Source organism: Lonchura striata, chromosome 20, assembly GCF_046129695.1.
Source record: "Lonchura striata isolate bLonStr1 chromosome 20, bLonStr1.mat, whole genome shotgun sequence".
In the NCBI taxonomy this organism is placed as follows: Eukaryota; Metazoa; Chordata; class Aves; order Passeriformes; family Estrildidae; genus Lonchura; species Lonchura striata.
Window position 1 is genome coordinate 11152843 of NC_134622.1, and position 282134 is coordinate 11434976.

The following is a 282134-nucleotide window of genomic DNA, read 5'->3' on the forward strand; positions in this document are numbered from 1 at the left end:
GCACATGGACAGTGTAACACAGCATTAACGAAATACCAAGGAGAAGAAAAAGCCTTTCACCTACCTGGCCTCAGTGTCTCCAGGGCCCAGAGCTCAGCAGCCTCGCACATCACCCCAACACAAGCAGCATCTGCCAGTCTCTGCTCCACAGCCCTTTGCTGTCCGTTGTGAGCCTCAGGTGTTCCTAATGAGCCTCAGGTGTTCCTAATGAGCCTCAGGTGTTCCTAATGAGCCTCAGGTGTTCCTAATGAGCCTCAGGTGTTCCTAATGAGCCTTGATCATCCCTCATCCCCCTGCCTGGCCCCAGCATCCCCCACCTTTTCTGCATTCCCCTGATGCAAGGCCCAATCTTCTGTCACCTCCCTGCACTCATGGACTCTGTCCACACATTCCGTTCCTTTTCCTTCAGTTAATAGTGTTAGGAAAATGAAGCTCGAAGAATATCCCAATGTCAGACTGCTCCCCAAAGCTCAGGAATGCACCCTGTGCACTCAGGGGCGGAGGGCAGCCAGCAGTGCTCCTGTGCTGCTAGCCCAGGACTCTCCCAGCTGCCCCAGTTCAGCCCAGCTGCCCCAGTTCAGCCCTGTTCTTGGGGGTTTCACCAGCACCCAAAACCAGGTACAGAACTAGGCTAAGAGCAAGATCCGTCTGCACCTCAGTGCCTGGCACACAGCCTGTTCTGGATGCTGAATTCCCTTAAAGCCACATAAATTTGGTGTAAGAGTCAATGAAACAAGCACACTAATTGCTGCAGAAGTGCTAATCTGTAACTCCCAGTCCAGTCCCAGCCCAGCGGGGTGCACAACTACCTCAGTAATCCAGCCAAGTTCCAGGTCCTGTGGCTAAAGGCTGTCCTGCAGCACATGTGAAACACACTGTTTACACATAGCACTGCTGACTTTAGAGTCTCAACTCTGCCTTCATCAATTCCAGCTCCTGGAGACAAGAGATGACAGGAAAATCTCACCTTTTTAATATGCTCATCTAGCCCTGGTAATTTCAGAGAAGGAACTATTTCTGATGTAACTGCAACACCTAGAAAGAGCCCAAGGCCAAATACAACAAGGGCAGTTTCAAGCCAGTCTCTCCCTGGTGCAAACTCACACTTGCCTGGCAGTAACAAAAATGCAAAAGTGATCATAGGCAGACTGTAACTCCTGGAGATGCCCTTAGCTCAGGGAGGAGCATTGCCTGGAGCCAAACCCACCTCAGCACAGCCCGAGAGTTGTTACCTCTGCCTTTGCAGGCTGGAGCCAAGAGCAAGAAGAGGTTCACTGATCCACACGCTTTGTCTCAGTATAAAGGCAGATTTTATTACAAACAAATCAAGAAAACCAGAGCATTCAAATGTACAAAGTGCTTTGGAATTTTTTGAACCTTCCTGCTATAGGCTCTGTAACAACAACAGCAACAACAGCTGAGGTTAATGTACCTGAGTCCCACAAAGCAGAATTCCCCACTGCTACCTGCTGAGCAGACACAGCTGAGGAGGATGCAGCAGGAGTTGCCATTTTGGGACCAGCACATTATTATTTCATTTGCAAACACTGCTCCAGATCCAGGCACAGGGCCAGACAACTCCCAGCAACACAACCATGCATTCACCTACTTTCAAGTGAAGATAATGTGCAAGTAAACCAATCTGATATAAATAAGGTCACAAAGATAAACAGTACATTAAAAAAAAAGATTTCAAGCTCTAGTTAGTACAAAACTGTAGATTTTCCTTGTATGTATAAAAATGACCAGATTTATACTACCATAGATGGTATTAAAAAATAATTTGCACTTTCGTTATTAAGATAATGTATTAAAATGTCAGAATAAATAGCAACAAAAGTTAAATTTAATATTTTACATAATTAAGGCTTTGGTTTAAGAGTCAAATCCCACAATCCTATACACATGCATGATTGAACAAGTATAAGAAGGAGGATTTGAGTCTTTGTCTTTTGAAAATAGCAAGAAATGTGCAAATATTGTCTAAAACACAAGTGAATTTGTTCTTCAGCTGGTGGGTTGCAAAGCTCTTTTGACTTCATGTGGGAACACAGCCCCAAATATATCTTCATGGTATCGCTTTTGGCTCTGCAAAAAGAAAGGACACCCAAGAGATGAATGAAATGATGCCAGCTACTCCTTATCCATCAGTTCAGTAACTAAAAGGCCTTTTGCATTTGTAGAACTGGTTCTGTGGTTGTAGACTTTTGTTACTGCCAGTGAAAGGGAGCTCCTGAATCTGAGGCACAAATGCACCGGGATGAGTTCTAATAACAAGAGGGTTTGAAAAAGCAGCAGCCCCAGGCACTGGGCTCTTGGTGATGGACCCACGAAATTCTGAACTCACTTCTCCTCTGCTGGTACAATAAAGCCTCAAGCTCCTGATGTTCCCAACACCCTGCAGTGCTGATCCCCAGGCCCCCCCAGGCAGAGCAGCAGAGTGCCCCCTGAGCCTGACCGAGCAGAAGCTGCGCTGGCAGTGCCGGGGGCACCAAGCCGCTCCCTCAGAGCCTGGTCCCTGTGCGAGCACGCACAGGAGCTCCCAGCACCCGAGCCTGGCTGTGCCCCACCCGCGGGAGGGCAGGCCTGTGATGACAGCTACCTTGAGCTGCTGGAAGTACTCGCTGGCCTGCTGCTGGCTGAGGCGCAGGGCGCGGGCGAGCAGCGCCCGCAGCGCGCCGGCCACGTCCCGCGCCATGCGCACGTCCCCGCACACGTACACGTGGCCCTGCTGCCCCTGCAGCACCTCGCACACGCGGGCCGCCAGCTGCCCCTGCAGCACGTCCTGGACGTACACCTGGAAACACAAAAACCGTCAGCACACCAGGCTTCTGAAATGCTGCTTTGGCTGCTGCCTCTTCCCAGTCCATCGTGGGTCTGTGCACTAAGGCTCTGGGTGCCCTGTCTGTTCCAGCTCTGTCCTGCACCGCAGAAAAGGTGAAAAATGTCTTCAGGTTGCCATTTACAAGCCCAGATTTGGAAGCTGGGCCTGTCTCTTGGTCAAACAAAAACTCTTCTACATGCCAAAGTCTCCTAACTGCCAGGAGAGCTAAAAAGAGGATAACTTTTATTCTGTTTTTTTCCCAGTCAAGATTCTTCTACGTAAAATTTATTTCCATGGTCACTATATCATTAAAATGGGAAAAATAGCCAATGCCAACTCATTTCTAACTCATGGGCTAATCAAATCCTGCAAAATACAAGGTTTCTGAAAATGTTCCAGTTCTAGTTCCAAAGGCTGTTTGCACTGGATGTGCCTATCTATGGCAGTGAGGGGTTATATTTATAGCAATTTATAGCACACCTTGCTTGTGCTGGAGTGCACAGGGAGATTTTTCTTCATTTGAAGAAGCTCAAAGCTGCTCACAGTAAACTGCAGCAAAATGATAACATTTTTTTAAGAACAACCAGAGCCCAGATCTTAACTCGAGGGATGATTCTAGAGGAGCTACCCCTTAAAGAATAAAGGAACCAGCCTTACTTTCTCTTGGCCAGGCAGTCTGGAGTAAGCTGTGTAGACATCTCTCAGGACTCCCTTCCTCTTCATCTCCTCAGTCTCTTCCCTGTAGATGTGATCCAGGTCTGGATGCCGGCAGCCGAACAGCAGGGTCATGTCCCCTCCTCTGAGCCCTGAAACCGCGTGGGACAGTGGCAGTCTGAGTGCCTGGGGCAGCCACTGACACACAGGACTGGCACACAGGCTGTGCCCTCCAGTCCCCAAGTGACCCCCGCACACGGAGAACGGTCCCTGGGATGCGCTGGCTGTGCCAGTGCCCGGAGCCTGCGGTGCCTGCAGGGGCTCCTGGCTGATGTTTGTGGCTGTCTGTGGCTGCAGAGCCCTGGCTGCAGGACTGGGGTGTCCCTGACCAGCCCTGCCCCAGGCCCCCACAGGTACCTCTGTGCTCCAGGTCATAGAGGCGCTGCAGCCAGAAGCTCCTGAAGGGAGCAATCCCCGTGCCCGAGCCGATCAGAACGCAGGACTTGGATGGCTCCTCCGGGAGGTGGAACTCATTAGCACTGAAAGGCAAGAGTAAGTTAATTAGGTAACTGGTTTCTGACGAAACTCGCGTTCAGTTGCTTGGATGACTGAGCAGCACAGTCCAAGTGCCTAGTGTGAAAGCAGCAGTGGGGCTGAACTGGATGCTCCTTGTTCCCTCCCCTTTCCTTGCTCTGCAGTGGAGAAGCGGACAGCTGGGATGGGGTCATAGCAATAGAATTATTTCAGAATTTTCTAATGATATGTAATTTTACTAATGTAAGGCATGGTAAAAGATCTAATCTCTAGAAGACAGCGAATTCCTTCTCTTCTCAGACCCAGCTATTCAACTTCAACTCAGCAGTCACTTGAAAACATCCAAACAAAGGAAAACCCACTGAAGGAGCTGAACCATGAGCTGCTCTTATTTAATTTTCTTTACCTGCGGATGAAGCAGGGAACAGTTTTGTTGAGCTCTATTGTGTTCAGCCAGGTGCTGCAGACTCCATGGTGCAAAGGCCCTTCACCATCTAAAAGCAGAGCAAGGCAGAACACCTCTGATAGCACCCAAAAGCCCTCTGTTTTTTAAAAAAGCACATTTTATACTTAAAATTGTACCTTTAAAATAAGTGTATGTCTAGTAATGATTTATAAAATGTGGATACACTGATGATGGTGCAGGATTTTAGAAAATCTTAGCCCAGGAGGAACACCTGCTCTGCAGGTACTATTCTGCAGGTATGACAACACAAATTTTTTATTACAGATAGGCTTCATGCTGTATGGCAGACAGACAGTTTTTTTCCTGAACCACAATGTAGTCTAAATACCATTTAATTAAGAGAGAGATGAAAACAACAGTTCATTACCTCTTGTCCTGTAGTTTACAACTGCAACTGTCAGATGAATCTCTCTGGCTGTCAGGTCACAGGAGGAGCTGACAGAATAGTACCTGGGCTTCAGAAGTGGCAGCTGAGTCAGCAGGAAAGCTGTGGAGACCTCAGCAGAGGGGAACTCCTCCAGCACCTCCAGGATGTTTGGGCTGTTGTAAAACTTCCATTTATTGTATTCTTCTGTGCTCTAAAAGCCAGAGGGCATCACCACAACATTACCAGGTCATACTTTGTTCAGAAGTACATGTGTATTTGAAACATCACTTATAAATAAGATTTGTGCTTTACAAATCAATTAAATATGCAGGTAAATCAACAAAGAGTTCTCAAAACTTTGCCAGGACCAATACTGGGGTTTCCTAAGAAATAATTTCATTTTGAATATGGAAGCTCAGAACCCCCACTACAAAGTTCTCAGACACTTGCTCTCTCAGTGAGGATGCAGAAACTGAAGCATGGCACACGCATGAAATTGCATAGTCCCAGGTCCTGACCCCTCCCGAGCCCCCCTGAACCTGGTAGGAGGAGCCAGCACTCATCACACCTGTGAGTCATTACTCAAAGCCACATCCCTCTGACTCTCAGGGCAGCAAATTATCTGACAAAAGCATCTACCAGCTCCCCTGTAGCTCCTCTACATGCAAAGTGTAAGGCCTTTAAGGGCGTCTCATCAGAAACCACCATGAGGCAAGAGAACCAGTCCGGCAAATGACCCACCCAGAACCACAGGAAACACCAGATGTTGGCTCCCACACCCAAGCTGAGCCTCAGACCCCTCCTTCTTTCACTGTGGTTGGCTTTCTAAGACCACACAATATGTAAGAGAGGCATAAAAATCCATCGCTACAAAAAATTCTTAAACTTTTGCTACAGAGTCAAAGGGCATCAGAGGCCCCAGTGTACTGAAAACTAAACTCCTGCAGCCCTAAGGCTCACCTGACACAGCACCTCCAGCCTTTGCTTGTCTCCTTCTGCTGTCACCAGCTGGGAGAGTTTTTTTAGCAGTTGTTGGGAGGGTGGAGTAGTGATATCAAGCAAGTATGTCAAAGCCTCAGGTAGTGTGCAGGCTGGAATCTTTTTGTGACTTGCCCAGTACCCACCTGGAAATGAGGGAAAGAAAAGGACACTTAGCAACATCCGTGGTATTTGACAGCTCTAGAGCTTTGCAAAACTCAGTGTCCTTCAAAATACCCATTCAGGTGAGGATGCAGCAGGTCTAGACCACAGGGCCCTTCTGAGAGAGGTTATTGTGAGGTTCTGAATGTTTTGTAAGAGAAGGATCTGACACAGAAAACTTCATGACAACAAAACACCACTTGGAAAGGCATGGTCTTTCATTTAGGGAAACCATCTTCCTGTGTTCCAGAATCCTATGATTGTTTATACTAATATGGGAAAGATTGGCAGGACATGTATGTCTATTTTAGGACTCTTAAATGTAGCAATAAGAAAACTGTTAATTAATTTAATTGCAGTCAATGGCCAATTCAACAACTGAATTACAGTGTCACCTTGGATACCTCTGCAAATCCTGGTGAAGTAATGGTTTTTACAGAAAGGGCAAAACCAGAACCAATAATTACAGGAATAACTAAAAAGCAGCAACAAAATCCTATTGAAACTTGAGAAAAGGATCATAGAATCAAATTCAGTCAGCAAAAATCCTTAGGAATTTTAAGGGAGTCTGTCCAACATCCTCTGTTGTTTTGTCTAAAGAGACCCAACTTACCATCAATGCAGGTTTCAAGCCTGATAGTCTGATCAGCTGGAGGGGCATCCTTGACATGTGCAATAATGCCATGGACTAATTCTGCCTGGTTGCCTGGGAAAATCCCAATGTGCTCCCCGGGAAGGTAGTGCACTTCCTGATCTGTCTCACAGTGAAGTTTAACCAGAATGGTGACGCGACTGGATGGCAAAGAGAGAGAAATGAGACAGATCCTGGTTACATTGACAGGATTTCCCTTGGACTGCACAGGAAAGGAATAAATCTACAGTGGCACTTGGCAAGGGCTCTCTTGTGTTCATTACCAAATACCAGACCAGCTTAGGGCTTCACAGAGACTTAAACAAATCAGAGTTCAGGCATGTGAAGTACTTGTATCCAAATAAACTGGGTGCTGAAGTTCTGCCTGGTCTGTCCAGTACAGAATAAACATGCCCGGAAGCAGCCAGTGGAAGTGCTGCCTCACTGCAGACTGCACAGCTCACATGCTGCTACCAAGGACAGTACAAAAAATCCAGTACCTTTTGTAATAACTGCAGGGAGAAGATGTTTATAACTAGGCACTTCAGATGTTTAAGATTTTAGTAAAATGTGGTATTGCAATATTCAAAAGAATAAGGTAGCATACCTGGACTTCAAACTTTGAAGATTCTGCCTAAATTTCAGCTTCATGGGAATTACATCCTTGGCATGAATGTTTGCAAGAGCTGGTGAGAAAAGAGGATATGAGTCTTGGTAACCTTGTGATTAGGTTTGTTTAAAATGTATTCAAGTAATATGAAGAGGAGAACTGAACCACACTTGCCCTAGAAGGTGACCAACCATCAGTCAGTTGTGTGTGCCCTATTCCCTGACTAAAAAGCAGTTAATCTCAGCTTTTGTTCCCCTAGGGCTGTCCAAATGTGTGATAGTTCCGGTGCTATTGTGCTGGAAAAGATAACTTGTTCTATGTAAACCAGTGTCTTTTTAAATCTGACCATGTACTTCATTATGCGCATTCTACCATCCAGCAGGGCCAAGAACACTTCTGAGAAACTTTCACAGTGCAGCCCCTCTGAAGCAGCAAAGGCAGAGGGAGGGGAAGGTGGGAGCAATACCTTTAGCCAGGTCCATGGGCTGGGAGTCATGCACTAGCCTGTAATTGGTAGGGTCCCACCTTTCCTCAGAGGTGAAGATCTTAGGCAACTGTATACTGTGTCTCCCACGGACGTTAAAGATGTCACAGGCAGCCTAGATAAAAAAAAACCACAAAAATAAAGGCTATTCACAGTAAAAAAATATTCTTAGCATTGTCATAATCCTAACAAGGAGCTACCAGTTTCACAGATTGCTGGTTTTTAGTGCTTCTGGGTGTGGGTTCAGTGAGTTCAGTAAGGCTCCACTTCTATAACAGTATAGCCAAAAAAGATCAACTGCAAAAAATCCAGAAGTTTGATGCTACACTTGTTCATATTTTAACAGCATTTCAGCATTCCATTATCCAAAACAGTTCACGCAATTTTGTGTGGATATTAAAAAATAATAGAAAAGGGATCCAGTTCCCTCTCCTTGTTAGGCAAGCAGTAGACAAGAGGGGAGTTCCAAATTCAGATATAAATTCAGATGTTTGGTTTCCTTTATTTTCTCTCATTTTTATGGGAACTGCACTAAAATGAATGGATGAGTGACTAGAATATGAGATGTATTTCTATATTCACCTTGAAAGCACTGACTGCCCAGCTGCGGAAAGCTTCTTCTTGCCCATTGAGTTCATCCCCTTTGCCCACTGGAGTGAGCTGGGAAGCCCCGAGTTGGGCCAGTTTTTGGTCAATGGCATGAGCAAAGGCACAGAACTCTGGGTACATACTGGACCCCAGACCAAACACAGCATACCTGCAGAAGGAGATGAAAAGAAGATTGTTGTGTTATGTTATATGGAGTGCTAAAGGACTCAATCACATGCAAACCAAACAACAAAGTATTTTTACCTAATTTTATTTCTCAGCAGTTTTAGTCTGAGCAAAGAGTCCTTCAAGGTCTGCAAAAAAATACATAAAATACTTCAGGTTAGAAAAATACTCTGATTTAAGACAGAATACTCTGATCTGAAACCTGATCTATATATTACTGAAGGACATGAGATAAATGAAAGGTTTGTCTTTGGTCTTTGAGCTGAATTTCATACACACTTCTGAGGTGAACATTACCTTTCCGTTACCTGGAGAATCTCCATTTCCAAAAGTGCTAGTAACCACTAAAAGAAGTGTTTCTTTTTCCAGGTCGCAAATATTGTACTCATCCATGCAGAGGATCTGGAAGGAATAAAGCTCATGACACATTGCTAGCACACATAAGAACTACCTTAGATATCTCAGATAATCGCTGACCAAACTTATGTGGCATTAGGTTATATGAATACAAAATCAAGGTTCTAGTCCAACTCGTATTTACAGAACATTCTAAACACAGGTTTGCAGAATGGAAAAGCCTGCAGAAGCCAAACTCCTGTCTCCACGAGGTGTGGCTGATTTGTACTGCTCACCTTGGTGCTGAAGGCACAGCTGAACAGGCTGCACAGGCTGTTGGCGAGCGTCTCCGACTTGCCCGTTTCTGTCGCGTAGATCACGGTGACCTTGGCCCTGGTGGCCACTGCCCCTCGCATCAGTGAGGATGCAAAGAGCACAGCCCTGGGAAAAGCACAATCACACACAACTTTTAATGGAGCTACACTAATTCAGGTTGATTCACAAGCGAGCTAGGAAAGACTGAGTTTGAGCATGGCTTTTCTTTGGAAAATGGTTCAGAAGCAACACACTCAAGATAGCTCTGAGCAAGAACCTTAGATAGGAATGTTACCTCAGGGTGGACAGGTAAGGCTATGATTCAAACCTCTCAAGTGGTCCCTACTGTAATAATTTTTTTTAAGAAGTAGAGCAGAAACATTGCAAGAATAGAATAGTTGGACAAAGCATGAAGAATCTTATTTGAACAACTTACTTTGCCAAGATGCTAAACTTTATTTCTTTTTTCCTTGGCCTTCGGGTCTCATCATGCCATACATGTGTTTTCCATGCATCTACCTTTAAAAAAAAAGAAGTTACGCTTTAGGTAAGGAATACAAAATAGTAAATAAACAATTTGTGTATCTTTAAGGGGCCAGATCAAATAGAATCTGTATATACACTCTACTGAGTAAAAATGTCTATCAGTCTCTGTTGCATTAAACTGCACTTTACTTGAAGCCAGAGAATTCAAGAGAACTAACAGCACCTCCCACATAAAATAGCTCCTGTCTGCTACTTCTGAACCTGTCTAGTGAACTTTCATGAACCTGGGCTTGGCACCCAGACTGCCTCGGGTCTCGTATCACATCTGCTGTGCTGAGGTTGTCTGCTAGAGTCGGATTTCTTTTTGATGATGTGTACCTGGTAGTAATAGAAGGGAGTGAGGACATAGTTCAACATCTCTTGGTGGAACACGGGGGTTATGCTGCCTGACATGGGAGGCACGATCCACACCCAGTCTGCTGGGCAGCCGCCCCGCGCACGGTACTCGCTCTGCATGTACTTCAGGAAGGACTCGGAGGCCGAGTGGTGATCCATGATGGTTACATTCTGTTTCTAGAGCAATGGCAAAAAGAAAAACATGCATTAAAAACCCTATTCTGCCCTTCTACCTGGTGCCGCTAATCCTTTTGCTTTGGTGAATATTTCAAGGACTTTACTCAGAGTAAAGGGAGTATTTATGGGAAATAAATACTATCAGCAGTTACTGTAAAGATACAGATTGAAACACGGGCCTTTGATTGAGAACTCTTAGATCTTTCCTTTAGTATCAGCGTTTTACCTCTGCAGCACTGGGAGTGCATGCTGCAAAGCCTCTGACTCACTTTTACCCACTTTTCCTATTGTCATGATATGTTAAACTGGAATTGAAAATAAAATATATTAATCCAAGGGCTTTACATAGGTTTTGAAACACATAAATAAATGTGTTAAAAGGATGGAAGATTTTGTCCTTAACTTCCTTTGCTTCTTTCTCTTCCTTCTGCCTTTACCTGTGAGGAAATACGGATTTCTCTACTTTCTCAGGTGAAAATAAAGAATAACTCTATTGGAATCATAATGCCATCTCCATTGAATGGGAGGAAGAAGGGACATGAGTGTTCAGTGTCTCCCCAGATCCCACACTCAGTGATTTACCTGGAAGCTGTGAAGCACAGCCACGTTGATCTCTACAACAGCTCGGTCCTTCCATAATGATGACAGTTTATTTGTTTCCAGTCCCATTCTCCTCCCTACCTCCTACATGTGAAAAAGAGAGAGAAAAGAGAAAATCAAATTTACTATATGGAACTTAGACCACACGATCTCTCAACCTCATCAGCTTTGTATCAGGAAAAAGTTGTGCAGAAGGGGAAAGAGTCGGTCCCATTCTGGGGAAATAAGGCAGCAGAAACACCTGAGATTAAAGATAAACTGGAATTTTGGAGTTCCGGCTCTTGAGGATGTTCCAGCTTGACAAAGCAGTAAGTGGTTCTCTCCCATGCCAGTAAACACTGGTAGTGTCTCTCTTCCAAAACCTCGTGCACCCAGTTCCCTCCCCTCGCAGCCCAGGCCAGCTCCCCTGCAGCAGGTCACCTTCAGGATGTTGTAGCGCTGCGCGTCGCAGAAGTCCCGCACGCCAATCTCCGTCCCCATGTACCAGCCATTGAAAGGGCACGCGGGGAACTCCAGCCCTCCTGCCTCCAGCAGCATGCTGGCCACAGCAGGCAGCGCGTACCACTTCAGCTCCAGCTCCTTAAACCACTCGTACCTGCCCGACAAGCACTTTGTATTATTTGTCTGCCTTTTCCTAGGAAACCAGAAAAGCCCAGGAAGATAAAGAGTACCAATTCTTGGAGGAACCCCTGGACTAGGGTCTGCAAAAACAGCAGTTCTCAGTGCAGTATTTGGGAATCACCAGCTACAGGAACTGCAGAACCACATTACAGAGTTCTGCAATCTGCAGGCCAGTCCCAAAGCAAACAGGAAGAAAAAAGCAATGAGAAAAAACCAATAAACACTGTTATGAGTGCAGTGTTACATGTGTATTACACTAGCATAAGAAATTAGGATTTTTAAAATTCTGAATATAATTGAAATGTAGATTGGGAAAAAAGTTTTTCAACAAAATGGTCATTTGTTTCCTTAATTTAAATCTCATTTCATTGTTCTAACAGGCATTTTATCTTTCAGGATGATTTACCATCATTTCATCCTGACAAAGAACTCATAAAAAACTGCCACAGGAACAGCCCAATAACCTGCCAAGGTGAGGAGAGGCAAAAATGCAATTAACTAAATCTTGTGTACTTACTTTGGATGCTCCATTGGCACTTGGAGGACAATTTCTGGAGGTAATTCAAATATTTCTGGGTCTTGGCCATTTGCTTGGAGAACAAGTGGAAGTACATCAAAGCGGCCATATTTTGGCTTCCACCCAAGTTCGATGCACAACTGCAAATACAGAAAGCATATTTTGTGTTCTTTTCAGGTTTCCCCTCCAGATCTGAAGAAAAATGAATTTTAACCCTCTGAAACCTGCTGAGGTAAATGCTAAGTGAAAAAGGTTCTCTTTACTATTCAAACAATGTTGAGCCATGCTGATGAAGTACTGTTTGTGTGCCTGGCTGTGTCCCCTGACAGTATTAGCTCACCCTGTTCTGAGATGGAGGGCAGCACTTTTATATCAGAACTGTAGGAAATTACTGTTTCAGCCTGCACCTGGAACTTTTGGGGCAGAACATCCCGTTCACTCCTCACTTCCCTACCACTCTGCGTAAAGATGGGAGGAAGGAGCCCCAGGGAGGTGGGTTAGCCAAGATGGGAAGCAGCTGTGGTGGTGAGTTTGGAGCTGTACCTGAGTGAACTCCACAGTAGCAGGGTCTCCAAGGACAGAGCCATCTGACATTTGGTAGCCAGCGTAGCGGATCAGCTGGCTGTTCCACACACGGAAATCGTGCTGCCCATCCGTCCTGTGCGGGAACACCGTGATGGCTGACCTGCCCGGGACAGAGAACACATCCTCACTATTGATACGGAAAATGGCACCAACAGAAAGTGTTTTATATTTATAAAATGAACATCAGTAGAAATAAGATCATTCATCCTCTTTACACACCTCCCCAAATCTTCAAGTCATCTCTTTTCCCAAGGAATTGCAAAAGGTTTTGTAACATCAGCTGTGAAAGTTACACATTTTCAAAATGGTTGATGGAATATATGAGAGGAAAATGTAAGTACCAGGAAAATTAAGAGCAGAGACAAGTTGTCAAAATGTTTAGATAGACCATTTCGTGTGTTTTTGATGCCAGATCTGGATGTGATTTTTGTTGTTTAAAATTAAAATTAGAGACTTACCTTATATTACCATTGTTTGTGGCATACTGAATATGATGACAGATATGCTCAAACATTTCCTTGGCTGTTTTACAGTCTCGTGCATCAAACACCTGTGTGTTTCCAACGTAAAGAAGAAGACTAATTTTGAAACAGTAATGCAAAGTTGTTATTTTTCCTATGCACTTAAGGAATGGAAAAAATGTGGCTCCACTAGGAAAGGTTAATTTTTACAGTTCTTATATGCATCATTTCACCCACAACAATCCACCAAGGACCAAAACATGTATCTGGTTCCATTACACACCTGGTTCCTACACTCACACTGCTACACATTTTCCTTCAGCTATGAAACAGAGGACTATAAAGAAACCAACCTCCTAATATGGACAGGAGGGAGTCCTGAAACAGTGACATTTTCTAGCAAAGGAAAGGCCACTCTTTCGAGTCACAGCAGAGGACTATCACAGCTTAGGTGTAGATCCACAGCTCACCTGCAGGTTGGACCACTGGATTCTCCCGATGCACCTGGGGGCATTCCTCCAGGCCTGCTTGGCAGCAAAGGCCAGCTCATCCTTTGTCAGGTGGTAAGTTCCTGTTGTTTCTATCTCCTTGGTCACTGCTTCCAGCCGGCCCAGCTCTTCTTTGATTTTTGGCCTTTTGAACAGGAAACAGTCATGAAAAGAACCAATGAGAATTTCATTCAAAGTGCAGATATTCTCTTTATATCTTGGCTTCAGAATTTAAGACTTGTCCTTATGGAGTGCAAGGACAGGACTTATTGGCCCCATGAAGAAACTAACACCAGAAATTTAAGTAGTGACACCATCCTTTCACCACCCAGTACATGCATGGATTGGCCACAAGCTATTCTGTGTAAGCTTTTGGGTTAAATTTGGATTTTCTAGAGGAATTTGAAAAAAAATCAGAAAGAAACAAAAACCAGAGAACAGATGAGTTTCAGGGCACATGTAGGTTGAGAGTGACTATCCTCTCAAAGATGCATTGTATTTACAAGGGCACAGCTCTTCTGAGTAAAGTAAGTAAGATTTTAATTTCTGAAGGGAAGTGCTGAGCAATTCCTTTGTCAGGGAAACCAACTGTAAAATTCTTGAGTTTGATAACAGAGAGTGAAGTCAAAACATTAGAAAATATTTATCACAGCAGAGACAAAAATTGTTTTGTTGTCTTACAGACAGAATGAAAATAGCCTGCACTGTCTGAGAGTTTTCACATTTTCAGCAAGATGAAAGATCAAGGGCAAGCATATGAGACAGTGTAAATCAATGTGATCAAACAGCCATGAGCAGAGAGACACAGGGATGTGCAAATGCAATAGGCTTGTGAGGACAGCCTGTGTGTAAGACAGGGACTTTCAGAAAGATTCCGAGGGAAGAAGGATTTGAAAGGAGTTCAAAGTATCAAAATAAGTGGCCATTATGTGGCTGAGTCCCTTTGAAAGTTTGATAATGTTTTCTAATGGGATGAGCAAACACTGAACTGTTGCTTGAAAGCTCATCATGTGGAATGTCACTGCAAGCCCTTGGACATCAGCCAGCTGTTCCAGCATTTCCTGCAACAAGATGCCTCTGTGCCATGGCTATTTTTGTGAAAACACAAACTCCTCTCGGAATGCTCAGGGAGCTTATGCCAATAGCACAGAGAAAGGGTGAGAAGCAACACTGGCCTTCCAATCTTTGGCTAAAGCCTTGAGAGGAGCACAGAGAAAAGATACTTGAAACAGCACAAACAAAAGGCATTATCCACACTGAGACTGATCTGAGTGCAGCTAATCCCAAGAAAACAGAAGGTTAACACTCTGGAGAGAGTCCTCAATGTACTGGAATGCAGCACACTCCAAAGGGATGGAGCTGAGGAGTGCATGGTCCAGAGTCCTTCCCTGTGTTCCCAAGATCTTGGATTGGCAGATGGAGCACACGAAGTGCAATGACAGCGTCATCTGGCATTTTTAAAAGTCTTTACATATTATTTGATTGCATGCTATGTAACAGGATAGTTATCAAGAGCTGTGAAGAAACCAAACCCTCCTGACAGACAGACAGATAGGCAGAGGATTTTATACCCAAAAATCAAGTTGCTTACTCTTTAAATGAACTGTAGTATTGCTTGAGGAAGTCTATTGCCTGAGGTAAAAGATCCTGTAGTGGAACTGGCCCATCTCTGGTACCTCTCACCAGGCCCTTTGGGGTCATGAGTGACCCTTGGCAGGCTTTGGTCTGGCAATTGATAACCTGAAAAACAATAAAATGTCAAAAAAACAATGTTGCACTCTGCATATTTTAAAAGTTAATGAAAAATCCCTATTCATATTTCCGTATTTTACCTCTTTTGCAGTCAGGTGTAGTGTGTCAAGAAAGCTGGATCCATTTTCCAAGTTCCTTACTCTTACATGTCTTGGACATCCTGATATTTGGTTTGAAACTTTGATGTCATTTGAAGGGAGATTCTGGGCAGAGAACAGACAAAAATGCATACTGTCTTCAGACCTATTGAATATCTTTCAGTTTCATTTTAGATTTAATGTTAACATCAAAATATTTCAGTTTAAATTCAAGAAACTAGATATAAATGGGATCTGCTCCAACATGATTATTTGACTACAAAACTACTGAGCTAATCTACAATTTGATATGAAATGGGGGAAACAATATTCTTGTACTAATCAAGTAGGTTCTGCCACTGCAAATACCTTTATAATTTCAGTCAGTCCTGTAAGTATCTCTGAGCATTACAGTCACAGTCTCAGGAAAACAGTGAACCAATTTTAGAGACAGGACAGGTTTGTTACCAAAGGTTTGCAAAGGTATATAAAGGAATCAGGCATCCAGTCCCCGTCCTTTGAGTCTTATCAATGCTACATTTTTGTCAGAAAAGAGCTTTCACCAAAGATGTCCCAGCAGTCCCAATCTCCTGCAACCACAGTCAGACCTCACAGAAGAACGTGGAGCAGTTGTGAGCAGCAAGCATGTGAACTGTTACCATCAAACCATGATGCTGGGAACAGACTTCTCCTCCCTCACTGGGCTTTGCTGAAGTTATGATAGGCAGCCTCTCCATCTGCTTCTTGCTCGGATTGTGCAACTTGGCATCATCCTTTTCTGAGCTTCATAGAGAGAAAGAACAGTCAGTTCAAGGCAACGTCCTTTACACAGGGCTTTGCTTTCAGCATCAGCAGGAGATGCTCAGTGCTGTCTCTGAAATGTAACTGAGGCCATAATCCAGCAGTGGCAGTGGGCAGGAATCAGCAGTAAAGCCATAGTACCCCCCTTCCCAGAGCACTATGTGGACAGAAAGGAAGGAAGGCAGGGTGTGAAACCTGAAATAAGTAACACCCTGAAGACAATTTAAGATGCACGTGCAACTTATTTTATACAGTGTTGTGTATGAACTGCATCACAGAACTACTTCACCAACTTAATTATAGTATAAATAATCACTTTGCTGTTTTTATACCATTCACACCTCCTGAGACTTAGAGTACATGAAACCATGTTAACACACCAAATAAATTTAAGACTATGAAAGAGAAAGCAAGATGATTTATATCCTCAATGACCGTTTAACTTTGACACAAGTGTTTAATGTTCATTACCAAGTTACACCACCCAGAGACCCACAGTTCTTTGGTTAATATTAGTATTTTGGAAACACATTACAGGTTTCTCCAGGACCCAAACCACTTAATATCTTCCCTTTTCAAATAAAAGATAAATTGTGAGACCGTTAAAAACCAGGATCTTACCCATGGATCTTCCTATTTTTCTCCACGTTGTTGTTGATATCCTTCTCTTGGGGGTACTGGCTCCTGGCAGCACGAGATTTGAACACGAACTGCCATGGGCACAGCATTTTGTATGTGTTTTTTTGGTGGTTTTACTTCACTGTGCTGAAACCTTGTTTTGTGTGATGTGGGAACACTTCTAAGGACATAAAAAACCCAACAAGGTCAGTTTTTACCCAAGAGGGCAACTCCCTTTAACAACTTTCAGAAACTCACCAGCCTAACTGAGCTAACATCCTCCATTTAAAATGAATTCTCTATTCTTAGGTTAGTGATACTAAAACTAACACTTTGTCAGTGTAATGTGCAGCCATGTACTAATCTAAAACACTGGCAAGAGGATATCAGATGTCCCCTGGTTGTGTAAAGCAGCAAATATTGGTGTCAGCAGGCTACAGGCTTAGAAAAGGGATGTGAAATGTTGCTGTGTTATTCATACAGTAATGAAAAAATCTTGTTCATATATGAACCTAACCACTTTGCAGTGTATCCACTTGCCATAGACAAACAGGATTCTGAGAGGCTGAAGTCTGCAGTTTCTAAGATCTGTAGCACTTATTTCAATGTAACACATAGCATTTACATATGAGTGTACAAAGTTTATGCTATTAATTTCAACATACATTTTCTGCTCACTTCTGAACATAAGATGGATTTTGTGCTAGGGAAGGTGTGACAGAAGAGAAAGATCAAGCCAGTAAATTGCAGGGATAGAGGGAATTATCCCCTGCATTTGAATCTGACTCATAAGAAAAATCAAAACCTGGTGTTTCCAAGAAGTTAGAGACAAAGGAAGAAAATAGACATTATCACATAATTCTGATGTAATTATGTCTTATTTTGATATTTATATTACTTTTACAGTAAAAGTTAAATTTATGCTGAGTTCTGAAGATACACTTTGCTGTAAAGTCACACAAGAATAGAAATCCATTCAACTGTCTGTGCAGAAACTGGAAGGTGTTAGGATTGTTTGCTACTCCAGGTGAGAGAAATAATGTGTAATAAGCATTTCTCTGCAGTTACAAAATATGAAAAGAAAATCTAAATTATTATTCTGCAATAAAAAATGCTGTGCCAACAAAATTTTGTAAAATACAAGGGGAAAAGAGAGAAGAAATGGAGAGGGGGAAGAAAAGAAAGAAACAAAGAAGGAAAAAAAGAAAAAAGGGGGAACCTCACACAAACATAAAAAATACACAGGTAGAAAAAGGAGGAAAAGGAAGAAAAGGAAGAAAACAAGCATAAGGAAGAAAAAGATGAAAAATAATAACAGGAAAGATCATAATAAACAGAAAAAATTAGAAGCAAAAGCAAACAGAGAGAGCAGACTCACATTTCCCTTCACTGGCACTCAGAGCAAGAAGCTGCTTGATGTCCTGCCCCGTGGGGTTCTGTGGGTAGCACTGTCAGTGTTACCAGTCTCACGTACAAACCTTTAAATCAGCAGAAAGAAGGGACAAAGTTTTCAGAGCAGCTGGACAGCTTGGAACTAGAGCAGGAGACTGAGTCTGACACTTTGCTCCTAATACAGAAAAAAAGATAGTTTGCCAACTAATTACTCTTCCTGTGAGCTGCAGTAAATGAATGACAGAATGAACACCTGGACATGGTGCTTCTTACCGTGCTTTGGTGAGAGGTGTCCCAGCCCTGCCAGGAGAGACTCCTCTCTCTCCAGGTTTCTTGCCTTTCACCCCTCAGGCTCCGTATCCCTCCCAGGAGGCAAAAGCATTTTATAGTGCAAACCATGTATGCAAAATAGCTCTGAGCAAGGCTGGACATAGCTAGTGCAATTGGGGATTCCCCTGGTTCATCTCCTGTCCACTTGGAGAAGTGGAGGGTGCGTGCACAGCATTACATAACCTGTGTGAGGGAGGGAGGCAGCTCCTGCTGCTGTCAGCATCCCTTCCTTCCCTCGGCGCGCTGCAGCCTTGACTCCTGCTTGTGCTCCTGGAAAGGGCAGGGTATCACACCGAACGCTGCTTTCAGCCTTGCACACCGTGTTAAAATGAAAATAAATAAGTGCTGAAGGGCTTCTTACAGCTTTTATCCTTTCTGAAATACAAACCATTCTCACCATACTGTATGTGGGAATACCAGAGGGACAGATGGATGAGGAAGATGGGATTGCTGAGCTGATTTTCAATGTCAGACAACATGTGGACATGTACCTTTTACAGAACCAGGCTCCCCCCTGCAGCCTGGAAGGCAGAACCCCCTCGGGACAGGGCTGGCAGCAGTGCCCAGTGCTGTCAGGCACCTGCAGCTCACAAGTCTGATGCCAGGATTTTGACCTGCCTTATTTGTTTCTTGATATTATGTATGGCTATTTTAAGGAAACTGTTTACAAATTAAAGATAATTAATAAATCTGCTGAATAATATTAATAAAATAATAGGGAAAGATTTACAGCTGCTGACCAAAGATCTACAGAAATGAGGCATAAAGCAACCAGAGAAATGAAGAAACGTGTGTTCTTTTCTCATCTGTCACTCTTTTACCGGGCAAGCTTGGGCAAGGTATTTTCTTCTCTCTGTGTCTAGCTTCTCTATTTGAAAATGAATATTAGATGATTATGTAAAACATTTGTAGAGGTAAAGCAAGTGCTGTGCACACGTGTTCATGCACGAGATCTCTGTATGCATCCCACCCAGGATTGCTAGAGATGAATCTCTTGATAAACAGACCTGAGTTTTCTGAGCATTCAGCTGCTTGGCTTCATCAAGCCTGTGCTGCTTAGCATCCACTGCTCATGAATTTTCACAGTTGGGATTTTTCTTTAATGTGGTGCCTTTCTTCTCACCAGAATTAGCAGGTGAATCCCTTTGTTAAAAATATTCCAGTCATCAGGCAGATGTAATCAGCAGGCAGAAACAATGTGTGAGAGCTGTGCTACTCCATGCCATGCCAGAAAATTCTGCCTTTACATTTTTCTTTTGTATTTGCTGCTTTGTAACAGGGTTTAAAAAATTCTCTTTTCATCCTCTCCTTTCTTATTTAGCTCTTTCTTCTACAGAACATGGGGAATCATAATGTCTAGTACTATAAGAAAGAACTTATCTTAGTAGAAGTTTATTTGAATTCTGTGGGTTCTAAGCTTTCAGTATTCATCCTCCTTATTTCCCTGTGCTTGGGAATGCTGGAATCTAGGAAAGATTATGTAGGGATTGAATACGAAAAATCAGATTTGAGATAACCAGAGGAGGAGAAACATCTTTCCTTAGGAGAATTGTTACAAGGATTGGCTCAGGTACAGGCATTCAGGGAACTACTTAATCACTCAAAGAGTGCTCAAAGAGGACCTAATATTTTACTCACTTGACATCAATAATAAAACTCCCTCTGTACAGTAAGAACAACAGAGAACCATTCAATCCTCAGGTGGATCAGAGATTAACTAAACAAGCTCACTGGGCACTCCTTCTACAAACATTCTATCTATTCTATTCAATCTGTTCTTCCTATTCTAGGAGGGTTTTTCCTTCAGAAAACCAATTCTGCCCACTTGAAGAGAAACTTCCTCTGCCATATCAGAGTGCAGAAACTGGTTGCTTTCCTTGCATTAACTTTGATGAAAGAGGTGCCCTTTCAGAACAGACTTTGACCTATTCAATGCTGTCATCTTGACTTAAATTTTGTTTTGTTTCTGAGTGTCTGATGGTTTGTAGCTTCAACAATCAGCTCTCTGCAATCTCCTTCCAAGTGAGTCATATTCTGTGTCTGATATTATAATATACATCATATCTGCAAGATTCTGCATGAGCTCAAGCAGTCATATTCCTGAAAACATTTACAAATCAAGCTCTGGTTGTAAGGTTGCTCCTCTGAGATCAGGGCATTTTGAGTCTTCAGAGAACTACGACACTGAGGCAAAGTTGATGACAAGGAGGGCTGATCTTCCCAGCTTCATGGAACCCAAAGAACTATTAAACTGTCCCAACATTTCATAGGTTATTAGTGAACTCTTTCTAACTCTCTTTTCCTAACCAATGTTACTATTGTCTGAGATGTCTCCTGCAACAGTGCTGTGTGACAGCACAATAAATACAATACTGCAGTCCCTATAAAGATTCGACATCTCAGATTTGTTAAAACTACCCTCACATCTGGTGGTTTCTGACAAACATACAATTAATAACAACTATTGCTGTTCCCAAATATCCATCAGCCATCTTCTTTTACAGTGGTTTGGTTTTTTACTCCCCAAAGAAAATTTGTTTGGTTTGACTCTTCCTCCAAACATTGCAATGGCAACTCTGTTTTTTTGTTTTTGTTGGTTTGGTTTTTTTTTGTTTGTTTTTGGTTTTGGTTTTTGTTTTTGTTTTTCCCATTTGTGTTCTGATTGCTGACTATTCCTTTAAGGGCTTTAAGATATTCACCATTAACTGTAGCCCCTTCTTCATTGGCTTCTTTATTATTTCAAAATGTTTCTGATAAAGTGGAGATAACTCCACCAAAAGCAAAACAAAAGATCCAGGCCTTGACACTTGAAAACATGCAAATAAAAGTAGGATCCCAGCCCAGTCTGAACTGTTTTTCAGTTTCTGCAGATTTAAGGTAAGTTTAAAGCAGCAGTTTAATGTGGAAAGTGCAATGCTTTGTTTACCATGTCCTGCTCTCCAGTGGAAGACTCAGTGTCAAATGATGGCAGGGCAGGGTGGAAAATTTCCCAGTCTGACCATCTGAGGGCGAAAATGAAAGTTAAGGAGAGTGCTAAATTTGCAGAGATGTGCTGGTAAACCCATTCCTTCCTGTCTGCTTGCTGTCAGTTTTGGCCAAACTCAGACATGCAGAAAGAACAGAATTCCCTCATCAGTCACCTCTCCAAAATTCCCAGGGATGAGGAAGTGAGGGAGGACCAAAGGCAGTCAATAACCAGATTTTGTTGTGCCTGGCTGCACGTTGGCTCAGATAGAAGCAATTGCTGACACCTCCTGACTCACCCCTGAGATCCTCAGCCACAGCTGCAGCAGCAAAGACAAAATTACAGCAAAAAAAGGGCAAAATAGCAATTAATAGTTGACTGGGCCTAAACCCTGGTGTCCTGCGTGTGGCTGTCACAAGTTAGGCTCTGTGTCCTGCACTCCTGGACATCATTTAACTACACTGAAGATGTCCCTCTGTAGAGCATAGGGAAAAGCTGGCATGTGGATCTAGAAAAGGTATAGAACAGTGTTTGGTACTTCTGCTCCTGCAATCCATGCTTGTCACACCAGAACAGGAAAAAAATAAGAGTTTTGTGCTTGAAAAATAACAGTGAATTACAGAGCTGCAAATGTCTTCTTTAGTAAAATCATGGTCTGAAGAAGAAACTCAGTAACAGAGCACTGGCTGAGGCCAGTAGAATCTCTAATCAAGGAGAGGTAACAGAAGAGATTTGAATACTGGTTTTGAAAAAACAACCCATAAATTTCTGGACCTAGATGAAGAACAGAATATTGAACTATAGAAGTAACTTGAGTTCTGAATTAAAAACTTTGGCGTTTTTACTCCACAACACACAGCACTGTTGGAACAGTAAAACGTGTGAGTTTCTCTTTATTGGTGACCTCTGAGTCTCCTTTCCTTACACCTGCCTTTTTCTACTCAGTTGCTTCCTGCACATTCAGGTGTCACACTTTGGACAGCATACCTTAGTCTACACAAAACCAAAGCATGCTGACCCACTTTCCATGTTTCCTGCATGGAGACAGAGGTTTTCTCAGGTAATTTTATGGCTCTGCTTTATCAATATGCACCGTTTTACTGCCTCAATTGTTTTTAAGGAGTCCTTGCTAAGCATTACAGTTAGGCCAGTCTTGCCTATGCCTGCACAACTTTCAGTGTCTGCATGAATTACATCACATTTTCAAAACTTTCCATGAGAGTGAAATTGCCTCCCCTCTGCCCTTCCTGACATGGAAGTGGTACCAGAGGGTGTGGGGTGTGACCTTACAGCTCCTTCTCTAGCAACTATCTACCTTCCCCTATTAAAAAAGACAATTTCCATGACAAATTCTTCAGAGTATTTTTAGTCAGTTTTCACTGATTTGGAGCTGCAAGTCAGCTCAATTAGTTCTCATCTTCCCAGTCCTGCAAAGAACCTGGCTCCATCTCCCCAGTGACCTGAAAGCCACTGGAAGGCTGCTCCTCTTCTCCTGGCTGAACAAGCCCTGCTCCTCCAGCCTCCCCTCATGAGGCAGGACCGTGCCCCAGCCCCAGTCACCTTGATGGCCTCCACTGAACTCACTCTTTGTGTACTTCACCAGTGAAGGATGCAGATACTCCCATTTCGATGCTTTTCCTCCTCTCCTTCTATAGGAATTCCAGGATAAGGACATACTATTTAGCTTGGTTTTCATTCAGTGAACAAGCACACTGCTGATTGAGACAACTGTTGGCCGCAGTGACAGAGAGGATAGTCTTTGAAGCTACATTTGGAATGGGGGACACCACTTGGGAGTTTGAAAAGTCACTTACTGAAAATACAAAAAAGAGATGTGGAGGAATATGTGTTGACAAGGTCAGGTTCTAGAAAGTGATGGGTGGCTTTATGGAGTGGGTTAAGTCACAGGGGTTAATCTATAATAAACAGTCCTAGCACACACATCAAAGAATTGTTACAGATTAATTAGCAGGTGCTATTATTAGCCATAACAATTTTTGTCTCAATTTCTGAAAGGATAAGATGCAAAACAATTACTTCATTCAGTCTAAATGTTTTACCCAACTCTTACAGTGAGGGGTATTTGGACCACAGCCTCCAAAACAAGAGGAGCTGATGCAGAATGTGTATGTAATTTATAGGACAGAAATAGCAACTTTCTTGATCAAAAATACATTCTTGCCTCACCTTGTTTTTATAATGATTACCTTTGATTTAGTCATCTGAAATCTGGCAGAAGGGAAAATAAAGGGGAATTTTCTGTGACTTACTGTCCATTGGTTTGGACAGCTCAAGAGACTCCTCTGACCAGTACAAGCTGAAAACCACTATGACATTTCCTTCTTTCTTTTCATGTACCAGCTTTGAAGACTTAATTGCAATCTGATAATTCTCCAAAAGAACACACCACTCCTCTTCCTAGTGGTGTTTCTGGGAACCAACAGTTTCTGTACTTCCCTGAAGTGTCAAAAGTCCTCATTCAACGTAACATCTCTGATCCAAATTTTCACCCATGTTTTTGCTTCTGAAGTCCCATTTCTTTTTAATGGAAGAGCAAAGCTGCATGTGTGAAAGACAGATGACTGCAATGACTTCACATTCATAAGAGAGAAATCCTCACAGTTTGTGTCTTGATTTGGTAGAACAACCATTGCAGAAAAGGTGGCTTTTCAAGTTCCTTCCACCATTGGAAAAGGATGTAAAAAATGACAGCTTGTGCATGGTTTTGGTAGGATCTTGTAATAAGTTCCTATCCAGGTGGATGGTAAATCTGCAGGAAACACAGCACCCCATCCCTGACTAACCAGCAAATTGAGTGCACTGTGGAGAAGGAAGGACCCAGGCCAGTCATGAGACAAACAAATGAGCACAGTATAAAACACTACCCAGCAAACCATCAGCTTATTTTTAAACAGACTGCTGGATTTAACACTGATGAAGTTGAAAACAAGAAAAAAGGAAGGCAGTTCTTCAGCACTAAAGGCAGCAGCAGAATTTTTAATATTTATTTTTCCAAAAGAGCATATGAGCATGGGAAAAGAAAGCAACTAATTACTGGACAAAGAAACTTCAGAATTATTTCTGCCTTCCCTTCACATAAAGTCATGCCTTTGGGCCCAGATTCCAAGCTGGTATCTGGACTATTTGCCTTCAGCATCACACTCATCTCTTGAACTTGTCCACCCAGGCTGCTGCAGACACTACATTTTGTAAAACTGAAAAAATAAAACTGTTTCACTTTTAATTCTAGTAACCATGATTAAGCACAGACCACTCCTCTGAGTGTTCCAGGTAGTGAAAAATGGTTTAAGATGGTGAACACTACTGAAGTCATGGAGTGTACACGGGAGTCTTTGCCTTTGTTTCCAGTGGCTTTGGCTCAGAACCCAAGAACAGCATGGAAAGTAAACATCCTGATAAGCAATATCCAGACTGCCTTTGTTACTATAGACCAAGACAGAATTTGATAGAGCACAAAGGCAAGATTGGTGTCTCCCATTTAACACAGTCCCTATGAATTCCAGAGGTTCTTACAAGTGTTACGGAGTTCTGTGGAGAAAAGTTACATAATTATGAGCTGTGATTTATTTCAGATACTTGTAAAATTGAAAACACTTCCTACATAGTAAATAAGTAAGGCCCTCCTGATACAGTGCAATCAAGTGAGCAGATTACAGGTTCAGTACTGTACCCAGTCTATTCCTGTCAAAGCCTCATTGTTACATCAAAGGGTTTGTGGCTCTGTTCCTGTCTCAACCAGACATGGACTGCATTCAAGTTACTTTTTATGCTAAACGCCACTCATATTGTGTACATTCTTTGTATAATTATGCCAGCTATAAAATCTGCACCTTTGCTTATGAGGATAATGAAGTTAGAGTGCAGGGACTGGCTCTCCATCTCAAATTTAATAACAAATCCTGGATGCCTTTTCAGTGCATTTAATCAATTAGAAATAACCAGACCTGGCATAGTGTCACTGTGACATCCTACGGGCTCTATTCTGTCAACTGGGAGCAGGATTTGGAGACCTCGATATTTTTAAACCATGTTTCTGAAGTAGTTGTAAAATGATCATTATCACGTCAGTACCCCCTAACTCAGAGCCATGCTAGTGGAGAATAAGCAATTTCCTGCTGTTTGTCCCCAGAGTCCCAACCTGCCTGACAGCTGCTGTGTGCCTTTTAAAGGTCTCCTGAGTTAACCACCTCAAAAGCAATCTGAGAATTACTTTTGAAATCTTGGCCAGAAAGCCGCTATGTACTCTGAGAGATACTTACAGCTAGAAAAAGGACAAACTCAACAGAGCTCTTGGGGGAGAGAAAGTTTTAAGACTCAACAGGTGTCTGCATTCTGTACTGTAAACTGTGGTTTAACACACCATTTATGTGACCTCTAGAAATGGGAGGGAAAAACAGAAAATAAAAGAGAAAGCAGTCCTTGCAGTTGCATAGTTGTGGAAATGAAATACTCTATTTTTAAGTATGAAAAGTCAGTCCCCAGATTGAGTCAGTATAAGGAAAGTGGCTCCAGAATATACAACCTTTGCCTGTGCCCATCATCATGACACAATATTTTCCAGACTAACTTCTGTTTGAATTTGTTTTCAGTTTTCCTTGTTCCTTGTTTCACACTAGCTGAGACACAGCCTACTTTTTGTAGGTGAAATGACTGCTAAGAAATTGAAGCAAGACTGAGAAAATCCCAGATCCTGTGTAATTTTACTTAATGCAGAACATGAGTCAACCTCATGAGCCACAAGAATTTATTGTTAATTTTGCATCTTTTAAAATCCATTCTGTGGAAGGGGAGAATATTAATCAAAACACCAGCAGTTTTAAACTCCTCTCAACAAGAATGAATACCAGACATGGTGCAAAATATAAGGGGTAACAATATAAAGATATTAAGTGCAATGTTTTTTAAACAGATGATGCAGAACCCCAGCAGAAGGAAGCCCAAAGGTAATGAGGCCACTCAGTCTGAAGTTGTGCAGCTGCAGGTGAAATAAAGAATTTAATATGGGGTAGTGATATAGGCTCAAGCTGTGCCAGGGGAGGTGAGGTTCAGGTTGGACATCAGAAGGAGTTTCTTCACAGAAAGGGTTGTCAAGCATTGGCAGGGGCTGGCCAGGGAGGTTTGGAGTGCCCATCCCTGCAGGTGTCCAAGGAAGGCCTGGATGTGGCACTCAGTGCTCTGGGCTGGGGACAAAGTGGGAATTTGGCACAGCTGACACTCCATGGGCTGGAAGTCTTTTGCCTGAATGATTCTGTGAAGCACCCAAACCAAGCTGGCTCAGAAGCTGCTGATTAAAAAACAAAATCCAAATTAATCCTTTTCAGAATGGATTCATGCAGAACATGAAGGCAGATTCTTCTGGAGGAAAAGTCACCCAGGTTGATAGTTACAGAAGGGGTAAGTCCAGTGTCCACAGGTAAGGACAGCAAACAGCAGTCCCAGAACCTTCCTCTTCAGACTCTACAGGTGCAGTGAATGATGCCAGGGACCTCTCCCCCAGTGACAAACACAAACACTGTTAAGCTCTTAGGCGCAAGTGACAGATGCCTCCCTCTGCTTCTAAACTTCTAAAAAACTATTTTAAATATCAAACACAATTATGAGGAAAACAGAAAATAGTCCTCAAAGAACAGGGTTTTTTTTAAAGTTAATGTGTCTGCCCTGCTTAATCACAAGCTGAAAGGAGTACTTGATGACCGGTGTATACTTCAGTTAACACTATTTCATAAAACCTGGCTTGACAGAAGTATAAGATAAATTAATCAAATAATACAAAGGTTGAAAGACGCCCCAGCTGGCTCGTGCTCCAGCAGAGGTACATCAGTTCTGAGCAGCAGGCAATGCTGCAGGAAAGGGACAGACCAAGTGAGCAGTGCAGGTCTGTGTCCAGCAGTGTTTTGTGTCAGGGATTTGCTTTAGACTGCTCTGACCAAGACCCTGCTCACCCCAAATCCCGTCTTTGGGGTGACACTGAGGGACATGACACTGTGGACCATAAAGCTCTAATGACTTACAGTTAGAGCAGTCTTACAGGACTCTCACAATGAATAAGTACTATGATATTGAGTATTTAAGACTCACAGATGTGCTGCCTGTTCAGTTTGCAGCTTATCAAAGCTTTCTATGAAGGCACAATTTATAATGCCACGTTAAAAGCTTTTACAAATAAGAAACTGTTTCCTCTAAAAAAGATGTGAGAGAGTATTATTTGTTTCTCCCAGAAATAGTGTGTATTCCTCTTCCTTACAGCATCACAGTAAATATTACTTCCTTATGACATTTGAAAATAAGCCAAACACCACGGAGGAGAGGTTTTTGTTTAGCATCAAGTCCTCATGCTCAAGTGCCCCTAAACAAAAAAGCAATGCCTGTGACATAACCCACCACGTGAGGAAGTTTACAAAGTGCTAAAGAATGATTTAAAGAATATTCCATTACTGACAAATGGTGCTAATCAAGGCCTGGTCTGGGTTGGAAATATTCTATTCAGTACCCATAGGGCTCAAATGACTCTGGTGGTGAGTGTGAATGGAAATCAGTAACACTTCTGACACAAGAATGTGATCAGAAGTGTATTGGTCTCTGGCAACGTGAAGGGCAGAATGCTATCCTGGATATTACATAAAACATGAATTTACAATCTTGTCCATACCAAAACCTGAAATGAATAAATTAATTACAAAAATAAATAAAAGGGAAAGATTTTCACTATACAGGAAGCTTCTGCATGAGGCTCCAAGGCTGGTAATAACCAAGGTGGTCTTTACCATTTCTCTGTGGACTTGAGAGCAGGAACATAAGCACTAAAAATACATTGACCAACCCACTGCTACTTCTCTATCTTTTGACATGTTACTTCCATATTTGTAATGTACAGATTATTCACACACAATTTCAGCTTTAGGTTTCCAAGGCTGTGTATACACAATACAGAAAGTATAGCACCAGTGTTGGTTCTGGTTAGACTGGACATTGGTAAGTCTGTAAAGTGATTTAAATTATTAATTCTCCTTACTTCAAGAATGCAAAGCATGGTATCACTTTATTAATCAGAAGTCTCCCACTGTCTTTCCTTGTTCTAATGTTTGTCTTGCTCTTGCACAACAAGCCTCCAGTTAAACTCTCACTACCTTAATCAAGAGTTGCCTGCATACAACATTTGAACTGCTAACTTTGCTCAACTCCTAACTGTGGAGTACCTAGGAGAAGTTATTGACTCAAGATCCCACTGGAACCAGCTGCAAAAGTGTTTTTGTCAGTGTTTTTGGGTTACTACAATCACCTATCAACAGCTCATCACTCACCAGAATTGGCACAGAAATGGGTTCCTCATTGCAGTAAAAGAAACTGAAGCCTATGAACACGCTTGTTCCCTTTTACTGCTCTGTCAGCAGCCTCATGAGCATCATGAGTTTTTTAAACTCTTCAAAAATAATTATAGAACACAACACAGCCTCATTTACCCACCATATTTATGGTCAGAGATTCTGGAGGACTGAAAATGGGAACACAAGTGCTCCAGTCTATTTGGGGTTGCTATTTTATACCCAATTGCCACAGCAGAACCCCAGAGGATGCTGCCTGTGACTGTGCCTTTGTCACCGTGGGCAGTAATTGCCAGCACAGCAGCATCAAGGGAGTAGGGAACAGCTCTTCAGGCTCAGCAGGGCTGGGTGGCAGAGAGCTGCTTAAACACAGGTAAAGAGAACTCACTGTGTAACTCTCAGGTCAGGCAGGTCAGTGAGTGATAAATTTGGACAACTCCAGGGTCAAATGACTTCTGAGCAGAAGTTTTTAGAATAATAATTTTGGTTGAAAGTACTGAAGCTCTGCCCAAAACCCCTTTCAGAGTTCAGGTTCTCATTTACATCTGGGTTACTATAACATCTTTGGTCTCAAATTATGCTGCTGGAGAATGGAATTTCTATAATGTCTTGAAAACATAAAAGCCTCAGCTCTGCAGCTGAAGGACTCTTCAGTCCAGTCATTACAGAAACATTTCTGAGGTACTGGGGTTACTATAACAAGAAAGTAAATAGTTGTTAGCATCATATCTCCTCACCAGAAGGAAAATTACTTGTATATTGAGTAAAGTTATCTTTGACTCTATTAAGAGTCTTTTCACTTTGAAAACCAGATTACGTTTGTAGAAAAGTCCTTCAGACATCTCCTCATGCCTCCAGTTGAATCACTATATTTAGTCATGATGTCTCCTGCCTCACCAATCATGTTCCCTGTCTGCACCCTACTGAGAACTGAATGCTCTATCAATTTTCCAATTTACAGATCCTGATCCTCCATATCAATTAGATCTACCATACCTTTGGTCTGATGCTCTCACATCCCAGCTGGCACCTCATACATCTAGAGCTGCAGACAAGCCATGGCTCTACCTTCCAGCTCCATGGTCCTTTCCCTCTTGAACTAGCCATAAATTAAATAACAGGCGTGTAAGAATGATATAAACACATGCAATTATCCTTTTTGTAACTGAAAAAAAATATTACATCTCACACTACCAAAAGTCAATTAAAGCCATAGAGGGGTGTGATCATCCACATTTAAAGTTCAGGAAACTGCCGTGCTTCCATACACTGTTAATCCCACTAAGAGTTTTTAATTGCTATTGCAGTGATACAAAATTCACTACATCTCTGTGCTACAGACCACACACAAAGAACAGACCTGGAGAACAGCACAGGTCACCTATTTGCTGGTCTTGATCAGAAGCAGCACATTCAGAGAGCTTCTACCCAAAAATGCTTGAGCTTTTTTATTAGTGTTCAAGATCATACTGAATATTCCTTGTCAGCTGCCAAGGTTGAAGCTTTCTGTGCTCTACCTTGCACAAAATTATTTTGAAAGTTTAAACCAGAATGGCTGCAATGAAAAAAAAAAAAAATAATGTACCTAGGTAGAAAGACAAGTGGCTTTCCTCACACGGGGAAACACCTCCTCTGTTGAGAAAGTCTATTACCTTCCTACTTTACCTGAAGTTAAGCAGAAGGTTGGCTCCAGCGTAATACTGAGTGTCATCTGGTGGAGAAAAGGACTTGAGAAGGAGAAATAAGGGAGGTAGAAAGGCAAGATGAGAACAGCATTAAGGAATAGGTAAAACAAAGACAACAAAAGTTAAGGGTGCATAGGGGTGATGTGAAAGACACGGGAGTAGAGAGAGGAACAGTAGTGGCGATGGCAGAGGGAAGTGTAGCAGGGAGCAGGAATTCCAGGAGAGGAGGGTTAGCAGAGAAAAGGCAGTTTTTTGATGCAATGCTTTCTGAACTTCAGCGGCAGCCCCGTTTCTGCCGCGGTCGTGCCAAACTCCGAGCCCGGCGCTCATCCCGGCCCTGCCCCGGCCTGCGCGCCGGGCGGCACCGCCACCTGCCGGCGACCCGCCGCCACTGCAGCCGGGCGGGCGCGGCCGGGCCGTGCGGAGCCGCCCTCCCTCGGGACACCGGCCCGGCACCGGCAGGGCGGGCTGCGCACAAGGACACCGACTCCCCTGTCTGAGGGACATTTGTTATGTGCTGCAAGGCCTTCTGAAGCCTCTGAGCTGCAGAGCATCGCACAGGCGGTGCCTGCGCTGTCTGGGGCACGGACCCGGCTGAACAGGCACCGACCCCTCTCAGCGGGCACTCTGACAACAAGGACCATCCCAGCAGAGGCTGATGTGACCCAGCAGAGTGCCAGCCATAGCCAGTGTCACACACACAGAGGATGAAATGCTCAGTCCCCAAATCCACGGTGACTGATGCAGGGGAGCCTTGTCCCCAAAGAGCCTGCACAACAAGTGTTATCACACCCCATTGATTCAGGCCTAACAGTGTAATGCAATAAGGTACTCAAATGTTAGGCAAGCTTGGGCTTTAACTTAGAAGTTTGTGATTATACAAAGCAATTTACAAAATTCAATTTCTTCAGAAGTATTAATTTAGCTTCATGACATCCCAGTGAAATACAAGTTATTGTATTTATATTATCCAAGAGAAAACTTCAAGCAATAATTCTCATATAGTACTGGGCTTGACCGCAAGTCCTCTAAGGATGTTTACCAATGTCTTCCTTGGTTTCATCCTTCCTCTTCTACTTCTGGTTTTTATACTGAAAAAAAAAAAAAAATTGTAGGAATGAGCACATAACTAAGTAGAAGTTCATACCAACAATAATTTACAAATCTTCTTCATGATCCACATAAATTTATGTCTACTTTCTTTAAGGCAGACTGAAATTTGGTAGGCTTTCCCTTTGCAGTATGAAACAATAAACCAGATACAGTTATTGACTAGATTGTACCTGCTGGGATTTGGTTACCACTAAAATATCATAATCTGTGACTAATCTGTGCTTGTTCCTGTAGCAATTCTCATTTGGATTTCATGGACTGGCAGAGAGAAGGACTTAACAGCCACTTAGTAAATTAAATCACAGATATTTAGAGAGAAAGTTGGACTTTTGACTTGTTTAACCATGTTAAAGTATCACACTCCCAGCCAGACTGAAATTCCAGGAAGCACAGGTGACTCTCAGCTGTCTAATGGAAACCATCCTCATTTTTTCATCTGAGAAACCAGTCTGACAGCACAGGGGCAGATCCACTGGGTGACAACTGTGCACAGGGGCTTTGCCACTGTGTGGGCTATCCCTGATCTCTGCAGCCATGGGCAAGCTCTGAGGAAAAGCAATAGTAGTTCTGGAAGTTCCTCTAAATTGTCTGAGGATAGATGCTGTTAGGAAAGCAGATGATGCATAGCAAGATGTGGCTTGTAAAATGCTGTATTTTAATTTTTTCTCCTTTAATAGAGTGATAATAGCCACCACTGCTGATATTTTAATAGAATTCTTCATGGAAACAAAGACACAGAGACCAGCCTAAATTGTTACTGGTTCTGAAAAAAACCCATAATTAGTTTATACTGACTAAGATAATTTTTGAACTAAAAATGTCAATCACAGATCCCTCCTGGCTGGGTATTTCCTTTCAGCCAGACACTTCAACATCCAGGACAACAATTTGCTATTCAGAACTTGATTTCCAATGTTTTCTTCTTTGCTCTGAACTGAAACCAAAATGCAGACAATCCGAAGCACTTACTTTATTCATTACCCAGTCAGCATCTTCAATGGCTCTCTTAATGATCTGCTGTATTCGCTCAGGATCATCTTCATCAGCATGGACTTTGAAACTCTGCAACATTCCAAGTATCACTGACTTGTCAACACAACAGTTGTCAAAATAAAGATAGCATTTAAATCTCAGAAAAATATTTGTTGCAAATAAACTGTTGGTCTAAAAAGGTAAAACCACACATTCGGACACCTGGCCATCCTCTTTCCATAACAAATCTGGTCATGTGGAATTTCGTGTTAAGTATTCTACTCCTTTCATATATCAACAACAAAAACCCCAGAGAACTTCAATTCAGAACAATTGAAATTGCCTGGTATGTTAAAACTAGAAACAGGACAACAGGTATGATCAAAGGCATGAAATTACTTCCATATGAAGTATAGAATATGAACAGCCAGATGAGATTTACCCTGATGGGGGGATATATGAATGACTGACATGGAACCAGTGGGTTTCACCATAAAAGATGTGTTTATGGAGTAAGTAATGACTGTTCACTCTCTTGACTAACACAAGAATTAGAGATGAAAGCCAAGAAAAATAGGTTTCAGGTTCAAAGGAAACAAAAAGAAATGGTCCTTCACACACTGCCACTGTAACCCTTCAAAGGTGGAAGGTGTCGAGCTTGCAGGAGAGCAGTGTGTGCTGGTTCAGCGGCAGAAGCGCCCCAGAGCCCGGGCTGCACGCACCTGCCGGATGGCGTGTCTGTAGTGCTGCTGGACGGGGCCCGGGGGCAGGCGGCGGCAGCAGCGCAGCAGGTACCGGTACAGCTGCAGCGAGCTGCGCACCAGCTGCGCCTCCGGCAGCGGGGACATGGCCGGGCCGCGGCTCTGCAACACACAACAAACCACAACACCGTCAGCTTCACCGACAACAGGAAATACAAGTGCCAAGTGATAGTGCACAACGAGAGCAGGTCCGGCACGCTGAGGCTTGGCAGCAGGGCCTGCAGAAGCTTCAGAATAAACCCCAACGTGAAATGAATGAGAACTTGCTGAGTTTATGGACAGACGGGGGCTGGCCGTCACTCCTCGAGGGGGTAAAGTGCAGAGCTCACTCCAGAGGATCAGTCTGTGATGGGAATAGCCACGTGAGACACAGTGTTTTACAGACAGACTGCCAGTGTGACTTTTGGGGAGAACCTAAACCTGTATCACAGCCCACTGCCAGGTTCCTACTTGCTAAGCCAGGATCCTTAAAAGTCCCTCAAACTTCCAGTGCTTTCCTTGAGCATCCCTAGGAGTTCATCCACAATGTGTCTTTTTAGAACGAGGACACTCATAATGGCTACAAATGGTGCTCGAATTTAACAATATTTCCTATTCTGTCATTCTGTCAAGAGTTTCAAACCTTCAGCTGGAAACAACACGGATAAATATAGAAGATAGAAAAAAACATTGTTAGGTTTGAAATTTTATATGTATTGGTAACAGCAACAGGAAAAGAACAAATCTACCAAGTTTCACGTCCATAACTATATTTACATGTCGTAACAGTAAGTCCATCCAAGTCCTATAAAGTGCTAATCAAAGACTGTAAATGCCTTGTCATTTAACAGATGGTTGCCATCTGCAAAGAGCTAAATTAACATTTGGAAAAAGGCACTTTTTACATCATTACTCTTAAGAATAAAAATAATAAATAAGCAACTGAATAATGAAGTAGGTGCATGCCATTGTTTTAGAACCATTATGATACCTACTCATTATCTGAAATATTTTTTTCCTTTTTCTTAAGTAATTTAAGTCCTTTAGCCAAATGTATTTCAGAGTACATCACGACAGCTATTACATGTCTGGGCTGTATATTTGCACAGACTAAATCTTGTTGCAATGGGGAAAATCTCTTCTCTATGCTCCTATAAATGCCCACCATAATGGGATCAAAATACTACCAAACTTCAACACATTCATCTCTTGTTTTCTTACAATGTTTTTTTTTTTCTGTAAAATATCCTTTTCTCTTTGCAGTGAAATATATGCTGGGCATCAACTCCATGCATTTTTGGTTTGGATTCATTTCACTGTGGCATTCAAGTATGGGAGGTGATTACATGCCCAACAGTCAGCTGAGAGATCCCTGCATTCCCCTTCAAGCAGCAGAAAGACAAGCAACTCCAAAATATGACTCCTCACATATAGACTGAATTATCCCCTGCCCTTTCCTCCATCAGAGACAGAAGTTTTATCATCCAATACAGAAAATTGGAATATGTAGCTGGATTCAAATTGATCCGAGTCCAAATTTTACTTTACACGCAAGTTTTTTGGGCTGTATTCTTGGCTGGTTAAGAATTTGTGTAATTCCACTGACCCTAAGAACCCAACCCTGCATTTCACATATTCCCATTTAATACAGTGAAACACATTCCAAAATTCAATACAGATCCCAAAATACATTTTGGGACCAGAGCCAATTTGTGAAGTTGTTTCTAGGCTTTGATGTGTAAACTCATCATATGTCACTGTGCTCTAATTAAACCTAAGTGGTGCAATAGATTTCCTGTCACAAATGCAAAAATCCCTCTTGTGCTGGGACTGTCCAGGACAGCTTGCTCCAGCACACAGAACAGGAGCTCTGGGAGAGAGGAAGAAACCAGTCATGGAAACATATGGATATGGAAAGATGAAGCTGATCAATGGAATTGAAAATGTTTCACTATAGATAATTAGGAATTTTCCACTGCAGTAATTTTTCATGGGAAAATGATGAGCTGTTGAATTCAAATTGGCTGACAAATACATTTGCACAGATGAATTTGTTTTGGGGGGGGAAATCCCTTTGCCTTTCATGAATACTGGACATTCTAAAAGGTTTGAAGATGGAAATTTACACTCCATCTATTATCAAACCTAAACTCCTATGAGGCTCTCATATTCAAATTTAAAAACCAAACTACCTGAGTTCTGACAGATACACAGCTCCAAAAATGCTACAAATGCTGTTATATGGCAAGCTTCACAGGGAAGTTTATCACCAAAGATTTTTGCTTCTCTTAGGATGTAACTTCATCCAGTGAAAACCTCACTGGAAATCTACCACAGCACATGGAAAAATTCATGGCTATTTTGGTAAAGTGGCTGTTTAATAGGAAATAATCTCATGACTTGCCCATTGTTAAGTTGTAAGATACTGGTACCCTGTACAAGCACACCTCAAAGGGACTAGATCCTGACAACAAGTAATGCTACACCCTCCTCCTGTGCACCCAGATGCACTGGAGAATCTGCATAGCCTCGACTGTGATTTGCCCCTTGCTCAGCACAAAAAGGACAATGAAGCACAGTAAGAATCTGCACTGCTGCCTTTTGTTCTGAAAACATTTCCCCTCGAATCCCACAAATGTTACCAGTTTTATCTGCCATATAAAAACTCTCAACCTCACAAAATCTGGCTATAATCCTGACTAATATTGTAAATCTCCCTCTGAAAACTTAAATATCATGCACAGCACAACAAACAAACGATCTACACCAAGAACTGTTGAGTCAGAAATAAAATAATCCGCTAATTGTGCTTTTCTGGAATGGATGACTGTATAATGTCCTAATCAGAAGGCTGAAATCACATTTGCATTTAGATAAAGCCCTGTTCACAAAGAGACAAGTATAAAAGGAGACACTGAGACTATTGTGGCATTTCTCTGCATTGCATAATTATTTACGTTCCTGATAATGATATTCAGATAGTGAAGCAAAGGCTGACCAAAGCCAATTAATCTTCACTCTGCATTAGCAGGTTTGGCAATTGACCCCGTGCACAGCAGAACCCTGATGAAGCTGACACTATGCCACTGCTCTCAGTTTACTTTTTTCCCCTGCTATTTTGAGTGTTTTTCAAGCAAATCCCCACAGTACAACAGTCACAATCCCTATCCCTCTGAACTAGTTAAACAGCCACCAAAGCTGGGCTCCAGAGACTAGAAGTGTTAATTAAAGGACTACAAGAGTTACCTGAGCTGTTCCTGTTTACAGGTTGGCTCCTCCTTCCTGCTCAGCCATCTCTTTCCCCAGTATATAGGCTAGAGATGTGTTTTACTGCTTTGAAGTATTACACCCTCAGAAGTCTTAATCAGGAATTTATGATTCCCCATCCTCGTCAAACCTCGTGATCTCAGGAAAAATAAGAATGCCAATATTACAAAGAAATTTGAAGCCTTTCTGAAACCTCTTTAACTACAAAACATCTTAGTTCACGTTGTGACATCAGTCCAGGAAGGCACCCAAGTGAACTGCTGCTACCCAGAAGGTTCTTCCTCTTTGGTCCCTTCCAGGTTTCCCAGATTCAGGCCTGTGAGTCCAGCCCCGAGTGCCTGCAGCAGGGGCAGAAGTCCCTTTTCTGGCACACGGCTGCCTGGTGCTCATGGCAGTGTCACACCTCCCCTCAGTCCCCAGTGGGTCACAGGAGGCAGTGAGAGGGGCTCTGGTGTCCCAGGCAAACCAGTCTGTCTGTCCATCCATCCATCCGTCCCTGCTCACAGGCACGAGAGGCTCGGAAGGCTTGGCAGCCCCAGGCACGGCTGCCCTGCAGCCCCGGCTGCCCTGCAGCCCCAGCCCTGCTGTGGGTGAGCACGGACAATGCTGCAGTCACTTCCAGCAGCCACATCTCGCTGGCTCTTATTGAGATCACGGCTTTGATGTGATCGCTTCTGACGAGCTGGGCCGGGCATTGTTGGGGTTTTGTCCTTTCTAAACACGAGCTGCCGAGTCCCCTTGCATGAGTGATGATAGCTGGGCCTGTTCACTTCTATTTCTGCTCCTCTCCCCCTTATGCTTTGATTGATGCATGAGGCAGAAGCAATGTCAGGTGAATCTGCAGAACAATTTGGGGGGCACAGCCCACAAGCCTAATGCTATTCAACAATGTTTAGAAATATTATAAATATAATAGAAATACAAACATAGAATTTTAATTGAGAAAACTTGAGAATGACAAAGAGTACTAGAGCTGGACATAATGACTACTTGTATAAATTAACCAAAGCCACAGGGCAGATGTCTTACATTACGGCCTGTTTTGGTATCACACAGCACAGACATGCAATACTGCAAATAAAACACTCAGGCTTTTGCAATCCTAGACCAGTGAGGAAACATGCTGCCCATGCTGAGGCCAGATTACCTTGTTCTGTATAATTAATAAGCATGATCAGACTAATTAGAGTAACATTCTTTGGTGCATGCTCACTAGTGAGGACCGGAACCTTCCTGGTTTAGGTGCAATTCAAACTTCTCCACTTTTTTCTCCTGAAAATTATTCTCCCGGCTTAAAGGAAATTCTGAAAGGCACAGTCTCAAAATAACTTTTTCTTCTCAGCTCTGAATTGTTCAGTTCAACTGCTGTTAAAATTAATTTTGTTCACAGTGACTAAATCTGTACGTATTTACCTTTGGGATCATGCCTGAATAGTTATCAACTTTAAACCAAAACTGCCTGCTCATTCCTTTCTTGTAAATATTGTATTTCGAAATGATCCAATGCTTAGTTCCAGTTCAGCAATTGTGATTCTCCCAACTACTTCATGTCAGTTAGTGCAACAACTTTCTGGCTGAGGTTGTATCTGTTCTGTTGGATGCTCTGAAATATCCAACTGGGCACCAAATAAGCTGCCACAACTGTTCTTGACAGACAGATACCCACTTGGCACCATAAGGCATGGAAGTGCCTTTGAAGGGCAAAACCATGCTGTCTGATTAATGACCACATTAACTCTGTGGACTATGGCACAGACAAGCATGGGAAGAACAGCAAGTCTTAAATAAGGTTTTGTAGTGGTTTTCTCAGCGGTTTGTTCAGGAAGACCTAAAATGGTTAAAGTTTATTTTACCATTATTCTTTAACACATGCTTACTTTGCTTATGCAATTCAACTTTATAATTTTTTTAAGACAAAGTCAAGACAGTAAAACAAGAAGCTGTCAGTGCAGAAAGAGCTCTTCTTTGGAAAGTACAAGAGTTGACAAACTTGTAAAGGTGGAGAGTCAGGATTTAAAACAGCAAAAGAAGTCCTCATGACCCACATTATTGACTAAAGTTTAATTTAAAATATTTGGTTTTTTTACACCAAAAATACCTAACATACTCCTCTAAGCCTTCCCTTAGTGTAAACATCGCACCAAGTCTACAAGGGAATAGAGCCTGTGCAGTGTGACCTCTCCTTTTCCTGCTCCCTCCAGCACAGCCCTTCCAGCCCTGGCTGTGCACCTAATCCCTGGATGGTGACGATGGGGCTTGTGCCCTGCCCTGGGATCTACACCTCATCCTGGAGTTGTCCTTCCCAACTCACATTATCCTTCACAGCAGTGTCCGGAACAACTCAATGTCTATTATTCCAAATCCACCTGCTGAAATTTAGCATCTGCCAATCCTTCACTCTCAATCAGAGTAATAATCTGAGCCAACCCCTTTCCTGGCATAAACCCTGTCTGTGGTGGAATTAAACCACAGATGAATTTGACCCCTCACATCCTGAGCAAAATCCACGTTCCTGGGAGCAGTGTTTATAAGCAGCAGTATTGCAGGACATGTAAGTCTGGGAGCCTTTAGCCTCTTAGGGGGATTGGCCCAGCTCACTAATCAGGGATTGTTTCCATACCAACAGCTAATCAGGGGCAGATCCCACCAGTCTTGGGGACACTTCTGAGCTCTTAAAGCCATAGCTCAAGTTTTCCCCAAAACTTCACTGTCACTCTCCAAGACCTAGTCTAGCTCAAAGGCAATCTAAGGAAAAGGAAGGTGTGGGCAGTGAGAAGCCCTCACAAATACAGACACTCCTCAGAACCCCGCAGGACATTTGCTCTCAGTGGTACAGGGCTCGCTCTTAACTGATTACACACAACACACCAACTCTGTTGAGCAACTAAACTGATTTAGAGCTCTGGCAGAGATGAAGGGGGATGAGAGAGAACTCTTTTCTCTTTGCATTTATCAATACTCATCTGAGTGAATGAGTATGGCAGGACAATTCTGAGTGGCAAAAGCATTTGATGGAAATGGAGCTGCCTTAGGTTTCACCCATGATTCTGGTTTGTTTACATTTGATGAAACCTCAGGAAAAGGGGGATAAAAGCTTTGGTTCAATTGAAGTCCTAGTGGTAACCTCCAGTGCTAATAATTAACTCAATTATGCTGAATTAATTTGATATAATTATTGGTGATGAAGCAAAGACAGCGACCCAGAGAAACTTTGAGAGACAGGAAGAAGTCTTAACAATACAAAATATGCTATAAATAGCTTCTTTTTTTCCCCCCCAAACTGAGTTGAAGACACAAAATGAGTTCATTACAGTCATCTGGCTTCACTCAACCCTCCAAATTACCCCTGTACCCAGACAAATAGCTGTGAATTCCAGCAAGTGCACTAGAATTACAGCAGGCCCTGATAAATTTGACATAGCACTCAGCACAAGTGTCTGTCCCCATCCAATTACCTAAACAATGAAGATTTAATAATACATTTAAGAGATCCACAATGCTTCTCCTTTAACTGAAGATGTTAATTAAGAACACTTTTCTGTTGTACTGTTGTCAGTTGGTTGGCTTTTTAAGCAGCAACCTGGAGGAGGCCGCTTATGGAGTCTTTTCATTTATCTGCAGTTTTTATCTAGTATTTTCAGACTCAATCAGTTCAAAACAAACAAACCCCAACTATAAAAACCAAACACCTATCTTTTTCCTCCCCCATTTAATATTTCTGTCATTTGCTTTGAAAAAAGTATTACAGAAATGCCTTCCTTGCTACGAAAATACATTTTCACTGAGGGTTTTTTAATGCTTATGTATTTAAAAATAAAAGAAAATGTCAGCGGAAGCAAAAATCAGATGTGGTTAAGTCTTGGGAAGTGGGTTAAATGACAATGAAATCCAATGAATTCTATCCAAATTAATGCTGGAAGTAGTACCAGAATGCCTCAGGACTGTGCCCTGCCTGCTCCCTCACCCTGCAGGAAGCACCCCTGGCCTGTTTCAGGGTCAGACAAAGCCTTCAGCACCCTGAGTTTGCAAGCTTCTACTGCATTTTCATTATCCTTGGTGACAAGAATAAAAATATTACCTCCATCATCACCAATTGCTTCTGAGGAGAGATTCCAAGTGCTTAGATGTAAGAAATGAATAATATTTTTCCAATTTGCTAAGTAGGTGCTGCTCACACGCCCCCAGATCACTTCCTCCCCGAGTTCTGCTGGTTCTCAAGCACAGCTGATCTTTCAGAACTAGATTTAATTGCCACCAGGCTCTGATAAGACTCATCAGTTTAAAGTAAGCCCCATTACATCCATAATTTATGCATATGATTTCAACAGATCCCTTTGTGCCCAATACTGAGGGGGCAAAAAGCACTTTCCGTGGGGAAGATGCTAATGTTTTCTAAACAACAAGTTTTAAAAAAATATTATTTCTGTAGAAACACTACATTTTAACGTGGTGTGAGGGATTTTTCAAAGGCTCCCACATTTATCTGGACAGCCACACAAATTTTGTCTATGCCTCTTTCCTACAGTCTCTTTCGTTTAGAGAGCTGAGTTACCGCTGCATGGGGAGACATCCTCGGGGAAAGGGCAGGCACAGGCTGGACAGAAGCACAGCTCCCCCTCCTTCAGCCAGCACACAGGAGCGGGCTGTGGGCTTACCTAACCCAAATGCACCTCGTGCCCATCTGCCACACAAGGGTGTCTGCGTAAGTGAGGCGCTCAGCAGCCCCTCCTGCCAGCACTGCCTCCCCCAGAACTCCCTCTGCCCACCCCCAGCCCTGCTCTGCCATCACAGCCTTCATTTTCCCTTTCATGGATTTTTGCTTGAAAAAGCATCACTGCCTTGATTGTCTATTTTCAGCCTGTATTTAAGAAAACCCTTTGGTTCCATTTGCAGCCACATCCTGTCTCAGCCTCCCCCTCTTTTTGTTCCTAAATATAAGGCTGATGCAATTTGATGTGACATGACAAAATAGTACATTTGCATTGGCAGAAACTTTCTCTCAGCAGCAGTAATTAAAGGGAGTAGATGAGACATTGCTGAAATTGGTGTTTATTTAGCCTGGAAATAAAAGGCTTCAAGATGTCTTGAGAGGGATGTTCAAGTGTGTCACGACCATGAAACTCATCAATGAGTGCTGCCTTCGACAGGCTTCCTTTCTGACAAAGAAACGGTCACTCAAACAATGTCATTGATTTAAAGAGAGTAAAAAAAGAAATCAGTTCTGTACACCATATTCCTAACCAGTGAAAATTATTTAATGTGTTTCTTGGGATTATAAATAGTACCAGGACACTTGTGGTTCCACGTAAGACAAGGCAGTCAATCTCTAACTTAGAGCACAGGCTCTCTCAACATGAGAGAAAAATCAAGATCTCATTGACCACACTGAGAATTAGGCACTTAAGTATCTGAATTTTTGATCTGAGATGCAACAGCAGAGGTCAGGTACTCACCTTCACCTACAACACAGACTTTTATTAATTGCCAAAGACAGAAATCCAGAAACAGCAGCCTGAATCCTGTAAATTCAACAGGATTCACACTACAGATTAAAACTCATCTACAAAACTCATGAATTAATTTACTGTGCCCAGTTTTGCTGAACAGATGCACAGCAAATGCCTGACAGGGTCAGGTAATGTCAGCTTTCTGCACTCTGTTCCATTATTGATAACAGCAGTAGAACACAGTAGTGGAAGAAGAGCAATATTTAGAAGTTGTGGGGGTTTACTTGATATTTAGTTTACTTAATCCATACGAAGAATTCAGGGAAAGGTCTGATAGCTGTTCCACAGGCCACAGGATTTAGCAGACATAATATGGTTTCAAGTGAAACTTCCTGCTCAGGAGCATCTTTCCTCTCCTTGTGCACACAAGGCTATTCTTTCAAACCCATCTGTGATCAGCTCAAAATCGGCAGCCCACGTTTTGAGCAGGCTCGTTTCCATCCTAACACAGATGGCACCAAGAACAGGGCAGGCCAGAAAAAAATCAGTTTGTATATTATGCTTCAGTTTTTATGGGTCAGATTACCATTCAAAGCCATCAAAATGGCAACCCATATGTGATGTGTCTGCCATCGGAACTGAAGTGATATACCATCAAAATCTTCACAGGGTTGGTTAGACAGCATTTGATTAACCATTGACTAAACTCTGATATTTAAAATAAAAGACATTTTAAATGTAAAGACATTTAAAAGTAAACGACATTTTCCTTCCCAAGAATTTTTTTACTCTGACAGATCAATAAAATTGCTTTGATGAGTCAATAAGGAAAAGACATTTTGCCATCTTCATCCCTGAACAACTGCATCGGCACGGCTCTCTTGGCAGAAGGGAGCTCAGCTTCTATGCCAAATATTCGCTTCCTCCGTGAGCCAGGTGCAGATGTTGGCTATGTCATCTGTTCCAACGTCTTTGTTCTACAAGCCAGAAAATTGTTCTCACAGCTTTGGGGAGAAAATGGGGATCTGAAGAGCTCTTTGCATGCTTTCATTGGTGGAAGAATATGAAATGTTTTAAAGACACTCTCCTAGAAACAAGAAATGTGTCCTTCCCCCCCACTTGTGACAATTAGCCAGCAGAGAGCCGTGTCCTATGGATCCCAAAGGGATGCTGCAACAAGGTCAAAGCCATGGCGTTCTGTTCCCTGCCTCCTACACATCCTCTGCCTTCCTGCAGTGCCAGCTACAGCCCATTCCCTGCTCTAGGGAGAGCATTATCCCAGATGCTACAAAGACTCTGCTGCCACAGGGACAGGTTTTAAAGTGGGCAGGCCTCTTCTGGGAGAAGTCTATTCAACAGTAAAAGGTATTGGAAATGTCCCACTATGTTACCACAGCACCTGGAACTCAACTGCCATGCTGACAGACAGGGTCACCAGCCTGTGTCACTGCCAATGGCAACATTCTTCATTCACAGGTTTTTTCAGCCCTCTAGCCTCTCTACATGATATTTTAGTCAATGCTGATACTTCAGGTGCATATTCTCAACCAGATACAATATGCACAATGAAAAATTCACTTACAGCATCCAGAGTAGAGGATCTTTAATTATCTTCACAGATTAGGCCTGTCCAAGTCCAAAAGCAAGCAAGAGACCTGCAGAGAAGAATCAATTTTCATTATCTGTTTTTCCTCAACTCGCTACTTGAAGTGCCATTAATAAAGAAGTGCTGAAAAACCCATCCATAGCTCAGTTTATTCCTATGGGACCTTTCACTTTCATATGACCAGTTACATCAGACATAAATGTATGGCTTTAACATGAACAGGCTATTGCTTTCAGTCATCTACTATAAAAAGCTTAAAAAATATACCCTACAGAAAGATTTAAGTAGAGAGAAATTCTGACTCAGGAGAACTGACTCTTCAATATTTCCTGATAAGAGCTGCTGGAGGTAAGAAACCATTTACCTCCATTAAAGAGCCACAGTTTCTCATACTCAGAACTCTGTACAATGACATAATAATTACTTTACAGTATTCTGCATACAAGAAACTGCTTTGGACCCAGGCAACAACAGACGGCACACAGGAAACTGCTTTTCTCGAATACACGATTGTACAGTGAGTAAAGGAAAGCAACTAATTCTCTAAAGCCAACACTAATTTGTTTGTTTAGCACCTTTCCTAAGTTTGTTGAAGTCAAGCAAACAGATTTCTCTGGCTGTCCAAAGACATCTGGATCACGTTTTATTTCAGATCCTGTCAGAGATTTTAAAACAAAAGTCCTGGAAGATAACAACAGAGACTCTGAACAGATATGTTTTTGCCTCCCTTTGAAAGACACAAGTCTTTAAAAAATCTAAGGCAAAACTCTCAAGAACATTTACAAACACATGGATCAAAGACAGCTGTTGCCACAGATTATTTTTTTCCCCCAAGTATTTAAGAGTAGAACAATTTGGTGACATATGATGATTGACAACAGCTTGGGATGTTGACGTTCAGGTTTGGTATCTAATGTCAGCACATATATTTGCCCTCTGAAGGCCATCTCAGGATGCTCACAGGCAGACTTACTGTAATAGGCAGTGTGAAACAAGAATCCAGAAGAACAGATTCAACTTTAAAAGCTCATCCTGAGTCCACTGACACTTTCTAGCTGTGGTAGAAAAACTAAACACCAAAAGCTGCCTTATTTTCATCCATCACCTACATTTTCCTTTCTGAGAGCAGAGGACCTCTGATAAAGATCTTGGCTGAGTGCTGCAGAAAACACCTCTCATTATCATTGTTAATTAGCACTTAGCAGATATACCTGCAGTTAGCTATCCCACCAGGACATTCACCACGCCCTTCCAGAAGTGCAGTCCTCCTCTGTTAACTCATAACCAATGTAATACCCAGACAGCAACACAATTAACTTATCCTTAGGCTGATATTCAAACCAGCAGTTACTTCTATAATTCACTTAGCAGAGCATCAAGCATCTGGGCCCAGAAAGCTTTCTAAACCTACTCCAAATACACCCAGATGAGCTTTGGGAACACAGTTATACAGTATCAGTTGCTGTTTCATTGTTCAGTGATAAACAGTGCTTAAAGTCTAACCTGAATTTCCACTTTGGAGGTGTCTTTGAAGAAAAGTTCATGTCAAACTTGAGGTTCCTTTGTGCTGCCAAAGTGTATAAAGAGCACTGATGTAAATGTGAATTACACTCCTGACACGGTTATTAACTGGTATAAGTTGTTAAAGCAAATAATCTCCAACTTGCTGCCCTATTTTTATCTACTAAAAGCCCAGTGCCTTCTTGTATCCCCCAGTGCAAAGCTGACCGGCACTCAATCCCTTCTGTGCATCAGATTGGTGACAAGATTTCTGCATGTTTGTATGCCACCTCCAAGCATCTGCAGCCTGGAACAATGTGTGGCACTGTTGATTTTATATAACCTTTAAAAACAAATAATAAAATTCTAGTGTGCCCCTAAAACATGTTCAGAAAAACAGGCTTACTTTCCATACACATACATACTTCCAAGCAGAACTTGGGAGCCCATGTTCATTCCTGTCTATGAGGGAGCAATAATATTGCTGTTCAATTTCTTATTTATCCTGTATCATGCATGCTCACCATATCCAAAAGGAATACAGAAATGCTATCTGTAAAGTCTTTACACTTTAATAAAGTCATTGGTAATTATGGTAATAATTTACTGAAGGTAAACAGCCACAAATCTGCTGTTCCTAGCATGCTAAAACGTATTTATCTGTTGGTCTATATGGAAATTTGTTTCAGTGGGCAAAGATCAAAGCCACACACACATTATTTTTCAGAGGGCTGCCAGTGTTTGTTCATGGAATGATGAATCCCATTTGTTGCATTACATCCCTGTCTCTGTATGTCACAACTCTGCTTCCCACTGGTGTGAGAACAGGACCAGAGTGGAATCAACTGCTCTGCTCACACCTTTCTTCCCCAGCATGAACTGGCCAACTTCTACTGGGAGAAACATTTCCATAACAATCTGACCAGACTTCTCCCTCATTTGTTTGCAATGAAAGAGTTAATATCTGTGACCCAAATATGGAGACCCATTTTAAACTTGCTGAAAATTGCTTTTTAATCCTAGCTCTCGAGGATTTCCTTTGAAACCATCTGCCATGCACACTGGGTACTCTTTCCCTGTATATATGCAGGATTACTATAATATGGGTTCTTTTGTGTAACTTAATACATTTCAGCATATTAAAAAATTAGTTGAAATTTCCATTTTTTTTTTAATTTCAAGTGCCATAAAAATGACTGTAGAAGTCAAAACCACTGACAAGTTCACGGCAAAGCCAGCACCCATATTTATCTTATATACTGGAGTATTTGCCTTGCAATTCTAATATTTAATCACTCTGACACTGGCTGGGTTTAAGGAATAGTTATGACTTATTAGTATAACTAACGCACATGCTTCAAATCAAGTTCAAGAATTTTAAACTTTAGGAATGGATTTAATCATATGCTTTACCAGGCTTAAATTTCCCATTCTTATTTTCAAGTCTGGAAGACACAACATCATGATTAGAGATCAGAAAATATTTCCCAATATTATTTCAAATCTATTGCCAAGCTTTTTCTATTTTCTCACTATGAACCTTTATGCAATTGCATTCTTATAGTACATATCCTGAAGAGAAAGAAAAACATCACACTTGTAAATAAACTGAATTTTAAGACTGGCACATGCAACTATGTATATTATAGCAAATATCCAAAACTTAAATTAGAGAAAGTATACTGCTTACTATCACAATAATCACAGCCAGAGTGATTGAAAATAGCAAACATTCAGCAAGCTAGATTTAGAATCAATTTATTGAATCAGCCTATAAAGGAAAAAAAAAATCTAAATCCCAGCACAATTATCAAGCATCTTCAGAGTGACATACTTCTAAAAAAGAGTGATTTCCCTGCAAATATTCTGAGAACAGAAAATAAGGACAATTATTTGCATAGGTTTAATCACATAATGTGACACTGGTATTTCAGGAGCCAGACAGCCAACAGCCTGTGAACTTCTTTGTTCCACATAAACACATCTCAGAGCACCAAACCTGTGCCTGGGCTTCCTGAGCAGCCCTGAGTCTTCGCTCACATGATTCATTTCACAGCCAGTCACCCAAGAGCTAATACAAGTGAGCGGCAATGAAAATCCCCCTCCAAACCAAAGGGAGGATCCCATTCCCTTTGATGCCTTTTCCCTGGAAAGGAGCTGTGTTAGATGGGATAGAAATATACAGGAGAGATGTACACATACATATGTTGGAAGAATGTAGAGAGGAAAAAACAAGCAAATCATTTTGTTTCAGCACTAACAGATGTTGAAGCATGATCATCCTGCAGACACGTTACTTTTAATACAATACTGCTCATAAAGTGAGGGGGGGAGGACAGAACCAATGCCCAATTACCCAGTTTTTTCAGGGTTTCCATTTTAATGAGCTTCCTGGATGATTCTGTTATTTTAATTTTCCTCCTCTAATAATCTTATCAAATTAGTTTTGTCTAAAACATCATCAAAAAGAAAATCAGCTGTATAACAAAATCCTAAAATTGCTGGTAGCAGGTTCTTATGATGCACGTTATACATCATTTACTTCTGTACAAATGCAGAGCAATTCCCAAGATCCTACAGCACTGCTGGGATTAGACTTGAATGACTGAAAACAGTCTCATGTCCTGACACATCTGCTAATGGCAAACACATAGAAACAGACTAACAGCGCAATGGCATTTGCAGATAGATCTGTGCTGAAAAAAACAACCAAATGCAGAACAAATAGATTAAAGCCACCTTTCTGTGGCTAAGGGAGGGATTAGGGGAAGCCTGGCCTGCATTCCAGCTGCAGACTAACCTGCTGTCCTGCCAGACTGCATCTGCCACTCCTGTTACCAACAGAGGCAGTGACTTGCCACCTGGCCAGCCATGTGAGGAGCTGGTGACACCAGGGGTGGCCGTGGGGCCACTGCTGCAGCCAGAGAGCACAGAGCTCACGTGCCCTGCATCCACCAGGCAGCACTAGCCCCAAGCAGCCCTGCATGCCCTCTGCAGTGCCCGGCCTTGCAGGCAAGGACAGGGCAAGCACGAGCAAGAGCTCCAGTGATGGCACTCGCGACCTCGAAACAAAAAAAAGTAAAGACAAACCCCCAACAGCCATAACTGTTTACACAGCAGCTTTCTTACAACCCACTGGTCCCCCAGTACCACAGGAATTAGTGATGCAGAACTAATTGATACAAATCTCCTGAGGGGAGAGTTGCTGCTGGTTATCCCAAGATGAGAAATTTAGTCCAGAAGGATAAATTGGACAGACAGCTGAAAAGCTTTAGTTCTCCTGGTAGGAAAGGAATTGATCTGGTAAAGAAAGCCCTTAAAGAGATACTATCAAGTCAAAAAAACAGGACTAGGAAAAACATTCATAGTCTTAAGACAACTAAGAAACATCTGAAAACTGTGTTTATATCAGTACAGTTAATTATTCCCATCTTCACACAAAAGATGAAAAACTGAAGATGTCAAAATTTTAACATTTCTCCTAGTTAAACTTATGTTATGAATATAATTATGAAACTGCTATGAAAATCCCTGCTCTTCAATTAGAGATTTAATTTTTGCATCTAGTATTTTTATTTATCAATTTCCCTTCCTCCAAGTTGATAAAAAATAGAAGTATTCAGATATTCACAAGCATGTAAGAGATTCTATTAATGATTCTGGCAAAAGGTTGTATCAGACTTTTCTGGATTAATTTTACTGCCCAAACCCTCAATTCCATTCATTACAATAATTTTGTGCGATAAACAACAGTTCATGTGCATGTCACACATGCAGTCTGCATTTTTTGCTCTGAAGTGCACATAGGCAAGATTTATTTTCTTCAAAACATCTGATTTCAAGGACAGGATTATGAAGCAATAACACAACAATGAATTCTCAAAAGAAACCTGGAACCCGTGGAGCACTGGCTCATCAAGTTGTGGGACTGGAGGACGTGAGCCCTGTGCTGTACTCAGGGACAATGGGATGTCACAGCCATCCCTGCTGCTGTGCTCTGCTGCTAGGCTCAACGCTCTCCTGAGGCTGTCAGGGAATCAAACACTCCAAACTAGCTGAGGAGCTCCCAAACTAACAAAATTCTCCATGTACAACCAATGCCTGTTGTCAGTCTGACCATAGAGACAAGAGCTTCCATCACCTGAACCAGTGACTCCAAATTCCATGGAAGGGAAGATCTCCAAAGCTGCTATCTTCCTTGGACAACGAGTTTGAATCAAGACAGGAACTGAGCTGCGTGATGTGACTCAATGCTGAGTTCAGCCTATCCAGCCTGTGGCACTCCCCACCAGCTGAGAATCTCTGCTCACAGGGGACATAGCCACCCTGAACCTCAGGGTAATTCAGAGCACCTCTACTCAATGTGTGGCTTGGCATTATTTCAGGTACCAGTTTACTCTAGGAACAGTGGATCATGGAGAACAAGGTCAATCAACATGTAACATATTTAAACAAGCAGCAAACAGCGATGCAACTCTTGGAAAAAACATAAATGTACCATCACACAGAGATTAAAATCATGCATTGTTTTTCGCCTGGAGAGGAGGAAAAGGAAGTAGCCTGCTTCTCTCCCCTCTCCAAAACCCATCATTTAGGGATGCTGCTCGCACAAGGACAAGTGCCTTGTGGCGATGCTTTCAATTCTGCACCTTCTAGGGAAGATAACACACTGTGGAGCTATTTTAAGAACATCTCATTCACAAAGGTCTCCAATTCCGTCTTCAGAGACAGAGAGGATTTTCTTGCTGCTTCAACGTCTTTACTGGCTTGACATTTGCTTCAGAGGGAATTCATTTGCTGTTCCAACATCAGAATGGAGCAAGAGCAGCTGCCAGGAGAGGGATAAAAGGAAACACTGTCGACAAAGAGCAGCAGGGTCATTTCTGGTGCAAAGAAATATAGAACAGAGAGAACCGCAGAACTGACACTTTCTCCAGAAAGCAGCAGGGGATAAAGATGTCCCCTCTGCCTCCTGAAACCGGTGTTTAGAAAGGGACTAAACAATCAGCTTTAACTTTGTAAATGACTGATTATTACAAACCAACTGTAAGCACCTGAGCATTCCCACTTAAAGCCAAGTTCATGCTTAAATGCTGCAGTCAGCAAAGAACTCAGTAAGTCCTTCAGAACTCTCAAAAGAAAACAATTCTGGCTAGAAAGCTCTGCAGAGCACAAGCTCAGTGTTTGGGAGGTGACATTTTTTGGATGATTTCAAGCTGCAGTGCTAATCCTGACCATCATATCTGTATATGGAGCACACTGGACAGATTTGGGGCAGGGCTGTGATCCCACCACAATAAATTGTTCTGCGAGAACAGAGGAGGCTGAGGGTCCAGGGAAGGAACACAGGTACCCGTGGAGTCTGATATCCACCATCAGGGAGAAGCGCAATCTTGGATGACACCATCTGTCCCTCACAGCAGTTGTCCCCCACCCCATCCCAGGCACATCATGCTGCCCTGCTGCAGGAAGCTCCATTCCATCCTTTAATTGCTCTCCAAGGCAGTGCCACATTCCCACAGTGCTGCTCTAAAGAGTCACCCTGCCTGCTACCTGACTGACAGCCTCACAACAGCTCACCTGCTCGGCTGGATTACTCGATTCTTTTCCCTCTATCTTATTAAAACGTTGCCCTGAGCAGGGCAGGGACTTGTCCCTCATTCCACAAGACAAGCAGACCCTGCCCTCCTCCTACATGAAGGAATATTGTCATCCTTTCAAAAGTTAAGACAGAAACCTTTATACACAACCAAAATATTCCTTCCCCTGCTCCTCTCTGAATTTTATTAATGGAGGAATTTATTCTTTTCCAGTTTCATGGAGAAAAGGTTTTGAAGACAAAAACTCTGGAAAATTATTCCTTGCGAAGAAAAGGGCTAACATACTTGAACAGCAATTTTAATCCCATGATATTTTGTGTACATGCTTATTATGTTACACGTTAGGATCACAGTTTATTTGGAGTGTGGTATTTATCTGACTAACCAAACCTGCTCAGATCCATAGGCATGAGTACCATGTTTCTGACACCTTAAAGGCTCCAGCACCAGGATTTATGAATTAAGTATTTCCAGGGTGTTACAGAATACTGAGGACTGTATCTGCAGAGTGTTATATCAGGGTATGTGTGGGCTTGTCAAACACCCACATGATAAATTATCAATAGTGCAGCTCAGAGCACCCCTTTTGTGGATCAGAGACAAATCTGTGCATTTTATTATGCTTTGTTCCACTTAATGTTATTATTTTCTGCATTAAAGGTTCACAAAACCCTTACATGCCCAAATGCTGAAGGACATTCACACACAAAAAATGATCAAAAGACTTATTCTAATATTTCAAGTCCTGTTTTCACAGCTAGTTCATGTGGGACAAGGAAAAAATGCTGACAAGTTATGTCTGGAACTGGACAATTACATTTTATATTGTTCAAGATGATACAATCTTTTGCGTAGAATGTTAAGGTTAAAACACTACTGAGGAGCATTAAAGAAACAGGACTAGCTGATTATAAAGTGCCTACCATCCCTTGCCTGTATGCAGAGCACTGTCAGAGATTATAACTCTGCAAACCAAGTGTCAAATCTGAGAGGAAAATAAATCTCTCAAGAGTCAGAAAAGACTAAACTTGAAGCAGTGGATTTTCAGAAATGAACAAGCGTGAGCCCAGCATTTCTGATGCACAATATTGACTTTTACATGCAGCAACAGACCTCTGTTGAGGAAACAAAGGGTCTACTAGGCGAGCACTTTGCAAGTTTCATGTTTTCCTTACTACCCTTCTGTTTTTTCCTTACGCATACTTCCCTATGAATCAACTTGATCTTGTCCTCCTTAACCTGCCTAAAAAGCAGTTGAACTGAGAGCTTTTAAGTTTCACAGTGTGAAGAGGCCAGGAACATCAGTTGAAAGTGTTTATGAACCCAGTGTGCAAGTCAGATACACTGGTGAGGGTGGGCCACCCAACGCTGGCACCTGACAGAACTCCATATGGGCACCAAGATAAGCACATCCCTCACCAGGCTTCACCTCACAGAGCAGGGCTGCTGCAGCTTCCAAGGGCAAATAGAACAACATGGCTGTAGCATTTAGTGCATCTGGAAACGATAAAGTGGGTCCCAGATTTTACCCACACTTCACAGATGGAAGCTGGGGAGCACGGTTTGGAGTGATCTGGTCATGGACTGCTAGGAAACATGTGCCAGTGCCAGGAGTGCAAACCCTGCGCTTCTCCTGCTGCTGCTGCTGAGAACCCACTGACATGACAGCATCTAACAACACTTTCAGGGTACTTCTAAGGCAAGACACTTATTTACCCAGTGAAGTACCTAACTGAACAAACAGTTAAGGTGACACTGTGTTTAGACCTGAATAGTGGCACTGAGACACTGACCTGCAAATACACTGAGAACCCAGTTTCTCATACAAGGATTATTGGGCCACTGCTCCCTTTTACTACTTGAAAAGGTTTTGCAGAAGAGAGAAAAAGAAAAGTCCATAATGAAAATGTGTGGGAGAGTTTTAAAAACCTTGCAGTCTTGCCAAGACAGCCCTATGCCCTTTTGTACCAGCTTCCTTCCTTCTCCCCCACACCACACCTCCCCAGAGCCCCAGGGGAAGCAGAAACCAGGAGAACCCTTGGGGTGTGCCATATTCAGACCCGGCTTGTTATCAGCTCCAACAGAAACCCCAGACAGCTACAAATGTGAGTTCCAAATAAGTATTCTGTCTCTTCTTCCAATAGGTAATATAAAATGGCTGTAAACCAAAATTTGCTTGTTTCTTTTTTTCTTAAGTGCAGTCTGTTTTTAAGATGGTGACATGACAGCAAAACTCTGATATAATTCCAGACTGGACTATTAATAACCATATTTCCAAATGCAACAGGGATAGCTTTAACAAAGGAGCCCATCTTCAGTCCTGCAAGACTTTTCTTGATTACATTCTCAAAGAGCAGGCAAAAATTACCCAACTCCCATTGTTATAAAGTATCCCCAAAGTATCAAACCCATACTTGCAAAGATTTTGCACTGAGGTTTCAGGAGTCACAACAGGCTGTCACATTTATACGCTCTCTTCCTCCCCCTGCAGAGGAGCCTAATGCTGTCCAGTCTTCAGAAACAAACAGAAAGGACAGATGACAGGACTGCACCTTCAGGGATCTTCTGGTAACACCTCAGCACTGCAGCTGTCCTGTCACAGCTCTGCTGAGCTCTTTTCCTGCCCAGACAGGAGCCAGGGGCAGCGAAGGAGAGGCTCAGCTCCCTCCCAGCACAGCGAACACATCCCCTGTCAGTCACGGACTGCCTCCGAAATGCTCAGTTCAGTTACCTGAAAGAACCTCTTCATCACCCTCACGGTAATTTAACTCTACCACCATGGGAAAGGCTCCAGTAACCTGGGAGAGTTTTTCTGAAGTAAAACTATTAATCAGATATGATTAATATTCGCATGAGAAAATGGAAGGTGTTAAAACTTTTTTTTACCCACCCCTGTGTTTCAGGGAACACTGATGCCTTACCCAAAGACACTGCAGTCCCCAGGCATGCAGATTCATAGCGTGAGGGAGCTAAAACAACAACCAAAGGATATTTCGGTCCTGGTTAACACGTACCTGGCAGTGTCCCCTGAGCGTGTTCTGAGCACGCTGAAAGGAGCCTCGCAGAGACTGCCTCGGGCAATGGGCCACGCTGCTGGGAGCACTACACCCTCTCATTAGCGGTTTATTTCTCTTTCCTGCCAAGGGGAGCCCACGCACGGCGGGACATGGTGCCACAGCCCAGGGGCCCCGCTGCCAGCCCCGCAGTCGCCGCTCTCCGGTCCTCAGAGACTCGAAAAACAGGCCCCAAAACCCCACAGATCCCCTGCCCTTGGCGGGCAGCCCCCGTCGGCCCGCCGTGCTGCGGGACCGGCCCCGGCGGCAGGGAGCGGGCGATTCCCGAGGGCACCGTGACCCGGGCGGGAGCAGGGTGGGCACAGAGGGAGCTGCGGGGGCAGCGGAACCGGGCGGTGTGAGGGCACAAGGGCACCGGGACCCGGCGCGGCCGCTCAGCCCGCCCTCAGCGCGGCTCGCGCTCCGCCGCCCCCTCAGCGCCCACGGCGACCCCGCGCGCGCCGCGTCCTCACCTCACCCCGCCCCGGGCCGCGATTGGCCCCGCCCGCCGTCCGTCAGCAGATCCCCTCCGCCCATTGGGCGCCTGCCGCCCGTGGGCGGGCGCAGCGGCCGCTTCCTCATCCGTGATTTGCGGAGCGGCGGCTCCTCCGCCGCCCACCGGCTCCGCCACTGGCGAGGAGAGCTGTCGGTCGCGCCGCCGCCCGCCTCCCCGTGCCATTGGCCCAGTAACCTCTTTTCGGGCTTTCGTTTCTCTGCATTGGCTCATTGGACTGGACGGGCGGCTGCGATTGGGCGAAGAGCGGCTCCCGGGGGCGGCACTGAGCTCAGGAGCAGCGTCCATTGGCCGGCGGCCCGCCGTGAGTGGCAGGAGGGTGAAGGAGGCGGGCCCGCCCGGGGTGAGGGTTGTGTGAGGTGAGGGAATCTCGCGGGGTCTCGGCGGCTCCGGGCGCGGCGGCGCGCGCTGATTGGCCGGCGGGGTCACGGGGGCGGGGCCGCGCCGTGGAGAGGATGGGGGGGGGAGCTCCGCACGGCCGCGCGCGGTGGGCGGGGCGCGCCGGGCGCCGCGCGGCGATTGGTCGGGGGCGGCTCTCGCGCAGCCCGGCGGGCCGGGCGCGATTGGCTGCGGGCGGTGTCGGGCGCGCGCCCCGCAGGGGGGGGGGAGCGCGTGCCCGCGGCGCGGCGCGGGGCGGCGGGACCAGGTGAGAGCGGGGCCGGGGCCGCGGCCGGGGCCGCGCGGGGCGGGCACCCGGGGCCGCCCCCACACCCTCCCGCCGCCCGCACCGCGGGCCCCCTGCCCTCCACCCCCGGCCCGACGCCCCCCGGCCCGCCCGGCCCCGCCCCGCCGCGGGTCGCGCTGTCAGGGGCCGCTGCGACCTGCCCCGCGCCCCCTCCCCGGTCCCGCTCCGCCCCGTCATTCATTCGCCACTTTTCCCCCTCCTTCGCCCCCCCCTCCCCCCCGCGATCCCTGTCCTGCCCCGGCCCTTCCCTTCCTCCTTCTGTTTTTATCTTCTTTTAGCCCCCTTGCCCCCCTTTCCTCGCCCTGCGCCGCCCTCCCTTCACTTTCTCTGGGTCCTTGTGTGTGTTTCAGGCCTTCAAGGAAAAGTTGCAAACTCCCGAGTTGTTGCTGCTGTGAGGGAGCAGGTGCCTGGAAGGAGGGAGCAGGTGTCTGGAAGGAGGGAGCGATGTAGGAGGTGCCCGGGCGCAGGGAGGTTCGGGGGACACATGGAGAGGGTGTGGGAATGGCAGGGCTAGGCTGGCCAGCCCTCGCGGGGTGTTCAGGGCACAGGCTCCGAGCCCTCCCTCCGGAGGGAAGGGGGATTGATCACGGTGTTTAATTTTTATAACAAGAAAAACAACAAAAATAACCAAAAGTGAAGGAAAAAACCCACCCCGGCCCCACCCAGCTGCCCAAGGATGGAGTTGGAGTAGCCAAGCCCAGCTGGATGCTGGGGAAGGGGTTGGCGCCCGCACACATGAAGAGACTCCCCGAGTTGTTTGGCTTCGCGAGGAGATAAGGCCAGTGGAGCTCCATGTTTTTAAAGGTGGGCCGTGTATGATGAAACCCAACTTCTTTTAAAGTGTAGCAGATTTAATTTTTATGGCCAAATGACAGCTTGACCCAGTTGTTATCCAATCAAAGGGCATTTTTTTGAATGTCTCTTTGTGGCACAACAGCCAACGCAAAAATGATGGCGGCTTACAATGGCGGTACGTCTGCGGCAGCAGCAGGTCACCACCACCACCATCACCACCACCTTCCTCACCTCCCTCCTCCTCACCTCCATCACCACCACCATGCTCAGCACCACCTGCACGCCGGCTCGGCGGCCGCGGTGCACCCCGTGCAGCAGCATGCCTCCTCGGCCGCCGCGGCCGCCGCAGCCGCAGCCGCCGCCGCCGCGATGTTGAACCCAGGGCAGCAGCAGCCGTACTTCCCATCCCCGGCCCCGGGCCAGGCCCCCGGACCGGCTGCAGCAGCCCCAGCTCAGGTACAGGCTGCAGCAGCTGCTGCAGTCAAAGCGCACCATCATCAGCACTCACAACATCCACAGCAGCAACTGGACATTGAGCCGGACAGACCCATCGGATACGGAGCCTTTGGTGTTGTCTGGTGAGTAGAGACAAAAGTGAACCGATACCTCCTTGTCATTCTTTACCTGATCATAACTCATCCTTGTTTTTGTCATTGGAATCAGAATACAAGAGAGCTGCTTACTAAGAGTTTTTTTGCTGGTTCTTCTCCGTTCTTAGAAAGTTGCTTCGCTCGTTTGCGTTGGCAGAACAAGGTTCCCAGTGGTGAGGAGCCACCTCTGACTAACAGGCCACCCTGCCGTTCTGAGACAATACAGCTTATTTATGCCCTTTCTGTACCTTTAATTAGAGTGTGCATCCGTGCAGCTAAGCCGTGCTTCCTAAAATTTCAGGTTAACAAATGAGCACTGGAATATTCATTTTGACCTGGCTTAAGAGTCGGAAATGAAAAGCGTATGAAAATGTCTTCCTTGTGCAGTCACCTGTCAAGATCTTTGTCTCACGGCGGTTTGACCCGCGGTAGTGCTGTGTACTACCTCAAACAGCACAGCTGAACTCTGCTCCCCTCTCAAAAATGGAAATGGGATTTCCTGCCTCGCTGTAGCTCTGCCTCCGGCCCTTTTATCCCCCAGCCGCGTTTCAGAGGAGTCTGTCAGCGGAGTAGAATCTCTCCTAATGCATTTTATGACTACCTTAGAGCCATGTATGTAGTTAGTGCCCTTCAGGAGCACTGACACAAAGCTGGCAGCAGTATATGTGCATTTGTATATAAATGTTTGTTGGCGTGCCCTGTTCTGAGCTGTGCCTGGGAAGCATGAAGGCTGGCAGGGGGCTGTTCTGGAGAGCAGGCGTGTTGCAGTGCACTTCCTGCAGCACGAATGCAAAGTTTGCAGCGTGCAGCTGTGTGTGGTGTCCGAGCCCCCTGCAGCGTTCCCAGCCGAGCCTCTGGGGTGCCCCAGGAGTTTTGCTTTAGGCACTGGCCGAGCTGCAGCTTCAGTGAGACGAGTGGCTGGGTCACGGTGTGTGCCAGTGCACGGAGACAAGAGGGCTCAGCAGGGCAGGCCTCAGGAGAGCAAAACTCCTTCTGCCTGCAGCCCAGCCTTTCAAGCTGGCCACACATCACCAGCCCAGTGCTGGTAGCAAAATGGTGCTTTCTGAGAAGGCTGAGGGAGCTGCAGGAGTGAGGTGCAGGTCAGTGTTGTGGTTGCTCCCGTGTGCCTTCCCTCAGAGCTGGGGAGTTAATTTTAATGCTGAGTTCTCCCAGTCGGAGGAGAGCTGTTGTGCAGTCAGCACTGCCGTGCTCTGGCTGTGCTACGGCATTAAAAAGTGGGTGTAAAAGAAAGAAAACTGACAAGGAATCTGCTGTAAAAAGTTATCTAAAGATATTTCCCTCAGTTTGCATATTTTTTAAAGTATGGAATTTTATAACTTAATTTGTTACAGTCTTTGCTTAAATTTGTGTCGTTATGTAAGATCAGCCCTTTTTACTGGTGTTTTGTTACTTGCCCGTGCATTTCCCAGGTCTTTATTTTCCCCGTTCTGTTCACCAAAAAACAAGGTGCAGAGAGAGATCTGCCTTCACAGTATTCAGTAGAAGGAAAGGTCACGCTTGCATATTTAAATATAATATCATTAGAATGCTGAGGGGAGAAAGGTGTAGAGGGAAGGGTCTGACTGACATCAGGTAGGAAAGACAGTGCCAAAAGCATCCGCCCATCCCGAGCCCTGGGCTGCGCACCTGCCCGGAAGGACCTGCCCCTGGGGGACGGTGCCTGCAGAGCTGCAACTACAGCTTTGCTGTGAGGTAACAACAGCTTGGGAAAGAGAAAACAGCAAAGGGGGAGGGTGTTAGCTAAAAGCAGAAGCTGGGAGCTGGGATCCCTCCGGCAGAGCTGGGGCTGCACTGGCTGAGGATGTCATTGGTGGGAGTGAGTTCCTCTTTGCTCACGTGTGTTTGAATTCAGTGGTCGCTGCTCAGCTTTTGGCATTTCGTGTTAACATCTGCTGGTGAGTGCAGGCTCAATTTAGGAGTCTGTAAGCAGGAATTAAATAGAATTTTAGTTTCATTCAAAATGTGGTAGAATGCCCATGTAATTGAATTTTAGCTATGTGAGATAACGTAAACACTGACTTGAGTATTTATAGTTTGAGGTGACTTGGACATGAGCAACGTGCACTTGGGTTCAAGCATGACACAGGATTCACAAAGCCTGAGTGACTTTGGAAGGAGGATTTGTTGTTTCTCAGTACCTTGTCTGAGCATTACTTGTGCTAATAGGTAACTGAAAAGTTTTTATCAGTGTTTCTGAGGGAAATGGATGTTATTCCATAGACAGTTGGGTATTTGCAAAAGTCTTTCATCTTTTGCTCTGATGTGTCACTGCTTTGTTGGGGAGGTACAGCTGACCTGCAGCTCAGTTCAGTGCATCAGACGAGCGATCAGCGAGCGATCAGCGTGTGGTGTTGCACTTCCTGTTACCTCACCAAGAGATTTTCTCTTGGCTGTTGAATTAGCATTATCATTAGTTCATTTGTCTGGTGCTCCACGATGTTTCAGGGTAGCTAATGTGCTGCTGGAGTTTTTCACTTGTGAAGAGCCAAAGGCTGGTGCTTCAGCACTTTGATTATTAACCCTGCAGGCGGGTGCTGCTGCTGTGTGCACACAGGCCGTGTCCTCGCTCAGCTGGGCACCACTTCTGTGGAAATCAGCTGTCCCTGGCACAACATCTGCTCTGCCTGCTGACCTGGGACGGGCAGGGTGTTGCTGAAGCAGGGACAGGTGTGGAGGGACTTTCCCCAGGTCCTGCAGGTTTGTTTCCCCACACTCTGGCTTGGTGAATTGCTGCAAACCCCGTCATGTTCCTCATTTGCCAAAACCAGAGTGATTTGCTCTTGGAGTGTTCCCTGCTCTCATGTTCCTAAAGTGCTGAAAAAATCTAGATTTTAATGTCAGCTGCAAGCTCTGTGTGTGTCCTGTGGTTCAGACTGAGTAGGGCCGAGTTTTGGAAGTCTTGTGTCTGTTCCAAGAATAAGGAGCTGTCCTTTGGAGAAGTGCTCCCAGTTTTGCTGGGGAGACATGATGCTGCCATCTGGTGGGATTCCTAAAAAAATAATAATAAAGATAATTAAAAAAAATGCATTGATTGAACCTGCCAAGGTTGGTAGGTTTGAAATGAGGGGTGAGGCCTCAGTCCCTCTGCAAGAGGTGCTGGTGCTGTTTCTATGCAGGGTTCCTGAACCAGTGGAGAGGCACTGCAGCTGTAGGAGGGAGATGGGGAATAATGACTCCTGCTGCTGGTTCAAGGTGGTAACCCTGCTGCTGAAATGTGGAAATGTCTTGTTGGCTGGGATATGTTTACTCCAGTGGGATAGGAATGTAAGGTGTGGGGGAATTCTACTTGTCTTCTTTGTGTCTCTTAATTTTGAAGTTATTGTCATTCATAAAAAACTGTGGAACCAAGCAATCTCTCTTAATAATGTCAAATCCATGTTATAATGCATCTCTTTGGGAAAGCTGTTACAAGTGACAATAGTGGAAAGTATTTGAATTAATATTTTTTAAATTCCTGATTTACCCCAGTTGAAATTGTGTGTGGGTTAACGTACTTGCTTCAAATCCTTTTTATTCAGGAGGTCACATGACAGTGCAGTGTTCCAAACAGTTTGGCTGTTGGTGTTGAGACAGGACATCATGTTCAGGCTGTCATAACTTTAAGGACAGAAATAATTTAGCCTTAATCTACTGTTCATTCCTGGCCTGCAAAGGCCTGAAAATGCCAAAGTCATTGCTCCATAAAACCCAAAAGAATATTGCATACAATGGATTGTTGCCTGGACCCTGGAACTATTTTAAGAGGGTTTTATCCCAGCACTGATACTAAGCACAGCAGCAGGAAAGACGTTTCCAGGATAAACTGATAATCTTCCTTTCCTTTAAAGGAATGTGTCCTGCTGAGCAAGGATGCAGTGGGGATAATGTGTTTGGGGCAAAATTGCCTGAATGTATATTAAGGAAAAAAAGGTGTTATGGGTTCAGAGAAGTCTGAGAAGTGGCAGGAGAAGTTCCCCTTCTGCTGTCTGATATTGCTGAAAACCACAATGATGTTTGGCATACTTAATACTATTAATGATGCCTAGGCTGGTAAGCAAGAAAAGTTTAGCAAAAGCTGAACTAGAGACATTTCTTTTATGAAATTCATTAGGACTTTCAGTGCAAGAGTTTTTTTCTGATGTTAAAGCTGTCTGTATCATCTTTTTCCAGTCCCTCAAACCTCACCTGCTAGCAGAAGACAGTACTTGACCATCAGGAAATGTTAATTAACAGGTGGACTGTGGTTTGCTTTGAAGTGTGTAATGTGACGTTTTGGGTTAGTCTGAGGTGACTTTTCTGTTAGTGCTGAGCAGGGCTGGCGCGGTTCTGCTCCTCATCCCCCCACAGGAGAGGGCTGGGGGCACGAGGGGCTCAGGGGTGTTCCAGCCCCGTGGCACCGTGCCCAGGGCACAGAGAAGGGCTGCTGGCAGCGGGGTGTTTGTCTCCCCAAGTTGCCTCCTCCTAGCTCTCTGGGGCTGGGCTTACACCACGAGTTTTCCACCTTTGTGTTCTACTTCAGTGAGCTCTGCTGTTGTCTGGATGATGCAGATAGACAATGATTTCATAAGAAGGAGGCAGAGTCATTTTTTATCCAGTTATTGGAGGGAACCAGGAGGATGCCTAAGGCAAAGGAGGCAGCGCTGGCAATGGGCACGGAGTAGAGTGGGGATGGGGTTTCACATTCACCATCACAATGGAAGGAGCTGTGGGTGATGATCTTGGATCCCTATGTCAGTATTTTTTATAGGATTTCTTTATCTAAATTGGATTCTGACCTTATTTGTGAAGAAATGTAGTAGAACAATGACCTTATTCAGGTTTTTCTATATGGGAAATTTTGCAAAGCTTTATGTATTTGAGTGGTTGGGGCTTTTTTTCAAATTTCCTGAAAAGAAAAATTCTGTTAACATTTAAATGACTGTTTTCCAAATTGAGTGAATTAAATGAAATGGATATAATAACTCCTTGCATTCAAATTAGATGTTGGGATTAGGTGAAATTCTATCCAAGTAATATATGAGATTGTTCATTATTGTCTTGTAACATGATGCAAGAAAGAAGGAATGTGAATAACATTTTTTTTTTCTCTCAAAAGTTGGGCAAGGACCATTTAGGATAAATTAGTTCACTGTAAATTATGCCAAGGTCAGCGTTTCAGAGGTCACTTGAAATGCAAGTTGCTTTGCAGCACCTGCAGACCTTGATGTTGTTTGTATCCACACAGGACTGGATGCTGATAATCCAGTTAGATCCTGGTAGCATTCAATGTTTTTTCTTTTTTCCTCTGAATTCTGTGAATGTTACAGCTTGTGATTGGATCTGCAGTCTAATATTGATTTTCCAGAAGACATATTTCAGATGTTCTTTTCTCTCTCCCCCTGACTCTTTCATCTTGTTTTTAAGAGGATGTTTAAGTTGTTGGTGTTTTCTGGGGGTGAAGGTGTGAGGGTGCAGTCCAAAGTGTGGGATCCCCCAGAGCAGGAGATAAAGGCCATGAAAGGCTCTGGGGGGAGGCTGCTGGATGTGCCTAGGCTGCTTCATTTCTCAGGGAACAATGGGATAGAAAGAATAGCTTTGGGCAGGTGAAGTGGAGGAAGCCCTGGGGATATGTTTGAAGTGTTTTTTGATTACTTGTAATGGTTGTATCTGGGTCTCATGTATCTTTAATCCTCTGGAAAGTTCTGCCTCCTGGTCTGGAGTAGGTACTGTGCAGCTGTTCTTTTGAGAAAAGCTGCCTCAAAGGTGTGTCGAGTTTGCTTAAATGGAATTTGTGTTCATTAATATAATTGGTGATGTTTTTTAAAAGGTATTTGAAATCCACAAAGAGTTTTAAGTGCCAGAAAATCTCACAGTAGATGCTGTAAGTTTTGGTTTATTGGTAGTCAGAGTAACTACTGCACCTGTTTTGCAAAAGTAGACCCCTGAGTAAGGTGGGAGATGCTTAAATCAAAGTGGCAGATGGCAGGCAGAACAAACATGTATGAAAAGGATAGAGACTTCTGGGATCAATGCTTTGTTTATTGATGATCATATTTGTTCATAATCAGTAACAGGGGAAAAAAAGTGGATGGGATGGGGACTGAATGAGTGGTAGCTACAGGTGGTACAAAACATAGCCATTACCTGTCTAAGAGGGGTTATAAAAGCTAATGTGTTGTAGCAGTATTTTTTTTTAATAATATAGGTAATATATTTTATTTAAGTTTTATTTCCCCCACTGTCTTTTCTGACTTTTTTATCACTTCTGCTCATTTTTCTTATTTTCTGCCATTGTCTGTGTTATTTGATATGGAGTGCAGCTTACCAACAGCATGTGCAAATGAAAACAGTAGTGTTTGCAGACGAGGGGTAAATTGTAGAAAATAAATAATGTTTCCCTGTGGAAATCACCGGAGCTCCATCCATAGTGTTTTGCAGGAGGAACCTGGAAAAGAGCAAAGTCATCTCCTCTATAGAAACACGTGGCCTTCCTTAGTGTGTCCTGTGGGCACACAGGGTGGATGGGCTGCAGCCTGTGGGTGCAAACACTTTTGTGATTCCAGCACGTGGATCACAGAACTGAGTCTCATTTGGGGAAATCCCCAACTTGCCCATGGTCACAAATGCCTTAAAATCACTGAGGTACTGATGCTTGTATGGTGTAGCTTTGTATTGTAAGTCTGCTGGGAGCCTCGATCAATGAAATTTGTCAGCTCAGTTTTCTAGGTTCACAGTTCCCTAGTTTTGCTACAAATTGCCTGGGGGGGTTTCAGTAATAGTGGAAAAATGCCAGTCGTGTTCAGGTGAACTCAGGTGTGTGAAGTGAGTGCTGTTCAGGATGGTGTGGGTACAGCGCCGAGAGGGGCAGGAGGGCAGAAGGCTGCAGGGGAGGACAGCCAGCTACCAAAATGCACCAGAACAATACACCAAACCTGCCAGAATAATCTGGACTTCAGTATTTAAAGCTACATCATCTTTTCTTATGCAATCGTGATGGATAAATGAAGGCAGACTCACACCAGCCTTGATATGAAACAACTTCCATGGCTACAGCTCTGGAACATGGCCATGTACAGTCTTTAAAAGTGCTTAGTAAGAATTTGAGCTTTAATCTTGTGAGCTGTGGCAGAATCAGTGTGTCCTGGTAGTATAATTTTTTAATTTCCTGATGTGGTTTTTCTTTAAAGGCTTGTAAGCATTTGTGTACAAGTGGAATTTTTATGCTCTTTATGCTGTTGGATATAACATCAGAATGGTTATAGCAGAATCTTTGTGTAAAATACATATTCTCTTATTGCTTTAATTTTCTTAGAACATGATATGATGGTACTTACATGTAATTCGAAACAAGAAAAACATTCTGTTCAAAAACTTACAGGAAATTTTGTAGAAAAGTGAAATATACTGGGAACTGTAGTAATCCTTGGACTTTAGAGGAGGATTTTCTTTCCTCCGTTCTCTTTTATATGAAAATACATTTCAATAGTTAAAAAAAAATTGCTCACCAGAGAAACTGGTGTTTCAGTTTCCTTGTCGTTTTGGAGTGGTGCTAATCCTCAGTCTGCTCCTGGTTCATACCAGTTTGTCTCCATTATCTGGGTACCACCAGGCGGTGCTCTGAGGGTTTGCTTCATTTTCCAACCTCTGGTGTCAGGGTAGAGCCTTTGCTTAATGGGACCAGTGAAGTTGGGGATGGTATTGAGCTGGTGGCCGAATACTTATTCAGGGTTTGAGCTAGTTTATTATGCTTCTTCTGAAGAGTCACTGACTCTGCCTTCCCCCTTGGCAGTGTGTGTGGAGTTGGCTATTGCAGGTAATGCAGTTTATTGTTTAATCTGATATAAATCCATGTAACCGTTGAAGAGTATTGGTCTGTGAATAGCAAAACTTACTCCATCAAGGCAGTAGCAGCTTTCAGCAAGGAGCAGAGTTCCTCCTGTGCACAGCTGCTGAGCTGTGTGCTGGCACTCGTGTGCATGAGGGAGGGGAGCCTGGCATGTGCTCTGGGCCAGGGGACTGACTTGCTCTGAAATCCATTCTATTCAGCCTTAGCAGTTTTGGTTCCTAATGGGTTAAGGTATACTACAGGAAATCCAGAAACAGTTCTCTCCCAGTGCATTTTGAACCCCTTGATTGATGTAGGGCACTCATGTCTGGAGCAGAGCTGCAGGTCACTGGCTTCTGGGCCACAAGTGTGTCTCTGCCTTTTAACTGAGGACCTGCTTGGCTTCCTCCTGCCTTCCTTCTTAAAGGCCCTTGGCAGCCCATGGGAGACTATTTGAAAGCCCTCAATTAGAGCTTTTTCCCCCAGAGGTTGCATAGTGAGAGGACAAAAGCATTGTTTAAAGGCTGTTCTCCTCTTGCAGTATAACTTCTCTTTGGGCGTTTCTGTAAATTCTGCTTGTCTCATTCAGAGCAGTCTTTGGAAGGGAGATTTCGGGACAAGGAAGAGAAGGTATTATTATTTCTGGGCTGCTTGCCACCAATCTTTCTTAATTTTATCAATTCCTAGACTAGTGTTTTTGGTAAAATGAAGAAAAGAATTTCCTGAGCCTCTCAGTGCTTTCTGGTTCCCTGTGTTCTGCATTTGAAGTCGAGAGCAGCCCTCCTTGATGTTGATTTGCAGCTGGTGGGTATGCTGCTGGAGCAGAATTACTGTTCTTGGTGCTGCTCTGGCTGGAGGAAGGGCTGTGGATCAGGCAGAACCCTGTGTTCCTCACGTGAGTGCACAGAGCAGCACTACCCAAGGTCACACGTGGGCTGTGTGCAGGGGCGTCCCAGCACCAGGGGGGCAGCTCAGACCTGCTCTGGGCTCATTGAAAAAAAACAGAATAAAGACAGTCAAAACAACGCAAGAATTGAGATACTATTTCTGTTTATGAACAGAAGTGGGGAGTCTCCTGATCAATTAGCATTTTTCAAGTCACAGCTCGTATCTCAATCTCAAGGACAGATAGGAATGGACCCAAAAATGAAGATCTGCCAATAGTTTTGTCAAGGGCACATGTCTTCTAAGTCATTGTTCTCAGAGTTGCTGTTGTTAACATGATGTACAGGTAAAGACCAGTGGGGTTTAGTGCTTTTTGTTTTCCTGTAGTTCAGCATATGGAAATGAAGAAAAAAAACAATTACCAAACACAGAACCAACCAAGGCTAGTATAAAAATAATACCCAGCTTTTAAAGTGAAATGGCAGTGAGTAATGATTAGCATCTACTTTATTCTTATGTCTCAATTCAAATTGTTGGGGGCAGAAGCTCCCATAATAATTGCTGTTAATTTAAAGGGACACTGGCCTGCATCGTTAGTGCTCTGTCCAGTGCTGCTTCACCAGTGAATATTCACATGATGAGCTGGAACAAAAGGATGTGAAATTAAGACCTGCTAGAATCCTCTTCAGGTTTAAATCTAAAAGCCATTGAAAGTTGCCATTTATGATTTGGCGGAGAAAGAATTTTATCTTCTCTTGCAGATCCGGACTGTGTATGGAGAGGGGAGTGTCTGTATGTGCTGGGGAATCCTTCTGTGTCAGTGACTAAAGCAAGACCAGCCCAGATCTTGCATTCTGCCAGTCTTTGTGCACCACTGTTCTAAAAGAGAATGTCCTACAGCTGCTCTGCGAGGCAAAAATGTATTTTAAAAAATCTGTTTTACCATGGATCACTTAATTGAAGACAGTAAGAGTTCCACTTAAGAGCTTAACTAAAAGCAGATTTTAATTATGAAGTGGAAAGTACATTTCATCTGTTTTTCAAATTATTATAGATACCTTAAGGTATCAGAGTGCTTTTCTGAGTATATTTGCTCATTGATTGCACTTGAACAGTCAGGATCAAGGACTTGTACCATGCTTTTGCTGGCAGGGCATTCACATCCTCACCCAAGCCTGTAAGCTGAGCTGAGCTTCCCTTCTGCCCCTGCTAAAGAAACAAAGCATGTATTTCTTTAGGTTTGGATTGCTTATTGTTTTTTGAAGCAGCTGAGGAAAAGTAGGTGAATGTTGACAGAATCAGGACCAGCTTTGACCTACTTGTGGCTTTTTTTCTGATCTCTGTCTTGGGCATGTCACCTTATCATTTTTAAGCTACTGTTTACTCATGTGAAACCTCATCCAAAACATTGAGAATTGACAGGTGTTTGGTAATTTGAATATTAAATGTATATATCATCACTCCCACAGTTGTTCCCAAGGAGATTTTGTCACTTACCATATGACCCAGTAATTCTTCTGTAATAATTTTATTTCATCTTGAACTATTGTTTAAACTTTGGGTTTGAAGTATTTTAGAGTCATTAATTTCATTCCCCTGGAATTGCACCCATGGTAGTGATTCCATGTGTTATCACAGGGTTTTTGACAGACTCAGAATAGAGAAACATATATTAGGATTTTCTTGTAACTTCATGGAAATCACTGGAAGCTAAATACAGCTGCAAAATGAGGAGGTCAAAAGGAAGTCCTGTGGGTCAGACCTTGGTGTTTCTGTGGATGGAGATGTGAAACCAAACCTGTACCATGTCAGTTAATTTGGTTTATAACAATTCAGGCTGGTTTTCTTGTGGGAAGAGGGAGAGACACACTTTCTTTGAAGATCTTGTAATATTTTAAACAGTTCTGTAAGATGACATTTTGTGGGTGAGTTTTAGAAGGGGGAAAAGGCTGAAGATCAGTGGAGCTGTGCTTCCTCCAACACCTGGTACAGGTCACCTGGTCCTGGCACCAACACATGAATAGGGTTGGCTAGCTTACCTGAAAATTTAGATTTTGGAAATTTTTCAGTATTTCAGGCATTTGAATAGTAACGAAACAACCTCTCATAGAAATTCATCAGTTACATGTTCTGCTGTTGCAGACACGGAAGAATTTTGAGCAGTCTCATCCCACTCTCAGCAGGCTGTTCACTCAGAGGTGCTGTTCACCTCTCCACTTCAGTGTGTCACTCCCATGTCTCCAGGTTTCTGAAATTGCTTTTTGAATCTATTGAAAAGGAGTGGTTATGGCTCCAGTGTAATTGAGACTGTCAAGGAAATAGGTGGAATTTTTACAGCTCTGTGAGACTTGATGGTATGTGACAGAGGATCATTCACTTCACTGGCCCATGGTAATGGGAGACTGACGTGTCTTTAAATGCCCTGGCAATAAATAGAAGACTGATTTTTACTTTTTTTTTTTCCCCCTTCTTTTTTGTAAGGCTACGGGTCTTTCTTAAATCTTCATTAACATGTACGAAAATATACACTTCTTTCATGTTCTAAAAATATCCCATCTGAGATACCTTCTAGACTTTTGGACTGTAGAGGTTATGAATTTATTTATTTCACTCTTGTGTTTTGACATGTCCCTTCTGTTCCTACAGTAATTCAGAGAAGGAATGACTGGGCAGGGTTGAGCACACAGAAATCTTTACATAGAAAAAAAAGTTGCAGCAGTTTGCAATAATTTACATGAGTAAAATGTGCCGAGGAAGCCTTGGAAAAGCTGCTGTGCAATGCCTTGTGTTCAGCTACAGGGACACAGCTGCTGATGTGGCTGGGCCTTTACCACCATCGCCAGGCAGCCCAAAGGATGGTCCTGAGCTGCCACTCGGGGAAGAGCTGCACAGCTCGTGTCAGATGTGCTGCTCCTTTGGCTCTCAGCTCTCGCTCTGGTTTGTTCAGCAGCAGAGCAATTGAGACATCTCTGCCTAGTGTTTACTTTGGCTGTTGTGAAGTGTTGGGCTTGGGAATTACAGCATCTTATAGGCTTAGTATTTTAAGTAATATTTTAAAGTTTCCATGCCTATGCAAGACAAATAAGATACTGTTATCTACAATTATTTTTGGTAAAGAGAATGGAAGAGAAAGTGTCAGCTACTCATTTTAGTTTCAATTCTGTATTCTGTATTATTGTAGAATACAGAATTCCTTTGAATAAGGAACGGGCAGAGTAAGTTGAAAGGTTAGTAAATAAGGTTTGGCTCCTACAGCTGAAAACCTTGATGAATGTTCATGTGTTTATCATCACTACAGGATTTGGGGAGATGAATATAAATAGCAGTAATTAATAAAATTAAAAGGCACCCTCAGCCTCACACATATATACCTATTTATTTGTGTATTTATATATAAATGCATCAAAGTCCCAAGGCTTAATCCTTAACCAACAGATACAAATATCTCCCTGGTGGAAACAGGGAACACTGCAGTGTAATTACTTTGAAGTACTGAGTTTCAAATATTTGTCGTACCCTTTAGTTTGAATCCTCTTCTGATTTTCTCCTATGTCAGGAGACAGCCAAATGTGATTGTGGTGAAAAAGGACTGTCTGAAATAGGAGAGATTTCCCCTGCCAGAGGAAGTGTTGAGGTATTGCCTGGGATGAGGTGCCAAGCTGTTTCCCCGGGATGCTATGTGACTGCAGTGGGTGATGAGCAGAAAGGAGCTTTCACCCTTTCCTGTTGGCTTGTTCTGTCCTGTGTGGGAGGATGGGAGGTGCAGGGCAAAGCTGCTGCTGAAGCAGAGCTGGATGGTTATTGCAGGAAGCGAGGCATCAGTCGGGATATGGCCAGAGACCTTATTAACCTACTTTGCTCTGGAGGCACAGGAATACTGAGGAGCTGAGCCAAGGCCTGCAGGCTTGTTGGACGTGGAGAGGAAGGTTTCTCATCTGGGTGACTCTTGGTTGGCTGGTGGGAATGGGAATAGAGGTCAGTGAATTGGGGCAGGAATGTGCGTGTTACAGTGGTATAAGCTTTTAAAATAAAGAAAAAAAGAGCTGTAAAAATACATGGAGCTTTATGTGTTTATTGGGCATGTTATTTATTTGTGAACATCACATCTAGAGCTGTGCCATTGGCTGAAGAAAAAGAATTAAAAATGAAATTAAAAATGTATCCAAATAAATGTCATGTGTAGTATTGTAATTTATTGTAGCTGTCGTTCATATAGGTAGTTGAGAAGTGAACAAAAAGGTCTGAAGCATAGTCAGAAAATTTTGTGTAAATGAGGAAATAAATTTGATTTGGAAAGCAGTTTCAATTTTAAGCTTCCATGAAGGAAGACAAATTAAACATTTTTAAAGATATTAGCCATAACAGTATCCCTTTAATTTTCACTCCTTTCTTTTAAGTAAGATACTCTGAATCACTTTTTGTTCAAGGAGACAGATTTCTTGCAGTAATCAGTTTTGCTTTTAGCTCTGATTTGTAAAGAATAAGTGATAATGGCACACATGCTGGAGGGTGTGATTAGAACCAACGTTAAAAGGCTTTTTTAGGACATCATGGTTGGAAAAGGAGCTCTGGAGAGGTCTGCATTTAGCAGGAGGGAGTGAAGCACACCTTTGAAGTCACTTAACCCTTTCCCATAAAATACCTGTAAGTGGAAAGGAAATTTGGGTGTTTTCTTCAGGCTCATGTGAAAGTTCTACATGAAAGCTGTTAGCTTGTGTTCAGTCAGTTCTTTCCCTGAACAGATCCCATACCACTAAAAAGACCAGCTCCTGAGGATATGTGTTAGAAAGACTTGGCTATTTGGAGTAATTTACAGGTTTTCTTCAAGTGCCTTTGGGTATTTTTTGATTACTTTACAGTATTCCATGGAGAATGTTGAGAAAGCTTAATGAAATGCTGAGAATGCACGTTGGTAGTCACTTAATTAAATTGTCTTTTTGTGTAATCTTCTTAAGTAACTTATTTTCTGTTCAGTGCCTTTCCAACAAACACAAATGGTTGTTCACATGCAGATTCCTGCATGCAAAACCTACTTTACTTGCCAAAATATTAAGAAAATATTTAGCAGGAGGAGTATATTTTCTTAGGTCCCAGATTTCTAAAAGTGCAAGAAGTTTTTACTTTTGTCTGTGAACACCTTCACCCAGCTTTTGTCAATCCCTATCAGCCTGCCCGAGGCTTCTTGTCAGGTGGTGAGTTGTGTCAGTGAGCTCAGACTGACACAACTTAGACTCCTGCAGCTGATCCCCAGGGATGGGTGAAAAGGGAACTGTGTGACTCGGCTTCTCTGCCTCAAAGTTAAATCCAAGTGAAATCGAAGTTTTGCTCAGTAGTATCTCCTTAGCTATCTTTTTGCAGTTTGCTTTCATATCATATCTCTCAAAAGATTTTCTTTTTTTTTTTACCCACTGTAAATATTTCATTCTAGGATCTTTGAAGTATTGCCAGCTGGAGGCTGCTACAGAGCAATAGTGACCTGAAAATCAACAGCACATCCAGTGCTTAAATAGCTGAAAAAATAACAGCTGTTCTTTTTGATAATGTCTTTTAACAATGAAACCTTATTTTTCCATGCTTGTGTGCTAAAAATTGTGCTGTCGCTAACAACTCTGCCTCAGTGTTTCAGACTCTTCTGTGGTGCAGCTACTGGGACTTTTTGTAGGCAATAATTTACTGCAAGTTTTGGAATATTTTTTGAGTCCCCAAACTGCTGACGTGAATAGGTGGTCACACGTGTCAGTGTTTGAGTCTGCTAAGTTCCTCGGGGTGAGCAGGTATTTAACGTAGCTGACAGGTGGGATAACAGGGAGTGATGTGATTTAACAAGGAATGATGTGATTTATTTATCTCTGAGCTGTGTCTCTGGCCCGTGGTAGGTGCAGGATCCTCCTGTGGTCAGTGCCGTTCCTCACTCTGGAGTCATCCTGGGATTCTGTGTGCTTCCCTGACTTGTGCTCTTCCTTCAGCCTCCCTGCTGCTGTGGCTCTCAGGGCTCCTGGTTTCCAGTTTTATTGCTCCTTCGTGGGGACAGGCCTCGTGCTGTAAGCTCAGAGCAGCCTTCCAGAGAGCTCTGGTCATGGCAGTAAAGTGAAGAGGACTGAGCACTGATCTGCTGTAATATTTTTCTCCTTTGCCTAACGAATCTGTGGGTGGCTTTTCCTTTAAAAATTATAGCTTAAATGACTATGAATATCTCCTTTAAACGAGATTGTATCAGTTTTGCATCTTTCAGACAATGTATTTACAGCCAGAGGGTAAAACCCATTATAATGCCATGCTAATTGCATGAGTGTGTGTGCTAAAACTCTTGTGAGAAATCCAACCAATACAAAACCTGGCTCCTGACAGTCCTTCTCCCACCACTGCTGGAGGGAAGCCCAGGTCACCACGCTGGCAGGACAGGGTGCACAGTGGGCTGTGACACTCAGCATGGGAGAAAAGACTCATATGAGATTAGTTAATTTGGCTCCTCAGACCAGGAGTCCGGTTATCTGTGGGGAGGCTCTGCTGGTTCTCTGCATTCACTGCTGGGGTGAGGCACCTCTAGAGAAACAGTTCAGTGTTACCCAAGAGCCCTCAAAAAGAGATTAATCCCACCTCTCCCTGTCCTTATTCACTTGGCAGAGGCAGTGTGACTGACTGAGATCCTCTCTGACACATGCCCAGGCTGCCCTTGTTCCTGAACAAGTGTCTGTCTGTCCTGCCTGTCTGGGGCTGTGTCCTGCTCCGTGTCACCGTGCCAGCACAGCTGTCCCGGGCCAGCCCGAGCTGCAGCAGCCCCTGCCCGGGCCAGCAGCGCCTCGCTCGCAGCTTTGGGCTGCAGAACTGACTTTAGGCTACTGAGTTAGACAGAACCATTTAGCATCTGAGTAAATGAACTTCCATTAGGAGCTGTGACAGAGCTTTAGAACACGTTTTGTGCGCGCTGGCGAACGCCGGCGGGTCAGGAGCGGTGTGGGGCATGCTGCAGTCTGCGATGGGAGAGCACACTGCTGTCAGCACGCAAGGTCACTGCAGAGCCTGGAACATCACCTTTGTCCTGTCTCCCTGCTGTTTGGATCTTTATCATGGGAAATTGCTAAAGCAGCTGCCTTGCGTAAAAACTCAGCCTGCGTGGATGCATTTCCTTCTTTTCCTTCAGTAAGATATCTGTTGTTAAATCCACATACATATATGTGGATATATATATATAGGTTTTTTTTTTTAAGGATTTCACACTTACGTCCTTATTTTCCTCACCTCTCCCCTCTGTTACCCAACAGTCCATTAAATGTCGTGGATCAGTTTTTGTCACATTTTGGTAGGGCTCAGTGCCTGGCAATGACTTTACACAGAACCTGGTCTCATGGCTTGTGCCCATGTGCAAATTTTATGTACTCAATCAAGCATTTCCCAGATAAGAGATTTGATAAGTGCACAGCCTCTCCCTGCCCTTCCACTTCAGTCCTGGGAATCTTGTGGGTTTGCAAGCTTTTCTAAGGGATTTTTAATATCATCCCATGCTCAAGGATATTTTGAAATATGCCAAGATGTGATTGATTGCAATACCATGTGCTGAAAAAGTGGCATATTGGGATCACATGCTCCTGAGTATGAGCTGTGCTGTTTGTTTTAAAATGGTACATCAAACATGCCTGGGTGAGCAGCTGAAATGCTTGTGGGACCAGGTCACTTACATATTTCAGAGTAAGGCTTGCTAGAAAAGCCTGTGTGATTAAGAGTCAAGCAACTGAGGAAAAAAGTTCACTGACTAATAAGAAAAACTTGCAGAGTAATCCTATTAAATCCCCTCCCTTCTGGTAAGTCCTGATGTAAATTTATAGATATTCTCTATAAATGTGAAGGGAGGTTTGTTTCTCTGTTAGAACAAACTCCACCAACAGTTTCCCACACCACCCCAAGAGCATTCTTTCATTATCTTGCTCCTGTGTAACAATTGCACAGAGCAGTCACAAACTTGTTTTTCCTACCAGTTGAAACTACAGAACAATGTGTATGCCTTGACCTGGATTCAGGGAGAGAAAAAGTCACTGTTGGCATAGACTCCACCTTGAAAATTTGCCATCAGCATGGCAGAAGTTTGCTAAAGGCTTATAATGCGTAATTGAAACGGCTGAATGCCTGCAAGGATTCTTTGAGATAAGGATTGTCTTTGAAAACATTTTAACTAGAGGTCTGGACTGTGTCATTAATCTCTTCTGTAGTCCTATTACTTTTTAAAATTATATTATTTCGGGTGTGATTAGCTTGCAAAGTAAATAGAAGGTGCGGGTTTTGTAAAGTATATTTTTTCTTTATGTGTTTTATGTCAGAGTATTTTAAAAGCTTTTTACGTAGTTCTTAAATATAGCAAGCCATACATATATTATGTATAATCAGCAGAACCAAAGGGTTTCTGATGGCAGGAGAGTGGCCCTGCTGCACAGGGCACCCACTGCAGTTCGGGGGATGCATCCCATTCCTGTGCTGGCCCCAGGGCTGGTGTCCTGCTGTCCCTCACCTGCTCTGGTTGTGATTTGCTCCCCAGAACGTCCTGCCCTGTGCCCCAGCTGTGTGCTGGCCCAGCTCCTGCTCTGTCTCTCCAGGGATGGGGGTTTGGGATGGCTCCATTTTCAGTGTTGAGTGCTGGATCCCCCAGCTCAGGGTTGCTGCTGCAGTGTCACTCCTAAAGGCATGGTTAGAGCTGAACTATCTGCCTTGACACAAGATTTAATAACTTATTTTTTGCCCCATACCTATATATACATTTTTGCTAAGTTATTTTTGGTTTGAATGTTGGTCTGTGATCTCTTTATCCCCAGCTGCAGTTGGTGCTTGGTAAGTGGACCCTTTGAGGCTTCAGTAGTGCCTTGTGATGGATGGCTCCTGCCTGCTGGGCCCTTTGCTGCGGGATTCACCCGTGCTGGAATGTCCTCACAAAGCAGGGCACGGAATTCAAATGTGTTCTTCTGAGAGCAGCAGTAAGGAAAGCTGCCTTTCTAGCTGTTCTCTCAATTAGCTCCTAGGAGATTTTCCTGCTTTTCTAGTTTCTCCTGGGGATATGTGACCTGATAGCATGTTGCTATAAATAATTATTTTACTAGTATCAAAGTAGGTAGTGTACACAAACAAACACAAAGAACATTTTCAGCATCTTTTTTTGGATGCTGTAAATACCAGGTTTTCAGACAGCCTGTTTCCTTTCTTCCTTTCTTCCTTTCTTGTTTCTGTTCTTCGGAATGCAGGCCTGACAGTTCTGATCTTCAGAACTTGGATTTTTAATTTTGTGCTGCCCCTTGAAGTGAAATTGCTGGTGAGTAGTAGAGAGCTCCCAACCCCTGTCAGGGAGGTGAGGGGCAGGCTGGCATTGCTGCTGCTGTGGGGGAAAGAGCAGTGGAATTGCTTTCCAGATGGATACTGCAGGGGATCATCGCCTGTTTGTAACAGTGGGGTGTTTAAAAGAAAAAAGAAACTGGTCTTAAATGTGAATGCCACAGCAGCCCCACTGAACTCCTTCCTCTGTGAGAGACTAGGACAAGACTGTTCACCCAAACCCATTCTTATGGTATGGAAGCATTTGGAAGAGCAGAGCAGCCAGGCCTGCCCTGGCGCAACAGAGGTGAACTTTAACAGCTCTGCACGTGTTCAGCTCTTTCTGGTTTTTAAAAGGGGCCCCACAGCTAGTCAAAGTCAGCATCAGTAGATCTGTGGTAGCTATCAAATAAGTCATAGTTTTGTTCTTTAATTAATGACAGCCTCTTTATCAAGCCTTTCCCTCTGCCCAGCATCTTGGTCCGTGGGAGGCGGCTGAGAACTCACAGGACCCCGATGGTACTGGGAGGTACAAAGTGCCAGCAGCTTCCTCCAGCGAGGCTCAGCAGCAGCAGAATCCCAGAAATCAGGGAATCTGGGCTCAAAACATTTGACTCTGCCTTCAGTCAGCAAGAAAAAATGGGCATCTGTTAATATTTATAGGGGTAGTGGTTGAAGGATTTTCAGGTGCTCAGCAACTGTTTGCCTATACATAGAATCTCTCCTAAGATAATGTTTATTTGAAAATGTTTTCCTTTTAAAATTTTTAATAAATTAATTAGGAAGGGAGTTAGACAAAGTTCAGGCTCAATATCAATAGGAAAAAAAGTTATGCAGATTGTATTACTGTTCATGTGTAATTAACATTGATATGAGAACTTCAATTAAGGCAACTGGAAACTGCTTCATGGCTCTCCTCAGAACCATCATGGACTTACTCAGCGTCCCAAAATTTAGTTTCCATCTGAACTGATTGTGGTGAAAGCTGACTGTTGATTTCTGTGTCTTATGCAGCCACTGTTTTGTAGAAGAACAGCTGCAGAAAACAAGTGGATCCATAGTCATCAGAAATCTGGTTTTGATACCTTTTTGCAGTGACCTCCACTTCAAATGTTCTAGTTCCATATTTTAAGATTTCCTGCTATTTGGGCAATGGGAGACGAGTACTTCTGGTCTGATAAAATAATTTATCAAGTTTCAGACTTTGCCGGGAAATGTTTTGGATTACTCTTCTAAAACTGAATTCTCTTATTCTAGTTTAATATTTTATTAGAAGTTGGGAATGACCATTTTAATCTAGAATTCAATTAAAAGGACACCTTTTGAGGTCATCTGGCAATTCTGTGTGGAAGTATGACACTATCTGAGGACTATACATTAGTGTAGGTTATAGTTTTATTAACTTGATTTTTAGCCTAATAAAATGGAAATGTTAGCTGTTTTTACATTTAATTTTCTTAGATAGGGACTATGTAAGTAGATGTTTTACAGTAAAAATCAGGTATTTGTTTAAAATATGCATTCAAACACCCTGTATGAAACATTTAAATTTCTGTGGAGTTTGCTTTGACAAGGAGCTGGTTGTGGAGCTGGACATTGAGCAGGGACATCCCCACTGGGAATGGTGGGAGCTGCTTTGGAGGACTTGTTATCCCTGTTTCATCAGCTCCTGGGCATGGATGAGCCTGTGCTGGGCAGTTCATGAAATTGTAATTCTCAAAACCACCTAGAATTTGCCAGCTGAATCTGATATGCTGAGTAATTGCTTGTTACCGTGCACAGGATGGGATGTTCTCTGAGTAACCAGAGTGGTGCCTTGCTGGCGTGGCAGCAATTGGGAAGCTGATTGCTGTAGGTACAGGCTGCATTTGCAAGCAGGAGATGAGAGAGCTGTAAGGGCGCCCTGCTGCGTGCCCGTGTTGTTCAGCCTCTGCCTCTGCTGCATCCTGAGCCCCAGGTGTGCCTGATGGTGAGGAAGAACACCTTGTTTTGCAGGTGCCCCCAGGCGCCCCGTGCCCTCTGTGGAGCTGTGTGAGCCGGAGCTCTGCAGTTCTCCTGCCCTTTCTCATCACTTCAGGCAAGAGGCAAAAGTCCTGGAGAAAATAGGAAATATGTCATGGATTAAAAGACCTTTTCAGATTGTTTTTAGCTGTGTTTCTCACCATAGAAATAGTGTGATATCACCTTTCCCAAGTCCCCCCTTGTCCCTTGTTTAAAACACAGAGGTGCAGGGCTGTTAACAGGTGTCTGCCTGAGGTGTTGGGAATGACTTTGGACTGGTTGAATGGGTTTGAAATCAGATGTGGTACTTGGGAGTGAGGCAGATACCTGAACACTCCTGTCTAATTTTTTATTTAGATATTTAAAACATGGACCTGAGGCATAAGAAGCTGCCTTTCATGTCTGCTGTTGAGGAGTCACATGAGAGAGATGAGCCAGCATTTTTTTAAGGACAAATGTAGTTACCAGGGTGCATAGCTGGATGTGGATTCTTCTGTGGGTTCAACACTGCACTGAAATTGAAGTTGTTTTGGTCAACCCAGTAGAAATATGCATATACTCTATTCTGTAGTGATGTTTGAAAAACTCACCTTAAAAACTGGGATTGGGAATTGAGGCACCATAATCTCCTTGCTCTAGTTTTATGGTTCTCATTATAAAATTCTATTTTCAGAATCCAATTATTTTAAATTAAAATACTTGCCATGTGCGAAGCACCTTATAATTCCTGACCAACTATACTTGCATTCCATAAGTTGTGTGGGAGAAAGAGCAATATCACGCCTGTTTTACATTTGTGGAAACGTGGATACCATGTGCTGTTGCTTCTCCAGATGTGAAGTGATTTGGTGATAGACCAATAAATAGTCTTACACTTGCCAGTGTTCTGTCAGAATGGGATTATTGGATCTTTTACCCTCTTTGGAGAGGAAGAAGTGAGCAATAGAGCTGATAAAATCCGATCTGGGTAACTGAGAGAGCGTTTTAGTGAGGTATTTTTGGGAGGTGAAGGAAGTGTTTATCCTGACATCCACTGCAGGCGTTGATGTCACGATGAGCTCAGTGTGTGGCACTGCTGGGCTGGGTGTGTGCTCCAGCCACAGAATTGTCACATCTCTGTGGCACTGGCTCTGCAGGACACTGCTCAGTGCCCTCACATTACTGCTTTTTTTCCCTAGAAATGGCTTCACTTTGTTTTGACTCACTGAGCTGAGAAAGATAAGAAACTTTAAAATACTATTTTCTTCTTTAGAAGAACTTTCTAATGGGAATATGTGATGTTCTTTATCTTTTATTCTGTAGGTCAGTAACAGATCCACGAGATGGAAAGAGAGTTGCACTCAAAAAGATGCCCAACGTCTTCCAGAATTTGGTCTCTTGTAAAAGGGTCTTCCGGGAGTTGAAGATGTTGTGTTTTTTTAAGCATGACAATGTAAGTAAATTCAAAGTAATCTTGAAATCTTTGAGGAAACCTAATTGTAAAATGGAGGTCTCTGTAACAGAAGTATGTTTTGTTACAGAATATCTAAAATGCTTTAAAAGCTCTCTGATTTTACAGTGATCAGATTTTCTGGAAACTTAGATATTACTGTTACAAACACTATAAAAATGAAACTGTTAAGAGTCTAAGAATACTCATAATTTCCCCTCCAAAGTGTTTGCAAACAGACAATCAGTACACTTCTGCCCAGCCTTATTTCAGGCGGTAGGTAAATGTCAGGCTGCACAGGGCTGTGCCTGCTGCACACTGTTCCTCTTGAGCTGTTCTGTACTCCTTGGTGCTGTCCCCTTTGTTGGTCCTCTCCCAAACTGATTTAGGTAAAATCAGTCAGCTTAAGTTAAAGTGTTTGAACACTATTTGGGTTGTTTGTTTATCTGAACATCTGAAGTTTGCATCTCAAGTTTGGGTGCTTCACCCAAATGTCATGAACCTTCCTAGGATAGTATCCAAATGACCACAACAAGGAGTATCTTTTTCTGTGAGAGGATGGGAATTCTCTGCTGCTGCTGCTTTCCTACATTTTTGCTTTTTTCTACCTTTTTACCTTTTGCTTTTTCTACCACTAAGCTGCTTATGTAGAATGGGAACAACTTTGGGATTTGCAATTCCCATGTGGAAGCAGTGAATCACAAAACTCTGAAAGACTAAAGACAGAACAAAGTGTAGTATCTTCTGCTTTTACATTTCTTTGTTGGAATTACTTCTTTCAAAGATTTTATGTTCATATGTATCGTAAAGAAAGCACTTTTTATTGGATAGATAAATTTGTGCTTTCAAACTACTACTCAAACAGCTGGAAAAAATTTCTTGAGCTAAAAAAGAGAGAGACATTGAAATGTACAGAATATCTGACATGGTGGGTTATTAAATTTACATACCTGGTGAGACAGAACATTGGTCTGTCTGTGGGGTAGAATAAAATGAAGCCATGTGAGAAATGTGCAGTCTGTCTTTTTGAAAGGAAATTTGTTCTGGAATTGGCCTTGACCTTGTGTGGTGTTTCCTAGGTACTCTCTGCCCTCGACATCCTCCAACCTCCACACATCGACTATTTTGAAGAAATGTATCCTAAATATAAAAATAGAACATTTTAATTGAGGTAGGTATGATTTTCATTAGCTTAGAAGCTGCCAGCATTTGGTGTAATCTATGAAATGGAGCCACAGAAGCCTCGAGCCTGCCTGTGGACAGTTTTATTTCCAGAATGAGCCTGTAGCATCCCAAACTCTGAGGGGGTGTTGGGGGTGGGATGGTGCAGGACTGAGCTGAGCCTTTGGTTCCACATGTGTGCAGGGAGTGTGGGACTGACCAGCAGGTCCTGCTGCTGCTCACGGGGATTCCCCCAGAATACTTTTTTGAAAACTATATCCAGTAATTAATCTCCTCTCAGTTACTAGTACTTTAAAAGACTTTGTGGTGGTTTCGGAGAGTTCTGCCTTCACAGGCTCAGAAACGCTGAGTTACCAGAGAGGTTTCTGAGGACTGGCAGGGCTGTGGCTGTCCTTGCTCAGCTCTGTCCTGGTGCAGAGCACCTTGCCCAGAGCTGTGTCCCACATAAGTTCTGTGTCACCGCTGCAGCAAGGTTCAGCTGCCAGGGGGAGCTGTATTCTAGCAGAGTTTGAGGGGAAAACTTCACACGAGTGTCATGTTTTGGTGTGGTTTTTCCCTTTTCTAACTTGGCTTGGGCTGTTTCCTAGTAGTGAAGTAGGGAGTTTCTGCTTTCTGAAATACTGAGAAGTGAATCTCTGGGCTGGGAGGGCTCTGACTCGTGGGAAGAGAAGTTCTTTGCCACTCTGTGGTTAGGCTTGGGCAGGTTGGGTTTTGTTGCTGGTGGGTCTAAGCTCCTTTTTTGTATGACCCACTTTACAGTTAATGGGTAGGAAATTGTCATTATTTTAGGCAACCTGAACTTTTGAAGTATGGTTTGATCTATTTATATAATACCTTGGATTGATTGGTGGGGAAAATAGGTATAATCAACGTGGTGATTTTAACCAAAGTACAGCACAGCTTGCTTGGTGGACAAACACATTATTTAGTTGAAAATATTGCTGTACTGGGGCTTTTTCATATGAGTTTAGGCAAAGCTTTAAAATTCTACTTTGATATTTCTTTCACGTGAAGAGCATATAAGTAGTCTTCAAAAACTGGATTTTGGTTATGTGCACTAGTTCAATGCCCTCATTTAGAACAAGTCATACGAGTTATAAATCAGATCTAGGTTAAGGATTACTTCTTCCGTGTAATTGTACAATCAAGAATATTTAAATGGGATAAGTTTATTTTTATGAGCTTAGCTACTGTCAAGTTTTGAATATAAAACCAAAATGTTAGTTTCCTTCATGGCTAACCGACTTTAAGTCATTCTGAATTGTGTTCTATAGGGCTGTCTTTTTTTATATATTTGTTAATTTCTTACTTCAATATTGGCAACAAAAGACTATTGCTCTGTGTAGTCTTCTTTGTCCTTTATTTTGAAATAATTACAATAAGTGCACTTAGGCCCCTAAATTCCTTAAAAGAATGAGTTAGTAAATGTTTTGATTTATATACCCATTTTTAATTGCATGTGTTTCTGCTTACTGTAGTGCAAGGAGAACTTACTTAGGTTGAAGAAGATCAGGTAAAGATGCTCCATATTTGGGAGGTGTAGATGTCAAAACTTCTTTTGCTTGTTGGTCCACTAGTAGAGTTCCCAAAGATATCATAGAGTTGTTCCATTTTACAGTAGGACATATTGAACAGTGATAAAAGTGTAAAGGGCTGGAGTTGGTATTGAATTATTCCCTTTGTTCTTTCCAAAGAGATGTAGTGACCTTTTTGGGAAAGAAATATAATAAAAGAATGACTAAAATTATATGAATGATGTGTTGCAAATGAGCTGGTAGAGTTCATTTCAATTATTCAGTGTTTCGTAGGTACCAGCAGGAATTGCAGAGTGTATTTTTTAAAGAGAACTAATTATAAAACCACCTTAACGTTTTAATGATAAATTAAAAGATTTCTAAGGAAACCAGTGATGAATAAAGGAATTTTAATCTAGTGGGATTTTTGTTTTAGGATGAAAATTCCTGGCAAACACTCAGATTAAAATATAATTTGAACTAATAATGAGGTTTTCTGTTGAAAATCTTTGTGGCCATCTTGAATCTTATAGGTATTGATGTTTTTGCCAGTATCACCTAGTGCAAAAAGTAATGATTGATGGCTTCTTTTTCCAGTTACAAAGTCTTCCACAGTTGATTTTAATACTGAATTCAACAACTGCAGATCCACGGATGTTCTCCTTTAAGAACCATCCAAAGTTACTTTAGTAACTTTCTGAAAGCTTTGCCCATTAAAGTGGATATCAGAAGGTGCTGAAAAGTCACCGCTTTTCAGGGGTGGTGTCTGGAAAAGACTTGAGTAGCAGCCAAAGCACCGGTGCGCAGTAAATTCACAGGGCGGTGACAGAAGTGTGCTCTGGGGGATGCTGGGGGGATCCCTCTGTCTGAGGGTGGAGAGGAGCAGGTCAGAGGGGCTGCTCAGGCACGGAGGGTCGCTGCCAGCCCTGCTGTGCCAGCAGCACGCGCTCGCCCTGGGACAGGGCTTTCCTCCTCTTCCATCACTGTGGCCACTTCCTCTGGGCCAGCACCCAGACCAGCTGGGCAGGGCCTGCCAGGGTTACTCCTGAGCCACGGCGTTGGGGTTTGAGGGCTGCAGAGACCAAGTAAAGCACACTCCAAGCCATGGTGAGAGTGCCACATCACCAAGGGCCCTTCATCCCTGTCTAACGTTTATCTGCGGCTTTATAAAATTTACCAACTCAGCAGGTCCCAGCCAGCAGAGCAAGTCAAGCTCTTTTGTGCCGTGCATTTGCTTTGATAATTACTCTGAAGCAAATTGGTACATTTGTAGATCTAATTTTATACAGCTACTTAACTAATTACTGCTGTCAGGAGCAATTTCTCTGCGGTAGCAGCGCTGGGTAGCGGCGTGTTCGGCGCCGGCGGCCGCCCCTCGGCCAGCGCCCGGCGGTGGCATGCAAAAAGCAAACTGCAGGTACCTGCAGTGTGAGGAGGGGACCCAAATCCCCGGCTCCGGGGCCTCGCTGTGCTCGGCGTCCCCAGCAGTGGCTGCTGCAGGCAGGGTCCCAGCAGGAGGGGTCGCAGCGGAACCTGCTGCCAGCCCCGCTCAATTATGCAGAGACAATAATCAGATGGCTGCTGCTGGGGTTAATGGCACCTCTGAGCCCTGTCAAGGGCTTGATTTAATGCGCCCCAGACCTGCAGTGGTGCAGGTGCCATTTCAGGCCCTCATTTAATTTAAGCTGCTTTAGTTGGCATGGCAACTAGTTGAGACATCTGGGAGACATTATGCTCGGGATTGAGATTTAGGAGGATTTGTGGCGTAGCAAAACAAAAATCTTATCGTAATAAAGTGCAGAGTAATGCTTTTGGGTTTTTAAAAATATTTTGCATTAAATTGAATGTTAGGATTTGTTGCAGGTATTTGTTGCAAATTTTAAAAGTCTGGTATAAATATTTAAAAGGCTCTTTGCTAAAGGAAAAGAAAAATTAGAGGACTGCAAATTATGGTGCTGCAGAGTTGGGTTTTTTCTTTATGAATTCTTTATTAATGTAATTTTAATATTTTTTTTCCTCAAAAAAGTTGGGAGATATTTAATATATAAAATGAGTTTTTGTGTGATGTTCTGTTGGCAGATGAACCCTTGGGCCAACGGGGATTTGGCTGGAGAGGGTTTTTACAGCAACAGATGAAAGCAGAGCATTGACTGGGTAGAGATGAAAGAAAACGAGCATTCAATACCTGGCTGTATCAGTTAACATGGGCCAAATGTGTTTTACCTCCTTCAGCCACAAATGTGATAATAGCAGAGACTTCTGTTTCAAATGTGACTGCTAAACTAAGCTTTTAAAGCAGTACTGCTTTTAATTAATGCCTGTAGTGCCCCCAGTATTTATTGCAATGATTTCTCTGTGTGTTATTGTGGTCCCACAGCCGGGACAGTGTCGGGATTTTCTCTGTCCTGTGTGCAGCTTTCAGCCTATTTCCCTGCTTTTGGAACCCCCTGAGCACTCACAGGCCCCTCTGGAAGCCACCTCCCCTCAGTCTCACTTGTAGTTTGCTTTTCAGTAACTTTGTACAGCTACCTTAATGCAAACTCTCATGGGCTAATCTGTTTTCTTTCACAAGCCGTTTTTTATTTTCATTCCTGTAAGGATTTGACCTCTGAAGCAGATTTCTTCTCTTTAAGTCAATAGTTCTGACCTGTAAGAGCTCAAGTAAGTAGGAGTTAGTGAATGTTTCAAGAGATTCTGTGCCTGTTCTGCTTTTCCTTAACCACTGAACTGCAGATATGTTGTCACTGAGTTGATGCAGAGTGACCTCCATAAGATTATCGTCTCTCCTCAGCCACTCAGCTCGGATCACGTCAAAGTTTTTCTTTACCAGATTTTAAGAGGTAATTTTTCTTCCTCTAAATTTAATGAAACATTTTTTTTCTTTTTCTTAATGTTTATTCTCAAGACATTCTCATCTTGAATAAGCTTCCTGTAGGAAGCTCTTTTCATTTCATATTTGAATACCAAGCATGAATTATTATAGCTACAAGAGCATGGCACCCCTGCTGTCTTAAAGCATTGTCAGGGAAAGAAAAGTCATGCTTTTAGAATCAAGGAACAAAAAGGACACCTAGACTGAACCAGATAGGTAAATATGTGTAATTGTATCCCCTTAAGGCTCTGTTACTGAAAAACAGAGCAGTAAGAGTATCTAAAAATTCCATTGTGGGGATTAGCAGAGTATCCATGCCATAATCAGAGAGATGATGTTTTGCTTTTGATTTGTTGTTTGCTGGATTTTTGGGGGGAGGGGGATTTTTATAGAAAGACTGCTGAATTTCTTTTTCTGTGCATTTTATATACTCAAAAAAATTTCCCTGTAATTAAGTGACTGAGTGTGCACTTGTGGCTGGGAGTTACTCATACAAAAACTGAGGCACAGGCAAAGCCTTTGCTGATCAGGAGTTGCCAGACCTTCTGGGAAAATGTTGTCAGCCTTAAACTTCTTTTAAAAGAAAAAAAAAAAATTCTTTAATATTTCAGGTCTGAAATATCTACATTCTGCTGGCATTTTACATCGAGACATTAAACCAGGGAACCTACTTGTGAACAGCAACTGTGTCCTTAAGGTGCTGCTTACATTTATTGAAGATGTTTGTGTCTGTATGTTGTTAATTTTTAAACAAAAAAAACATTCAATGTGAACACTTCCCTTGAAAGTCCATGTTAATGAAAAAAAATCCTACAGACTTTTTAAAAAGTAGAAATGAAGCAAACATCTGTCTTTGCCCTTTTCTCCCTGCTGCTCCCCACATCCCTGAAAGCAAGAGAGAGACAGTTCCTGAGTGTGACTTGGGTGGGCTGTCTGTGCCTGGGAGGGTTCTCAGTGTCCCTGTGCTCCTCAGGAGAAGTGACACCAAATGCCCAAGGCACTTCCATTAACCTTGGGTATATGGAATTTTGGAGGACTGAGGTGTGTTGTACAGCTGTGCCAAACACAAAAATTCAGTGTTCTTTACAGGGTTTTGCTAAGAATTCTATTTGGCAAAGTTTGGTCTCTTTTCTTAACCCTTCTAGTGCAAGACATTTTTATCAATTCTTCAAGCTCAAGTAGAGCTGAATCTTTAATATTTTGAGACATGACATGAGCAAATGAAGTTTGTTTGAGTTGAAATACTCTGTACCCAGAGGTTGGGTTTTTTGTAGTGCAAAGCTTTTTAATCTTTCAGATTATAAATATTGTAATGCCAATTCAAAATGTACTGTGATTTCAAATCAAATTGTAGGAAGTTTAAGTGACTGTAGAACAAAGCAACCTAATTTCCTCCTGTCCCCTCTCCCCTGGCTTATGTAGCTACAGCAGATTATCTGATGTATTTAAATGCTGGTTGGGGATCCCCTGCTTCCCTCCCAGAAGGTTGCCTATTTGAAATGCAGAAGGTGTTTTGGTTATTTTAATTTTTTTATTTGCCTTCTCAATTTAGATTTGTGATTTTGGATTGGCCAGGGTGGAAGAGTTAGACGAATCCCGGCACATGACTCAGGAAGTTGTCACTCAGTATTACCGTGCTCCGGAGATCCTGATGGGCAGCCGGCACTACAGCAATGCCATCGACATCTGGTCTGTTGGCTGCATCTTTGCAGAGTTGCTTGGCAGAAGGATCTTGTTCCAGGCACAGAGTCCCATCCAGCAGGTATCCACCCTCACCTCTCCCTGCCAGCGAGCTGCTGCCCCTGCTCCTGGGGGCATCGTGCACCTCGGGGGAGACAGGCAGGGCTGGAGTGTGTCCAGGGAGGGCAGCGGAGCTGGGAAGGGGCTGGAGAATCCCCGAGGGAGCTGGGAAGGGGCTGGAGAGTTCCTGAGGGAGCTGGGAAGAGGCTGGAGAGTTCCTGAGGGAGCTGGGAAGGGGCTGGACAGTTCCTGAGGGAGCTGGGAAGGGGCTGGAGAGTTCCTGAGGGAGCTGGGAAGGGGCTGGACAGTTCCTGAGGGAGCTGGGAAGGGGCTGGAGAGTTCCTGAGGGAGCTGGGAAGGGGCTGGAGAGTTCCTGAGGGAGCTGGGAAGGGGCTGGAGAGTTCCTGAGGGAGCTGGGAAGGGGCTGGAGAGTTCCTGAGGGAGCTGGGAAGGGGCTGGAGAGTTCCTGAGGGAGCTGGGAAGGGGCTGGAGAGTTCCTGAGGAGCTGGGAAGGGGCTGGAGAGTTCCTGAGGAGCTGGGAAGGGGCTCAGCCTGCAGAAAAGGAGGCTCAGGGTGAACCCTGTGGCTCTGCACAGCTCCTGCCAGGAGGGGACAGCCAGGGGTCAGGCTCTGCTCCAGAGAGCAGGGACAGGATGTTGATTGTTGCAGCTGGGGAATGTGCTGCTCCAGTGGGAGCATCCCCGTGTCTGAGTGTCTGAGCTGTGTCCTGTGCTCTGTGCAGCTGGATCTGATCACAGACCTGCTGGGCACGCCGTCGCTGGAGGCGATGAGGACGGCTTGTGAAGGCGCCAAGGCACACATACTCAGGGGTCCTCATAAACAGGTACTGCCAGGGCTGCCTGCAGCCACCCAGCCCCACCAGGCACGGCTTCCCCTGGGCAGGGCAAGGCCTTCACGTCCTGACTGAATGCCCGTGGCCTGTTGGTTAAAAACACCTCTCTGGATGTTTGGTCTCAGAGTGGTCTGTGCCTGGCAGCGGGGCTGAGCTGAGCACAGGTGCTTGTGGTGCTTGGGACAGGGGTTGGTGTGCTCAGTCCACCTGCTCTGGAGACAAGGGGGCTTCTCACTAGTCAGGGACATTTCTGGCTTCTGCCTTGGGGGGATTGTTGGACTTGATGACCCAGGTGACAGTCTGCCTTTCTGAGGCGGCAGTGTTTTGATACCTACTTTGAATGAAGATATTAAATTTAAGTGTTAGTACTGGCAAGAGACATAAATTTAAATGGACAGTATAATTCAGAAAGCCCTGGAGGGCTGCTGCACTGCCAGGATCAGGAGTGTAAGAGGTGGAATTCACCCACTGCCCAGAGCCAGGGGCAGAACCTCCAGCACCCCAGAGGGTCCCTGCACACCTGAGCTCAGACCTGAACTGCTCAGGAAGGCCCAGCAAGAGGCCAAAAGCTGAGATACAGCATTCAACACAACTGGAGTAAAAGTTAGCTTTGAAAAAGACCCCAAACCAAAGGAAAAAGGCAGGATGGAGTCATTGTGCTGATTGGGCAATAAAAAGGGCAAATGCAATGTAGTGTTAACAGATACAAAGAAATGCTTGTGCAGGCATCTCTACTGCAGGGATAAGGCTCTGTGGCCCTCCAATAGAGTCATTTTTATGATTGCTAAGAAATTTAACAAAATTATTGGTCTGTACTTGCTCCAGTAGTTAAGTTTGCATCATTATTTTCTGCATGTTGAAGTAATTTCTCATGTCTGCTCACTACAATAGTAGTTACCATAGAAATGAGCATAGCATGTATATTCTGCTTTATTATTGACATGTGGGAGTTCTGCCTCTCTGGCACTTTGGATCCACTACATAAAGTTGTCGCTGTTCCATTTCATGGCAGGATTTTTTAATTTGAGCATTAATAACAGGAGGATTTCCTTCAGATTTTCTCTACCAGTTTTAAGTCAAAGTATATTTTTCTGCTGTCATGTGCTAGAAGAGTTGTGATTCCTGAACCCAGTGTCTTATGACCCACAGGATGGTGGGAATCCCAAAGAGCAAGTGAGATGGAATAAAATGTGGAATGGTATAAAAAGTTTCCACTACAGATTTAATGTCCTGTAGCCACAAAAGAAATGTACTCTAAGAGTTAGTTGTGTGTGTATTGGGGAAAATAATGTTCATTCTCCCTGGAGTGCCATGGGAGTTGGTGTGCTCATTGCACTTTGGAGACAGGGGATATAGAGCATCCAGGTGATTAATTATATTTCTGTTTTCAACTTGAAGCACACTTCATGTTTGAGTGCAAATTCCTGGCTTTTCATATTCTGAAATGGAGCTTTTGCTGGTTGTAAATGGTTAAATGTTACTGGTTTCCTAATTAGACTAATAGGGAGAGAAGCCCAAGTTAGAAACAGGCGATTGCTTTGTCACACCAACTATTTTTACTCGCCGTAGGTGAGCGCAGTGGGAGAGAGGGGTGAGGCATTTTGCTGCTCTGTGTAAAAATAGATTAATGCGAGAAGTTTCTGATTAAACCCCCGCTACCCCACTGTGTGCTGGCAAAATGGGTATTTACATACTCTGTAGACTTTGTCAGTTTGGTATTTAAAAGTTCAAGTGAATCGTGTCCCTGGCAGCCCCAGGGTTAGCAAGCTGTCCCTGTCCCTGCTGACCCCCTTCCCAAAGGAAAATGTGTGGAGTCCATCCCCTGCCTGTCATGATCCCTTTGCTGTGGGAGAGCAAGCCAGGAGGAGGAGAGTTACCAAACACTGCACCTTTATATTGCATAGGCTGCCCTGAGAAACCAAGGCTGGGAAGTGCTCAGTGCATTACTTCAGGGTTAACTTTGACTGAAGTCACTGTGGAGGTGTAATTCTTATTTATACTGGGAAATTTACAGCAACCCTGACATCCAGTACAGTTCTTCTGTTGCTGTCAGTCAGCTGTGGATTGCCTGGGCAAGGAAAAGCAAAGTAATCCATAATCTGGGAGGGATTGAGATTGAAAAATGAACTACTGGAAATGATGGAGTTAATCAAACCCTGGAGCAGCTACAGCTGGGAGTGGTGTCTGTAGAGAAAAATACATAAAGAAAAGCAGGTTTTTCTAGGGATTACATCTGAACTAAGGGGAACAGTGATCAATTGGACCTTTATTACAGTTGCTGGGTTTTGTAATAGTGATTATTGTCATGCTGGAAAGTGTTAGGTGCCACTTGTCCCCTTTAACGAGGAGTTTGTCCTTGCTGACTGTGGAATAGTGTGGGTGGGAGCAGGGTTTTCCTGCTGATGGATCTGACAGGACACTCTGTGCTTCTCTTCCTCCCATTCCCCCTACAGCCATCCCTTCCTGTCCTATATACACTCTCCAGTCAAGCTACACATGAAGCAGTTCATCTCCTTTGCAGGATGTTGGTCTTTGATCCAGTAAGTAGGACTGAAAATTACCTCTAATAAGTCTGGTTTGAACAGTTTTTGTTTTCTGGTGGTTAAATGAGTGTTGTAAGTCAAGGACTGCTTTAGCTGGTTTCCTTCTACATGGCATTGCAGTACTTTTGGTCCATGAAAGAAGTAAAAATATTGTATAATTGCCGATGAGTTCCTCCTGGAATGGGGGTTTCAGGTTTCAAACAAGTGGTCCTGGGAAGGAAGCTCTGGCAGTGGGAAGGATGAGGCGTGCATGACTCATGCTCTTTTCCGAGCTGGGTGTAGGTAGCAGAACATCAGCTACTTTGATGCAGTTCTAATTAGGGACACGGGGGTGTTCCTGGTCTTGCAACACACAAAAAATTCCTCTTGCGTCCCCAATCACAGAACAGGATCATTTTTCCACTGAACATCTGTTTTTCTAATAAAAATGTGCTGCTGTGGATTTTGGATTTTGTTTCTTGGGACATTGTAGAGAATTGTCACAAGAAAATATGATACTGGAATTGATAATCTTAATTATTTCATTCCCACAGAACCCCCCCAATATTTCAAATGTAAAACAGCATGACTGCAGTGCAAAGGAGGAGGCTGGGGGTTGATGAAGCATTTAGAAGCACTGCCTTTGGAGTGTATTTTTTTTAAACCATAAGATTGCTTTGCTGAACAGAACCATGGAAATGTTAAACCATAACTTCCACATTAAAGAAAAAAAAAATCCTTTCTGACTCCCTCAACACTTAGAAGGCTGTTTTTCCCAGCTTGTTTTGATTATTGCAGGAGTCATAATTGTAAGGTTATCTGGAGAAAAAAGCTGTTGAAAGGCATGTTCCTAAAAGCTGTGTGATCAGTGGTGGCTGCGGGAGGTCGCTGCCACCCAGGCTGGTTTGTGAGCCTCAGCTCCCCTCTAGTGGCAGCTTCTTTCACACCAGCGTGGGTTTATTAAACACTGAGGATTAATGGATGAGTAATTGCAATAGCTGTGAACATACCCTCACTGCTGCTCTCTCCCTCTCCACGTGTTCCCAGTCCAAAAGGATATCTGCTAAGGATGCCTTAGCTCACCCCTACCTGGACGAGGGCCGCTTGCGGTACCACACCTGTATGTGCAAATGTTGTTTCTCCACTTCGACTGGCAGAGTTTATACCAGTGATTTTGAGCCCATCACTAATCCCAAATTCGATGACACTTTTGAGAAGAACCTCAGTTCTGTTCGGCAGGTTAAAGGTGAGCAGGAGTTAACCTTGTGTGTGCAGTTGTCCCCCTGCTCCACCCTGCAGCGGGGGGATGTGGGATGGAGTTGGGATGGAGTTGGGATCTGTGCTCTGGATCCACACAGTGACCCTGGAGCTGCTTTCTTTTAGGTATTTTTCCATAGTAGACACTGGAAATAATTTATTTTTACCAAAAGAACAGAATTGTAAGTGTTCTGAGAACCAGTAGTGGCACAAGCATGAGCTGACCTGCAGAAGTCTGTGGGTTTCAAACCTCGCCAGAGCCCATCCCTGGTGCCCTGTTCCTCACCTTTTGCTGAAGGATGGTGCTGGGGGAAGGGGAAGTCATGTGTGGCCTTTGGGGCTGTCCACAGCTGTCCTGCAGCCTGGAGCTGAAGCTGAGCAGTCAGATTTAGAGAAGCTGGAGCTCTTTTACCCTCAATAAAATGTACTTTCCATAAGGGCAGTTCTGTTTCCCTCAAGTTGACATTGGATTTTACCGAACCCAGAAGTGTTAATGCTGTGTTGTTTTGTATTTTTCTCCTATGTACAGAAATAATTCATCAGTTCATTTTGGAACAGCAGAAAGGAAACAGAGTGCCTCTCTGCATCAACCCTCAGTCTGCTGCTTTTAAGAGCTTTATTAGGTAACTGTATGTAATCACATCTGATATTAATTCCCATGTATTAGTAGTACAGAATTCAAACATCCAGAGTGTTTTAGGTTTTCAGTTCCTGTGACTAGGAAGGGCCTGTAGATAAAACCCTTGTGAACTGTATTTATGAATTCTTCTCGAATTTTAGTAAAACGTGCAAAAGTTTCAAGTAATGTTTTTATGCAAAAGAACTGAAGTCAGGCTGGAACTGGAATTGGGAGGGTAGGCAAGTTGAGTTTTGGTTGTGGAGCTGCATGGTGAAGGCATTGGAAGGAGGGGCTGAGGGGTGAAAATGCACGGATAGAGGAATAGAGGAATATTTTCTGCGGGTGCTGGTGGCCGCTGTCGGGTTTGGGGTGTCGCTGTCCCGGGTGTTTGGTCCCTGTTGGGTTTGGGCTGTCGCTGTCCTGCTTGGGTTTGGGGTGTTGCTGTCCCAGGGTGTCGCTGTCCTGGTCAGGTTTGGGGTGTTGCTGTCCTGGGTGTTTGGTCCCGGTCGGGTTTGGGGTGTTTGGTCCCAGTTGGGTTTGGGGTGTCGCTGTCCCGGGTGTTTGGTCCTGGTCAGGTTTGGGGTGTTGCTGTCCCAGGGTGTCGCTGTCCTGGTCAGGTTTGGGGTGTCGCTGTCCCGGGTGTTTGGTCCCGGTTGGGTTTGGGGTGTTTGGTCCCAGTCGGGTTTGGGGTGTTGCTGTCCCAGGGTGTCGCTGTCCTGGTCAGGTTTGGGGTGTTGCTGTCCTGGGTGTTTGGTCCCGGTCGGGTTTGGGGTGTTTGGTCCCAGTTGGGTTTGGGGTGTCGCTGTCCCGGGTGTTTGGTCCCGCTCGGGTTTGGGGTGTGCTGGCCCGGGTGTTTGGTCCCGCTCGGGTTTGGGGTGTGCTGGCCCGGGTGTTTGCTCCCCTGAGCAGTGGGGCTGTGTCCCTGGGCCCTGCAGTGAGCTGTCTGTCTGTCTGTCTGTCCTGCACAGCTCCACGGTCGCCCAGCCCTCCGAGATGCCGCCGTCGCCGCTGGTGTGGGAGTGACCGGAGCGCCCCGTACTACTGAAGATGTAATGTAGCTTTCCACTGGAGTCTGGGATTTGCAATTCTGGAGGTTAATCATGCTCGTACTGTAATTTTACTAATGAAGTTTTAAATTAACAACCACTACTTGTACAATATGAATAATACTTAGAAATGTACTAGACTTTTAATCTTGTAAAGTGGTTGTGCTTTTAGAAGAAAATATTTTACCCAGAGTTGCACGTGTTTTATGAATTCTAGTGCAGCTGTGATGGCTCAGCTCAGAACAAACAGAATTGAACCAAATTCGGGGAGGTTTTTTCTTTTTTTTTTTCCTTTTTTTTCCTTTTTTTTTATTGAAGTGAGATTGTACAAACAGATAGACGTACATTTTGATATTGAGCCATTCCTGAAGATTTTGGGTTTTCTAAAACTAAGGAATACAGAAAACTTGACTGCGACCAATCATGAAGTCCCTTTGGGTGGCTGTGGCCATGGGAAATGGCCACATCCCCCAATGCCCAGCCCTATAAATAGCTTCTCACTAGAGCTGTGATGGTGATGTGTGCTGTTCCAAAATCAAATGTTGTGAGTAGAGAGAATGAGTTTGTGACTAGGAGAGACTAAACTTCTGTTTCCTTACCCAGTATAAATATATATATATATTTAATCTATTTTTATTAGAAGTTTTTCTGCTCTTTCTTACATAAAACCCCCCAGCATGCATCTTCTATGTGTGTAAATAATTCCATTTATGGGCTAATTTCAAAGATCCCTGACATCATTGCTGTATAGAGAGAAACTAGCTTGCACATTTTAGGTCTGTGAAATTTTGTGAGAACTTTTTCCTGCACTGGACAGTTGAGAGAAAAAAAAAAAAGGACAAAAAAAAGCACATAGGGAATTCTGTTAATTGTGTTCGTGTCTTTAGACAGAGCTGTGGAAGTCTTGAAATGTCACAGTAGTAAATAACTTTTATTACTTTTTGGCTAATTCTTTTTCTGTTGGAACACTGAATTCTGTGCATATGTATATATGAACACAAATTGAAGGCCTCTACCTCCTGGAGTATACAACTTGGTTTGTTTACCTCCACATGATTTTTTTTTTTTTTTTTAAGTTTAGTGTGGAGACTTGAAACTTGAATGTCCCTTCCAACTTTTGTATTTAAAACAAGACTAGAAAATTGAAGACTGTTTTTCACCTGTACAAAGGAATACTAAAAGGTGGTCTTAAAATTTGAGCCTTGGTCTGGAGAGAAACCATGGTGTTTGTTATGGACAATTAACTGTTAAAGTTATTGTAAGTTATCTGTATTTAGCAGAGTATTTTCAACAAGAGTGATCTGAGCTGGAATTGGAGACTATTAGTAAGTTATGTTTGGAAGTTTTAACTTCAATGAAGTAATTATTTGCTGTGAAAGAGACAAACATTGAATAACTGAACAAAGATGGTGCAATATCTTTGTTTTTTATGAGGCTCCTGAGAATAAAACCAACTGAAGCATTTCAATTCACTTGAATGAGAAACGTGTTTAATTACCGAGCCCCAGAAGACACTGGTATGAAAGGTAAAATCTCAGAGGTTGGTCAGTTAATGTGGCACACTTGCTGGTCACTTTGTAAAATGTAGATTTGGAGTACAGTGGTGAAAACATTAAATGTGACATTTGAAAAGGCGGTGGTGGCATCATTCTTTCCTGCCTGCCGTCCCCCGGGCTGCTCGCTCTGTGACGTTTCCCTTTCTCTCTCGGGTGTATCGGGGCGGGAGGTGCCGCTCCCGGCTCCGTGCGGGTCCCGCAGCCGGGGCTGGGGCCGGGGGTGAGCGGTGAGCCCCGCAGGGCGAGCCGGAGCCCCGCAATGAGAGCCGGAGCCCCGCAGGGAGAGCCGGAGCCCCGCAGTGCGAGCCGGAGCCCCGCAATGAGAGCCGGAGCCCCGCAGTGCGAGCCGGAGACCCGCAGGGAGAGCCGGAGCCCCGCAGTGCGAGCCGGAGCCCCGCAGGGAGAGCCGGAGCCCCGCAGGGAGAGCCGGAGACCCGCAGGGAGAGCCGGAGCCCCGCAATGAGAGCCGGAGCCCCGCAGTGCGAGCCGGAGCCCCGCAGGGAGAGCCGGAGCCCCGCAGTGCGAGCCGGAGCCCCGCAGGGAGAGCCGGAGCCCCGCAGGGAGAGCCGGAGCCCCGCAATGAGAGCCGGAGCCCCGCAATGAGAGCCGGAGCCCCGCAGGGAGAGCCGGAGCCCCGCAGGGAGAGCCGGAGCCCCGCCGAGCGGGCCGGGTAGCGACGGGAGCGGGCCGCGCCCGAGCCCTGGAGCGGCCGGGCCGAGGTGCGGGAGCACGGGGCACAGGAGCCGGGCTGGGCGGGCGCGGCTGCCGGCACCGCCGGGGAAAGGGGAAAGAACGGGGAAAGGGGAAGGGAACGGGGAAATAGGGCAAGAAGGAGGAAAGAACCGGGAAAGGGAAGAGAACGGGGAAATAGGGCAAGAAGGAGGAAAGAACCGAGAAAGGGAAGGGAACGGGGAAATAGGGCAAGAGGGAGGAAAGAACGGGACGGGAGCGGGAGGGGCGCGCCGGGCAGGGAGTGGCCGGGGCGGGCCGGCGCTCGGGACGCGGCCGGCGCGGGGGCGGGCCCGGCGCGGCGATGGCGGCGGCTCCGCGCTGGCGGGAGCGGCTCTTCGCCCTCTATTTCCTCTCGCACATCCCGATCACGGCGCTCATCGACCTCCAGCCGCTGCTGCCCGCCGGGATCGCGCCGCGGGCCGTGAGTGGGGCCGGGGCTCGGGCCGGGGCGTCCGCCCGCGCGGTGGGGCCGGGGGCGGCCTCCGCCGAGTCTCGTGTGCGGAGGCGGCGGGCGGGGGGAGAGAAACGGCAGCGAACGTGTGAGAGAGAGCGGCTGGGAGCGAGCGGTGCCGCTGCCCGCGGCATGAGTCACAGCGGGTCATTCACTGGGGAGGAGCAGGAACGGGAGCGGGATCCAGACACAAATCTGGATCCACGAAAGCTTCAGCCGCGCCGGCGGCCGGTGCTGTGCCGGGATGTGGCGGCCGCTCCGTGTCCCGTCCCACCGAGCTCACCCGGAATGGGCCGTGGGGACGTTCCTCTGCCCGGAGCGGGCTGTGGCTGTTCCACAAGTGCCCAGGGACATCCTTTCCGCCGAACGGCCTCGCTGTCCCGCTGTCGCCCGAGGCACCGGCCCCGAGGCTGCGGCAGCCACGTGCCCCGGCCTTGGCTCCTGCGGCATTCTCCGATACCGACTTTTCCTCTAATTCCTACAAAAAATTCAACAGGGAGCTGTTGCCGCTGCAGGAGCAGCCATGCCAGCGGCCGAATTTATTAGTAAAAATCTCTGGTTTGCTGGGTTTTGAGCAAAATCATAGAAGACAATAAACATCATAAAATCAATTAAAATAACAGTTGGATGGCAGGTAATTAATTCAGCCCTCATCGTCAGAGTGCGGTGGGCTGTCACCTCCTCTTTGAGCTTTACAGCTGGTGATTTGGTTCTTGCCATCGGAACTGCCTGTAGGATTACTCCACTATAGGAACCATTTCCAATTAATCGTTAACCAGCAGATCTCAATGCATATCTCTCTGTTCAAAGTCCAACGTAAAGCCATGCTGGAGTTTACATTTCTGTCGGAAATTAATTGCAACTGACTGAGCCCAAATTCTGGTGCTGGGCTGTTCCCCTGCAGCAGCCTGAAAAGGAGCCCCCAGCCCCACTCAGAACCTTGGGCTCACACCCTGGTGGTTCACCCCATGGAGAACCACGAGCTGTGCCCTGCTGTGGTGGATGCTCAATGACTGACTGTTGTTTTGGGTTTTTTCAGCTGACAGACCTGTTGCAGCAGTATGCAACTGCCTTCAGGGACCCCATGATGCTGCAGCCCCCGGAGTGGTTCAAGGCGTTCATCTACTGTGAAGCCTTTCTCCAGCTGCCCTTCTTCCCCATCGCTGCCTATGCCTTCCTGAAAGGTGGGGGGAAACCACAGTGATTGAGGGCATGTCCTGGGGGCATTTTTGCAGGACAGCTGCTGCTGTGCAGCAGAGAACGTTTCTGTACCATGATTAGGGGGTTTGAGGGAGGTACTGTGGAGGGCTGGGCTGCTAGGGCCCATACGGGTGTTCTGCCTGAGAAAGCAGCACGGTGTGGGACTCAGATTCAGTCAAAGAAAGAAACTGAGAGTTTCTAGCCAGGCAAAAAACCTGGGAAGGAGCTGGAGAAGAATGTAAATAATTTTTTATCTCTCTTGTTTTTCACATTGTTTATAGTTAAGTTCTATCACTGTACATCAAGCATTTTGCACCAATGCTGTGGGTTGTTTTCACTTCAGAACCATTGGAGTTGGTCATCACAAAGTTCTGTATAAAAGAGGAGTGCATTTTGAATAAATCAGAGTTTCACTCTCATGCAGCCTTCTGGTCAGTCTTCTCATTCCTGTCCTGCCTCGACAGCACGGAATAAAGTTTGTCAGAAAAAAATCTTGTAACTACAGGCCCTTGTCAGGTGCAGCCATTTGTGTAACCACCATCAGCATTTGACATCTGGCTAATTTCCAGGGCAGCTAAAGGTCTGGGTCAAGCCTGTGTACTCACTTTGTTACTTTAGAACTTTCAGGATCACCCCTTTGTTCTAAATTGCCATCAGGGGAGAGAAATTTCCTCAGTTCCTACTAGTACTGAGGGTTTTTTCTGCTCCCTATTCAATCTGAGTGATGCCTTACCCTGGCAGAGAGGCAGCAGTCAGCGTTCTGTCACAAGCCTCAGAATTCTGTTTTTTCAAACTACTTAAATAAGGTTTCCTTTTTGCTTCTGTACAGGTAGCTGCAGATGGATCAGGACTCCTGCCATTATCTACTCCACCCACGTGGCCACCACTCTGTTTGCCATCCTGGCCCACATCCTGTTCCACGACTTCTCCAAGTCGGAGCACGCGGGCCCGCAGACGCTGCGCGAGCGCCTGGTGCTGCTCTCCATCTACCTGCCGTACCTGCTGATCCCACTGCTGCTCCTGTTCACCATGCTCTGCAACCCCCACTACAAACACGTGGAGAAGAGGAAAAGGAAGTAGCCTGCTCTGGAAGTCGAACACACCACACCTGTGCTGCATTTGGTTCCTCTGGGACAAACGTCTCCCTCGTGTTGGCTGCAGTGGCTCTTCCCAGAGCACTGGCTGCTGCAAGGAAAAATGGAATTGGTTGGAGCGCACGGCCCTGCTTCGACCACACACAGCTCTGGCAGGGGCCTGGCCAGCCTGGGGTGGGGTCTGTGCAAGGCCTCTCTCCCAGGAAAATGTCTTTTAACCCTTTGATGTGTAACTGTGAGGGGACACGCACACACACACACACACACACACATTCAGTCACACTCTGCAGCTCATACTGTTCTTCCAAGGTCCCTTTTCCCAAGATGACTGTTTGGAAACCACTCAAGTAGAAAATCTGTCTTCCAACCACATATTCTGAAGAATCCCCAGCTCATTACACACAGATTTGCCAAGCTGTTCTTTTGCAGCATTTCAAATCATGATTCTTCCTTGCCCCTTCCTTTAAAATTTCCACCGCCTTTGCTCTGCTTCATTTTGATTCATTATAAATGTCTGATCAATGATAAATGTGCCAAAATCTGGATTCATGAATGCTTAAAGTTACCCTTGACAACCAGGAGTACTGCCTAGAGGATTCTGAAGTACTTCAGGAATTGTAACCAAGGAGTTGGAAATTTCTTTCTCCCCTAAAATCACTTCTGGTATGGAAATAAATAACTAAATGCATTAAACTGCATTCATTCTTCTTCAGGGAATGGATGAAGGAACTTAGAGTGACCATGAGATGGTGGAGAGATCACAGAGTAAATCCATGCATAAGTTACAACTACAGCTCGAAGTTCTGTGGTTGGGGTTGGTTTTCACCTGGAGCCTGGTGAGGTGATGGGCCCCATGAAGCTGCTCAGGCACTGCTGGCACGTTTTATTCACTGTGTAAAGTTTCATCCTTCCCCAGGCTTTGGAAAGGGCAACATTTCCATACTGAAGTGCTACAGACGTACACAAAATGCATCTATTTGCACTTCCAGCATGAGGCTCGAGTTCACACTTGTGTTTGTAGTTTGTATATAGTTTGTGCACTCCTGGTGTCACTAACACTTGGAATGGTTTCCCTTATCAGTCTGGTGTTCCATCCTAATAATGCCCTTAAAAGGATTCAGCTCTCATTATTATGACAGTTGTGAATGGACATTCCTCAGGAACAGTTCAAAGTTCTTCATTCTCATGTAGTTTCTGCTTTTTTCTATCTGTAACTGGTCCATTCTGGAAATCATACATTTCTGTCTTTCTTTTGTAGTTCTATAGAAAAAGTAACATAAGCGTATATAGATCCAATAAGATCCAGTACTGCTGCTTGTGTGTAAACCTTTACACTGAAAAATAACAGAGGAGGAGCAACTAATCTGGTACAGCTAGACAGTCTGAGAACAGTAATTTATTTTCTGATTTCTAGGAAAGAGCTGTAGACTTCAAAAAGTGACACAACAAAGCACCAGTAGCATTAATTAAATTGTAATTTGAATTAGAACTACTGACTGTACAAAACTGGTATAAAATCAAAGGCCAGAACAGTCTGTGCAGCTGTGAGCTGTCAGCCCTCCTTATTGCCATGGTACACTCAAACCGAGGTACAGCCCCTCCATTGTACAAGCCATCTGCACTCCTGCTCAGTGGAAATTGCATATTTCTGAAATTCTCAAGATTCTGGAATGGTCAAGTGTCCATGTGTGTTGGCTTTTATCTTAAAATCCTCTATTTCTGGAAAATGAATTGGTCAATGAATTCGTTCTGGTCCGCTTCGACTTTGCAGAGAGTCTCGTACTCGATCCGGTACCTGTGGGACAAAACAGAGGCTCCAGGACCCCGCGTGAGCTGGGTCAGGGCAGCCTTGGGAGGTGAGAGGGGAGCTGGCTACCAGTGTGAGGAGCTGGCTACCAGTGTGAGGAGCTGGCTACCAGTGTGAGGAGCTGGCTACCAGTGTGAGTCCCCTGTATGCAGCAGGTGCCCGAGTCACACAGAGCAGCTCTTTACCAGCCAGGCACGAGGCTGTTGCAGGGCTCTGAGTTCTGCACTGCCCCTGCTGCCTCTGTTCAGCCCCAAAGTCCTCAGAAATGAACCTCTTTAGTTCACTGCAGGCCTGTGGCATTGTTCCCATGTGCCCTGGCCAGGACACACTGTGGATGCAGGTGGGGCTGTCTGAACCAGCCAAGGGTCCTACGACACAGGCAGTGAGCCCACCCTGAGCCTTCCTAGCCTGCACAGCACCCCGGAGCACTGAACACACAACTCACCTCTCCAGCTGCATCTTCTTCTCAGCTATCAAAGCCTGCAGCTGCTGCTCCTGAGCCTCCCTCTGCTTTGCGATCGACTTCAGCAGGTTCCGTGCACCGATGGCCTGGCAGGACAGGGCAGGCACGTGTGGAGGGTTTTTGGTTAACTCCTTTAGCCCCTTTCCCTCCCAGCAGGCTGACTGTGAGGCATTCCAGCTGTGCCAGCAATAAGAGAGGGCGACGCTGTGCTCCTGAGGGGTTGGTGGGACTGGGGCTGAGCACGCAGCCTCTGGGCTTCCCCCAAACTCCAGGAACAAATCGGTGACACACAAACTGGGCACTGGTCCTACAGCCAGGCTCAGGCTACCAGAGGCCTCTCCTGCCTCTGGAGGACAAGTTCTACCAAGACGGAGTGATTAAAAAGCACATATTGTATTTCTGTGCAGAAATATAGACAAGCAGGGACAGCAGGACTGGTACGTGTGTGAGTAATGTGATGCTGTCATGAGTGTAATGAATTCATTATTATTGATTAATATTATCATAAGTATCAATTTAAAAGGCCTGGTTAATCCCATGGGAATGCCAGCAGGATGCTGACAGAGAACCCTTGCTTCTGCTGTAAAGGGAGGGAGGGATTAGAGAGGCCCCACACAGGACAGCGCACAGAGAGGCGAGGAATTTACTGCACCCTACCTTCATCTTCTCGCTTTCTGCAGCTTTGGCCAGTTGGTCAACGAGTTCAACCAAGCTGCCCACTATTTTCTGAAATTCTGCTGTTTCTGTAAAGAAAAATATCGTCAAGTGATACCCTGAACTTCCCTAAATAGATCTGATGCTCTTGCTTTGCCGTATAGTTTTTAGGTATCGTATAGTTTTCCGGTGTACGTTTATAATTTACAGTAAACAGGCAGGTTTTACGATTCGGGCGGCATCAGAAAAAGGGGCGAGAGAAGGCCAGAGGTGCCCGGTGCCCGGCCCGGCCGCGGCACTCACTGTCCACGAAGGCCCGGCACTCCTCGCGGAGCTGCGCCGTCTGCGCCGCCACCTCGGGCTCCAGCACCCGCAGCTTGTTCAGCTCGTCGAAGTGCAGCCCCGCCGCGCCCAGCGCCGCCTGCGCCATCCCCGGGGCAGCGGCCGGGCCGGGCCGGGCCAACCGAGCCGGGCCGGGTGAACCGAGCCGAGCCGAGCCGGGTGAACCGAGCCGAGCCGGGCCGGGCCGGGCCGGGCCAACCGAGCCGGGTGAACCGAGCCGAGCCGGGCCGAGCCGAGCCGAGCCGGGTGAACCGAACCGAGCCGAGCCGGGCCGGGCGAGCCGGGTGAACCGAACCGAGCCGGGCCGAGCCGAGCGGGGCCTCCGCCGGCGCTGCCGGGCTCGGCTGCTCCGCCCCGCCTCCGCCGCGCTGCGCCCGCCGGGAGCCCGGGAACTCTTCCGGGCCGGGCCGGGGGAGCCGCGGTGAGTGCGGGGCCGGGCGGGGAGCGCGGCCGGGCCGCCTCCGCTCGCCTCCCCGGGCCGGGGGCGGACGGAGCCTGGCCCGGGCCGCGCCGCCGTGCCCGGGGGGCTCGGGCGGAGCGGGCCCGGGGCAGGTTCGGGGCACGGCCCGCGGGCCGCTGGCTGGGCCCTGCCCGGGGTGAGCGGCGGGGCGGGCTCCCGGTCTGCCCGGTAGCCCCGGTCTGCCCGGTACCCCCCGTCTCCCCCGGTACCCCCGGTCTCCCCCGGTACCCCCGAGCCGTCCGGGGCGCTCCTTTTCCCGGCCGTGCCGAGCCGGGCGGGTCCCGTCGCGGGGCCGTTGTTCCGCAGCCCGTCCCGCCTCCCACGCGGGGCAGGAGGGACGGGACGGGATGTGGGGAGCTTTCGGTCGTGTCTAAAGGGGTAATTAAGGGGCTGTTTACAGCAGAGGCCCCGCAGCTCCCCAGTGACCATTTACAGGAGTTGTGCTGGCTCCTGCCTGCGCTGGCTGGGCAGGGGGTTTAGCTTCTTTGCTGGTGTTTAGCTTCGTTCTTCGGTCAGAGCAGTGACAAACTGCCTGGAGGGACAGAACTGACTGCGAACTCTTCTGAGGAGCTCTGTTGGACAGGTTGGATTCCTGTCTCCTCAAAGCCTCGGTCTGGCTGCTGTTGCAAACATGCCACTGGTCTAAAAAGGGGGTTTTGAGGGTTTAAAGCAAGGCAGGACAGCAGTGACAAACAGTGGTGTATGTGATGGGGAGCCTTGTTTATTTTCTTTTCAAATTAGAACTACGTTCACTGTTTGGGGCTCCAGGATGGATGCAGGAGAGTTTTGAATGGAAGGAGTTACCAGAAAATAGAACCTTGTGATTCATCTTTTCAGTGTTGAGGCATTTGAAGAGACATTTGTGTCTCCAATTTAAAGTCCAACCAATATCAACAAACCCCGCTCAGGGGGATTCACACACACCCCAGCTGAAGGAGGTGCAGGAAGCTCTTGCGGGGCATTTCAGCTGGGCTCAAAGAGAGTTGGGTTCTTTTGGGAAGCCGAGGGGGACCTGAATTCCAGCACCATTTGAGCTGGGCCCTTGGTACTGTGTGGTGTTTGCAGTGCTGGCTGGAGATACAATTACAGGAAGTCAGGAGTTTCGCGTGCCTCAGAAGTGTGACACATCATTGGCTGCATCAATTGTCTGAAAAATGGCTAAATCGAGTTTTGCCAGGATGTGTGCTCTTGTGTCCTTAGGAAGTGTCTCTTCTGCAGAGTGACATCCCTGTCTGCGTCTGGAGTGGCCATGGGCTGCCCTGCTGGCTGTGCTGAGCCCTGATCCCTCACCGTGCCGGGCCCTGATCCCTTGCCGTGCTGATCCCTCGCCGTGCTGGGCCCTCGCCGTGCTGATCCCTCGCCGTGCTGGGCCCTCGCCGTGCCGATCCCTCGCCGTGCTGGGCCCTCGCCGTGCTGATCCCTCGCTGTGCTGTGCCCTCGCCGTGCTGATCCCTCGCCGTGCTGAACCCTCGCCGTGCTGTGCCCTCGCCGTGCCGATCCCTCGCCGTGCTGATCCCTCGCCGTGCTGTGCCCTCGCCGTGCTGATCCCTCGCCGTGCTGTGCCCTCGCCGTGCTGTGCCCTCGCCGTGCCGATCCCTCGCCGTGCCGATCCCTCGCCGTGCTGATCCCTCGCCGTGCCGAGCCCTCGCCGTGCCGATCCCTCGCCGTGCCGATCCCTCGCCGTGCTGATCCCTCGCCGTGCTGATCCCTCGCCGTGCCGATCCCTCGCCGTGCCGATCCCTCGCCGTGCTGTGCCCTCGCCGTGCTGATCCCTCGCCGTGCTGATCCCTCGCCGTGCCGATCCCTCGCCGTGCCGAGCCCTCGCCGTGCTGTGCCCTCGCCGTGCCGATCCCTCGCCGTGCTGATCCCTCGCCGTGCTGTGCCCTCGCCGTGCTGATCCCTCGCCGTGCTGAACCCTCGCCGTGCCGATCCCTCGCCGTGCCGAGCCCTCACTGTGCCCTCGCCGTGCCAAGCCCGAGGTGATGCTGGCCCCTGCCCCGCTGTCCTGGCGCACTGAGGCGTGACCGCGGCACCACGGCGGGGCCGGCCCGGCCCACGCGCTGCAGGGTGGTCATCTACCTCCAGAAGGACATGTCGGGGGACACGTGCCTGGGCAGCGCCCTGTGCCCGGCCGCGGGCCACAAGCCCAAGGCCAGCGGGCTGAAGGGTGGCAGCCTGGGCAACAAGTACGTGCGGCTCAACGTCGGCGGCTCCCTCTACTACACCACGGTGCAGGTGCTCACCAGGCACGACACCATGCTCAAGGCCATGTTCAGCGGCAGGATGGAGGTGCTCACCGACAAGGAAGGTAAGCGTATGGCTTTCATTGCTGACAGTTTTGTAAAACAGCTGGGGTTTGGTGGTGGTTTTACTCTGTTGAGGATGTAGAGAATGTTTCCTGCCAAAAATAACTGGGAATGTTAGGAAGCCAAGTCCTCCTGACAGTGCTAGCAATCCTTTGGCTTTACAGAAATACTTGGTTTTGTTACTCAAATGAACTGGGGAAGGTCTGGTCCTCTTTCCTGCCCTCACAGCTGGTCAGCAAGGTTGGTGGTGGTGTTGTAAAGACTGAACAGACAGTCTGTGGGTTGTCATTTCTGTCACATCGAGCAGTGGCATTATTCAAACCACGCACATAAGGAGGGACGTGCAGTTTTCAGCTTTGAGGCTCAGAATAGCCTGCCTTGCTTTGTTGAAAAATCTTTTTCCCCCCTTTTCCTGAGCAGCATATTTCTGTTGTGGCTCATGGTGCCATGGCAGCGTTTAGGGATCAATCAGGCAGTGTATCACCTCCAGCTGGACACAGGATATTTTAAATCCCTGATACATTATAAAGGGCAGAACAGACAATTTTGTGTAAGAGCCTCAGCCTGGATGGAAAACAAGAGTTATGTTCTGACAGCTCCAGCTGGAGGGTCCAACAGGGGTTTAGCTTACTTTCCTAGGTTGTTTTCTGTACCTAGATTCCAAAGTAACACTTTTTTCCTGCCTTCAACGTTATGGGAAAGGGTTTGGCACCGTACTAAGCCTTGTGCCTGCCTGATCCTACACTGCTATTGTTTGGCAGCAATCAGACATCCTGTTTCCTTAAGGAATGTTACTTCAGGGATTTTGTAAAATTCCAAGAATTTGTCCATTTGCTACTGTTCCTCTGCTTCATCCCTTCTGTGCTTCCTCCTGATCTGTCTGTCCTGTTCTTTGCTCCTGTTTGGGGACTAGAACAACTTTACCCCCCCACGCTGGGTTTTCTGGGCTGATCTGCCTTTTATCATCTTCAGAACATTTCTCTCTCTTTTTACCTCCAAACAGCAGCAGCAGTTGTGTTTGGATAATTGCCAAATCCTCCTTGTTAGGCCACAGAACTTACCCAGATTTACTTGTTGCAGTCATTGGTGAATTCTCTCTTCTAGTCTTTCCTTGGCTCTGAGGTTGCTGACTGCCCAGCATCACAGTGTAGCACTGCAGTTGGGTTCCTGCAGCAATCTCAGTGCATTGTGGTGGAAGCTGCATGTTTTTCGCTTGGAGCTTTGCTTTTGGGGTGCTGGAAAGCAGTGGGAACATCTGGGCAATACTAAAGGAGCTCCACTGTCAGGTTCTGTTCTGGAACCAACTTCAGTTTGCTCAAAGGCAGTAGGGACTTCCACTGGGTGAAACGGGAAAAGTGTCCTGAGCAGTATCAGGAAACCTCAGTGTTGTTTAACCTCTCCAGGGAGCTTTTTCAAGCCTCCAGTGTTGAGGTGACTGAAAGGTGTTGGTTATTTTTCAGGCTGGATCCTTATAGACCGTTGTGGGAAGCACTTCGGAACAATTTTAAATTATCTCAGAGATGACACAATTGCACTTCCAAAACACAGGCAGGAGATCAAAGCGTTGATGGCAGAAGCCAAATACTATCTCATCCAGGGCTTGGTGGACATGTGCCAAGCAGCCCTGCAGGTAAGATCAGAAGTATCCTGTGAAGTGTTTCATGGGTGTTTTGCTTATAAAATTTAGTTAGGACAACTTGAGAGATTATTTCATGGCCTTAGATATGGCACCAATTCTGAAGTGTACAAGGCATTTTTAAAATACAATTTAGTAAATAGGTGGTGAGGGATCTGGGGGCATGGCCTGTCCTTGCCACACTTGGCTCTGTGTCCCTGAGGGCTGGCTCATGTTGGTGACATCCTGTTCTGCTAAGTGTTCAGTTCACAGTGGCTGATGCTCTTGTGCAGTGGTTTGAGTTGATTAAAACTACTGCAGACTCCTTCTTTTCTTCAAGAAAGGATGGAATATTAAACCCACTTAAACCAAGTATGACTAGACCTTGTCCTCGCTATAGCTGAGGACATCCACCTGCATCTCAATATTTCAATTACTGCTGCCTTCCGGGGATAAGAAATCTCTGCTGTGATTCTGGGTTGCAGATCAAGGTAAGCTGTGTGGTTACTGTAGCAACCCAGCTCTTTTCCTGTGCATCACAGCGTTTGGGAACATGGCTGGAGGGGCTGAAGGAGGCAGCAGCAGCAATGTCAGCTTTAGCACTCCTCTCTTATTTCCTCTCTTTCTTCTTTCATTAAAACAGGACAAGAAAGACTTGTATGAACCTGTCTGCAGCATCCCTATTATCACCTCACCGAAAGAAGAGGAGAGACTGATAGAGTCATCAATGAAAGTAACTGCTCTTATCAACTGTGGATTTATGCTAAATGTGTTGAAACGTGGAATTTACCTTTTCTTCTTTTCTCACTCCCAACAGCCTGTTGTTAAACTGCTGCATAATAGAAGCAACAATAAATACTCCTACACCAGGTATGTCCCTTCTTTTTTCCCTCGCACTTTAGTGGGAAAGTTGCTTTTTTACTATGGGAGTGGACAATGATGATGATCTAACCTCACTTCTTTTGGTTTGTTTTGGGTTTTGACAACTGTATCTTGCTTTGAAAAGTAATTAGGGTCCTACATTGAATGTCTGTCAATAAAATTTATTTTTTAAATAATGTGTTCATGCTGGCAGTGTGTCTGTGGTGTGAAGGATGCGGAGCACATGGCCCTTGCAGCACACACTAGGCTTCTGCTGTCATCAAGCCAGAGAACTTCACTGAAGTGGGATTTGATAATCTCGAGCATGGATAGTTGATGTAATAGTTTGGGACATTATGCTGTCCTTATTAATTGTGTAAGTTGATCTCTAAAGGCTGGTGTGTTTGCTCATAGGGTTAGAGCAGTGTGTTAGTATCTGAAATGGGCTATTACCCCTCTTTTCTTGGCAGCATGCAGCAGTGAGTCACTACTTATTTGTATTCTGCAGTTGGATCAGTGCTGAAAGCTGGCAGAACAGGCAGAGATGGGTGCATGAAAAGCCCTGTTCCTGCTTTTGTTGCTGTGTTTCAGTAACTCTGATGACAACTTGCTGAAGAACATCGAGCTGTTTGACAAGCTGTCCCTGCGGTTCAACGGCCGGGTGCTGTTCATCAAGGACGTGATCGGGGACGAGATCTGCTGCTGGTCCTTCTACGGGCAGGGCCGCAAGCTGGCCGAGGTCTGCTGCACCTCCATCGTCTACGCCACGGAGAAGAAGCAAACCAAGGTAATGGAGCTTCACCTGCCTGTGCTACGGGTTAGAAACGGTCGTGGTTAGCTTCAGGAGTCTGCAGAGTTTCTCTAACTTCAGGAGTTAACTTTGAATTTGCAGCGCTGCAGCTGAGGTTACTAGAGTCCAATGTTAACAACTGGAGATAGTTATCCCCTTTAGAGCAATCTAAAACATCAGGTGAGGGAGTGACCTGGTGGTGGGAGTCATCCCTTACCAGCAATTTTTTACTCTTTATAATGTGTGGGTTTATGGCTCAGCACCTTTTCACGTGTGGGTGTGTGTTCCAGTTGCTGTCCTGGATGGATGAGGAGCAGGACATGTGCTGCCTTTTTGTAGGTTGAGTTCCCTGAGGCACGAATTTACGAGGAAACACTAAACGTCCTGCTGTACGAGACGCCCCGAGTCCCGGATAACTCGCTGCTGGAGGCCACGAGCCGCAGCCGGAGCCAGGCCTCGCACAGCGAGGACGACGAGGGCTTCGAGCTGCGCGACCGCGTGCGCCGCATCCACGTCAAGAGATACAGCACCTACGACGACCGCCAGCTCGGCCACTAGCTGTGCTGCTTCCTCAGGGCTGCTCCGGCTCGTGCTCGACCTTGGGCAGGAGCGGGGCATCCCTGGACACCGATTTCTGGGGCGCCTCGGCCCCGGGCACTGCGTGCACAAAGCAGCACTAAAGGCCGAGGGCTTGGAGAACTGAGGTGTGAGTTGTGCACCTGGTGCTTTCCCTGCAGGCTGGCCCCTCTTCCTGCTGGGGAGGGGGATGTGGGACGCTGGTTCTCAGTTTGTGGTTGCTTTTCCTATCTAACGATTTGCCAGTTTCCCCCTTGCCATGAGCAGCGCTGCTCTTTCTGAGTGAGGTGGGGAGGTTTGAAAAGCTCTTTCTGGACAGCTCCCCTTTAAGGGCCTTGTCTAGTGGAACTTGCAGTTATTAAATCAAGATACTGAAGAGAGAACTTGAATGTGGCTGCTCTTGGCAGACCCTACATGGGATAACCCCCAGGAGAAACATTTGGCTGGCCAGTCAGCTGCACCTGTGCTCTCCCACCCCTGTCCCCAGAACACCTCAAAGGTTTGTGTTCCAGGATAGTGTCTTTAGAACTCATTGATTCCAAGGCAAGCTCTTCCAAAGTGGTAAGAATCAAGTCATCAGCCTCTCCATGTGAAAAATTGAAATCTCTGAAAATGTAAATGTACAGGTCCTGGGAGAGGGGGAAATGGGTATGGTGAGGGAAGAAACCTGAAGTAAGCAAACTTGAGCAGATTGTGGCACTGTTGCCCTCGTTGAGGTTTGTCACGGTGAAATCCTGTTTATATAAAGAAGGGCAATCTGGGGAATTTGTTTTACATTATTCTCTTCCTGTGTCCTAAAAGTGCTATTTAATGTTAAATTTCTCAAGCAGTGGGGGAAAAATTGCTGGAGTGGCTGGAGAAGTACAGGCTAAACAGTGTTTTCTAAGGCTAGAATATGTGAATTCAAGTTCTGTGTCCTGAATCCCTTCTAGAGTGTAGAAGTTGAAGAAGTAAAACAGCCATGAAAATATTGTTCAAGCATGGAACTGTGAGAGGCTTTAGGCACAGGAGAGAGGTGGCTTATACTGGATTTTAAACTGAAATAATCACTTCTTTATGAGTGCTTGGCTGGTGCTGATTGTACAGGGCACTTCAGGAGGTGGGAGTAAAATTGGAAATTTGAAAATTTAGAAATGTCTGGAAATTTTCTGGAAACGGTTTCAAGTTTAGTGTGAAAAACCATTGTCATATTTTTAAACTTTTGCTTGTATTTTTTAGTTGTCAGTAGCAGTTCTGCCACTGTCATGGTTATTCCTGCTGGCTGCCCACTGGGAGCCGGGGATGTTTTGGATATATTCCACAGCTGCCTTTGTGTTCCCATATTGTCCTCAGTCATGGAGCTCCAGATTCCACAGTGGTCAGCCTTGAACTGCTTTGACCAGTGCCAAATCTACCCGTGACATTTAAAGAAAATTACTACAAAAGCCTGGCAAGAAAATAATCCAAACTTAATGCAGGGAGTTCATAAGGAAAATTGAGATGTAGATGCTTTGGGAGTAATAGAACAGGGGAGGGAACAAAAAATTATTTGCATCCATTCAGGTTTTTGAAAATTAAAGTGTTGTGGGTTAGTAAGAAAACACTAACAGACTTCCAGGATTTTCTTGCCTCTCTAATTCTGCTAGAGTGTGATGTGGTTTTTTAAAACTCTTTCCCTCCAGTGATGCTATTTAATTAGAAGGCACCAGCAGAGGCTGCAGTGATGGGGTCTTTGTGCTGCATCTAATAGCTTCAAGTTATTATCTTGTGCTTTTTCTCTCTTGTAACAAAGGCTAATGCCATTTAAAAAACGTGGCACTTCTGTTTCTTGGCAAATGATTTATATTTTTTTCTTCTTGTTAGTATCGTAGTGAATGTTAACAGAGTAAGTGATGCTGATAGCCTTGCAAAACTGTGTTTAAATGAAGTTATAAGCAGAAAAATGTCATATTTGCTTTTATTTTTTCTGGGGAGGACAGATGTGGGAAAGAGTGTGTGAAAGAGTCAGATCTGTCTGCTGCTCCAGAGGGTTTTTGTACTCACAGGATTCATTAACAACATGGATCCAACTTGTGAGTTGTTACACTGTAAGAAAAGCCTGTGTTTTGGTTTAGCTTTCGTTTCCCTATTTCCCACAGCCAACAAGTAGTATTAATTTCTGATTTGGATTTAGATTAATTAACCTGGGAAGCAAACAGTTTTAAGAACCATCTGGATTGTGAGAATCTTTTACCAAGGGCAAAGGATCTTCTTGGTGTTTGTGAAATGTATCAGTAAGAACTGTCAGCAGCTATGCATGTTTAAAAGATGTGCAGATATCCTTTTCATTTCCCTGGAGTTTCTCCTGAGTCCTGTTTGTCTGGAGCTGCTCCAGCACAGGGTGCCACTGAATCTCCTTGCCCCAAAATCATGCCCTGGTCCAGTCTCTGTCGCACCAGGTTCTGATCATTTCAAGTACTGGAGTTGAGATGTATCACATGCTTTGTATTATCACCTTAATCAGTCTTTACATCATTGAAAACTATTAATTATTGTGACAGGAATGTTCTAGACATTCTAGAACATGAGTTTACAGCCAGTGTAGTGCAGAAGCAGCAGCAGTGAGCAGGATGGTGCCGTCTAAAGGCAGCATTGGGTTTGCAGTGAGCTCTCCAAGGCTCTCTGCTCAAATTAAGCACAGATTAAGACAATACAGGTTTCTAATTATAGGTGTTAGTCTGCAAGTTGAGACTTGTACTGGCTTCCACCCAGACCATCACTGGTGGCTGCATTAATGGTGTACCTGGGAATTTGGAGTAGCCTTTGGGAGAAAAAAGAGCCTTTTTGCCCCACTTGTAGGGTGTGAATTGTAACAGGACTCACCATGTTCTTCACTCCTGATTTTAATCAAATCTTTATGCATTCAGACTCTGCCCTGGCAGGCGGAGGGAGCAATGGGAGCCTTTCCTTTCCGTGCCCAGCCTGTGCCAAAGGGCTGTGGGCTGTTTCCCAAAGCAGCCCCGGCCCTCTGCAGGAGGGAGGCTCCAGGTGGGTGTTAGCTGTGTGAATGTGGCTGCTGGAAGGAGCTCCAGGTGGGTGTTAGCTGTGTGAACGTGGCTGCTGGAAGGAGCTCCAGGTGGGTGTTAGCTGTGTGAACGTGGCTGCTGGAAGGAGCTCCAGGTGGGTGTTACTGGGCAGCGTGTCACAGCAGAGAGCTCTGCAGGGCTGGGTGCCAGCCCCGGTCAGCGCCCAGACTGAAGTCACTGCTTAACCTGCACCTTGGCGTTCTGGTTTGTGAACGGGAGACATTTATCCTGCTGCAATGTTCCACTCCAGTGACTTTTATCTTGTGCATGTCTTGGTTAAAATAGAAAATAAGTGATGGACATGGAGGGTGTTGGAGGGGCCGTGCTGCCACCGAGAGCTGTGTTTGAACGGGCATTGCTTGCTGTGGGCTTGGTTTGATTTTGTTCTTCTCCAGGTTTTTAATTTTCAGACAGAATTCTCTCCAGGCAGTGCTGACATACACCTGAACTGGGTGGGTCTGCCCAGCAGCCCCTGCCTTCCACAGTGAGGTGTTCTGAGACAATCCGTGGCGTTTGGTCCCCAGCCGCCCTCCCTGTGCCGTGGGACAGCTCAGGTGTGCCTGGAGCCCTGTCCAGCTCCATCCTCCCTCAGGGACAGACGGCAGGCTCTGTTTTCTGGATCTGTGTCCCTTCTCATCCAGTGGAACGGTAGTGAGACCCTTCCCTACCTCACAGGGTGGCTGACACTTAATTGTTTATTGAGAGTAAAGCATTCTTTTGGATTTCTGTGATATTTTATATCCAGTGGATAACAAATATGATTGCTGATCTTGTTTAAACTGACATTCTGGGATCAAGTTATTTTCTTAGAGGTTCAGTCTTTGTTTTATTTTCATGTCTAACTTTTAAGGGTCAGTTTTACAGACAAAGTACCTAGTTAATTCAGTAATTAATCAATTATCTGTTGATTAAAGTGTTTCATGAGTGCATTAAAAGGAAAAATAGAACACTAATTTTTAATAAAGTGTTATATTTTGTCTTCTGTGATTTTTCTCCAACATCATAGCTTTTTGTTGGTAGTGTGGGTCTCTGGAACTTTTGTGATCGATCCCCATGGAGGATCTGGGGCTGGAGCTCCTGGACTGGGGGGGCCGGCGGCAGAGCGGGGGATCCGTGTGCCAAATGCTCCGTGTCCTGCTGGCCCCCCGGATCTCTGTCCCCCTCTGTCCCTTGGCCCCCTCTCCCCCCTCTCTCTCTCCCCAGCTCTCTCTCTCCCTCTCTCCCCAGTCCCTCTCTCTCTCTCCCCGCTCCCTCCAGGGTCCGCGCTCTCCCCGGTCCCTCTCTCCCCTCTCCCCGGTCCCTCTCCCTCTCTCCCCGGTCCCTCTCTCCCCTCTCTCCCTCTCCCCTGTCCCTCTTTCCCCTCTCCCCCGTCCCTCTCCCCCTCTCCCCCGTCCCTCTTTCCCCTCTCCCCCGTCCCTCTCCCTCTCCCCAGTCCCTCTCTCCCTCTCCCTCTCTCCCTCTCCCCCGTCCCTCTTTCCCCTCTCCCCGGTCCCTCTCCCTCTCCCCCGTCCCTCTTTCCCCTCTCCCCGGTCCCTCTCCCTCTCCCCCGTCCCTCTTTCCCCTCTCCCCGGTCCCTCTCTCCCTCTCCCTGTCCCTCTCTCCCTCTCCCCGTCCCTCTCCCTCTCTCCCCTCTCTCCCCTCTTTCCCCTCTCTCCCTCTCCCCGGTCCCTCTCCCTCTCTCCCCTCTCCCTCTCCCCGCTCCCTCCGGGGTCCGCGCTCTCCCCGGTCCCTCTCCCTCTCCCCGGTCCCTCTCTCCCCTCTCTCCCTCTCTCTCTCTCCCCCGTCCCTCTCTCTCCTCTCTCCCCTCTCCCTCGTCCCTCTCTCCCCTCTCTCCCCTCTCTCCCCTCTCCTCTCTCCCTCGTCCCTCTCTCCCCTCTCTCCCCTCTCCTCTCTCCCCCGTCCCTCTCTCTCCCTCTCTCCCCTCTCTCCCTCTCCCCGCTCCCTCCGGGGTCGGCGCTCTCCCCGGTCCCTCACTCCCCTCTCTCCCCTCTCCCCTCTCTCCCTCTCCCCGGTCCCTCTCCCTCTCTCCCGTCCCTCTTTCCCCTCTCTCCCGTCCCTCTCCCTCTCCCCGGTCCCTCTCTCCCTCTCCCCGGTCCCTCTCCCTCTCCCCCGTCCCTCTCTCCCTCTCCCCGGTCCCTCTCTCCCCTCTCCCCTCTCTCCCTCTCCCCGCTCCCTCCGGGGTCCGCGCTCTCCCCGCTCACGGCGCCCCCTGGCGGCCGGGCGGCGCCCCCGCCCCGCCCGCTGACGTCACGCCGCGGTGAAGATGGCGGCGGGCCCGGGTCGGGAGCTGTGAGCGCCCCGGGCCCGCCAACATGAGCTGCTCGGCGGACGCCGTGAAGGACCGGCTGCTCTGGAACGTGAAGAAGGAGGTGAGGGCGGCGGCGGGGGAGCGCCGCGGCTGTGCGGCGGGCAGAGCCCCGGGGTCCGGCCCCGGGGGGCCGCGGGTCGCGGCGGACGCCGCGTGGGGAACGCCCTGCGGCCCGGACGGGCGGACGGGCCGGCGCCGCTCCCGGTGCCGGGGCCGCTCCCGGTGCCGCTCCCGGTGCCGCTCCCGGTGCCGGCGCCGCTCCCGGTGCCGGGGCCGCTCCCGGTGCCGCTCCCGGTGCCGCTCCCGGTGCCGGCGCCGCTCCCGGTGCCGCTCCCGGTGCCGGCGCCGCTCCCGGTGCCGGGGCCGCTCCCGGTGCCGCTCCCGGTGCCGGCGCCGCTCCCGGTGCCGCTCCCGGTGCCGGCGCCGCTCCCGGTGCCGGGGCCGCTCCCGGTGCCGGCGCCGCTCCCGGCGCCGCTCCCGGTGCCGCTCCCGGCGCCGGCGCCTCGGCGGGGAGCGGGTCCGTCCGCCGCGGCCGTGCCGCCTGCCCGGCTGGCGCCGAGGACGCGGATCTGCCCCGGGCTGCCCGGTGGTCTCGCTGCTCTTGTTCTCCGGGCGCACTTGCACCCGGGATGCCGCTCGTGGGACTTCTGCTGCGGCAGGGGCTGGCAGCGGCTCCCGCTCGCTCTCCCAGCGTTTGTGTTCACGTAGTACTCGATTTTTATGAGTTTTTACTTAACTGTGAGCTTTAGAGGAAGTGGGGGGGTGGGAATCAGAGATAAGAAAGGCATTTCTAATCTGGATGAGCCGAGCCGACCGCCGCGTGCCAGAGCCCTGGCACCTGTGTCCGGGGAAGGGTTAATTTGGGTGGCTGCTCCTGCACACAGCTGTGTGACATGCCCGGCTGGGGCAGTCCGAGCCCTGCGTCCGCACAGAGCCCGGCCCCGCACCTGAGCGGACGCGCCTGGGCTCGCAGTCCGCCGGGCTGGTGCGCTCGGTCCGCGCACGGCGCTCCTTGGCTGCCCGGCGGCTGCTCCCTGCCTCCCTGCGCGGAGCCCGGCAGGACCGACACCGTCCCTGCGCTGCAGCAGCTCCTGCCGGGCGGGGAGGAGGTCCGGTGGTGGCCAAGCACTGGACCCTGGCCACCTCTGCACCCTGGCCACCTCTGCAGCGCGTTCCCTGCGGCCACCTCTCCCCGTTTTGTGGTTTTGTGGCACTGGCTGTGGTGAGCTGCCGGTTGTTCCACAGCAGCGAAGTGAAGATGTAGTGCTTATCCATCACAGCATTAACAAGTATTTTAAACAGGTGCCTGCCCTACCGCTCCTTCCCCTCCCCAGTTCACTGCTGGGGAAGCAGCAGGAGCCGTCAAGGTTCAGATGTAAAGTTGTTGTTGTAGCTGAGGTTCCTGAGCCCAACTCCCGTGTCCCTGTACTCATTGATGCTGGAATCAGAGCACATCAGGTGTTGCAGGCAGCGTGGAAAGGGCAGAGAGGGACAGGCAGTCAAGGATGGTCTTGCTCTGTGTGGAGCAGCAGGACTGTGTCCTGGGATGACCCAGGCAGCAGCTGGCTCTGGGCAGGTGGTACCTGCTGAATGCTGCCACGAACGTGCCACTTGGATTAGAAATTTCTGCTTGAACCTTTGAGCTGAGGCAGGGTAAGGTTTTATTTTGAAGTGGGTGTGCTTGCTCTCCTGAGTAATGCTTAAATATATAAATGAATCTGATAAATGTTTTCCAAGTGTGAACATTGCAATCTTGTGCTAATGCATAAGATGGAAAGTGAAATGGATTTTTGTGATCCAAGCCAGCTCAAGCTGAGGTGAAGTAGTGGTGTGTAATTAAAAAATCTGAGGCTAATTTGTTTCTAAAGTATCTAAAATGTTTTTAATTGGACTCTGGTTTTTAAATGACTTGAATAATGCTTGAAAATGTTATTTGTACCTTCTGTGTCATCTGCATTTTTGTCTCAGATTTGTTTTTTCCTTCTCCCAAGTCCTAGCTGATGCTCTTTTAGAGCACTTAGAGTGGCTTGGCTTTTTAGGGTTGGCCAGAGCTTTCCAGTCTAAAATAGCCACGAGAGCCTCTGTTGATTATAAACAGGTTGAGAGAGCAGCCCTCACCTGAGCCTTCACAGACCTGTGTTAGGGCCCCTATCTGTGCTCACAGTAAGAAAATGGCTCAGGTGGCATTGGAGACGCTGAGATGGAGATTTTATTTGTCTTCAATAATCAATTGACAGAGGCAGGAACTGAATACAAGCCAATAGTAACCGCCCACCAGATAATGCTGCCTTTAATGACTGTATGTAACTTTTTCCAGTAGAATTTTCAACCTTGTTTTTTATCATGTGCGACTTCAGACAGCCACTTCTGCCTGCTTGCTGGGAAAACCTGACTCCATGTGCATGTATGTTCTCTGAGCCCTGGTCCCCTTCCCTTACCCTCTAAACCCAGACTCTTATTTCCTGTTGAGTGATTTTCCTGTAGCCTCAATAGCCAAAGGAGTTCATAGGCAATGGATTCTCTCTGTGGGCTGTTCCACCAAGCCTGGTAAAATTCAGTTGTCTTTGCAAAGTATAGAACAGTTATCTCCAAAGTCACATGGTGCAAAGTGTTTAGTTTAGTTTATTTTGCCTCAGTCCCTCAGCTAAAACTTCTGCATTTTTCCTTTGGGAAATTAAATGCTATTTGCTTTTCCTCAGATGGACTTTCAGTTCCCATTCCCTTGGTAGGGAATGTATTTTGTTGGCTCTCACAGAAAGGAAGACATGTAATGTGTTTCAAAAATGTAACTGCTGGGATTCATGCTGGGGCCGCTTGGAAGTTCACGTTTCAAGCATTTATCTCTCTCTGCAGGAAAATCTGTTGTGACAAGCAGACTCATAAAACAGGCTTTTTTCTCTGGCCATTTCCTTTTGCCTCCTGAAATGGAGGGTTTTGCCGTTTCTGGATTTAAACAGTACTTTCTAGCTGTGAAACAAACAGGTTAACAATAACCTTAGCAGTTCTACCCTGAACAATTTCAGAGCACTTCAGAAACTCAATTGCTCAACTTGCAACTGAAATTTAAGGACTTCTGAGCAGAAGTGTAATAGTTATTGAACAGCTTTTATTACACTACCTGTCTTTCATCAGGAGTAAGGAGTCAGTGCAGCAGGAGCTGTCAACAAAGGAGGTGAGCAGTAGCTGCACAAGCTGAAGGAGATATGGATGGTGGACATTAGGTTTTCTCCTTTGAGGAATAAATGTGTAGGCTTTAACTGTTCTCCTGGTTATTGAGGTATATTATGAGCATTCTTCTTTACCACTTTTAAAGTTTCCTTATAATAAAATCTTTAAAAATTAAACATAAAGGTATTTCTCTTGTGTATTTCTTGAGTGAAGCTTAATAAATAATCCATGGATTATGATGTGTGTTCAGTGTTTGAGTGATTCTGAAAGTTTTAGCCGTTGTAGGATGTGGGAGAAAGTCAGAGCAGTGGTCCACTAGAAGATGCTGCAAGTGCTGAGCATCTTTTCTTTGGGGAATTTTCTGTGCTTTATGTGTATAATGCTGCCACCAGGATCTTCTGTGCTCCTCAGGCGCTGGGATCTTTACCTGGATAGGCAGAGCTTTCCTGTCCCTGCTCTCAGGGTTGGCAGAGCCCCGGAGCCTGGCAGCTTTTCCAGGACGAGCAGGTGTCCCCGGGGCTGTGGCTGATGCAGTTCCTGTGCAGCTGGTTTGGGGACAGTGACACCGAGTGACAAGAGCCTGGCTAGCATCAGTGGCTCGTGTTGCTCTGCAGGGGAGGCACAGGAACAGGAGGGTGTTTCCAGGGCCGGGACCTGAGCCGGTGTCACAGCTGGCCCCACGCTCCCTCCCACCTGCACAGCTCCCCTGCAGGCTCTGGGAGCAGCCCTGGCCCAGCTGGAGGCTGCAGCCCTCCATCCCTCACACAAACACGGCTGTTGGCCGGCTGATTCCTTCCCTCTGGGGGCAGGTGGTGGTGTTTCTCTTAATGAGATTAATTTGCAGTTTGGTCAGGTCTGCTGGTAGCTGCCACTGGATCTGTGTGGAGGCTTGTGCTCAAAAAGCTCCATTGTCACGTGCCTCCCAAAAACAGAGACAAAGCAGCAGAATCCCCTATGAAGAGCTGTGCAATATTGCAAGGGAATTAAGGAAACAACAACAAAAAAATACTTGGGTTCCATTTGATCAGAAACACTTGCTTCAGCTCCTTGCCTGGAGCATCCATGAATTACGTGGCAGTGAGGGATGACGTGGGATTGAAAAACATTGCATTCCAGCTTTTGAATCTTCTCATATCCTGTCTATGCCTTAAAAATCTTTTCTAATAACATTTAGTCACTCTCCAGAAAATGCATGGAGCTTGTTTGGTGTCCTGTGGCAGTGGGGAACACACAGAGAGCCTGGTCTGTGTCCTTAGCTTTGGAGGCTGGGGTTGAAATTCTCCTGAGAGACACTGGCTGGTGCTTCTCTAGAAAAGTAGGGTTGATTATTGGATCTGAAACACTTTCTCAGTTTTTATACACTTAAAATTTTAGTTGACTGTGGATTAAATAACATACTGAGCTGATTGGGGTGTGCCTGGGAAATGTGTGGTAGCAATGAATTAGCTGCTGAGCACTTGAGCTTTTGCTCCTCAAAACGACTCTTCCTCCCTGTTGTTAGGATTTGAATTCCAGTTAATGTTCTCTGGGATGCTGAGGCTGACTTCATTTTCTGCAGTCCTGAAGTCATGTCTGTGACCTTGAGTTATATGTGCACAGGCTGGTGTGACTGCCTGCCAGCGTGGTGACTGCTGCAGCAGGACAGAAACTGTGACTGAAACTGTGCCAAAGGGATTGCTGGTTACACAGGATAATCCAGATGTGAGTGCCCATTCACGAGACCTCCTCACACCTCTGCTTCTCCCTTCATACCCTCTTACCCCTCCACCTCCAGCTGCTTCACTGTGAGGTCCTAAGTGCTAACAGCCATGTCAGAAAAGCCACAGGAAGGAAACAAAATGGCCTGGCTCAAAGTTTATATTGTCAGGCCTCAGGTGTGAGCAGGGAGCTAGGTTTTATAAAGTGCAAAAGACTTGTTTTGAAATCCTCAGCTACAAAACACATTCTACTTTCAAAGCCTCTTACATGTTTCCTTTTCCCCCTCCAGTGTTTTCTGCGCAACTCAGAGGGCTCCTGTTTGATAAGGAGCACAAATTCTGGAGGATCCACTTGATCCAGAATTTGGAGCGAGGCAAATGCCATGTGTTGAAAGGCTCGTGCAGCAAGTGCCAGAGCTGCAGCCTGCTGCCAGCCGGGCTGGGGGTGTAGGAGTGGGCACAGAGGCCCCAAGATGATTTCTGGGGGAGGGGATGTTTAATTACAGCATCCAGAATTGGTCTCACAGATGGTCTTGCTGGAGGAGGAAGCCCTTCAAACCGGAGAAGGCACCTCCACAGGCATCTGCAGAGCCCAGCTGTCGTTGGAGCACTGCACCTGCAGCCTCTCCTGGCCCAGCACTGAGGGGAAAAGCTCAAAACATTGGGACGTGTCAGTGCCACGAAGTGATAACCAGTTAGCTCTAAATGTTGGAATAACAGAGTGTCTGGTTGAGTCTTCTGCCATGGTAGCACTTATTTTCATATATAGAAAGTGAATTGGCATACGTTTAGTCAGAGTGTCATAACCCTGTAATTGTAGCTCAGAAATGAGAGAAGTCAAAAATTATGGCTAATTTGTATATGGAAGAGAGCAAGCTCTCCACAGCCAGGAGGAAATGAGTGTCTGATAAATGAGTTGGTGATGAGTTGGAAACCAGTGAGGTCTCATGTAGTGTCAGGCTGAGGAAGCCATTGGGGAGAAATCACTGGCAGATGAACAAGGGTGACTACAGCCACTTGCCAAGAGCCTCATTGTAAGAATTGTCTGTTTCTTCTTTAATTTTTGAAAGTCAGTAATTTGCAGTGATTTCCCTCTGGAGCTTGGCACATCTTGAGCCCTGAAACTGGAAAGGAACTTTGTTTTAAATAATTAAAAAGTGTGATAAGTGTAATTTTATTTGCTACAATTGCTAAATCGCGTCTTGAAGTGAAAATCGAAGGCACTGCTTTCTCTGAAGGTGCTGTAATAATTTTTTATACTGTCTGGTGCAACAGAGGTTTGAAGGCATAATTTGTAATTGCTGTGGCATGTTCCATGTTTCCCAGGTAAGGGGGAAGGTGGCCCTCTGGGAATGTGTGCCTGTGTCACTCAGGGATGCTTTGTGCTTGAAAAAGAGCAGAATGCACAAGTGGAAATGGGATGTAGCAACACAGTCTAGTTTCATGAGCAGAAGAGACTGTGTGAAGGCCAAGGATGAATCATGTAAAAAGTCTTTCACAGCTCTTCAAAACTTATGCTGGAGAAGTTCTCTGGAGGCTACTGTGGACACACTGAAACCTGCCTTTTATGGGGGCACACCTCAAACAGACCTGTCCTTGTTCTGCCAGAGGTTTCCTCATGCTGTTATAAGCCCCTTAGGTTTGTTTGTGCCTTCCCTCCTGAAATCCATTCTTCCCTGCAAAATGTGATGAGGGAGTTGTTAGTCTGTTGGTGAGGGGGAAGGGGCAAGCAGGGGTTGAAACTGAAACTCCCAAGTGCTGTGCTGATTTTGTTGGGCTCACACGATCATTTCTCTCTATTCATTGTAGGTAAAGCAGATCATGGAAGAAGCTGTCACCCGGAAATTTGTCCATGAAGACAGCAGTCACATCATCGCCTTATGTGGTAAATGTCACGCGGGAGAGCTATTGCTACCTAACCTTACTTTTCCTCTAGACATTTATTTTCTCTGCTGTCAGAGGTAAATGCAGGGATTTAGATACTAGAAATCATGGTGTTCAGGTCCATTTCACCTCTGTATTTGCTACACGTGTGTTTACATTACAAAGTGTAAAGTAACTCTTACTAAAGTGTCATTATACCCAGCCAAGATGACAGGTGGCCTTGCTGGAGGCTGGCTGTGTGTTCCAGGGACGTCCCAGTGTGGTCTGCCTACTCTCTGTTCCTGGAATCCTGTCCTGGAATCCTGTCCTGGAAGCTGTGCTGCATTGTTGGTGTATGGGTGGCAGCTGTTGCTGTTAGACTCTGCTTGGCCAAAATTAGGAATACTTTAAAGTCTTCTTACTTCTCTCATCCTCCTACTGTGATTCCAGTTGGTTTTGTGTTCTGAATTCTTCGTGGTTTGAATAACCTCTGCACTGAGCTGCCTCATTATTGCCCAGCAATCCTACCTGTCATAAAGCAGGACTCCAGCCTGCTGCTGCTTTGAACAGAGGCTTGATTAACTCTAAACCAGAAGAAGGTGAAGCTGAATGTTCTGTTTTTACTTTGGCTGATGGAATGGAGAAATCCCTTCCAGCAGATTTGGCTAACAGCTCCTGGCTGGTGCTCTCCTGTGTGTACAGTTCTCTTCCCTCCCCCACTCCAGTTTCGTGTGACTCTTCAAGAGGTTTTTCCCTTCTATTTAAAATTAGATTGGTTCAGTACATGAGTCATTTTTGGTGAATCTTCATTGTAAATATAGAATTCTTGTGAATCATTTTACTCTCCTGCTAGGCTGAGTTTAGCAAGAGCCTCTTAAATACATGATGGCTGATTTCAGGGTCTCTCTGCATCAGTCCATAGCTGCCCTAGGTCTTAGGTGGCTGAAGGTGCCAATTAAATGTCATGTGCCCCTTGTCCTGGGAAATGCTCCAGCTCTCTGCCACCCTTGCTGGCCTGGAGGAATGGTGCCTCTGTGCTGTCAGCTGTGCTCATCCAGCAGGAGGGATTTGTAACCACGAGGACTCTGCCTGGGTGCTCTGGAAGAAGGAGAGCAGTGTCCATGTTTTCATCCTTGTGGAGAAGCTGCGAGTGCAGGAGATGCTGCATTTGCTCCCAACCCAGCGTATAGCCAGCCTCAGTTACATCCCAGGGGCTCTGTCATCCCCTCTGATTTCTAGGTCTGGCCCTGGTTCAGAGCCACAGCAGCTCCCTTTGGCCAGTGGCTATGTGTGCCACTGTGGGACAAAGGTCTGAATTCCTTTGGGCTGGAGCTGCTGCGGAGCAGGTTCTGGTGCAGCGCTGCAAGCGTGCAGGGAGCAGCTGCAGCGGCGCTGCTGCGGGGGGCTGGCCGTGGCTGTTTGCAGCCAGGCTCAGCGCAGGTTTCCTTGGGAACGGCAGCTGGCACTGACGTGGGGCTGGCACAGTGCTCTGGGCACGGCCCGGGCAGCTCCTCCTGCTCCTCCTGGTGGGGCTGGCACGGCTCTCTGGGCACGGCCAGGGCTGCTCCTCCTGCTCCTCCTGGTGGGGCTGGCACGGCTCTCTGGGCACGGCCAGGGCTGCTCCTCCTGCTCCTCCTGCCCTTGACCCTTCTGCAGTTCTGAGGGAAAGGGGAAGGCAAGGCAAGCACACCTGTTTCTGCACTTACCTCAGGTGTATTCACAGGGTTTCCAGGTTACACCCACAGTGTTCGTCCAAAAGCTGCCTGAGCCTTTTCTGCGCGGCTGCCCGCCTTTAGTCTGACAGTAACCTGCTGTTGAAGCAATTAAAAAACTTGTTTAAGTCAGCTTTATACTGCAAACAGGGTTTATTCACGAATGCCTCACACATGGTTACCCAGATGATCTCTATGTTTCCAATATCTACTTTGAAATTAGTATTAGTAGTTTGTTCTCTTTGAATAATATTTTGAGCATAGTAAATTAAATAATCCTGAATTCCTCATGCTATAAACTAATCACCATAGTATTCAGGTGGGTTATGGAGAGTTGGTGTGTGTCACAATCAAAATTTTTGTTGTTTAGATGTAAATCCAACATGCCAGCTTGGCAGAGGGAATATACTTAGTGTGTTTTGGGGAAAGGTTAGTAGTAAACATGAGTAAAATAGTAACTTGGGCAGTGTTAAACATGCAGAATTTGGCTTTTCAATGATATTTCAGTTCAAATTAAGGAATGGATGAACTGCATGAAAAGCTTTTTTGGGCCTGAATAATAAACCTGCTACCAGTAATTAAACCCATTAATTAAAATGTGCAAAATCCCTTTGTGGCTGAACTGAAAAGGCCAGTTCTGATTTGAGCTGCAGAATGGTATTTCATATTGTGCTTGGGGCTTCTTGTAAACTGTTTGCGGATGGCATTGCACGTGTCCCTTGGGATATGAGGGAAAGGAGGGGAGCTGGGGATTCCACTGCTGTTCCTGGGGGATGCACCAGAGCTGTGCAGCTGTGGGTGGGTTTGTGGCAGGATCCTTTCCTGTTCCTGAATCTGAACTCAAATCCTGTAAGACATTGAGGCTCTTCTATCAAGGAAAACAAAAAAAAAAAAAATCTCATATTCTTTTTGTTTTCTTGATGCTTTGTAACTTTTTTGGTATACTTTGGATATTTGTCATGTGCTGTTTCTTCCAATCTTCAGTTACGAATATTTAATTTACTACCAGTGTTGGCTACTGTCCTTCACTTCAAAGACAATTGGAAGACCCAATTCCAAAATTTTGAAAAACAAAACATTTGGTTTTCCTTTCCTTCAGTGTCATTGAATAATCTTTGCCTTCCAGATCTGTTCCAAAACTGTGTCTAGACCAGACTTACAGGCCAGAAATGCTTTTCCCCTTTTGAACCCAAGGAGAAAATTTGCTGTTTCTGGGTGTTACATTACTGCTCCATCCTGATAGATTTGTTGAGGATCTTTGCTGCAGAGCCTGGAATTGATGCAGAGAAGAGGAGCAGAGAGCCTCTCCTAGAGGAGCTGAGGAAGCTCGGTTGGCTCAGCCCTAGGGGATGAGCCAGGCCGTTGATTTAGCTGCATTAACCTCAACTTTTTCTTTTTCCATCCCCATTATGCATATTGCTTTTCTTCTCCTATTAACTGATGAAAACAGCTGTTTTTTTGGGTTTTTTTTGGGGGTAATGCTGTGTTTAAACAACACAGATCTTAAAAAAATAAGAACAAAACCACATCACGATCTGTCCAGTCATGCACTGGGAAAGGTGAGAGGGCTTGACTGCAGAACTGGACCTGAATATTAACTGAAGGTGTTTGTATGGGGTCTGTGGCTGTGTTTAGTCATATGTGCAGCCCTTCAAACAAAAGAATGATGTGGTGCCTGCCCGGGGGAGCTTGGGAGGTAATGAATTCCCATTAGTAAGTAGTCCTTGGTGCTTTCTCTGTGTGAATAATACATCAGAGAGGTGACCTGAGGCCTTGCAGCAGACACCTGCCGACCCAGAGAGAAGGGACACTTGCCTGAGCACAGCCAAGTGCTGGCTTGCTCTACTACCAGCCCAGTCTTCTCTGAAAGCTGAGCAGCCTGTGAGCCCTTTGGTGGTTCTGGACGTGGTGGTTGAGGAGGTCCATGCACAAACAGCTCCAGGCAGTGCTGAGAGTGCCCTTGGCCAGCTCTGCAGGGTCCATCCTTCTGTGGGTGACTTGCAGGTGTAGAAGCACGATGTGCCGGGTGCTAGGGGAGCGTTACTGTACTACTTCTTCTCAGTGCAGGTTCTCCTGGGTGCTCCTGTGAGCTGCACAGCAGCTCCTTCAGCTTCGCTGCGTTCCCTTCCCTCACAGACTCAAATACAGTCCTGACTTGTGCCAGGCTGTGGCAGTCAGAGCCTGACTCCATGGCTGCTTTTGTGAAGCACTCCTGAGCTGGCATTTGTGTCTTGTGCTGGTGCTTCTGCTCTCCTGCAGTGTCAGCGTGCATCAGGACTGCATGAGCACTTATTGCTCTCAGAAGCAGGGCAAGGAGAGCTATCACCCACAAGTGCTTCTGAGGTGTCTGTGCTTCAAGCTGTAATTCCACACTCGAGATCTGACGTGTGGGCCCATATCCATCCTTTGCAGCCTCCTTTCACAGAGCCCTGGGGCATCTAGACTTGGATAGTCATCAGTGTGAGATGCTTCCTTCTTCAAAAATAAGTAGAGAGAATTGTTATTGAAATAGATCTGTGTCTCTGAGTATCTGTTCACAGCAAAAGGACTGGTGTGTTCTGAGAATCAGAGTGACTCTTGGGTCCTCTTCACAGTTTAGAGCAAATCCAGTGTGTGACAGGATTGTCATTAATGAATGTGTAAAACACTTAATTAGATTGGACTAGGGCAGATGAGCACTGGTTCGTTCTGGAGGTGGGGACAGTAGGAAAGCACTTGTGTGGCTGGATTCTCTGGAGCCACGTAGCTGAGATCTGACAAGTCTGAAATGTTAGAGCCTTACACATCTGTAGGAGCACAATCCAAGAGCTCCATCTGGGGTCATGGATGAGTCTCCCCCTGTGCTGGCAATGGAAAATCAGGAATCCTTGGGACATGAATATGGCTGGTGACTCCTGGAGATCAGCAATCCGGGGTCATTTGGGCTGGGTTGGTGTCTGAGTGCAGGAGTGCCTGGCAGTGCTGCTTTACAGTCTCACTGCTGATGACCCAGGGTTAAGCACAGCAGTGGGCTTTGTCGTGAGCCTGTTTTCTTCACTGGTCTTGGGATGACTCGTTATCCCATTTTGCACAAAGTTAATTGTGTTTGAAAGAAAACACAATTTTGTTCCCATCATTTTCAGCTGGAGTGACAGCATTCCAATTCTCTGAAAATCAGCCCCATTAGGAAGAGATGTCTGATGCGTTGGGATTTTTAGCTGGTTGCCTTGAGGCTTCTAAATAGCACCATATTCATATTTGACAGAAAACAAAGAATTCGGTTTTCTCTTTTTTCCTTACCTCACAGAAATGTAGCCTCTGTAGAAACAGATGTAAATAACATTGTCCAACATGACAGTTTATCATCTTAGTTATTTTTGCTTTCTACCCTTGGCATTGATATTTTTTTAAAAATGAAGATTATCTGCTATGGAAATGCAGATCTCTCACAAACAAAAGTCTCTCTGTATTATTGCTCCTATTTGGGAAACAAACATTTTCAATTATGAATAATGCTTATAAAATAGTTTACAGAGATTCTTCCTCACTTGATAAACACATTAGCCCAGAGAGTGTACCAGAGATGATCATAATTGGAGGGAGGCAAATATTTTTTCATGCACATTTAGAAGGTTTTTGATTGTGCTCCAAAGATGATGCTTAAATTAATGAGTGGTGTACTGTGGTGGGGAGGAAAAAAAACCAGAGTGAATATTAGCTCTGATGAGAAATGAAGCAGTTTTTGAACTGCATGTGTTTTTAGCTTGAGAAGTGAAATAAAATTTCTTGTGCTTTTTAGAGAATCCTGCTAAGCATTTTGTTTTGATCCTGGGTCATCAAATTGGATAATTTTCAATATTTATAGAAACTTCAGTAATTTTGATTTACCCTTAACAGTGTTTAATGAAAACACTTCTGTTTTATGAAGGTTGCTGAGATCCTTGAAGCTTAATGATCACAATTTTAAAGAAGAGCAGTCACCAAATTTCAGCTCTGAAGTTTCCCAGCCACTTTAGAACTGGGAATTGTCCATTTAGATATTTTTTAAAAATTATTTTCTAGGGAATTATTGAACGTAGGATGTTCTGTGGCACAGCCCAACACAAGCAGGTTGAGTGCAGGTGGACAAGGTGAACAAGGAGCAGGTTTGGATGTGTCCTCTGCAGCCCTTTGCATTCGGTACCAGCCTCTCCCCTGCTCGGCATGTGTGTCCAGTGACACAGCAGGCTGAAACTGGGCAAGAAAACTGGTTTCAAACTGGGCAGATCTGTGATTAGGATAAAGCAACATCAGCTGGAGATCATGAGCATCTGATGGCTTCTTTATCATCCTCCTCTTTTCACTTATTTTTAATTTCTTCAGCCTCATGAATTCAATTCCCTGTGCACAGTTTCCATGAAAACAAGGTGTTTAGCTGCAGTATTTCTTCCTGTCTAAGGAAAATCTCATCTGCTAAGTACACCCCATAAATAATTCTTCCACAGGCCTTCTTTTCTCTGCTCACCACTCTTTCAACCCCAAAACTTTCATTTCACAGTCCATTAAGTCATGTTACAATTTTCACAGAGCCAAAAAAGGACAAAACCAAACCTGTTCACCTGACCCTGGAAGAAGTAGCTGTGGTGAAGTCATAAAAAAGTGACATTTTCTGAAACTTGGTAGGCACCGTGATTATTTGAACTGTAAATCAATAACATATCTGCACTTAATTAAATTCAGCAGTGAATACTGCAGAGAATGTTCCTCAAAACTGTCTGGAGTTAATGAATTTTTAGATGGCTGCTGTCAGCTGAACCATACAAGGGAATTACCTGAGCTGTGCTGATTTATTCCCAGTGCAGAGCTGCTGTTCCACTGCATGTGATGAGTTGCTGCCTTTTTATTTGGTCAGTTTTTGTATGTGTTTGCTGTAGGTACAGTGACAGCAGGCAGGCTCAGGATCACACTGGGCTGTGCAGTAATGTGCACACATACCTGTAGCCAACAGCATGTGTGCAAACTAGCTGTGTGTACACAAAACCACCCAGCGATGCTTTTCTGATGTTAGCAGTTTCTCCAGAAACAGCTGAAGCATCTCTTTTTAGGTTTTCTTCAACCGTCAGATTCCAAAAAGGGAAAAATGGTTCATTTTCCCAGAAATGGGTAAATAACCCCATTTCCCAAAGGTTCTTGTACTGTAACCCCTGAAACAGTTTGTGTTGTCTCTTTAGGCAGCAGTCTGAGCTGTGCAGTTTGTGACTCCCAGGGTTCACCTGGTTTTGGTTTATCAAACAGCCCTACGGCCAAGGTCCTCTCCTGCCCTTTGAAAGGTGCTGCAGCTTGAGGTGCCTCCTCTGCCAGTTTGTTCAGGATGTGTTACATTTCCTCTCCGACTAAGCTTGGCTGTGGGCGATGCTGGCAAGGTGCAGTGAGATCGGTGCCTGCCTTGGACACAGAGCCAAAGGGAAGCCCTGGGGGCTCTGCCAGGGAGCTGCTCCCTCCCTGCTGTGCCATTCTCAAGGGTGGGAGGGATCCCTAGGGTGGGAGGGATCCCTCGCTGCCGTCCTGTGCCACCAGGGTGGTGTCCACACGGTCCCCTGGGTTGGAATGGGATGGCATCTGTGTCGCAACATGTGCTGCCCTGCTTGCATGTTTTGTAGTTTAATTGGATAAAAGCCACAGTGTATTTGCAAGCACATTCAGATCAAGTCAGATGTGAATGTATTCCAGCTGTTCTGGAATAATTTGTGTGGAAAGGAGCCTGGAGAGAAGAGTGCTGACAGCCAGCGCTGTTAGTCTCAGTCTGGGGTTGAAGTGTAGGAGAATGAAGTAACCTGAGGGTCACACAGGCTGGGCTGTAACCTGCCCCCCCACCAAGGGTTCCTTACACATAGAACTGGAGTGTGTTAATCTCTTGTCCTGTGGAAAATACATTTTGATACAATCCAGCAGCAAATTCCGGTGCCTCGCCCCTTGCAGATGATCCCTATGTGTGCGTTGTAGGCAGCTAGGGACTGATTTTACCCAAGTTCTTGTGATGAGAAATGTCACAATGGAATAATTAAATACTGGGGCTCTAGGGATAGTCACTGGGGAAATTGTCCTCAGTGGCAGCTGCAGCATTTATTAATAATTAAAGCTGTGCCTGCTGTGCTTTTCACTAAATTTGTTTCATTAATATTTTATTGTTTTAAAGAAATTAAAAAAAAAAGTGGTGAAGGAGGGAAGAGAGTCTGTTTCCTAAGCAACAGCAATGCACTTCTTTGCAGTTATTTTTAAAGGCAGGTTGCTTCATCTTAGATTTGGAATCAAATTGCTGCATTGCTCCAGGCATCTGGAAAGCTGCTTTTCTTTTTTCTTTATTTCTAATTGAAAGACAGAGCAAAACAGTTGCTGGGTTAAGAGCTGTTGTGATGGTTGCTAGACAGGAGCTAGACTGTGCTGTGCAGAACTCGTCCGTGCTGTCATCGCTCCCTGTCCCTGCGCCGCCTGTGGTTCTGGAGCGTTCCCTGCATGGGCGCTCCTTCCCTGGCAGTGCCACGGCGTTCCCTGCACGGATTTTCCTTCCCTGGCAGTGCCATGGCGTTCCCTGCACGGATTTTCCTTCCTTGGCAGTGCCACGGTGTTCCCTGCACGGCTGCTCCTTCCCTGGCAGTGCCACGGTGTTTCCTGCACAGATTTTCCTTCCCTGGCAGTGCCACCAGCCTGGCTTCAGGGATGGCATCAGTGCTGGGCTCCTGCTCCTGCTAGACCACAGCCTCTGCCTCCACCACCCGCCCTGTCCTTAGAGCACAGGGGAGGTTTCTGATGCTTGGGATCACTCAGCGATGCACCCGCATGTCCTGCTCCTCCTCCCAAGGACAGGCTGCTGTGCCTGAGGGTGTGGATGGCTTCTGAGGCAGTGTTCTGGCTGGAAGTGCCACCAGCATGGGGAGCAGCATCAGCTCCGCTGCTCAATGTCTGTGTCTGATGCTCCTGTCCTGAGCAAACAGGAGCATGCCAGAGCTGAGCCCAGGGCTTTGCCCCACTGTGGTGTACCCTGGGGTAGCCCCTCAGGGTTCTGCAGGAGCTGTTTCTGTGTGACCCCAGGCCAGCCTAGGACTCAGGATAGTTTTCAGGGTCCAAACAGTGAGTACAGGTCTTTTTCAGATGTAGGCTTTCAGGTGTTATGGGATTTGGAGCTTTCAAGTACAGTAAGGAGAGGAGTCTTCAGGAAATGCTCATCACCTGACAGTGTTTGGCATGAAGTGCAACAAAATGCTGCCTTCTCTCAAAAAGAGCTGCTGGGTGTCAGAGCAGATGGAGTGCCATTTGTTGCTGTAACCAGTATTTGAGGTGGGGAGCTGCAGTGTCCCCCTGGGCTGCCTGCTGCCCCCCAGCACAGAGCCCTGCAGTGCTGCACTCAGAGCTCTGTGAAGGCTGCCCTGCCCTGGGCACACAGAGCTGGGTCTTTCCCCTTGCCTGTGAATGAACTGGTCTGTTCTTCATCCCTTTGTATGACTCTGTGAGTCATCTGCAGCCTCACTTCAGAAGCCGATAGACAAGGAAGGCGTACTTTTTTGTTTAGATTTGTTGTGGTTGTTTTAATTTGTATTTCCCATTTCCTTGCCCTGCAGCAGGTTACAGGAGAGCTGGATAGATTTCTGCTGCAGTCTTGCAAGGCTGCCATAGTGCAGTGCAGTATTTTACTGGTGTCCATCAGGGAATGATAGTGTGGTTCTGTGTGGCACATGTAAAGTGGGGTGAAAATACTCAGAGATTGCAGTTCATATACTGCCATTATCTGTACTCACAAGGTGCTCATAGTAGCAGCAGCTTAGACACATGCTGACGTCACCTGATTCTGGGTTCCTGTCTGTCTGTCTGTCCCCCAGCTCTGTTCCTGACCCACGGCTGCCCAGTGGCAGCGAGCAGGCGGTGCTGGCTGCAGAGGAGGCAGCAGCAGCCGGACCCATAACGCTCTGTCCCCTTCCCACAGGTGTGGTGGAGGCGTGTCTGCTGCACATGCTGAAGCGCAGGGCTGCCGGCTTCCTGCGCACCGACAAGGTGGCCGCGCTCTTCACCAAGGTGGGCAAGACCTGTGCCATAGCTGGAGACGTGTGCAAGAAGGTGCAGGAGCTGCAGCAGCAGGTGGAGAGCAGGTGAGGCTGAGCTCTGTTTATCAGCCAGGTCGATGCAGGGTGTGTTGCAGCATGCTGGGGCACAGACTGCCCCGTGAGTGCACGGGGGTTTGTCTCGGGTGATGCAGCTTTGTCTTGTCAGTGCCTGGAGATGCTTGTGTCTGACCAAGCTGGCAGCGAGCAAAGAAACAGAGATGGGGAACTGAGGCTTTGGTGTTTCATTTTGCTTCTCAGTACAGCAGAGGAGCACATTCGGCCCACACACAGCAATAGAAGTGACTAATTAGTGGTGATTTCAGAGAGGGCTCACAGCCTGGGATGGTGGCCCAGCTAGGACTGTTGGTGGGAAGAAAGGGGGTGGAAGGGGGAACTCAAGAACAGACATACTGGAAAAGCTGTTTTGGCATGCTCCTGCCAAACCAGGAACAAATTTCTAGGTATCATAGCAGAAACAGTTAAATTAATGGATACAAAGAGTGGTGGGAAGAAGGATGTTACAGGAAAGCTGTTCATTACATACCAGACTTAAGCACATCAGAATCCTGGAGTCAAGGATTGAGGTTACTGAAAGTCTTAGAATTCTTGCTGGTGGTGAGTAGCAAAGTTAAAATTTTCCGTGTGGTTCTATAGATGGAATCACAGTGCATGAGTGTTTTGTCCTATAAGCTCAGGACAAGAGCAGTTTTAACTCTGTAGACACTGCTGAGCCCTGAGAACTCTTTGCACATCGTAGGAACATTTAGCCTCTGATCAATTTGCTGTAAAGAAGGGCTTTGCTGAGACAGCTTGTCTTTAATTACTGACAATTATTTAAATTAACACTTATATTTCTGTGTAATTTTCTGACATTTATCTTTATTAGACTTATAATTATCAGACTTTGTTATGTAGTTTTTGACAGATATGTACCTATTTTACATGTATTTTTAATTTGGCCTACTGATACAGACAGGGATTTTATTAAGTTTAGTTTTTTAAATGTTGGGAAGAAGGATGCTTTCTACTGAAAATTCACCAGGCTCTCTCCTGGTTAAGAGCCTACACAAGCACCCCTCTAACCACCAGAGAACTTTGGTTGTATCCTCTGACAGAGAGGTGAAAATGAACTTAAATTCTGTGGTTTCTCTTGGACAAATTTTGTGTGTTTTTCAGCTATTAATAGCCACAAAATTTAAGTGCTGTAGAAAATACACACAGAAAAGATACTATTGAGAAATCCTGCAGGGGGTGGACTCACTCTGCTGGATGTACGGAATGAGACAGAAGGGCTGTAGCAGCCTAACTGTTCCTGAGGCTGTGGCTTAAGAAAACCCCTGTTTAGGATGTAGGTAAACACACCCAAATTGTTCTGGTGGTGTCATGTGTCTTCCTTGCCTGTAGGGATGCTGGCATGGCCTCTTGTAGGACTTGGAACCCTGTCAGTGCAGGGGGGAATTACAGATCTCACCCAAACCGCCCCAAACAAATGTATTAACTCTGAACAGTTTCTGACAGGGAACCCAAGTGCTGGCAAAGAACCTGAAGTTGTCAGGGTTTCTTTCCTCATTGAGGCAAAATGGAATCTTCTATTTTAAGGGGGAAGTTTTCTGGAAAAGACATTGAGGGGGTTCCTGTCCCCTCAGCTTGGGGCAGTGTGTGCAGAGCCAAGGCATGTGCCCCTGTGCTTTGTAGCCACCTTTCTCCTGCAGCTGCACTCTGTTACCTGGTGCAGGAGGATGGGTTTCACTGGATGATGGAGCCGTCATCAAAAAGAGCAAATTCTGACTACTTTTATTGTATCACCTTTTGCAGGAAAAATCTGCCAAATGGGCAGGAACCCCTCAAAAGGCAGGGATCAACCACAAGCAAAACACCTGTCCTGACACCTCAGGCCATCAAGCACATCTGGGTTCGGACAGCCTTGATTGAGAAGGTGCTGGACAAGATTGTGCAGTACATTGTTGATAACTGCAGGTAAGGAAAGCAGCAGAAGCACAGGCATTTGTTGGACTGCATTTAGGTTTCTGCAGCAAGGGATTCCATCAAAAGTCTTTGGCAAAGCCCTGTGATGCAGGCTTCTGGTAACATGAAAACCAGTTACATAGGCATTTAGAAAAAAATGTACTTTAGTTTTTCATCATTGACAGGCTTACAAAAAACATTAACAGGCATTCAGCTTTCCAGAAATCAGCTACAAACCTAACTTCAAGTGCCTTAGGTGCCCATATTGTAATGGGACCTAGACCTTAGTGGAATAGAAATATCTTCTAATAGTTCATGAGTTGAAAATAATCCTTTGGAACTTAGGATGTCAGGGAGGAAAATGCCTTATATAGCTGAAAGAAAGGAGAATTAAAACAGGAGGAGCTAGTGACATAAAACCTTAGGGTTGTGAAAACAGGTTCTTTAAATCATGTTTCCTTTTTAGAAAAACAAAGCTTTGTGTAAAGTGAAAGTCTTCCCTTGCAAAACCAGAGAAGAGTATCAATGCTTTATGAATGTATTCCCCACGGACTCCTTAAGAGGCAGAGATGAATCCTCTCAGTTCTGTTCTTGCTTCCTGCTGCCCAGCATCAGCTGTGGTTTGCCAAGGAGTGGCTCTCAACTCCTGTCCTCCCTGCCCTCTCATAACCCACGATACAGAAGACTGAATGGGGCACACTGAGGACAGCCTCCCATAAAAAGAGAAAGGAAGGGACCTTGAAGCTTGGTGTGGACCCAGAAAGGAAGTTTGCTGTCAGGGGTGCTCTTGTTGTTCTGCACTGGCAACACATTCTTGTTCATCCAAAGCCCATGGGTCTGAACAAGGATGAGAGATAAGGGCAAAGCAAGAGCAAATTTCACAGTATTTTCCAAGTTTGTGTTACTGTTTTCCTTGTCATCGGCTTTGTTTTCATTATGTATCTTGCCACTAAAAGGAAGAGAATGGAAGAAAGGTCTTGGTGCTGTTCAAGCAAACTGTTGCTCTGGGATATGTAATGCCAGCTTGGATTTTATGAGCTGTGTGCAGAAGAGGCAGAGGGAGGGTTGGCCATGTCCCAGAGACAGTTAATGAAAGCATTTTAGTCCACTGCCTCAGTGTCTGCAGATACATGGGTACAAGGGGTTTTAATTTCTTTTCCACATAATCCACAGGAGACACATCAGGGGAGTTTGCTCTCAGTTGTTCCACCACTGTGTTGTAGATGTTCACCTCACTGCCTTCAGATGAGTTAGGATCAGGTCCTTCATTGCAGGTGTGTGATTTTGAGAACCTGACTCGGTGAATAAAACAAACCTTTTCATAAGGCTTGTTACCATTCATTTTTGTTTCGTTACTGCTCAAATGCTCCATGTTCACATCCTTCAGCTGTTCTGTTCTGGAGGAGGAGCAGGTGCTTTAGAGTGTGAGCCCCATCTAGTTAACAGACCACAGAGGACAGTGGGATTTGAGAACCGTGGGTATTTGGATTTTTTGGCCATGTAGTTTTGTAAAGCAGCTTTGCCTGCTGCAATGGCAAGACTTCGGGGTCATTGCAAGAGCAGTGTAGCAGTTCATAGTTCTTCAGAGTGTTTCAAGATGATTCCTCACATATGGAAGACATGTTTAAGAATGTGTGGATTGTTTTGTCTCTGTGGAAAATGGACAAAATTGCTTGCAGAGAACTATTGTTTGTTCCCATATTGCAATTCTGCCCAAAGTCCCAAATCAAATATACTGGGTAAACACACTGAGCACAAGGCAAGCTTCCACCTCTCCAAACTCAGCTGGAAAATAGATGAGACAGAATGAGCATATCAAGAGGCCCATTGTGTTAGACCTGTAGCTAAACCCAAGCTTTGAAATGGTTCATACCAAATACTGTTTTTAACTGAGCTCTGATCTTTTATTCGTAGTAAATACTATGAAAAAGAAGCTTTACTGGCAGATCCTGTTTGTGGCCCAATACTGGCTTCTCTGCTAGGTGAGTTCTTGCAGAGTTACTTTTTATGCTGAAGAAAATGCTTAAGGCATTTTGTATTATGACAGTGTTACAAGAAGTGAATTTTATATCTTGTATGTAGTTAACTATTTATACTAGAGCAACAGTGAAGTTGCTTACAAGACCAGAAGAAACTGATCTGCTTTTAATAGTAGTTATTGGTTGGATTAGAAAGCAGAATGGGAATGGATTTTTACTGAATGCTTGCTGGCACTTTGTAACTGCTAATGCTGCTGTGGCAGGGACTGTGTCCTGCAGGAATGCTCTTATACAGCCCTGGATAGTAGGAGTGATACATTATTATATTGTTGTCTGTGTTGTGGGCTGATCCCGTAGGATTGGTGACCATTATTATTCACTTGGCTTGAGAAGGAAATCTCACCTTCGGTGCTCAGCAGCAGGGTAGCACTGAGTATGTCTCTGAACATGCTCAGAAGGTTCCTCCCTTGGTCTCTTTTCCTAGTTGGACCGTGTGCTCTGGAGTACACCAAGCTAAAGACAGCTGACCACTACTGGACAGACCCTTCGGCCGACGAGCTGGTGCAGCGGCACCGGATCCACGGCGCGCACGGCCGCCAGGACTCCCCCTCCAAGCGCCCAGCCCTGGGAGTAGGTATTTACTGTGGACCTGCCTCTGAGTTAGGGCACGGGCTGCTAATGAAAACAGCCCCATGAGGGAGATACCGGAATCTGGAGCAGCCTTTCTTCTTTCTTCTGTAACGCAGCTTTATCACAGATTAGAAGTCTGTTTGGCTCACAGTGTCCTTTTATCTATACATAGAAAAGTTTGAGATCCAGCATTAATTCCATGGCCTCTGACAGTTGTGATCTGACTGGGTAGTTCACAAGAAATTCTGAGGTGCCATGATCAGGGCTGAGTTGAGAGTGCAGGTGGTTTCGGCTGCACAAGAGCTGCGCTCTGCAGAGGCCGAGTTGCTGTGCCGTGCCCTGCCTGACCTGCCCTGGCTGTGTGTGCAGATCCGGAAGCGCCACTCCAGCGGCAGCACGTCGGAAGATCGCTTTGCTGCGTCGGCACGGGAGTACGTGGAGTCCCTGCACCAGAATTCCAGGACTCACCTTCTCTACGGCAAAAACAACGTCCTGGTGCAGCCGGTGAGTGCGGGCACTTTGGCTGGAGCTGGGGGTAGAGCTCCGGCCAGGCAGGGGCTCGCTGCGTTCTGTTCTCAGCACAGAGCTGCCTTCTCCTCGGCCCTCCTGTGCTGCGGCAGGTTTGGCACGGGACAGATGCTTTCACTCCTGACCCCTGTCAGTGAGCAGTGGGCCGCAGGCAGGAGCAAACATACTGCTGACTGTGTTGTGGTTTTTCCCCTCTTGCTAGTAGCAATATTGTATACCAGTACTTTTGCTGTTAGGGTTTCCCTCTGCTCTTCCCACGTACTGCAGCTATGGAACTTGCATGGCATAGAAAGACTGGAGCATATATTTTATGCAGATATTTTGTGCACTTGAGTCACCTGGGTTGTCTGTTTGTTGCTCCTGTCAACAGAAAGATGACTTGGAGGCAATTCCTGGGTATCTCTCCCTTCATCAGTCAGCAGATAGTTTGACATTAAAATGGACTCCAAACCAGCTGATGAATGGAACTCTTGGAGACTCAGAACTGGAGAAAAGGTACTCATTGCATTCAGGAAAGATGGGAAGAACTGTGTAACCTGCAGGGGGGCACCAGGAAAGAGGAAGGGGAGGGGAAGAGGGAAGCAGAGGTTGTACAAACCTGGTACCAGAATATCCAGTGTGGAGAAACTAGCTTTCCTTTGCTGTTTACTTGACTAATAATTTACTTTCATTGACCAAATTTAATAAGCAGTTATTAACTTAGCAGACTTATTTCTATCAGGTGCTTGGAACTGCAAGCACCATATTCCTGAATATGGAAAAAACAATGTTTCCTGCATTTTCCTTCCTTTTTAGTGTTTACTGGGACTACGCATTGATTGTGCCACTGAGCCAGATCGTCTGCATCCACTGTCACCAGCAACGTAAGCTTAACCCTTAAGCATATATTCCTTAAAAATACAGAAACAGGAGAGCCACTTGAATGATTACTTTTCCTCCCTCAGTGTTGGGAACACCTCTGACTAGTTCTGGCCATGTGGGAATGAGTGTTAAAATCTCCAGTCCCAGCTGATAGAGGATGACAACTGTATGAGGCTTTCACAGTTTGCCTGTATCTTGAGTTTCTTTAGGACTAAAGGGCTGATATCATCCTTAGATCACACTCTGCCTTACAAAGGTTTATTTATCTACTTAGAGATGATCCCAAATAAAATTCACGTAGAAGGTAAGAGCAGATAAGCTCTGATGTAACAGTGTGGACTCCCCTTGTCCTCCTTGCAGCAGAAAGCAGATGGACATTAGTGCTGGTGAGTCAGGATGGGACGCAGAGGCCTCCGCTGCACTTCCCCCAAGGAGGGCACCTCCTCGCCTTCCTGTCCTGCCTGGAAAATGGGCTCCTGCCCCGTGGCCAGCTGGAGCCCCCGCTGTGGTCCCAGCAGGGCAAGGTACTGCTTTTTCTGCTGAGCTCTTGGGTGAGGCTAGTGTTGATAGCTCTGCTCCACAGGGTCTAGCACTGACTTGAAGCAGCTTTATGGTAAAGTAGGACACAAAATAACTCCATTTAGTCCACTCTGCTTCTTACACATGTGGTCTTTAAAAGTTGTTCATACCTTCATTACCCCATTGAGCAATGAGCTGGAATCAAGTTGCATCAAGATACAAACCCACACAATAGAAGTGAGGCTCAGATGGACTGGACAGAGCTGCTGCCAGAGGCTTGGGGTGCCCAGCTCCCATAGGTTGCAAGAAAAGGCTGGTTTACACAGAAAAGTAGTATTAAGTACCCCTAAAGCACCAACTATATAAGACTCCACTGTTTTCTCCCTCAGGTCCTCTGAACATTGAAACTTCGGAGATTTAAGATGCCAAAGGTCTGTAGTACTTAGTTGGTTGTACTCTGTTAGTCACTCATAGCTGAATGTATGGAATTACTATTTTCTCTAGGGCAAGGTGTTTCCAAAGCTTCGAAAACGGAACAGCAACAAATCAGTGGACCTGGAAGAGATGACAACTGAGGACACATCCACGGATTATGTCTTCAGAATTATTTATCCTGGACACAAGCATGATAACAGTAAGTGCCTCTGTTCTGCTTTGTTTGAAAAAAAAAAACAAACCCAAATTAAAAAACAAATCAGGCATCTGAGAAAATCTTGGAAGTAATATTACCTGCAGGTAACAAGCCACAGTTTTGTAAGGGGGTAAAAAAAACAAACCTCTAATAAATTCCACTGAGAGATAATTGTGATCAACAGGTACAGCTTAGATTTCCTTAATGCAGTGAGACTTGTTATCTTTTCCACTCCAGTAGAAATGGAGTTGAGGTGGGGAATCTTACATTTACTCTGTGTTTTACAGAGCTAGTTTTCAAAATACTCCCCTGGGCTTGCAAACTGAGACTGAAGCAAGAAAGATTGCTTGACTAGCCAAGAGCAGTTTTGCTTCTGAAGTGACGATATTTTTACTGGCCACAATGCTTGCTCATAATGTTGTTATTAGGAAAAAAACTCAACCATAAACCCTTAAAAGTACCCCAAGAACTCCCTGGGCTAAGTTTTCCTGGCTTGGAAGCACAAATTTAACAATGGATAAATAAAGGACCTTCCAAGGAAACAAAATGAATTCCCAAGTACCAAACCACCTCATGTCATCAGTGAATACAAATTCCTTACATGCAAGAAGGCATTTGAGCTAGTTCTCAAACAGCGTGTTCAGTTTTATTCCCCTTGGCAAAGAAGCAAGAACTTCCTGGGAAGATCAGACCCTAAAGTTTACAGGGGGTTTGGAGTTACTGCTCATACTGGGACTTGCTGCAGGGTGAGAAAGCAGGAGTCTCCTCTGCAGCCCCCTGACCCGGGCTGCAGTGCTGGCTGTGCTTTGTCAGGGCTCCTGGGCTGGCACAGGTAAGTCTGTGCACACTCCAGCAAAGCACCTCGTGCCTCGGCCTGCTGCAGGGCTGCAGGTCCTGTGCCAGGCAGGAACTCTGCCTGTCTGCAGAGCCACACACACAGGGAGTGACATTTGCTGTCCAGATGCATCTGGCACAGGTTTCAGGGAAGGGGCCACAGCACTGCTAGGACACAGTGAAGGACAGAAGCTAGCTGGAGCCTGGAATTCCTGTGGAGCCTTGCTCAAAAGCATACTCAGCTGCTGCAGGCTGGAACTGGGATCTTTCTCCCTGGCTGTGGTGTGCCACGTGTGCTCTCACAGCCTGTGCACACTCAAAGGCTGGCCTGAGTTTGGTGGAGCATGCTTTGTTTCTGTGAGAAACTCAGTTTTCACACACATTTACAAGAGCTTGTGCCCTCAGCAGAGGGCAGGATTCAGGTCCATTGTCTTTGCTGACCATGTCCTTTTGAGCTTTCCCACAGCACTGAGTTCTTTCTTCTTATGCTCCTCTTTCACTATTTTCTTTGAGCAGTAACTATTAACTACCACCACTTAGCTGCCAGCCGCTCTACCTCTGTTGACGATGATGAGGAGGAGGAAGATAAGCTACACGCAATGCTATCAATGATCTGCTCTCGGAACCTCACAGCTCCTAATAGGATGAAAGGTTTTTATCCTCCTCCCCCTGTGTCCCAGAGCTCTCTTGCAGCTCCTTCCACTGATGCATACAACAGTGTTGGCATTATGACAGGGAAAGACATTTCACTCACGCCATGGGATCTGGAGATGGAGGTGACTGTGGGGAGGCTGGCAATGGGCTCAAAGCCTGTGGGGAGTGGGAACAGCATCTTCCCTGTCCTTGGTGTGTGTGCTGCTGAGCAGCAAGCCTCCTCTCCTGTGGGGCTTCCTGCCCCACCTTCATAAAGGCTGGAGGCTAGAGCAGGTTCTCAGGAGAGAAGGAGGGAGTGTATCAGCTTTGTGAGCTCACAGGTGAGGTAGCAGAGTATGCAGAGGAGGCTGTGTGGAGATGCAGTGCCTGTCTGGGGTCAGTGCTTTCATTCCACTTGCATCCATAGGCTGGGTGGGCTGCAGAGGATCAGCTGTGAACTCCACCACCCCTCCACAAATTTGTCATCTATTTCTTCATATTATTTAAGTTGCTATTCTCAAAATGTGTGTGCATTTGGCATCCAGTAGTTTAGCTCTGAATTCTGAGAAGTCCTTGCTTTCGCTTATAGCCTGGACTGGTGGGACTGACTGCAAGAGACAATAATTGCCCTGCATCTCTGTACAATGCCGAAGTTCTGGGTTAGACAGGGCATGAGCAGGTGTTCAAGGAGAGCCTGAGTTCTTCTAGGCTGCCCACACACTTTCCCCAAGGGAGAAGTCCCTAGAAATTGATAAAGCCCAGCCCAAGTTAATAAAGAGTTCTTGGAATGCATGGATGGAAAGAAGTTCCAAAAACAGTGTTGCCCTTGAAAAAAGACTCTGTTTTAGGAAGTTTCAGTGTGTCCTAACTGATCGTGCCTGGATATGGGCAAAAATGGGAAGGAAGATATTTAACTGCCACATACATGTTAACCAGAAGGAACACAATTTAGTCTTTAGTCAGTTGATAGAACATGTAAGTTATTCCACTAGAATGGCTGTCAGGTGTCTGCTTTTGGTTATTTAACCTTGAAGGGGATGGTAGAGTTAGGGATGTGCCTGGGAATAGTCTGTCTGGGCTGCTGTCTCTCCAGCAGCCCCATCCCATAATGACAACACTGTTGTAGCAGGTTTGCCAGCCATCTGCTTTGACATTTTGCAACATGCTCGACTTCTGCATGTAGCTGAAGTTACAGATAACACCACTACAATTAAATAAAAGATGCTGTTCACTCTAATTCTTCACTAATTCAGGTACCTTTCATCTGAATCTTTAGGTTCTGTGGGGTTCTTTCCTTGTTTCTCTAAAAAACAGAATAAAAAATTAGAACTGAAAAACTCAATTTTCCTGTCTACAGAGGGGAGGCAAAAACTAATGATCTAAAAATGTTTATCCAGTGGTTTTTATTTGAACCCAATAAGAAGCTGCAATAAAGACTGGGTCGTTCAGCTCCTTCCTGAAGAATTAAGGTGAAGAGCATTTTTGCATCACACTTTGTTTTGTGAAATGAAACACACATGACTGCTTCCGCATGAGCCTGTGCTTTTTCTGTTAACAAATGGGTTTACTCCACTCCTCCCTCACCTCTGCCCACTTTCTAATAGGCACTCTTAAAATGCTTTGTGCTACCTTGATTTAAAATGCATGAGATGGTTTGGAATTGCCCCTCCCCACCACTCAACAAATACCTGTTTTAAAAGCACGGCCCAGGGGATTGGATTTTGCTTGTAAATGTTAATTTAGTGGAATACTTTATGACATACATTATTGTATTTGCCTTAATTTTAATCATGGGTGAGCTGAAAGGCCAGTTATTTATTATAAACCAAAAACCCCACGAGTTCAAATGCCAGCTGGGACGACTGAAGAGCTGAAGCCAAGCTTTCTGAAGGGAGCTGCTGATTTTTTGAGTTGCCTTTCTGAAGCTGGTTGAAAAGGCAAATAGATTTAGTAGAGCAGGATAACTCAGGAAGCTGCATTGTACAGTTGGATCACATATTCCTGTAGAAAGTAGACATTGGAACTGTCCTCCTGTGCTAAGTATTTTAGGATCTGGTTCTGAGGGGGAAAGAAGCATCTTCTGAAAGTAACTGACTTAATCTGCCTTAATTTCTTTCATGTTCCAGCTTTCACTCTGGCTGGACCAGCAGTTCTATGGCTGATTCCAGGAACTGCAAAATGAAATTCTGAGGCCTGAATTAAATACAAGGTTGGGCTAGACTATCACTTCTGGCCATAAAAAAACATTTCCATAATCTTACAAGAACCAGTTTAGTTCTTACTGCAGCACCCTTTTCTCTGTTCTCTTGAAACATGAACAGGGATGTGCATGGGCAAGAGAGGGGCAAATGGTGAAGGGGTTTGGCTTCCTGGGAAGGGACGCTGCACAGCATGCTGCAGGTCCAGAGCAGTGGTTCTGAGGATGCTGCTCTCCTGTTCCTGGAACCGAGGCTCAGAGCCTGTTGAGAAGTGAAGCATGAACCATCAGGATGCACAGGAGGAGGAGGGGGAGAGAATGGAAGAGGCTGATGTCCTTCTGTCTTGTCTGGTTTTTCCACAGACACCAGTGAGATGATAGAGATGCAAGGCTTTGGGGCAAACCTGCTGTCGTGGCAGCTGGAGCACTGCAGCCAGGGCTCCTCCTGTATCTCCTGTTCCATGGGCAGCTCTCCCTACGACATTCCCAGCTGCTGCAGCTGCATCCACGACCGGTGAGCAAGCTGTGTGCATGCCACGGGTAAAAGCAGGAAGGTTTGAGTGGTTGCAGCACTCACAAGACAAAGAGTAACAATTTTCAAGTAGTTTCTAATATAGAAAGATTAAGTTAGGCAGCAAGAAATTTAGTTTATTAAAACTAACCTATTAAATTGTGCTCAAGTCACATTTTGATAGAAAAATTTAATCTGGTTATTTTGTGTAGTATAAAATACTTCAGCTCTGGGAATGTTATCTTTAACAAGTCATTAACAACTGAATGAAGGACAACAGTTCAATTTGACACAGACCTGTACAGTGCACCTGCAGCAGTTGTGATTGTGTGTGCCAGGGGGAAATGTGTCTGGGGCCAAAACGCTGGTGGGGGAAATGCTTTAATAATTGGAGTTTGTTATTACTGTGTCCTTTAACTAAATAAATCTTGGTGCAGAGAAAAAAAATGCTGTGTGTAGGATACAGGGATCAGGATGAAATTCCTGAGGCTCTCTGTCTTCACCACCTGCTCTTATCCTGTTGGTGCCTCTCCACAGAATTCCCCTAAAGATGTTGTGTGAAAGCATGAAGAGGCAGATCATTTCCAGAGCCTTTTATGGATGTAAGTGAAGCTTGTGGCCCCTGTGGTATCCATATGTTTATCTAAACAACATGGGATGTTTGGCTTAGAAAGTCTGACTCTAAATTCAGGGCGGTAGGGTGGATGTAAGCGCAGTGCCAGTGTCTCAGTGTTTGTGAGTTTGGCTGCTGGCAGTGGAGGAGCGGTGCACAGTGGAGACAGAATGTGGTTTTACGTGGCAGCGTAACACACGACGTGGCTGTTGCCGGTCTGCGTCCCGTCTGTTCCACCTGTGGCTGTGCTGTAGTCGCCGATGGCCATGCCGTGCGGCGAGCTCGGCCCGGGCAGGGCTGTGCCGGGGGCTGCCGGCTGCCCGGGCCGGTGCTGAGTGTCCCCGCTGTCCCCGCAGGGCTGGCGCACTGCCGGCACCTGTCCACGGTGCGCACGCACCTCTCGGCGCTGGTCAACCACAGCATCGTGCCCCCCGACAGACCCGCCAGCGCCGCCGCCGGCCTCACCAAGGAGGTCTGGAGCAAGTACCAGAAGGACAAGAAGGTCAGTGACACGTCCCCTTGGTGTCCCTGCACGGGCTCCACACGCTGCTCGCTGGGCAGGAAATCACCTGCAGCGGGCCCCAAGGAATACTAAAGGGGTGTGACCACTTCTCAACTTGAGAGAGAGAGGCAGTTCCTACAGCCCCTTCTCTCCTTTGCTTCTCTGGTGATGCCAAAGATATAAATTATTATCAAAGCAACTGATCTATTCAAATTCAGACTATTTTTGTGGAAGACATGACAGCCTACATTAAGCTGGATTTCAGCTAAGGTCCTGAAGGAAGTCAAGCTGCAGAATTTATTTAGTGTCCTGCATGTATTTCACTGTCTCTTACTCAGTGTGAAGTGTCTCTGAGTGTACCCGAGTTAAATACTGATGTGTTGCCTTCAACACTTCTTTCTCCTGGCTACTGTAGAACTACAAGGAACTGGAATTACTCAGAAGAGTTTACTATGGTGGAGTCCAGCATGAGATTCGGAAGGAAGTGTGGCCATTCTTGCTAGGTCACTACAAATTTGGCATGGCCAAGAAGGAGATGGACCAGGTAAGCCATAGCTTCCATGGAATCTGAGTTACATTGGCAGAGTAGGTTTGGTTTTCTGAATAGCAACTACTGGTCTTTATTACTATGTCATATTCCCAAGGGAAAAACACAACTGAAAACATTAGTAACACATGCTAGCAGAGGGGTTTTGATACTATGTTTTAATGCCTAAATGTCACTAAATGAGAGTTCTCTCTTTCTTGAAGTCAGAGAACGTGCATTCAGCTCTCTCTCTGGCATGCACGTGCCCTGAGCACACCCTGTGTTCACAAATTTGTCACTTATACAATGGGGAGACATTGACATTTGGATGGGAATTTTACTCACCCCTTTTATATGGTGTGTTAGCTGAATTATACCTCAGATTGCTCCTTGAAATAACTACCTTTTCTCCACGGTGCTGCATCTGCATGCATGGACTTTTTCTGGAGCTGGGAGCAGCCCAAATGGACCCTCTGGAGTTACTGTGTGCTGGTAAAACATTGCTTTTCTGCGACATCACCCAAAGATTGGCTGAACTGGATGGAACAGTAATGAGGTTTGGCCTGGAATATAATTAACACATTAATCTGCTTTTCAGTTAGTGTTATTACCAGGGAGGTAGCACTCATGCAGTAGCTGATTCTGTTCTGGATTAAATTGATAAGGAGTGGTTTATATATCAAAACATTTGGCATTTTCTAATTCCCAATTACTTTACATGCCAAAGGGTAATTTATATCCCTGAGAGCACCTGCAGAGCAGAAGGGCAGCCTGACCTCAAGCCTTGCCATGGACAAATTGGTGTCTTGCAAATGGGGCACTAAACTAACATTGCTGTGGCAATTTGAGTTGTTTTCCTCACAATAATCTTTAAAAGCCAGTTCTGAACACAGATGGAGAAATAGAACCCTTCACTGTTCAAACTGGGTCACAGTGCAGATTGTCCCCCCTGAATCCAGTCACCTCAGTAGATGTTTATTATAGATTTTATGGTTGTAGTGTGTACATCAGGAATTTTCTACTGAGCACTGCTCCATTCTTTTTTAAACTCAGATTTTCAAGAAAGGCAAGGATATTGGAGGTTTCTTGCATAGATTGCATTTTGCTGTTTCTGATCTCCACAAGTATATGAACTATCAGATTTATGATCCATGTGTAAAAATAAAAGGTATGTCTGGAAATGAACAAAAGGACCCAGATGGTTCATTTTTAGAGTGGGAGATGTGAAGCCATGGCTCATGGATGCTAGCCCCATCTCCAAAGGGCACATGCATTTGTACAGCCAGAACGTAGACCTTTGGCAAGAAGAGATAAATAGTGGAGTACATATGATAGGAATTACAGTAAATACATATGGAAATGTTACAAGATAGAAAAGATCTGAGCTGCAGAACACAGGCTCCTACAGAAGATTTTTCTCCCTGAGTTTGTAACCCTGCTAACTCCGAACTTACCTGGACTTGTAATGAGCTATTCAGCACCAGTACTAAACACAAGTAATAGCTGACTCCTCAAAAGAATAGGTTGTTGGAGACTGAAGCTTACACTGAATGTAGGAGTCTGTTAAATGAGAGACATGAAAAGAGTCATAACACCTGCACATATAGGAAACTCATTGTTCCTTAACTGAAGTCATTGCAGGTGATTTATAGTCTTTGTCTTGTGATGGTATTTTTGCACTCCCAGAGATGGCTGTCCTCCAGCCCTCCACTAACTGTTGTATTTTATGATTTATGGCTCGACAGCTACCTCAAGTGACAAACAGCCTGCAGCTCTTAGCAGGAACGCTCAGGTAGCAGCTCAGCCAGCCGAGTGCGGAGCCTGGAGCCAGCTCACAATTGTGGTTTCTCTTCAGCTCTTGACAAGTGACAGACTAGTAAAATTGCTACGTGTCCCATAATAGCTCAAGGGGGTTTCTGTGGCTGTCTTTCAAAAGAGAAAGCCACCAGTGACAAAGATTTGATTTATTCCTGTGGTGCCCAGTGCGGATGGATTTGGTCATGCACAGGACGGGGCTGTGGGAGCTGGGATCCCAGAGTTTATCCTGGGATCTGACTCTGTACAGGCTGTTGTCTATAAACCTGTGACCTGGAATTCTTCACAAGGGCTGCATTAGAGGTGGAACAGAGGAGTTGGAAGGGGGTGTGATGGAATTAGGGATGATGCAGGTAGAGGCAGCACTTGCTCCCTAGATTGCGTCTGACTTCTGTGTGAGGTTTCACATGACATCTTTTGTTCTGTCCTGGATCACTGTCACAGTGGCACAGTGCTGTTGATAGTGTATGCACCTGCTTATATGGATCCTTTCTGGTTTAATACCCAACACCTGACTACTCCTCTCCAGTCACAGGGATGTGCTGCTGCAGCAAGAGGGCCTCGGCACCCTTGGGCTTTCAGTCTGGGACCCTGCACCTGCCCTAGACCTCTCCCTCCTGTTTCCTCCCAGTGTCAGGGGCTCCTGGCACGGAGGGCAGTGTCTCAGGACGTGTCTCTGTCTGCAGGTGGACTCAGACATTGCTCTCAGGTACCAGAAGGTGATGGCTGAGTGGAAGGCCTGCGAGGTCATTGTGAAGCAGCGAGAGAAGGAGTCGCATTCAGCCACGCTGGCCAAGTTTTCATCGGGCAGCAGCATTGACAGCCACGTCCAGCGGCTCATCCACAGGGACTCCACCATCAGCAATGATGTAGGTACCCCCTTCCCACTCACCATCTGGAATGGGCAGCCCCAGGAGGCACAGGTGGAGGTTAGCACAGCTCCTGAATCCTGGGCAGAGACTGGAGCTGTGGTGTCTCCATGTTAGTGTGAAGAGCAGGTCTGAATTTTGGACAGTCTACAGCTGTTCCTTAGCAGGACATGCCTAAGGGGCTCTAAGGTTCATGTAGGAAGGCAGATCCCCTCTCAAGAGGAACAGCTCTCCAGATCCGTTCCTTGTAGGTCCTTTAGTGAGAGCCAGCACAGGGCAGGTGACGGCTGCTGTCGGTTTTGCAGTTTGGTTTTGCCCGTCGCAGGTGTTCATATCTGTGGACGAAGCGGACTCGGCGGAGCAGGACCCCAAGGCGCAGGAGGACCCCGCGCTGACGGCGGCGCCGGCCCCCGCGGCCGCCGAGTTCGACTCGCCCGACTCGGGGCTGCCGTCCTCCAGGAACTACTCGGTGGCCTCGGGCATCCTGTCCAGCATCGACGACGGGCAGGGCGGCTCCTTCGAGGACGGGGCTGAGGAGGAGGGCAGCGCGGAGCTGGGCAGCACTGAGGCGGGCACCCGCGTGCAGAGAGCCAAGCCAGCCGAGCTGCAGTCCCAGGACTCGGTCCCAGAGGAGCAGCTGAGCTCCCAGGTGGATTACCTGGCGGACGTCGCCTCGCTCTGCGCTGCGTCCTACACAGTAGGTCACACCTGGAGTGCCATCATCTCTCTGAACTGCATTGCTTTTTTAGCAAACCCTGGTGCTTTTTCAGATAGGACTTAATGAGAGAGAGTCCCAAACTAGAACTGCAGCTGGTGGGATGATAACTGAGGATTTTTCCATCCAAATCTTTTCATCTGGATTTTGAGCTAGATTGAAAATAAGGCTGCAAGAAAAATTTGGGTTTTTTTTTTAAGTAGGAGGGCAAGACAATCAGTGTGGTACATTTCTATCAGTTAGAACTTTCCAGTGCCTGAGGGTATGGACAATATCCTGTTTGTAAGGTTCTAATGTTATTTAAATCAAGCTAAAACCTCCATCTAGTCAAACTAGATTCAAACAATCTAAATCTAGATTCAAGATGCCACCACATCAGTTACTCTTGCTGTCACACAGCAGCATAGTTTTTGCCTCTCTCTGCTGAAGTTGTTTAGCTGGAAATAGCCATTTGGAAATAAGACAGTTTTGGCACATTTCCCAGCGAAAACAAATGTGTTTTACCTGGCATTTTTGACAGTAATTGAGTATTTCGATGCCCTCATCTGTTCAGAGTATAATTGTACTGTTTCTCATTTGGTGATTCTCAGAGCAAATTTGCACAGAGTCCTGGGAATGCTGTAAACTTGGCACATCTAACTAAAACTTCTCTGTTCTAGATAGAGTTATTGGACACTGTTGCCTTAAATTTGCACAGAATTGATAAAGATGTCCAGAGATGTGATCGGAATTATTGGTATTTTACTGATGAGAACCTGGAGAAGCTCCGAAATGTCATGTGCAGGTAATGAGCTTGTAAACCAAACTACTTTCACATTTCTGTCATAATCCATAAGCTAATCTATAAACTATAATAATATGCAAATAACAGTCAATAAGAGTTCTCACTAAAGACTTTAAAACAACTTGCCAGAAAGAGGAACAGGCAGCATGGCAGGTCAGAGCATGGGTCCAAGTTTGGAATGCAGGTTTGAGAAGATTTTTCAAGTGACAGACCATATTTTAGAGAACTGTTCTCTGAATGTATGCTGAGGTTTGGGTTTCTCCTGATCAGGATGATAGCTCCGTGCTCAGAGGGCCACTTTATCCAGGCAGCAAAGAGTAAAGGGCTGTGAAATACTCTGGGGAGTGTCAGAAGGTTGAGACTCACACCTTCAGCAGCTTAGGATTTGATCTCACGTATGGAATCAGCCTTCAATACAAAGATTTCTTCTTTCCACAGCTATGTCTGGGAGCACCTAGAAGTTGGTTATGTCCAAGGCATGTGTGACCTCCTGGCTCCTTTGATGGTTATTCTTGACAATGGTAGGAATGGTTTTCCTTTGGGACATGCTGGTATCCTTAGTGAGGTCTTTCCTTAGAAATGCTGTTTCAGAAGGAGCTGTCTGCATTAACCAGGGCTGGGTCACCAGCAAAAGCAAACCTGCAGCTCCCTATTTGTGTTTTCTCCACCTGTGGCTGTTGAAATGGCTAACAATAGTGTCTTGGGGCTGCCCTGGCACTCATTGACTTCCAGATTAAATTTTACCAAAGTTAGTAAAATTGCTGTGTTCTGGTAGTTGCTGATGCTGAAAAGTCAAGTGCAGGCTGGATTCTTTGAAACATAACTAGCAAAAATGGTCCAGAGACAGGAACCAACCTCTCTTTCATCTAAATCCTGGGATTCAGAGAACAGCAAAGGGGAAGCCCCTGTTTTTCCCAAGCCCTGCAGTTCTGTTATTTTGGTTCAAGAAGTCCCACAATTGCCAGCACTGAGTGTCTGCCTTGTCCCTGCAGATCAGCTGGCCTACAGCTGCTTCAGCCACTTGATGAAGAGGATGAGCCAGAACTTCCCCAATGGAGGAGCTATGGACACACACTTCGCCAACATGCGGTCCCTCATCCAGGTGGGTCTGGCTCAGGGGTGTCTGACTGAAGACAGGGCTGGGGCAGAGGCTCAGGACTCGCCTGATGCCACAGGAAGGGTAAGAGCTCCAAGGAGTGGGGCTCAGGTGTGACTTCAGAGCTGGCCAGGAGGAGTTGGAAGTGGATTTGTAGAGTTACAGCCTGAGAGCAGGGGTGGAGGTGGAGATGGACATTTGCCACCTGTTGAAAATCAGTAGGATCTTCACCTTGTTCCTTGGCCCTTTAAAGTCATGGTGAAGAACAACTGTGACTCCTCAGCTCAGCTCTGAGTCAGGGCACCCAGGTCACAGCACTGGCACACACAGCTAAATGCTGTTCCTGTGCTGAGCAGCACAGTGGGGGTCCAGCACCTCTGACCGTGGCTGCTTTCAGACCACATCCTGACAGCTGATGTTTGTTTTCCTTTCTAGATTCTGGACTCAGAACTTTTTGAATTGATGCACCAGAATGGAGATTACACTCATTTTTACTTCTGCTATCGCTGGTTCCTGCTTGACTTTAAAAGAGGTAATAATGTTCTGTGCCTGTAGTTTAGGGTTGTGTAGAACTGTAACAGCTCTGTGTTTTGGTGTGAGGGTCTGTCAGGATGCTGAGTGGCAGCTGAAGAGTTTGTAGCCAGGAAAGGTAATGCAGCTTTGAGATGAAACTGCACTGGAACGAGTCCAGGCTTAGAAAGGGGAGTTGCAAATTCCTGATGATGTGGTTGAAGCCAAGTTCCTGCCCAATGCACATGCCTGTTTGCTCAAGAAGGTGATCCCACTCTTCTGTGAGCTTTGATGCCTCCTGTCTCATCCTTGTGATAACAAGGAGCAGCTCAGAGCTGCTGTACTCAGAGTGAGGTGCCTTGTATGGTGTGGGAGCACCCCTGATCCCAGGTCCTTGCACAAGCACACTCCAGCAGAGTGTTGGTGCTGACAGCCCCACTGCAGAGCCAGGTACACCTGGACACACGTTCAGACCTGCAGCCTGTCACGCAGCCCTGTAGGACAGTCCTGTGCTGCTCTCACGTGTCCCTTGGTTCACGTACCTTCCTGGGCTTGGCTCATCACCACCCCACCTGCAGGCTGTGGCAATTGTTCTTTAAGCCAGTTCTGTCCCTTCCGTGCACAAGTGGCAGGAGTTGGCTGAAGGAGGGGGAGAGGAAAATGAGGAGTCTGAGTAAGGCCTGTAGACAGAGGTGAGAGAGGAGGGACATGGTCAGTTGAATAATCAGATGCTCTTGTAATGTTTATTCCCATTCAGAATTGTTGTACGAGGATGTATTTACAGTGTGGGAAGTTATTTGGGCAGCAAAGCACATCTCTTCAGAACATTTTGTCCTTTTCATTGCCTTAGCACTTGTGGAAGTTTATCGAGAGATTATCCGTGATAACAACATGGACTTCACTGATATCATCAAGTTTTTTAATGGTAAGAGCCATTTTGATAAAAAATAACGAGACTTTGCTCCTTCTCCCTTCCTCAGACTGTCTGGTGCAGTTCTTGTTGTGACAAACCCATGATCATTTTAAGCTCTGAGTCTCAGTGCCAGGTCCTGCAGCACAAGGGATTTCATCCACGTCTTCTGTTTTTAATTCTCCAAAACCAACCCCCTGGAATGTTCCAGGATTGCTGCTTGTTACAGTAATTAATTATTGCTAATGCCACATGAATATCAGTGCTGGGCAGGTGCTGACAGTTCAGATGTTTGTCTGTGTCTCCTAGAAATGGCTGAGCACCACGATGCTGCGGAGATCCTGAGGATAGCCAGAGACCTTGTCTACAAAGTGCAGACACTGATTGAGAACAAGTGACCGTGGACAGGCTGTCCCTGGGGCCTCGCTGTGAGCCACTGGATGGAGCATTCCTTGCACTGTAATTCCAAATGGTGTTTTAATTGCATCTTCCATGTAATGTAATAAATTGTGAGGAGATAGTAACAGACTTTTAAAACCTGAACTTTCCCTTTGCCAGATGAGGTTGGTGTTTGATAGTCCTTGTTACACTGACTTTGTATTTCTAGAAAAAATCTTTTTGCATTCTCTATTTCCCTCTCTAGAAGACATCTGTCTACATCTTTGTGATGTTGAAAGGGGGGGATTTGACAAACTACAGCATTTCTATTTTGACTCGCTGCACCTGTAAAGCCTGGATGCACCTTGTGTGCTCTGCCAGAAGCTGCTGTGGAGCCAAGGCTGGGCCCACTGCTGCAAGCATTGGATGGGGTCCTTGGAGGAACACGGTCCTGGCCTCACTGTCTTTGCCTTGAACATGGAAGAGAATGTGTCTGAGCTCATGTTGCTAAAACATTCGGGTTTGTACTTAGCAGTGATTAAAGCTGGTAAGGTTTCTGGCTGGGAGAGTGGCCTTAACCTAAATGCCACAGTTGATGGGAGCAGTGAGGAGCTCATGAGCTGAAACAGCAGTTTGGCCTTGGCTGACTGACTCTCACTGCTCAATCTTCATGGCCCACACAGACCTGCCTTTGTTCTGCTTTGCAAACTGACCCTGTGACCACTCCCAGCTGCCAGGCCCTGCTGGGTGTTGCTCAGGTGAGCAGGTTCAGCCCACAGACAGCACCCTGCTCCCTGGGCTGTGCAGGGCCATGGAGTCACATCCCATGGAGAGCAGATGGCAGTGCCCAGCCTTCCCCAGCTCCCTCGCTGCACACTCCTCCTCCTCCCTGCCCTGCAGACACAAACCAGGTGCTGGTCTCTGCGAGCAGGACCAGCCCCTGCCAGGTAAAGGAGCTGGCATTCCTGGGGGGCTCTGATTGCTGCTGCAGCCCCTGCTCGGGTGTGGAGCCCTCCTGTGCCCCAGGACAGTCTGTGCCCCAGCCCCCTGCCCGGCCCTGTGTGTCTGTCTGTTCACTTGAAAACTGGAAAAGTATTTTTTAAAAGAATGAGAAGAGTGAGAAAAACCTCCAGCTCCCAGAGCCCAGGGAGTGATGGATGTACAGATAATACTGCACTATTTTCTTTTGGTATGTTGGGAATGTTCTGTACAGCTGTTTCACACAAACCAAATCTGTGAACTTTGCTGTATTTGTTAGAACATTCTGTCTGAATGGATTTTATCAATGTTGTGTATTATTTATTTTTGTTGAGAGCGGACTGTTCTCTTTATTGCTCAATTATTTATGTTTAAATGTAACTTATGAATAAATACTTATCATCAAGGCATCCCATGGAGCTCTTTGGGAGCGATTTCTCTCTCCCCCTGAGGTGATTCCAGCAATGGAGCAGGGATGAGGCTGTCTGGGAGGACAGGGCAGGATGTAATTAATGTTTCTCTGATGAGCTGCATGGGCTGTAGTGCTAAAGGCAATAAATAGGTCACCATTAAGTAGACTCCCAAGGTCCCTTAAATTACTTTAAGGGCAGTTTTCATGTACCCACAGGCTGAGCCTGAGTCAGCCCAGCCCAGGAACAGAAATAGGCTTATGACAAGTGTTAAGAAGTAAGCGTTTCATCCTGAAATTTTAGGCCTGATTGTGCTGTAGCTGCATTGAATCCAGCTGAGCTGCTGGACTTCCAGGAGAGATCCTCCTCCATCACTCCCAGTCCTTGTTCAAACCCTTTGAACTCCTCCAGCTGTGTCTCTTTTGCAGGAGGGATGGTCCCTCCTCAGTCTCACCTGGCTGCTTGGCTGCTACTGGCAGTTTTTGCAGCAGTGTTCCAGGTTTTTAGGCTAAATAGGTCTGCCTGGAGATGAGTCCCTGGGGACTTAGAGAACATTTCCCCATTCCACCATAAAAAGGCCCAAGAAAGGCCTCTGTGTGCTGGGGTGGGTGCAGCCATCCCTCAGCCACTGTTCGTTCCAGCTGCTAATCAGGTATTTATCCCTATCAATAAGGATCAGCCCTTTATGAAGTGTAACCAAGGACATGTTGGCCTAAATAAACTTCCAGTGTCCTTGTGTCCTCTGCGTTCACCTGTCTACATGGTAGGACTGGGGTGGGCAGGGTGCCCTGGGTGCTTACAGCTGGCTCTTGTCCCTCTGTCCTTCCCACACGTCCCCCACCATTTCCTTTGCACAGTCTCAGTAATTTTTAATGCAGTTATTTAGACCCGTCCGTGGTGTTCCCCCCCAGCCCCACCCCTGGCCTGCTGCCCCCAACACCACAGTGGGGTTTGACTTGCCCAGTGCTGGGTGACCGTCCAGTCTGCCACGTCCTGCTGGAGACAAGGGAGCGGGAGAACCTGGGACTGCACCTTCAGCACCTGCAGGAGAGAGGGTTGCAGGTGAGGCAGTCTGGCCAGGCTGCTCAGCCCATCCCTGCCCGCCCTGTACAGCCCCAGCCACGGCACAGGACAGCCCGAGGGGCTGCCTGGGAGGGCAGGAGGGTCCCGGGCACGATGCTGCTCTGCTGGGGCTGGTGGGACCCTCTGCCCTGCAGCAGGGCCGGGATGGGCTCCTCAGCAGGAGAAGGCACAGGACAGGGCACCGTTTCCCGAGCTCTCACAGACTGCTGTCGCTGCAAAGGCTTTGCTTTCCCTGCAGAGCACTGCTGGATCCAGCCCCACACACGGCCCTCGGGACGCTCTGTGCCTGGTCCGGGTGGGCTCCAGCCCCGTGGATCCGTGACACGCGCCTGGAGCGCCGCGGTGGCTCCGGAGCGAGGGAGGGCATTGCTCTTGGAACTGGGAAATCGCAAAGTGAGGGATCTGCATGCAAAGCGTAGGGAAGCAAATGCAGAAACCTGTTTCTGATTTCAGTGCATGTTTATTTCAGTTTTATACTTATTTCAGGCAAGTGCTTATTACATGGATATCATTCATGTTGGATACCTAAATTCTGGAGCATGAAGAGCCAGTATTGTACAGCTGAATAGTAAAAATACAATATGTACAAAATTAGTTGCTTTTTCACATAGCAGATGTATCCAAACACATAAAAATCTTTACAGTCTAGTTTGTCAATATTCAGTATTTCAGTAAATTGGTAACACAGTGACACGTCCTCACTGTAAACACAGACTGCACCTGCCCAGGTGAGCGCGACACGGGGGCTCCTGTGAGGTGCAGGGGAGGGACGGGGGCTCCGGGCCAGCGATGGCAGCGACTGGGCTCACAGTCAGCAGCTCCAGTGACACATTCCTAACGCGGGAGCACAGCGAGATAAAATAAATAATGCTTTAGGCAGGAGGGGGGTCACATGCAGTGACAGAGCAGGGGGTCCCCGCTCCCACCATGGCTCCTCACCCGGTGATGCCCAGGCTGGGGCCTGACCAGCAGCCAATAAATCATTGGGTGGTCACAGTCGGTCCCTGGTCTGTCGCTCTGTCGAGCCCCACCACACTTTTGGCTCGGGCTGTTAAGGCGTATCCGTAAGGCGTTGGCACCGGGGCGTTCCCCACGGGCAGCACCGCGGCCAGCGCGGGCCTGCGCCTGCCACCGCAGCACAGCCTCGGGGAGGACGTGCCTGCCAGCCAGGGAAAACCCCAGAACAGACACGGGCTGGGAGTTCGGCCACTTCCCTGGTGGGGACTCCTGCACCAGCGCTCCCTCACACTCAGATTTCTATTCACAGCACAAGGGATGGGCTGAATTCATGGGGCTCATCCAGAGCTAGAGCAGAACCAGCTGTGCCGCCCTGATGAGGAGCACCATGACATCCCACGCCCATTCCCACCAGATCCTGGCACACAACAGCCCTGTCCCAGCCCTGACAGAGCAGGGACAGTGGCCAGTGGGGCCTTCCTTCACTGTTCAGCAGCCTCAGGCAAGGAGTGAGGCAGCCTGGGAACAGCCAAACACAACCTCTGCCAAGACTGCACCATCCAGTGCTGGGCTGGTATTTTAATAGTTCAAGTTTGGATTATCAAGTTCTGTATAACAGGGACAGAAAGAAGCCATGACTGATTCTACCCACAGCCTATTTTTCTTAACACTAAACATCTGCTTCTAACAACTGATGTTTCACTCAGGGAGGAAATAACCTAAAGACGGTGTTATAATCCATTTTAATCTGTCCCAAATGATAACAAGGGATGGAAAATAGGCCATAAGTATGAGGGTTTTCCTCTCCTCACCCCCATAGCTTTTAGAATCAAAGTAAGACTGGAATGAACAACTATTCAGAAAAAAACATGCCAAGTCTCAGAGGAGCCTCCCCTGTGAGTGCTCAGAGCTGCCCACCTCCACACCAGCTCCAGGAGCCCTCTGCAGCAGCCACTTATCTGACTCAGCTAATTAAGCAAGTGCCTGAACACCAAGACAGGCTGAGCCAAAGTCCTGCTCAGGTAAGCAGAGGTCACCTGGTTCATCTGGCCAAGGCTGCTCGCTCCACTGACACCGTGGGGACACTGGATACCCATCACAGAAAGCAAAGGGGCCAAACAAGCACTGACCACATCATCACATGGGGCAGAAGACACCTTCCTCCTGACCCCTGGCACACGGGAGGTCTCCAGAGTCCCTTGTACCCACCAACCTGGAACAGTTCTGACTTTTTTTTCTTTAAATGCAAAAAACACCCTCAGGATGCAAACCAGTCCAAAGAGACACAGGCTACATACAAAAACCAGACACAATAAGCCTTGCATTGCATGTCTACAGGAATCTACCAGGCGTGCGCACGGACAACCACACCGACACCGACACAGCAGCGACACCTCACCTCCACCTAAACCACCCAAAGGCTTTTTTTTTTGTTTCTTTTGTTACAGAAGGCCACTTTGAAATAAAGCAAAGAAAAAAAAAAGACAAGGAGCCCAGCAGCAGCAGCAGCAGCAGCAGCATCAGCCGGCTCAGTGGGATGAGGAAGGCCACGGCCAGGCCGTGGGCACCTCGAGAGCAGAGGCCTCTGCAAAGGGCCACCCCCTCCGTCCAGCTCTGCTCAAGAAACCAACACCCAGCCGTGCCCGTGGCCAGGGGCCCAGTGGGGACACTGGAGCCCTTCTGGCCTTCGACAGCCAACACTCAGCCCCAGCACGGACAGACAGATGGACACACACACACACACATGCAGAAGAACCCCGACGGCAGCGGTCTGGCTCCAGCCCTTATTTCCCCATGTGAAATGTGGTCACCAGCTGCCCCCCGTGCCACACAGGGACCCGCTGCCTCTCGGATCCCACGCAAGCAACTGGAGAGAAACGGGAAATCAGATCGCTTCCCTTCCTAAGATAAACTACACAGATCTGGCAAACTTTTACTGGTGAGGTCAGGAATACATTCCTGTATCTAAAGTGTCAGCGTTAAGAGCTCTTTTCAGGGTCATTTTAGAGTAGCGGTGTGGGTGCTTTGCCCTCTGCCTGCACTCCCTGGCAGGCCAGCTGGCAGTGCCTTGGCAGGCACAGCCCAGCACGAGGTTTCCCCGTGGCCATTCTGGGGTTCTGTGCCCACACATCTGCCCAGCTGCAAACACCCCTGGCCGTGCTCCTGAGCTCTAAGCACAGCTCCAGCTCCTGAGCATGATTGGGCTGTTGGCAGCAGGACGTGGAGCATGGGCTGCAAGGGCACCTACCCCTCAGCAGAACCATCTCCACTGACCAACACGCTCCAAGCCAGGTGTGACAGGACAGAAAACCCTCTCAAACTACTATGCAGAAACCCCATTTTCTATTGTTTCTGTGGCATGGTTACCAATAACTAATATTATTCAACAACAGAAGAGATTTCTTGTAAACTTCGTATTTATTGGTTTTTTCGGGGACAAATTAGATCTTACGAATCCCCAAGTGTACATATGTATTTATATATAGCTTTCTCCATAGGGAAAACATAATTCAAAGGAGGAGAAACATTCCTAAAGTGCCCCTTGTCATACAGTACTGAACGGGATTTCTAAGAGCATCAGTGTAAATCCAAAGTTTCTGAGCAAAAGGAAGGGCTGTGGCTGCTCTTCTTCCCATAGAATAGAGTGAAGCTCGCTGACTTTAAAAAACAAAAAGAAAAATCCCAAAGAATGTTTCTGGTAGCCCTGAAAAAGGCAAATGGGAACAGGGGTACACACACTGGAGCAGCTCCTGGGTGGGCCAAGGGAGATGTTCCTGATGGGGAGGTCAACACTCATGAAGGGGATCAGACAGACGGCATCGCACAATTCCAAGGGGAAAGAAAAACTGGCCAGGATACAGCACTGGGCAAGGCAGGGCCACTCTTTGCTCTATACCGTAAGGGAATAGAAGGTGAGGCCAGCAGCACCCCTGTCCATCCAGCACAGGCCATTCAGGAACAGAGCAGATGAGCAGAAAGCTCATCTCCCTGGGGCTCAGCCAACGCTCCTGCACCGAGCACGTTCTCAACCTGGCTCCTTCAGTGAGGAGAATTTGTGATTTTGTGAGCTGGAACAGTAAAAGAAGGCAGAAGCACACGTCCTCCCCCTCCTGAGAAGTGACCCTGCTGCACGTACTCAGCATTGAGTTTCTGATGAGGAGAAACTGAGGCATACCCAACCTTATCTCTCAAATACTGGCACACAATGGCCTCCTTAGGAAAGCACCTGCAGGGAAGAGGACAACAAAGTCCTGGCAATTCTGGGAATCTCCCTGTGTTAATGGTGCATTGGAATGAGAACAAATGATCTGCTTAAATGGGGTTCTATGAAAAGAAATCCTTCAAGGTTTGTCCACTCTGCAGGAGCTGTGCTGGCAAGCACAGCCAAGAGCTCCTGAACGCAAGAATGTATGAAAGAAAAATAAAACAAGTGGTAACTGGGGCTTTATGAACAGACTTCACACAATTCCCAGTGGCACCTGCTCAGAAGGCACAATCACCCCTGACCTCTGCAGTCACTTCTCCTGCCTCCAGACCAGTTTTAACTGGGGACAGTGTGGAACAGGCAGATAGATGTTCTCAATTACATCCCTGACACTGCTTGCACCAGTTCTCACACTGAAGTCCTGCTAGAGCCAACAGGTCTTTTGGGCAGAGGATGGATGCTGTTTTCCTGCAGGAGACCTCGGCCCCACGCTGGACACAGCGCCGTGAGGTGCTCAGCCACCCCCATCTCCTCTCCCAAAGCTCCTGGGCAGATGTGGGACCTCCTCCCATCTTGCCCCAGGAGAACAGCTGCATTTTGCCTGCAGTAAGGACTGTGGAATACTTGCTTTAAAAAGAGAGGAAGACAGAATGGAGATCATTCACAGCAGTAGCTACACACAGTGCAAGGACCAAAACCTTCAGCGAGCAGCACAACACGTCCTAAGCAGCCTCCCGGGCAGGATGGCAGGTACCAGCAGAGCCAAACAGCATTCCTCCTCTCCTGGCTCTCTGGGATTTGCCACTGCCCTCACACAGGTCTGCCCCAACCACCGGGAAGGGGGAACAGGAGGGTCCTGAGGGATGAGGGTTCTTTGGTGCACGTCTCACTGTCAGACACGAGCTCTCACACTGATCTCCTGCAGCAAACCCTTATCCTGCATAAGGAGAGATTGCTTCCCTATCAAAGGGAACAAAGCTGTTTGAACTGCCTGTGCTCTGGAAGGGAACCACATCCCCTTTTATCCCCGCCAAACCCACTGGCTCCCACACCAAAGCATGATCAGGACAGAACAAACTAACAAACATTAACCCATGCAGCAAATCTACCTCATTTCTCTGTCTTCTTGTCCCAGGTTCCACTCACCAGGCCACAGAAATGCCTTGCAAGCTGCCAGCACAAAGTGTGTGCCTCTGCCAAACAACAAACCCGAGAAACCTGGGGGGAGCTTGGACCGGCAGGAGGGACCCTGACCGGGGCCATGCCATGCACAGAGATCTGCAAAACCAATTACTGCATCAGCAAACCAAGCCAGACCAAATACAAATTCCCCCAAAAACATCCAAACAAAGCATTGTCAATCGTTAAAATAATAAAAACCAGTATTTTTTTGACATAGCTATAAGATCAAGTCATTTATAAAATGGCAACAAATCAAGTCTGGTTGTGTATTCTTTTTCCTTTTATTAGACAGGACAGAGAATTTCCTTGAAATGCCATAGCAAGTCACAGTGATTTTAGATGATTTTTGAAATGTAATATATTGATGGAAAATACCTTAAACATGGTTTGACTCGTGGTTTGTTGTTGGGGGTTTTTTTGTCACTGTACTCTGGTCCACCAAACCATCTATCTTATAGTTTCTTGTTTAGAGAGGACACTCTGGCTTCTTCCTCCAAAAATGAATTTTGTCTCATAATCCTGCAAAATAATCAACCTTACAAAAGGCCTTCAAATGTTATATTTATATATATATGTATATACATATATATATACACACACATACACACATATATATAAATATAGACTTCTATGATTTTTTCCCATTCTACGCAATGTCTCAATAAAGAGATCAGCAATTTTTATTCTACAAAGAAGCAACACATAAGAGGGCAAAATTAAAGTCTTAAGAACATCATATCCATAGTTCACTCATTACACATAAAAGGAAAAAAAATCACCATGAACAACTGTCTTTGAAGTTTCTCAGCGGAGCGGCCCCGCGGCGGAGCGGCCCCGTCCCGGCGGCGGGCCCGGCACGGGACAGCCCGGCCCCGGTTCCGCGCCTCCTCCCGCCGAGCCGGGCCGGGCCGGGCGTGTTGGAATGTACGGAGTTTCCTTAGGAAAGGTTCCCAACAAAGACCTCGCCGTCCCCTCTAGGCCAGCTTCAGCGTGCTCACCGGGAACGACGGCATGGTCACCATAGTCACGGGGTTTAGGACCGTCTGCCCGACCAGCTGCGGGTGGTGCACAACCTGGGCTCCCACGGCCGGCTTGGCCACCACGGCCGGCTGGCCCAGGCTCGCGGTGCCGTTCACTTGCTGGTGCGAGATGGTGTGAGCGATGTGGCTCACCACGGGCTGGCTGACGGCCACGGGCTGGGGGTAGATGGGCAGCTGCGGGCCCAGGTGAGCCATGTGGTTGATGGTGGCTGGGTGCACAGTGATGTGGCCGATGGGCTGAGCAGCAGTGGTGAGTTGCACGGGGCTGGATGTGGAAGGTGCAATGTGAGCAATGTGCTTGGTCTGTGGCCCCTGAATGACGTGGTTGACAGTCTGGATGACCGAGGCGTGGGTGGTGGCGGTGTGGGCGATAACAGTCGATTGCACGGTCGAGGCCGCCACGATGTGAGTCTGTGCAGGGACGATCGCCTGCGGCGGGACCAGTGCTTGCGTCTGTAGGGAGGGCTGGGCGTGGGGCTTCTGCTGGATGGACACGTGTGGGGGCAGGACCGCGGGGAGCGGGGCGGCAGCACTGGGGGGGACGGCTTTCAGCAGCTCTGGGTGCTGGCGCTGGGTGAGTTTTGGTAATGAGTTCACTGGCCTGTCATCTTCCATATCTTCCATATCCATGTTGTCTTCACCCTCTGGAAAACACGAAAGGAAGAAACTCCCATAAAAACGCAAGCAGAGCGTGAACTGGACCAACGAGCCTCCCTACAAGGCAGCATCAGCAGAAGAAGACGTGCAGGAGACGTCACTGAGCTACAGGCTGGTGGCACAGTGGCATGGCACGGCATGGCACAGCCCTCTCCTCACTGCCTATGGACCAAGAACCCAGGGCCAGGCAAGTGTGACAGCCCAAAAACCCAGCTGGAGCAGGGTGCTCCCAACAGGCTGAGAGGTGGCACTGGGCAGGCAAGGAGAGCACCACAAACAGAGGCTGACAGAAAACACCTGGCTGAGCTGTCTGGGCTGAAGTGGGCTCCTTCTGGGAAGAGGAACGGGGTTTCTTTTCCTGGCCAGTTGTTCCACTGATAGGCACCACACCTTCTGCTCCCAGAGCAGGAAGGAAATTGCCATGAAGAAACATGGCAGCAAAACTCTTGTCTGAAAGGTCTGGAAAATGGACTCTTGTCCAGTCCAGGAACTAAGGAAGCAAAACAGGAACATACTAGCCCTGAGATTAGAAGACAAGCCTGGCACCCTGCACTGCCTGTTCTAGCGCCAGCCATGGAGCAAGGAATAAAAATCTTAGGAGACACAGAAGCAGCAGGAAGACCAGGAAGACACTTCCCCTTCACAGCTCTGCGAAGCAGAGCTTGATGCGGTCGTTTCGGCAGAGGCCACTGCAGAGGGAACAGCTGGCACTTATAACGACAAAGCACTGCTACTCCAACTTCCATCAGACCACACCTGGAGCCTCTCCTACCATCAGAGGTGATGAGCCTGAACAAACTCAGGTTCTCACTTCCCAGAACCTGCTATATCATCTGCCTGGCATGCCAAGAGCAAATGCCAGCTTAAAGAACTGCTGTGAATGGTCCTGCACTGCTACAGCCTCCATGTCTCTGGAAAGCTCTGCATCCAGACTGCCTGCTCTTCCTGCTGCAAATCCCTGGCGTGGAGAGAAGAATGCATTCTCCCGTCTCACAGAAACTTCTCGCTGGAACCGCATGTCAGATATCCATTAGTGTCATTTCATCTTCACTGTGAATCCTCCTCACACAATGTGAAGGCTCATTAAAAGTTGTTCAAATGCTCTGGTGATCCTCCCTGTACCAAATCCTTCTTCCATATGTGCTGAACACCCTCCCACATCCACACAACTACACCAGGATGCCCTAATGAGTAGAGCTGCAGAACTGTGCAGGAAAATACCTACGTTTGGAAAGCAGGGATTTATCTCCACAATGAGGTCAGATGTGCAAACCTGCATTTTGTATCTACCTGACACTGATGCACAACTTTCAGTTTACTTCACATGAGCAGCAGTGTGTTGTTAACAACATCAATCATTCCAAAAACTCCAAAACCTTTTACTTTATTCTGAATGCAAAGAAACCCAGATGCTGCTAAATGAAGATCCCCATCACTCCATGTGACTACGTCAGTGATCCTCCAAGATGATTATGAAAAAAGAGAACACTTATGGGTACCTGATGCTGTCGAGGTAGATGCCTGGTCATCCTCTGGCTGAACTGTCTGTCGAATAATTCTGTCAATCTCCAAAACATCCATCCACTGGCTCAACTCGTTCTTCAGTTCTGCCAGCCGCTGCTGGGTAGCGATCTTCTCCCTCGCCAGCCGCTCCATCTCGTGTTCATATTCTTTTTCCTTCCTCTTTAAAGTCTGAAGTTGGAGAAAAGAAAAAGAAATATTATGAGAGCAAAGACAAGAATAACTTACACTAATCTGGTCACTCCCATGTCCACAGCTCATTATTTTATACTGTCAATTATGCTGGTGTAAAATGTGTTCAGCCATATTGACACCTGCCAAATTCGGGCAGAAAGAGGAGGACAAGAGCTGGCACATAAAGTATTGCTCTTGTTGAAGGCTTTCTGCTTTCTGAGGGAAAACTGGTAAGCTCCCAATGGGAAATGCTTAGAAGAAAAAGCCTAAGTACTGATGAGCTTCTGAGCAACACACACCACACTAAGAGTTCCTGCCCTAGAGGAGACGGTGGATGGTAGAGCCAACAACCCCCTGCATCACGGGGCAATCCTGAGGTCCAACAGGAAGGAAGGGTGCATGCTGTCCTCTCCTGTGCCCCCTTGGTGCTGGGAATCACCACATCCATTGGTAAGGTCAGGGGAGCAGCTGCATCAGTCAGCACAATACAGAGAAGTGTCCCACACTGCCCAGCACTACTGCTGGGAAATACAAACCACACCCTGCAAGGGGGATCAACTGTTCCAAGGCCTCTTCTGTGAGTTTTCAAACCAGTGTAGCACTGCACAGTCAGAGACCTGGTCCCCTAGCCCAGGGCCACACTATATGCATAAGAGACAAAATTAGGTGAAATCTGTAAAACCACATACAGACTCTCCATTTTCTGAAGTTAAGTTTCACCACTGGGAATTTAAATCCCACACACACTTCTGAAAATACCAGCCACACAGAGCCCACACGGATGCTCCTATTCCCTCACTGCTGGCAAGCACTGCGCTCAAAAGCAAACCCCACACCTGGCAGAGGACCAGGTTCTTGGTCTTCTTAACACATCTCTTCATTTCTCTCTCAGGTTGTCCAGGATGAGTACAATCAGAGCCTGACATCATGCCTTTCAATAGTTCTGCTGGTGCTGTAGCTCACAGGTTTGCTGGGAAGGACCTCAAAGCCTGTTCAGCCAGCCTTTAATGCAGCCTAAGGTGACACAGATTAGGGCAGCTCCTACCGATACCTTTGTCCTGGTAATAACAATAAAGGAAGTATTTTTAAAAGAGCCGAGCAATGTGTGTTAGCAGGGCACAACCACTGCAGGTGTGTCAATGGAGACAGCTCCTCTCCCTCCAGATCAGCTAAAAGCTCCTCAAAACAGAGGGTTTTCAGACAAAGGGGGCAGTTCTCTCCTGTTGCTTTTCAAGCCAAACCAGGCAGCAGACAGGCCAACGCCATGATCCCACAGTTCTGTGGATCAGCAGCCCACTGCAGGGAGGTAGCCATGGGGACAGCCAGGAAGGAAGGATGGGGACTCCTGGAATCCTGGCTCTGCACCAGCCCTGACTTGTAGCCCAGAGATTCCCACGTGGCTGAGGCCCAAATCCACAGGCTAGCTTTAAAGTCTGTTTCCTATCAAGTGCAGCCAAAGTATTTTGCCTGACCCAGAAAAGTCATGTGCTGTGTGTGCTCTGATTGCCTTGCAAAGGGGTGTGGATGAGACACAGAAGGATGGAGGGCAAGGTGACGAGGAAGGTGCACACTCCCGGATCAGGTTTAAACACGCAAGGAGACTTGTGTGTAACTTGTCTGGATGGCTTCCCTATGTCATCAGGAAAGAGGGCAGCAGAAGGCAGGCTGAGGCTAAACCTGCTGTGCAAACATGAGCCCAGTCCCTCTTGGCAGCATCTCCCCAAAGCTGCTCTCCAGGCAGGGCAGGAGAGGACAGAACAGGAACAGCTCTCCAGGAGGAGCAGCAGCCTCCACCGCAGCGGGCACAGCACTCGCATATTCAAGCAGATTTGGCTTCACTCCCTGCTGTGAGAGGAGACTCCCAGCACTGGGGGAAAGCACTACTGTAAAGTATGAGCAGGGCAGCTGGTAATTACTTACAAACTTTTAATTACTGGGAAGGCAGGCAAACCCTTAGCAAGCACCAGGACAAGTCTCCCAGCCAAGAGAGCCAGGGAATTCACTATGTCACTCTGCAGGCACTCCACAGGCTCTGGGACATGGCACTGCTCCAAGCCCAACCCTGTGGGCTCTGCCTCCCTCAGAGCCAGCAGTCCCAGCTCCTGACTGGGTGCCAGCTCCCGGCAGCCCCTTGCTGGGTCTGCATCTCCTCCCTGGGCTCTGGCACGGCTGGGCGCTCTCCACGGGGAGCTGCTGGGGAGGCTGGATCAGCAGATGGGCTGGAGGCACCAGTAAATGTTTCAAAACCTATTTTGGGATGCAATTCACTGGAGCTCACTTGGTAAAGACAGATCTCCAGGCTGAGCTGCTCTGGCCTAGTAATGAATGTGGTGGGATGAAGTGCAGCCCTCTTCCCTCTCCCGTGAGCTGCCCTCCCAGCACTGCCCCACTCTCTGCAGGTACACGTGGCTGCAGTCCCCTCCCAGGCTCCGCAGGGACTGGGAGCAAGGAGAGCCCTGGCCCACTGCAGACACGACGTGGAGGGACAGGAGCAGGGCCCCGTGCCCGTGCCGCTCTCCCCGCAGCACCACGCGTCTCCCTCTGCCCGCGGCGCTCTGCCCTGGGCACACGCAGCTCTCTGGCATCCGCCCCCTGGCAGATTATTTTCTGCAAATCATCCTGCCCACATCAGGGGCCAGAATTTCCCATCAGTCAACAGAAAGTCCACAGTGACAGCCAGCCCTGAGTCATTTGGATTGTGGTCACTGACCTGCCCCGGCACATCAAAGCCTTTAGAGACACCCACTGATCCCCACAATGCTCTTCTAAACAGGAATTTCTGTCAGCACTATCACCATGGATCCCATGCAATACAAAACCAGACACTTTAAAATAACATATAACTACACAGACACTTTTCCCCAGACCCGAGCCTCTGCAATTTTCCAACAGTGGGCATGTAATGGTAGCACTGAAAAGGGCAGCAGGGACCCTAAAACTACAAACACCACAATAATTGAGAATTAAATTTTGATAAAAGAAATCCATACAAATGCCCAAACACCTTTCCTTTGAAATCTGAAATTTCATTTAGGCAGAGGCTTGGGCCAGCTGCAGGGCAGGAGCTGCCACCTGACCTGCCTCCACAGCCACTGGGAAGGACCATGGCAGGGGCTGGCACCTGGGATGACAGTTAAGGTGCTTGCCAAGATCCTGAAGGACACACACTTCACCTGGCTCATGAAATACTGATCCTGTTTCTGATCCTGATCACTGAAGTTACCTGCATTTCTGTTTTCCCACTTTCTCAGGGAGAGGCCAGGCTGGCCCCAGGAAGGCCAGGCATGCCCCTCCAGCTCTGTTCTGTTGGCAGGGGGCAGCCCAAAGCTGGGGGCAGCTTCTCACTGAGCCCACCCCATCCCAGAATACTCTTTGCAAGCACCAGGCTCCAGCGCAGACCCTCCTTCTTACGTCTGCGCCTCCATCACTGTAGCATTTCTTTTTTTCCTGTTGAGCAATTGGGAACCCTGGTTGCCCAGGCAACTGTTACACTGCAGTGTGAGGAACCTACAGAAGCTATGACTTTACAACTCTTTTATTTTTTGCACTTAAAAAAATGAGCATCACTTAAAAGAGTAGGCCCTGGCCATGCCAAGGGGGAAGCTGAGCTACCCCAGGAAGAAATAATGGATTTCCTCATACTCTTGTGAATCCATCAAAGGATTTTGATGCTTGGGAAATTTTGCAAATCAACTGCTGGCTCTGTGAAAGCAGATGATGCTCCTCTCTGAACGCTCTCAGTCCTGCTGGGCTGAAGCTGAGTGAGGACTCTGCAGCAGAGCAAGGGCTGGACCCTCCCCTGGCAGGCACAGCAGGGGCTGCTCCATGCCCAGGTGAAGCGGTGACAAGGACACAAGGGCACTGGCGAGTCCCATCATCTTATTTAAACACCAGCAACCAAATTAAAATCCACATGTGGATTTGCTTTTGCTCCCCTAGAGTATCTGATTCTCCTCCTGTACCTGTCAGCTCCTTGGCAGCCTTTATCCACCTGGATTATTAAAGCAGGACCAGACAACTGCAGTGACAGCTCAGGCCTGACACAATTCCAGTGGTAATCTTCCCCACTTTGTGCCCACTGTCCTGGCTGGTTTGGAGCTGCTATTTGGTCCTTGTGTGCATCTCCCTGTCATCATCCCTCGCTGCACAGGCTGCACCCACCTTCCAGCAGCTCCCTGCAGGGTGGGCACCACCCACCACTGCTCAACCTGGCTGCAAGGGCAGGGTGAACTTCTAGACAGAAATACTTCCCAGAACAGGAAATATGCCTGCAGCAATCGTAAAAATGAGAACATGCATTGGTATTTACATTTATAATTTCACACTGATAACTGCACTTCAGGCTCCTGATAAGAAGAGACATCAGGCCTTAATCTGAGATCAAAACTAGGGCTGGAACGTGGCTGGTTGCACCGACCTGTCAGAGTCAGCCTCCTGAAGCACCACACTCTGGACAAAGTACAAACAGTCACTGGGGCAGAGGGGAGGAACGATCCAAATCAGGAAGACAAAAAATAAATTCAGAAAAAAATAAACAACAAACAAACAAACCACCAAAATCCCACCAAAAAAGCCCTCAAAACAAAACAAACAAACAGAAAGGCAGCGACCAACTGGAACCCACAGTACAACAAAGCAGGGAAAAGCAGAGCCATCCCCAGGCCAGTCACTGGCCCCTTGCCCGCTGTCACCCGGGTAAGCAGATCTGGTTTAATTCCTTGATATGACTCCCAAGAACACAAGAAATTCCGTTTTAAAATAACTGAAGTATGACTTGCAATCACTTGGTGTTTAGTTTGGTCATGTCTTTTGCTTTTCCTATTTTTATTTTTTAACCAATCTCTATTGTTCAGGAAGGAAATGAGACATTTCTAATGATTCCAGTGGATTCCAGATGCCCCAAAGACCCTGAAATACCATGGTGTGCTTGTTACTTAGAAAATAACCACAAACAAATTAAAATAACTTGACAAATTAAAACTTGATAGTTTTTAATTTCAAATTTAATTCTGCAGCACTTAAATTAAAAAAAAACTGAAGTGAAAAAAATTGTGGGAAATATGCTTTTGAGATTAAGTGTCATCATTTTCTGCAAACAGAAATGAAGCATGCTGCATCTCAAGAAGGGATTATTATTAACAACATGACTGCTGGATGCAGGACCCCAACGCTCTTCCCAAGCTTTGTGATGACACATAGACAGCAGCTCCAGAGGGTAACAGGCAGGTTTACCCTTGGAGCCATAGCCAGAGCTGTCTGCCAGGCACAAGGAGGAGATTTCTGATCAGACACTTTATCCCTACATCCACTTGCTGCAGTGCTTCTGTATTTTCCTTGCAGGCAGGTCTAAGCAGCTGCTGCAGGAGCCAAGGCAGAGTTTTGGTTGGGTCCTGGGTGTAGCCCTCCCTTTGTTCCCATTCCTACACCTTGGCTCAGCCAACAGGCACATGGCACAGGTGAGCTGCACACCTGAAGGGATCCTGTGCAGGGAGCAGGGCAGTGAGGGCTTCTCCTGGGAGAGGAGCAGCTCTGGAGGTGATGCAGTCCAGGAGCCATGGCTCTGGCAGAGGCACTCCCCACAGCACGGCAGCAGGCCCGAGGTCCCAGTCACTCTGAGATGGTGCCATCCTCCCACATCACCTCTCCTTCCTGTTTCCCCATTCATCTAAGGAGGTCAGTGCCAGCTACTCACACCACCCCAGCAGCTCCACCCACGGCCCACGGAGCAGATCTGGGTCACCAGAGGATTTCTCTCCATCCGTCTCCCTAGGTGGCAGAGGGAGGACACAAATCCCAGCTGCTGAAGGCAAACTGACTCCAGCACCTGTGTGAGCCGTGAGGCAGAGCCGTGTCCAGGTGTAAACCTCAGTCTGTGCAGGAAGCTGGGGGCTGCCCTGCTGCTGGCACAGCAGCCACGGTGCCCTCTGCCCATGGCACTCACACTGCCACTGCTGCTCACAGTGCTGCCCATGGCACTCACACTGCCACTGCTGCTCATACCGCTGCCCACAGGGCTGGAGCTCCTCTGCCGGGCTCAGGGGTTGCCTTTGCTGTGTTTGGGGCTTTGCTGTGTTTCAAAGGCGGGCAACTTCTGCAGTGTCACACACAAAACAGAGCCCATGCAACCACGCTGCAATTATCACCACGCTCGTTAGGGCCCAGGCGCTGCCTCCCCTGCCATGCCAGCTCTCACAGCAGGTGGCAACCAGAACAAGCAACAGCCCCCAAACACATCAGCTACCACACAGCAGCATTCCCAAACCCTGTGCTGCAATCCACTTACAGGCTGCTTTGGTTTTTACAACCCTGAGTACTTCTTCAAACTACTACTTAAATGACAGCAGTGGAACAGGTGTGGATTCTCTGACAATTACAAACACACTGACAGATTTACAATTCCATTCACCCTTTCCAAATTCTCATGTACAAGTAATGAGTGTGATACTTAAAAAAAAAAAAATCACTATCCCTCTTGGCGATGGTTAAGAAACGGCCTCAAATTACTCAACAAGGTCCAAATGCTGGACATTTTTATCACTATTACAGGACATGTTTTGTGGCCAATCCTGCAAATAAAAATGCCCTGATGGCTCGCTGGATGAGGTTCCCTGCAGACAGGTCCTGCTGCAGCTGGAGGAACAGTGGGGAATTAAACACTGGGGTTTTTTTTAAGGTCTTATTTCTTATCACTTTCTGAAATCTACAGATGACACCACGTTGTATGACCATAGCCTATGGATGCTGGAGGCCTTCTTTACTGACACTGAGATTCAGACTAATTAGACAAGATAGAATCAGTGGATCAGGCCAGGTAAATAAACAATGTGAAGCAGCACAGCTTGGCATCTGAACGCTGCTCACGTGAGGGAGGCATGGCAGGTACTGATGGACCCCACTCTTACAGACAAGTTTTACAGAAGACGAGTATATTCACCTCATAGCTGGCACAGAATAAGAAATAACAGTTACAGCCATCCTCGTCAAGGTGGGGAACTTAACAGCATTCAGCAGCATGGTTCAGTTCATGCATTTTCATCAATAATCCAGTCACAACAGTGCCTGAATGTAAATGAGTTCTGATCTTTAACCACAACCATTGTCAGACCTGTGGTTTGTGTCTGCAATCCAGCACCTCCCTGCACCAGGACCTGGCATGGCTGCAGGGCCCTTTGCACCCATCAACACCCAAATCAAGCACTGCTATGGGACCCAAAAATCCACCGGTCTTGTTCTGGTCCTCTACACAGACAGGGATGAATGATTGTGCTCTAGCACCAGTAAAGTGACTGGTAAATACAACGAACTAGAAGACAAAGAGATGCTGTGAATCTTAAGAGGAAAACGTAGCCAATGTAAAACCAGTATCTGGTCTGTTCACATACCCACAAGATCAGCTTAAAAAGGGCTTCACAAAGGATTTTTATGTGCACTACTTAGGCATCCTCGGATAGCACTTTGGATTCATTCTACCCTGAAGGTAGTCAAATCTGTTGATTACTGCTGGCATGAATAGGAAAGTGTATCATTCTTAGGTGCACAACTGTTACTTTAGGCAGTTTGAGAAGCCAAGGGAGATGAGGTGAGGATAAACACCTTAAACACCATAAATGATTGGCAGCACTGGTAAGTCATAAGGAAATTTCACCCTTCTTGCCCTTTCCCAAGGTAATAATGACAAGCTGGCCATACTATAAATCCTTAGTTCACTACAGCTATGTTTTGTCTCTAACACTACAAGCAAGGCTGCCAGAGGACTTCTGTGAATTGTAAGCAAAGTCTGTTTCACAAACAGAGCCAAAACTGCTCTGTAGGACCAGGCCTCTCTTCACCACAGCAGCCGCCAGTGCCTCGGCCACACCGGAGCAGCAAGTGCAGGGGTTGGGATCACAGCAGTGCCTTGCTTCCACACCTTCCGAAGACTTTTGCTCTTTGCATTTTGCATGCCCTGGGAAGCTCAGTTGCATCTCAGATTTTGAAAGCATGTTGTTATTTAGTCAGCATTTCAACTGCACTGGGGAAACTGGCCAACAGGCAGGACCTGCAGCACAACCAAAGACAGATGGGTTGGGCTGGGCTGTGTGCCAGTTGTCCTAGTGTCACCTGGTGAGCAAATCACCTGGATGTCATCTGACATGGAATGTACAATAGAAAATAACCCCCGAAACTGGAGGGTGTTCAGGTGCCACAGTGACACGCACAGTTTGAGAACACAGAGTAGCAGTCTTGCTTAAGGGCTTTAGCTAGCTTCCAAAGAAGATGATTCCATTTCCTAGGGGGAAGAATCCTTCTGAGGGAACCAGAGCCAGCCCAGCTGCACGGGCTGTGAGCCATGCCTGACATGTGCCAGGCTGGGCCGGGCAGAGCCAGAGGGGCTCTGGGGAGGACAGACCTGTCCCTGCTGGGGACACTGCTCAGGAGGGACAGGGCTCTGCTCCTTCAAGCATTTTAATTTCACTTTATATGGTTTTTTTCACATTGCTCCATGCATCTTACAAACCACCCCACCCCCCCAGAGGTCTCTGGCATTTTCACTCAGGTTGTGCAGGCAGCAAAGTGAAGAACAAGAGCCGAGGTGGCCCATGGAACAAACAGACCTGGCTGCAGCTGTGTGCCGGGGTGTGGGGCCCCTGTGCTGCTGGACCCACCGGGACACCCTCCTCAGCCGAGAGCCAGCACAACAGCCCACATGCCTCTGGCTGAATCACCAGCTAAAGGGATTATTAACTTCCAGCTGCGTTGGGCCCCATTTCCTTTGTGCAACAGTCTGCTTAATTGCTAATTCTAATTTACTGTTGCGGAGCATAAGCCCAGGTCCAAGGATAAATTAAAATGATGGCTCTATGGGAAGTTCAGAATTTAACTTTCTAACTTATCTGATTTGATGCAGATACAAATATTTAAATCCAGCCAAGGAAACAAACAGCCTGTTTCTAAGAAGTTCCAGCTGGGAAGGGGGGAAGGAAGGATTTTGTAGGAAGAGAGGCTGCAACAATCAGTGCACTGTCACAGTGCCTGCAGGAGCAGAGCTTTGGCTGGTGCTCCTCCCCTGCGAGGTTCATTTGGGTTTGAGTTTCTTGAGCTTTTTTTTTTTTTCCTTAAGTGAAAAACTACTTTCCTATCCTGAGAGTAAGAGCTTTTACTTTTAAATCTCTTTTGTACAATTGCCCTGTTCTCTTTTCAAGGGAAACACTGAACCTGTGGGTGAAACACACAGAACCTGGCACATGATCGGTGGCCATCCCCACACTGACAGATGTTACTTTTGTTGAAACAGATCAAACCTAAATTCAAACTGCAGTAAAAAAAAATTAAAATACGAATTTTATTTCTGAATGTTGAAATTTCAAATGAGATTTCTAGTAATCTGGGTTCTTTAGCACATCTGAATCCTGTGACTGAATCACACCCATGGCTTTGGTGCTGCCAAGGAGAACTGTGCTGGGGATACTCCCTGAGCAGCTGCCAGAGAGGATGAGGAGAAGGCAGCGCGGTGAGGAGGTTACACAACGTCACAGGCCATGCCGTGTCGCTGCCCGCGGGGCAGAGCCAGCCCTGCGCGGTGCCAGGTCAGTCCAGCTGACCGCTGGCAGCCCCGCCACGCCAGCCAGGCCCTGCTCGCCATGTGCTCCCCACACACGTGCAGGCAAGGCTGGCACGGCCCCAGGGCACCCTGACCTTCTCTGCCACGCCAGGCGAGCACCCGGCTGCAGGAGCACCGGCTGACGGACAGACAGCCACGGACAGACTGCACACCAACTAACGGACAGACAGCCACGGACAGACTGCACACTGACCAACAGACAGACTGCACACCGACCGACAGCCACAGACAGACTGCACACCAAGCCACGGACAGACAGCCACGGACAGACTGCACACCAACTAACGGACAGACAGCCACGGACAGACTGCACACTGACCAACAGACAGACTGCACACCGACCGACAGCCACAGACAGACTGCACACTGACCCCCAGACAGACCGACTGCACACCGACCCCCGGACAGACCGACTGCACACCGACCGACAGACAGACAGCCATAGACAGACTGCACACCGACCAACAGACAGACTGCACACCGACCGACAGCCACAGACAGACTGCACACCGACCCACGGACAGACGGCCACGGACAGACTGCACACCGACCCACAGACAGACTGCACACTGACCCACAGACAGACTGCACACTGACCCACAGACAGACAGCCATGGACAGACTGCACACTGACCCACAGACAGCCAGCCATGGACAGACTGCACACTGACCCCCGGACAGACTGCACACCGACCCACAGACAGACAGCCACAGACAGACTGCACACTGACCCACAGACAGACTGCACACCGACCCACAGACAGACAGCCACGGACAGACTGCACACCGAGCGACAGCCACAGACAGACTGCACACCGACCCACAGACAGACAGCCACAGACAGACTGCACACTGACCCACGGACAGCTGGCCAGTCCCAGCCCAGCACTGGGCAGCCCAGACTGGCCATCAGAGAGGTTCCTCCTGCAAACTACAACATCAGCCTGCCAAAATTCAAAGAAAGGCTCAGATCGTCTCTAAAGCTCATTAGGCCTCAATAAAACCACTTTTTTGAGCAACAGAGAGAGTGGCTGGGTACAGTAGAAATTTGCCCCAACCAAAGTCCCTCTGAGGGAAGTTGTTGGTGAAAACTAAGAGGAGGGCTGAACTGATCTAATTCTGAGGCATTACGGACTCTCCAAAGCAAAGCTGAAGTGAATAATCAATTGTGGACACCAGAGAGAAATGGTGTTTGAGAGTGTCTGAGGAAAAATGGAAACAAAGTGAGAAAAGATTATGTTTCACTGTGGAAAAGACCATTGTGATCAATCCTCAGCACCTTTTATTCCAGTCAAAATGTACAAGGTGTACTGGATCTCTATTTGCACTACAAATGCAGCAACTCTACCAGTTTCCAGATGAATTTTAATTGCATCACATGCTACTGATTTCACATTCACAGGGGACATCTACAACAACTTCTTCTGTGCTACCATTAACCACTTTCACAAACATTGAACAAGCAAACACTAACATTTATTTCCCTCCACCTACAAACACAACTGACTTTTACCTTTGCTTTCTCCCAGATTCACTCCTGGTGGTGCCCCATCCACCTACAGCTTCATGCTGCAACCTCAGATTCTAGGCTTTCCTTGCCTCCAAGCAAATGACTTGTACTCACATGTCCACCTCATCAAAATTTTGAGATATACCAAATCTTTTCAAAAATCTGTCTTTTAGTTAAGCAAACAGAAAACCTCCCCAAACCATATATATTAAAATTCACCTGAGCCCCAAAGGAAACAACTGAAGTTCACTCAGCCTGGATCTCCAAGATCATCAGAAAGATCTGCTCCCTGCCATCACCACTTCTGGTAAGGATGACTTGTGGTTAACTTGGAACTTCTCCCAGGGGAGTTTCTCTCTGTTTCCCCTGCAGCCCGAAGGCAGCTCTGGGCTCTGCTCACCCCGGCCCCGCGGGCGCTGCACGTACCTGGATGTATCGCAAGGCACTCCTGAGGACGCTGAGGTTTGAGGTCTTCTTGTCATCCACGTTGGGGATGTTGCGCTTTAATGTCTCAAAGCACTCTTTCAAATGTGCACGTCTAAAGAAAACACAGGCGGGTCGTCAGCTGCCAGGAGACACACCAGGAACCAATTCCACCAGAGGGGAGAGCTTAATTGGGGCCCTAATCCAGCAAAGCACCTACACCTGTGCACAGCAGCTCCCCAGCACAGCACGAGCCAGCTCACCCCAGCAGGGACTGTGCCTGAGTTCTATCCCAGCTTTGTTAGAACACTGTGCAGCCTTAAATAAAATATCTCATCTCACTGTGCTGGTGCTTTCACTGCCACCATACTTCCAATTTAGCTAGTCAGGCTTATAAGAGTCTTGGGTCAGAAACGGATGTTTATTCTGTATTCGCACTGTACACTGACCCCTCATTTGGGGTATTTTACTCCTTCTAAATCAAAAGAGAGTCACTGTTATGCACTGTTACTGCTTTGCAGGATCAGGGTGCTTGGGATGCAATGGTGCACTTAAACAAAACATATTGGGAAGCAAGAAATGCAGAATTGAGCTATAAAAAAGCCAAGCAATAGTGCAAGATTCAGTAAAAGTCACTAGGAATTTTATTCAGGTTATCAGTTTAAAAAACAAACAAGCAAACAAACAAAAACCCACCAAAGCCAAACAAATATTGACAGACAATAGGCCAAAAAAAGGAGGGGAATTACAATTAAAAAACCCAACCTCTGGCTTTCTACGCACCTGTTCTTCTCCAATTTATTATGTACTTCCCTGGTCCCAACCCTGTAACCCAAACAGAACAAAGATCAGCTCAGTGTGAGGTTAAAAACTCCTGCCTTGCACCTGTGCTTGCAGCAGTGTCTGTCTGTCAAGATGCAAAAGGAACAGAAGTTTTCATATATCCCTGGTTTAACATTAAGTACACACATATTTCTGCCTATACTGTTTCAAGATAAACTCCATACTTTACATGTGCATCAGGGGAACTAAGCATTGTGCATATAATGCACAAAAGATACAAACAGGTGTGATGTGTGTGTATATATGCAGAAACAGCTACTACCAACAACAGGGAAAGACACAAAGTGTGAATTTTAAGTATTTGTACAGAACCAGAGAACCCAGATTCTGACCTGGCTCTGATCTATGCCTACACTCCAGCGGGACAAGGTTGTGCAGTTTCAAATTCAAGCATATGGGATTGGGCAGACACTTCTAACTGCTTTGGGTTTTTACTGTGCATGAAAGAACACAGCTGAGGATAAACATGGAATGAAGCAATACAGGAATTCTCTAGTCACTGCTTAAGGAAAAACCAGCGTGAGTTTCTGGTTTTGGGGGTTGAATCCACCCACTCTCTGAATCAGAGGAGTATTTTTAGGAAAAGCCAAACAAATACATGTTATCTCGGTTTTTCAGCTTAGTTTTTCAGCAATAAGGTACATTAGCAGACCTGGAGATTTCAAGTATCTTTCATACACTGTGCAAAGTAATTTGCCTTTGACTCAAAATACAGGACATTGAGGTAATAATATTTAATAAATTGTCACAAATGTTTGACAGCATTTTCTCATGAAACATTCATAGGCTGAAAAAGACGTCTTTTCTTATGGAGCCTTTCTGGAGCAATTCTGAGGGGATGCAATGGTGGTGCTGTGCTCCACACTGGCACCACAGCCCCCGCACCTCCCAGGGCAAAGCTCAGTCTGACAGCACAGCCTCAGTCTGTGGGTGCACTTGCAGCCACCCCACTGCCCACAGCCCAGGCAGCCAAACGTTGCAACCTGTCCTGGTACCCCCGTGCCAGCAGAAACCTCCTCCAGAGCTCCCTGAACCCACACAACATCAGTGACAGCTCTCTTATTAGTGCACAGACCGACAGACCCTTCCAGCAGCAGACAGGCTCTGAAGATCTCAATCTTCTCAGATGAATTACACTGGCATTTTACTGAAGCCTTTATCTTCATGAACTCCTATCTGCATTACTTGCACTGTTTCTGTGTGTTCTGGGATTTGTACATCCCAGTGAACCTTTATTCTGTCCACTATACATCTCCACCAGTCCCTGTGGGATTCACAGACCATCTCCAACACCACTGCCAAGAGACATGTCCCTGCTGCAGGCAGCCAGGAGAACAGTCAGAGGCCCAGACAGCACCTCCAGGAGAGAAGACTGAACAGATCCAGGTCACTTATGCTGCAGGAAAATTGAGGGGCCAAAGGAAACAGGTAAAACTGCTGCAAAGAAGGGAATGGTTTGTTCTCCCAGTCCACAAGCAGTAATACCAGACTCCCTACTGGGATACTGTGGTCTGGAAACAACTACCTACAGAGAAGGCAGGGTCTCCACCAGCCAAAGTCCTTAAGAAGAAGCCAGAAAAACACTAACCTGGAGCAACATCAGAGCCACAAGTCCTTTCAGAGGGTGAGGGCAGACTAAATAGCCTTCAGCACCTTCCAGCTTCTGAGCAAGCAGGAGGCCCTTAGCACTTACAGCACTGAGAAACTGGTGATCACTGTCCTCAGAATAACATCTCCCAGATCCCATTCCGGTTTTCAAAAAAGCTCCCACAAGCAGCAGTGCACTTTGATTTCCCTGACCAGTACAAGCAGTGATCTTTTGCCAAACATAACACGAGATGCCACTTGAGATCAGACATGAAGGGCTGGGACTTGCTTCCCAACCCAGTTCTGGCCTGCAAAAAAAACCTCCTTGTACAAAATCTTAGTGTGGAGTGAGGGAGGAAAATAAAAACTCGTCAAGCTAAAAAACCCTGCTCTCAGCAATTCAAAGCAATTAAACATCACAGGTCTTGGCGTTTCTGACCCAACAACGCTTTGCACAAGCAGGAGCCGCTCCAGAGAGATGCAGCTTAGCTCGTCCCCCTGGACACGTCCCCAGGGCAGTCACTCACCCTCCAATTCTCTTCTTGAGCTCGATGGGTTTCATGTCGTCGGCCGGCGCCAGCTTCAGAGCGCCGAGCGGCGCGGGCGCGGGCGGCAGGGGCTGCAGGGGCTGCGGCACCACATGGTGCTGCGAGATGGCCAGCACGGGCGCCGCGTAGGGCGGCAGCTGCTTGGGGCTGCCCGCCGGCGCGGCCTTCCCATCCGGCAGCTGCGGGCCCGGCGGCCGCTGCATCACCGGAGCCACCGACGGCGCTTCCTGGGGCACCGCGGCGGCGCTCAGCAGCGGCTGGGGCCGCGGCACGAGCGGCGGCGACAGCGCGGCCTGCTGCGGGGAGCTGCTGACAACGGGGATGGGAATGACCGAAACGGGAGCGGCCAGGGCCGGCGGCAGCAGGGGCACGGGGCCCGGCGGGGACACGGGCACCGGCGGCTCGCTCCGGGGCTCCTCTGCGGACAGGGCGCTGCTGGCCCGCGGCACGCCGGCCTTGCCCGCCTTCTTCTGCTCCTGCTCCCTCTCCAGGCAGAGCTTCTCATGCTTCTCATTCTCCTCTGGAAGAGAAACACACGCAGTGAGCAATGGCGCTCCCCTGAGAGCAGCCTGCAACCAGCAAGGGGCAGGATCCCGAAGTTAAAACACGCTGGGTTTTATACTCAGTGAATCCCAGCTCAGTGGACACTGCACCGATACAAACACATTAGGGCATCTCTTTACTGCTGTGGATTTTAATCAAGCTCTTAAACTTGGCTTTGATGTGTGTATATTCCTGTATGTTTTCAGAACACCGGACAAAGTAAATGAAATCTGTGTGGCCCGACTAGCAAAATAAACCTCATCAAACGCAATCCAGGGCTCAGGCTTTAACTGCGTGAACATGGCACAAACAAAATTTATTTATACAAGTCCTGTGGCGCCAGTGGCCCTGGCATCTAGACGTTGCGCAGTCTTAATCAAATATCTCCAAACCCACCATCCGTGAGGCTCAGCAGATCCCTCCCCAGACAACCTCTGAGGAGCTGCAATGAAAGGTGGTGCAGCAACCTCTTCATAGTAATATACAAATATTTGGAAAATAAAACCTTAATTTATCAAGGGAGGGATTAGGGGAAGGGCTTTGGAAGGACAGCTGGGTGTTCTGTCCTATACAGTCACCAATATCAGGTAATTTAGAGGAAGCTCTTAAGAAACATCCTGACAGAGCCTCTCCCAGGAGAAGGCCTGACTGAAACACTGAAGTCAGAATATATATTTAGGAAATTAGGGAGAAGAGCACGTATGCTGCCACCTGGAATTACCAGGCTATGTTCAATCCCCCAGTGATCTTCCAGACAATCTGTATTGAACAGAACAAGCAGAAGGGGAAAAGGGCCCTACCAGGCACAGAGCTGCCCAGCCTTGCCATCCCCAAGCCGCCCTGCCACTACTGGGATACTTTCTAACCCATCTTTTGATCTTGAGGCTATAGTGCAAAAACTGCAGAGGGCAACAAAACTCTTACTCCCGATTCTGAATGCCCTTTGATACCTGTGACCGCCCAGCAACACTGACCCAGATCCAGGCGGCACAATTTCCTGAAGCTCAGCTGCAGCAGCAGCCCAAACACAGCCCAACCTCCCCAAGGAGAGCAGCAGCCAGGTCAAGCCGCCAGCTGCCAAAGCAAACACTGTCCTGAGCGCACACCTGGAGAAACCACCCCCTGGACCGAGCTCCAGCACTGGGGTTGTAGCCCCAGTCCCTGACCCTGCAGTACTCACAAAAGCACCACATGAAATTCTGTCATCAGGAAGGGTTTCACATCCATACAGACCTCTTCCCAGGGCTGCCCGAGACTCAAATCCAAAGTTTCCATTCAACTTCTGCAGCACAAGTAGGGTGAGTGAGCAAAAGATCTGACTGACTCCAAAACAGGAGGGAGGTTGCTTAAGCAGTACCTGAGCCTTAAAGCTACATTCCTCTGCATTTTCTCAAAATATTTCAGGGTATTTTCAACAGTTCCTTAAAGGAAGAAGTGAAGCAGTGCAGGGTGCAAACACAAATCTTAGCTACCAACAATTTTGGAGTGGTTCAGTTCAACGACATCAATAACTAATACAGAAAAGCCCTTTGTCTGCAGATCTCTTGCTCCACTTTGCTGTTGGTTTGCAGCCAGAGCCGATGCAATGGCCCTGGCACAGGGTGCATGAGGAAACCCAGCCCCGAGGACCTGCTGACTCACGGTGCTCCCTGAGCCGCCTTCGCAGGACACAGCAGACCAAAGCCCACACAGCTTCCACCCAGGCTTCCAGCTGCACTGACACTGGAAGCAGGGAGCAGCAAAGGAGGCATTAATGGGAAGCCGTGGCAGTGCCGGGGTGCGGCGAGGACAGCAGGACCTGCCCAGGCTGCTGGACTGGAGCAGAGCATCCAGCCAGGACACCCGAGAGCAGCACCAACAGCCAGCAACACTCACCGGGGAAGGGAGAGAACAGGGAAGCAGGGTTACAGCAGGCATTACTGATCACAAATATTTATGTAAATGTCTCTGGAAGCAGGTGCAGCCCTTGGGCTGCTGACAACCTGCCAGCAAGGCCTTTGGTGTTGCTCCGTTGAGCTAAAGAGTTTATTTCAAGGAATTTTTTAGCCAAAATCCAACATTGAAGAGCCACTATCCTCTTGGGTCTGACTTACCCACAGGCAGAAAGGACCCATGCTCCCAACCCCGGCCGAAGCACTGGAGGGCCCTGAGCCACCTCTTTGGACAGAAACCCTCCCACTGGGTGGTGAAGGTCTGTCTCCTGCTCGCTTGGCCCTCACGCCCTGCACACAAACCAAAGACAGCCTTGGAAAAGCTCTGTTTTCTTATATGAAGGAAGCTCACCCATGTTTGGGCACAGATACAGATCAAGGAGGGGCGATGACCATGCTGTGTGCTCTGACACATGCAAGGCTCGTTCCCTCCCTTGTGGCACGCTCGCCGCAGGATCTCCTGCAAGCCCATGCACAGAAAGCAGCCAGGGCGCAGGGCAACCCCTTGGGTAAGAGGATAGCTGAATCCAAAGGTGCACCTCAAAATTATGTGTAATTTTCACTTGTTCTTTGCACTCTTAACAAGGGGACTGAGGACAGAACAAACCATGGGAGGTAACTGGTGCTGAGAACCCTCAGGGGACCTGAACCACAGCCCAAGCGTGAGGGGTCCTGGAATCCCACCCTGCCCACAGCACTCCACTTGCCAGCAGGTTCACATGGCGAGAGCAGGCACCTCAGGTCCCTGGCCACACCACCCAGGCAGTGACAGCAACATCGGCAGCCACGGGACAGAACAGCAAAGCCTGTCCTGAGAGGACACAGAAACAGGGTCAGTACCCCTGACCAGTGGCCTGGTGCTCTTTAGGGCCTTGATGGTCTGAGTACACAGCACAGGCACTCTTTGTTACCTAATAACCTGCTGCATTTAAATATATCTTGTCCCTTTTGCCTGCCCTGGAAATGCCACCAGTCTGTCTCAGGCACTGCACAGCGCCAGCCAGGGAGCAGAGGGCAGAGCCACACTGCCCTCGGGCCAGCAGCATGGGCCTGCAGCAGCCAGGGCATGGCCCGAGGCTCCCAAACCAAGCTGGAGGAGCAGGCTCTAAGGGATGCCAGTGCCCTTTGCATGCTCCTACCTTTCACTGAGGACACTATCAGTACAGAGAGTTTATCAAGGGTGTGTGCCTTTGCATAGCCAACCATCCCACTTCTGTGTGTGCCCAGTGGAGAACATCTCTCCTTCCAGAAACAGTGAGGCAGTTCTGTGGTGGTGTTTTCTGAATGGTCTGAAGTGTTTTCCTGAATCATTCAATGCTTCTGGGAACTTATCCTGAATACCTGGAACTGCTACAGCCCTGGAGAGGAGTGCCTTGGCCGTCACTCACTCTGGATATGCAGCAGTGACACCCGCAGGAGTCACTGCAGGCTCCTACCAGGAAAGTGCTGGGTACAGAAGAGTCTCCAGATATTTACTACTCCAAAGGCTGCCCTGGGCAGGGGACAAGTCATGCCAAGAGGAAGGGCCAGCTGGAGCCTGGAGGTTGGTTTCTGTTTCTGCAGTTCCCTGCCTCTGCAGGGGAGAACCAGGAAGGGGGAGATAAGAACAGTCAGCAGAACTGGAGCCCAGCAAAGCTCAGCATCAGCCAAGCAAGCTCTGAGTCACAGCAAATGCTGCTGACACCAGAGGCTGCACCACACAGCCACGGGCACTTCCAGGCCCAGCAACAAGCTTGCAGGACTGAGAGCCCTTTAAAATCAGGACACTTTTCTGACTCCTTCTGAATTGTGGTTGGTAACAGCACAAGCCCCACTTTTCTCTCCCATCTTAGCTAAAACTTTTCAGTTTGGTGCCCAGCCCTTGGCACTGTTGTTTCTCCACCAGTACCAGGGCAGTCCCAAGACACGGCACTGCTTCCCAAAGCCCTCCGGGCTCCTGGCCGTGCCCTCAGTACTGAGCTGGCTGCCAGGCACCCGGTGACACTTCCACAGGGCCACCTGGCACTAGGGCTCCCAGTGCTGTGCTCAGACTGCAGCCTGACACCAAACAGTCCCACGTCCTCTCCTCCCCACACACACAGCCCTTACCAGCACTCAAACTGTATTTAGGAGCACACTGTTCACAAAGGAACCTGAAATGCTTCCCAATTAGAACTCAGAGGTTCACAATACACTATAGAGAAGCAAGAGCTCAGCCAGCCTGCCCGGGGTCACTTTCAGGGGTTCAGAGACCCCTACCCCTACCTGACACTCTCCCTGCTGAGCGATCTTGCTGCACTGCCACTGCTGTCACATGCTCACACCTCATCTGCAGACTGGGTCACCATTCACTGCTAACAACCACAACACTCAGATCTCCACTTTCTCAGCCAGAGGATGATGACATCTTGATGTCATATCTCTAAAGGCAAAGGAAAATCAGCCTTCATGCGAACTCTTCCTCCCTAGCACCAACCAGTACAGACCACTAGTAAGACCAGAGACCTCGGTATCCAAACCTGAAACCAAATAAGAGCACACACTTTATTAGTACTTTATGGAGACACATGGCTTACAAGAAAGCATTTACTTTCAACAAAACCATCACACCTTCTGGAACACAGCAGGGAAAGACCCTCAAGAAATCCTGAAGTAGTTCATCTCCTAAGCCCCAAAGAAGAATCAACAATAATGAAATAAATACCTGCAGACATTTCTAAAAACAGCTTCTCCAGATAATTAACATTGTGCTTTAATAAGCTATTCTGGTGCTTAAATTAAACCCTGAATCAGCTCCAGAGTAATTTTACCTGCATTTTAGTTACAACTATCTCTTTGTGGACTGAAGAAAGAAATAAGGGGTGAGGATTCAGCAGCACCACAAAGGAAAACAGATCAAGGTTGCTAGACAAACCAAAATTGCCATGGAGAGCCTCATCTCTACAGAGTCCCAGGACCACCATGTCACCAGGATGCCAAGTGTGCCACTGTCACAGCTGCAGCATTGCACCTTGGGGGGCTGGAGGGATGCACAACTCCTGCTGTACCTTTCCACTGTATTTGGGATAAAGTGCAGGAAAGCAAGTGCTCTGACAGGCCAAGTGGGCACCAACAGCACATGCTGACTCTGCTCCACCATCCAAGGAGCCGCACCTGGGCAACCAAGCAGGTGAGCTGTCCTACACAAGATGGGCCTGTGCTTTTCCACCGGGCATCAGCATTTTTAAGAGACAGGGAGACAAAGTAATGCGCTCTGATAAAAAGCATGTATTTCTGTCAGCTGAACAGCTTCTGTGTCACAGTTCAGAACAAGAAGTGGTGCTGCTGGCAGGCAGGACCCAACCCATCTGCTCCCATGCACATGAGGACACCGCTGTCGTGCTTCTGGCCCAGGGAGAGAGGCACACACTGCAGGGAACAGTAAACCATGACATGCCTTAAATGTACAGGTTGGAAAAGAACAGCAAACATGAACTGACTTAATAAACAGTATTATAAACAGTCTATGTATCCTTAAAACAGACCAAAAAGCCCACGGATGTGCCCTCAGAAGAAATTCTGAGAGCCCACTTCATCCACTGCTGTCAAGTGCTCTGCAGGCTCATGTGTTACACAGCCAGCACGGTGTGCGTGTGTTCACAGCCAGCAAACATGCTGCTCGTGTGTTACACAGCCAGCAAGGGAGCACAGACGGGTGAAATGAGTCAGTGAGTCAGGCAAAACTGGATCTGGAAGATAACAGCCAGCCTGTTAGGTAAGCATGTTTGCTCCAGGTAACATTCCTCGATCTGTGATGAGAACGAGGGCTCACTGCTGCACCTTCATCCCAGGGCTGCACTAAGGGTTGCTTCCACAGGCTGCTCACTCTAGCCAGCTTTCTTCTCAAGGAAATGAATGGAAATCTGCAGGTTGCCCTTTAGAACCGTATCTCCATACTTGAAAAAGAAAGAAGAATCAAGGGTATCTGCCCATCAAAACAGGAAGCCACCACCATCACCTGAATGAGCGGCACCAAGGCAGTTATCCCTGCAATCCCATGACAATTATCCTTGCCACCCCCAAAATTCAGACATTGCTGTGTCACAGAGAAAGGCTCTTCCTAAACTCAAAGTCTAATTGTCAGAATAAGCATGTCAGTATGGCACTGTTGTCCTCAGAACTGCAGTGCAGCTCTCCTGGAAGCCTCTGGAAACAGATAAACTCACAGTGTATGTTGGGACGTGCTTTAACCTCCCCTGAAAGAAACCCAGGTGGGTGTGCTGCCTGCGGCAGCCAGCAAGACCAAGGCTGAGGCCACACAGCACCCTGGTGAGACAGAAGGCGGTGGTGGCCAAAAAGCCCCACAAGGTTTCTGGAGATGCAACTCAACATTATACTGATGAGATCAGTTGAAAGACAGCACTGAGAGACCTCACAGGGCACAGCACTGAGCCACTGCCTGACCACGGATGCTGGGTGTGAGCAGCTTCTCCTCCTCACCACTGGCACAAGGAAGGTGGCAACACAGCCAAAAGAAACCTTTCTGGCCACCACACACCGTTATCACTTCCAGGCAATTAAACATGCCCAAATGACAAGGAGGTGAGATGGAAAAGCCCAGAACTGTTTTTGTTGTGGGGTCACTGCCTGCGCTGGCACCACTCAGGAAAGGAATGATGTGAATGAACTGTACAGCATTGAGAGAGCAGCACACACATGCTGGACAGTCACAGACGAATATCTATGGGAAAAACCCTAAGAAAACAAGTATCAGTTACTGGCAGTTATAAAGAAATTTGTTTTTCTTAGATCATGAAACATTCCTAGATTAATCTAAATTCAAAGAAATCAGCACCCTCTAATTCAAGTCAAATGTCTCTGGAGTTTGCACACAACAGAGAGAGAAAGGACCTCAGGCTGTGAGTCTGTGCCCATGTAAGAGTGTTAGGAGTGTTATGTGCCTGGGAGGCACATACTTACAGAAGGGTTACAGCAGCAGCAGGCACTGCTGCCAGCTGCCGACCCAGAGGCCCATAGATGAGTTCAGTATATATATTTTAATGCTGTTCCCAAGATTGATTGATTTTCAGGCCATACTGGACCCCTGGAGTTCCACAGTGTAACTGGGGGTATAACACAGACCGTAACACTTTGCAGGACACAAGATTTCAAGCGGGAGGGGAGGAAGAACACAAGACAAAAAAGCCAGCCCAGTCTTAGTGTTCTTACTGATTACTTCCCAGTGCTTCCCAGCTGTTCCTCAGCTTACGCTCTCCCCTGATATCTTCCTGCCACCCAAAGGTCACTGCAGGGCTCCTCCTTCCTGTGCCAGTCTTCCTGGTGTTGAGACTTCCTTGAAGTGGCCACGTTTGCAGTGACGCTGCTGGTCCTGCAACCAGCCCGGCCCTTATGTGCCTGTGCAGCAGACAGGTGGCTGTGATCCCCAGCAGCACCCAGAGCCTGCGGCATGCTCGTGGTGGCAGCTCCAGCCTGCAGCAGGCTTTGTGTAACACTACATCCCCACACATCCCTGTGAGCTGCTCCTGGAGCTGAGGAACCTGCAGGGTGTCTTTTTCTTTGCTGTGTTACCCTGCCCATATATCCTGCTCAGCAGTAATTCCTGCCTCAGAAGTTGTCCAGCACAAGAAGCCGGGTTCCTCTTGCTCCTCTGTAAGCCAGAGCACAGCTAGTCGGACCCACTCACGAGATGCTCCCGCAGTGGGATGGCAGTGGAAGTTGTCTCCCAGCAGCAGACAAACCCAGCAGCCTGCAGAGGTCGAGCCAGGTGTTTGACTGCTGCACCCGAGCACAGCCACCACAGAAAGCCCGGAGCCGCTATCGCACAGGGCTGGCGGCGGCAGGGAGACTGTCAAGGGCTGGGAAGCAGCACCGGAGCTGTCACCCAGCGGGCGGGGAGCGCGGGCGGGCGGCCCGTGTCACCTCCAGATGCTGGGGTGTGCTCCGGGCTCGGGAATCCTCCCGGCCCTGCGCGGCCCCGCATCCCCCGCCTGCTGCGTGACTCATCACCGACACAATGGGCGGCGGCACAAAGCGCGGCTCCCGCAGCTCCGCCCGAGTCCCCGCGCCGGGGCCGCCGCGGGAGCGGGGCCGGCGCCGCTGTCCTGCAGCCCCGCCGCTGCTGCGCGGCCCCGGGGCACGGACGGCCGCTCCCGCAGAGCCGGGGGACGCGGCGGCGGAGCGGCGCGGGGCTGGAGCGGCCCCTCGGGGCTGCGCCGGTACCCCGGCCCCTCGGGGCGCCCCGGTTCCGCCGCCCCTCCCGGCGCCCCGGGCGGGCCCCGCAGCCCCGCCGGGGCCGCGCGGGGCGGGGCCGCGCGCACGTGGTGGCGGGCGGGGCCGAGCGAGTGACGCGCCAGGCCCCGCCCCCCCGCCGGCCGGGGACACGCAGCGCGCGGGGCGGGGGCGGCGGCGCCCCCGGCGGGAACGGGGCCCGGCCCGGGGCGGCCCCGCCCGCACGGAGCCCCGCCGCGCTGGCCCCGAACCGCCCCCGTGTCCTGACACTGCCCCGCCCGTCTCGCGTTCCCCCGGGTCGGATCCCCCCGGCAGCGCACAGCCCGCGCCGGTGCCCCCCCCCCCACCCCACCCCGGTGCCCGCGCAGCCCCGGCCGGCCGGCGCTGTCAGGCGCGGTCCCGCGAGGCGCGGGCGGACGGTCACTCACCACGTGCGGTCTGCTGCTGCTGCGCCTGCCACTCCAGGAACCGCGCCGCCTCCAGCAGCGTCTCGATGCTCATGGCGCGGGCCCGGCCGCCGCCGCCGCCGCCGCCGCCCGGAGCGCGGGCCCGCCCCGCCCGCGCCGCCCCGGGCTCGCCCCGCCGGCCGCAGCGCTGGCGACAAGATGGCGGGTGGCAACAGAAACACAACAGGCGGGCGCTGGCGCGGCCCCGCTACTACGCGGCGGGCGGCGCGAAGACGCGGAGTGGAGCTCGGGGCGCCGCCCGGACGGGACGGGGAGCGCCGGGACGCGGCGGCCGGCCCGGGCCGGGGACGCGGGGGCGCGGCCCCGCAGCCCCGCCAGTCGCGCGGGGCGGGCGCGAGCCGGGCCGGCCCCGGGGAGGGCGCGGGGCGGGAGACGCGGCGGCGGCCGGTCCGGTCCGGCGGCGGCGCGATCCCGGCTCCGCGTTTTGCGGGCGGCGCTCCCCCCGCAGTGCGCTCGCGGCCCGGGGCGCGCTGTCAGCGCGCGCGGGCCAATGGGCGCGCAGCACAACACGCGTGCTGCCCTCCACATGGGCGCCCCGCGCCGCCGCGCGCCTTAAAGGGGCCGCGCCCGCCGCGCCCCGCGCACGTGCGGGCCCGGCGCCTCCGGCGGGGCTTCCCCGGGCACCCCGCACCGGCACCGCGGAGCCGCGCCGAGCGCCCGGCCCGGGCCAGCGGGAGCTGTGCGGTCCGGGCACCCCGCACCGGCAGCGCGGAGCCGCGCCGAGCGCCCGGCCCGGGCCAGCGGGAGCTGTGCGGTCCGGGCACCCCGCAGCGGCACCGCGGAGCCGCGCCGAGCGCCCGGCCCGGGCCAGGCCAGCGGGAGCTGTGCGGTCCGGGTACCCGCGGGACGGGCCCGGCCCCGCTGTGCCCTCGCGGGCTCCCGGGTCGTGTCCCATCCCTGCAGAACCCCCTGAGCCCCCCGCGCTCCCGGCTGCGGGGACGTGTGGCTCAGCGCTCGGCGTGACTCGCCCCGCAGCCGGCGGGGTGCCTGCACGGAGGGGAAAAGCCGAACCCTTTTTTGGATAAAAGCACGGAAAAGAGGGAGCCCGTTGGAAAGGGTCAGCGCCCCAGTGCCTGCTTCCCGGGAAACACCGCGCGCTGCGGTTGCCCACGGTTAACTTGAGCAACGTTTTCTTGTATGCGGCCCCTTTGTCAGTAGCTTGTGAAACTAAACTGAACTTCAGTTATCCACAAGGAAATTTTCCATTCTAATTTCCATTCTCTCTACTTCTGACTGACTTCTGGTTTTTGGCTGGGAAGAGATACTGAAGTAAAGGGAAAATAAACTGGTTAGAAAAAACAGTGCTTCTCACGGAGGGAATGGGTTTTAAAAAAAACAGATTTTCATATGAGAATTTTCATTCTACCTACAAACATTAAGGAATTTACAAACCGAAAACTACCCTGAGGAATGGCCACTGAAAGGGGCAAGCCCAAATCCTTGTGGGATGGGCGGAGCTGGTTTGTGGCGCTTGGGGCTGACTCTAAAGGTGCTTCTGTTTCCCACCGCCCGTTCTGGGCGGTCAGGGCGATGCCTCATCCTTGCTCAGCGTGTGACTGGGGCCTCATGCACTGCACGTTCATCTGATCCTCCTCTGCAGATGCAAGGAGTCATTTCCTCCCGAGCTCTGCCATGAACTCATCCCTGCGTTATCAGAATTCCTCTCCACAGTAACGAGGGTGGCGTCATCACACGTGAGCAGAAGAGGTAGATAAAATACACATGTAGATGAAGCCTGGCCAAAAGAACTCACCTGGGTACCTTTGCCAGATGTAGCTCATGGAGGGACAAGCTCATTTCTCATCGAACTTGTCAGCTGCTTTCCAATCGTCTTGCAGACTGCCTCACCGGCTCCGCCCCGCTCCCGCAATGAATGGAGCAGTTTTACTCCGGGAATGCCTTCCACCCGAGCAGCCGCCCGGGCTGAGCGCGGAGCTCAGCCCGTGGCAGCAGCGGCGGCAGCGCTGCTCAGAGTCGCGCAGTGACACAGCGCACGTGGCCTTGGGGAGCGCAGCGGGAGCTGCTCCAGGGCCGCCCGAATCCGACATCTCCCGGGTCCTTCCCTTTGTAGCCGGGCGTATTCAGGTATAATTTGCATGAGCTATATTATCTGTGTGACTGTACATGTCGGATTCCATAACCGGGTTGTCTGGTCCCAGCAGAGGAGCCAAGGACAGCCCAGCACCTGGCAAACGCAGCTGGAGAACAGCAGAGAGCTGGGACACCCACAGCTCGGTTTGGCTGTGCCGGGCATGCTGCAGGGATATCAGTTTGCAGAGCTTAGACTGGTCATCTGGCACTTCAAAAAGCTGGACATCCTGACAGCAGGCTGACTTGGACTTCTGTCAGAGGGGAGCACACACCTGGGACAAGCACTTTGCAGCCCAAGCTGCTGGTGTGGGCTGCAGTGTTGCAGACCAGATCTGTGTATGCCATGCAAAGTGCAGTGGTCTCCAAACAGCTCTCTCGTAATCCTACAAACCATCTGGGTTTACAGGGCTTGGTTTGAAGAAGGAAATGCTATTCTGCCATCAAACCTGCTGTACACAGTGCACCTCCTACCCCGGCCCTGCCTGCAGTGCTGCAGCTCAGCCAGAGACCCACTGGCCCTGCTCCCTGCAGGGCCAAAGACTCTGGGGTTTACTGGGTAAGACAAAAATTGCAAACAAGACAATAAAAACGAGTCATTAGAGGAGGTTATGGAGCATACAAGAGGCACTGCTCTGTCTGACCGAGGGTGCTTGATTGAACACAGCTTTTGAAAGAAACGTTTTCACGTGCCATACAATACTTTAGTCCTGTGCTGGGTTAATGCTTTAGCAGGAGGCAAAACATTCCTTCTTCTGCCTGCTCACATCTCTTGCAACACTAATCTCCAAGGAGAGTTGTTTGTTTTGAATCCCTGAGCTCTGTGGGCTCTTGACTGCTAAGCTGGCTCCTAGCTTTGGCAGCTCACAGTAGAAATCAGCGTCGTTAAACATTAATATCTGAGTGATGTTTCCTGATTAAATTTATTTATTGCAAGTTTTTGGACCTGGCTGATGGAGCAGCTTGTGTACATATCTAGAATCCATCAACTGTATCTATCCCTCTACATCTGGAAGGCTTTATGGAAGAGTTTTCACTGAATCATTTGACACAGTTTCTGGGGACAGGGATAAACCAGAGCGCTTACATTATCTGGGTTGACTTTGTGAACACTTTAGGGACAGTGTTTAAAACTTTGCATGTGTGTTAGAAGTACCAAGAGGTTCAATTTCTACTCCATGCTCCACCCTTGCAGGCACTGGGCTACCTCCACAGCCCTGCCAGACACAGAGCTCAGGGGCTCAGGGCACCAAGAGGCAGGGTGGCTTGGAGTCAGCGCTGTCCTTCTTGTCCGGCTGCCCAGCCTCAGGGGCTCTGCTCAGGGTTGGGCTGGTCCTCCTCACCTGGGCTGCTCCTGACAACGACCCATGGGCAGGAATCTCTTCCCAGGAAGAGAAGGCTCCTGAGCAGGAGGCACTGCTGGGGCTGCCACATCCAGCCCTGCACTGGGGGGACAGGGGTCTCTTCAGTTTCCATCTGGGATTTTAAAACTTTCAGTTGAATCCTTTGGTTGATTTTTTAAAATCTTCTCTAAATATTAGGTGTATCTTACAAGAATTCAGACCTTTGGTCTCCTTATAAGCATATATAGTTTCCAAGGTGAGCCTTTTTACCTGTTTTGAGGGAATGCCCAGGGCATTTTATCTTTTATCTGTGTATTATTTCCTGTTTAGTCAGTCCTTTAGATCACATGGGACAATACTCAGATGGCACAGATATTGATCTCTACTATGTTGTGGCTGTAGTTGAGCCTGAAGGAAATCACTCCAAAACATTCTGAATGGTGACTTTGGATAACACCTTAATCATTAATCTGGGCTGTTGTAAATGCCTTTCTTTGTTTTGAGAGTTATTGAGGGCATTAGATAAAGTTTGAACGGGCTTAGATTTATTTAGACAAAATGATGATGATATTCATATATAGACAGTGCAGGAAAAAGCAACAGTGTTTATGAGGCTCATCATCTTTCCTTATATCCTAACCCTAACCCTTCTCCCTCCCACAAAACATACGAGATTTGAAAGGAGATGAAAAATTTCTGTTTGAGGGTGACACTCTTACAATGGCACAAGGCTCACCTAATACCCTACACATACCCTATACTAGGGATGTGATGGATGTTAAAAAGAATGCTTCAATTGTGCAGACCTGGAAGAATAACTGCAATAGTGCTGGAGATCTGACAATCTCCTTCCTGCTCTTCTGCTTGTTTCCTTTCTGGCTGTGCAGCAAACAGCTTCTGTGTGCTCAAACCATCCTCAGGATTTCTGCACCCCGTGACTGGCAGTGAGTTTAGCTTTCTGGCAGTTTTCATCTCTGTGACTTTTCCCCCAGCTCAGAAATGGCTCTCATTAATTTCCTGACTTTTCTGAGGTCACACAACCCCTGAGAGCCAGGGCATCACCGCCAGTGCTGGTGGCTGTGCAGGGACTGAGCTCTGTGTTTGCACCCTGGGTTGAAAACTCTCAGCTTCCATCTGCTGCAGCAGGGCTCCACAGCTCAGCTTCCAGAACATGGGAATTCTGCTCTTCCCTCACTCTGAATAAGCAACTTTTCAGTTCAGGCATCTGAATAATCTTTATGGAGTCACTGGTATACGTGACTGCCTAAAGTTTTCTCTTCTGCATAAATACTTTGTTGCTCAGGGCCTAAATTGTGACTGAACATAAATGATTAAATGTGTGTTAATTCTCCATTTTTAGGCTTCGCAGCAAATAAGAAATTCCTCGAACTGTGCTCACATGAAAGCAGTTTATCTCAATATTTTAATTTTGAAATTCAAGCATCAAACACAGAAAAACCCACAAGGGTGAAAATAATTAGTGCTGTTTCTTACTGAACCATTCAGACTTTCTCTGTAATCCTTTTATTTAGGGTTTTAATGATGAATAAATTCTTATTGTAAATATTTAATCATGGAAAGTGGTTAAGCAGGACATGTGTGATGAACAGGTCTCACACAGATCTGCTGGTATGGCTGAAAACTTGCCATTCCTCCCACAGCAGCACCTGACATCCACCCTGGGGCAGCGCTGACACTGGATTCACGGGGTCTCAGACACTCCCCAGGTTCCTCCTGGTTTCACCCAGTAATTCCTGCACTGGCCCAGGAACTCCAGCACGACAGTTTATATTATGCCAATAACATGTAATTAATAACATTTCTACTATAACAGCACATGCTGCTACAGATGAGCTCAGACAAAGACCCAAACCCTTGTTGGGCTGCTAGGGCTCACACCTCGGGTGGCTTTCCCAGCATTCTGCTGCATCCCGTGCTCTACACTTGTGCAGTCTGAGAGCTCCGGGCAGCGCTGGCAGCCCCGGGCAGCGCTGAGAGCCCCGGGACAGCGCTGAGAGCCCCGGGACAGCGCTGAGAGCCCCGGGCAGCGCTGGCAGCCCCGGGACAGCGCTGAGAGCCCCGGGACAGCGCTGAGAGCCCCGGGCAGCGCTGAGAGCCCCGGGACAGCGCTGAGAGCCCCGGGACAGCGCTGGCAGCTCCCAGCCCCGGGACAGCGCTGAGAGCCCCGGACAGCGCTGAGAGCCCCGGGACAGCGCTGAGAGCCCCGGGGAGCGCTGAGAGCCCCGGGATAGCGCTGAGAGCCCCGGACAGCGCTGAGAGCCCCGGGCAGCGCTGAGAGCCCCGGGCAGCGCTGAGAGCCCCGGGACAGCGCTGAGAGCCCCGGACAGCGCTGAGAGCCCCGGGACAGCGCTGAGAGCCCCGGGACAGCGCTGAGAGCCCCGGGCAGCGCTGAGAGCCCCGGGACAGCGCTGAGAGCCCCGGGACAGCGCTGAGAGCCCCGGGACAGCGCTGGCAGCTCCCAGCCCCGGGACAGCGCTGAGAGCCCCGGGACAGCGCTGGCAGCCCCGGGCAGCGCTGAGAGCCCCGGACAGCGCTGGCAGCTCCCAGCCCCGTTGCCGGGTCGGTGTCCGGGGCTGCCGCTCTCCGGCTCCAGGACCGAGCCCGGTCACCGGCACCCCCGGCAGCCGCCGGCAGAGGGAGCCCCGCGCAGTCGCATCCCGGCAGTGATCCCGCAGAGATCCCAGCAGTGATCCCGCAGTGATCTCGCAGAGATCCCACAGCGATCCCGCAGAGATCCTGCAGAGATCCCGCAGAGATCCTGCAGAGATCCCAGCAGTGATCCCGCAGTGATCTCGCAGAGACCCCAGCAGTGATCCCACAGAGATCCCACAGAGACCCCACAGAGATCCCACAGCGATCCCGCAGAGATCCCGCAGTGATCCCGCAGAGACCCCAGCAGTGATCCTGCAGAGATCCCACAGAGATCCCACAGAGACCCCACAGTGACCCCGCAGAGACCCCGCAGTGATCCCGCAGTGATCCCGCAGAGATCCCACAGCGATCCCGCAGAGATCCCGCAGTGATCCCGCAGAGATCCCACAGAGATCCCGCAGTGATCTCAGCAGTGATCCCGCAGAGATCCCACAGCGATCCCGCAGAGACCCCACAGAGATCCCGCAGAGACCCCAGCAGTGATCCCGCAGAGACCCCACAGAGATCCCGCAGAGATCCCGCAGTGATCCCGCAGAGACCCCAGCAGTGATCCTGCAGAGATCCCGCAGAGATCCCACAGCGATCCCGCAGAGATCCCGCAGCGATCCCGCAGCGATCCCGCAGCGATCCCGGGGCCGGCCATCTGCTGGGTGGGAGCTGCTGTATTTCGGAGATCGCGGCAGCGCTGCTGAGCCGCGGCACTCGGGCCTGGCTGCAGCAGCCTTGGCAGCCGTCAGCCGCTCTCCGGGGAGGCTGTGACCTCCAGTGCGACCTCCGAGGGACGCAGGAACTGGCTACAGAAAATAGCAGGAAAAAGATTTGCTGCTCCCTGCAACTTCATTTAAATTGAGGACTCAGCAAAAGAACACTTAATAGATGTTTCTTGCCTCTGATGACTTAACCAAAGCTGACCCAGTGCAAAGGAAAAATGGACACATTCCGCTCCGTTTGCTACAGCCAGTAAAGATGCAGAATATTAAAAATAAAAAGAAGTTGTTAGAAAAATTACAAACCTATCATGAATATCTGAACATGACTTAAACCCACACAGGACTGTATTAAGCTCTTCAGACACAGTCTCTGCACAAGGACAGTGCAAACACCAGCTTAATTCTGTGCCAACATCCACTTTTATTTTTAAATGTATTCTACAATATACATGTGAAAAATAGAAGTGCTTGAATGGCACAAGCCAATTCAATTTGTTAAAAGGTCTGAAAAAAGGTTTTATTTAGATTTAAGATAAACAACTTCATAGTTCATAAAAAGACAATTTTCCTTTTGCTGTTTCTGTGTACTCATGCTTGTATGAAAGAATTGGATATCATAATATATGGCCATGTTAAAATGGAATGATAGCAAAAGCATGTTTTAAGGAACAGTAGCTCTAAAAATCATGCTTTGTGCTTGCAGTGGGATAACACTCCTGGACACTTTAAAATAAAATCTCAGTATCAAAACGATGTTAGAAATTACCTGCCTTTTTAAAAGCAGATGCTAAAAAGTAAGAGACTTGATTGTTTGGCTGTATCCTGCCACAGTTGTCTGCTCTGGGAAGAGCCAGGGCCGTCACAGCTACAGTCTGGTTTAGGAGGCAATGTGCACGTAAATTATTCAGCACTCTTAAATCTAAAAATCAATGCTCCAAGCTGTGTAATCCAGCTTAATGTAACAGTCAGAAAACCCATTTATGAGCAATTTTAGAAGAGGTTTTCCCACAAAACCTCAAGCTTGCAATAGTGACAGGAAACAAGAGATGGGAGGCTCTGCCCCTGCATGTTACGCACAGGTACCCACGTGCCATTCTGCAGGTGACAGCGGACACTTGCCTGCATCCTGACCTCCCCTCGCAGGGTAATGAACAAGGAGCTCTGCCAAACAGTGACAAAGTCTTTTACACTGCTCTTACTCCCTGGAGTAGCAGTAGTGCTGCAGCTGGAGCCCTCACACACCTCACAGTCTTTCAGAGGCCCAGGGGCTGCACCTCCACGAGCGATATATGTCGCAGCTGTGCACAAACAAACAGACACCAACAGTAAATTAATTTACATTCCCTCCAGCACCACGCACTCTATCAGGCCTTCAATAATTAATACTCCAGCTTATGATGTACCTTTCACCCCAAGATCTCAAAGCACTCTGCAGTGTGTGGGTATGGATTTTTATTTTGCTGGAATAAATCGGGTAGAGAAAAATTAACTGATTGACCAAGGTCATTCTGCGTTAACGTTTTATTTCTGCTCTAGCCTTTAACTGGATAGCTGCTGTGACCTTGGAAAACTGGAAGAAAACTGCATTTTAAAGCTAACAATATCAGGATAATCTCCCCTAAAGTGTACCATATGTTTGTGATTAGGCAAAAGAAAAAGCATCAGAAGAATTGCTGGTCGTGCGAGTGTTCGCAGTGTTCTCTAGAGTATAACAGCTGGGAATTTCAGTGGAGCCTGAGAGAAGTGGATGCAAATCTTCCCTCCATTTCAAGGAAAAATGGTTATTCAACATCCCTGGTCTCTGCTGGAAAATCGAGCTCAGTTATGCAGGAAAGTTTCTCAATTAGAAAAGCTAAGGTGACGAGGTGCTCAGGAACCAACACATTCTGCTCTGCCTGGCTCCATGCTCTGCACATGCATCTGCTCCTCCCACTGAGCTGTGCTCTCGCCAGCTCTGATTCCCCTACAGGAACTAACCTCAGCATTATCTCTTTTGGGCCTCTCTGGTAATTTTATCCCATCAGCACTCTCAAGATCACTAAGGGTGTGTGCTCTGGGCTACCCCATGGCACAGGCACATGCTGGGAGCTACCATGCTGCCCTCCTGCACAGCCCTGTGCTGCCACCAGCATCAGCCTGACTGTCCCAGGGTTCCAGCTGGGCTGTCATCCTCTTGTAATGAAGATAAACTTAACTAATTGCCAATGTATTCTCAAGGGGATAAGGATGTTGTCAGATTCTACTGTCTTTTCTTGTGGCCCTAAATTGATGCTGCGAAGTCACACCAGTCACAAACCCTGACCAGCAGCCCTCAGACAAGAGCTGTGGGCTGCAGCAAAGGAGCCTCTTGACTTGGCACAGAAAGAAAACAATCTTTTTTCTTCACAGCTCCCTCAGAAGTGAGTCAGTAGGCCTGACGAACAGAAAACACAAGTTGCCATAGAAACTCGCATGCCTTCCACCAGGCGGAGAAACAAATGTAGGCCAATATTTCTGCTTAGCTGGCTCCTGCTCTGGCTGCTCCTGCCCACTGCAGCCCAGGGCTCCATCAGCAACTTGCAGTTACTTTGCCCCCCAGCTGCACCAGACCCTTTCCCCACCTCGGGATGCACATGTGGGTCCCACAGGGACAGGGGCACCGCAGCCATGAGGCAGCACCAGGCTGTGGCTGGTGGGCCCCACGTGAGGACACCGACCACGGCAGCAATGGGGACAATCCTGGTGCCACAGCCCAAGCCTACCCCAAGCACCATCTTCCCCAGCCTTCTGCTGGGAGCCTGGCGGGGAGGGCTGGAGGAAGAGTGGCTTTGAAATGGAATGTTTGTGCTGGACTATTCCAGCCACTTTTGATTCAAATAAACTCCTGTTTCTCATCTGTGAAAGGGTGAGCCCTCTGGTCATCCATGTATGCAGAGCCCTCTGGGATGCTTGAAGAGCAGTGGTTACGTGCCATGTGCAATCTCTACTGAACCAGCCTTTGCTTTATTGTGTTTCCTGATCACATGCTATTCTTGGGCTTTACTTTAGTTGCACCACAGGGCAAGTTGATTTCATTATTCCCTTGCTTCTTTGCTTTTTGATTACATTTTTTTGTAGATTGCCCAGTGGCCTCATGGATATTCAGTGGGCTGTTATGCAGTAACTGGACCATAAATAAAACAAATCTAACTAGAGGAAGAAAGACCACTTCCACCCTACTTTTACTGTAATTTTTTGTGCCTCACTTCTAAGGGAAAAAAAAACCTAAACACAATAGACCTTTGAAACTGCGTTTGGGCACAGGCTAGTAAAAACCCAGTACCCAGCTTTGCCCACTGGAGAGCATCCTCCACCAGGCTCTTGGAGCCCAGGATAACACAGCCATGAGACAAGAGACAGCTGGGCCCATGCCAACCCAACATCCTGTGCCAAGCCCTGGTTCCATTGGGGCAGTTAAAGGAATGTGACCAAAATGACGGAGAAAGCCTTTTCCTCCAGAATAGAGCCCACAATCCAGACACCATCATGGAGAGGGTATTTGTCAGTTCAGCTCAGTGGTCTCCAGAAAATGTACAATCAGGTACATTTAATAATTTAATAATTTAAAGAGCTGATCGTGGATAATGAACAGGCTCTGTATCTTGACAGCTGGAGAGACAGGTGGTGGGTGGTAGCACCTCTCTTCTGGAAGGGCTTTTGGTTTGAGGGCAGAAGGGAGCATCTCAGTTTGTAAGTGATCTGTGTTGTTTGGGCAGTGATGTGACTGTTGGATTTAGTATAATTTCAGGTCTCTCCAGGTAAAGGGAGTTTAATGCAATTGTCTACTGATTGTGAATGAAGATATACCCATAACACCCAAATTCCTACAGTACATTTACTTTAAAACATCTTAGCAGGAAAAGGTTCCTTTTCACTGTAAAATATTGAGTGAAAGAAAAATGAAGAACAAATTGAACTGTTTTACTCTTTAGAAAATAGCTAAAGAGGGTGGTCCAGCCATACTTCTCCCAAGCTGCTGGACTCCAGCAGCCCCCCATGCCCAGTAGCCCGTCACACCTAGGCAGCCCCTCAGTGCTGCCAGGGCTTCTGCAGAGCTCCAGAGGGCACAAGGAACCTGCTTCCAGAGTGCCACCTGGCCTTATTCCTGGATGTGCTGTGGCCTCAAGGCCACACCTTTCTCTGTTTACCCTCACACCCCTTGTTTGAGGCTGTTTGGTTTTCTCTACCTTGAAAGCTTGTTCTCTATGACAAGATCTGCCTGTTTCAATGGTGACACTAATGTCCTCCATGTTTTTTATAGTTCCTGTAACATAGCTAGCTAATAATCACTGAGTTTATTTTAGATACCTGCTTTGGGAGAGCACAAGTCAGTAAGACTTATTTTACAGCTAAGAATCACTTCATGGGTTTAATGAAAATAGAACAAAAGTCAAGATAAACTTTGCGATGTTTTCACAGGGGAAGTGAGAGTCTAATTCTGTGGCTGCCACTGCTGGATTCAGTATGTGGGGCACTTCCCACTGGGAAGGAATGAGTAAGATAGTGTAGAGTTAAAAAAAAAGAAAAGTCCTAAACTCACTAGAAAACGAGAACTTGAGACTGTGCTACAACTCAACAATAATTTCTAGAAGGTCAAAAACTGGAAAACACCAAACCTGACTCTGCAAACAGGATCACTTGGTGAGCTGCTCCCACTGCTCACGTCAAGAGGCAACTCACAACTACCTTCAGTCCCTTGTGTGTTGGCTGGAGCCCTGCTGACACTCAGCCTTAGAAACAAAGTTTGCCCACTGGAAAGTATCTAAAAACCTTTACAAATATGTAAATCATGCAGAATTACAACTGATAAATCCTTCATTTAGAAGGAAAGCAAATCCTTCTCTTTGCGGATCTAAAATGCAGGTGGAAGGTGATCCCTGAGAGCGTTGGCTCCAGCTGAGCAGAGCCAGGACTGTGACCTCGAGCGCAGGGGCAGTGCTAAAGCCAAGGCTGTGCCCATTCCCGAAGCTGAGGCAGATCTTGATTATTTCACTGCTTCCCACTATGCCCCAAGAAAAAAGAAATTTAAGGAAAGAAGTGAGCATCCTCTCTCCATCTCGATCTCTCTGCTTACAACATTGTATTACTTCTCACTGAAATAATCTATGAAGGGTCAAACATTTATGTTTGATTAGAAGATTTCAGTTTTTGTAGGAGCAGATGTAGAAAGCATCAGTATTCACACACTGGATTTGTGCCTACTTGAAAGGAACAGCCTAAAAGAACCACAGAAATTTTCTGTTCAGGAATAAGTAGCAGATAACCAACTTCCCAGTAGGTTGAATTTAAATGTTTCTCTCCACACTGAAGTTACCAGAGCTCCCTTGTACAGAGCTTTACATGTTGAAAGGAAGGGAGTTAATTGGTGAGTGATCAAAGATTTCTGCCTGGTAATTTACAATCATTCCAGGGCAGGATTCCTGTGGAGAGGAAAAGCAGGCATCAGTAGGATGCTAAATGATGAAAGACTCCTATGGAGGCAGTTATCTATTCACCCAAATCTCCTGTTAAAATGCAGCAATCTCCTAAGAATTATAAATTTGCTTTTCTGCAGAGGAGCCCCAGGGTCAGCACTGTACATCCTTCATACCACAGAAATGGAGAGTAACAAAGACTTCTCCCTCCTTTCTGCTCATCCAATGCTATCTATCGTGTCTCCTTTCCATGCCTGGGTTTTTGAGCCCCCCTGCTTGCCAGTACCAGGTGAGTGATTTTAATAGCACAAGTTGCATGAGTGAAACTACTTGCATATAGCAACCTGCAAAGAACCACCACTGCCATCAGAGCACTCCCATCCCTAGACACATACTGCTTTGGTCACCAGCCTCCACAAGGATGGAAACACTTCTCCTTGGAAAGTACTTGGTGATTTTAATCCTGCTGATGTGCATGACTGACGCAGTTACTTTGACAACAACAAAACTAACGAAGATTGGTAATTAACCAAAATTCTTCACACTTGAAAGATCAGATAAGCAGTGCAGATACCAGTGTCCCTTGCTGGAAGGTGATTTCCCCCCGGCCAGGCTGACTGGTGCTCCCACGTCAAATGGAGGGAGAGGAGGGGAGGCTGCTGCCAGCTGGTGAGCTGCGGGATTCAGTGGGGGCTCTGGGCAATTCTGCAGGCCTGACCCCAAGGGTGAGCTTTTTCCCATTCCACTGGGGACAAAATGTGATAGACGGCATCTTCACAGCTCTAACTGTGGCTCCACATGTACATCTGTACGTCAGGGAGAGCAGCAGTGCTGCCTCCCTGGGGCGCAGTGAGCGGTGTCCCGCGAGCACGGCCGGCGGAGCCCCGCTTCACTCAGCTGATGGAACCTCTGTGCACAGAGCCACCTCTGCTCGCTGGGCTGTCACTCCTCCTGATTCCCCACACAGGGACCTGCCCGTGCTCAGAGCCCTGAGCATCCCAAACCTGGGTCTTCCTGCATGGCCCCCCTGCACGGCCAGGCTCTGCTCTCTATTCCCACACCATGCTGAAAGCAGATGTCACATCTGCTGCACATCTGCTGGATTTAACTCTCTGTGTTTTGTGTACCAAATTGTCTTTCTGCTATTAAGAATTGAAACGGAATGGTTTATTCAACTGGAAGGTGTGCTGTGCTAGTGATTTCAACTGCTTTTAATAACCCTTGATAATTTTTTCTCTCACTTTCTCCCGATTTGAAAGCTCAATTAATTTTGAGCTACAACTCTGTCTATCATTTCAACCACATGTGGCAGAGTGAGAACTCATGCAAGAAAATGGTTAATTTTTGGTATCTTCTGCTGCCTAATGACAGGTGTGCTGTCCTAAATAATTAGCTTTCAAAAAGGGATCCTCTTAACCCTTCTCTGAAACTGGGTAGTGATCTCAGTTTTACTTCATTAAGCTCTTGACAGCTCAGTGTACTCACATCTGTTACTGTTTGGTACTTTGATTCCAAGAACACAAATTGCTTCAAGAACTGGCAACAAATTCATTCAGGCTCATGATGCAGATCAAACTCCATCTGTTTACTAATCAAAAGCCATATTTTAATCGTAGTACAGCAGTGGTATCAGCAATATCCCAACTTAGACCTTTTCTTTGCCCTAAACATGATAGGTAGAACTCTTCCTGCATTTATTTGAATTGGATGTTTAAATGCATCCAAGGATTCTGGAATCTGATATTCCAGCCCTTGCCTACAGGATTTGAACAATCTCCTTGCCCTGAACAATGTTATCAGACATTTTGTACCTACAGGCTGAACCTGAAAGTCTGTTACATCAGCCACTTTTGATATTATTAAAATTAGAATAAGAGAGGAAAACAATGTGATGAATCAAATTTTAACTTGAGTATCCAATTATTTGTTTTATGGACTAAAATTCTTTGCCTGCCCCAGCCATGATAAAGCTGACTAATGTCTATGAAAGTTTGCCTGTGCTCAGGTGTCTAGGAGGGGTTAACTGAGGAGCTGCATCTTCATCGTTCCCAAAACTCGGAGAAATGCCCATGCTGTATCTGGGCAAAGCCCACAGGCTCCAGCAACATGACATCCCCACAGCCCTGGCTGTGCCACGGGCTGGGCCTGGGCCTTGGCAAAGGAGCTGCTGCCTCGGACCCTGCTTGGGGGCAGAGCAGGGAGAACAGTCCTGCCGAACGGACACCGACACCGGCAGGTGAGCTGCTCTCGGGAGAAGCCCAGGAAAGGCCAGGGACCAGGCTCTCAGCTCTGCCTCACATGGGGAAGAGAATGCAGATCAACCACTGAGTATTTCCATGAGCAAATCTGTCAACTGAGCTCCTGCAGCTTGTGGTGCTGGCAGGAGTCCTGTTAAAGCTTCTCCAGAGCTCTCTGGGTGTAAAGAATTGCAGCAGTGAAGCCATCAGTGAATTCCTGCCCCAGTGAAAATCCAAGAAGTTTTGATGCTAATTACAGATTTCATCCATTATTTTCTCTACTATATGGTAAGTCAATGAAATTTAGTTTATTCCTACCTGGAAAGAAATGCCTAAGGGATTCTACAAGCTGGTTAACCCATGACCGCTACACTAAGGCTCCAAAACAAATGTAGCCCATTTGCTCAGGGATGACAGATTAATAAATTGTTCCACCTCATTATCCCTGTAATTCTTGATGGCATCGCTTGGAGGAAGTCTGGCAAATTACATCGGCCAAAGGTCAGCACCCCTTTTTCAAAAATAAGATAGTAAACATTAATACATAAATGATTCAGTGGACCTATGAAAAGGCAGTATAAGTCCTAGGTCAGGCTCAAACCCTGGTTACCAGTGTAAGGACAGAGCCCATGCTGTGGAGCCCTGTGCTGGGCACAGGGAGTGGCAGCTGAAGCAGCTGTGACCACGTTTCTGACTCCTCTTGCTGGTGCTGTCCCATGCCCCGCCTGCCCCAGGTTGGTGGCCGGGGTGCAGGTTCTGCTCCTGGGCTGCCCCAGAGCCACAACACCAACAGGCTGGCTCCCAAGTCCTTCCTCTGGTTGGAACATCAATCCAAAATATTAGAGAGGCTGAACAGGAGCTTAGATAGAGTTCTGCAATTCCAAAGCCATGAATCAGGATGAGGACTCTCTCGAGCCAAAGTTTAAAGTAGTGCCTCATTTTAAGCTTCTGTGCTTTGCAATGTCCCTAATAATCTTCAAGCCTGCAGGGACAGATTTGCAAGTTTCTGTCAACAACTTCAAAAATGAATAGAATATTTAAAGTAACAAAACTCATGCCTGTATGAGTGAATGAAAAAGTGAGTATCATGGAAGCTGTGATGAAATTGTGAGACCTGGAAGCTATGAAATACAACTTTTAATATACAAAGATGAGGCCAGCTATAAACATGAAGAGGTTTACATATTGATTAGTCTTGGCAGGGAAGCTCATAAAACCAGAAGGAAATAGGAAGAAAGCTGTGGCTCAAAATAATTCCTCTTGATGGTGGCAGTCGTGCATTTTCTAAGTAAACATGTGTAAACTTAGTGGATAATGTGTAGACTAGAGCAGGCCAGAGAAAACTACATAATTAAGCAAAAATACTCCTTTTAGGAATTGCTTCTATGTTTGTGGATATAGGTGAAGATCTGCTAAACTGTAGAGTGGACAATTTGAAAAGGATTGTGAAGAGAGCTGAGGACCACAGTGCGAACAGAGCAGGGCAGCCAGATCCTGAGCAGCACAGGGGCTTTCAGGCCAGCATTATGCATAGAAATACAAAAGCCTTTTGCTTTCAGAGGAACAAATAAAAATCACACAAACACACAAATCAAGACTGTCTCATGTGCTAAGCCTGACAAGAAACAAAAAATAATCCTAAACCAGCCAAAAACAGCATGTGAGGAATTCCCCTTACCAAGGGAAACCATACTGGTGAAGTGGGGCAGAGGTCTAGGATGCTCTGATGGGTATAAAAAAAGAAAGAAAATACTAAAAAGGAGAGTTTATTTAGATTAAAAAAATCACTGAAAACTCCCTGTCAGCATATAAACCAAAGCTGTTGCTTGTCATGCACACACTGAGATCTGTGAACTCAGACAGCTGAGGCAGGAGCTTTGCTCTCCCAGTGTCCCAACAGAGTTCAGACACAGGGAATCTGGTCCTGCCTGCGTAGGCAGCATTGCTTGTGGATGGAACTGCCAGGGCGACTGCAGCAGCCTAGTACACAGTTATAGTCTGGTTTGCTATTACAGAATGGATGAAGTAGATAGAAAATTAAAAGTTCCTGTGAGTAAAGACGCCAAGCAGAAACAAACATGAATTTTGTTTGGCAGCAAACAGCAAACACTCTGTCAATAAAGCACCTGGCATTTAAAATGTTGATGTTTGTATCTTTCTCTCTGAATATTTTAAGCATGGAGAACTGCTTTGGAGAAAGGATTATACTAGGGAAGGAACTATAACCATCAGCCTCAGCCATGTTAGAGATTAATTTGTAATGTCACTTCACTGAAAAATTACTCATATTTCACTTCTCTTTTTCCAGAGGTCTTTAATTCTCCCTCTGCAAAGGAATTCTATTTTTGCTGTTCAGTTGCATTTCAACCATTCATTCAGTCTCAGCTCTATATAAATGTATGGATCCTTGTTTCAGTTTCCCTTGCTCAGCTTTTGCTTCATGAAGAGATAAGCTGTGTGCCAAGGTCACAACTGATTAATCTTGACCTGTGAACCTTGAAGAATAAAGTCTTACTATAAATGTATTACTCTATATAGTAAAAGCAAATGTACTTTGTATCCATGACAAATAATGAACTAATTTTTCCTGGCTTTACTCTTCAGTTGCGAATTAAGTACTTAAATACAAGATATATTAATTCTTATGTTAAATGATGCGCCTACAAAAAGAGTGAAATCCTTTGGCCTTTGAGCAGGTGTGATGAAGGCATCTTCTCATCAGGTATTTTGGGAATGGATGCTTTGTCAATGCTTTTGGGGGTACTTGAGAAGGAGCTGCCACAGCCACACTGCACCCCTGTGATACAGACACTATTTACAAATGCATGTGTTTAAGGCATCCAGTGATATTGTGGCAATATTTCTGTATTACTGGTACTATGAATATTTTAACAGATATTTCTGATATATTTGTTAGAAATTTGGCCACAAGACAGAGGCAAGTGGAATTATTTTAAAAGAAAAATGTTCGCTAAATGGAGACTGTTATGCAAATTCAGTTATACAGTCAATAAAAACAAATAGATAAAACCAAAACTTTGAGGGGAAACCAACAAAAAAGACCATCTATATTCAGATCAGCCTTACGAAGCATATTTCTGATTGTGTGTGTAGTTCACTGGCAGGCTCTTAGAAGAAAATGAAGCATAGTGTAGAACAGTCCTCATAGCAGTGGCACTTTTACATTAATCAGGAGACAGCAAAGTCAAAACAAATTTACCAAGCACTTCTTGTTACTGCAACCTGGACATCTCCAGTTTGTGACAATGAAATTAGCTGTGCTCAATGGACACTGTGGAATCATTTCCACAGTACATTAGGGTGGGCTCACATGGGTGTTTGCAGCAGGTGATTCCATATTGCTCACAGATCTGAGGCACTTTGCAAGCAAAAATATGATAAATCTATTTTTATCTTTAATCATTCATTTGGAAGCACTGACAGGCACATTAGGGATTCCTGTCTAAAATTAGCTCTGCTCATGCTGGAAGCAACCATTTATTCTATCAAGCTATTTTGTACACTTAATGTCAGAAGACTTCTGGGAGCTGTTCCTGGTTTTGTGTGATCTTTCTCTGAAATACCCGAGTTTGTTCCTGGAATGTGGCATTGCTGTTGTAATTACCATCCTAAAGCTCTATGAATTCTTTGTCATTAATATCTCTGTTAACTGTCAGACCACAAACAAAACACAAATGTCTCTCTGGAAGCTGAGCAGTAAGAGAGGAAGATGGCTGCAGTTTGCCATCAGGAGAGGCACAGCAGCCATCCCAAAGAGCAGTGCATGATCCTCCACCTGGACATGCCCGTGGCCCAGGGGTCTGACTGCACAATGGTGGCTCCAGGGGCTGCCTTTGGGACCAAGGCCAGTAACAAATAACATCTCAGGAATAAACAAACGTTCTGATCTGCATTCACATACCCTGATCAGATGCATTAGGGGCACAGAGAAATGCCAGCCCTGTTTATGACACTGCATTACCAGCTCTAGTTACCTTTTCTGTTGCTGTTTTTTTTTTTTTTTTTTTTTTTCCCTTGTAAAGGTTTTGGCGGACTCAGGAGCACACAAAACAATATTCTACATCTTGGATAACTGCTGCTGCAGCCCTGTTCCCCAGTGCCCAGGCAGCTCTCAGAACACCCATCAGCTTTGGTCACGCCCGAAGCGCTTACAGACGCAGCGAGACTTGTTTGCAGAGATAAAAGGAAGTTTTTAAACGAGGAGTCAATCTATGCTTAAAGCCACCACCACCATAGGAAAACTCACAATTCCTCTTGTAGACACAGCAGCTCTTCCCAAGAGAACAAGTGGGAAGGTGGAATGGGTTTGGCTGTCACACAAGTCTTGAGAATGGCATATTACATATTCACTCTACAGTCTATGTGATATAAGTCACCATGACTGATCCCTTCGGCCGCTCCATTGGCAGCAATTGTTCCCGTGGTTGGGTCGCTCAGCCACTGGATGTCACTGTTAGTCTGAGCACATAAACGCAAACGGCATTTGTTTGGCATTAGAAAATGTTTAGAGACATGAAATGATGTCTTTAAACAGCATCAGGATGAAACCCAGTGCCCTGCAGAGGGATCATCTCTTTAGATGCTGAAAGCATTTGCTTAGGTCTCACACTTGTGACAAGTTGATCGTGTAAGAAGTGCCTGATTTAAAAAGGGTTCTTTTCTCTCTCGGTGACTCATTTATGAAGCTGACAGCAGCTTGTGTGTTCTCAGTTCCACTCGTCTCCTGGCAGTACACTCGCGTCCTGAGCCATTCGGTGGCTCCCAGGCAGAAGCGGCGCGCAGAGCCCGGCTCCTGCCGGGCGCTCCCGGGCCAGCCCTGGCCGCGGTTTCCCGGGATGAAGAGCCCATCCTGGCCCGGCTCCGTGTCTCCCTCAAATGGACAGCCCGGCAAAGCGTTCCGGAGTCAGCTGCCTCGAGCAGACACCTTGAGAGCTTCATTTCCAAGTCTGGTTCTCTCTGCTTAAATTGTCCAGAGTCCCAGTGACACAAAACATTCAAAACAGGAGCTGTCATGATACTCTGTTGAGTTAGGAGCGGTGAAAGGGAAACTTATTATTTTTCTCCTAAAATCTTCAAGTATCAAATAGCGAAGTACCAAGTTGAGATAATCTCATGTTCTTCTTTGCAGGGTTAAAGCCAGAAGAATCATTTCTCCAAAGGGCTAGAAAAGATGCTCTGGCCAAGTGACTGTAGGGTGTGAGCACAACCTGCCAGAACGAGCATAACATCAGGGAACAAGTACAAGGTAACTGAGAATCCATCCTTGGAGAAGGCAAAGAGTGTAAAATGAACATGGAAAATCCAGAAAATAATATAATAGAAGCAATCCTGATAATAAACAATCCAACTACACGTTCAATGCTCCTTGTGCTGCAGGAAAGACTCAGCACCCAGGAATCCCCTCACAGTCCCGAGCAGTCGATGGCCCCTCTGCTAAGCCTGACGTGCTCAGTATTGTCATGACACTGTGTGAGCCACGGCTGGCTGCACCTGACAGTCGCTGACAGAGAACAAGAACAGGCCTCCTTCTAAGAGAAGTATTTGAAGAAAAGTCATTTGAAGCAATTTTACAAAAAAGGATGACTGATTTGTTTTACAATTATTTGAAATAATTATTTTAAATAATGACATTGCTCTGAACCAATACTGTAATTTTAACACAGATATAATCACTGTAAATGACATTAAGAGCTTTTCTACAGACAAATTGCATTGCTCTGGTTATAATGGGATTGTTGAAGTTCAGCAAATCCCCAAATCCAGGTATGGCTGAAATCACATAAAAGGAAGGGAAAGAAGTATACCAAACCCCTCAGCCTTTTTGGGCTTACATTGACATGGTCTTTTCAGTCAAAAAAAACCCTAACTAACCAAAAGGATTGAATTGGAACAGAATCAAGTGATACACCATCCTGAAACATGGAACTGTGATGGCTGAATTTTTCATACATTTAAATTTGAACAGAACTAGAAGTCCTGGCTGATGAAGTTAATAGTGAAATTCCCCCTTAAGTGGGAACAGCAGACAGTTCAGAGCAATAACTACCTGTACCAGGTTCTCTCTCCAAAGCTGAAAATTAGAAATGAAAAGTGACCTAAATATTCAAAAATTGCTAAGTGACTGTTAGTGAGTCTATTTTTGAGTGGGTAACTGCAGACTCCTTAAAGAAACTTGATCACCAGAGATGAAGCTTTAGCACAGCAGCACCTTTTAATGGATTTCAGTTTGAGGCACATCTAATCACTAATCACTTCAGTGAAAAATTGGGTCAGAGTTAGCCCCATCTTCCCCAAAGTGCTGCAAAAGTACATTTAAGTGTATATATATTTATATATAATTTTGTATTCCGCTCAGAAGAGATGGCAAAGTATAGTGCTGAAATCCTTTTGGATGATATTCACTAAAGGACAGCAATAAAAACACCATCCACAAGGCCTTTTTTGCTAAGTCCTCTTTCAGCCCTGTTCTCAATAGATAATAAAATCTGTATTTATTAGTCCAAAACCCCTCTACAATTCCTGATGCACTAGGCAGAGACAGTGATATTTTGTACCTAGTAATTAGTATGTGCAACATGAAGTAAGCAAATGCATTGATATGTTATTTATACCTGCACAGACCTGTAAATAAGAAGTAAATAATAAGATTTGGATAAATAAAGGTGTGTTATTTCCCACTAATATTTCTGAACTGCTTAATTGTGTGCTACCATAAGTTCATATTTTTGGCTTAAGGACAAAGTGGACAGCCCCTGGGTCAGCTCGGTTTGGCGGGCAGTGCTGGCCATGGAGCCGTGGAGCACGAGCTGTGCCCTTGTGCTGCTTAAGCAGCAGCCTGTTAGGGTTCCATTTTCAGATGCTGTTCATCACTAATGCCTAAAGGTGACATGCTCACTAAACAGTCCTGCTGCAAACAACACCAGATAAGACACAAAGACATATTGGATTACCCAGTCCACGTCTCCAAATGCAACAGAAATGAATGCCAAACGCTGTGGGGTTTGTCCCTTGCAACATGCAGCAGCCTTTCCATTATGCATTGCCTGATCCTTTGCCAGATTTCTTCAGGAAAACCAAGTGCTAGGATGAATGGGAAGAGCTTGTCTGGAGGTCACACTGTGGGAGCTGGGAAGGAGGAGGCTGCTGTTCCATTCCTCACTTGCCCTAATGCCCTACCTGGCCCTTCCTTCCTTGTTCTAACCAGCTGTCAGACAGGGAAGCTTCCTGCCCATGCAAGTCTTACAGGTAACAGTGATATCACTGTTACTATATTTATTAACTAATCTTAATGCTATAAGTAAATCCAGGACCCCAAAAATGTATTGGTATTTCCCAGATGATAAGAGCTATTAAAATGTTGAGGATTTCTGCAGCAGAAACCGTTGGGTGCCAAGAAGCCATTCTGCAGTGGAGGAGAGCTGTTACAAATAACTGCTGTTACAAATAATAGCATCCTAATTCCCAGTGCAAATATGTTGGTAACAGCTCTACAGACAGTTGGGCTGGGGGAACACTGAAGCAAACCCAACTATATGAGTTTAATTTCCTTTTGGTTTGAAATTACTCTTTACAGTGCCACTACACAAGTCCACGTGTTGGCTTTGAGCTGCCAGCTCCTCAGGGCAAGGTTTAAATTAAGTACTCTTCTGCTTTTCTCTTTCTTTTTTTAAATCAGGAAACTATTTATATTCATTTCAAGCTTTGTAATCTGCTCCAACCTACTGTTCCAAAATAACAAACGAAAGAATACCCAAAGCTAAATGTTGACTCTTCATCCCCTTTCCCAGCCTCCTATTTAATCAGCCTTGTGGCATATTGAAAAACAGAGCATTTAGTTCCACTTCATTATTACGGGAGTAAAAAAAATCTTACAGTTAGGCTTAAGGCACTCAAATACCTAAAGCCATATCCTAATCTGCACAGCACATGGGTGCAAAATAGACAAGCAATTTTTGTTTCCTTGGGGCAACACTATTCATGGTGTCTGGCAGGGGCTCTCTGTGTTTCATCAACTCTTTCTGAGCACACTGCCAGGCGTGGCCGTCAGCTAGTGGGGCAACAGAGGGACTGGAGCAAGGAAAGTTGAAATTAGAAATACACTGAGGTTAACATCTAGTGTACACTGAAGTTAGTATGAATCTAGCAGTGCTGTAGTGAAAGCCACCTGCAATCAAGCACAGTTTTACCCTTCATATGTCTTGCAAAATCCTCGCTATTGCCTAACCAAGGGCCTGCCCACAGCACAAGTTGGGATCACTGACGAAGAGAAGGCCAGGAGAGAGGGGTTATTTAAACCTGGAAAAGACTCATCCTCTTGTGGTAAAACTCCCCACAAAACTCTGTGGTGTCGTAGACATTTAGGAACAGGATTCCATGATCCCTGGGATGGCAGCTGACTTGATGACAGCTCAATTACAGACAGTCATTCCAATTGTCTGGTCCTTCAGCAGGTTCTCAGCTGGCATCCAAAAAGGTCATTGATAAACAAGCCCCATATTACATTAATGACAAGGTGATAATATCTTTGAAGAGAATATAATTTGTGTTTCATTCTTTCATATGTTGTTCTCCAACATTCTGGAAAAAAAACCTCAAACATAAATATTTGTAAAGCCTGATGATGCTGGTAAAAAATGCCAATAGAGATTGAAGAATTAATTAAAATGCAAAAACATTATCTGGGGAAGGCCCTACCTAGAACTTTCAGTTTTGAAATATTTGGAGCTGACCATTAATTTCTCTGTCTTTTCTCTCTGACTGGGCACTGCCTTCATCAAAATGACTACATTAGTTCCTGCCCTTAGAAATTGATATGAAAACACCCTTCTGCTGGTCCAAAATGATGGAGGTATTCTAAAAGCAATCATGTTAGAATACAAGAAAGAGGCACAGAATAATAATGCCTTTATATTTCACAAACATTTAACATCAGAACAAGACAACAAAGCATTTCTGAACTTAGCCACCAATCAAAAGCCTCTTGTTTTGTTTTTCAAAATAAATCATTTTCAGGGAGTAAAATCGCTCAGCGAGTTCATTGTGTACTGGCCAGAGATTACAGACATGATGGGTTGCGGTGTAGCTGTGTGAGCAGGCCCTGGCAAAGGCGGAGCTGCCGCACATCGTGGGCTCCTCTGTGCGCAGGGGACGGCAGCGAGCAGGTCAGCCGGGGATTACCGTGCCCGCGGCTGGGCACCTGTCCCGCCGCTGGTAACAAAAACTTGTCTCATAAAGCCTTTTCTCTCTCCAAGCTCCGTTTCGCTCTCAAGTTCCCTCGAGAACCTCTCCGTCCCTCCCGTGCGAAGGGCCGGTGAGCCGAGGAGGGGCAATTGAGCACCGGGGCGAGCAGGGGCGCTCTGTTCTGGGTCGGATGGCTAAGGAGCCACAAGTTGCCTCGCCCTGCAGCCTGTGCGAGCAGGGCACAGAGGGGCACGCTGGCTGCAGGGCAGCTACGCAAGGAGAGCCTGATTTAAAACACAGACACGTAAGCACGGCAGAAACCCCACCTCCGTGGGATGGCCTGCGAGGGATCCAACGGGCAGAAATGCCACGGACACGCTCCTCCCAGCGCAGTTGTGACTATGGCAGCTGTGGCGGAGAGAGGGGGAGGCGGGCGGATGATGCAAGGCGCTCGGCATCACGCCGGTGGCGGCCGCAGCGCAGCGCTCCGCCCGCAGCCCCGCTCTGGCTCCGCCGGCTGCGCCGGGACCGGCTCCGCGGGCCCGGCTGGGCGTGCTGGACCGCGGAGCCCGGGGACCGGCAGCACCGGCATCTGCTGCTGCCCGGGCCTCCCACCCTGCCCGCACACGTTATCCAGCAGCTGTGAGATTTACTCCACCACCTCCGACTCCTAGTCACTTCTCTTCAGAGCTCATTACAAAGAGTAATTAAATGGTCCTAACGTCCCCAGCCTTAACCCTGTTTAGTAGATAAAGTGGATAATTGAGCACTGTTAGCTCCGTTTTGCCATGGAAACTGGTGAGAAGGGCTAACACAAGGTCACAGGGCCATTATGAGTCAACTCAGGATCACAGTACATCAATTACTGTCCCCTTCATCCAAAAATGCTGGGGTATTTCGTTGGCTTTAGGGAGTTATGGATCAAAACTGCTAGTCCTGTCTCATCACTAGGAAGTCTAACACAGAGAAGTATTACATTATCTAACAAATAGAGTATTTGAGAACTTGAAACAAGCACTGGTATTTTGTTTTCCATCTGCCAAAGGAGATGCCACCCTTTCTTTTAAACACTCTGCTTGATGTAGCTGATTGTCTCATGTGCATATCCTTGTACTGATACATAGCAAATCAGTGGGATGTGACCGATCTGATACCTGGCTGGTGAGTTTTAAATGTCACTATTTGTAGCTGCCCAGATAGACTCACAAGCCCCCACCATTGTTCTGTCAGTTTGTCACATGTGCAACTGCAGCGACAGCTCTGAGATGTTGGCCAGGCCTCTCCCCTGAGAGCACCTTCCCTGTGCTGACCATGAGTCATGGGGCTGTCGCTGAACCACTGCATCCTGCAGGCTATAAATAGCTCCATTCCTATAAACTATTATCTCACTTTCAGCCAGTCCATTTGCCTGATTTTGAAATGTTTATCTTGCTCTAACTGCCAACCTAAAGGTGGAATGCTATTTTCAGCCTATGAGAAGCTTGATGAGAGATAAATTTTAAAATACCCGCCTTTATTTTTTTAATACCCTAGTACTTATGCAAGATGCTCAAATGGAAGACCTCTATGTATTCACAACATACAAATAAAACTGACAGATTTTCTCTAATTACATGTCTCCATGTGGTTTCTAGGGAATGGAAAAGACTTCAAAAATTGTTGGCTTTTCTCCTATGGCAGACCAGTAAGGCTTGAGAAGAGACCACATGCATTGCCTCCAGAGAGCCACCAGTGTGGACAAACAGCATCATTCGAACAACAACCTCACTGGGCCATTCCATCTCCCAAATCCTGACTGTCTTTCAAAGCTTTGTCAGCAAATCTATTATTATGCCCACATAATCAAAATAAACTTTGAATTTTATACTTCCATTTAAAGCTATAGAAAATTTGTGACAGATGTAAAGAGTGGGAAAAGCAGACCCATCAAATAATGTGTAAATAATGAAAAGCATCTTGCATAATCCACTGAGGTGAAAAAACCTTTAAAGGGCAATTGCCTTTACTGAATGTCGAACCAGTGTGAAAAGCGGGATTTGAAAACTGTCCTTATTTCTAAAATTCTTGATGAGAACTAAGTGGATTAGTTATTTCTTGTCAAGCAATTCAGGTATAATCAGGCGTGTTCTACCTGTGCCACAATCCCAGTACCAGACACGAGCTAACATTCCCTACAGTGGATCAGTACCCTAATGCAGTTTGGAACTTAAATGACCTGGGTAGATCTTCTCTTGTGTGGACAGACTCACTGCTCACAGCACGGCACAGCTCTGCTCTGAGCCATGGAGAAAGTGCTAGAAAAGAATAACACTAAGACATCCAAAAGATTTAGATAGCTTTACCTCTTAAAAACCACCCCAAAACCAACCAACCAAAACCACTGAAAGCAAAGTCTCGAGAAGCCCAAGCTTTCTAGAGGAATGGAAGGAGCAGGAGCTGCCATAGGGGCTGGACTGGTGGTGTGGTGATGCTCCCTGTCCCTGTTGCAGAGCCGCCTTCTCGATTGGCTCCAAACCAGTGTCATTGTTAATTGGATGCTGAGCGATGGATCTGGCCACCTGGCACCCTGTCTGGCTCCGAGCTCACCATCCACTCACTTGGCAGACTGAGTGGGGAACTGGCCACCTGGCTACTCTGGGGGCTACGAACTCTGCCGAGCTGATCACTGCCCTGCTCAGATATTTGATTGTGAAAACCAGCAACAGCTTCTCTCTTTTGCTGTGATCACCCCTCCCATCTCACAACTGGTGTGCTCACAGCCAAACACCCAACTCATGACACTCCTCTCCTTCCTTCCCTCTGTCTCCCATGATGGATAAACACAGAATCCTACCTTAATTGATAAATGGGAATAAAATTAACTACTTGCCTTTTCTCTAATTTCTTTGAATTATTCCAAGTTTCCTACCCCCACTCCATCCTGTCTTGCTTATCATCATTCTCAACACTCCAGATTAAAATGTGTATTAGCTGTTGAGTTGCACAACAATTTTCTGAATGGCGCAGTTTGTTGAGTATTTTTCTAATTAGTAAAAATACTGCTAAATTAAGAATAACATCAAAACAATAAACTGGACAAAAATGTGGTGAAATCAGACTGATACCTGGAGGCAAGATTCTCCACTTGCCTTGCATCCTGTTCTATTGTTAGCACTAGCAAAATCATAGTGAGAAAGGACACAATTTTGATTTTTTTAATATTACTCCACAAGAAGCAAGACAATTGAAAATGAAGAATGAAGTGCATGAAAATAAATCGGTATTAATGTAGACTGCTGTTTGTGTCACTCAGTGAAACAACCCAAATTCCACAAAAATTCATTTTACTACAAGCTTACTACAAGTCCTCACATTTTCTTCTCCATTTCCAATGTACCATGTGCTCCCTGACTCTGTATTTGAGCTTGAATTACCAAGTTATTAGGTAAGAGCTCACTGGCACAGGCTCCTGCCCACATGTTCGGTGGGCTCTGCTCTCTCTGAGCTCAGTCCTTTCAATTTTCTGACTGGTGATGCATCGCCCCAGCAAGGACCGACATTATTAATATTCAGTGGGTAATGGGCTGCTGAACACGTACGATTGCCATTTCCAAGTGTGACGTTTAGCACTGCTGGTGTTTTATTTTCCCCATCTTAGGTGTCAGTAGAACACTTGTTGCTGTTTGCTAACAGGCTTTGAAGACTTCCAGCTAATAACAAGGCTGGTGGAAGTTGTGGGGCAAGGGATTTATTGCAAAACCTCAGCATCTGCTATTATCTTAGGAGAGTATGTGCTGTCTCTCAGTACAGCAGTCCTTGCTGATATTGACCCCAGCTGGAGCTGAGTGCTGGTAAGCAACTAAATTCTAGTGTCCTGTAAAACACTTTTTCCTTAACTGGTCTGGAAGCCCCAGAATAGCTCTGTGCACTCCAATTCATACAGTTTTGTAAGTAATGACAGATGATACTATCAAAGTGTGTTCCTAGAACATAGGGACTAACTCACCTCATTGAAATGTACACATTTTGCATAGCAGGACTACTTGAGAACAGCTATTCTAGCCAGCCCAGAGATACTACGTTCTGTGAGAACTAGGATGATCCCTATCTGTCCTTTACTTCACGGCAATCAGATTTTAATAAATCTATTTTTTAGATGACTACATAGATATCATAGCACTGAGCACTTTAAAAAACCTAAAATAGACTACATTAGCTTAAAATTCTAGGTAGTAAAGAAACTCGAGAGGAGAGAAACATAATTAACTCAGAGCATGGAAAGATTCCCTTGTGGGAAAACCACCCTGAATTAAAAAAGGTGGTTTGTACAAAGTACCTGATGGTGAACCCAGAACCTGGCAGGTTATACACTCTGAAGGCTCATCTCTCAGGCTGAAGGTGGAAATACTTCTGGTTTATTTTCCCCAGAGAATTTGTTCTTAGCCATTTGAAACTTACTTGATTTTTTGGTTATTAAAATGCAATCACCACCTTTTTCAGTTCTTGGTCTTTTTCTGTCAAGAAAATGAAAATAGAAGATTTGTTGCTGAAATTGCCTACAGGTATGTCTCAGCATTCAAAGAATGCTTCTGAAAGCTCTGCTGGCAAACAGAGCCCAGCTCTGTTCACCTGAAAATCCAATTCAGCTCACCTGAAAATAAAAGGTGAAGGTCTCCTGAGCAGACAGACAAGGCAGGGGATGGAGTTTTTCCCAAACAAGTCCATTTTTATTCCTCAGAATTTACTTTTTCTTTTCAATTGACTACAGTAACTCTTAGCCTAATTTCGTCCTGCTTCTGTAACAGAAGCTCTGTGATCTACAGGAACTGCACACACAAGTGCTCCAGAACCAAGCTCCTACCCTGGCATTCACCAGCAGTGGACATGCCTGTTCCTACAGATGTGCAGGTGGCACAAAGGCAAATTTTTCAGAACTGTCTGTTGAGGTATTACAGATGAAAATCTGACAGTCCAGACTCCCATTGTAGTTATTACTGTCTCACCATAATTCAATTGCTTTCTAACAGCCTTACCTAACTCCATTATTCTGGCACATTAACAATCAGTCACCCTGCCCAACACTGTTTGGTTTGTTTTTGTTTTTGTTGTTTTGGGTTTTTTAAAATTATAGTTACATTGGCAACTCTAAAGAAATCAAAGGGTATTTCTTTCAGCTGTGTTATATACCATTAGGCTGATTAATTCTAAAAAAGAATTAAGAGAAAAAAGAATCCTAGGAAATGTTGCTAAGGGGAAAAAAACTTTGCAAACTCAAGCTCCTTATTTACGCAGTTCTCAGTTTTTACAGACAGGTCACCATACCTGGCTGTGTTACATACCCCTCCACAAGTCCTTAAAAGAGGAAAATCGGTTGGTTGGTAGGTTTTTTAAAAATCACAGAGTAGTTCTGCAAATACAACTTATCAGAAGACTGTACAGATCAGATGTGTTAGATAGAGTTCATATCAAAAAATCTGCTTTATCAGTATGTCAAAAATGTCGCAAGATACTTTGTATTGTCTTGTGCCATAAGATGACAAAATTGCTCTAATCCAATCTCTCCTTCTCAGACCCTGCTTAAAAATGAAGAAGATGCCATAAGAGATAACGCAGTGAATACAGATAAAGCAATGAAGCCTGAAAACAGGGACAGAGAAAACTCTCCAGGCAAAATGGAAATCTACTGGGACTCTAAATGAAGCAAAGAGGAGTTAATTCCTATGTTTTTAAGAATTAGTAAATCATTCTTGATTAGAAATCCTTCTCAATTCCAAATACAGATTGTCATTATTTATTAACACCATTTCTAACCAAGGATATCACCATGGATTAAAATGAGAACAAACTGAACTTCACAACTCTAATCTTTATAATGCAAGTCTGACATCTTATTCCTGGTTAGAGTTGTGGATCACTTCTGGCTAAGTCACAGGAAGTACTGGTGTAAAATAAAGGGTAAACACTGTGAAAATCATGTCCTGTCATATTCAGAGCCCACTCTGCCCCACGTCTCTCCCAGTCATAGAAAATGTATTGAACTATGAAACTATTCACTAAAACATTCTATTACATAACTATAATCTCCCTACAGTGCAGCTCTAACTGGCACCACTGGAAGCCTTTCCTGCAAACTCTTATGTCAGGGTTGGATGCTGATTTTTTACCTTGAGGTAAAGTTCTAGTCCCTTTTTCATAGAGAGCTCTCAAAACAAGAGAACTCAGTCTTTTATCCGTTTTTAAGGTAATACACACTAGTTTAATGAAATTTGTTTAGAATTTCCTATTTGGGATGAATACAGAAAATCCAATGGAGAGTCAGGGACGATTGAAGCAATTTTAATTAAGTGCATTTTTTAACCTGGTCAAAAATGCCACAACCTAAAATGTATCTTTTTCTAATTATATATATATAAATAAATATAATTAGATCACAGAGGGCACTAAATGATGCTTAGAACAAATAACAAAAGTACACCAAATGTCTGAGAGAGAGCTTTTCAGCCAGCAAAGTGTGGAGTCTACAAACGTTGCAGACCAGTTGGATGATTAATTCCATCACAGCCACCAAGAGCTTTACCACTAGTTTGGGGAAAGATTTTTTCCAATATGATGTTATTACTTTTATGGTGACACTGAAGCACAAATATAAACAGATTTCATAAACATGAATGGATAATGTTGGCATTGGAAATGTTTTAACGAGTATTCAAGAGACATGAAATTATTTGCCCGAAAGAAGAGGAGCTCCTGAGAGGACAAAGTGCAGGATATCACAGTGTATCAGTGTTAAGATTTGTAACTTTTCCAAAAATGGACAGATATTCCTTCTTCTTTCCCTTCCCCTCCCTCTGGGTACTTACAGTTGCATCCAGAAGGGATTGACTGCAGCAGTGTTCCTCTTCATGTACCACTGAACAAACCCTTTCACTGCCTCTGTCCTTTAGAGCTCCTGAAGCTGCACTTCCCTGGGCAGCAGCTGCAGCCCCCCAGAGCCACAGCAAACTCTGTCCCACACTGTGTCTGTGTCTTTGCTGTCTGACAAAAGTTTTAAATCCAGTTACAATTTACAGTACATTTACTAGAAAACACCTACTGCAACAAGCGATGTCCCTAAGTTGTCTTTTCACAACCATTTAATATTAATTACAGCTGTTCTCCAGAGGGAAGCCAATGGTAAAAAGGCAAGCTAAGGTTCCTGTTTGCTGGTGCCATGTGCCATGAGGAGCACCCCTGCAGTGTTTCATCATCAGCCAGCACCACACTGAATCACAGCATCACTAACGTGTGTAATTGCTTGCAGAAAGGTTCAGTTTAAGAATGTGTCAAACATATAATTTGATCAGGGCGTGTGAGTATCCACACTTGGGCTGGTGGTGGTGCATTCTTATGGCCGTGAATCACACAGCATTTGGGCCACATACCTCCACCTTGTAGGGAAGCTGCAATATTCTGTCCTGTTGGAAAGAAACCTGGACTAGCTCTTTAGAAGTTGATGGGGCTCTCAGCACACATCTATTTCAACATCCAGCCTGCTAGTTAGACCAGTAATGTTCATGATGTTGCTGAGAAACATGAGCTTCTAATCTAATAGACAATTTTATTTTTCTGTAATAACAAATACTCTAAAATGTAAAAAAATAAAGCATTGGTATGGCATTTACATTTCTGAACAGCTCTATGTGTTGTAAAATATTGCTTTTTTTCATGGGGGGATATACTGTCAGTTTATTAAAGCTGGTGCAGCTAAACAGATTGTACATGAGGAAAAGAGCATTCATTTTGCTGTACGAAGAAGTGTTTCTGCTCAGGATTATATTGTTGTTTAGAAGACATGTAAGATTAAAAGTCATCTTCCCCACAGGTAGTGTCCAGGCTCCCTGCATACCTCAGCCCGCAGTTGCAGATCTCCGGTGCAGCACGGGGGTAACCTCAGCAGTGAAGCGCATCACCCCGCGGGCGGGCGCGCAGCACCTCGGGCCGGGTCCTTCTGCTCCGCCCCGGCGCACCTGCGGAGCAGGAACAGAGGCTGTGTCACCGCGACATGGCAGAGTGCAGGCAACCGTTCCTGTGGCACAGGCCCTGCAGGACTTCTCCCATTTCCCATGTCTATAAAGGAATCACCTAATTAATAACATCTTTCTCCAATATTCACAGAGTAACAAAATAAAGATAATTTGTCCCATAGAGTTGTGTTTGGAGTTCTGCAGCACCCATGGAGCACAGGCTACACTTCTCCAATGTTAGGAGCAAGCTTGAGTGGAGAAGGGATGCTGAGGTACAGCAAGGCTTGTGCTAGAGTCCATCAACTGCTAATTGCAGCTGAACTGCAGCTGTGCAGCACATCTGGAGCGATGCAACCAATCCCAAATGCTTGCATGAATCTTTGCAGCAGTTTTCTACACAAATCATGTACTAATGAACAAATTATCCTGGTTAGCTACAGCAGTCTATGATGACTTGATCTGCATGTTCAGCTGCAGCATTAGTATGAGAACTATGTGCGGCTTTTGCAGGCAAAAGTGCATGCTCCAATTAGATTTAAAGGTTGATGCTTTATTATCTCTGCACTACTTTACCATCCCTTTAACTGGAATGTGCATGTTGCTGGCCTTCATTATAACCCTGAAAAACATGTTGAAGGTATAAGAAATAATTCACTATAACTATTGAATAAATGTTTTTAAGTAAGGATATTTAACCTTGAACAACATAATTCCCACAGATTTTAAAATTCTGGGAGCAGAACACATCTTCTCATTTGACAATAAATACTTGCAATTAAAACTATGTTAAAAACTTTACCAAATTTATTATAGGCAACACTTGCTTTCACAGTCTCCCAGAAAAAGGATATTTTTAACATCCCACTCTCTGTATGGGGACAGAGAAGGTGAATGTGAGGCCAAGCAGACACCAATTACAACCTCACAAAAACATGGAGGAACCAGCAGATAACCCAGGACTAGCACAGGAGTCAGGCCCACGGCTGCCAGGGAATGCTGCACCTCCAGGGTGAGCAGTCAGGCATGGATAAGGGCCTGGCAGGGAACACCAGTGGAAACAGAACTGATAAGTGGTTGAAATGCTGCTTCTACCTGGACTTTCATCCTTTGGCTCTAGGAAAAGAACTAACATGTGAATTTAAAGAAGGAACCATGTGACAGCAGTATCATCAGAATAGTATTGGTCTATCAAAGACTATTGAATTGAGATACAGAAACACAACATCATCAAAAGTAGCATAAACTCTTTATAAGCTCTATGTGATCAGCATCCAGGTGAGACACAAAATGGACTGAAAACAGGCATTGCTACTTTTAGCAGGAAAACAGGAACACTTGCTCAAAATTTAATTTTAATTTCCCTCATACTAAATTAGAAAAGGGATTCACTTCAGTGAAACATTTTACTGCAACAAGGGAAGACTTTGCACAGGGCCAAGGTTCCCCACAGAGGAACCTCAGAGGTAGGATTAGTTTATCTTCTTTTTAATGCTATTGAGAATGTCATATAGAGTGGGGGACACAGCTCTCTTCCTTATGTTTATAATGCAGAGGAAAACCCACATGAGTACTGGGAGTGAGATTTCTAAAACTTTTGCATCTAAAGGAACAAAAAAGTGGAAAATTGCAGTTCTAGAGTCTTGTTTGAGCCACAGAGAAGTCACTATTCACTAGTGAACAAAAAGAAGAAAAAATGCTCATTTCTTGTGATTTATCCCAGTGACAGGGTTAATGACACAGGTAGACATGCCCATTGACTCACTAAATTGAATTGCAAGACATAGCTACAAGTTAATTTCCTTTGGTATGTGCTTAGGCACCTTGTAATGACAGTATTTGTGTCACTGGAATTCAGTCTCGACCTAAAGCTGCACTGATCTTTCAGTTCAAATCTGTGGAGGCATTTTCATGCAACTCTTTCTCTTCGAGAGCTCTGTGACTGTAACAGCTCACATCTTTTGTAGGTCAGGCACCGCAACGGACGTGAAACGTGTACATGAGTTGGCTGCAGTGGTACAGTCACTGCAGGTGCTTTGCTACACAAATATATACATGCGTAGAATATTAATGACAACTTTCATTCAGAGGCAACATATGAATTATCAATGAATCCAGTTTCCATGTTTAGCAGGAAGTGTGTGGCAAGGGCTGATGGAACGTTTGGAATCATAATCTCAGCTGTAGTAGCTATTGCTGTGCGTGCCACCCCAGATGGCAAAAACTCCCCTGAAGAAGCCTGGCTCACACTGCAGCAGAGCTATGCAAGCTGCAAACATTACCTTCAGGAATATTCTGAGGGAAAAACTGAAGTGGAGATCAGAAGGAGCTGTGCAAGGAGCTGTGCCTGTCCCCACTGAGGCGCAGGGTCCGTGTTTGTTATTATTAAGGTACATGGCGGCAATCAAGGAAATTACCAAAAAAATGGGCTCTGAGACTCCTCACCGTTCAGCTATGCTGGCAGCTGGAACTTCTTTTCTACTCTAGTATCAAGCAACGATATTACAAGGAAGACCAACTGCAAAAGGAGAATAAAATACCAGTGTCCTAACAGTCTTTGGAAAATTCAGTAATCCCTGCAAACCAGATTTAATTTTTTGGGTAGATGCTAATTATCACTTGAATATGCATCTCAAAATACTTGAAATATTAGAATTTTGAGGTTGCCAAAACAATTTTGTCTGCTTTGCAAGTAGATGGAAGTAAAGCCAAGGTAATTTGGGCAACCATTTGAAATCCCTCCCCTAAATTTCAGTCCCATTTCTTATGTTGTCTATGAAATAACCCTGACAAGTGCCTGTGTGATGTTGGGGGTTTGCACAGCCCTGTCTGTCTACTGCTATATAAAACAAACAAGAGCAAGAGAGGGGCCAAGGCCCAGCACAAGCAAGGCTGACACCAGCACCCTCAGGTGCTCTGCGTACAAACACAGAGATCCATGAGGTAACTGTTACACAGGTAATCTCCACTGCTACTCACAGGAGTAACAAGACCATACAGCATTTGATTATGAAGTTTGCAGTGTCACTTCAAGTTTCTTTCAGTTTTTGCTATCTAGGTAATTTTCCACATGGAACTACCTCTTCCCTTGAATGAGCATTTCAGAGAGCTGTGTGGGCCCACTCTCACCGCATTGCTGCCATGCTGCCAGTGCTGGAGGTGGCTCTGGTCGCTGTCCCTGGCCTGCAGGGCTCTGGCATTGTGGGCCAGCAGCAGGTTCCCTGCCTGGGCCTCTGCCAGCGCAGCTGCAGCACTCACCACGCCGGGCTGTGCAGAGTTCCTGGGCAAGCACTGCTGCCCCTGACACCGGCCACTGTGGAGCACGGGGACTGCAAAACAACTACAAATAAACTCCTAGTGCGATACAACGCCTGACAGTGGGCCACTGCGGAGCACGGGGACTCTGAACTGCAAAGGGATGGGAGAACTGCTGCACAGAGCTGCCTGGCTGTGCTGGCCACACAGGAGCTGGGACAGGCAGTGCCAAGACTCTGCTGTGTCACCTCTTGTGAGCGTACGGGTTAAAGCAGCAGTGGTCTGTGCCTCAGTTTACCACGAGGAACTACCATTTTGACATACTAAATAAAGGACATTTTGAGATTTCACTAAGCGGGGTTTGTGGATAATGAGAACATTCAGTTCCCAGTGTTTCTCCACTGACCCTGTGAAGGGGCACTGGGAGCAGCACATGGAGCCCCCAGGGCTCCCGTCACACGGAGGTGATGGACACGAAAGGTCCGAACGTTTCTCTCAACTCTGGCAAATCCAGACCTGCGGGACAAGGTCACTCACTAGAACAGAACTGTCCTGGGAAGGCATTCCCGGGAAGGGACACTAGGAAAGCACTACAGTGCCCGGTGCCGCGGGAGGCCGGGGGCGATGCGCTGTACCCGCGGTGCCTCTTCTTCCCGGTGCTCGGGACAGCCAGCGAGCCCGGTGCCACTGCTGCTGCCCCGGCGTGCCTGACCCTTCGTAGCCTGTGCCCGGTGCTCTCGGTGTGTCCCGGAAAACCCCCGCTATTCCCGGTTCTCCTGGAAAACCCCCTTTATCCCCGCTATTCCCGGTTCTCCCGCTGTCCCGGAAAACCCCCGCTATTCCCGGTTCTCCCGGAAAACCCCCTTTATCCCCGCTATTCCCGGCTCCCCCGGTGTCCCCGGGCCGCCCCCTCAGCCGGGCGGCCGCGCAGTGCACGTCGGGAGGGGCGCGCGCGGCACGCCGGGACACGCACCCGGCGCCTCGGCCGCCCAAGATGGCGGCGAGCGGCCGTCCCCGCCCCCGGCCGCGCATGCGCAGCGCCGCGGCGGCCGCGCCGCTCCCGCCCTCCCTCCCGGCGGCCGCGGCGCCTCTGACAGCGCGGAGCGAGCGGAGCGTCCCCGAGCGCCGGGACCGCGCACCGGAGCCCCCGCACCGGGACCGCCACTCCGCACCGGCACCCTGACCCCGCACCGGGACGCCGCGCCGGTGAGTGGGACAGGCGGGTGGCGCCGGAGCCGCGCAGGTCAGCGAGGCGGCGGCGCCGGCGGGGCTCGGTGAGGCCGGGGCCCGCCGCTCCCCCCGGCCCGCGGGGTGTCCCGGCCCGCGGCACGAGCGGCCGCCGCTTTCCTCTCCGCTCCCCCCTCCTCTCCGCTCCCCGCCCTCGCCCGCTCCCCCCTCTCCTCGCTCTCAAAATGGCGGCCGCGCCCGTTGGTGAGGAGGGACCGGGCGGGGCGGGGGGCGGCGGGGGGGCCGACCCGGTGTCCTCCCCCGGCTCGGTGCGGGGGCTCTGCGGGCCGGGGCGCGGCTCCTGCGCTCCCCGCGGGCCCCGCTCCCGCCGTGACTCTGCAGGAAAGCAGGGCCCGGTGGGAGCGGTGGGGCGGGTGCAGAGCCGCCGCCGGGCCCGTGTCCCCCCCCCGCGGGCCGCGCCGCTCCGTCCGTGACTTAGCAAATACCGGGAGAAGGCGATGGGCCGGGGTAAAGAGCGATAAAATCGCCTTCAGGGACGATGGGCCTGCTGTGTGCGCGGAGGGCACCCCGAGCATCCCTCCCCGGTTCCTGCCGGGGGTTCCCCCTGTCACCCTCCCCGGGCAGGGCCGGCCGTCGGGCGATGGCCCAAACGGCCAGCGCGGCCGAGGCACCGAAAACAAGGCGAGAATTAATAATCCACCGAGAGGAGTAGGTGTTGTTTCAGAATTTGTCTCGCATCCCCAGTTTTCCTGCAGTGCTCAGCAGGGCAGCAGCGATAGGAGGTGGCTCAGACCTTCAGAACCAGCTGCAGTAAAACGGGGGAGGGAGGTCTAATCTCTCCTTCTGAGGGTCATATCACTGCCTGGATGCCTGCAGGTGCACAGGCTTCCCGTGATAAACCTTAAAATATTGCTTTAATCCTGTATTAATTACTGCTCGCGAGGTTTTGTTTCAGCAGGAGGTTATAGGCAGGCAGGGCTTTTGATGGAAGTTGGGGGGTGGGAGTGGTGCCTCCTTTGAAAAGTTTGGGGTTTGTTCAGTTCTGTGGGCGTGAGTTTTTTTTTTTTTAATTTTATTTTTTTGTTTAAGGTGGATGCAATTAAACTTGACCTTTAATACCAATAATAATGTGACACCTTCCCTTTCTTTGCCATGATATCACTCAAACCATTTCAATAGTGCTGCAGCAGTGGGCTTGGTTGGTGTAGGTCAAGTCCTTTCATAATGAATTGCCTACTAGGAATGCGGGAAGGTTAATCTAAGCTATATTAAAAATCTTTAATAAACACCGTTTTAATATAATTAAATGTTTGGGCATATTGACCTGCCTAAATTATGTATTTTTGTGGTGATTCTCTGAAGTATATGTTCCTATGACAGTATTGTTCATGGCATTAGGAGGTGTTGGTTAAAGAACCTCCGTTCAGTGATGATCATTTTGTAAATGATTGTGCAGCATTTGCTGGTTTTCGGGAGAGGGAGGGTCTGCTGTCAGATTGTTATTTGCCCTTAGAGTAATTTTGTTAAATAGGAAAATTATGTTGGGGAACTAAACAAAGAAAATATTTTAAAACTGTGAGATGCATTGCAAATATCCGGCTTGTTCTCGGGCATCTCGTTTTTGTGTGTTTCTGTTGCTGTTCCCATGTTTGTGGATGCTGTGAGCAGCCATTGAACAGGGAAGAGACTGGGTGGAGTAAGGAGGCAAAGCTGCGAAATGGCTCGATTACCCTTTCAGAGCTTTTTTTTCCTCCCTTTGCCGAGGAATACTAATTGCCGTAACAATGAAGTCTCTTCTTTAGGGAAGAATCTAATGGTGCAGGAAGCTTCGGAAATGAAACAAATCTCACATTCTGTTCTGAGACCGATTTTTCTGCAGGGTGGATTTTGATTTGTCTGGCAGTGAGAAGTGACCAGTCACTGTTGCAAAGCCGGATTTTTTTTGTCTGATAACCGCTTCAATTTATCCACTCAGATATGCACTTGTTGAATTGATTTTATTTACATTTTAGATAAGAATTGCAATTTTTCTGCCAGTGTTGTACACACAAGATTTTCTGGAATCTAGAGAAGCCTCTGTATTGTGGCTTCATGCTGTTATTTGTTCATGGAACTTCTTGGTTAGAGCGGATTATGGGTGGGCACACAGAAAAAGACAATCCCTGGTTTCTCTGGTGACCACAGTAGAGTGACTGCTGTCAGTGTACAGACTGGATTGCATTGCCCTTCGTCATGTGCCAAGCTCTTGTAAAATTACGTCTCAGGATTTTGGAAGTCCTTTTGAGCACTGTAGCTCTGTAAGAGCATTGCTGTCCCCCTTGGGCACTACTGCTTAAAGTTGTGTAGGAAAAGCATTTGAACAAAGGATTTGGGGAATACAGTAGGGATTGGAGGAAGCATCTAGGAAGGGCTGCCTATGGAAGTGCTCTCCTATTCCACATGTGCCTCGTGGCATTCCCATCTGATTTTAGTGCTGATTGGAGCAAGGTCTGAAGCAGGCTTTACTTTTTCATGGGGGTCTCAGTTCTGGAGTGCAGTTTGTGAGAGGAGATGGGCCCACAAGAAAGAGACTGTGCTTCTCTTAGTATGCCCAAAATTAAATTAAGGGGCAGTGGTTTCTGCATTATTTCTAGTTCATTCACTTGGAGTAGATGTTCCAGGATTCAGTGGCTGCATGAGCCAAATACCTGAGTCTAATGTGTATCCAGGCTAAGGCCAATGAAGAACCCAGCAAAACTCTTTCTATCTTAACAGCTTTATTTGATTTTTGTCCTTGAAATGATGGCAGTCACTTTTTCTACAGGAGTAACTTGTTCATTTGGGTTCTACAGAAGCAAAAGGCATCAACAGTTCCTTTCTGGCTGCACACAGGCTCTGTCTTGCCCGTCCTGCTGAGTCCTGTGCCTTTTCTGGCTCCTGTGCTCCTCCCAGCCAGGGAGCTCAGGTTGTGTCTTTGCTCTCAACTTGCCATGGATGGGACAGCTTCAGAATCAACATCTGCTGACTGCCTTGTCCAGCACTGCAACCTTGTCTTCCATGAGGAACTCCATAGCCCATGCCCATCATTAATTATAATGTATTTATACTTCTTGTGAGGTATTCTGGGCAAACAATAGCTGGGCCCCTCTGCCTCAGGGTAGCTCAGGTATAAACTACATATGTTTGTAAGTTTTTTTACAACCCTCTGTAGCTGCCCTGTATTCCTGAACTAGAGGGGTTGGAATTAGCTAGTATGAAGGAGAACAACATTGGAATAGTTCAGTTTAGGGCAGCTCTCTTCTGCTTTGGTCAACTTCAGGCCCATTTTCTAAAATAAAGGCAAAGACTGGGAGAGCAGCTGAAGCATCCGTGAAATGGGCACTGAAATACTTGTCAGGCTGAAAATAAGAACTGTGTGGGCCTAATTTAAGGAAATCAAGACAACAATGGAAATCTGTAATTATTAATAGATAATAATTTCAGATTTCCTATAGGGTGTGGGGGAGTTTCCAGCCTCTAACATGTAATTTGTGATGGCAGCTGAAGATCTTTCCCAAGGATCAGAGCCATGTGTGTTGATAAAATGGTGATGGGACTCTCCTGCGAGGTTTGTTACAGAGAAGTTGTTATGTGCTGTCCATACTTGCAGATCTGTCAGTGACGTTACAACTGGCTCCTCTTTCTCCCTTTTATAAGAGCTTATGTATCATTGGCAGGACAACCTGACTACTAAAAATGTATTGCACTGGTGAAGCCTTGCCTGGTTCAGGGGCTTTCTCAGGAGCTACTTTATTATGTGACACAAGGGAATGGGGCTCCTCATGTGGCTTTTGAGGGTTTTATTAATGGGTGATGTTGCTTTATCTTTTGATCTCCCTGACAGAGTAGGCTACACTTTGAGTTTTTAGTAGACATTTACACTAAGATACAATCCTGACCTGTTTAAAATCAGTTTTGAAGTACATAAAGCTGTTTCCTCAGAATTCTTTCTCTGAATGCTGTCTGTGCTAGGGGAGTGTGAATGGCTGTGCTCTGTGGGCAGGATGGTGCCACCACTGGGGTGCAGAGGTGTGGTGAGAGCTGTAGCTCTGTCACATCAGCTTAATGGTGGGGTCCTGAGCCTAGGTTGGGTTAAATGTCTGGTTTTCACGTATTACAATTATTTTAGAACAAAACTTCTCTTCATTCCTACTGTGTTCTAAGACCTGCCGATGAACAGTACATATTAAAAGCCTTGGCAAGAACCAGGATTTTGTCTGATGAGGAACAGAATTCCAGTTTTACCCTGGAGATGCCAGCTGCTGTGGGTTAGCCCAACAGATGTGTATTGCTAACCTGTATCTTATATCAGTTGTTTAAAAAAGGGCCTTTTCCTCTCAGTTGAGGCAGGACGTGAATGAGGCAATGTTTGTCTCATAATGTTTAAAAGCTTATTCTGTTTTCTTTTTTTTTAACTTCCTGCTCTCTCCTTAAGGGATTAGATAGGTGTGACTTAGGCTCTTTTGCTTTTAGTACACTGTCTTGGAATCCACCTATCATTTCACTTCCTGCTAGCATCCACTGTCAGGAAATTTCAGAGAAAAAGCTTATGTATGGAGTAAGTATATGCTGAACTCCATTTCCTTGGGACTATAAACATACAGTCCTTTCAAAACTAATGTTGTGTACAGCATTGTCACCAATACCAAGAGCACTGATGCATGTATAACTATGTAAAAAAATCAGCATTATTAATTCAAAGCACTTGCTAGTTAATACATTTGGAATTATTTTTGCCATTTCCTTAATGGTACTGCTTCTGAGTAAGCTTTCCAGTTTGGCTTGGCTGCTTGTGGACTTTGGATAAGGACTGTGATTAAGTGAACGTAATAAATACATTGTTGTGGTTGTGATTTTGTTGATTCTGGAAGACTTAGCTGATATTTTTTACTAGTATCTACTTCCTGCAGCCTTAAGAAGGTGTTTCCAGAGATGGGACCATCCATGGTTGAGGTTTGTAGGTGGTTCAGCAGCAGTGTCTGTCCTGTAATTTCCTTGGATCTGCTGTTAAGTAGGTCCCTGCTGAGGGAGTTGTCGAAGGCTGTTCAGAGGCACCTCTTGTTCTGAGGCTGGTTGGTGACTCAGCTGTCACACCTCTTGTGAGGTAGGTGACGGGCTCTGTGGCGTGGTGCTGTACTGGTTTGCATCTGGGGTAGCACAGGGCCATTCATGACTGAGATTATTTATAACTTGCCTCTTGTATCCATGTTAATTGTTCCTGTTGTGCTCCACAAACCTTAAGTTCCTTTGGTTTAATTAGACAGACAAGTGTTCCCCTCCCCACCTCCCCCCGAGATTGCCTCTGCCTTGTTTTTCTGCTTAATGCTAAAGCAAAGGTGTTACGTTTATCCTTCTTTAAGACTAGAGGAAAATCAACTGGAAGCATCTAGTCTGTTTGTTGGAGATAAATTACTATTTCTTCCATAACAAAACAACATTGGCAGCTTGTCTTGTGCTGGATTCACCTGCTTTTTGGGGTGAAGAAAGAGATTGGATAAACAATTTGGTTTGTTTAAATGCTCATGTCTTTGCAGTCTATTAAGAGGATGATGTCATTAATGAATGTCTGTATGTATTTTAAACAGATGGTGTCTGTTAAGTCAGTAATGGTAGAAGTTTCTGGTTCTCTCACCTTCAGCTCTGTATTAGAGGCAGGAGTGTAGTAGGTGAAGGTGGATGATAAGAAAGATGAGACGCCTTCTACCAGAACCCTGATTTCATTATTTTTGATACTAATGTCATGAAAGGTTGAACACTGTTCCCTCTAATAGAATAAGATGTTATAGATCACAATAATGATGAGCTTTTTGGTTTTGGTTTTTCCCCCTCCTCTTGGCGAGTGAAACCATTTTTGGTCAACAAGGTTTGAAAATGGACAAAGGAGCAACAGGGTTCTCATGATTGAAGAGTGGAAGTTCTGTCTAAGTTCTTGTTTGGATTTCTTTGTGGTTTATACCTTCCCTCATTTCTAAATTATTAACATAGGTGTTCCTTTAAGTTTCCTTCTGGGTATTTTTCTTCATAAATTTAATCAATTCCTGGCCGTTTTTGTTACGTCACATTTCCAGTATAACAGGCAGTTTAATGATTGAATTATTTAAATTTGGATATAGTCCTGTGACCTCTTTTACAGTTATAAATCTGTTACTTAAGTTTTCAAGCCAGAGAAGAATGGGAAAAAGAACTGAGAACAAAGTTCAAATCTTGTACATGCCTGCTGACAGACATATCTTAAGTGCAGCACTCTTCTCCTGGTGGTCTAGAATTGCTATCCCAAAATGTGTATGTGTTGTTTGACCTAGCAGTAAATACCGTGCTGGAGTCATCCAGCTGACCCTGATGTGCTTTGCTCTGAGCGAGTGTTGAGTGGCAGCGTGTAACATGGAGCCCCGTAACACTACCCCTACCTGCTGTCCTGCCGCTGCCACGGCACCCTGAGCAGCAGGGTGGGGGCTGCCATGTCAGAAACCTCCTCACACATGTTAGAGCTTTATTTTCTACCGCAGCCTGCATTCTTCCTGTTATTGGTAGCTAAATTTACCTGCATTTTCACACAGAATTGAACAGGCAGGTTAGAAGAGGGATGTTTTCCCTTGTTTTCCACCAAAGCCTACATACAGACCTCAGGCTGGAGCTCTGACCTGGAGGAAGCTCAAAGGTTCTAAAATGAGATGGTGTGACAGTGCTCACTCAAGATGTTTCTCCTGAGAATTAATTGTCTCATGCTTCTATCAGAATTGCAAAACTGAAGTGATACATGGTGAAAAAATGTTAAGATTGAATTAATTTAAAGTCTTCTTTAAAATAAAAAAAAATTCTAAGCAAATTTGGCCCAGGTTCCTCAAAGTCATTTAGTGTTGGTGCCTGGGAAGGTAACAAGGCCAGAAATGTGTTTTGTTGTTTTATAGTCCTAGAGGTGCGTAGTGACTGCCAGTGATGTGTTAAAAACTTAGCTTGAAATAATAAGGGAAAGCAGACGGGCATAGGAGTTGATTTTGAAATGCATAGGCGTTCCTTTCAGCAGCATGCTGCGTGGAGCACCCAACTTGCTCCTGGTTTACAGCATCTTGATGACATTCCTTAGCTTTATTTTTCAGATGTAATTGCAACCTGCTTTCCAAGTCTTTGGAACATAGGCACTGTATCTGATCTGCTGCAGATTGCTTTGTGGTTCCACATGGATTTGGTGCTGAATTATTTTCAGAACTAAACAACTGTATCAGCTTTTTAGCAAAAGCTGTAAGAGTAGGTGAAATGGGGAAGAAAACAGACATAAAATTTTCTACTTTTTTCATGTTAAAAATATATTTCTTTTGATAAACCTGTAACTGAACTGAAACGGAAAATGCTTTTTGTGAATTATTATTCACAAAAAGCACAGAATGCTGTACTCTGTGGATACTTACATTGATGTATCAAGCAAAGTGTTGACCTACGGGCGTTTTGAGACTTCCCTTAATTGCAGAATAACAGGCTTACTAAACATATGAATTAAAAATCAGGCTCAGAGTTGTAATTCAGATCAGATTTGCTTCTTGTTTTGTTTTTCCCAAATCAGATGGCTGTTGGAGCTCACTTCATCGTAATCCCTCAGCCAGCTTTACTGATGTAGGCTGAAAAGTGGAAAAAAGATTAACCCAGCTCATAAATGAGTAGCTTTCTCATATTCTCCCACTCATCCCTGCTGGCTTAGCAGGTGATGGATTCCAACCTTTGCTAGGATAAGGTCTGTTTGCTGCACTAAGTGCAGCTTCATGGCTGTGCCTGGGTGATTCTACTGTGGATGAGCTTTCCTGCAGTAATGGGGGGCAAGATGGAAGCAGGAGAGGAACTGGATTATTTTACTTGTCACTGTTTTTCTTTCCTATCAACAGATAGAGACATATCAAGGAACCCTTTTCAGGCCCTAATAGTTATGCCTAGGAACCATGGATATTACTTCACTGCTGTGGAATCTGGCTTTGAGTACACTTGTAGAAGGAGTTGTCCTACTCTGTGGCTTGAGTGTGATAGAGCAGATTTTTGCTTCTGGGCTTTAAAACAAAATCAGGCCCATTAAAAATTAGTTTAAATTAGAAGGAAGTTTTCTTATATACTTGGTAGAATTTAGCAACATAATCCAGAGGTGTAAGAGAACGATTCACGTGGTTTAGTTCTTCCATAAGGACTGTGGCTGTAATTGCCTGGGAATTATTCCCAAATAACCCCTTTAAGTTCTCTTGTTAATGTTATGAAACAGGATCCACTGTCGAAGAACCTTGCAAGGACCTCTTGTGCCAGCCATGTAGCAAGAGACAATGCAACAAGAGTTTCTCCTTTAGTAATGCACAAATGGATCCTTTCAGCTTTAAAGAATTGTGGAATTTAATTCTGATATATCAATTCAGTTACTCTTTTTAGTGGCCTTTGGTTTTCATAAGTGACTGACTGGCCTTTCACTGGGATTGTAAAATTAGCTGAAGAGAGGGAGCCAACTGAAGTAGGGTTTTGTGTATATTAACTCAGAAATAAACTCCAGGAGTATTCTTTGAGGTAAAAAAAAAAAAAAAAAAACAACCTTTTAAGAATGATAGAATGTGTTAGAGAAACCACTTGAAAATTGCTAGCATGTAGCTGGATATGTTTTGTTTTATATGTGTTATTGACATTTTAAATGATAAGATTTAAATTTGAACCTAAATGTGAGTAATGAAAAACTCTCAATTGATTGCATATTGTGTACCCAGTTTTGTGTTTCTGATGCTGGTGATGGCTCATGTGCCTTTTTAACACCAAATTCTTTGTATTAGGTGTGCCTGAGCTGGCAATCTGCACAAGTGACATCCGATTTTGTTTCCTTCAATAAACATTATTGGAGAATATAATTAAAAATGTTGTCATAATAATACGGAAAAAATGGTATTGAAGCTGAGTTAACTAAAGTATTAGAATTCTGCAAATATGTACAATTCCTAAAGCACAGCAGTGCTGAGCTAAAGCTTTGTTGGGCTTTCAGAGCTATACTCTGCTGGTCTGTTCTGTATCTGCTGATGCTTTAGCTCTGTAATTGATGCCGTGTATCTCTTCTAATTTTAATATAATGAGCTACAGTTACATGTTTAGTGTACATAGCTTGTGTTTTTGTGGCAAAGACTGTTTATGGAGCCTAAGCAACGGTCATTAAAACTGCAGAAATTGAATTAATATACTGTTAAGTTTCTGGAGGAGCCATGGACATATATTTGGGATATGCACTACCATGGGGGTGCTGGACAGCAGCAGCAGAATGAACCCGTGGTGGTGGTACTGGTGTATGGAACAGTGACTGCTGCTGAACCAAGGAATGAAGCTGGAGCTGATTTTTGGTCTTCTTGCACCTCGCTGTGGTAGCACAGCACTGCCAGTGACAAAGGCACTGGCACAGCTGGGTTTGCTGTGCCTCCCTCCTGGGGCTTACTATGGGTGAGATGGATCACAGCTCAGTTGAGGGTGACTTTTACTGTTACTTTTTCTGAACAGCAGAAATAGGCACTGTTAGTCATTTGAGCCGTTTTAGGGGTGTGTTTATGGTGTTGGTCCTTAAAAGTGTTTTTGACACACTTGATGGGAGCAGACAAAGGCAGTGGAGAACTTTGAACCAAACTTACTGACATAATCCTGTGAAAGATGCCGAGGTTTGTTGTGATGGTAGAATTTGGTACCTCAGGATACACTTCTGAAAATGGGGATTTGGAAGGGCTTAGGTATATAACCCAAACTGTAGTACTGTTTAGCATCCATTATACTCCGCTAAACAAAATCATAATGAACTCTGAAGAAATTTACAGACTAAATTTGATTTACTTTTTTGTGTGTACAGAATGGGCACCTCTAGGAATTTTGATTCTGCTCTTGCTTGATGCAGGTTCTGGTAAACGAACAAGTATTTTTGTCAGGTTGAGACTAAAATGCTGATGAATTAATTTGGTTCCATAATCTATTTTTCAGTTTCATTTGGAGAATACATATAGAAAATATTTAAGTGTCTCCTGAAGCAAGTATGAACACAGTCATAGTAATACCTACAAGCTAAGGCATATCATTTATTGGCATAACATACATGAGCTGAGGGGAATCTCTTGCCTGAAAGTGATTATTTTTTCTCTACCTCATTTCTGTGACTGAGCGTGTAGCTATTGTACTTGGATACCTCCTGTAGAGCTGTCTCAGCTAACAAGTGGAGCTGAACTTGTTTCATTTTGCTGTTGGTGCATTTATGAATCATTTGCAGGTCTCTCATTAAGTTATTGTGAAGTTTTCCAGTAATCTAGGAAGCACTTGAACCGCGCTGATAGCCATCAGTGGAAGAGCCCAGTGTTTGAAGGCAGGAAGCAGCAGCGGTCTGTTGGATCCTTAGTCACCCTGGGAAGAGGGTGTTCCTGTCCGTGCCAGGTCGGTGCCCGCTGCCAGCGTGGCGCGGGGCTGGCTGGGTGCCCGGCTGGCAGCCGGCTGCCCGAGGGCGTGTGCTGCCCAGGTGGCACCGCTGGGCAGAGCCGGGGCCTCGGGGCCCCTGCGGTGGCAGCGAGCGTGTCCTCGGTGTGACTCTAAGGAGCCTTTGAACCTCCGTTTAGGGAGAACGTGGGCAATGGTCAGACACGAAGAGACAGAGGGTCACAATTTTTTATTTTTTCTTTTCAAATGAGGTCAGAAGAATCTGCACTATGCTGTCTTTACCTTCCTTTACAGATGAGGATTCTTCTGCTTTTTAGGTATTCCTGCTCAGTTTGTTGCTCTTCATCAGTAATTCTCTGTGATTTAGAAACTTGTGCAGGGAAAAATTCTAGCCTGTGATGATTCTTGGCTGTCTCTTTTAAAATTAATTTATTTTTAAAGATTATGCTTTAGTATGGCACTCTTTAGTCCTGCAACACCAAAAGATTGAAGTAAGTCTGCTATTGTTACTGCTCTGATGTTTCTGCCAGTCCTGAGTATAAAAGCTGATCTATAGCTAAGTGGAAAGGTGGGCTCTTGGGCTGAGGTGCAGTTGCCTGCTGAGGATCTGCTGCTGTTAGTGGAGCTGAGGAGTATGTTTCGTATAGGTAAGGAAGGATTTGTGTTCTAGAAAGCTGTGCAGGTCCTGTGCTGCTGGGAGGAGTGAGAGGTGTCCATTGCATGTGTCATATCTGTGCCAGCGATAGGTTTTCTGCCAGCTCCCAATTTTAAAAGGCTTACAAAGACACCTGATCTTGCTGAGAACACCTGTAGCCCTCTGTTACTGTCCTTATGCAGAGGTTTGTCACTTGGTGCTTTTGTATATACAGGCTATTGATAGGGAATCAGATAGGTTTTAAGTTAGAAACTACAACTTGGAGGAGTCTAAGTGGATATTAATAAAAGGCACATCCTGGTTCACACTTAATTAGTAGCTTTTACTCCATGCATGGCTAGGTTCAGTGTGCTTTTTCCTGTATTTAGTAGTGGACAGAGTAAAATTCTCATGCAAAGACACCTTTTCTTTCAGAAGGGTATCTAACCCTGTCTTGATGTTGCCTTAATATGCTGATACATAGTGATCAGTTTGAGGCAAGATGTAATGAACCTGTGGCAGTTCTTTGTGGGTTGTTTTTGTTCCTCAGGATTCCCCCAGACCTCCAGCTGCCTCTCATGGCTGAATTGTTGGAGGCGATGGCTGATAGGTGATGGAGGAGGACTGGTTAGTCTTGCTTTGCTGAAGCCTGTATGTCACAAAGTCTGCTCCAACTGAAAAAAAAGGGTAGTTCACATAGTGGCACAGGTGCGTAATTAATGGTGGTCCTTTTGGGTTTGGACACTCCTGCTTGAGTGGGTTCTTTGTTTGTGGGTTTTTTGTTTGTTTTGGTTTTTTCTTTGTGTACAGTGGGGTCTGGTTGGTTTTGTTTTGTGTTTTCTGGTTTTATCTATGAAGGAGGCAGTCCTAAAAATACTGCACCTTCTATTCAGGTGGCTTTATAGTTAAAAGTTAGGAATACTGGCAGGGTGCTTGGAACAGACCCTTTCTGGAGGAGTGAGATGCTGTAGATCAGTTGGTTGGTGCCTTTGGCTCAGCTGTAATTTGCTAATAGCAGGAGTAGTTGCTTTGCCATTCCAGTACTGGGATCTGTTTCTCACTAACAATTCAGAGTTATATTGTGGAGCAGCCCAGGTGTTGGGAAGTGGATCTAGGATATGGAGAAGTTTGAGGTTACTTTACATTTGACAGGGAAAATGTATTTCTAAATAGATGACATGTGAAAGATGGCTTTACAAACACAGTTGCTGTTATTTTTAAACAAGTACTATAATTGCATCTACAAAATTAATGAGATACTGGGATTTTTTACTGGAGTCAGTACGCTGGCACTGGATTTGCTCGGCATTCGCTGCATATGGCGGTTCATAGTACAGATCCCACGCTGGGGTTTTGCCGTGGCAGGCTCGGAGGTGCGCGCTGTGCTCCGGCGCTCCCGCAGCGCTGCCGGGGTTCCGCATGCCCGGCCCCGCTCCGCGCCCCTCCGCGCCGGCCGTCCCCTCTCAGCACTGCAGGGCCTTCCTCTTGGTGTTCACCGAGTTTCTGGGAATTTGCATGTGGTCCTCTGCTCTGTACCGAGTCCGGACATCTCTTGAAACCCAGTTGTCTCTTTACCTGGCATGAATTAGCTTATGGGACAAGAGGAGGTCAACTGTTTGCTTCTGTTGTCCGAAAGGATGAGACCTGTGTTGTTAGTTTACAGCTGAATTGTTTCTGAAATAACTATTGGGGAAAAAGTTAGACTAATTAAAAGAAACATTTCCTGTTCAGAGTGTTTGTATCATAACTGGCTTGCAGGTAGTATTACAGTGTGCAGCAATTAATGTGGAAGATCCACCACTAGGGTGAAAACAAGCAACTTGCAGCTTAAGCTCATTTTGAAGCAGACAGCAGGGCCATATAACTTTAGAAAGAAGCCTCTGATCCCCTGTGATGAATAAGTAGCCATTAATGATATAAACTTAGTATTTCCCTTACTTTTATCATAGCAGCCTACTGTTTAAAGGAGGCTCCTTACTGACATTGTTATTGAGCTGTGATACTGAAGTCAGTGTGCGCATGTGCCTAGGGAGGGGCAGAGGTGAGGCAGCGGGAGCATGCAAGTCCTCAAGCAGTGACTTGAACATTTACAAACCCACCTGATGTCTCTGAGCCTCTGTGTGTTGCCTTGGTTTATGTCGGTGCTGAGGGCTGGTCGGTTGGTTGGACTTGCTGAGCAGCCTGAGTGAATGATGAGTTCTCTACAGAACCTGCCAGGTGTGCAAGAAGTGCCATTTCAGCGCTTCCCATGGTCATGGTGCTCGCAAGGTCCCTGCAGTGCAGAAAGCAAAGGCAATGTGAGTTTGGTGATGTCACTTTGTCAGAGCTTGAAGCTGCCCTGTTGAAGCAGATTGTGCACTGAGAATGCTGCAGTTCATGTTTCTGAATCAAAGCATACTAATGAGTCTGTGTTGGAAAAGCACAGCTCCACTGACTTGAACTACCTCGAGCGTGTCGGGTTTCAGCTGTATCCCGAATTGGCTGGCATTGCCAGAGGTGTTGAGATCACTCCACTGCCTGAGCCCAACTGCAGTCATGGGCCTGTGGCAGCTCTTCCATGGTCATGGTGCCACTGTGATCAGATTGGAGGACTGTTTAAACATTTGCCATGCCCTAAACATTGTTGAGATGGATATTAACACTAAGTAAACTACATTAACACATGATTGAAAAGAAAACAAGTCTCTTAGTCAAAGGTTCTTCGAAAATCCCTCGGGTGGTGGTACTGGAGTGGGAAAAGTCATTTGTGTGCTGCAGTTGTGTAGCAGTGTAGCTGCAAGGGCCCCATGCTGGGGTAGAGCCAGAGTCTTTAAAGATGCTGTTTGGATAAATCTAGGAAAGCTGCCTGAGGAATGCTTGTTTTGAGGAAACAAATAATGTCTCTTTCTTGTAGATGGATTGAATCTTCTGTGTTGAATGCCTCTGGATTTCCTATTCGATTTCACATCTGGGGAAATACTTGTGATTTAAGCCACTGTGGCAGACTGAATTGTGGATCCTGGGTTCCCAAGACTTCAGCTCTTGAGGAGAAGCCACTGCTCGATCACGTTAACCTGACATCTTAGCCACGATGGTGCTGTCACAAAGGCAACGAGATGAACTGTAAGGGATCATTGTTTTTGTGTTGCATTTTCGTTAAACTTCAATTATTAGCATTTGTTCCAGAATAGATTTTAGAGTGTCTGTGTTCACATGCCCTTTAAGTACTGTGTATTGTGGTTTGGCTCTCTCTTTATTTTTGATAGAACTGCTGATATTTGAAACTAGATTGGGAAATGATGAAAATATAATTTCAAAGTTACTGATGACATAAAAAATGGGTTCTTCAATTTGCAGTAAGCACATTGCAATATAAGCTGCAATCTATGAATTCTGCAGTTATCTTGAGTAAATTCTGGAAATTTTTTGCTGTTTTACTTTGTAACGTAGACAAGGATCTAATCAGAATGCACTATGTTGTGATGACATTATTTCTCCGAGTCCTTAAATTGTATTTAAAATGTTTTGTAGAAATCGAGCGATAGCAGATTACCTCCGTTCCAATGGCTACGAAGAGGCATATTCAGTTTTTAAAAAGGAAGCTGAATTAGATGTGGTGAGTTCAAACAAGATTCTTCACCTGTATTTTAGTTCAGAAGTCAGTTTTACAGCATTTGCATCTGTTCTGGACCTGTGTGTCTGTTACGTACCTGTTAGCTCAGTTTAAGAAGAGGAGGTGATGAGCTCGCACAGCTTATTGCCTTACCAGGAAAGGGAAAAATAATCATTGGGTGAGTTGACCATTTCTGAGCAAATGGTACTATAACCAGATTTGAAATGGTCTGAGACTGTGTAACTTTGGAGACTCAGTTCACTGGGAATCTTTGAGAAACAGGAAGACAAAACTGGACTACTTTTGTCCTCTGCTTTGTCATACAGAGCCAATGTTGGAAAATTCTTTTGAGATTTAAGTTGGGTCAGGAGTTAAGTCATTGCCTGAATCTGTTGCATACCTCTTGGGGTAACCCATGTAGTAGGAGGGCGGGCTGAAACACTAATAGAGATTCATCATCCAATAAGGCCAGGTTGGACAGGGCTTGGAGCATGTGTTCCTCCCCAGAAGGGGTGATGGAACAAAATGAGATTCTAGGTCCTTTCCAGTCCATACCAGTGATTGTATGACCAGCTCTGGTAAGCAGCTCTGTTTGCTTAGACTGTACAATGCCAGTGACTCAGACCAGTCATTTCTTGTAACTTCATTCTTTTGATTTACTTTAATTTGGTATAATTTTTAACTTGGCCACCTATTAGCACAGGAGGTGTGCATTTCATATGGCTACAGCTGGATTGAGTAGTAAACTTCTGTGTGCTGGATAGATCCTCAGGATAAATCCTTGCCTTTTCTTTATTACATATCTTGCATTGTTCTTTTTCCAAAATGCTTGAAGTCTGACTTAATTTCTCCATTTTGCTACTAGTATTGAATAAATAAGTAGAAATGACAAATTGAAATGCCATACTTAGAATTGAAAATCCTAATATTATTTCCCTATCTGCCTTATCTATCAACCTAATTTAGTCTCCTCTTCCCAAAGCTTAGGAAAGCAATCTAAATAGGTTAGATGGTCCTGAGGGAAAGAGAAAACGCAGTTGCTAAAAGTTTCACAACTTTTATGCAAGAAAATCTGAATTGGAGTGGGCTATAATAAAGTGGAAATAAAAGGTAAAGGCTGAAATTATTTGAGTAAATTGGAATGATTGATGTGTAGCTCTACAAAGAAAGATTTAATTTTTGTATAGATTATTCATGCAAATACCTCCGGATTTCACAAGTGCTTCCTTATAGTAGTAGATTAACATCTGTCTCTGACCAAGGTAGCAAGTCCTCAGAGCTTTTATCTGCTGTGGAGTAAGACTTGGCATGATTATTTTCTATGTCTATTCATCTCATTCAGGATTATTGTAGTATGAGACTGTAATTTTGTAATGGAAAGCAAGTGCAGCACTTGGTTCCTTCTGCATCTCTGATGTTTTTCTGTGTTGCTTTTCTTCCTCTTTCTTTAAATGCTTCTTCTCAGAATGAAGAGTTAGATAAGAAGTATGCTGGACTTCTGGAAAAAAAATGGACATCTGTTATAAGATTACAAAAGAAGGTAAGTAGAGATCTGCCGGATGTGCACATATAAAAAATTAGCCCAGAAAGCATTCAGCACTGAACACGAATGTACAGTCCTGAAGCTGGAGAGGCAAGAAGTGCCTTGAGGCAGGTGGTGAGCAGGGAGATGGAATCGCTGTGTGCAGAGGGTCAGGCTGGGCTAGGAGGGAGGAAAAATCGGTGCTGCCTGTTGTCTTTGGCCATGGCCCTAGAGGGAAGGAGCCATTAGCTCCAGTGCATTCCAGTGAGAGTACAAAACTCTTTTTAGTCATGCTTCAATGGCTCAAGAGTGTGTTAAAAGCAAAAAGCAAAAAAAAAAAAAAAAAAAAAAAGCCCACAAAAAAAATCAAACCCTAAAATCAGTGTGTTAACAATAAAGTCCTATCCCATGTGCAGGTTAATACAGCGAGGGTTTATTAGCCCTCCAGTGTTTCTGTTGTTGGTTAAAGTGTGTGCTAGCTCCAACAGGACACAGAATTCCTGCAGCAGTAGCATTCCTTTTTGTTAGCACAACCTTCTTTGGTAGTTCGGTACAATAGTAATCCAGATGTACTCAGTGTGTGAGTAGAGGGGATGTTTTAGAACTATTTTTTGTCCTGTGAAAATATTTGGAAATTTGAAAAGAATAAATGATTAATGATTAAATTATTAAGAATTAACTATAAATTATTAAAGAATAAGCTATAAATTATTAATTTATGTTTGATTTTTAAAACCAGTGCTACTGGATGTTGGTAGTCAGTTTTGATCAATGCAATCTTTGCTTTACTGTGAGTTTTGGAGTCAGTTGTTATTTGGATTACTAGTGAAGAAGGTGAATTAGGTCTTGTATAAAACGGGAAATAAAAGATCTCTTTAAAATTCTTACACTTAGGTAATGGAATTAGAATCGAAGCTGAATGAAGCTAAGGAAGAATTTACATCAGGTGGACCTCTTGGTCAGAAACGAGACCCTAAAGAGTGGATTCCTCGTCCTCCAGAGAAGTATGCGTTGAGTGGGCACAGGAGTCCTGTCACTCGAGTCATTTTCCATCCAGTGTTCAGTGTTATGGTCTCTGCTTCAGAGGATGCCACAATAAAGGTATGTGTGCACTCCACACAACTGGCTGTGGAATGGGTGACATCAGTGCAGTGAAACTTGTTCTCCTGTTGGGCTTATAAGCTTAACATGAGCTGAAAAGCAGTTTTCAAAATGCATGCTTTCAGTTAATTTATATGTAACAAAATCACATAAAAATAAATTTATTTTTCTCTACTGTTAAGCTTTTTTAGGACTGTCTGTCTCTTGCTTGATTAATTATTGAATAAGGTGCCAGACTGGCCTGCAGAGTGCAAATGTGAGGTTGGAGAATACCAAGAGTAATGGGCTGCTGCTAACAGGTTGTCTGTTCCCTTGTCAGGTGTGGGATTATGAGACAGGAGACTTTGAGAGAACCCTGAAGGGGCACACAGACTCTGTGCAAGATATTTCCTTTGACCACACTGGCAAACTCTTGGCCTCTTGTTCTGCCGATATGACCATTAAGCTATGGGATTTCCAGGGCTTTGAGTGCATCAGAACTATGCATGGTAAGGTATAAAGGGATTGATTTAGCAGTCTGTAAAGTGAAGATATATATATATATATATATATAATTTTTTTTTTTTTTTTAATCCAGGAAAACTGCTGATGTGGAAAGGGGTTATAGACCAGAGTATTTTCTAAAAGAAAAAGAGGGGGGATATAATTTGAGTGCACTGTAAATAAGGGAGGCATGCAGTGTTTATGGAATGAAATAGCATCTTAAACTACTATGCATGATGGTGTAGGAAGCATCTCATAATGATGCTGAAATAAAATGACAGAGGGATTTTAGCTTTAAATATTAAATGCTTGCTAGACAGTAAAACTGCCTTCAAATGGGTGAAAGATTCCTTCCTTCAGCCCTCTGTGTTCCTGATGCAGGGCTACAGGAAGGGAGGAATCAGTGCCAGAGTAGTTGTGGCTGCTCCATGCAGGGTTTGGCTGCATGTGTTTGATCACACGGAAACATTCCCTTTGCACTGGGTTTGAAAGCCATAGGAAAAATGAGAAAGTACAACACCCAGAGCTATAAGATTCTAATATTGACAGTGAATGTTTTTTATAGTCTTATGTAAGAGCTTTTCTCTTGCTTTTAAGATCATCTTTTAGAAGTGGTGAGTAGAAATAGAGAATATTTGAGACTTATAAAAATAAACACCCATCCATAGGTATACGCAAGTAAACAAAAAGCGCCTTTAAGGATGCTCAATCTCTGGACTGTGTGAGTTCTAAAAATATGGATGATTATTTCATAAATTCTCAAGTTTACATGTAAAGATTATTCAATAAAGCATGCTCTGCTACTACAGCTACTTGACCAAGATAAAAAAAATGGCAAGTCCTGTGTGCTCTGTGAAAACTCTGCCAGTGCCACTTAATAATGGCTTTATTTTGTTTTTAGGTCATGATCATAATGTTTCTTCGGTAGCCATCATGCCCAACGGAGATCATATAGTTTCTGCCTCAAGGGATAAAACTATCAAAATGTGGGAAGTCCAGACAGGGTAAGTGCTCTTGTGAGCAAACAGCACCAGAACAAAAGCGAGGAGAAACCACTGTGTGTAGAAATGGGACACGGGAATCTGAATGTCAGAAGGCACTCTTTGAATTGAGAAATTATGTTCTGCCATTTTGAGTAATTCATTGAAAGATTCTGCCTCAGTCATTAGGCAGAGGGGCTTAGATTTAATACTGACTAATTAAAGCTAACTGGTTTTGTCTTTTTGGAAGCTATGAGGGTAGATCTCTAGCTCTTGAAGAATTAGGAAACAAAATTCACTGGTTAACCATGACTTTAAAGGGAGTATCTGTTACCCAAGGTGTCTCCTGACCTGTAAAGCTCTACTTGTTCTTAAAATACCTGTTTAATGCAAGTAGTCACATCAACTTAATTTTCCCCCAAGTTTCCTGCTTTTTGCCTTAACAAGATTTTGCTACTCTTAGCTGTCGCTGCTTTCTCCTGTCAACATCCTTTCCACAAACTCTGCATGGTGTGCCCCATCACCTGCCAAGATGAACATGTGTGCGCTAAAATACTTTATCTTAACCACTGAGTAGGTGAAGTGTCCTGGAATTTCTGAGGCACGCGCAGTGGGTTCCTGCGCTGGTGGCTGAGTGATGCTGTGTTTTTTGCACAGTTACTGCGTGAAGACTTTCACGGGGCACAGAGAATGGGTGCGCATGGTGCGGCCCAACCAGGACGGCACCTTGATTGCCAGCTGCTCCAACGACCAGACGGTGCGCGTGTGGGTGGTAGCGACAAAGGAATGCAAAGCTGAGCTCCGAGAGCACGAGCATGTGGTAGAGTGCATTTCCTGGGCTCCCGAGAGCTCCTACTCCACCATATCAGAAGCTACAGGATCAGAGGTAACATTCCTGGGCTGTTACACAGGCATGCACGGGGAGATTTTTGTCTGTGCTCTGGGTAGCACTGATAGCCACTGAGCTTTGGGCTCAAAGGCCTGGCAGGTACAGCAGGTGTGTGAGTACTTTTGTCCGAGTATCTCGGTGTGCAGTTAAGCCCTGTCTTGGCTTCCCAGGATCCAGCTTTTGTGTTTAGGACCTATCCTTGCACTAGTGAAAGTGAACTTTGGGGAGATGCTCTGTTCAGGGAGGGGTGAGAGTGGGACCACTGTCTTGTATTGCAGCAAAGAAATGTGTAAAGCAGTTTCTCTGGCAGAATGTAAAGATTATAAGGATGCTTAGCAATTGGAAGGTAGAGCGGGGAAGGAGCCAGTCAGGAATGCAGAATGAAGCTGCCTTGAATGCAGTGTGCACTGTGCTGGAGTCAAGCACCGATTGCTGTGATTTACTGTACAGCTACTGATGGCTGAAAGCATTCCTTAACTAAAATGAATCACAGTTTGTGTGATCACCGATACCTCTTCTAGTGAGTCTCAAGAAAGGCCTAAAGGCCAGAAGAAATTTTCGTTCTAAGGATGTTAAAGTGTAGAGAAAAGGAAATAGAAATAAGCTCCAGTTTCTAGTCAAGCCCCCCACCTGGCATTGCTGTTTCGCCCTCTGCCTCCAAAGGCCATTATAATCTTTTAGTTGTAAGTAATTAAGACCAAAGTCCGTGCGTCCTTCCTGTGGCCGTGTGGGCTCTGCAGGCGGGGCCTCCCCTGCCCCCTGCTGGTGGGATCGGGCACAGCCCGAGGGAACGCCCTCCCTGCACACCTGGGCCAGGTGAGAGCTCCGTGCATGGACACGCACAGAAATCACTTCACAGTAGGAAGTTTTCAGAAATTCCTAACCCTGCTTCGTTGCATTTTATGAAGAATATGAACACAAAGGTATGTGTGAACTGCATCCTCATCCCGAGATGTGGCACTTGAGATGTCTACTGTTAACAGAGGATGTCTTGCAGTAGGCAAGTGTGTATTCAAAGTGTTACTCGGCGTGTGGAATCAGCAAGATAAACAACTGTTTCTTTTAGCAGATTGTGTAATTCTCCTAGCATTAGTACCAGTGCTTGTGACCCAGCTTTGTCAATGTGGGTTTACTTGCTGTGAGCTGTTGTATGATCTGATTTTGGTACTAAACAATATCATTGGGAAGGGATCTGCTTCATTACTCCTCTTGCCACTTCCATCCTGTGTGTACCATAACTTAAAAAATAATTTTCTGTAGACTAAGAAGAGTGGCAAGCCTGGGCCTTTTCTGCTGTCTGGATCCAGAGACAAGACCATTAAGATGTGGGACATTAGCACTGGCATGTGCCTTATGACACTTGTAAGTCCATTGGTGTTTTTTCTGGCAGTCATAGCTGCATGTGTACAACCAGTTTTAATGAAATGTATTCTCTTGCATGTCATGTTTTCAAGAGAAGCCAGAGTTATAATAATGCAAATGCTGGAAATACAGTTTTAATGGCTTCTATGGTTCAGATCTTGTTGTTGCTAAGAAATACTAACAGTCTCCAAAATCATCATAGTGTGAATGCAGTACTGTGGTGTAGGTTCTGTGATGAGTAGCTTGGTTTGTTTACAGAAATGCTGGCAATTATCTGAATTGTGACTTCAGTGAAATACCATGTTGTTGCCATGTGCGGGACTTCTCGTGGGCCATAGCCTGCTGTTCCCAGCTCTGATTCTGGCTGGACTGGGTGGTGGTGCTGGGGTGGGGAGCAGAACTTGAGCAGATCACATGAGGACTGCTGTTTGTTTGCCCTCAAGTACAGGAACTTGCATTGTTGGGAGGACTGATAGAAGTGTAATAATAGAAACTGGAGATAAGCTGTGAATTCTGACAGGGCTCAGTGCTGTCCTGGCGGGGCCTTGCAGGGGTCCCTCAGTGTGCCGTAGTGAGGTGTGGGATGCTCAGCTCTCAGCCTGCTCACTGATCTCTCCTTGTGCACAAGGTGGGCCATGATAACTGGGTACGTGGCGTCCTGTTCCATTCTGGGGGAAAGTTTATTTTGAGCTGTGCTGATGACAAGACTCTCCGTGTCTGGGACTTCAAGAACAAGCGATGCATGAAAACCCTCAACGCGCACGAACACTTTGTTACCTCTTTGGGTACGTATTGATCCCAAATCCAGAGCTGCTGCTTCCCCACTGGCTGTAGCTGAGCACCAGGCTGACATTCACCTTGGGGCCCTAGTGGCACTCTCTATAGAAGAAATGAACTAGAAATTAACTCCAGTTTCTAGTCAAACCTCCCAGCTGTGTGAGTTGTAGAGTTGGAGTGTGCTGGATTTTTCCACTTCTGATGCCAGTGTTGCACATGGATAAGAATGTTAACTGACAAGGAGTTCTGGAACCTGTCACCAACACGTGCAGGCATGTGGGGAGGGCTCTAGTGTCAGTGCTTGCCCAGCAAAAGGAATAGAAGGGTGTGCACAACAGTCAGAAAAGAGTTACTTTGAATTCTGGATATTCCTGTTTTTTGTTACTGATCTTGGTAACAGCATGAGAGAGTTTGGCTACAAAAGTACTGCCAGGAGCTTTAGAATTTAGCTTTTGAGCTGTCAGAATTGTTTTGAAAAAGTAGTGCCATTCAGCGAGAGGAGGAAGTGCTGAAGTTTGGGTTCACTGGTAACGTGAGCTTTTGTCTCCTGGCAGATTTCCACAAGACAGCCCCGTACGTGGTGACTGGGAGTGTAGATCAAACAGTAAAAGTGTGGGAGTGCCGCTGATGGAGTTCACAGTGACCCCCTTTCCTCTGGATGCACTCAGATACCATGGTTACCCATTGAGCTCTGTTTAAATAAATATTGTCCTTTCATGTAAATTATTCTGGATGTAGATTGAGCTTATTAAATGTTACACACAAAGTATTCATGCATGGTGAATCCAAATTGTATACTGTAAATTTACATACGTTGTCTAGAAGTACCATAGGTTTAAGAACATGGGCTGGCATTGGTCACATCAGACCTGAGAAGGCAGAAGTGGGATGGTTGGAATAGGGCACTTAACTGAATAGTTGACAGTGTCGTTATGTCGGATAATTATACCTGTTTTTCTTTCTGCTGTCTGTTGGTGCCTGAATTGGTGACCTCATTTGGGAAAAGTTTTGTAGGGCTCTTTCAGAAATGTGTATCTATGTAACATCACTTAAGTGTGCTTAATAAATCTTCTCTAAGAATACTAGATAATAAGGCTGCAATTCAGAATCTTCTGAACCTTATATGTAATTAATGGAAATTAATTAAACTCTGGAATATTTGTCATGAAACATTTGCCAAATCAACAGAAAACATTTGTTTTGGCCTCCTATCATGCAAGGGTTGGTATATTTATAGAACTGACTGTAAACCTGAAATAAGACAACAAATCTTAGTCGCAGCTGATGTGATAAATGTATTTATTTTTTATTTGGTCATTCAATGGTTAAGCTGTGCTGTTAAACTAAGTTTAAATGGTTTTTGTTTGGTTTTTTTTAATGCTAGATGAACTTCCAGGAGGAGTTGTCCATCCCACTAGAGTTTAGTGATCCAGTTTCCAGTAGAGCTTCCTCTCCCAAATGACTGCCATGGTCCAACTTGCTGTTTGCTTTCCATGTTTGTTAGAGATGTGCAATTCCTATTTACACAGCAGGATCAAAGGACACTTCCCTCATTCACTGGCAGGAAATTGGAGTATACAAAAGTGTTTTGCTTTCCTTAGTGCCTCCTTGGACAATGAGGTGATCCTCACCTTGGCAATGTGGCTCCAATAAAAACATCCTGGGGTTTGCAAGTGGAGAAAAACCTTGGGCTGCAGCATTGAAATGCTTTAAAGGAAGCACTGAGTATCTTGAGAATCAGTTGACAATGGCAGGTCAGATCCATGCAGGCTTCTAAAAGAAAGATGCCATGAACAAAACCCACACCCATCTGTGGGAATGATGATAAACATTAAAACCAGACCCAAATCCTATCAGCAAAACCAGCCCAGCTCAGTTATTAGTATTTATGTTGTTTGGTGTACACAATTTTTAATTTGCATATCCCTAAAGTTACATATTTTGACCTGAAATTAATGAAAATATTATAAATTAATATTTTAATCAGCATTTTTGTGACAGATTCCATTGCAGATAACCAAGAATTACAATACTTATCAAACTAACCAGGTGTTTTTAAAAATCAACTTTAAAATTGACAATACAATGAAGTTCCAGGCTGATGTTTTAACAGGTGAATTTGTGCTTCATTTTATTCCTTTGGTCCATGGCTTTTAAAATGTCCCTTTTAAAGCTGAGAGTCCCTGACCAGCGTAGGGTGGGCTGGAGGGTGAGCACACTGCACTGGTGAGGGGGAAACTTCCACAGTCAGCCCAGAAGGACCCTTTGTTCTGTGGGAGGAACTGGATTGGGGTGTGGGATCCTCTGGGAAGCAGTGGAGAAAGCGGGGTTCTGATGGGGGGTTTTCAGAGCCAGTTTAAGATCCAGGCTAATCTCTTAAATCCAGTGGTTTCTGTCATTCTCAGTGTGTGTTGCTGCATAAGCATGCACGAATAAAGTCTGTTTTGTTTGTTAGCTTCTTGGACTGGAAAAATTTGCTGCTTTTTGTCCTATTGGAGAATTCCAGATACACAAGTAGTGCATCTTAAATCCCTCCATGCATCTGCAACTGTAAAGTAATAACATCTGTTTAATTCCTGGTAGGACCTAGAAACTTTATTTAAGCCTAAAGTAAACCACCCTCATGTACATAACTCAAAACCTGAATGAGAAATTAAAGGTACCTGTGATGTGGAAGTTGTCTACTGCATTTTTTCCCTGTAGCAAAGAAGCATTTACCAGGACACCCAGCCCCAGTGAGTGTCACTGCTGTGTGAGACTCAACACTGCTCCTGTGCAGAGTGAGCCTTCTGGGGCAGCAGGGAATGATCTCAGGGATGGTCCCGACCGGACCAAAGCTGAAGCCCTGCTTGGAAGGGAGCCACACCACAGGCATGGGAGTGAGGGGGACACTCTGGGACGTGCTGTGGAACTGTCCCCACTGTTACTTTCAGCTTGTGCTGTGCCTTTGCTGCAGTCAGACCTGCAGCAGCGAGGTTACTGGGTCAGTAATGAGCTAAGTGCTTTGGAGGGGGCGAGAGGCTCACTGGTGCTTTGGCACTTCCTGACTAAACCTGGCAGCACGTGCCAGGACCCAGCTCTGGCCTGGCACCAGAGCCACTGCAGATCCCTGGGCTCAGCCTAGCCTGCGGCACACCACACAGGCCAGAAAGTGCAACATTTTTTGAGGTTGATGTTTTATAGCATCTTGCACTTTAGAAGGTGAAACAAACCCATCCTGCTTTTGTGTGTGGTGTGACCAGTGTGCCCAGGACACTGAGGAAAGGAAAACAACCCCTGGGTTGCTAATGAGTGGGGATTATGGGCATGGGGTCCCTGCCTCTCCTCTGCCGCTTCCTGTCCATGTGAACTGCCTGAGAAATCACTCTTAAGACAGCTCCTGACTCCCCTGAGAGCTGTTTAAAAGGAAAAATACTTTGTTTTTGTAGACAGTGGTGGCTTGGTAATCCTTTAATGATTTGAATATTGCAAATGCTAAGTTGAGTGAAGGAAAAGCGCCCTTGGAGCGAGCTGTTGTGTCCAGCTGTATATAACGTCCGTGTATTAAATCAATACCGAGAGTCCTGTAGCAAGAGCACGTGCATAGAGGGGTGGGATGGACGGGGGGGGGAGTGGGGGGGGTCGCGTTGGATTTGCAAGTCACAACTGGCGTTAACTGGCCTTTTTATCTTTCCACTGTGTCATGTAAGTAGCTGCTTTCCTGTCCTGCCTGTCCCTCAGGCTTCCCCGAGTTCATTCTGAAGAGAAGTTAGCAAAATCCTCACGCTTTAGAGTCGATCCCGACATCGACGTGAAGGCAAATGTCAGATGTTTGTTTGAGCGCTGTTAGAGGTTGCAATTGGAGAGAACAGTTCCCAGGCTGTAGGAGTTAACTGAAGCTATTGACACAATTAAAGCAAAATTGGTAAAGGAATGTATATAATACTGCTCTGTGTTTTACAGTAAGATTTGTTGCTCTCAGACTGTGTAAAACAAAATTTATTCATGTTTTCTGCATATTAAAAAAATCTTATTGTACCAATTGGTAAACTATTAAATGCATATAAAACTAGATGTGGTTTTGTTTCCTTGGATGGAAGAATTAAAACTATTTTGAAAAAAGCTATTGGTGTTTCACCCTCAGATTTTGCTCCCGCCTGCTTTGCCCTTGCTCTGATTTTAATTTAACTTGTGATCACCTGAGGCTGCAGGGAAGTGGTTTTGAGCTGGTTCATGGCAGCTGGAATAGCAATAGGTTTTGTTGTTTGATCCGATGCAATGAGGTGCTGCAGGAAATGTTCTGGAGGGCTAAGCTGGACTCAAGGTGGGGAGGAGAGCCTTGTCCCTGCGCCTGGCACAAGCCAGCCCTGGATGGGCTGGGTTTGGTGGGATTTTCCTTATCTTGACCCTGTCTCTGTACTGCAGACAGGAGCTGCCATTCACTGCTCCTCACTCGGTGTTGGAGCTGAGGGCGGTGGCTGAGCGTGGTCACCTCGGAGGATCACTCGGCTTTGGGGCGGCGCAGGGAAGCTGGCTGCCTGGAAAGCTGAAGGCACGGCGTGGTTCTGGCAACATCTGTTCTGATATTAGTCTTGTGCCTATGTGTGCTTTGGTTTAATTTTTCCCTGTGATTTGGCCCTAATTGCCTCAAGTACTGTTTAGAGATGGGTCAGTGGCTGGAACTGGAATGGGCACATCTTCATAATGGAAGAGCATGGATGTGCTCATGAGCTTGATATTGGGGGAGAATGAAAAGGCACTCCCACCAGCTGAGGTCTGTGGAAGCAGCTGGTAGGGTGGTACTTTGCAGTGGGAACAGATACAGGATGGACATTTGGATGAGACCCACTTGCATTTGGGAAAAAATCTGAGTCTGGGCTCTGCCAGAGCCAATGCATGCATGGGCTGTCCTGGATGGGGTGACAGGGTGGCACAGAAGTGGTTTTTGGAGTGAGGGTTGAAAGGAAAGCTTCCTATGTCCACAAGCAGTGCGTTTCACAGGGGGCACAAGGCAGGTTCAGGTGTGAGTCAAGAACAGTATGGGCAGTTAAATTTAATTTTCCCCCTTAGCTGGGTGAGCTGTTGCTTGTGCAGCAAGTGTGCTGACAGCAGCTCTGTAGGTGTTTCCAGTCCCACTCCAGCACTGATGGGCGCTGGAATGTTGTTCAGTGAATGGGTTGAGTACCTGCCTGCCTCCAGCTGGGTCCCAGAGCCCGTTTGAATCAATTCTTGCACTCATGTTTTAAGAACTTGTGAGCAAGGTAATGAGAACCCCCAGAATCCAAAAGAGCTAGTGAGGTACAGACAGATGTTGGCAGTTATTTACCAGCCTGCATTGCCTTTGGAGCTGCTCAGCTGTGAAGCCTCAGTAGCTAGGACTTGTCTCCTTCAGCTTCATTTCACATGGGTACAACATCCGCAAAGCTGTGTCCCTGCTCCCATATCTCCCCTGGGATGAGAGGGCAAAGTGACTCCTCTCCCTGAGCACAGATGGATTCTGACAGCAGAGATTGTGGGTCCTACCCCCTCTGGGCTGGGTTTGTGACTCTGGTACTGATTTACAGCTTTTAAAGCCTCTGGATCAGCTGGTGCTGTTCTCCCCCCCTGCTCCCGCTCAGAGGAACAGGAGTGGTGTCTCCAGTGCTGGTACCAACACTTTGCACCGAACAGTAAAGAAACCAAAAAAATACCTGCAAGAGTTTAAAAAGCTTTTAATGGACTGTAAGACACTAGTAAAAGAAAAATCTTTTAGGAAAGATGCACTGTAGTCATTTATTGATTGCTTTCCAGGAAATTCAGAATTTTTCTAACAGGAGCAAGTTCATTTGCAGTGAAGACTCTGCTTTGTTGCCTCCAACACCTCAGAGGCTGCTCCCTCCTTCCCCCCCGCCCAGCCCCGAGTTACAAATACCTGTAGGGTCAGACAGGAAACCGAGGGTACAGAGCACAGGGACAGCACTTGGCTCCAAGGGTCAGTAAAAGAAGCAGCGCAGATTAGCACGGGGCACGATCCAGGACAGACAACGCGAGGGAGGGAGAGGCTGGGCGCCGGCAGTGCGGGGCTGCGGCCAGCCCACCCTTCTTCTACAGCTTGATCTGCTTGGGAAACGGGACATTCAGCTCTGTCGGCATCCCAGGGCCTGCAGCAGCCACATCTTACCTGCTTGAGGACAGTGACAGCCCCACAGGCTGTCTGTGGGAGGGGAGACGAGGATTTCTTTAGTGGCACTTGCCATTCAGTACCGTCCATTGCCAGCAATGGCAGCTCCTAGTGCCAGCGACAAAGGTCTTTGCCAGAGGTTTCAGTACTGGGGGAACTTCAGTTTTTATTTAAACCCCTTCCAGAAAGTACCAGGTTTTGGGGTTGTGATTCCGTCAGGTTCAGGGCCCTCAGCTCTGTGTCAACAGCTCCTGTTACAAATGACACCAGGCCTCTCTATTTCTGAATTTTCCTCCCCTCTCCCCTACTCTTAAATAGGTCTGTGCTTCCCTCCTCACTCCCCTTAGCTCAGCCTTCATTTGCTGCATTCCCACCTCACTGAGGCACTGGGGTTTCCACTGCAATGGAAGTTTGTGCGCTTTTTTAAAGATCAAGCCATCACTCTTTGGATACAATATCCCAAGTTATTCAACTGCAAGCAGAGGCAGAGGTGGAACAGTGAATATAATATATCTATCTATATATATATATATATCTATATATATATATCTATCTCTTTACCTTGAAAATTAGAATGTGAATGTTACAAAACCCCACTGAATTGCCAAACTGCCAACCAAACATAGAAAAAAATGTTTAAAGGGATCCCATGGCTATATCCTGATGTAGAAAATGCTGTACATCCCCCACTTCCACATATCACAGGCTTCAGTCATCTCAGTGACAAATATGGCTGTTCTCAGCCCAAGCTTGAATAGTGACTGGGGGGAAATCAATCTTTTGGCTTGGAATCCACGTTTTACAAGAACGTGGAGCAGTGATGGGGCTGGTTCTTTACTGGTTTAGCAAAGCAGTGTCCTTAGTCAACATAAAAATGACCTGAGAAATGTTACATTCCTCCAGACAGTTCATTTGGAATTCATATGTACAAAGTAGAAATAACTGCTGCGCACACACACGACACGGACACACACACGGCAGGAGGGCCCCGCGCGCCAGGACGGGTCTGTGCTGCCTCCGGCCACTTCCCCTCGCGTGGCAGACACAAGCTTGGGCAGACAGATTACATTGCTCAGATTAGTTCTTTGCATTGTGTATTAATTGTACCAGTGCAATAACATTGTCAAAAAGGAGGAGCTGCTCCGAGGGCAGCTAAGGCCCTGGGCCAGATTCAGAAAAGGGTGGTTTAAACTTTTTTTTTTTTTTTTTAAGCGAGGTACATGTTAAGCAGAGCTCTGTGTTAAGGGGATGGCAGCAGAAGGCATGCTCGGCTCAGCCTCTTTCTCCTCCACAGCTTTGTCCTCTGCTTCCAGCTGTTCCCCACTTTTCAGGCTTTCCTGGAGCTGCTGGCGTCGCTGCACCTCAGCTTTAAGGTTCTCCAGGTCTTTTTGGCTGAAGGGGAAAGCAGGAAGGGGAGCAGACATTAGACTGGCTGTGGGAATGGTGAAGCACCAGGACCAGGTCATGTTCAATGGGGGAACACTGCTTGCACCTCCCTCCCCCACAGCTCAGCCATGCCTGAGCACAGCCAGGACCCAGGCTGGGTTTGAAGAGGCACTGGAGTCTGCTCCCTCAGTGGGGCTGGGCAGAGCAAGGAGTTCATCTCTCTGATGGCCAGGCAGCCTCCAGCTGCTGATGCTGCATTTTTACCACCAATGATTATTTGCAGCCTTAGAACAACAGTCTTGGCTCGATTTTCAACTAGAAGTATGAAAGACAGCTATTAATAAGTAAAAAAAAAAATCTAATAGTCCTGCTGCTTGCAGGTCTTGATGATGCTCATCAAGGCCTGAATTGGGATCTTGGCTAAAACAAAGAAATCTGGGGAGCTGGTTTCTGCTTTCTTGTGAACTAAGACAATACAGACTTTGTTTCTAAAGGCATAACCGAGAAGAATCACTGTACCTTAGTGGAATGAAGAGAATTCCATTGATAATGTTCAGCTGCTCCAGGACACTGGCCATACTGGGAGCTGTGAACTACATCACAAGGGAAAAGAAGTTTTAGCAACCTAGAGAGGACTCTGAAGTGCTAAGCACATCCCTTTGCCAATGGTTGAGAAAATGGCATCATTTACATTATCTACCTCTGTATATCCTAAGCTGGAAAGTACCATCTAGAGCTTCCCACCAGTTCCTGCAGGGAGCTCCTGCTGAACCCTACAGGACTTCAGTTAAATACATCATGGTGCCAGTTCCAAAATGTGTTGGGTTTTCCACCCTCCTTTAAGTATTTTAACAAGGGTAAACCCTTTAGTGCTGTTTTTATGGGTTTGAGCCTCTTCACTGGCCACAATTCCCTGGACATTTATTTGATTCAAGGTCCTTGTTCTCCCTTCATTGCCATGAACTCCTCAGGTCTGTTGCCAGTTCTCCACAGGGAGAACACCCACGCACAGAGCACTGTCCCACTCTGTCCTCCCAGCAGCTGGAACCTTCTTTCCCAATCTGCTGGCAGGGAGAGTGCCCATGGCTCAGGCCGGGTACTCTGCCAGGTGTGGAGGCAGGCAGGAGCAGCTGGGTTTGGCCCAGGAGGGCCAGTCATTGCTGCTCCATGTAAGGTAAGACAGCCCCTCTGCGCTCCCTGCCCAGCCTCCCCAACCACAACATCCCTGGAAGGAGAACAAAGCATCTGGTGAAAGATGACAGCATTTCTGAGGATGAGGAAACTGAAGTATTTCTGGGTTGAGCAACCTGCTGCCTGGCAGTGAGTCAGCAGCAGGGCAGGGTTGTGTGCAGGTGTGCCAGGCTCTCACCCCAGGAGCTGTCCCTGTACCCCACTGGCTCCCCAGGCACCCTGCAGTGCCGTGCCCCATCCACACGGATGAGAGCACACTGTGTCTGAGCCACTGCCCTAGCAAGGGCTTCTGCCTGGGAAGGGACAACCACTACCCCCTCCTGACAGTCTGTGTCCCTCAGGAGCAGCTGGGCACAGCTTGCTGCTGGCACAGCACGCTCCCCAGTGCTCCGGGCTACCTTCAGGGGCATGATGTTGGCGTTGGAGCCATTCTTGTAGATCTCGTTCATTGTGCGCTGCAGAGCGACTGCTTGCTGTGTCAGGTATTTCAAGTACTCGGAGCTCTCTTTGGTCTTTTCATGGTGTTCACCAAGCTGATGGGAAACAGGAAAAAAGGTTCAGCATCACAAGTGAGAGCAGGCACCCAACCCAGGGAACACACCTGGATGCTGCCAGCTCAGCATCCCTACAGGAACTCAGCAAAATGGATTCTACTTTGGCATTCAAAAACCAGTAAAACAGTTTCTCTGGGAATCTTCTTATCAACATTTCACATTTTCATCAAGTGGGAGCATATTTGCTGGGTGAGCGGCATTCCCTGCACTGGGCTCTTCTTCCAGGAGCAGCAGCCCAGCATCCCCCCACCTGGACCAGTATTCCAGCATTCCCCACACTGGGCTGTGCCCTCAGCCAGCTCAGTTGAGTCACCCCGTGCAGCTGCAGACGTGCTCAGACAGCCCCGGGCTGGGGCAGGAGTTTCACTGAGCAGCCAGGCTGAGAGCTCACTACCAAACCAGTTTGGAGCTGCTATTTAAAGACTAGTGGCACAAAACATGGGAAGAAGAGACCAGTTTTTTCCAAGCCCCACCAGAATGTGGGGCCATGCCACAACACAAGTGCTTGTCCAGCCATGGGCAGAGCACGGACACATTTGCAGGAAGCTGAGCAAAGACCCCTGGCATAGCAGTGGGCAGTTACTGCACAGGGCAGCAATTCTGCCCTGGCCCTACAAGGACTCCCTGGCATCCGCTCAGAGCTGTTGGTAGGAAAGGCCTCCAGGCCCCAGGCTGGGCACTGGTTTGCAGTGGAACTGCTCAGTTCTGGCCCTGCAGCGACAGCTCACACGTGCACAGTGGGGCCACTCATCACCTGATTCTTGTAGATGGTGTAGCCTTCCTTCTCATGCTGCAGAGCTGACCGGAACTCTGCTTTGCTCTCGTACACTCGGGCAACCAAGTGGTGGCTGAGGGAAGGAAAAGGGCTGAGTCACTGCTCTGAAGAAGAAACATTTCTGTGCTGCAGCGAGCGTGACTGTGCCATCAGTGTCTGGGCTGAAAGTCTTAACACGAGTGTCAAAGCAGACAATGCAGCACCCTAGGAGTTATTTCTCAGCCCAGCTGAAGATTCAAATACTACACTAATTAGGTTGGATTTTAGCTGGAATGCTGAGAAGTGACCTACAGAGGTAAAGACTGAGCTGGGCATCTTTTGTAAAGCTGAAGGCCACAACAGTGAACTGAAGGGAGAGGCACATCCAAATGGAATACCCTGGGGCTGGATTTATTAACTGGAGAGGGAAGGCTGCAGCCCTCAGGCAGAGCCAGGTCTGAGTCCCCTGGGCTTTCACCAGCTGGGAGAGCTGACTTGGCTTGGACTGTTGGCCTTGGTGTTTCTGGAATGAAAAAGAAATTGCTGGGTTTGGCAGTGTTTCTCTGTGGGAGGAGATGGGCCTGTCCAAGCATCCCAGTGCCACTGAGAGACAGCTGAAGACTCTCTGGAGCCTGCGCATTCATCAGCCACTAGAAAACAAGGGAGGCTCTTGCAGGTGTTTAATCAGGTTGATTTGCAGCCTGATGGAGAACAGATGGCTGCAATGTGGCAGCAAGAACTGGGAGTGGGCCATGCCTGGCTGACAGAACCAGTTCTGCACTGAAGGACAGAGGGCACCCAGCACTGCAGCAGTGGGCACTGGGAGCAGATCCTACAAGTGTCACCAGTTCCAGCTCCCTTGGGAACACACAGAAGCCACTTGGGGGTTTTATTCAAATACAGAACTTTATGGCAAAAGACAAAAGCACATTAAATTATTCTCAAAGATCCCTCCCTGAGGGCTGCAACAATTAAATATGAGCATTTAACATACTGTCCATGTCTCCCAGTGTAATTCCCTTACAGGCTCTCCAACCTTTACTTCCCACATACATTTTTCTACTGAGAGTCCACAGGGACCAGGCTTATCTTGACAGATTTTTTTTAACAAGCAGCATCACAGCAGATCCCCCAATTAACCTTAAGAACAATGGATCCTCATCTTTTGAAATAACAAACTGGAATACTGCACCATGACCTTGGCTCTGGGACAAGACTGAATATCCAGTTCTCAAGCCCAGACCCTCCCATGTGAGTACTTGGTGACTGTCCTCGCTCTGACAGCAGTGACCCAGCCCAGCACCCCACCCTGCCTCACCTCAGTGCAACCTTCAAAGACTTGGAGCCGTGATACTTGGAGCTGATGGCCAAGGCGTTCTCCAGGAACCGCAGGGACAGGTCATACTCCATGACCCCATGGAGCACCAGGCCAATGTTGTTCTGTACAGAGAAGCAGGCATTGGGAAGGACACACTGACACTGCAGGTCCTGCTTTGTGAGCAGAGGGACCCCACAGGTGTGTCACTGCCAGAAAGGCTTCAACCCCTGGCCAGTCCCTGCAGCAGTAACACGTGACAGGGACCACCGTCCCCCATGGCAGCCTGGCCCAAACAATCCAGGCACAAGGCAGGTAACAAACTCTCCAGATTATGCCAGCGCAACAAGAACATGATAAACAGAGGAGTTTTCCTAAGGATTACAGGTGCTCAAAGCCATCTGCAGTATCCCAGTGCAGAGCTCAGCAAACAGGCTGACCCTCCCAGCTAAAAAGGGTCAAACTCCTTTTTTCCTTCATCTGATGGCACCAACCAGTAATGACCCAGGGAGGAAAAGCACTGCCTAAACGTTTAACAGCCATTATGTGGGCATCTTAAAGGCCAAGGGGTTTCTCAGAGATTAGGAACTTGAAGACTCTTAAACAAATTACTTACATCTAAGAGTGCCATTTCTGGGTGATCCTCCCCAAATACCAACAGCATGAGGTAGCGTGCACGGTACAGCAGGTTCAGTGCTGTTGAGAGTTGGCTGTTTGCAAAGCAGTACAGAGCCAGGTGCATCTAGGACAAGAGAAGGGACCCAGCATTAATGTAAGGAAACTAATCTCACCTTTCCACACCTTTCCTTAGCTGCACATGAATAAGAAGTCTTCCTCACTGGCTGAAGGACTTCAATCACTTTGAAAGGCCTGGTCTGCTGGCTGATGCATAGTCCCACTGAGGTGTCCCTGAGGACACAGCACTGAGGAAGCTCGTGGTTTATTTCAGTTTCTCTTAATACGCCTTGCAGAATATTTCCAACCTGGCTTGCATATTCTATGTTTTGGGGAGGGATTTTTTCCTCTTTGTTTTTGACATAAGCCCAGGGCCAAAGCACGGAGAATTAATATATCTAAATAAAGATGCAGCAGACAAACACAAGAAACCTAGGTTAAGCAGGACAAATAAGTGAGCATGCAGAACACACTCAGCTTTTCACTTTGCAGGATCTTAAAACATGATGAAGTGGAGAATTCTGGAAAGAAAGCTGCAGAAGAGAGGAAAATGCAAATTTTTCCAGCTGCAGACACGAACTAAGGCTCTCAGGCTGCAGCCAGACCCCTGAGGTGCTGCTGCTCCCACAGCTCCCCATACTCACATATTCTTGGATGGTGTTGGGGTGTTCAATGCCCAGGACCCTCTCGCTCATTAGCACCGCTTTCTGCTGATTGCTTAAGGCCTGAACAGAACAGAACAGAACACAGGGCAAGTCACACCATGCTGTGAGCCTGAGCAAGCATGGGGAAGGAATGAGAGCACTGAGGAGATCCCCTCGGAGCCCCTGCTTACCTCTGAGTAATCTCCCATGATATAGTTGAGCCGAGCTAGCAGCCTCAGGCAGGCACAAATTTCTACATGCATAGCACCATACACATTGTTGAACAGGTTTAAGGCTTCATTGATGAGCTCACAGCCCTCCTTCAAGAAACCTGCAAAGAAGGTATACCCATGTATATATATATATATATATATATATACACATATATATATATAAGATAACCTCTAACACTGCTGGAGACAGGAAGTGAGACCAACAGTGGGATACACAGACACAGGTCACTGTCCTGGGGGAAGGATATCACTGCCCTGACCCATCCTTGCTCATTCCTGGTGGCTTTATAGCAGGAGTGTTCCAGATGGACACCAGGATTCTCTACCAAACCGGGGCTGGCAGGGGTGTCCTGCTGGCCATGCCCCACATACCCTGCTCTTCCCATTACCAGTGGTCATTCTGAGAGGCAGAGGCACAGGGGGTATATTATATGTACCTTGCTGAACTTTTGCTTGCCCGCTCTGGAAGAAGTGGAAAGCATCAGAGGCTTTGGGGTTTACATGCTTCACTACAGGGAAGATGTTAAGAATATCCTCTTCTGTGAAAGTGGGCTTGTGCCTGTTGTCAAAGTTGTACTCCTTCAGCAGGATCTGGAGGGACCAAAGAGAGTGGAGGGCACAGTTACCACTTCCATAAGCACTTGGCAAGAAAAGGGGCAAAATTCTGAATGTGGAGTCACAGTCAAAACATATCCTGTACCACAACCTAGGACAGAACTTTCCAAGGTGGTCAGAGGTAGGTGTGCACCACCAGCTGTACATGGCAAAATGGCACCGTGGTGACAACGCTGAACCTGTGACAGGAGAGCTCATCCAGCTCTTGTCCTGCAGCCCACAGAGGAGCGAGAAGGCACTGCAATTGTAGTGAGGCTAGCTGTTCTTCCAAAGGGCACACCAGCAAGTTTACCCTAAGAGAGAACTGGATTAGAAATCCCAGAGCTGGGACCTGTATTCCAACATGAACACCACAAAGACCTTTTGGGGCTCGTGCTGTGCCTGCAGAACACATTGCACTTACTCTTCAATACAGGACAGAATATTCCTCAATACAGAACACGATGGCAAGTGAGGGAGTATGTGGATCTTACCTGGACTCCAGTTTTGAGGGAGATTTCACGGAGCAGGGTGATTTTCTGTATATTATATACTTCAGCTGCTTGGTCAGCGTTCTCACTGCAGAAAGTACACAGAAGCTTCAGCTCTCAGGGCAGTTTCTGCTCAAGGCCATTTGGTGAATCCAGGGACAAGCCAGGGTCACCTGCTCCACTTATCTCCACTTACCATTCAAGACTGAAATCAAAATAGTTCTTTGCTTCTGAACAAATATTCTTCCATAGCTCCTGAGGGGTCATGCTTGCCCATGCAGTGTTATCAGCATTGCCAAGGTTCCTGTTTTTCCTTTTCTTATTCTTCTTCTTGGAGACCAGCTCATCAGCTGGAAGATGGGCAATGGGATTTGGGAAGGAGCTCAGAAAACAATTGAGGAAGTGGCTGATGGCGGCAGATAAACCTGACAGCTCCACACCCTACAGTGAGACACCAGAATCAGTCAGGAGAGACACCTGCCATCCCACAGCACTGCTCCAAGCCCGAGCCTCACACACACCCAGTCCTACACAAAGATGGGCATCTTCCACGAGAGGGACAGGAAGGCAGGATGTACAAGTGGCACTAGCACAGTTACAATGGTGCAGAATTAAGTCTATGCCTACACACAGAAATGTAGTGTAGGCAAATACATTTTGGGCTGCTACCTGGGACAGAAAGCGGACAGTGCAAAGAAGATTTTGGCACTGGAACCAAGCCAGGTGTATTGCTAAGGCTATGTAGTGTTGAACACATACAAGGATATGTAGTGTTGAGCCAATTAAAAAGGCTTCTTAGAAGGGCAAAAGCAACACTGTTTAAGAGGAAAAAGTATTACAAGGAAAACAAGCTGTGATTTCACTTTTAAAAGCCTCCAACATAATGAGTGAGGATCTGGGAAGGAAAAGCATGAATGATTGCTCTCTGAGAAAGCTTTCTTCAAGTGGGAACTTGTTTTCCCTTACATACAGGCCTGTACCTATTTCAGTGCTAATGAGCTTGTACTTCTCGTTGCCATGCAACCCCCAGGAACTGCCTAATGAGAAGAGAACCCCAAACAGATCTGTTTGTGGAAAAAAGTCATTAGGGAGGACATACGAGGCAAGAGGTCAGATTGCAGGTCATACCTGGAGGTACGTCTTGAAGATGTGTTTGGCTGATCGAGTGATCAATTCACTGATTCCAATTTTCTACCCAAAGGAACAAAGAACAGACTGAGTGCATTGGCAGGAATATGAAAAAATACACTGGGCTTTTGAAATGGTCTTCTAGCAAGATCTGCAGAAGATACACTATTCTCCCTCCAGCACAGAACTGCAAGAGCATTTGACAGCCCTTGTGGAGCCAGTGAGGAGCCCCTGGCACCTCCACCATGGGTGTAGCTCAGCACAGCTCCAGCAGTGCTTCAGGGGCTGCCACAGCCCAGCCCCTGCCTGCTCCTGGGCAACCACACTCACAACACTTCAGAGTTTGATCCAAAGCCCAGATGTGTCTTAGAGGCTCAAAAAATGCATGGCTGAAAACCCAACTGTGTTACTCACTATTAGATTTGGGAATGCCTGAAGCAATTATCTACCCCAAAAGATACAGTTCCTAACATTATGAAATCCATTAAGGATTTGGAATAAAAACCTCTCCAGCCACCACTTACAGGTCCTCCTCCCTCCTCCCCTGTTTTTGAAGCTGTTTATTTTACACAGAGAGAGAACAACTGGCCAAGTGGGAATCTCCCTGGGACAAATGATGCCAGAGTGGTTTGAACTGTCCGATGTTAAGCCTGATGCTTACAAAGATGTGATCCAGCTGTGCGTGGCCGGGGGTCTTGGTGATGAAGTTGATCACCTTGCCCAGGTAACGCATGTTGATGCCCCTCTGGTGCATGGCCTCAGCCAAGGTCGCCCCATCCATCGGGAGCACCGTGTGATCCAGGCAGTCCTTGACCTGCAGGATATGTACAGTTACTGAGGACAAACGTGAAGGAAAGAACTTCCATTTAAAAAAATATTTTAAAAAAACCCACAACAGGAGGCAGGACAGGCATTCCCAATGCCACTGTAGACACCCCGTTACCTGGGCTGAGGGCTGCCCTGAAAGCAGGCACTGACCCCAGATAAGACTCTTTTGGGGGGTAACACCTCCTGTAACACCAGGGACCACCATGGTAACACAGCCAGGGGGGACACCTGCAGTAGCCAGCCCAGTCTGGACCAGGTCCTTGCCACTAGGGCCAGTTTCACTCCTGTGTCTCAGCAGGGAAAGAGCAGCACTACACTCTCTCAGAGGCAAAACAACTCCTACCTGTGCAAGTAGCAGGTTGAACCTTCTTTAAGGGCCTCACAATCACTAACTAATTGCCATTTCCAATTAAAAGAGTACGTGGAGCTGTGCACATGGAGCTGATAAGGACAAATGGCACTTGCATGTTAAGTTGTGCTGCAGTGCTGATAAACAGTTGTTTAATTCATGTCATGGAGTAACACCAGCTCCTCTCTGATATGCACAGGACTACCTGCTACAGCAGCCGGTCTGCAACCTGCTCTCACACAGGCCTGTGCAGTGTTTTGGGTTTATATACTGGAGTATCAACCACTGAGCCCTTTTCTGGCTCACTCACTTTATTTTTTGTTTAAAGACTGACTACAGAATTAGTGGATTTAGAGTTCAGAAGAAACTTTCTAACAAGGAAAACCCTCTCCTAACAAAAGACCAACAACTCCTGGACCTCTTGGAGTAGAGCTCATGAGTTCTCCCCTGCCAGTTCCAGTGCCTGCTCTGACAGCTGCATTAGCCATCAACTCAGCAAGCATCCCAGGAAGGGAGAAACTGGGATTTCTTATGTGGCCAGGTGCATGGGTAACATCCAAAATGCTTAAGACTTACTAAAGGAGTTTTTAATGACTGCTATTAGTAAAAACAATTCCCCAGTTCACTTCAAATTATTAGTCACCGACTGAGTCACAGCCAGGGTTAGCTAAAACAATAAGCTGTGAAGGGTGCCCAGGGCTAAGGAGGATGGCTTATGTGGTCTCTATTGTCCTAAACTCTTAGCAATAGCTTTAATTACCAGTGCCAATTTTTTTTTTTGTTGTTGGATTTAGGTGAGAAAATTGTGCCATGATGTAAAATGGGAAAAGGAAAATCCCTCGTGCCTTGCACGCAATGCTCACACTGTTCCCTGTGCTCCCCCACCAGTGCCAGAGCCTGCAGCTGCTCAGGTGAAGCTGCTGTCCCAGGGGTCACCAGGGCCACTGCCTGCTCAGAGCAGCCAAGCTCTGAGGGCAGCCTCACTACTGGCTCTGGTTCCTTACCAAGCCTGGGATCTGGCACGACAGCAGGAAGGCAGCAGCATCCTTCAGCAGCTGCTTCTGGTCCTGCACCTCCTCTTTGCTCGACTCCGGGAAGCGAACACCTGGGAGAGGAAAAGAGAAAGAGCATCAACCACAGCAACTCACAGAAACAAGCCCTCCCCACAAAGCACACAGTAAGAGCAGGTAAAAAGTTAAGAGTAATCGTCTCCCTGGAATTAAAAATGCTTCTAAAACTTATCTCAAACTATAAATGTTTTGATGGGAAGAGAATTGGCTGCTGTGTTCAGGCAGTGGCTGGGCTGTTCAGACTTAATGGTTTGGCCATTATCCTGCAATGTGCCTGCACACTGCCCCAGTATTCACCCCTAGAAACACTCTGGGAGCTTCTCAATTTCCCAATTAAAAATATGGCTCCAAGTAATGGAAATTCATGTGTGATGCATGTGAAAGGGCACTGTGACTGCTCACTGAAATGTTATTAGAACAAACCCAGCCCTTCACTGAGGTCTCTTCAACATCAGTTGTTCAACTACAATTGTTATTTTTTGTGCAAACTACTACATGAGGATCAAATTTGATTTTTTTCCTCCCTCCGCCTCTTTTCATGTGGTCTCATGGCTGGGATGCTGGAGAATCACAGGAGGACTCCTGGCAGCACAGCCCTCCCCTGGGGGTGGGAGATGCTCCCCGCCTGCACTTGGTAGCTCCAGCACTGCAATCCATTGCTGCTTCCTCTCTTCTGCATCTGCGTGCTTCACACAGAGCCCTGCACCCTGCCCAGCCAAACAAAAGCCAGCAACAGTCCTGGCTACAGCACAGCGTGTGTCTGCAGCTGGCTGGACCCAGCCACCCTTTGAAGGGCTGGTCCCAGCTCTGGGCACACGTACCTGGTGAGAAAATATCTGGGTTAAACCGAATATCAAATGATGTATCACTAATGGAGCCTACGGCCTTGCAAGCATTCCGAATCACTTCTCTGCTTTTGGGATCCACTGGTGCAGGAAAAAAAACAGAATACAAATTAACATGGAGTTCAGGAAATGACAGACCTAGCTATTAAATTAAGTTTTGTTACTAAAAACAGCAATGATGGCACATTCTGAAGAAATCCATTATAAAAACAATCAATTGTAAAAGGAGAGTGGATGCAAAGTCCAAATAAGAGCACATAAGATGACCCAAAAACCCCATGGATGTCCCCACCTCCAAGCACACACTCTCAGAAATCCAAGCCTGGGGTTCCCAAAGGTGCCCATGCACTGCTGGCCTCTGGCCTGGTCCCAGCCCTCCCCAGGCCAGCCTGGCCAGGATCTTGCTCCCAGGGAAGACTTGAGGGGCTGGTGGTCTTGCTGGGTTCAGACACCTCACTCACCCTGCCCCAAAGAGGCCAGGCAACACTGACAGGCAGCCAGAGCTTGTCCTGTTTAAGCACCATCAATCACCCCAACCACCCCCAGCCTGGCGCAGCTCCCACCAGTGCCAGCCCACCAGGGAGCTGGTGCTGAGGATGCAATACCTGTTCCATCATCAGACGCGATGGTCTCAGCGAGCTCCTTCACCTGATCAAGCCCAGTCACGCTATCGTCTATTTTCCCATCCTCTGACTCAGGCCTCTCGCTGTCTGCAGCGCCGTTCTCTGCACAGGCACCATTTTCCAGCGCAGCCGAGCTCTCCTGCTTGTTGGCTTTCTGCTGCATCAGCTGCAGCGCAGCCAGCTTCATGAATAAGAGATACCTGCAGCAAAGGGAGAGGACAACTCAGCACAGCAGAGCCCCAGAGCACCACACGTCTGGAACGTGTCCCACTCCCTGAGCTCCCCTGCCTCCCCAGCACCCAGTGCCCCAAACATCCCACCACAAACATGGCTACAGCAGCGCCCACAGGATTTTTTCCAGTCTCTAGAAACAAACATAACTTTCAGGACATTGGGAAAGCCTTAAAAAGAAGCATAAATCTTTCCCATTCCCTAACCATCAATTGGAAAGGCCACCTGCAGGGAAAGAAGAACTTCTAAATGTTTGGACAGGAATCAACAACAATAGATCTGGAGACTAAAACACAAACCATCTCTTTCCCTGGCTCCCTGTTCAAATCCCCATTGTTCTCGCCTCTTGTTAATTAAGTTCCTATAACTGCATTTACACAGCCACTTCTGGGAGCTCCGCTGGGATGTTCCCAGGACAGTGCAGCAAGGTCCTGCCTTGAACCATGACCTGACCAGCTGCAGGTGGAGGAAAGGGGGAGCTCTGCTCACCTGTGTTCTACAAAGGCATCAACAAGCTCTTGACGGAGACAGCAAAGCTTGTGTCTGTGCTGTTTGGGGAACCCCATTTTCTTACATTCCTCTGGCATCTCCTCCCCTTCAACAGGCAGGAAGTTTAGGTCTGGAGGGAAAGTGCGTAGCAGGTCCAGGATGTAGTGACGCCCATCATTGCCAATAATGCCTTTGCACTCTACTGAGGAGCACAGCTCCACCTCCTCATTCTTGTCGTTGAGAACTTTGTGCTTCTGGATCTTCAGCGGCCTGCTGGTCTTCTCCAGCAGCTCCAGGTACTTGGGGTGCGATACAACTGTCTTGCCAAAGTCTATTGACCCATAGATGACACTCTGTTCCTGCTCCCGCTCCAAGATGCCAGGAATAATAGACTGAGCTGTCACCCTGTAACCTCTGTAATCCACCACAACAGTCCCCAGCGTGTACAGCCCTTCCACATCCACAGCGTTGTAGGTCCGCACACCATTGAGATCATTGGTAGGAGCTACATAAGCAGCAACATCTCCTCCAAAGTCCTTGTAGTGGTCACGGACGTCAAAGCCCAGGCTGAAGAAAATGTTGTTCCAGATGAACATCTGCATCTTGGTCTCCTCGCTGGGGTTGATGGCCATGACATTGCCATCAATGACAGCCATAGCACCTCGTGTTGCTGCTGCAGTGAAGTCACTGTGAACCTGGAGGCACATGGAGAGAAAGCAGGGTCAGGATGGACCCCAACGCTCCCAAAGCTCCCTGCAAATTTTTCCTTTGCTCCTCTCCTCCCAGCAGGCAGGCAGGTTGCTAACTTTTACTGCTGTAAGCTTGGCTAGTGGCTTCAATACAAGTCCCAGGAGCCAGAACACAGGCAGCAAAGAAGGGGCTGCATGAGGAGCTACCTGCATATCCCCCAGTTACCTTGAAAATGGCTCGTTCTCTCAGCAGCCTCTCAGGCAGGTTCTTGCGTGGCAGCTCCCGTGTGGTCTGCAGCTCTTCATTCCAGTCTCTGGTCTGAAAGAGGGAGGGAAAGCCTTGTGGGATGCAATACATTGTGTGGGAAGGGGCTGGCAAAGCAGCATTCCTGCTTCACAAGGCATTTTGGGAGAGAAGGGAGGAAGGGGCAAGAATTCAGGCTGCTGTGGAGCTCAGAGGAAGTGACTTAGCAGCAGGAATGAATACACCTCGAGAGTGGACTTCAGGCAACAGCAGTTTGGGACAGATCTTGCATCAGCCCAGCCCGTGCAAGGGCACTAAAGGGGCAGCACCGTGCAGGTGTCATTAGCCAGTGCTGTGGGCAACTGCAGGCACGTGCTGCCCACGGCTGGCCATTGCTGCCCTGCACCACTTTTGCTAGAAAGCTGCAGCTGAAGCATTTGGAGCAGTCTGCTCAGAAACAGAGGAGTCATCCCAGGCCTGACTGGCACAAGGGAGTGGTCTGCCTCCTGTGCAGTGGCACTCTTCAGAGAAGGGACATGGAATTTATAAACACATGGAATTTATAAACACCAGAGCAGAAGCTGCTCCTCTCAGTCACTTCTGTGCTCATGGAGCTGCAGCCTGAGAAGCACAGCCCCTGTAGTCAAGAGCCCTGTGAAGAACAAGGACTCCTGCAAGCTTTCCTTTGATGACCAAAACACTCCCACAAATAACAGAGGTTATTTTTTGCAAGTTAACTTGTTCTCAGCACAGCTGGCAGCAAAACTCTTGCCAGCGTCGTCAGGCAGAGCAGGCCCAGTACCTGTCCAGGTATGTGCTCCTCATAGCCCAGTCTGGAGGTGTAGGCGTCCTCCGCCCGGACACAGTCCATGGCGTGCTCTGCTTGTGGAGCCGTCCAGCTGTACACTTGGAAAGGAGTGGCTATCCTCTCAAAGGGGTGTCTCTGAACCCTGGTTTGGGAGAAACAGCAATTAGATGCTTATAAAGGAAGAATTCTTTCTATTCCAAGAGAATTTTCCCTGTGCTTTCACACTGGTCCCTACAGGCCATGATGTAACAGCGGCGCACAGTGGAAGCCCAGGCACTGCTGAAGGTTTCTCATGTAATTTGTCTGCTCTCTGCAGGGGCTGGGGGCTCATCTGTAGCTACTGCTGGCCCAGAAAGCAACACAGTACAGCAATTTTTAAATGGCCAGATAGTCACAGTGGTGGCTGGAGGCTGCTGCTAATTTCAGCCCTCATCTAGTGTCACTTTAATCTTCTTAATGAAGCAGGAGCAGAGCTCCCAAAAGCCACACAATGTGCCTATCAATACACACCCTGCTGAGCCAAGGCAGTTCATTTAGTGACTCTGAAGAATGACAGGCTTTTGCACAGGACCCACTGTCCTGGAGCAGAACAAATGGTCCCTGCAGCAAGGACAGGAGAATCAAACAATGCCTTATTGTTGTGTTATTATTATAGGAGCTAGAGGAAATTACAGAATATTAACATGCACAGACATGTTTAAAATAACCAACCTCTCGCCACTGTAAGCCTACACAAAGCCCTCTTGTGTTACTTTCACTGATACTTGTGCTTCAGTCTCTTTTGTGGATCAGGGAGAGTCGTTCAGCCAGGTGCTCTGTCGTCCTGCAGCTTCCACTCACATGTCCCAACCACCCACCATGACACGAGCTCAGAGACACTGAGCAATCCCTGCTGCACCACTGGCATCCAGCTCCCCAGAGCCAGCTCAGCCTCCCCAGCTTCACACTGGGCTGCCCAAGGAACTAGAGAGGAAGAAGCACTGCTACCGTTTCTTCTGCAGAGCAGAGAAGTTTTTTTTGAAGGTAGGGCTGATCTGGTTAAGTAGTTCCACCAAGGAATGACTGAGAAAACTAGGGTTTGCAGGTTTGGGATTGAAGTTGTATGCAGTAGACCTGCAAGAAAAAACAAAACAAAAACAAAACCAGTCAAAAGCCATTGTCATACCTGACACTTTCCAAACCCTGGGAACATGGAACATGCCTGAGAGCTCTTCATACATGCACAGTATCAAAGGTTGCACCATGTGCCCTTGCCTGTGGGAGAGAGACCATGGGGCCAAGAGGCAGGTGGGCAGCAAAGACCTGACCTAGTTTCCCCACATGAAACAGCCAGTAACTCCGTACCTGGCCCTGACGGTTTTTTAATTTAGACCTTTTTCAGCCATCCCCAGGATCTAGAGAGGCTTTTATTTTTATAGCTGGGAAGGACTGATTTCACAGAACTTCCCAAACACACCAAAGGTGACTTTGCTTAACAGAGAATCCCCTCAGCACAGCCGCTCCAACAGGCATAGACACAACAGCCTCTCACAGTTACCATTAAAAAAAAAAAAAAAAAGGAATAATTTGTAGTCAAATCTGCACCCAGCTCAGGCAGTTCTGACAGGCTGTGCTTTTGCTTCAGGGCAAAATGTCATAGTTGCAATAGTCAGGAAAGAATTTCCTCCCAACTCAAAATGCTCTAAATAGCTGATGACATTGTGGGATGTTTAAACTTTCCCTAAAGCACCAGGCATTTAGCCACTATGGAGAAGTGGTACCAGGCATGACTGAACAGCCCAATCCAGTATAGCAACTCCCACAAACCCATGTGAGCAGCGAATTAAAATAGCTTGTTTCTGCCACAGGAAAAAATAAAAGCTGCAACTGTTTGTTTTTGAGTTGTTTTCCAGTTGGCTGCTTCAGGGCAGGACAGGAAGAATCCCAGTTACTCACTGGTTCAAGTAAAATCCCCGCGTGGAGGCAGTGATACTGACGTGCCGATCCTCCACCGTGATGACGTACAAGTACATGAGATCCCCATGCATCTTCCTGTTACCAGGTGGAGGGTTCCAGCCACTCATCGTCAAAACCTTTAGGCACTGCAAAGGCTACAACAAGCAACTCGTGTCAGCAGGAACTAATTTCTTTGAGTTAGAGTCACTCAATGTACATGCCAGATCCCTTTTACCTGCTGCCCTTGCTCGGTTCTAGAAACAGAGCTTACAAACGCACCTGCTCTCCAGAGCACAGCTTCCTGAGCCCTCTGCAGTCCACCAGTTTGCCTTTCACACCATGGGACATGGGTGAAAACAGACACCCTGGGCCTTTGGGCTGCACAGGGTATGGATTTCTTGCTGTACTTGTTTTCAAATGGCAGCTTCTAAACAGCATCCGAGTGGGAGGGCATGGGAAAGCTAAGGGCAATCTGTAGTGACCTGCAGATCCTGTCTCCAGGACTTTGCAGGGGAATGCTGCTTTCCCTTCTCTGCCACCCAGCCCAGCAAACCTGGCCCTTCCACACTCTGCAGATGTCCAGACTCCATGTCCAGTGTTTTACACATCAGCTCCTGGACTTTATTCTTTTGGCTAAGCAGTGCTATCCCAGCACTTGTTAAGCACCAAGCAGAGCAAATCCCAAAGTCCACTTCAGCTCAGCTTTCAATCCCTGACCACCAGTTTGCTGTGAGGAATGTGCCAGCAGCTGTTTCAATGACACAGGAGAACTCTACCTTCCAGTCTCTGTTCTGGGGCTGAAGGGCACACAGGGGCCTCTCTTTGCTACCTGGCAGGATATGTTCAGGAGGGGTGCAGTCAATTTGTTCCATTTCAGTACCTTTCTTCTTCCGTTTTCCACTGTCTAGAATGGACAGAGACATAAAGTCAGTTCTCAGACGTGCAGCATTCCCTCCCCCAGTCATCATTCAAAGAGGGATGCAGAAGTATTCTCTGCACTCCTGCACTCTGACCCAGGACACCCTGATTGTTGCCGTGTTTAATTGAGCAAGGGAATGAAACCACTGACCACACCAGAGAAGTCTTTTTGACCCATACCTCCCAGGTCTCCTTCAGTGAAGACACTCAGGAAGGACAATGAGTTACAGTCCACACCATTGAAAGCATCTGATGGGTCAAGACTCTTCAGAAGGTCCCGAATGTGGCGCACGTGTATCCTGGCTTCTCGCACTGTGTATGGCTCTGATGACCAAAAAACAAGGAAAGAAACTGGAATTAGACAGTTGCTTACTCCTTTGGCACACAGGTCTCAAAATGGAACCACAGGAAAGAGCTGACAGGTGGCCAAAATCACTCCCTAAGAAAACTCTCACTCATTCCCTCCCAAGTCTGAAGGAACTTGCCTTCCACCACTTTCAGCAGCGAGCCCTCCTGCAGTCCTTCAATTGTCTTCAGCTCAGCAAAGTTATCCAGGACGTTGCCATCCAGCTGCAGGGAGAAGCAGGTTCGATGGCAGGTATCCTCCCGGTCCATCAACACTTGATGGATTTCTTGCACCATCTCTTGAGGAGAAACCTTAAGAAGGTAAGAGCCCAGACAATTATTGTTTACCCTCCCACATGCTCTTACCAAACTTTGCTCCTCAGCTGCAGTATCAGAAACCTCTCTGACCTCTCTCTGCAGGCTTGGAAAGGCAGATTCTACCTCCCTTCCCAGGAAGATCACTTCTGCTCCTGCTGGGAGGGCACTGTCACCTCCGGCAGGGTCAGCCACCGGAGTTCCACCCCACAGGGCTTGGCACCCAGAGACGTAACAGCCAGGCACTGCACCAAGCACTTGTCATGGGACAGAGGTGACAGAGGGCAGTGAAGGAACAGAAAGTAGTGGGGGAAGCAGGGCTCTTCCCTTATCTGTTCACACCACACCAGTGGTGAGACCTTGAATGCTGCACATGGAAAACAGCCCAGTTCCTCCTCCCCATGTGTAGTGTGTCTGTGCCAGTGCACCTGAGCACCGGGGCTGCTCCCCACCTCCTGCTCTGCTCCAGCACCACTCACACTGCTGGAAAACCCGGAGGACTCGGGTAGTTTACATAAGCTGCTGTAAACAACACAGCCTGCTATTATTAGCCTATTAAAACTAACAGCCAGGGGGATTTAAAAGAGACAAAAAGCCAGTCTGAGACGCAGCTATTTCCACAGGGGATGGGATTTTGCTGCACTCTCTGCCAGTCTTGGGGAGGTAAGAACTTCCCACTGGCTTTAAATTCCAGATACCACTCCCCAAAATTAAGAGAGACTTCATTCAGATAGTTTTTGGTGAAGTATCAATCTAAATGGGACCATGAACCAGGCCCATCAGAGCCCATCCTGACCTGGCAGCATGTCACTGTCCACATAACATGAGAGCTCTCCATCCAGAGGAAGTGGAGACTGCATCGTTCCCTTGGCCTTCAGGCCGGTGCTTGAGCTCCCTGAGCTGTGCTAGCACCTCTTACTGTACCAAATCCAGGCTGCCCTGAAGCAGCATTATGTCATAACTGCTGAGCAAGCAAGGGATTTTCCCTTCCTCAGTCAGGCCCAGAAATCCTGTTTTCACAATGTTTTTTTTTAAACAGCCCAGAAGTGGGAAGGCCATTTTCCCTGTGCTCAGCTCCATAGCCAAGCCCCTCTGTGATGGACAAAGAGCTACACCACAGTGAGTTCTCCTTCCCCTTGCTCCACACCTGGGATCCAGAACAAAGCACCCTCCCTGTCCTTGCAATGCCCAGGCAGGCCTGGGCTAGGCAGCCTCTTGCTCACGTCCCTTCTTCCTTCATTTCTCTCAAGGCACTGGCCAGGCAGTCTCCTGCACTTTCTATCCTCTGCTGCCCCCTTCCCCACCCAGTCCTGGTCAGAAAATAGATAGGTCAGGGAGCTGCAGGCAGCCTGAAGGTACTGTCCAGACTGTGAGGGTTAACAGGGGCCTTTCCCAGGCACTGCCTCCTTCCCTGCCTGCCTGGCTGCAAGGATCTGGCTCAAATACTCCCCACCACCTCTGCTCCCATCCCCAGCTGGTGAGGACAGGTACCTGCAGGGAAAAGGGCTCTATCCCTGGTGCACAGATCTTGACAGTAAATCCCGTGTCCTGTATGACGATGACCTCCTGGTCGTTCCCATCTTCTCCCGGGTCAGCCTCCTCATGGCCATTCTGCTTGGCATCCTTCTCGCCCTTGAAGCTGTCATGCGGGCTGCTGCCATTCATCAGTGCCACGCCAGATGGGTGCTCTGGGCAAGAAGAGAAGGGTTTAGACAAGGCCCTCTCCAACAGGCTGCAGAGACTAGCTTGGACACTGCAAAGCCCGAGCTAATAAGAGGCTAAAAAGGCAGGGTTTTATTCTGCACTTGCTGCTCACTAGACAGAGGTGTGCCAAGCCCTTCCCTCCCAGCATAATTAAGGTGCTCTCACTTGCCTGGGTGTTTGCATCTTCCACAAACCATGTGCAGAAAGGGAAGGGAAGGACAGCAGGAAGGATGGGTCAGTGTACACTACACTGAGCTGTCTTAAGAAGCCTCTTAATTACAAAAAAAAAGGGTGTGTGGTGCTTTGCGGCCTGGAGGTAGCTGTAACCTCTGCACCAACACGTTAAAGAGCAGAGGGAGAGGGAGGCCAGCGGCGGCACCGCTCTGCTCACGTGGCAGCCCGGTTACTCCACAGGCACACAGCAGCTGCCACGGCCCTGCCCACATTTGGCCACCCTCTGCATTTCCAAAATACTTTCCAGAGATCCCATGGTGCCAGGGTGAGGCTTTGCCTAAGCACTTTTATTCAAGAAAATGGTGACGACATTTTAAGTGCTCATTTAGACAGATGTGTCACAGGGCTGGGGAGCTCTCTGCACCCACCTCACAGCTCTGCAATGGTTTGTTTTCTTTTCCAATGAGCTGGATAGCGTCAGAGAGCAGATAAGATCTAGGAAGCTGCCAGTCTCCTAAACTGAGCCTACATCTTCAGAACCAGGCTGGGGACCACACTAAAGAGGACCAAGGGGCTGCCAGGAGAAGCTGTAAGAGTGGAAAGAGCTGCAGATAGCAACTTTGGGAGATGGCAGAGCACTCCTTGCCCCCAGTGTGCCAGGCCAGTGCCCCAAGGGCACCAGCCAGCCCGCACACCCGGGGCAGTGGGTGCTGCAGAAGAGCAGGCATCGTGTCCCTCAGGCTGTGCTCCCTGCAGGGCTGGCCCAGCACACTCAGCTGCACCCCAAGGTCACACGCAGCAGCAGTTCCAGGTTGGTGCTCTCCGGCACCCACCTGCAGGCAGCACAGATGGTGCAGGTGGGGCGCTTTCCCAGGCAGCAGAAACAGCCCTTCTGAAAGGCTGCACGGGGTCAGGACAGCTGCAAGCCAGGCTAATGCCTTCAGGCTGCAGCCAGCTCCAGCTGGCAGGTGTCTCTCCTCATCCTCACCTCCCAGCAAGGCACCAGTCCCCACTCCAGAGGAAATGGCAGCTCAGCCTCCCTCACCTCCTAGACCAGTGCTGTGGCTTGAGGACCTACAGCTGTCATAGCCAGTTCTTCTCCATCAGCCCCAACTGCTCCTGCAGCCCAGAGAAATCATCCAGTCTTCACAATAACCCAGAAGAGAGTTGGCAACACCACATCCCCCTGTACACCTCTGGAGCACAACATGAGGCTGCAGCAACAAGCCCTGCAAAAGCATCCCTGAAGGGTCACGTCCCTGCCCCAGATGACAACTGCCAACAGCAAACCCTCAGAGATGACTGTCAGGGCTGACTTAGGACATGGTGAAAGGGCAAAAAATGCAATGAGAGCACAGCCATTCCGAAAGGCAGCAGGTAGCAGAGCTCCCTCATGCAGCCTCGGCTGCCTTCAGCAGCTCAGCAGCTGCTGCTCATGTTCCCTGTCACTGTGCATATGTCCCCAGCACTTGCTGCTCATTTCTTTGACAGATGAAGCCATGGGCAAATGAGACGAGACTGGCTCTGGCTCCAGCAAGCTGCTGTCATGCTAGAAAGGAGGAAGAAAAGCTCCATGCAAGAGTGCCTCGAGAGATGTGGTTTCAGAAAAACCACACCATGCCCAAAGGGCTGGGGAGAGCCCCTCGTCACACCCTACAGCCAGCACAGCCATACTCCTGGGCTGCCTGAACACGTGGGGATCTGGAGGGAGCGGAGACAAGCCACCACGGAAATGCTACACCTGGGGCTACCAGAACTGCAGACAGGATGACCTGCCAGGCGCCCGAGCCAGGCTTGGCCCAGCCCCTGCCCACCCAGGCAGGGCAGGATCACTTCTGTTCCTGCTGTGGTAGCCAGAAAGGAGACAGAATTTGGCTCAAAGGAAGGCTGGCACTGCAACCCATCCACACGTCAGTCTGGAGAACAGCAAACACCTTCAGCAGCAAAGCCAAGAGTGAGAAAGGAAATCTGAATACAAGGGAAAGTTATCAGCCAGGACCACACTTCTGCTTTTCACTGCTCAGTGGTACAAGACCCTCAAACTAGCTAGTGTTTTAGAAATCAGAATATTCCTCCTAGTCTGCAGAAATAATACATGTTCACACCTTCCACCCCTCTTTTCCTTACTTGAATGAAGGCAGAGCCAGCACAATGCTGCACTTTGTGACAAGAGACATGTAGAGGCAACAACTTCATGACTCCTTATGCTAGAGGATCTAGCTCCAGCCAGCACAGTCTTAAGTTTAGAAAAGAAAGTTAAGTCTGGACAGGGGAAGATCTGCTGTGCAGCCGGTTAATCCTGGGATGTGAGCCAGGCACAGCTTTCCAGAGGGGTTCTGTACAGAATGGGGATGTTTCAAGGAAGTGCAAGCTGGCCTGGAGGCTGTGCTGCCTGCTGGGTGCTGACTCACCTGCTGTGGTCCCTGAGGAAGCAGAGCTGCACCCACCTGCCTTAAAGTGGGTCACCGCTTCCTCCCACCCGCTGCAGCCCGACTGTGCCACGGCCTCGGCAGTGCCAGCGCAGAGGGAGGTACATCACGGGGCACTCATGGATTTCACGGGATTTCAGCCTACTTGGGTCAGCAGGAGGAGGCACAGGAACACCTTAAAGACACCTGCACAGAGCTCTCTCCTGTTCCTTGCTCTCCCTTCAAGCCCCAGACAGGCGGGCAGCCGTGTCTGGCTGCCGGCTCTCGCTGCCTTGCGCTGCAGCCCAGGTGGCTCACGGAAGGAGTCTGAGTCACAGGGAAGCGGTTCCACCCGCTCTGGGGGCAAACCCGGCCGCTCCTCCCGCTTGCCACCCCGCTCGCTGCTGCAGACGAGATCCCTGCCGGGTCACGTCGGCCTCCACACGCAGGTTTGCGGTCTCGACCGAAGGCTGTGACCTCTGGTCTCCCCCGTCATTCCCAGGGATGTGCCTGTGCCCCGGCAAGGACCCTCCTCCTTCCCTCCACCTGCAGCTCGAGCCGAGGCGTGCGGAGGCTGCCGAGCTCCAGCCCGGGCTGTACCTCGGCGTTCTCAGTGCTGCCCAGAGCAGAGCGCAGCCATCGCTGCACACACGCAGAGCAGAGCGTGGCTGGGCACCGCCGCAGCGACCCGCACCCGCCCGTCTGCGCCACACCTGGCACAAAGGATCAGACGGGAGATTAGGTGTCATCTCCGAGCCTGGACGAGGTCACACGCCAGGGTGACGGGGCCTGCTTTAATCACGCTTCCTAGCTCCAGCCAGGCTGTGGCACTGGCACACCCTGCACACAAATCCTGGCGTGAGGGAGGGCGTGCACCCGAGAACCCAAAACCTGCTGGCTGCACACAGAGAGACAACACAGATCCTGGGAAGAGGTGGTTAATAACTGATTTACGTTCTAACACATCTTCTGAACCAAAGTCAGACAAATCCTTTTCAAAGATTATTGGATCCAGAAGTCAGCAACACTATGTTGCTGGGAATTAGCCTGGTCTGCTCTGGGACTGCTCTGTCAGTGGGAGTTTCCTTCCTTACACTTAGTAACTGGAAAAATTGCTAGAGGGACAAAACTAAAAACTAAACCCCACTACCTTTACCAGCACCAACTTTTGGAATGCATTTCCTATTATCAGCTCCAGTGCCATTTTGAGAGGCCAGCTGGCTGGGGCCCACTGTCCCCACTGCACTGCAATAATGCATCAGGTGAAGGCAGAGAAGGAACACCCATCCCATCCTCAGCACAGCTGACAGACCTGCTCCCCCCCATAGCTCAGGCCTGTCCTCCACCTCCACACAGTTGAAGGAAACCAAAAGCTTCCTGTGCTGGTCCCTCACAGCTGCACACTTTCACCCAACCTGCTGCAGACTGGGCTGGGCAGATCCACTCCCATCCTTTACAAGGAGCACATTTGCAGTTACAAACAAAAGAGGGATTTACCTTATGAACTGAGAAAAAGACAAGCAAAACACCCTTAAGTTTGCTTTGCTGACATGAACAAGGCACAGACAGGTCCCTCTGTTGTACACACCCAGGTGGGATAACTTGCCACCTTCCTCCCTCACCTGTGAAGTTAAAACATCACCTTCACACCCCTCCCCTCTCCTCTGTGCTGCCCCATCCCACAGGCACACGCAGCCCTGCCACCCCTGTGAGGGGCATACAGTGTGCTGGCTCCATGTAACAGGACAGAGCACCTGGGAGAGGAAGCTTCTTTTTCTTCCTCTTCTTCTTCTGCTGCTGCTGCTTTGAGGCCAGAACCTGGGCCTGGGAATCAGCACCGCAGCTTGACCTTCTGCTGGGGCAGGCAGTAGGCTCTGTCACAAAACCAGCACTTGTGTTCTGAGCCTTAGGTGATGCCTCACCAGGGGGAACAGGCAGCACAACTGCACTTTGTGCTGGCAGGGCTTTCCCTGCACTTGACAGCAGAGCAGAGGATGGTGTCCCAGGGCTCCCCAGGGAGGGAGCAGGACCTCTGCACTTCAGCAGGCTGTCTGGAACTGCTACGGCTAAGGCTGCTCGCCCCTCGCCCTGGCCAGTGGAATGTGCTCCAGGGCCCGCTCTGCCGTCAGCTGCTGCCACGTGCTCCTCCGGGCGGCAGGATCTGTGGGCTAAGCCGCTGTCCTCAAGTTTCACACAGCTCTGGCAGGCCTCAAGTGACTGAGCATGATCAACCAGCCCTGCCGGCCTGTCCCCAAGGTCGGCTGGAAGGACAGTCACTGCACGGGATGCCTCTGTCTGCTGGAGCAGGCCAACCGCGCCGACGCCAGGTCTCAAACCGCTCTTATCACAAACTGTCATCATTCCTTCTTTGTCCTTGCTCTCAGATAGGTCTTGGATGTATTCAGTGCCCTTCTGCAGGCTTCCAGTCAGCGCCTCACTGGGGATGATGTCTGGATACAGCCCAGCACACTGGGCAGCTTCTGGCATCTCCGGGAAGACAGCGCAGCTGGTGGGAGACTTTGGCAAGAGGGGCGACCTCTCGTCGGGTGATCCAGAGCTGCGCGGCTGGAAGAGGAGATCGGTGACTTGCCTGCAGCAGTTTGCAAAAAGGCTGTTTCCCATGGCTGGCTGGTGCAGCACCGGAGCAGAACAGTCAGCTGCGTTCCACACAAACACTGAAGCCCCCACAAGGCACACTCCCACGCGCAGCCCGTGCCCTCCGCTGCCTTCTCGCAGTCGGGTGCTTTCTCCAAAGAGAATGCCCTCTGGGCCCCAGCGTGGCAGGACGCAGAGGGGGGCCAGCAGCTGACTCCACGCAGGATCCCACGTCCCCTGTGCTCACCAGAATGGGATGCTGGGCTGGCAGCAGTTTCCCCAAAGGGCAGCCTGGGGATCCTCATCCACTGCACGCTGTCCCCAGCTGCCTCGCCGCCCGCCAGGCGCGGAGCAGCCCCGCAGCTGCGGCTCTGCTCTCCACCCCGCAGCACGGCCGGGCTCACACGGCTCCCCAGGCACTCGGGGGATGCCGGCCGAGCCGGGCTGGTTATAAATAGCTCGATCTCGAGTGCCACACCAGTGCAGCCCGGGAGCACTGTGCCAAACCTGAACAAGTGAGATGCATTGAATTTCAAGGCGAGGGCAGTTACTATGGCACGCCCGGGCCCGGCACAGCCATCCATACTAAGCAGGCAAGCACAAAGCATTCAGGCTGTGAACCAGTAAGTTTCTAGACGAATTCCGTCTCCTCTCACGCTGCTCTGCCATATAAAACACACACAAACCACAAAACCACACATGCAATCCCCTAACACCTCTCCTCTCTCCGTGCTACTTAAAGAAAACCATGGCAACTGAAGCAGGGATTATGGAGCTGGAGCGTTCTCCAAGCACCAGGTGGCCCAGTGAGGTTGTGCCCAAGCAGGCCACTGCTCGCCTCCAGCGAGGCCGTGCCACAGGCCCCTCACCTCCATCGCTGGCATCATCCAGCTATCACTCCTTTGGCACAGGACAGGCCTCGGGGCTCTGGAGCCTCACCACTGGGTACCCCTCAGTCCCAAGAGCCCGCACCAACTTTCAGATCACATGAGCACTGTGTTTTTCTTGTGAGTTGTCATTTTTGAAGGACTTTAAATGTACTGATAGCTTCAACTCTTCCTCCTTATGAAGAGACCTCTGGGAAGAGGAGAAATCTCCTAGAAGTACCTGGTCAGGTTTCATGAAGCTGAGGTGCATTTCTTTAACTACAGCCAAAGCAAGCTCACATGTGTATGTAAGCTCACAAGAGTGTATATGTTAGCTCTAACCTGTGAAGGCTAGTGTCAGTACAGCAAATGCAAATTAAATTTTAGCTGAATAATAAATTAAACTGAATAAATAGTTTAATGAATCCAAATAAATTAACTAAATGAATAGGCATTAGCTCCAGAGATGGCCTAATGAAAACATTTCTGCAGGACATCCCATCAGGGAAGATGGCAGACGTGGAGATGCCTCCCTCTGCCTCCCTGCAGAAACCACAGCTTCCCAGGAACTTCCCACTTTAGGTTCAACAAGGACTTCTTTTAATAAGAGCCCACAGTGAAACATTAGTGCTGCTCTACTGCCATCATTAAACTCAAATTGGTTCTAAGAGATCTGTAGGCAGAGGTACAAGCTCTGCATTTATTTCTCAGCAGCTTCACACCACTGAGACTGGCCCAGAGAGAGAGCAGAGCATGGTGAGGCTGCAGCCTGCAGTGCTCTGGGCAGGGCCAAGCCCCAGGACATCCACAGGGTCCCACAGCTGCTGGCTCAGGCACTCAGAGCTGCTGAAATGCCTTGTGCTTTGCATCTGGCACCCTGAGGTACCCACCCTGCAGTCTTCACATCTGGGAACTACATTTAAACTAATTTCTAAACTTTCCATCTGGCCAAAACTTTTCATTAACCTAGCCTTGAAACTGACTGTCTGGGTGACCCTGCTACAATAACACACAACTCAAACATCACAGAAATCAGGCGCAAAGAATACGACTAATGCAAAGTGCAAAGACCAGCACAATCAAAAACATTAACTGTGTCAGGAAGAGCATGTTTCTCAAATTTCAAGAGAGCCGACGGAAGAAATTGTATTTCAGACAGAAACCAAGAACCAGCCAATAATCCTCCAAGTCTCTGTGCTTTACTCTTGCGCATACCTCGGTTTCAGAAAGCTGCTGGGACAGCAAGAGCAGGGAATCAACCTGCTGCTCTGTGGGCAGGTTTTGCAGGGGAGCTCTGACAGCTGTGATGGCCTCAGCAGCTCCGGCTGCCCCGTGGCACAGCCGTGTCCACCCGCCCGCAGCCGCCCCGAGCCGCTCAGGGACAGGAGCGGGCGGCTGCGCCCGCAGCTCTGCGAGGGTGCTGCAAGCAGCAGCCCGGGCAAGTGCCTGCCCCACAGGAACCCCTCTGCCAGGGACACCGGGTGACCACCCAGCTCACACAGCGCCCTGACCCCCGCTGGCACCACTGCCCAACCTGCAGCTGAGCCTCCAGGCTGCGGAGACCTCGCAGGCTCCAGGGACACCAACAGCAAAGACAGAGCACGCCAGGTACTCGGCACAGCGCAGCCTGAGAACAGCCAGGAGCCACACTGCCATTCCCAGTTTCATCCAACCCCAAGGGCTAGTCCCAGGCTAATCTGACCCGCTGGAGCTCTGGGCAAGATTCATGATCCTGCAGTTTTATGTCATTGGACATAACTACATACAACTTCTCTGAGCCTGCAGCCTCTTCAACAGTTTTTAGTAGAGATTTTCTCTTTAATGTGAAAGGCAAACTAAGGAAATGCTTTTTTAGAAAAACATGCCAACCAAAAGCTAATCCTGAGAAAGCCTTACTACTATGGCAAAAACCTGACCTACTGCCAAAAGTGACAGCCACTGCCACCACAGGAGGAACCACGTGCTGGTTTTCATCTTTGGCACACTGTCCAAGCACTTGCCCCAAGGACTGGCATTGCTTCTCAAATGCAAATTTAAAAATGCATGAACTTCAGACCTGTAAAACTTCTAGAAATAACAACTTTCCAGCACAACCAATGGAGCACGATGCAGGAAAGTAAGGCAAGTGCTGGGAAGCTGTGCCAGAAGAGGAGTGTGCTGCCAAGTTTAGTCATGTACGGACAATGAAGGTAAACACAGTACTCTGCAACACAGTGCTGGTTTCATTGTGCACGAGGCAGTTCTGAGTCTGCAGGTGGATTTATCTCAGTGCATGTTCCTGACCTACCTACTTCCATTTTTCAGCTGGAAAACCCAGCAGCAAGGCTGCTCAGGCAGAGCAGAGAGCTTCCAGTGGGAGCTCAGCTCTTATCCCACTGACAGAACCACCCTGAACACGATCCCCTCGGGTTCCCATCCCTCATCCTGCCATACAGATGCTGTGCTATCACACTCCTTTCCTCTTCTTAACCTTGTACTAGTGCTCAGATTTCTCTTGCACAACTTTCCTCCAACTGTCCCCCCAAGCCTGTTAGAGCTGCGTATTAAAAAGCCCCGACTGACAGCAATTTGGTCCTTTCCAAAACACCAGTGAACCTCCAAGGTTGGGCAACAGACAGCGATAGTAGATCCCCAGATTAAGAATCAGCCTTCTGACCTTGTTGCTATGCACGGCTACACTTGCCTCCACAGCAGTTTTTCCATTAACACCTGCATTCTCCGCAACTCTAACAGAAGACGTGTCTGAAAGCAGGGAGCTCGGGGACGGAGGGACTGAGCCAGGAGAAGACAAATTTGGGCAAGGCAAGGTTGAAAGACATTTTACAGCAGCTAGAAGCACTGCTAAACTTGTATGTGAGAAACTTGTTCTAAGGCAGAGAAGACTGTAGGAATAAAAATAATCCAAGAAACGCTGTACACAATGGCTGTCTGATCTCACACCAGCTGATAGGAAAGGTAACAACCCAAAACTGTGCCCACCAGAAACCATTACAGTAACCCCAGCTGCCCACGCTTTTATGTTTCTGCATTCAGAAGGTCAGAGTAGTCTCAACAATTTCTAGGCTGGGGGAAGAGAGCAGCAGCCATCAGCCCTCTCGCCTGGCACAGAGCCCAGCAGCCGAGCCTGGGTGCCTGGCACAGCTCGGGGGGGTTTCTGTGGCAAGGAGCCCACTCACAGCCTGCCCACAGCTGCAGGTACTGGGTGAGACCTGCCCCAGACACAGCCAGTGCCTCCCTACACGGGTGCTCTGCAGGGCACACGCAGCACTGGGAACACCAGAGCTTGTGAGGCTGATGCCAAGGTGTCCAGGCTGACCCTGCTCCAGGCAAGACCTTCCTCTGCTCCTCCCCAGATTCCACGTGCACTGCTGGATCACACAAAGGATTCTTCCATCTTCCATCCTCCCTCAGCAATCAATTGTGGCTGGAGAGGCAGAGATTACACTGCATAACTTTTTAACCTGGTTGCTGGCACTACAGGTGTGATGCTTGCTGCAAAATCCAGCATGGGGGTTAGAGGGGGAGGCTACCAGCACTGAGCTTCCCACTCCTGAACTGCATCCAACCTGCTCCACTACCAAATGCCAGTGAACTTTGCTTTAGGTGACAAACTTCAAAAATCCACCTCGACACCATAAAACCAGTGGGGGATGGAAGCGACGTGTGGGTCAGTCAGGGGATTCACGTGCCTCAGGACGAAGGCCAGCCAAAAGCCACACTGCTTCTGTGCCTTTTGCTTTAGGAACTAAAAAAAAGAGCCTAGCCAGAGATGGGTGCTCAGGCTCCTGAGTTCTTGAAGATACAAAGACCACACTGAGCAACCCCAGGGCAGCTGGAGGTATCTCAGGGTCGGTGCCAGCCTGGGAGCTGGTACGGAGAACAGCGAGGACATGGAGCTGCACACTGTCCCTGAGCCACGCAGGCTCCCACACAGCCAGAACAGCCAGCAAACAGCGAGTTAAACCTGCAGGTTCCAGCTGAGATGCGGAACGAGCCTCTGCCCGTTCCAGGAAAGCCCTTGCTCACGAGTATTTTCTAACATGCCAGTGGCAGCCCGAGCTCCCAGAGTGCCACCCCCGCTGCCCAGCGCCGCCGGGACACGCACGTCCGCCCGTGGGCAGCGCCGCGCGGTGCCGGGGCGAGCACCGCTCCGCAGCCCGGCCGGACAGCGCCCGCCGCCGCCCACGGGCCCCGGGGCCGCTCCCCGCAGGCCGGGCACGGGCGCTCCCGGCCCGGGCCCCCCCGCGGCCGCGCGGTGGAGCGGCCCCGTGAAGGTGACCTTCACCGGCCCGGGGCTCCCGCTGCGCCGGGACGGGCCCGCCGGGCCCCGGGGCGCCGCCTGGCCCCGCGGCTGCCCCGGGCCCCGGCCCGGCCCCGCGCCGGCCCGGGCGGGCTCCCGAACCGCGCGGCCCGGCCCCGCCGCGGCCTCCGGCCTCGGCCGCCAGCGCAGCCTCGGGGCTGCCCGGAGCCTTCCCGCGGCGCGGCGGGGCCGCCGGGCCCCGGCACGGCTCCGCCGCCGCGCGGAGCCCCCGGGCCGGGCGCACGGCCCCGCGGCGGGGCGCGCCCGGGCCGCTCCGCCGGGCTGCCCGCGGCAGGACGAGCCGCCGGAACCGGCCCGGCTGCCCGGCGCGGCCCCGCTCCCGCAGACCCCCGCCACCCTTCCGGCGGGCTCTAAGCGCCCCGGGCCCGGAGGGGGAGCGGCGGGTTTGCGCCGCAGGCTCGGGCATCCCCGGCACGGGCTTCCCCGGCGCCGCAGCCCGGCCCGCGCTGCCGCCGCAGGCCCCGGCCCGGCTCCTTACCGGGGCGCTGGTGCGTGTCGGCGGGCCGGCTGTGGCGGGGTGCCGGGTGCTGCTGCTCGGCGCCCTGCGCGGCCGGCACGGCGGCCGGCGGCATCTCGCCCGCTCGGATGACCATGGGCCCGCGAAGGACAGCGCCGCCCGCCCGCGCGCACACGTGGGGCGGCCCCGCCGCGCTACGGCGTCCGCCAGGGCCCAGCCCCGCGCCGTGCGCCTTAAAGGGGCCGCGGGGGCCGCGGGAGCCGCGGGAGCCGCGGGACGGCAGCGGCCGCCTGCGCCCCGCCCGAGCCACAAGGTCACGGCGCGCCGCCGGGGAGCAGCGTGTGCCCGTCCCGCGTGTGCCGGCCCCGCGGGTGTCCATCCCATGTGTACCGGCCCCGCGTGTGCCCGTCCCGCGTGTACCGTCCCCGCGTGTGCCCGTCCTGTGTGTGCCCGTCCCATGTGTACCGTCCCCGCGTGTGTCCGTCCCCGCGTGTGTCCGTCCCCGCGTGTGCCCGTCCCATGTGTACCGGCCCCGCGTGTGCCCGTCCTGTGTGTGCCCGTCCCATGTGTACCGTCCCCGCGTGTGTCTGTCCCCGCGTGTGCCCGTCCCGGCTGCCCGGCACACTGCGCCCGGCGTTTGTGGAGCCGCAGGGAGCGGGGCAGGGAAGGGACCCCGGTTCCGCTGCCGTGCCGTGGGCTCGGACCCCTTCCCGCAGGGCAGGCTGCCCCAGGCCCCCTTGGTACCGAGCAGGTTGTATTTGTTCAACAGGAGTCCGCAGCCGTGGGGAGAAATGTTGGGAAAATTTTTAATTGTAACAAGTAATTTTTTTACCTATTAAAAAAACCAACCAAACAAAAACAAAAAGACAACAAAAACACAACCAAAGCAAAGCAAAAATTCCAGCCAAACTTTCTTAAGAAAGGATGCTCTTTTAACGTTTGATCTTTGTAACTTTCAAGCCTAACCAACAAGAAGGGATATTTAGTCCATGAAACACATAGTAGCTAACAAGCAAACTGTAAGTGATGGCCATGTGTTAGAAAAACAAAGTTTAGTGCTTGACATGATACAGTGATCTAAGAACTGGGGGAGGGAGTTAGCATAGCTTGGGAGGAAGGATGTAACCACTAAGAATGGACATAAAGAGTGCAGAATTTATGGGCCACAAGGACATTTGGCAGGACTCCCAAGATAAGGAATAACTCAGTGGTTATGCTGAAATCAGCTCCAAATGAGTAGAAGGTAATTCTGGTGGGGTGGGAGTGTGGCCATCAACCCACAGACCACTGATGCTAGAAACCAACTGACCCAAAAGAAGAGAAAGACTAATCAGCATGGGAAGCAGGGAATCATTAAGCAATAGAGAATACTAATTAATAAGAGGAGTCCGAAATTTGTAAAAATGTATGAATTGTTAGAAGTGTTGATAATTGCCATACATGCTAGGTGGAACAATCCCCCATGTACCCAACGCTGATAATGTCAACTTTCTAATCAAACAAAGTGATTGCAGAGGTTATTTCCATTTCTCTGTGTCCTTCCCAGTCTGGCCTTGAACACTTCCAAGAATGGGACAGCCACAGCTTCTCTGGCCAAACTGTGCCAGGCCCTCCCCAGCCTCACAGGGAACAATTCCTCCCTGATATCCCATCTAACCCTGCCCTCTGGCAGTGGGAAGCCATTCCTCCTTGGCCTGGCATGCCAGATCTGATTATGATGCCCCCATCTACCTGCAGTCCCCCTGTAAGAACTGGGGTATCACTCTGAGGACTCCCCAGAGCTGTGGAAGAGCTCTGGAGGAGTGAGGTAGGAGCCAGTCCTGGGACAGAGACAGAGATGCTTCTGGTTTGTGGCTGGAGGCCCTGCATTCTGGGGTAGGACAGTACCACCCTGCAGATTTCAGTATCTTTATTAAGAAAAAGGCATATTACAACAACTTCTAAAGTACAGCTCCATACTCTAGTCTCTGGGTGTTAACACAATCTGAAAAGCACTTGGTTAAAAAGCAAAGTCAACATGAGTATCATCCTGGCAAAAAACAGTGACGCGTAGCAAAATGAACATTCAAATGAAGCAGAGCAGGGTCAAACCTTTGGCATCTGTCCCCCTGTGGCGGTGCCCCCCAGCACGAGGCACAGGCATTTATTGTTCTCACTGAGTTCACAAACTCAGCCAAGGACAATATTTTTGCTCCGGAGAAACCACAGCTGCTCTGGGACCAGGGGAGCTGAGAGCAGAAGTGCTGCCCTCCTCACCTCTCTGCCAGAGCCCTGCCGGGGCTCCCAGCACAGCTCTGGCCAGGCAGAGGTGATGTCCCCACTCCACTGGGGTGACAGTGGCCTTGAAACACAGACAGGGCTCATCCTTGGGGGCCGAGGGGGTGCAGCTCAGAGCTGTACCCACAGCCCCTGGGCAGAGAGGGTCTGCTGCTTCAGACATGCAAAGCTTTGGGGCATTCCCAGGGCCTGATAGTCTAACTCCTGTGATAATTGCAACAACAGGAAAGGGGAGCTCTCTTGTAAGCTGCGAGATGACTAAAATCTATCGGGAAGAGCCAGGAGGCAGAACCACACCCTGGCCAGGGAGGGCCAGGCACCGTTTGGGTGTGGGCTCGGTGCACCTCTCACACACCGGCAGCTTCTCCCCCTGCTCCTGCCCGAACGTGCGAGGAAGGGGAGGGTGAGATGAAGGGATTGGATGTGGTGGCAGAATCGAGTGTCACCCTCTGTGTCCTGCCCAGAGGCACCATCCCTTCATAGGGCTGGGACAGCAGTGTCCCTGCAGGGCCCAGGCTGGCAAGGAGGAGACAGAGGCAGAAATGGGGCCCTGGCAGCAAAGGGCATCTCTGACAGCAAGGGGACATGGTGCTTTGATCCTTGTGCTTTAACTGGCCGTGGTGTCTGGTGGCTCCTCCACAGCTGCTGTGCTCATCGATCCTGAGCTCCTGCTGCTCGCCCAGCCCGCACCCGGCACTGCTGATCTTACCCACAGATCCCAGATACCTGCATGAGGCAACCTAGAGGCGTAAGGGAGTTCTCTCCCGTCCTGTTGGCAGCCAGGCGCCGACAGTGCAAGACAGTGACAAGAACAGGCGTGCAGCGAGGCAGCTGCAGCGTCACTGCAGCCAGACTGGCTCGTCAGGGCTGCTGGGACATGAGGGCTGGTGTTCTAGCAAAGGCAGGATGGTGTGGCTTCATTGGGGCAGCAGGAGCCACTTCACAAGGCTGTGCACAAGGACTCTGAAATGTTCACCTAACCCCCAAAAATCAAAGTCCCTTGTTGTGCTGCTGATTTACCTTCCTAGTGTGTAGAGCTTGGGGAGAGCTTGGGAAAAGCAGAGCAATCCTTTCACACTGCTGGCTCCAGCCACTGCAGGCAGGATGTTTCTTGCTGTGTCACCGCTACCGCTCCTGGGCACCCAGCAAAGAGCACCCTGCGTCCCTGCAGAGCACCCACCAGCTGGGCCGTGAACCTGGCTTTGCCTGCCACAGGCGACTCACAGAACTGCCCCCGGCAAGCCAGCAGGGCCTGGCCCCAGTTCCGACTGTCTCAGCACACAGCCAAACAGCAGTGGGAAGGTTGGGAGCCTAGTGGGGATGGGAAGAACACGGCTGGGAGTGCTTAGATTAGCCCTAGCAAACACATTCAGAAAATATGGCTTTTTAGTTAACAGAGTCAAGAAGAAGAACTTCCTGACTAATCTGCCCAGGGTTAAATAAGTCCAGGGGAGCATGCACCCCGTTGCCAGGACTGGCCCTGCCACAGCAAGTGCATCTTCCCACACCCACTGCTCACCTCACACCTGCTGCAAGGTGCATCTGAGACATCACTTTCTCAGATAGCATTAGGAAAAATAATGATAATAATAATAATAATAATAATATAACAATAATGACAATAAGGAAGAGAATATTAGCAAACCAGACACATTCAATCCATACACCTCTGCAGAGCTACAGAGCAAAAGGGGGTGCAGAGGAGAGGAGCCC

The 282134-nt window shown here is 47.3% G+C and overlaps 10 protein-coding genes across 25 annotated transcripts; 5 read left to right on the top strand and 5 right to left on the bottom strand.

Moving 5' to 3' along the window:
• Window positions 1–1287: 1287 nt before the first annotated feature.
• On the bottom strand, window positions 1288–18688 carry NOS2 (nitric oxide synthase 2). 2 transcript variants are annotated; one of them, XM_021533047.2, is made up of 26 exons: window positions 16718–18688; window positions 15955–16078; window positions 15299–15421; window positions 15058–15206; window positions 13449–13611; window positions 12976–13067; window positions 12476–12617; window positions 11933–12072; window positions 11215–11389; window positions 10777–10878; window positions 10000–10194; window positions 9572–9654; window positions 9117–9261; window positions 8782–8886; window positions 8563–8612; window positions 8293–8467; window positions 7693–7825; window positions 7224–7302; window positions 6599–6777; window positions 5806–5969; window positions 4846–5056; window positions 4419–4506; window positions 3896–4017; window positions 3482–3630; window positions 2603–2797; window positions 1288–2088 (listed from the first exon to the last, which is right to left on the bottom strand). In XM_021533047.2, exons 1-26 carry the CDS (start codon window positions 16822–16824, stop codon window positions 2008–2010), a joined length of 3471 nt encoding a protein of 1156 aa, XP_021388722.1. In that variant the 5' UTR covers window positions 16825–18688; the 3' UTR covers window positions 1288–2007. The 2 variants fall into 2 exon arrangements, with proteins under 2 accessions (XP_021388722.1, XP_021388719.1); XM_021533044.2 differs by lacking the exon at window positions 16718–18688 and having other exon boundaries at window positions 15955–16703.
• Window positions 18689–31268: 12580 nt separating this feature from the next.
• Window positions 31269–54256, bottom strand: LYRM9 (LYR motif containing 9). Of its 3 annotated transcripts, none has more exons than XM_021533049.3 (5): window positions 54201–54256; window positions 43551–43623; window positions 33237–33377; window positions 32512–32604; window positions 31269–31520 (listed from the first exon to the last, which is right to left on the bottom strand). In XM_021533049.3, exons 3-5 carry the CDS (start codon window positions 33360–33362, stop codon window positions 31503–31505), a joined length of 237 nt encoding a protein of 78 aa, XP_021388724.1. In that variant the 5' UTR covers window positions 33363–33377; window positions 43551–43623; window positions 54201–54256; the 3' UTR covers window positions 31269–31502. The 3 variants fall into 3 exon arrangements, with proteins under 3 accessions (XP_021388724.1, XP_021388723.1, XP_031362307.1); XM_021533048.3 differs by lacking the exon at window positions 54201–54256 and adding an exon at window positions 53689–54045; XM_031506447.2 differs by lacking the exons at window positions 43551–43623; window positions 54201–54256 and adding an exon at window positions 40600–40613.
• Window positions 54257–54458: 202 nt separating this feature from the next.
• Window positions 54459–92961, top strand: NLK (nemo like kinase). 6 transcript variants are annotated; one of them, XM_077787606.1, is made up of 14 exons: window positions 54845–54887; window positions 55277–55329; window positions 55593–55730; window positions 55864–56299; window positions 77595–77724; window positions 78801–78856; window positions 83151–83257; window positions 83901–83986; window positions 84842–85051; window positions 85772–85873; window positions 88336–88422; window positions 89452–89650; window positions 90191–90284; window positions 91249–92961. In XM_077787606.1, the coding sequence occupies exons 4-14, from the start codon at window positions 55875–55877 to the stop codon at window positions 91301–91303; spliced, it is 1551 nt and encodes a 516-aa protein (XP_077643732.1). In that variant the 5' UTR covers window positions 54845–54887; window positions 55277–55329; window positions 55593–55730; window positions 55864–55874; the 3' UTR covers window positions 91304–92961. The 6 variants fall into 6 exon arrangements, with proteins under 6 accessions (XP_021388726.1, XP_021388725.1, XP_031362284.1 ...); XM_031506424.2 differs by lacking the exon at window positions 55593–55730 and having other exon boundaries at window positions 54838–54887; window positions 55277–55350; XM_077787605.1 differs by lacking the exon at window positions 55593–55730 and having other exon boundaries at window positions 54844–54887.
• Window positions 92962–93876: 915 nt separating this feature from the next.
• Window positions 93877–97057, top strand: TMEM97 (transmembrane protein 97). Its single transcript, XM_021533058.1, has 3 exons — window positions 93877–94035; window positions 95105–95249; window positions 96095–97057. The coding sequence occupies exons 1-3, from the start codon at window positions 93916–93918 to the stop codon at window positions 96343–96345; spliced, it is 516 nt and encodes a 171-aa protein (XP_021388733.1). The 5' UTR covers window positions 93877–93915; the 3' UTR covers window positions 96346–97057.
• Window positions 97058–97722: 665 nt separating this feature from the next.
• On the bottom strand, window positions 97723–99941 carry IFT20 (intraflagellar transport 20). Its single transcript, XM_021533059.2, has 4 exons — window positions 99587–99941; window positions 99287–99372; window positions 98612–98715; window positions 97723–98154 (listed from the first exon to the last, which is right to left on the bottom strand). The coding sequence occupies exons 1-4, from the start codon at window positions 99711–99713 to the stop codon at window positions 98073–98075; spliced, it is 399 nt and encodes a 132-aa protein (XP_021388734.1). The 5' UTR covers window positions 99714–99941; the 3' UTR covers window positions 97723–98072.
• Window positions 99942–101938: 1997 nt separating this feature from the next.
• On the top strand, window positions 101939–110275 carry TNFAIP1 (TNF alpha induced protein 1). Its single transcript, XM_021533060.3, has 6 exons — window positions 101939–102393; window positions 103852–104021; window positions 104650–104739; window positions 104824–104876; window positions 105459–105654; window positions 105997–110275. Exons 1-6 carry the CDS (start codon window positions 102177–102179, stop codon window positions 106213–106215), a joined length of 945 nt encoding a protein of 314 aa, XP_021388735.1. The 5' UTR covers window positions 101939–102176; the 3' UTR covers window positions 106216–110275.
• A 1251-nt stretch (window positions 110276–111526) lies between these two features.
• SGSM2 (small G protein signaling modulator 2) lies at window positions 111527–149473 on the top strand. Of its 6 annotated transcripts, none has more exons than XM_021533061.2 (24): window positions 111527–111646; window positions 118260–118335; window positions 127962–128124; window positions 129895–130056; window positions 131959–132026; window positions 132508–132653; window positions 133023–133157; window positions 133552–133676; window positions 133977–134044; window positions 134403–134566; window positions 135066–135195; window positions 136543–136677; window positions 139220–139370; window positions 139905–139969; window positions 140337–140482; window positions 140898–141026; window positions 143510–143692; window positions 144018–144389; window positions 145067–145191; window positions 145630–145712; window positions 146184–146293; window positions 146723–146819; window positions 147555–147722; window positions 148017–149473. In XM_021533061.2, exons 1-24 carry the CDS (start codon window positions 111590–111592, stop codon window positions 148103–148105), a joined length of 3147 nt encoding a protein of 1048 aa, XP_021388736.1. In that variant the 5' UTR covers window positions 111527–111589; the 3' UTR covers window positions 148106–149473. The 6 variants fall into 6 exon arrangements, with proteins under 6 accessions (XP_021388736.1, XP_021388740.1, XP_021388738.1 ...); XM_021533065.2 differs by having other exon boundaries at window positions 147648–147722; XM_021533063.2 differs by having other exon boundaries at window positions 136567–136677.
• A 1523-nt stretch (window positions 149474–150996) lies between these two features.
• On the bottom strand, window positions 150997–183026 carry MNT (MAX network transcriptional repressor). Its single transcript, XM_021533068.1, has 6 exons — window positions 182914–183026; window positions 173784–174324; window positions 171610–171651; window positions 170830–170941; window positions 159097–159289; window positions 150997–157584 (listed from the first exon to the last, which is right to left on the bottom strand). The coding sequence occupies exons 1-6, from the start codon at window positions 182984–182986 to the stop codon at window positions 156875–156877; spliced, it is 1671 nt and encodes a 556-aa protein (XP_021388743.1). The 5' UTR covers window positions 182987–183026; the 3' UTR covers window positions 150997–156874.
• A 35899-nt stretch (window positions 183027–218925) lies between these two features.
• PAFAH1B1 (platelet activating factor acetylhydrolase 1b regulatory subunit 1) lies at window positions 218926–244931 on the top strand. 2 transcript variants are annotated; one of them, XM_021533070.3, is made up of 11 exons: window positions 218926–219076; window positions 233014–233222; window positions 233631–233715; window positions 235178–235252; window positions 236129–236335; window positions 236655–236823; window positions 237720–237822; window positions 238456–238684; window positions 239948–240049; window positions 240678–240834; window positions 241381–244931. In XM_021533070.3, exons 2-11 carry the CDS (start codon window positions 233191–233193, stop codon window positions 241452–241454), a joined length of 1233 nt encoding a protein of 410 aa, XP_021388745.1. In that variant the 5' UTR covers window positions 218926–219076; window positions 233014–233190; the 3' UTR covers window positions 241455–244931. The 2 variants fall into 2 exon arrangements, with proteins under 2 accessions (XP_021388745.1, XP_021388746.1); XM_021533071.3 differs by lacking the exon at window positions 218926–219076 and adding an exon at window positions 219262–219301.
• Window positions 244932–246500: 1569 nt separating this feature from the next.
• Window positions 246501–278319, bottom strand: CLUH (CLUH binding protein of NUMT mRNA). Of its 2 annotated transcripts, none has more exons than XM_021533069.3 (26): window positions 278166–278319; window positions 267111–267307; window positions 265445–265616; window positions 265140–265283; window positions 264818–264945; window positions 264042–264196; window positions 263094–263219; window positions 262101–262248; window positions 261281–261373; window positions 260366–261060; window positions 259628–259845; window positions 258999–259103; window positions 258112–258212; window positions 256592–256744; window positions 255931–255993; window positions 254999–255243; window positions 254806–254890; window positions 254155–254308; window positions 253676–253815; window positions 253485–253565; window positions 252782–252907; window positions 252169–252290; window positions 250851–250944; window positions 249941–250075; window positions 248871–248944; window positions 246501–248357 (listed from the first exon to the last, which is right to left on the bottom strand). In XM_021533069.3, the coding sequence occupies exons 1-26, from the start codon at window positions 278278–278280 to the stop codon at window positions 248189–248191; spliced, it is 4038 nt and encodes a 1345-aa protein (XP_021388744.1). In that variant the 5' UTR covers window positions 278281–278319; the 3' UTR covers window positions 246501–248188. The 2 variants fall into 2 exon arrangements, with proteins under 2 accessions (XP_021388744.1, XP_077643735.1); XM_077787609.1 differs by lacking the exon at window positions 278166–278319 and adding an exon at window positions 271660–272756.
• Window positions 278320–282134: the final 3815 nt, after the last annotated feature.

Coding starts and splice junctions, on each gene's coding strand:
- NOS2 (XM_021533047.2), bottom strand. CDS start 16,824: ATGCTGTGCCCATGGCAGTTCGTGTTCAAATCTCGTGCTGCCAGGAGC. Junction 9,655..9,999: donor CTCCCTTCTATTACTACCAG/GTACACATCATC, acceptor TTTTTTTTAAAG/GTAGATGCATGGAAAACACA. Junction 2,089..2,602: donor AGTACTTCCAGCAGCTCAAG/GTAGCTGTCATC, acceptor TTCTTTTTGCAG/AGCCAAAAGCGATACCATGA.
- LYRM9 (XM_031506447.2), bottom strand. Junction 32,605..33,236: donor ACAGACACGCCATCCGGCAG/GTGCGTGCAGCC, acceptor GGAATGTTGCAG/AGTTTCAAAGTCCATGCTGA.
- NLK (XM_021533051.3), top strand. CDS start 55,842: ATGTCTCTTTGTGGCACAACAGCCAACGCAAAAATGATGGCGGCTTAC. Junction 78,857..83,150: donor ATCGACTATTTTGAAGAAAT/GTATCCTAAATA, acceptor ACTGAACTGCAG/ATATGTTGTCACTGAGTTGA. Junction 83,987..84,841: donor ACAGCAACTGTGTCCTTAAG/GTGCTGCTTACA, acceptor TTCTCAATTTAG/ATTTGTGATTTTGGATTGGC.
- TMEM97 (XM_021533058.1), top strand. CDS start 93,916: ATGGCGGCGGCTCCGCGCTGGCGGGAGCGGCTCTTCGCCCTCTATTTC. Junction 94,036..95,104: donor CCGGGATCGCGCCGCGGGCC/GTGAGTGGGGCC, acceptor GGGTTTTTTCAG/CTGACAGACCTGTTGCAGCA. Junction 95,250..96,094: donor TGCCTATGCCTTCCTGAAAG/GTGGGGGGAAAC, acceptor GCTTCTGTACAG/GTAGCTGCAGATGGATCAGG.
- IFT20 (XM_021533059.2), bottom strand. CDS start 99,713: ATGGCGCAGGCGGCGCTGGGCGCGGCGGGGCTGCACTTCGACGAGCTG. Junction 98,716..99,286: donor CAGAAAGCGAGAAGATGAAG/GTAGGGTGCAGT, acceptor CTGTCCTGCCAG/GCCATCGGTGCACGGAACCT. Junction 98,155..98,611: donor AAGAAGATGCAGCTGGAGAG/GTGAGTTGTGTG, acceptor TTTGTCCCACAG/GTACCGGATCGAGTACGAGA.
- TNFAIP1 (XM_021533060.3), top strand. CDS start 102,177: ATGTCGGGGGACACGTGCCTGGGCAGCGCCCTGTGCCCGGCCGCGGGC. Junction 102,394..103,851: donor GGTGCTCACCGACAAGGAAG/GTAAGCGTATGG, acceptor GTTATTTTTCAG/GCTGGATCCTTATAGACCGT. Junction 104,740..104,823: donor TGATAGAGTCATCAATGAAA/GTAACTGCTCTT, acceptor CACTCCCAACAG/CCTGTTGTTAAACTGCTGCA.
- SGSM2 (XM_021533061.2), top strand. CDS start 111,590: ATGAGCTGCTCGGCGGACGCCGTGAAGGACCGGCTGCTCTGGAACGTG. Junction 118,336..127,961: donor TCACATCATCGCCTTATGTG/GTAAATGTCACG, acceptor CCCTTCCCACAG/GTGTGGTGGAGGCGTGTCTG. Junction 145,713..146,183: donor GATGGTTATTCTTGACAATG/GTAGGAATGGTT, acceptor TTGTCCCTGCAG/ATCAGCTGGCCTACAGCTGC.
- MNT (XM_021533068.1), bottom strand. CDS start 182,986: ATGAGCATCGAGACGCTGCTGGAGGCGGCGCGGTTCCTGGAGTGGCAG. Junction 174,325..182,913: donor GCAGCAGCAGACCGCACGTG/GTGAGTGACCGT, acceptor TTTCTCTTCCAG/AGGAGAATGAGAAGCATGAG. Junction 171,652..173,783: donor CTCAAGAAGAGAATTGGAGG/GTGAGTGACTGC, acceptor TTTGGGTTACAG/GGTTGGGACCAGGGAAGTAC.
- PAFAH1B1 (XM_021533070.3), top strand. CDS start 233,191: ATGGTGCTGTCACAAAGGCAACGAGATGAACT. Junction 233,223..233,630: donor CAAAGGCAACGAGATGAACT/GTAAGGGATCAT, acceptor AATGTTTTGTAG/AAATCGAGCGATAGCAGATT. Junction 238,685..239,947: donor CAGAAGCTACAGGATCAGAG/GTAACATTCCTG, acceptor AATTTTCTGTAG/ACTAAGAAGAGTGGCAAGCC.
- CLUH (XM_077787609.1), bottom strand. CDS start 272,527: ATGGGAAACAGCCTTTTTGCAAACTGCTGCAGGCAAGTCACCGATCTC. Junction 255,994..256,591: donor CACAGCTGGATCACATCTTT/GTAAGCATCAGG, acceptor TCCTTTGGGTAG/AAAATTGGAATCAGTGAATT. Junction 254,891..254,998: donor TTTGATTTCAGTCTTGAATG/GTAAGTGGAGAT, acceptor TACTTTCTGCAG/TGAGAACGCTGACCAAGCAG.